Source organism: Typopeltis vanoorti, chromosome 17 (assembly GCF_054136105.1).
Source record: "Typopeltis vanoorti isolate ZY-2024b chromosome 17, IOZ_Tvanoo_1.0, whole genome shotgun sequence".
NCBI classification, from domain to species: domain Eukaryota; kingdom Metazoa; phylum Arthropoda; class Arachnida; order Uropygi; family Thelyphonidae; genus Typopeltis; species Typopeltis vanoorti.
The window spans coordinates 43,995,843-44,284,200 of NC_143565.1; the positions used below are offsets into that span (position 1 = coordinate 43,995,843).

General features: G+C 35.3%; 2 protein-coding genes, 2 non-coding genes and 2 pseudogenes across 4 annotated transcripts; 2 read left to right on the plus strand and 4 right to left on the minus strand.

The window, feature by feature from the left end:
- Positions 1-21,521: 21,521 nt before the first annotated feature.
- Positions 21,522-64,301, minus strand: LOC150097334 (uncharacterized). The gene is made up of 11 exons (XM_090407649.1): positions 64,211-64,301; positions 55,684-55,924; positions 53,568-53,685; positions 52,944-53,065; positions 52,504-52,622; positions 49,512-49,684; positions 49,310-49,408; positions 37,174-37,267; positions 24,530-24,599; positions 24,342-24,387; positions 21,522-21,566 (listed from the first exon to the last, which is right to left on the minus strand). Exons 2-11 carry the CDS (start codon positions 55,848-55,850, stop codon positions 21,522-21,524), a joined length of 1,053 nt encoding a protein of 350 aa, XP_090263775.1. The 5' UTR covers positions 55,851-55,924; positions 64,211-64,301.
- On the minus strand, positions 55,871-209,215 carry ENGase (cytosolic endo-beta-N-acetylglucosaminidase). Its single transcript, XM_090407650.1, has 13 exons — positions 209,103-209,215; positions 203,421-203,600; positions 195,202-195,350; positions 180,211-180,365; positions 175,044-175,192; positions 173,324-173,489; positions 160,442-160,545; positions 126,518-126,626; positions 118,834-119,015; positions 118,456-118,743; positions 111,229-111,432; positions 86,559-86,676; positions 55,871-55,924 (listed from the first exon to the last, which is right to left on the minus strand). Exons 2-13 carry the CDS (start codon positions 203,585-203,587, stop codon positions 55,871-55,873), a joined length of 1,845 nt encoding a protein of 614 aa, XP_090263776.1. The 5' UTR covers positions 203,588-203,600; positions 209,103-209,215.
- A 474-nt stretch (positions 209,216-209,689) lies between these two features.
- TRNAS-AGA (transfer RNA serine (anticodon AGA)) lies at positions 209,690-209,771 on the plus strand. Its single transcript has one exon. It is a non-coding gene; the product is annotated as a tRNA-Ser (tRNA).
- A 10,050-nt stretch (positions 209,772-219,821) lies between these two features.
- Positions 219,822-219,998, plus strand: LOC150097337 (U2 spliceosomal RNA; annotated as a pseudogene).
- A 1,511-nt stretch (positions 219,999-221,509) lies between these two features.
- Positions 221,510-221,672, minus strand: LOC150097338 (U1 spliceosomal RNA). The gene has a single exon (XR_016549732.1). It is a non-coding gene; the product is annotated as a U1 spliceosomal RNA (small nuclear RNA).
- Positions 221,673-278,865: 57,193 nt separating this feature from the next.
- Positions 278,866-279,021, minus strand: LOC150097339 (U2 spliceosomal RNA; annotated as a pseudogene).
- Positions 279,022-288,358: the final 9,337 nt, after the last annotated feature.

The following is a 288,358-nucleotide window of genomic DNA, read 5'->3' on the forward strand; positions in this document are numbered from 1 at the left end:
ATTATTCATGAATGTTTTCTATTTAAACAAGTTCTTGCTTCTGTCGAATATCAAAACGTGATATACCAAACAAGCCAACAAAAATATAATTACTTGAGATAATGTAATGGATGGACAGGAGATTCGAGAGTGTTGGATCTAGTCATAGTATCAGAGAACTTATCAGCAACCAATTTACCTACACTGTTTCCACTTAGGGAAAGCGACCATGTAGTCCTGATATGAGAGTTTGCCAGATATGTAGAATTTTCTAAAATAGAGTATGTGTGGAATTACAAAGCTGATGATTATGACAAGCTGAGGAGTCAGCTTTCAGCAATACCATTGCATAAGAATTTGGAGGGGAAGAGATGGTGAGGCATGGGAGGTTGTCAAGGGGTGTTAAAGGAAAGCAGTATCAGACTGTATATCCAGAGTAAGGAGGATAAATCAAGTAGAAGTAAGATGGATGAATAGCATTATTAAGCAGGAGATGCAGATTAAGAAAAGGTCGTGGAGGGGAGTATAAAGAAAAAGATGATCAGCGTGACCATTCGCAGTACAAGGCACAGGCAAGAAGGAAGCTAGTTGATAATTTCATAAGGTGTTCTTCTAAGGTGTTCTTTCACTATGTGACAAAAAGGAAGAATGGCTATTGAAGGTTGATTTTAAAAAGTGTTAAAGGTAGGAAATTAACAGAAGCATATCAAATAGTTGAGTTACTAAGTGATAATTTTGCAAGGGTGTACCACATTGAATTATGATCTTGCAATGCTAGATGTGACACCAACTGATGGGAGAATATAGATTGAAGAAACAGAGGTACTTAAGATAGAACCTTAATGTAAAAGCTGTTTTAAGCCTTAGTTCTGGTAATGTTTCGATGAGGTAGAAAGAAGGGAAAATAATCCCATTGCATAAAGGAGGCTTCAAAAAAGAAGTAGCAAATTATAGGCCATTCAGTATGGTGGAATTTGCCATTCCACCTTTCCACGTAGAGTGGCAAATTACCCAAACAGGCAACGCATTTCACAGTCCAACCACACTTCATTCAAAAAAGGCAATTTTTGACTTCACCTCTTTCTCATCATTTCCATTTCGAGAATGTAAACTTTCCAACCTTCACAGTGACATCTGTTTAGGTCATGGGCAGTTTCACTACAAGATAGCTTAAACAGTAACCTAATTCGAAGTGACTCAGTCATATCATTTTAGTACCTATACATTATCCATAGACTTTAGATTTTTCAATTTAGTTGAAATAAACTAGAATTTTGCAAAACTAGAAGAAGAAACGTTTAGATTTTTTGCTACAATTTAATATTTGAGAGAATGAAAGTAGTTGTCAGGATTGCTTTATCAACATTTTATTTAGGTTAATTTATCAAGGCACTATATTAAAAGATATACGAATGTTAAACCATTAAAGCAAAAATTCAAAACACCAATGGCATGCTTGCTAACTGTCCTAATGTCGTGGTATTCCTACGACAATGGGGCAGTTGCTTCAATGTCGCACAGTGGCATAGCGTTCTTACACTACCGGTAATAAACTCACCTTTTGTGAAAATTGAATTGAACAATTGAAATGGATATACCATGCTATTGCTTGAGCTTGTGAAAGTAATATTCTGGCAAATGCTTCTCCACACCCCCAATGAAAAACAGTGAGTGTGAGGTCAATTGTTTTAACGCAACCAGTGTCCTAGACATATTTGTAAATATTTATACTGCTTGAATATTAGAAAAAATATTGAATTTTATTCAAAAACTACAATATGTTTCATCCAGAGTAACACGGACATGTCAAGAAGAAAGATCAGTAACTAGTTACATTCAAACATGAATTATATGAATGAATCATGTAGCATGTGTTTACTAGAGTTCAAAGGAGAATGTATTGTGGAGCTGATTCATCTCTGTAATACTATTTCCAAAAGATAAAAAATTCCACCTGTACTGTTATCTGCAGTGTAATTAGTCTCTTTCAAATGCCAGTTATTCTAATTTGGATAAACATCCTTGTCTGTTTCTAACATTTCCTAAACATTTCCTAACATCTAAATATTTCCTAACACATTACCTCCAAGAAACGCAAAATATCGGGTATTGAAGAACATGGGATTACTAATACTACAGCCAGGATTCTTTAGCATGACACAAAATTATTACACAAATGAATCCACAAATATGAGCGTCTTTTTAAAGAAAGTTCATGGCCCAAATTTCGACATTAATGTGGACTTTCCGTGCAAAAAAAAACGTGCATAATATTAAACCATATGGTTTAATATTATGCACGTTTTTTCCCTCCCCTGATTGCATGTGGAAGTAGTGTTTGCACTCCTCAGTGCTAAACCTCCTGAAGACAGACTTAGATTAAAGGTCAAGTCTAGTCGCCGACTAGAGGAACTTTTTCTAAGCCTTTTTTCGAGCGGTTCTCGAGTTAGTCGATCTCTGGCGCGGAAAAGCGGGTTTTTGTCTCCTGAAAAGAAACTCGGCTTTTTCGTCCTGTAAACTCAAGAAAATCGACCGTAGAACCCACCTGTTTCAGACATTAAATATGTTGTGTTAGGGTTAGGGACCACAAGATAGCGCCACTTGTTCAGTTCTCTCTTCACTGGTTGCTGCTTAATTAGTAATAGCCTTAGGCCAGCTATCCCTGATTGGTTACCAGTGGAGATTGAACTGCCCATTCATTCTCCAAAAGTTAGATAAGGCTAAAACGGCCTCGTCTATCCCTATACAGGAATAAAAAAGGCATTAGCTGATTTTTTAGCTGACACTTCGTTTGTTCCTACTTGTTTCGGTTTCACTTGGTTGTCTCTCAATTGAATACAAGAAGATGCATACAAAATCCGAACATGCAGAAAAACGCTACATAGCTGTCAAAGCTCTAATAAACTCTGAAAATATATTATAAAACATGTCTCGAAAAAGTTTCTCTAATTGGAGATAAGAATCAAACCAAACTGCAGACCATGGGGTGCTAATGTACAACGCCTGTGTAGCTCAGGGAAAGTGACAGGTGCCATTCATGGCTCTAGGCCGCCCGAAGAAAGAGCGTTGTAAGTTCTATTATAGTAAATGACTAAAGGAATTCTTAATAAGCCTTTTTTGACTGGCAATTACTATTATTAATAATAGTTCCTCTATTATTATTATTATTATTATTATTATATTATTATTATTATTATTATTATTCACACAACTGAAACAAAAACAAGATATCAATCAAACAATCGTAAAATATGGACTGTTCCAAGTAATGCTGTTTTTTGTAGATCATGTGATCACATCGTTGATGTTTAATTCTTGTAAATAGTTGGATGGCTTCTTTGAAAGATAACTATTGGGATGACTTTGGTGTGTTTAAGCCATAGCTGGCCAACTTCGAGATCTCGATATTTAGGGATTTTTCCAATTATTTGTTGTTGATGTTGTTATCGGTAGGTGCTGCGATGTCAATAATCCAAAACTATCGATGTTCAGTAATTGTGATGTCAGGTCTATTGTGTGCCAAATGTCGATCAGTTTGAATTCTAAAGTGCCAGAGAATTGTTGCTGTTTCGTTTTTCAATACTGTCTCTATTTTATGCTGCCACCTGTTATCAGAAGTAGAAAAGACATATTTTTTACGTACATGCCAATGAATTATTTTGGCCACTTGATCATTTGCGGTATTTATAATAAGCTTTAGCTATCTTGCTGCAAGTACTGATTAGATATTGTACAGTCTCATCTTTCTGATTGCATAATTTGCATTTGCTGTTATTATTAATGCTGAAATTTTTGCTTTGATTGCATTAGTTTGTGAAGCCTGTCCTTGAATGGCTGGAATAAATCCTTCTGTTTCTTTTTTTAATATATCCATATTGTAGCCGTTGCCACATTTTGTTCACTTCAACTTTTTCCTCAGTATCTTGAAGCATTTGGCTATGCAAGGGTTTATTTTTCCAGCGCACATATCCGTTATTTTGCTAATCTCTTTTTTTAGTAATAGGATAGATAGGATAGGACAGCACAAGATTCCTAACATCTGACGCAGTCCTTGATAACCCGGACGTCGACTGATCCGGTCTTTTCACCATTAAAATGAGGGATGAAACACTGTTAGGCTGGCTTCTCATTTGAGACTAGTCTGACATGGATTACCCTGCTGATAGCTATGATACCACCAGCATAGCTCTCAACATCATTGAAGCACGCAAGCCCCCACCGCCACGACAAGGCCGTGTGCCATGGGGATTATTATTATTGTTATTATTATTTAATGGGTACTTCATGAAGTCAAAAGCCTTAATGCAGAAGACCCACTCTATCCATTAAAACAATACCTATCATACATATCCATAAACCTATTCACTGTTGTGCACTCACAACCACCTCTAACAATCCATTCCACTCATTTACTACTCTCCAATAAAGAACCTAGTCAGCACACCCTTACTAACCACACTCTTAACCAACTTCCAAGTGGGACTCCTTGTTTCCCGCCTGCTCTCCATGTATTGAAAAATTTCTCCTGTGTCAATCTTATAGAATTCCCTTTAGTAACTTATAAGTTTCTATGATATCCCATCTGCTCCGTCTGTCAGCTAAAATCTGCAACTCACACATCCTCAATCTATCCTCATAAGGAAACTCCTCAGACATGTCACCAGCTTATCATGCGTCGCTGAATCCTCTCCACCACTAGAAACGTCTCCTAGAAAAGTCTCCTAGAAACGCAGGTGACCAAATCTGTGCACAGCGGTGAACATGTGGCCGAATCATAGCCTTATGAAGAGGCCACCATTTTTACTCGTCAATGTGTTCTTCACCATTCAAGTAATCATTTGAGCTATTTTGCCAACTGTTGCATTATGTCCTCTGAATTTCAAATCTCTATTCAACATAACCCCTAGATCCCTACTATAATCAATTTCCTGTAAACTAGTACCATCAATATGATATAAAGTGTGTAATCTTTTCAGCAAGTCGGGCAGCGAGTTCCACCATCTCACAGGCAACCCCACAGTTTGGTTCTGAACTACATTGAGAATGTTTGGGACTTGTTAGATAGATTCGGGAGCAAAATTCCTCCTCTCAAATGTGAGCCTTTGTCTGGTGAATGCATGGTATGTTGTACACAGATGCAATCCAAGACCTTGTGGAAGCTATGCCAAATCGCATATGTATTGTAATTCGAGTTAAAGGAGGTCTAACACGGTATTAAATAAGAGTTTCTAATTCAGTGGGAGGTATGTGTGCATGCCTATGTTGCCTTGTGAAAATGTCGTTTGCATCTGTAGTGCTAAGTCATTTGGAGAATGACAGTTATAGGTATGACTGTAGTTGCCAACCAGAGAAACTTGTTCTAGGCATTTCTTCTATACAGTTTCGAGTTAGTCGGTTTTTAACACCAGTATGTAAGGTCCCCAGGAAAATCGAGTTTTTGACCTGCCATCTCAAAAAAAGAGATGATAAAACTAACGCTATTACAGACAATAGGACTTGAAGCCTCGAAATAGCAGTAGTTGCCAGCCCTGCCTCTCTCTCTCTCTCTCTCTCTCTCTGTTGAAAAGCTTTGGTTCACTGGTAGCCTGGACACACTATCAGTGAAGTCTTGAAGGAAGATGACTGGCTACTATCTGCCTTCCAAAAAGTAATTAGAGTGAAAGGAGCTTCACCTACTCATTTTGTTGAATAAAGCTGTTAAATGTTTTATTTCTATATTTTATTTAAATTTCCATGACGTACGCTTGGTACTTTCGTGAAAATAATCTTACTTTTTCATGAAGGACTGATTTTCTATCAAGGGTTTAAGTGTTCGCGCTGTTAGCTGAGTGGCTATGCCCTTTGCAACCAGATGCCTGGGAAAGGAGTGTCCTGGGTTCGATTCCCGTCATTGACGTGAGGAGTTTAGGATCTTTCTCAGACAAGGCCAAATTAGACGGTCTTGGACAGTGACGTAACGAGGATATGAAGCGCCTGTGGCAAGTGTCTAACTTGCACCCCTAACCCAAAAATGTTATACGGTTTGCGCTCCAAACCTAGTTGCGCCTGTGACAGGCACCTTTTTCCACGTCCTCGTTACGGCACTGGTCTTGGGTGTGGACTGCAGAGTTTTCCTCCCCAGTTTATCTGGGGTTTTTCCTCTTGCAAGCAGGCATACCGGCCTTCGGAACTCATGATATGGCATCACAATTCATCGTCACACACACACACACACACACACCTCATTTTGTTCTATTATTTAATCTCAAATATTCAACAAAGTTTAATAAGGTTTTAAGGTGACCAGTCCTTTGAAGATACATCACTCTGAAACCAAACTGTAGGAGACTGTGTTACCTATAAGGTGTGGTGGACCTGCTTGGTCCACCATTCCATAGATATTGCAGCAGTTCATGACCTCTTGCATCAGATCGACTTTTGAGATTTAATTTAAAGTACCCATTTCTATAGTTTGTGGTTTAAGTATCACAACAAATATCACACTGAACACGACCGTCTCGTGTTCAGCCCTTCATTCAGCCACTTGTTCATGTTTGAAGTCGTTTATGCTCTACCGATTATCCCATTTCACTTCATAGTAAGCGTAGTGCATCTAGCATCCTCCTTATATACGAGTACTATTTTTCTAGAACATCATCTACATCAATGGTGTAACCTTTGTATGTTTTGCTTGTTCTGTGAAGCATCTTTGTACCCAATACTTTGATAATATAGTGCAAACGCATTCCCATCCTTTTAAGATATCACTATTCAGCAGTTTTCGTTTTTTCATATGTTGTCTATGCAAAATAATAAAATTTAATGTAGTTGCTAAAAGAGAAATGTCATCTAATATTACATTTAGATTTGTGTTGCTATTTTTTTTTTTTTTTTTTTTTGCGGCCAAACATACTCACAAAAAGAGAGAGAGAATTAACTAATAATAGACATTGTGTACCTTGTACCCGTATATCAAAGAATCAATACATTTCTTTGAATTCATTTTTTTTCTTTAACTGTAAAATTTCCAAACTGGAAAATTTACAATTAAAGAAGAAAAACAAATTGACAAAATTTCATCATGTAATTACAAATTCAAAATTTACAATTTTTCTTTACACGATGAAATTTTGTCAATGTGAAATCTTCAAGTGGGTTTTTAATTGATGAAAAGTGATCATCGACCAATGTTTTGAATGAAAAGAGTAGTCAAAATTAGTGTTTCGTTTAATTTTTAAAAAAAAATAAATAATGTACTTATGAAGCAATATAAAAAGCATGCATTAAATATAATCCCAATAAGTAAAAAAGGTTTCAATTGCTAGTGTTCACCCATATTCACTGAAAGCTCAAGAACTCTCTGTCTCTCTTTGTGTGTGTACGTGTGTGAACACTCCAAATGCTGGTTATACGTAAGTGAATCCTGAATGTCTTCGAGCGGCTTAAGCTCTAAAAACTGTTTTATGGATATTATAATTTTTTTGGCATTTCTTTGCCTTAGCAAAGAGCAGAACTTCAGCGGCTAATTGAGATAACCAAATGATGTCGAGCTTGTTTTCATTGTACAAGATGTCTGCTTACAAAACAATTCACAGCGTGCTCGGTTTCTTTTTAATGCTAATTGTTCCTGTAAGTTTTTGAACAGACCTCGTATATATTTGAACTTTGGATACATAAAGAAGAACTGAGAATCGCTTGTATTAGATTATTCAATTTTATTTTAAGCAAACGATTATCTCATTAGATAGCGATTTGGAATAATTAATCTGTAAAGAAGTTAGGCGACATACTAAGAACCTAACATTACAGGGATGTTTGTAATATTATGCAATATTAATTGGTCTGTTACTTGCTACTCTTGTCATCTGTACCTTATCCTCTTTTCACTCACTTGGAATTTTGCCAAAGCTGAGACCTGATTAAATTAACAACTTCGTCAGGATTGATTAAGCAACTTTATCTAAAATACAAATCGAAATGTGACGGTGATGAACTATAGATTTTTTGAAGGTGTCAATTTTAATCACCGTCTAAATTTTACCGAATGGACCGGTTCTTATCCACCCAAAATTAAGTATTGCTAAGTCCTGTTAATGCTTGGAAAGATGACCATCCGGTGCTGCTGGCTGACATATTTTCTCTAATTATAATGCTCCATTATTCTCTTCCTTTTATTTTCTTTAGACGTTGATGCAATTTCGTTCATTTTATATTTTGAAAGCAAGATAACCATCTCTTTTGAAAATCTTTATCAGAGTTAGCAGCAGCCTTCATAATCAGCCCATTTCATTTATATATTGCATAACATCTAATATTGTAGAATGAGTTCAAAAACAGTCATTTTTAGGGATCATAACTGCAGTGGAGAGAGAGAGAGAGAGAGAGGAGAAATTCTCAAAGGGCAGTGTGATAATACGCATCTAAATACTTAGTTTACAAATGAGATATTGTATTCCATCTGAGATACGAAGATCTTTTATGAAAAGATTCAACTGTTTATTTGGGAGATAAGCCTAAAAATCAATAAATAAAATAACTGAGAGGCCATGCTGCTAGGAATATGAGCAACTCTAAAGGCAATTTACCAATTCCAAAGCAATGTAACACATGATCTGCACAGAGTTCTTAAAATCTTACTTTCTTTATTTTAAGGTTCCATTACTTTTATTAATTTAGTTTTTAAGTTTCTAACAAAAAGAATATATCTGCGGGAAAATTAGATAATTTTTCTTCTCAGAGAGAATAGGGTCCTGAAAGTCGGTATTTTAGACCTGCTTGGTCGTTTATTTTCATACTATCACCTTGGGCTTCTTAGAAAGGGCCATACAAGAAATAGAAACGCACGAAGCATGTCAGTTAGTGAAAGAAACATGAGTAACCTAAGATTTTCAGACACGAGGAGTCCAGTAGCGACGATACTCTTTGACAAGATTTGGATGATGAACTAACCAATTCCATGCGAAGGTGGCTGAGAACTATCCTGCCGGAAACCCGGGTGATTATTCTGCAAAAGAGGCAAACCAGCTGTCCAGAAGAATACATACAATTAGCAGATATAAGACACTGATCTTGTAGTTTTAGTTGCTTCATTCATAATTCAGAACCACAACCAATACAGACAACTTGATGATAACTAATTACTGAGAATGAAGGTGATCTGCACAACATGGATTATAAACTAACAAAGAGATATTATAATTTCGGTCTAAAAAACAATGTTGAGCTCAAATAAAGGGGATGAAGAAAAACCAAAACATTGTTCTTCGAAAGGCCACGCTATTGCACAAATAGTTACATTGATATATCTGAAAATTTGTGGAAATGAAAATGTGCACAATAGAGAATAATGCAAATAACCAAATGATCTTTTTGAACATATATACTAACAGAAAAAAAAACATAAATACACGAATGCGACTGATAATTTGCTATGTTTAAAAAGGAATAATAGCCCATCTGATGTGGTTACTGCGAAGGATGATACAAATTATTTAGATAGAAAGAGTTACAAACAAATTCTTGAGAGAATATTCCAACAAAGAAACTTATTCAAATAACATTGGGAAAGGGGGAAATGAAATTCTTTGGACACACTAAGAGAACACGGGTGGAGTAATGTGATGAAGAAGGAGAAGATAAAAGACATCAAGACATAAAAGACCACAAAACAGAAAGAAGTGCAGAATCATGGCCATCAACATGCGGATTGGAGTGGCATCTAGACGAAATATCTTTTTTTCTGGGTGGAAAAAAAAAAGATTGATCTCAACAAAAAGTTATAAATTGTATAGCACGTTCAGCAAGTAGCAATCAGTTGTCAAACCGAAATCCATATTATTTTCCTCTCTTGCCCCACACTTGCCCAAAAGAAGTTCTCATATAATGCAAACAGTATGAAAGTATTTATACTGTCTGATGAAAAATATCCGGACAACCCTGCGTAGGAGTGGAAATGGCTATATATATCATGGCTCATACGAATATTAAAGGAGGCACCCGTTCTTGCAAGCTTCGTAGACAAACATGTGCCGTACTGAAGAGCTCTATGACTTTCGACATAGCACTATCATGGGATGCAACAACTTACTTCGAGGAATTTTTGCTATACTGCAGTGACCCTGGTCAACTGAAAGTGATGGTATTGTGAAGTGGAAATGCCTAGGATTAAGCAACAACAACACAATCGCGACCTAGTAGGCCACATAAATTCACAGAGTGGTATCGCCGAGAGTTGAAGCATATGGCCAGGAAAAACCTTCTGTCTTCAGCTGAAACATTCGCTATCGACGCAAACAACGCCAGAATCATAATTGTTCATCAGGAACTTAAGAACGTGGGTTTCTATAACCGGCTGCATACAAGCCTAATATCAGCAAGGACAGCGTCACGAGTCAGATACAGTGATGAAAGCTCAGCGCCATTGGACTCGGGGAAACGCGTTCTATGGAGTGGTGAACTGCGATTCACCATTTAGTAGTCTGACGGAAAAGTCTGCTTTTGGCGGAGGCCAGGAGAATGCTACCTACCCGAATGTGTCGTGCCAACTGTGAGGTTTGATGAAAGAGGCATGATGTTTAAGCTGTTTATAATCAGCAGTTTATTAGGCTGTTTAGGCAGCAGGGTTAAATGTTTATTTAACCCTGCTGCCTAGAATAACATTCTAGACGACCGGTAATGGGTGCTGAAGAACTTATCTACGCTGATAATAGCAATCCCATCTAACATCTGTAGGATGAATTGAAACGCCGACTGAGAATCAAGTGTCGAATCACCCGACATCAGTGACCGACCGACCTCACTATTGCTTCTCTGAAAGAATGGGGGGGGGGAATTACCAAAGCAACGTACCAAAACTCCATGGAATAGTATGCCAAAAAGAATACGCTCACAATGGTAGAAATAGCAGCATCGTATTCACGTTGCTTGAATATGAATAGAGTATTTTCTGTTAAAGCGCATAAACAATTGCTATGATTTCACATTTCGTTTCTACTTATGAGAAATCAAAAGCGATCATCACCAGAGAAGATTCTTCTAGTTTTGTGAATACACAAAACGTAGGTGTGAATTAGACCATACATGGCGAACCTATGGCACGCGTGCCAGAGGTGGCACGTCCGAGAATTTTGCTGGCACCTCAACGATTTTCAGGAGGCATCCTTTTATACGCTTATAAATTATTCAACCTTTTTTTTTAATTGTTACAACACGTACAAGTTAAATTTTGTTTTACACCAGAGAGCAGCAATGAAGATGTGCATATGATTGGTGTGGTATTAACAAAAGATCGCGCCACCCAAAGACAAAGGCCAACAAAAATCGGACAATAGTTTTTAGTTAGATACTGTGTTTTCAGTGCAACGTAAGGTTTTGCTTGAGTCTATACAGCATAGTTTCTGTGATAGGGGATATGTAATTCATTAGTTAGCGCCATTTTTATTCCAGCTGTCTGTAATCGCACTATGTTGAGAAATATATTACAGACTGCAAAATCCTCTCTGTATCTTATTTAGGGATACAATAAAACTACACTACTTGTTTTTCTTGCATCTGCAGTATAATGCAGTGAACATGTTTAAACATTTTTCGTGTGCGAGGCATATGCAATACTTTTTTTAATGTCTTTTTTCGTAAAGTAAAATCATGGGTGCCAGTTATACGCGAGGGCGAGTTATTTTCGAGTAAATATGGTAAGCGTTTTCACGACAAGTTGACATCCTTTTGCTGCTACCCCATGCTCAGCTAACTTCGATGATGCATAAATGCATAAATAGTAAGAAAAATTTATGCAACGCATAAATTTTTCTCACTACCGTTTTTTTTTTCAAACCAACATCATTAAAATCAATTTAATAATACAATAATCAATTTTACACTGAATAATATTATAAATTTATATACAAATAAATATTATAAATATAATAAAATATTATTTATGAAATTATAAATAATTATTTATAAAATATTATAATAAATATATATATTATAAATAAATAAAGTTAGATTAATTTGCTATTAATTTTTCCACTATTAAAAACTGCCGGGCACGTCAGAAACGCAATTGGTAAATTTTTGGCACGCGCACATACAATGGTTCGCCACCACTGAATTAGACTATTCAATCTCTATTCTTTATGTTCATCTCCATGTTGCAACTGTCATAATTCACTTATCTGTTTATGGACAGTATAACTGATATAAATCATTTCATTTTTGTCATAGCATGCAATATGTACACACAGTCTGTGTTGGCATTTGGTGCAGATGCATGAACAAAGGAGATTATTAATTTCTAGTGGTATTAAAAGATAAACGAAACATAGTAAGTTAAGGATTCTCTATCCTTATTCATAACCGATGTAAAGACCAACATAGTCTTTTGCAAACCAGAGAAACATTGAAATAAAATTATGTTAATCGACTATTTTCACTATGAGGCTTGTGTGGCTTTGTGGAAAACAAGTTGGTTTCAAAATGCTAGGCCGTCAGAAGAAAGACTATTATAGATTACAGTCAGTCGCCGACTAGATGAACGTTTTCAGTCTGTTCCAGAGTTGCAGGCAACAAGGGCATTCTTCCTCCTGAGACTCTGAATTTTAATCTTGCAACTCAGAAAATCAACAACGTCCAACTCATGCTAATTCGGAAGACAGCACGAATCAGATAGTATTCGCCAATTTTTCAATGTTAATTAGCTCTAAAGGAGCTATATTTACTCCTTTTGGAAAATAAATAACATTAAAGAAGATATTATTTACCCAATCATATATCAGTGTGAAACTCTATGCACATTATCTGTTTCTTGTTTATTAGAATGATTTCATTAAGAATGAAAATTCCTATGTATTTTTAGTTATAGGATCAAAATTAATCATAGACTTATCATATTTACCACTGTTTTCTTCCTAAGATGGAACAATTTGGTTCATTGTTTATGTTTGTCTCCTTCATGTTTTCTTACCAGACAGTTTACAATTATTAATTCTATTTGGATAAAGTTTTTGAAAATATAAACTCATAATTGTACGAGTCATCTATGAATGAGGTTCAGTTTTTATAATTGATATCATAATATAATACTCCATGATACAGTACGTTGATATTTCATCTGAAGTTACATAACTTCATATAAACAACAATGGATTTACTTCAACCTTGCGACCACTGAACAAACGCGTGTTTTTTGTGTGGTTTTCTACTAGCACAAAGTTATGCCACTGATAAACAAATGAAATATAAAATAAATCCTCTGATTTTTTTTTAAATTTCCCAAAGGGAGTCAATTTATGGTTGGAAGTGGTTGCACACCGTTCTTCAATTAGTTAGTTTTAATTAATTAACTTTTTGAAAAGCGATGGGCAGCTGATCCCCACCTGTATCCAATCACTGACAGCTCAGGCTATCAATGATTTTAATAGCATGTGAAGAAAACAGTACTGTTTTCTTCACATGCTTCACAGTACTTTAACGCTTGGGACTAATCCAGTGAAAATAGTGTTTACATTCCATCTCTTGGTCACCTGAAGAAAGACTGTTATGAGTAGTTCGATTCTAGTTGCGGACTAAGGGAACTGTTTTATAAGCCTTTCTATAATCTGTTCCAGAGGTAATCGATCTCTGTCATGGTAAGTAGTCTTTTTTTTCCTTCTCTCCCTGAAATTTTTTTTAAATCCTGAAACTCCAGAAAATCGACCTTAGACTTCACACTATTTCAGAATTAATACTGTATAAATATAATATACTTCTAATGAATACTATAGCTACTTATGTTAGGCATTTATGTCATTAACGTACTCAAGCGACAGCACTTGTTTTTACCGATCTCTTCATCGGTGTCCGCCTATAATTAGTAGTAGTCATAGGCCAGCTATCTCTTATTGGCTACTGGTGCAGACTGAACTACCCACTCAGTCTCAAAAATAAATAAATAAATAAATAAATAACGCCTTTTATTCCCTTATAGCGAGTAGACTCGGCTGTTTAAGAATATAAATCAAAACGCAAACAGCAACCACGAAAGAAATCTCTTATGTATAAACGATACATTTTATGCACATAAAAGATTGTTTATTTAATATAATCAGTTCATTCGAATAAAAATTCATTTCCCAGAATATTTTTATTTCTTTTTATGATTATTCACATTTCATTTAAACTGTGTCTAGATTTTCAAGTCTTTATAGTAAAAAATAACTCAATAACTCAAATGACGAATTAAAAATATTTATTCAAATAACAATATTATGAAGGTTGCACAGTTAAAAATACAAAATATTACACAACACCAATAACTCCAATATAACCAAATATGTAAACATCTTTTGTTGTTTAAGGAAGAATTATAAATTTTAAATGTATTAATTTATTATTATTATTATCATTATATTCTTCTGAAGTTGAAGACTCACTAAAGAAGAAGTTTCTATATCAATTACAAGAAATATTACACAGATATTACTATATGAAATATGACACCAAATACGACAACAGATAGTACTACATCAAATATTACAATAGAAGAATCTTATTATGGAAGGTTCACCTACCTGCAATATATTCATGATATTGAATCTTAAATTTATTCATGCTCTTATCATTTACAACATATTCAGATAATGAATTTCACTCGCTCACCACCGTTCTCCATGTAAGAAATCACTTCTCAATTGTCTTATCACTCACTTGCACCACTTCCAAGGATAGTCCTTACTTTTTGTCCTCCCTTTGTTCGGTCATTTGAAAATCTTTATCGTATCCATCCTGGTAAATACCTCTCAACAAATTAAACGTCTCAATTTTATCGTCCTTTGTTTTCTGTTTATTAAACACTGCAGATTACGTCTTCCATCTATCCTCGTAATTAAAATTCCACAGTGCTGAAATCATTTTTATCAAATGCCTCTGTATTCTTTTCAAAGTATCTTCATCATCTAGAAATCGGAGTGGTCAGATCTGAGTCCAATAATCCAGATGTGATTTGATTGAGCTTTACATAGTGGAACCATTACCATTTACATCTGCTGATTGCAGTAGTCCTACGAGTTGTCTTTACCACATTTAAGATATATCCCTTGAATTTCAAATTTCTGTTCACCTGACCCAGTCTTTCAGGTCCTCCAGTATAGTTCCACAAATAAAGTACGCAGTCGATCATTTATGGATCTAATTTCAAAACGTTACACTTAGCAACATTTAAATTGGCACCCACTCATTGGCCCACCCTTCCTGCATATTGAGATATTCCTGAAGAGTCACTGCATAGGCATTACACTTAACAATTCTTCCCAGATTTGTATAGTCCAAAAACAACTGAATATCTCCCTGGAGTCAAATCAAAATTTCATTGCCATAAAGGTTGAACAATACTGATCCCACTATGGAATTCTGTCGAAAATCCCACTGGCAACTTTCCTTCAATGTGAAAATGTTTCATCATGCACAAGCCATTGATATATATGAGACAGCCAGTACTTGTTTCACTCCAATAACCTGATATCCATAACTATGCGTTGCAATTTAAATAGCAACGTGTCACGAGGCAATCTGTCAAATGTTTTTGCAAAAAATCCATAAATATTTTCGTTTAATTAAAATTCCACGTTGATTAATACTTTGAGAACGACTATACGAGAAAATGTAGTAAAATCTTAGTTAGAAATAGTATTATTAAAAATAATTTAAAGAATAATATTAGTTTAGAGAATATTTTCAAAGACAGTAAATATTTGAAACGAAACAATTCACTTAGGGTAATATGGGTCATGTGGGAACATTATAGAATTATGCTTTGACAAATATCAGGATTGTGGGAAACTATTGGTATTGAGATCACATTTTAAGGTAAATAAAGAGTTTAATAAAAATTAGCAATTATAACGCTACAAGTTTTGTAAGTCGTCAGACTTACATCGCTTGACAAGTTAAAAAAAAGTTATAGACAACAAAAGATTAGAAACAATTAATTACACATATTAGATATTATCATAACTTTACAATTGGCACATGAAAATAACTAACCAAAATAAAAACGTTAAATTCATTACTGTATGCGTGTTGGAACGCTGTTGGTTGTTGCTGTCACGTTCTATGGAATTGCGCGTGTCGTATTCTAGGTCCATGGCAGTTAGATTTTTAACAAAAGCAGACCAAACTTGGTGTGAGATTTTTGTTACATTGTGTGGGGATCCTAGACATTTTCGATGCTTCCTTGAACTTTCTTGTAAAACAATTATGCTCAATATATATGGCATATTTGTTTGTTGCCAAACTACCTGATGGCCTCTGGTAGTTGTGTGGAATGCCAAGCCTAATTTGTGCTGTCTTCTTTTTTCGACGTCTTTTACGTGTTCAGACATGCGAATCTCCCAGAAGCTTCCCGTCTGGCCTAGATAGCAAGTGCCACAAAAGCAACGAATCTCATAAACGCCTAGTATTTCATGGGACGATGTGGAAGTTTTGATGGATGTAAGAATCTGGAGATTTTATGTAAAGGTAAAAAAAAAAAGTTATAATTGCTTATTTTTATTAAACTCTTTATTTACCTTAAAATGTGGTCTCAATACCGAAAGCTTCCCACAGAGCTGCTAAGTCACAGAAACTTACGTTTTCGAACATGAGGATTATATAAGATATCAGATAAATCGGGACTTGCTTATCATGCTACTTTTTTTGCATACGGAATCCACTAGGCAGAAAAACTAATGTTACTCAGAGGCCGTTTCTGTTAGAAAGGTTATATAAAGAGAGATGTGACTCTTTGATTCGCTTACCTAATGTTTGCGCACTCTGTATTTAAAACCTTTAATTCATTAATAGCTTGGGCCATTAATGAAGGCTTGAAGAATGAGGACTGGCTGCTACCAGTTTCAAAAAGACAGGGAGACGAAACTCCGCTAATACTATAGAGAAATAAAAGAAGTTAGAGGATTTATATACTGTACTATTTTTTATTTTAAATATCATGTAAGTGAATTGTATCATTTTAAACATTTCCAGCGTCTGTCACATGTGTATTTTAAATCAAAATTTCAACGATTACTGCTAAGTTTATGTTTTTTTTTTTTTTCAATAGCAGTATTCACATCCCCTAATTTGCCTATTCATTTCTTTTTCTTCTACTTCTTTTTGTTTCTACCAGTTAGTCTCTTTAGGGGATAGGCGAAACATAAGTAGCTTACAAATCAATCCAGTGTATCAAATAAATGAATAAAGTAACACTTGCGGTAGAACTTCTCATGGCGCTGTTTACTTGATTAGAAGTCTGAAAAAGAAAATGAAGAAAATATAGCATATGATGCCCTAAACGAAAATAAAAGAGAAAGAACTATCTATTCTTCAGATTTCCAAACGATTATTAAAAATTAAAACACAAAGTTTATTATAAGAAATTTTCCATAATGATGAAGGCAAAAAAAAAAAAAATCTATGCAACAAATTTCCAATGGAATGGTTGGTCCAATGAAGAGTGTAACAGCCTCTCCGACCAATGGGATGCAAACATACATCCCATCGGTCGGAGGTGTTTACATCTCATTAGTTAACATGGATATTTATGAATGTCCTAAGGATGGAGATGAAAACCTCCAATGCTTATTGGAGGCCTGAAGTGGATTAAAATATTCCGTGTTTGGTCTCTAGAACAGGATTTTGTGATTTATGTAAAACAGAAAAATAAAAAATCATTAAAGAGAAAAAATGTTTAGATCACCAAAGTACTATTGTACTATACTTTTGCAACCTTTACTATGGGTTTTTAACTTAACAGCACTCGTATGTATACTCCCACTTCCTGTTCAACATGGGCTTTTTGGTTTGTTTGTTTTCCATCTTCCCTTTTATGTTAAGCCCAATGGCCTGTCACAGCTAAGGAACTTATAAATCTGTTTACTTTTTATGATGGTCAATCTGTTGAGTCTGTTGAGTCAATTGAGTATTTTCTTTTGGCTGGTTTGCCTATTTTGCTGAATGAAAAACCTGAGTTTCCGGGAGGGAAAAACCAACCGCTACCATATAAAACCGACTAACTTACATTCAGATTGAAATGTCATGATAACGGTTCCTCATGTCCTATACAAGGATTCAAATACGGGTCTTTCCAACCGAAGAACATTGACGATTTCCTGCGGTTGTTTGTTTGATTTCAGAGAATAAAAATCAAGTTCAAAAGATATTTTACTGACGCCCGACAGATTCAATGGAAATAGCTGGTGGTACTGAAGGACAATCCTCAATCTGGGTTCCAGCAGTGTTTTCAGACATGGTAAGTTTGTAGATACTTCTACATTAAGAATAAAGAGGACCTACTTTGAAGAGTTCACGTTGACCTGTGTCAGAAAACTCTCTCCCTCTTTCAGCAGTTTGTTTTCACTATGATAGTAAATTATGTAGTAAATTTCATTATAATAGTAAATTTCACTATGATAGTAAATTATGATAGTAAATTTTGAATTGAACAGAATATATTATAGTGCTGTAAGAAGAATCAACTAATAGTCGATTCTCGATAGTTCAAACATTTCCGAATAAAACTACGAAAATTAGGAATTTTCGTAGTTTTGTTTGAATACACATTTACTGTAGTCCAGTAAATGTGTATTCTCATCAGAGAAGGATGCAGAATTTAGTCTGCAGACACAACAGCCAAATATTGGAAGGCAATGTGAGAAACATTTTTTATTTTATGTAATTAAAATTAATTGAATTAAATGATTTTCTTCGAATTTCAATAACATTTATTTCAATTTGTAGTATAATTCTATATACATGCAGTATTTAGCTAATGTGTTATAATTAAACATTCTTAAGGGATCCTAAAGGAATATTTGAGAGGTTAAAGGTAAATATTTTTTTCGCTCGGATTTCTTTGGGAATTGATGTACTACTTATTTTCCTTTGATGAATCCTCCACTAGCACAATATCTTAAGAGCTCTAGCTCTCCAATAATATAATATAGAATATAAAGGAGAAAAAGATAGAAATTTAAAATATCTTACCTTATACTCAAGCACATTTCTGTCTAGCACGAATGTCAAATACGATAATTGGTTAACACTGGAAGAAAAAGTAAAGATTAAAGATTATTCTTTCCACAAACACATTTCTCACGTAAAATTCAACATTTATACCACATTTTATACTAAAACACTAGGTTCTCACTCAAGACCTCTACAACTGTTTTGTAATAATAATAATAATAATAATAATAATAATAATAATAATAATAATAAAACACCCACAACTATACGGGCATCCCTGGAATCAAAAGTCTCATCATGGCAAACTTACATTAACCACAATATCTATCACAGTTCGCCTGGAACTCGTTCATCTACAGAGCATTCACGACCACCTCTGACAACAGATTCCACTTATTCATGCTCTCCAAGAAAAAATCTAGTCGTCACGTCCTTGCTAAACTGTATAGAAGATGTTAAAAAATCTTTAACATCTTCTATACAAAATTCTTTTAGTTACCTATATGTTTCTATCATATCTCTTTTCTGTCATCTTTGGAAAGTTCATTGCTTATCGTTGTAACTTAGAAATCCCCGGTCTGTTCTCACAGGGAGCACTTCACAGACCAGGAATTATTTGTTTCCTACCTCTGAGTCCTCTACATATCTCCACAAACCACAGATGACCAAATCTGTGTACAGTAATCCATATGTGTGCACAACCTATCAGTCTTATAAAGAAGAGTAATCAACTCCTTATAACTGGGAACGCAGATTCTGAGAGCTGCAGTTAATCAACATTTATAGTGAATGTTATTAAAACACAAATATAAAACGGTTGGCATAGCCTTCATATTAAATGGCAGAAGTCATAAGGAAATATAATAGTTTTCTTTAATTAAGTTTTGTTTTTTTTTTCCTTTAAACTTTATCCACTATGATTTCTGTCCCCATTACGTAGACAACAATCATTTTCTGGATTTACAGTACAACTAAATTTTTAAGGGATGCTTGTGCAGCATTGTGGAAATGGTGTGTGTATTCATATCTAGGTTACCAGAGGGAAGATCATTTTCTGTTCGATTCGCCAACAAGAGAAACTATTTCTAGGCCTCTCGTCGGCCGAATCCGAGTTAGTTGGTCTTTGTCATTGGCAAGTACAGTTTTTCTTTTCGTGACTCTTATTTTTAACATTGCCAGGTCAATGCCAACCACAAAACTCACACTACTACATACAATAATATGAGTTTAAGAGTTAACGGACTAGGAGATGGCAGTGGTTGATTGATTCTTTGATAGCTTGGGCTAACTATCAGTGAAGTATGGAGACTGACTACCCAATTGCCATCCAAAAAAAGTAAGTTAGATATACAGAAACTCCACCTACTGTCTCAGAGGAATAAAAGGCAGAATGCATTTATTTTTTAATATTTCAATTAAAAATGCACAGTTACAGATAAAAAGTCGTTGGTTCCGTGATATGCACACACAGTCAATCAAGTGATTTCAGTTTATACGCTAATACATGCTAAAGTTTCTTTCCAAATTTATATATATACAGGGTGTCCCAAAATTCACGCAAGAAGTAATTTTGATAGAAAACACAGTTTTTTAATTAAAAATTGTAATTTCTTATTGATTCATAAAGTATGCAGTATAGGGTTATGCATGGATTAGCATATCGGGTAAATGGCCTCCACGGCTTTGCTGGCACATACGCACTCTTTTGTCGAAATTTTCCATCACCGTTTTGCATAAATGTGGCTGAATTTCGTTGATACAGCGCTCAATTTCCTCCTTCAAGGCGTGGGTGGTCGTGGGCTTGTTGGCATAAACCTTAGACTTCAAAAAACCCCAAAGAAAAAAGTCCAATGGCGTTAAGTCACATGATCTGGGCGGCCAATTCTGATCACCAAAACGGGAAATTATACCACCAGAAAATGAATCATGCAGTAATTGAATTGTTTCTCAGGCTGTATGGCATGTGGCACCGTCTTATTGAAACCACATGTCGTCCACATCCATATCTTGCAATTTAGGCACAAAAAACTGGATTATCATGTCGCGATAGCGAGCACCATTAACTGCTGTTGCCTCACCAGCCTCATTTTCGAAGAAGAATTGACCGATGATGCCTCCAGCCCAAAATCCGCACCAAACAGTGACATGTTGTGGATGCATTTGCTTCTCAACAATCACTCGTGGATTTTTTGAACCCCAAATGCGACAATTTTGTCGATTAACGAAGCCATCAAGATGAAACTGAGCCTCATCGCTGAAGATGATTTTGTTCGAAAAATAAGCATCCACTTGTTGTTGTTGTTCCATAATCCATTCAACAACTCTCTTCGCTGTGTGTGGACATTTTTAATAACCCTGAACTGTCAGCTGTCACGCTGTCTTTTTTTTCTCGTTGGCAACACTTTACCGCACAAATGGCGCTAAATTTAATTCTTGCGTGAATTTTGGGACACCCGGTATATAAAAGCTAGTCAATTGCATTTACAAATGTAAAAATACATGTCATGTAAGTGGATAATAATACATTACGAAAATATTGGTAGAGAGGGTACACGGACAACACTTCGAAATTAATGACGGTTTAATACTTACTTTGGATGCTTCATGAGATATTTCTGTTCATTAAAATACGCCTAGAACAAAGAAAAAAAAATTCCCCATATATATATATATATATATATATATATATATATATATATATATATATATATATATATATATATATATATATATATATATATGGCAGAAATGAAATTTAATTTAAACATATTAAATAAATTAAATGAAAATTTAAATATATGCATGGAAGAAATGAAACGTGAAAGAGTGCGTTGATCTGTAGGACAAGAAGAGAAATAAAAACCTGGCAGGCGATTTTTTTTTTTTTTTTTAATATTTCGGTAAGTATGTATTTTACCTAGTTTAGGGTGTGAGGGAATGATGTCACCTCTTGAAATTTCACATATTACTTCATCATTGACTGGTTTTAAGGAAGTGAGGATTGAGCAAGTGAAAAATATCACGACTGAAGTAGGATTGGCAAGTAGATATATAATTTAATTAATTATTATATGTTTATATGACTCAGACGACTGGGAATTGTAAACCTGTTTAGTACATTAGTATCGTAGCTAGGCTAAGTTTATACATATAAATAATTTTTATTTAATTGAGAACGTATGCTCTAGATACTAAACAGGTAACTTTTTATAGTTAATTCGGGGATCTAATAAGCAAGATGGGTAGTCTTACACAAAGCGAAGAATCTTCCACCTAAAGATGCAGCAAAACATCTCTGTCAAACTGCGGGTTCGAATCCCACTGTGGGCATGGATGGCTTTGTAATTGTCTTTCTAGGTGAGAGATGAATTTCATCACCCCGTGTGAAACCCCCGCTTCCTGGAGGCCTGAAAAAGTTCCATGTTTGGAGTCCAGAGTACAGTTTTTTTATGTATAAAAATAAGTGAAAAAATACATAAATATATAAAATTAATAAAAGTGGGAAAAAAATCTTTATCTCGCCCACGGTATGAATGTGTTACAAGTTTCTATAAACCTTTCGTGGGTGGGAGCCACATAAAAAAAATGCGACTAATATTTGCTGAAATCCGACAACACCCCTTCTTAGCAACTTCATTCTTAACTTCCACGGATGCCCTCTCGTCATTTTCCCACCCTCCATAAATTGAAAAATTCCATCACTTGAAATCCTGTATTTGTAAGTCTCAGTCATATCACCCCTCTTTCTCCCGTTTGCTAGTGTCCGCAGCCTGTGTGATCAATGATCAATCTGTCTTTATAATCAGTATTCCACAATCCTGATATCATTTTTAACACTCTCCCTTGTATTCTGTTCAATATATCAGAATCACAACGGAAACCAGGAGACAAGACCAGCTCACAATAGTCCAAATGAGGTATTATCAAGGCCTTGTAAAGAGACAATATAACATCCTTATCTTTACATGTGAATGTTTCGTTTCAGCATTGTAATTATCTTTTGAGTTGTTGCAATCTTTGTTACATGGCTGGCCCCTGAACTTCAACTTCCTATCTATTAACACTCTAAGATCCTTAGTCTCATTAGTTTCTTCTAAGTAAGTATCCATTTGCATGGTAACTTTCTATGAGAATTCATTTTTGAAATTATGGATTCTACAACCGTGTTAAAATAACTCTTTTCATTATCCCGACGTTTCGTTCTTCATATCAAGATCATCATCTGGAGCATATATAAATATACAAGACAAGTTGCGTTACATTTCAAACCGTAAGCTAGAGAAACAATGATTTGATCACATGCTACTGACTGGCATGACCTCTAGTGGAAAAAAAAATTATAAATTACAACATGAATTCTTCCTTATAGATTTTTTCTTTGACAGTGATGTTCTATTTTTTAGTATTAAAGTTGTTATTTTAGATTTAAGATCCTCGATTTTCTACAGTCCTGTTTATAGCTGTTCTTAGAGAGGAAGGATTCGTGGGACGAATATATGTCTTCCATATGTATGGGATTTTTAGACCATCATTATTGTTTAGATTGGGGTGGTTGATAACGATCTCACAAGCTTCCTAATTTGCGTTCATACCATGTTTTGGTGTGATGTAGACAGCAAATTTAAGGAAGCTTGTGAGATCGTTATCAACCACCCCAATCTAAACAATAATGATGGTCTAAAAATCCCATACATATGGAAGGCATATATTCGTCCCACGAATCCTTCCTCTCTAAGAACAGCTATAAACAGGACTGTAGAAAATCGAGGATCCTAAATCTAAAATAACAACTTTAATACTAAAAAATAGAACATCACTGTCAAAGAAAAAATCTATAAGAAAGAATGTTTATTCATGTTGTAATTTATAATTTTTTTTTTTTAAATCAAAAATAACAATTGTAATAATAGAAATAGGACATCATTGTTACTGGAAGGAAAACCATCTGTAAGCAAGAATGTTTATTCATGTAATCTTAAATTAAATCTAGCTTGATGTATTTTTTTTTTCCACTAGAGGTCATTCCAGTGAGTAGCATGTGATCAAATCATTGTTTCTCTAGCTTACAGCTTGTATATTTATGTATGCTCCAGATGATGATCTTGATATGAAGAACGAAACGTCGGGATAATAAAAAGAGTTATTTTAACACACGGTTGTAGAATTCATAATTTCAAAAATGAATGCTGATCACCGTGTAACACTAAAAGAAAGGATTCTATGAGAATTAATTACATGCGTATTTCATGTCCAAGAAAGAAGAAATAGCGCTATGAGAATTATCGCAAATATTTTTAACGATCACATGATAGATGAATGTTATTAGATTTCATAAACACGCATAAATCATATTACCATATAGTTTTTTTAAAATTTTTTTTTTCTGTATGTATATCTAAAATACTTACCACAAATTTTTCTGTCTCTCGGAAACTGTATTCATACTTTACATCGCTGCATAAAAAAAATAATAATAACGAAATGAAATAAAAAATAAAGAAAGACATTTATATAATATGCCAGTACTAAACACACACGCACGCGCATATCTTTAATTATTCAGTCAGTAAACCTATATTTGCAAATGGATACTTACTCACAGGCACGTTTGCATTTGTCTAAACAATCTTTTATGCGTTCCTCTGTGATACTGCACAGTGAAGTTCCTGAAAATATAATAAAAACATTATTTATATCAGGATAACTCAGCTTTCTTAAGAGACACTTAACGTTTCTGTTATCGATTCTAACCCAGTTTTTTTTTTTTTTTTTTTAAATATATCTAATTATTTATAAAGATAGCAGACTGCACTCTTAGATATTTATAATTTTTAAGGAAAGGTGGACTTTGACTTTTCTGGTAGAAAAAGATCAGGGAGATTAAGTGAATTCTCTCTCCCTCCAGCATCAACAATTGGAATTTATTATACGTGGGCTGTTCAATAAGTAATAAGACTAATTTTACTGTGGCGAAACCACTCATCACAATATTCATTTCTGTGGAATAAAGAAATGTTGCTGTCTGTATTAACACAAGAGGTTGATAGCAAGAGGTCACGTGACACTCTGGCACACCGGGCTGATGTGCCAGAGTGTCGCGTGACTAAATGCAAGTGCTCGTCGGCGTGCCTACGAGGTGCGACCAGTCTTCGAAATGGAAGCGTCCCTGGAACAGCGTCATGCGATTAAATTTTGTGTGCGTTTGCAAAATTCGGCATCAGACACTTTTAACATGATACGCGAAGCTTTCCACGATGAAGCAATGTCGAGGGCAAGTGTTTTTCGCTGGCATAAAACTTTTAAGGAAGGAAGGCAAAATGTGGAAGTTCTTGAACGTGAGAGAAAACCTTCAACGTCCATCACAGAGACAATGATCAACACAGCAGCGATTATCATCAAGCACGTCAAAAGGAAGCGTCCATTGCTAAAGAATGGCTTCTTATTGTACCACGATAATGCAAGACCACATATTGCTGGTTGTGTAGTGGACGTTTTGCAGAAAAACAACACAGATATCTTACCACACCCTCCATACAGTCCTGATCTCGCACCGTGCGATTTCTGGCTGTTTCCTCAGCTCAAGAAACCACTAAGAGGCCGCCATTTCGAAAGCAACAAAGCATGTGTAAAAGCTGCGGAGGAGGTTTTGAAAGAACTCTCAAAAAACAGACTTTCACATGTGTTTAAGAAGTGGACGCAACTTTGGGACAAATGCATCGCGTCTCATGGTAGTTGCTTCAAAAAAGACCATGTAAATTATAACGATTAAAGGTAATCTGTTTTCTATATAAATATAGTCATTACTTATTGAACAGCCTACGTAAATATGGAAAATAATCTAGCATGATAATATACTACAGTTAGCACTGCTGATTATTGTAAATTAACTGTGGATGGTGACGATGAGTCTTCGCAGCTATCGATAATGACGAAAAAAAAAAAACGTAGAAAAAAGATGTAGGTCGGGCAATCTTGGGCAAATCCAATGCCGAAGGTTATATTCTCATAGCTCTCTGGTAAATATCGAAACTTTTAAGTTTCTTTTAAGTTTCTTTCTATAAGGGCCTGTGTAGCTCAGTGGAAGAAGTGGTTTGGACTCTGACCAGTTCAGACGTGTTTTGTTGAGCTCTGAGTTCTTAGTGCTGTGTATAGGAATTGGGTGCAGCGTAAGCTGATTATATGTGCTGACGCCCGCGATCGCTAATTGCTCCCTTCCCGTAAAGATGCTTACTGTCGCGGGAACATCAGCAAGTAATTCCATCGTACGTAGTATGGCTGCTGCTAAGGAGAATTCCAGCAAAATAAAAGGATGTAAAAAATACATATATATATTGGAAAAAACTACAAGTTCTTCCATGGAAACCAACATAAATATCATGTCATCAATAAACCTGCCTGAGGAACTGGACTGGACTAAAGCCTGCATTCTACAGTGCGACCCGGCTGACGCCCCATACACCGAGGAAGACATAATAGAAAGCCTCAAATCTAAGGTAAGAGGTTCAGATGTTTGGCACCTCGGTGTCCTCAAATATAATTATATTTTCCTTATTAGCTTTAAGACACTTGCTGTGAAAGAATCATTTGTAAATTTTAAAGAATTAGATGTATATAAACTAAAATGCAAAATTTTACCCATATCCAAAAATCGTAAACTTGATATTATTATACACTGGTTACCCCCCCCCCCCCCAAATCCCAAACAGACTTGTGTCAATGCACTTCGAAAAATTCGGAAAGATATGTTTAACAAAAATGCATTGAACACTTCACTAGTAACAAGTGGGACAAAGAATGGGCACATGTCCTTTCCAACAAAAGAAAAGTAACCATCACTTTGAACGAAGGTACCAAAACTGAAGAAATACGGTATGTCATAAAAGTACAAAAAATGACTGGATTAGTCATCATCCCAGGACGTCCCCCTGCATGCTTTCGATGCAGGAAGATTGGCCATTTAAGAAAAGATTGCACTGCACCGAAATGTGAGCAGTGTAATCGAATCGGTCACAACATGAAAGAATGTCCTGGAAAGACATTCTTTCATGTTGTGACCGATCTACTGCCGTTTGCTTGACTAGCATAGACGGCTGGTCTACTGCCGTCTATGCTAGTCAAGCAAACGGCAGTAGACCAGCCAAGTACCAATGAGCTAGAAAAGCAGACGATGTCCAAGATAACAACTTAGAAGAAATGCAACTGAACGAAGAAAATACACCCGAAAATATTATCCAAAAAATACCACCAAAATCAAATAAGATGAAAGAAGAGGGAACACTCTCTGTTACCTCTGAAGAAGATAGATGCACAGAGGAAGAAAAGGAAAATGCCGGAAAGGGTGAGGATGAACTGCAAGAAGAGGAAAAACTCTGCATAACTTCTCAGGAATAAAACTGTAGAGAGGACAATGCTGAAAAAAAAGAATATATCAGGAAGAATGATGAAGAAAAGCATACAAGTCCTGAAAAACTGGGGGAAAACAAAAAAAGTCCAAAGGCAATCACCCCAAATAGAAGGAACCAAATTAAAATTACACCTAATGTAAAAGCAAAAAAGATATAAAGATAAAGTAAAAACTCAGAGAGGAAAGAACTGCTAATTCCAAAAATTATGAAGAAATCAATTAATATAATGACCATTAATTGCAATGGGTTAAACAGCAAGCAGTCACAGACATTATTAAGAAACACGATACATCAGAACCACACAGACAATGTAATGCTACAAGACACAAGAATACACACAGACTCAGAAACAGAAAAATAACTTCACAGAAGCCAGCAATGTCATTACTACATCGTTGGAGACCCAGCCCAAGATAATGGCATTGCAGGCGTATTAACACTCATAAGAAAAAGAAGCAACATACAGATAATATCCCACAGCACCATAAGAGAACACAGAGCGCTCGAGGTTGAAGTGGTCTGGGGAGATCAAATAGTATCGTTAATCAACATCTACTGCCCCTGATGATCACAACAACAAAAAACACTTCTCGGAAACACTTGAAAATAGAATGCTAAACATAAAAAATATCATAGCAGCCGGGGACACGAATTTTATTGAAAACAGCAGTATAGACAGGGAAATTAAAAACATTTCAACAAAAAACAACTTCACACACATAATACAGCGATGTCATATAAAGGACACATTTCGCATACTATACCCTACAGAAGGAATATACACACTTTTTCCCACACCAATGTCTCACGGCTAGACAGAATATACATTAGTCAGCATCTAAAGTCCACTGCTAAGGGAAGTTTGCCATACCCCCACCCAACCTTTAGTTGGGGGGGGGGGTATGGCAAACTTCTTTAAGTTTTTTTTTTATTTTTATTTTTTTTTTATTTTTTTTAAATCTAAAGAGGCCAGTGATGAAAGGCATGAACTCCCATTCTACCTTTAGTGACATCATTTGGTCAAAGCTAAACTGTCCCTTGAGACCTTAGACAGCAACACATACACTAACAGAAACTACCCACTACGGAAACCAAATAACAGCATTATTAACACAGACCAATTTGCGTCAGAAATTAAACAAATACTAGACAATAAAAAAAAAATAACAAACGCAATGGAGGCATGGAAAACAAGTTTAAAATACAAGTAAAAAAAGCCGCCATCAAAATAGGGAAACACCAAAAATACAACACAAACAAAGAAAAACTAAACATAATTAAAGAATTAATGCAGAAGTATAACACAGACAGAACACCCCCAGAAAATAAAATAGCCATTAATGCACTCAAAGCAAAACTAAAACAAATTGAAATAAGATAGGCTGAAGGGGCCTGGGTTCGCGCTAAAATCAAAATAATGGAATAAGATGAAGGAAGGACCAAAACTGCATGGCTCTTTGAACAACAACAACAACAACAACAACAAAAATAATAATAGAAAGCGACTTTTAATAAAATAAAACACGAGGGGACAGAAATCGAGGGCGATGCAAATCTCCTCCGATTCTTCCACTCACAATACACGAATACGTTCTCTGAAAAAGAAAATGACGAAACAGAAACACAAAACTTTTTGAAATAACTACCAACGCTCAGACAAGGAAGCAGAAGACATTTACTCACGAATCACACCAACCGAATGCAAGAAAATGATAAAATCTCTATCACAACACAAATCCCCAGGACCCAACAGCCTCACTGCGGAGTTTTACAAAGCGTACTACCCCCTGTTTGAGACACTATTTGTGATAATGCTATCCGAAATACACAATTCGGAGAGCATCCCAGAACATTTCAACCTCGGCTACATAGCATTAATTCCCAAAAAGAAGACACAGCAAACAACGAAGAGACACAATGGAGAGGAATTACACTCCTCAATACAGACCAAAAAATTTTAACTAAAATTATTTCTGAAAGAGTATAGAAACACATAACCCAGATCATATCCAAATCCCAAACGTGCGGAATAAAAGGCCGAAAAATATAGGACAATATCCCACAAGTTCGATGTATATACGAGCACTACCAGGCAACACAACAACCATGCTTACTGGTAGGTCTCGACATTGAAAAGGCCTTTGACTCAGTGAATCATCGTTACCTAAATGAAGTCATCAAAGCCGAAGGTTTTGGGAAAAAATTTCAGAATCTGATTTCAAATATTTACACCACAGCAGAGTCTCGCCTAATCATAAACAAGAAACTGTCTGCACCGGCCAAAATTAAATGCTCGGTCAGATAGGGAGACAGCCTCTCTATGATCCTCTTTGGTCTCGCCTTAGAGTCGGTGATACGAGAAATATCAAAACATCCCGGCATAGCGGGCACTCACATAGGCGGCGAAGGAAAAACAAAAGTGCTCGCATATGCCGACGATATCACATTAACTGTAACCACGGCCGAGTCCTTCACACTCGCATACAACATACTCAAAAAATTTCAAAAAGCGTCAGCACTGAAAGTAAACCTTCACAAGTGCCATGCGATGTTCGTCGGCAGGTGGGTACAAAGGCCTACCATGCCGAACGACATAAAAATAGACAAACACCTACCACTTCTGAGGATCGTCATAGGGGAACAAATCCAACACACAATGGGAGCTTGCACTTACAAAAATAACCAAGAAAATTACACAGATGAGACTCAGGCAACTATCACTAACAAGTAAAGCTAAAATATGCAATCAATACTTACTGTCTAAGATATGGTACCTCATGAACAATACTAACTATAACGGACAAGAAGTAGACAGAATACACAGAGAGTGCGCAAAATTCATCTGGGGTTCCAAATACGAACCCATCTGAAGATCCACAATATTTCATAACATTGAGGCGGGAGGACTCGGCTTAATAAACGTACATCTAAAAACTCTAAGTGCGAGAGCAAAAATCATAGAGAGAGCTTACACAGAGGAAAAAGCGTGGAGCGCATATATAATATATTATATGCAGAAGATAATGCCCGACAAAGTAATATGCTCCCTTCCGCATTCGAGTGGCAAAACACCAAGAATGTTCCACGAGATTGCCGAAGGCTACAGCTTTATCAATAAACATATAGGAATAAACGAATTCTTGAAGATGAGACCTAAAGCAGCACACATCAAACTTACGTGCACAGTTATACCACCACCACCACAACACCGGGAGATTGAAAGAGGGGCATTAAGACTATCAAACGCACTTAAAAAAGCTTTCAATCTGCCTATAAACCCAATATTAAAAACATTCTACTACAAAGTACACCATGCTTGTTTGCCCACCAAAATATGGTGGACAGCGAAAGGGATCCCACTTCAAGGCACCGCCGGATGTCATTTCCCTCCCCCCAACCAGAAACACTTTGCCACTTAATGATGTACTGCCCTCATACCTCTCGAATATGGAACACGGTTCAAACATTCATAAAACACAAAGAATCCTTAACAGAACACACATTATACTGGTTAAACGAAGGTAGCATTAACACAACTAAAGCAATCATCATCATCATAACAACAATGTACTCGATTTGGACATACAGATGCGACAAAATCTACGGAAGGGAAACAGGACCAGACATACTCAGGAAAATAAACAACATATTAAAAGACACAATCACCGATACTATAAACAGAAACAAAATAACAAAACACCAATGGCGGAAAATAGGTCTCATCTCAGAATTCCAAGAACAACTGCAAATCATAGAAATAAAGGACCCACCATAAATAAATACATAAACAAACCCATACACGACCTTTTGCAGAACGCGAAAGGATAAAATACAGTATGTATACATAAGCGAATGAAAAACATATTGTACATTTTTTCATTAAGCTGCATAACCAATTGTACATTGATTACCTTATACTATAATTAGTTGTATTTTTGTGCATAATATTGGTAACTATAGAGGTTGTAGTTTAGTTTTATGTATCAAAAATATCAATGACAGTCTATATAGTGGAGAGTGTGATGACACTCTACTGATCCGCTGGGTAATCTCAACTCTCTGTCAAAATTTAAACCTCTTTTTTATGTTAAAGCAACACTGCACATGTATATACTGAGTTGCAATCCAAAAGAGATAATAATGGCGGAATAAACCATGTAATGATGTACTGTAAAAACAAATTTTAAAGTAATTATATGTAAAGAATATGTATGATATGTAAAGTAATTACACAAAGAATGGTGAAGTAGTCTAGGTGGAAATAGACATTGAGCATGTTATCGTGTTGTATATGAAAATAAAATATCAATGTAAAACCATTGTATATACAAAAAAACACCGTGTGTATGTAAATAGCAATTTATTTCGTTAGATAAGATAATAGCATTGTATCAAATCAATATGTAACTTATGCTGTATAAAGAGAAATGACTGCTCAAAGAAATGAAAAGGACTTTAGGTGGAAATAGACTCTCAGCTATATATTTATTCTGAATGTATATAGATGCTCTGGATTAATAAATATTGGTAGCTCAGTGGATGTGGCGTTTGCATACTACGGCTCTTGGCCGCACGATGGAAGACTTGATTTCGAGTCTAGTCGGCGACTAGAGGAAATTTTTTCTAAGCCTTTTTTCAACCGGTTCCCGAGTTAGTCGATCTCTGACACGGGCAAGAGGGTTTTTCGTCCTGTAAACTCAAGAAAATCGACCGTAGAACCCACATTATTTCAGACATTAAATATACGAGTGTTAGGGACCACGAGATGGCGGCACCTGTTGAGCCGTCACTCTTCACTGCGTGTTGCTTAATTCGTGATAGCCTTGGGCCATCTATCTCTGATTGGGTACCAGTGGAGACTGAACTGCGCACTCAGTCTCCAAAAGTTAGATAAGGCTAAAAACGGCCTCGCCTACTACAGGGTGTCCCAAAATTCACGCAAGAAGTAATTTTGATAGAAAACACAGGTTTTTAATTAAAAATTGTAATTTGTTATTGATTCATAAAGTATACAGTATAGGGTTATGCATGGAATAGCATATCGGGTAAATGGCCTCCATGGCTTTGCTGGCACATACGCACTCTTTTGTAGAAATTTTCCATGTCGAAGTTTTGCATAAATGTGGCTGAATTTCGTTGATAAAGCGCTCAATTTCCTCCTTCAAGGCGTGGGTGGTCGTGGGCTTGTTGGCATAAACCTTAGACTTCAAAAAACCCCAAAGAGAAAAGTCCAACATCGTTAAGTCACATGATCTGGGCGGCCAATTCTGATCACCAAAACGGGAAATTACACGACCAGGAAATGACTCATGCAGTAATTGAATTGTTTCTCGGGCTGTATGGCATGTGGCACGTCTTGTTGAAACCACATGTCGTCCACATCCATATCTTGCAATTTAGGCACAAAAAACTGGATTATCATGTCGCGATAGCGAGCATCATTAACCGTTATTGCCTTACCAGCTGCATTTTCGAAGAAGAATGGACCGATGATGCCTCCAGCCCAAAATCCGCACCAAACAGTGACATGTTGTGGATGCATTTGTTTCTCAACAATCACTCGTGGATTTTCTGAACCCCAAATGCGACAATTTTGTCGATTAACGAAGCCATCAAGATGAAAATGAGCCTCATCGCTGAAGATGATTTTGTTCGAAAAATAAGCATCCACTTGTTGTTGTTCCATAATCCATTCAACGAACTCTCTTCGCTGTGTGTGTGGTCAGTAGGCTTCAGTTCTTGAGTCAATTGAATTTTGTAAGCATAAAGATGCAAAACTTTCGTGAGAATATGCTGTAGAGAGCTTCTCGAAATGCCCAATTCAAGACCACGGTGCCGAATTGATGTTCCTGAACTCTCAGCAACACTCTCACGAACTGCTTCGATGTTTTCTGTTGAACGACTTGTTGAAGGACGGCCAGAGTGTATAAGATCACTAATTGATCCAGTTTCCTTGAATTTTTTAATTAATATTTTCACAGTTGATGAAGTTAAATCACTATTCCAACCATATTTTGTACGAAAATTGTGAACTGTAGCTGCCAAACCTTCATTATTTTTAAAATATTGCTCAACAATGACAATGCGTTGTTCTTTCGTGTAGCGCTCCATTTTTAATAACCCTGAACTGTCAGCTGTCATGCTGTCTTTTTTTTCTCGTTGGCAACACTTGACTGCACAAATGGCACTAAATTTAAATCTTGCGTGAATTTTGGGACACCCTTTTCATGCATGTGCATGAAATCATTTGCTATTATCGCCCTACTTCTTAACTCAGTACTATCATATCTAGGTAGCAGTGCTACAATTTTTACTCTTTCACATTTCTTTCTTGCTTCTTCAAACAGACTTGGTCCACCTTTGCTGGTGGACCAAGTCTGTTTGAAGTCAAAGCTTGGTCCACCTTTACGAGCTGCCCAGTGTTGTATTACCTTATCCCAGTCCTGAAGATATTTTCAGGTGCAAACTTTGTTTGCTCACAGATAAAGGATTAAACTAAATTTATTATCTTCAAACAGACCTTTCATATCTTCTCTCATACTGAGCACTATCATTTCTTTTACATTTCGTTTTTGGTTTTCAATTACTTTTGTCATATTTTTAATTTTCACTCCCGGGAAACTAGAAGTGATGACTCCCTCGACAAGCGCAAATTTTAAAATTTTTTCAAATATTAAACAAATTTGTGTTAGAGTAAGGAAGGAAGGATATTATCTTATTAAAGAAGGTTAATTTGAAGGATATTACCTTCAAATTAACCTTCTTTTTGAGGTACTTCGTTTAGCATATATAAATGCACATAGTTAATGGTTTACTGCAGATTATTAACGACAACATTTTTTTATTATTGAAATGACTGAATAGAATGCTGATAAAGACATTGTAACAGTTGTGTTCCAATTGGAAGTACAGTATAAATAAACTTCTTGATAGAAACTTTAAAAAAAATGTCAACTGATGTGATAGTAAAAAAACTAAAAAATCAAGTGAATAGAAAACTAAACAGTTTTTAATTTTTAAAGAATAGTTCAAATTGAACTTCTGGGTACTCCTTTGATCCACTGACTGCAATTTATTGTTTTTTAATTTCTATATTTGGCTATAAAATATTCTCTATTTTAAAGTGTGTAGAGATGTTTTATTCATAAAATTAATCTGATCAAATCACTCACAAAATATTCTTCTCAGTTGGCATCTGCTGTTACGGACTTCATCGAATCTAAGTGGTGGGCCTAAATTGTGCAAAAATCAAACGTAAAAGGAGCAAGGAGACCAAATCCAAAGAGGAACTCAAATTCGAAGACAAACATATCAGGAATATAATATATGTTCTCCAAAATGCCACTGGTTCCCTGCAGAGATTGTTGTTGTTAGTTTATGGGAATATATCCAGGATGCCTCAGTATTTGCATTTGGATTCGAGATAAGGTATTAATCAGAAGCTATTATTTCCTTGCCCGGGGACAGTTCTGGTTACCATCATTCTCTGAAGTGTTCTTATGTCTGTAGATACATGTGCTCACTGGGTAGGTTTGCCTGCTTTTGGAACGAAACATCCAAGTTTCCGAGACAAAAATCCCTTACCTACTGATGAGATCGGCTAACCTTTGGTCGAAAATAACTTAATAAGGTTCCTCACGTTACTGATGGGAACTCGAGTCTTTCCGACCAAAGGGCTTTGTCTGTACCGAATGAACTACGGAGGCTCATGTAGAGAGAGAGAGAGAGAGAGAGAGAGAGAGAGACATGTGAAAGTTTGTAATAAAGAGAATAAGTTATGGTATGCTAATATGATTCGATCAGTATGAGTGTTGGAGGAAGATGAGTGACTCATGAGGACATGGCAAACATATCCTAAATGGATTACAATTCGTATCCTTTGATATAATAGGAGTGTGCCGAAGGCCACACTCCTCTTATATCAACAGGAGTGTGGCCAGGGCCGACGGAAGCGGCATGCAGTGAATGCGGGCGCCGCTACGAAGGGGAAGCCGCTGCCAAGGCATGGTTCATAAGTTCATTTTTAAGAAACAAAATTTTTATCATAAAAACAAAAAATTCTTAGAATGATCAATATTAAAATAAATAAGGCCGGATACACTGAATAATAATAAAAAAATTGTATATTGCCGCCTCTTTGATCAGCCGGCTGTTTACAATTTGCAGCTAGAGCAGGCTAAATGCTTTCCTGCAGAATGTTGTGTCTGCTGCAGTCTATCTAAAGTGAAACGGTGAACAGTTTTTATGCGCTGAAACGAATTTTCGTACAAAACATTTGTTGCTAGTTAACAAGTCATATGGTACGCATTTCAGTAGGCTATTGACAGTAGCGCAGTGCGAAATAATAGATGCGCTATTGACAGTAGCGCATCTATTATTTCGTAATAATTTCTTGTGGATATAAAACAGAAATGGAATCAAAAATTAAAAAAAAGTGAAGAGGTGGATGGAGAACAAGAATTTAAAAGTGGTACGGAAGTTCGACGACGAAAGAAGACACGACAATTTGACTACGAGCTTCATGACGAAACGCCACAATCGACAGAAGATAAATTTAGAGTGAATGTGTTTTATACACTTCTAGACGTTGCAATGTGTTCGTTAATAGAACGTTTTGAACAACTTAAAACATATTATGTTAATTTCAATTTCTTGTATAGATTACTACAAATTAATAATGAAGATTTACGACAAAATTGTGACGATTTAGAGATTATCTTGAAGGACGGCGACAATAAAGACGTAAACTATATGACGAGTTAAGTGTTTTCCGGGATATTTTTCGGAAAGATAATTTAGCTATTCAAAACCCTTTCGATATTCTTAATTTTATTGTGTCCAATAATTTATCTTTCCCTAACTTTTCAATTGCTTTAAGAATAATATTAATCTTACCTGTTAGTGTAGAGAGTGGTGAACGTTCCTTTTCCAAGTTGAAATTGGTTAAAACCTACTTAAGAACAAGTATGTCACAAAAACGGCTTGCTAGTTTGGCGTTAATAGCTATGAAAATGATATATGTGCGGAATTAGACGTTAAGGCCTATTATTTCTAATTTTGTGAATATGAAATCAAAAAACCTAAAATTTTAATTAAAAAAATTTCAAGTATATTTATGTAATTTTATTTATTTTCTGTTATTCTGTAAAGATGTTATTTTTTGAATACTTATATTAAATGTTCTAATTATTGCTGAATTATTTTCTTATTTTCTCATCTATCTTGAGTTTCTTTTATTTTCCTAAAAGATAGTTCCACTTATAAAAATTATTAAACAAATTTTACAAGTTACTAAGAATTTAGTAAAATGCAAGGATTTTTTGAACTTTAGTTCAAATAAATTTTAACTTTAATTAAAATTCATTTTAATTTTGTTAGCGATTCGGGTCGGTGAGAAGGCTATAATCCCTCTATCATTATATTCAACGATTAAAGTGAGGTTGTTTTATCAAAATTTGCTTTAGCTTTTGAGAATTTTTTGAATATTCGAGTTTTTAACGATTATCCTGCCTAGTCAACACCTCCGGTTCGTTACATTTAGCGAACCAACGTGTGGCTGTTCCGTCAAAATTTATTTAAGAAATTTCAAATAATTTAAATTTTTATTATCGTGAAGAATCACACACGCCCTGATCGTCACAGAGGCACTTATATAGAAATTTCATGCGGGCGGCAGAGACCCTAGCGCCACCTCTGAGTGTGGCCTTCAACTTTCCCCCATTTCTTCGAAAGAATAGGATTTTTTCTGTTTTCATGATTTTTTAACAATTAAATTACGAATTAATGAAATATTCTTGGTGTTTTCTCAGTCGGCTATTTTTGCTGAATAACTTACCATTGCCACGGAGTTCCGTATATAAATAATAAAAGCGTGGGATTCTGCAACGCTTGGCTTTTATCCCTTCAAGATGACAGGTGTAGTAACATTCCTGAAATTGAAAAAGGAGATTTTTTGATTAGTGTAATAATTAAATTACAATTTAAATAAAAATAATAAAGCATAACAATTAATGAAAAAGTTGAATATATTACTTAAAAAACGAATGTGAAAAGTTATTTATATCAATTAGATTCGTGACAAAATATTTATTATAAATCATTGAAATAAATAGCAAGAATATAAAATCATACTTAGAGCTACTTTGAAACAAATTAAGATTTCTTAATAAATGAAATCATTCAGACATTGAAGTTTTGTGTTTTTAGAGTTATGAATAAAAATTAGATCAGTTCGTATTTGAGTTGATGTTTTCTAAATCATGGTATAACTGGATTATACTAGGATTTCGAGAGGTATAAAAATTTTGCATCTGTGGCTTTTATTGCTCTTTGGAGAATAAAAAGACTTAGCGAATTTTCCAGTGCATTTTATTGCCCAAAAGAAGTAGCCTTTTCCTTACCTTAATCCATCTTTTGGAAACCTGGAAGAAAGCAATCCCCACTGTTAGCTTATTACAGGTGAGTAGTAAGGTCGGCGCTTTGAACCAGATCAAGATCAACATAAGATAAAGAATCGTGACGTGATTGGTTATTGAGATGATGACGTTATTGTGTATGTGACGTAATGGGCTTGGAACTTCCCTGGGGGCATATGTGTCAATTATTTCAGTTCTTGTGTTTTAGTTCGCGTATGGAATTATGGGTGATTGTAGAGATAAGGATTCGTGTCATTGGTGGGACACTTTTAACCAGATCAAGATCAAGATAAGATAAGGAATCGTGACGTGGATGTGTGTGTTGTTTTCAGATGAAGATAGAATTTGGAATGTTTGGAATTTCGCTGGGGCCCCCCTTCTGTCAGTGACATCAGTCCTTGTGTTTTGGTTCGCGTATGGACTTGTGGGTGATGGTAGAGATAAGGACTCGTGTCGTGATTGGTGGGGTAGGGTGAATGGGGGAAGCGATGTTCGTGTTGTTATCAGATGAAGATAAGTGACATTGGAATGTTGGGAATTTCTCTGGGGGGCCCTCTTCTGTCAGGGACATCACGTAATGTGTTTGTTTCGCGTATAGCATTGTGGATTATTTAGAGATAAGCAATCGTGACGTAATGTATTTGGAAATTTCTGGGGAATATATGTCTCTCTGTGATATCACATAGTGTTTTGGTTTGCCTATGGAATTGTGGGCGATGTTTTTGAGATGCGTTATCTTGGAATTTTCCCAGGGTGACACACATCCGTTAGTGTTGTCATGTTTTGTCTTTGGTTGTCTATAGATGGCTTTATTAATTTTCCAATACATTTTGGGGTATTTCTTTCCTGTTAATGGGTGGAAATTCTTAGAGTAGAGTCGTGATAGCGGCAGTGATTAGGCTTTTCTGAATAATTTAATTATATGCTGGTGTCCCTCAAACACACTTTTTTTTCCATACCTCATACATATATTATTCTTTATTCATATTTTATTCATAATTCATCCGAATATTTTGATTTCTCTAAATTTAAGATCTTAAAGTTCAATAAATAAATAAATCGTGTGTGAATTCACTGTGATTTCAAAGTGATCTTACTTAAATATGCATAACACATCAACGAAACCGTTTGTTCATTTAAGTTTACACATTTTATTTCACAGATATTATTTACAATGTAATATGCAGAAATAGGAGTTTACAGATATCACCAATGCATGTGGTGTTTTTCTTGTCGTAACATTTCTTTGATGAGACATGTGCTATTGGGTGATTTTGATACTGCTTCCCATATTAGAATAGACAGTTCAAAGTACATAAGTATAAATAGTACTGCTATCATAACAGACATCTGCTACCGTTGCGATGGTTCTTGATTTTTACCTGCAAAGAAAAAAACTTATTGTTAGTGACGGAATAGTTAGCAGATTACTATAATCCTAATACAGTAGTTAGCTTCGGAAGTATCAAATCTTTACATAAGCATACAAATTTGCCACATGAAACTGTGAAAAGTTGGTTAGCAACACAGCCTACCTGTGTGAGACATAAACCCATCAGAAGAAAGTTTAAACACAATCAAATCAAAGTCCCGACACTCTTACACACTTTTCAATGTGATTTGGCAGATATGTCATCCCATGCAAAAGAGAATGGGGAAGGGGGTGTTTCCTTCTTGTATGCATTGATTGTTTTTTCCCGATTTGCGTGGGTTCGAACACTGAAGAAGAAATCAGCAGACGCTGTTGTTAATGCTTTCAAGTCTATTTTTAAAGAAGTGCCATGTTACATAAACACTGATCAAGGAAAAGAGTTTTGCAACAAGAAAGTTCGTGCATTGTTTAAGAACCATAATATTCATTTCTACACGACCAGGAGCGAAATAAAAGCACCCATTGCAGAAAGATTTATGAGAACATTGAAAACAAAGATCTACAAATGGATGACGTATACTAAAAAAAATTTATGCGAAAGTTTTGCCGACCCTTGGACATACTTATAACCTCACACCACACAGTACTATCGGTATAGTTCCTTCGGAAGTTAACCTTCACAACGAGGATCGTGTTTGGAAATATTTGTACGGAACCCAAGAGGAGACTACCAAACCAAATTTTCAAGTAGGGGATAGTGTGGTTTTAAGTGATGATACTCAAAAATTTAGAAAAGGGTATTGGGTAACTGGACACGAGAATTGTTCACTATTGATCAGGTTATTAATAGAAACCCTGTAGTATATAGAGTTCGCAGTCGGGACGGAGAGATAGTGGAGGGAACTTTCTATGAACCTCAACTGCAAAAGGCTGATATACCCAATGAACTTCCGGAAGACGTGTATGTAATCGAACAAGTACTTAAACACCGCAAACAGAAAGGAAAGCTTCAGCATTTTGTTAAGTGGTTCGGTTATCCCTCATCGTATAATTCTTGGGTTCGTAGCGAAGATGTTTTACTTAACCCTTCCCAGTAACGCCAGTATGAAAATGTTTCCTACTAACATGCAAACGAAACTTCAAGTGGAATTACCACATGAGATCAGACCTAAAGGTAAATGGGAAATTGTTCTTGCCGAAATTCATCTTCCGAGAGAATTTAATAAGAGCGATTCCGGTTACGATGAGTTTCATATGATACGTGGACTTGGAGGAGGAAGAGTCAACACTTTTGACAACAACAACATCACAGGAAATAAAGGTTTCGAAAAGTCTAAAGAAGGATTTTACAAAGTGTACAAGAATCCCAATGGCAGTTACAATTCACCCTCCCCTCTGAACTTCTTCAAGCAGTGTTTGATGTGAGTTCTGTGATTACTGCAAAAAATAACCCAAACAACACCATTTCTCTGACAGTCTCAAAAGATTACAACCTGTTGTTTCCCAAGGAGTCCTCGGGTTTGGGCCTTCTACTAGGTTTTAATCAGATTGGTGTTAAACTGAAAGGTACAATCACAGGGAAATATCCAGTTGATATAAAGAGGGATGTAGCCGCATATTTTGCTTATTCTGATTTAATCCAAGAACAGATAGTTGGTGATACATGTACACCATTGTTACGAGTTGTTCAGTGCAGCAGCAAGTATTCCTTCGTTTTTGCTCACCCTGATTATTATCCGTTAAGAAAACAAACATTTCAGTCAATTAGCATTGAAATTCGTTCTGACAGCAGCGAGTTGTTCCACTTTCGTGGCGGCAAGACAATAGTTAAATTACACTTCCGACAAGTGAAGGATGACTGATTATCTCAGATATTACACAGTACAGGCGGGTGGGGCTGAAATGTTTACAGGGCTCCCAATACAGCGTGGGTACGGATTAGGTAGCATTTTCAGAAGTGCCTTCTCTTTTCTAAGTCCACTTTTAAAACCTGCAGCTCAATTTGTCGGTCGTCAAGCCTTAAAAGCCGGTCAGCATATGATAGGAGATGTATTGGAAGGGGGTACCTGTACGTCGAGCCTTTATAAATGGAGCATCAGAAGCTAGGAAAACCATTGCGGAAAAGGCTCAGAGTCGATTACTTCAGAGAGGTCAAGGAAGATAGAAGAAAAAAACGAACTAAAAAGCACAAGCGAGATGACATCTTTTGCTGAGGATGTGATGTCAGAGTTAGATCTTTTATCCCGCCCTCGTGTCAACATGTGTGTGGAAAGAATTTCTTATGTCACCTATCAACCAGTATCCAGTACTGACAGTGGAGGTAGTGTGGTATTTTGCATACCAGGTACATCTGAAGAATACTTGGATTGGGGAAAATCATACCTACGCGTTTGTGTGCGCATCACTCACAATGATGGTAAACCTATCGAAGATTCTTCAGTTGGTGTTGTGAATAATTTTTTTCATTTCCTGTTCAGTCAAATTGACTTTTTTCTCCAAGATAAACTAGTGAATGTGGCATCAGACACGTATCCTTATAGGGCTTATATTGAAAACCAATAAATTATGACAGATTCTAAAAATAGTCAACTGACAAATGAACCATTTGTTAAAGATGATGTGCCTAATGTTAGTGCTGTGTTTACCAAAAGTGAATGTGGGATGCGTAGACGACAAGCTCGAATTAACCAATCGAAAAGTGTCGAGTTGCTTGGGCGAATACACGCTGACATCATGCATCAAGACCGGTACTTGATCAACAACGTTTCTGTTCGTGTTCGTATGGTTCGCAGTTCTCCCGAATTTTGTTTACTGACTGCAATTGCTGATGCTAAGGCTAAAGTGCAAATTGAAGAGGCTACACTTTTTGTCCGCAAAGTCAAAATAATCCCAAAGATTCAACTGGCTCACCTGTCTGTGTTAGACAAGTCAAATATGGTATATCTCATTAATCGTGTTCAAGTGTCTTATTTTTCGATTCCCAAAGGTATGTCAGATGCCACACGAGACAATCTGTATCTAGGTGAAATACCATCTAGATTAATTATTGGACTGGTCGCTAATGATGGATTTAATGGCACTTTCAAAAGAAATCCAATTAAATTTCATCATTTCAATCTGAATTTTCTTGTGGTGACCGCTGACGGTATTCAGTATCCCTCACAACCTTTGACTCCGAACTTCAAAGAAAGGCATTACAGCAGATGCTATATGTCACTGTTCACATCGCTAGGCAAATGGAACAGAGACTGTGGTAATGACATTTCTTTTGAGGAATACGTAAAGGGAAACGTTCTCCATGGATTTGACATATCGCCCGATCAAAATGCCATTGCCCCCCATGTCAGCCTGTTGAGAAGAGGAAGTGTGCGACTCGAAGTTAAGTTTGCTCAACCTCTTCCTGAAAACGTCACAGCGGTTCTTTATGCAGAATTTGAGTGTACGTCATCCGTAACAAAGGATCGTTCTGTGTTATTGGACTATGAACACAAGAAAAGTGGGTTTAGGAGTTTGTGCTCGTGATGAATTGCCACAAAATCCGATCAGACAACAACAGTCGATGTTCGTCGTGAACACAGATCCGACCTGGTTGCCAGGACAACATTAGCAAGCTATCTATATTAAAGATAAACACGGCGAACTTTTCGATAGCTTCGGTCGTCCACCCGAAAGCGATATTGTTAACTTTCTGAATATCAACACTAATAAACGGTATTATAATACTGTAGCTGTACTACAAGCTAAGGAATCTGTCGCGTGTGGTTTGCACTGTGTATATTTTTTAATACTGAGATGTCGTGGTCTTTCTATGCAAAATATCATTAGCAAATGTTATTCTAAGGATTTGTGGTTAAATGATATTGTAGCAACTTATTCTGTTACAGGTCATTTACTGAAAATAAAAAATAATAATAAAGAAAAATTGTTTTTTCACTTACCATTTTTTCCACACCAGTTTCTTATTCCCGTGCAGATTTCGGGGAGATAAAAACACGAATTTGGTACTCATTCTTCGAGCTCTCTTGAGGGCAGAGAGTGGACTGGAAGCATTTTCCTTACTGGAACTGGTTGATGGGAATGGTTCTGTGTATTAGGATTGCTCAGGGTAGGTTCTGGATGTGACAGTCTATGTTCCTATTGCTCTCCTTCTATGTGAGCCAATTGGTTTTTCAAACCTAAATGCTTCTGCAAAACAACTAAATATGCTTTTACTTTTACATCTGGATTTTGATTTCTCATTTCTAAAATTGCACTCATCTCATCATCTAGTGTGTACAGTTCATGCTCCTCTGGTGATTGGAGGAGCGTAAATTTTTTAAACATGCGATTCATTTTCCAATAAGTGAACTCAATAAAGGAACAATGATACTGCCTAATAATGGGAACAGTGTTGCCCCATGCTGTAAAACCAATTTTCTTCTAGTAATGAAGGGAAGAGATTTGTTACTTAGTGCTCTTGTAATTTTTTTTCCTTCGTAGGCGTGACTTCTGGTTGTGTTTTAGTGGAATATTTCCTGATAAAACATTTTTGCAGATTTCACAGAGTATGGTGATTTGGCTGGAAGTGCAGTGTTTTAAGTCATCATTTGCTTATTTGGGAGAGGAATGAGATATTCATAGCGTTTGAGTCTATCAGCCATTCAGGAATAAACACTGTGTTGGGTTCTTCTCCTGGCAAAATCCGTGACCTTAAGCGTAAAATATCAGGTGTTTCCTGTCTAAAGTCTAAAACTAAATATGTGTGGGGTTCCCGTGTTGCATCTTTATAAATCTGAACTAATACGTTCGTTTGTCCTGGAAATACTTGGGAAGCTAAATGAGAAAACTGTAAAGAGTCTCGAGGATTTTTAAAAGCAATAACATAATGGCTATTGAGAGAAATTGTCCGAAAATGTGTTCCTTTACAGAATAAATTTTGTGTCAGTAGAATGACACTGAGGTTACAGTGATGTGAACCTTTTATGAAAACATCAGCTATTTCCATGTTGTCCTTAGCCTGGTAAACCAAATCATCGATTATGAGTAAATTTCTAGCATTTCAATCAAATTCAGGTAACTTCAAACATTCACGAATTCTATGTTGGTAAATTTTTTAAATTTATCCTGATTTTCACTGTAACAGTAAACGATTCGCTCCGATGGTGGTTTGATTAGTTGATTACAATGTTCAATGAGAGACAACACGAATGTTGTTTTTCCTGACTGAGTAGTTCCGGAAATAATGGATGTATGAACATAGCGAAAATGATAACGTAATTAGACTGTGATTACTTTTATATAATCAGAGATCATGTAAAAACAGACAGATAGTTGTTTTTAATATAAAATATCTCCCCTTCAAGATTTTTTTATCACAGTCACTATGTTTTATTTATCACAGTAATCATGCCAAGACAAATTTTCTTTTTAAATTCTAAGGAAAAAAAAAGCTATTGTGGAATAATAGTAACAATAATAGTGATGTGAAAACTGCACAAGAGAAGGGCGACACTGCAAATTATCGTGTTGGGAAACAATCATGGATTTTAACCTACTAGGTAGAATGTTGTTTAGTTTCTGTCCCATAGATGGCATCTTTCACTTATGGGGTATGTGAGTGTAAGGAATTATCCTTTAAAATACCCATAGGGAAAAATGCATGTGTCTGTTGACACTATGCGCTTTGCAAAAGTATATCCAAATCTTTTTGTTACAGAGGTTGTTATTAGTTGACAGCTCCATTTGTCTCTATGGATAGAAAATGGTACAGGAATTTGGATGTTTTGTGACTCACTCCTTACTGCTGCTATCATAGATTCCAGATTAATCTCAGTGACCGCAAGAGAATTTAAAGTAATGCCCTTGCATTTGGTCACAATCTTACCCTCCGCATTCTGTAGGAATAAGATTTGGGGCCTGTGGTAACAAACTCAACTATAAAATCACCGTCGAGTTCGTCGCCTAGCTCCCCAAGGTAGTGACCAGTGGATGATGAGTATTCGCCTGGTTATTCACTGAAAATGACAGAATCAGTATATGTGTATAAAAGCCATCTTTGCAAAGGTTCCATGACCTCATATAACTTTATCCTACTGTTGGCAGCTACAAATGAGGAGATGACAGCATTCTCTTTCCTATTTTCAGGCTCGGTGCCTTCAATAGGAGAGTAGGCAACCATCATCTGTTCTTCTGAAACTAGCCTGGCATCTTGGATAATTTTACTGTTATCTAAAAATAGTTCTATGAGGTCTTCATAACAGGGAATCACCTGGGTCTGAGTTCTTAACATTCTCGTACCACGCCTTCTCCATAGAGAATTCAAACAAATCTTAGCAAGTGAACGTTTACCAGGATTTCTTCTAATGATTTCACTATTTAACATAACACCTTCCCTTTGCAAAAACTCATCCAGATGAAACTGTCGGTTTTGACCTTCAGGCCATCCAGATGCTTCCTATTTCAGCTTCAGATAGGTATCAATGTAGTGAGCAACGAAGTTTTCTTCATCATCAAATTTTTGAGAAAAATGCCACACCTCGTAAAATTCTAAAATTTATAACCGCAAGCACATGCTAAATCTAATTCTGGATTGCACCAAAAACCTGTAAAAGATCAGTCCGTATGAGAGCACAATGGGGCCATTTCGGAAGCACACTTTCCACACAGGGGGAAGTTTAATTTTTAGTTCACTGTAATGGACAAAACCAGTAAAAAGAGATCGGTAGGTGCTTCCACTTTTGCATGGCAAATACCCCAGGTGAATAGTCGAAATTATCGAGAATAACTTCGCAATGCCCCATAGGAAATACCTGGTATTTCATTACCCATGGATAAAGGCTATTGAAGTCCAAATAGCAAATAACTTCCCCTTCTGACTGAGTTTTGTGATACGTTTTGTAGCAGTTGGTTCTGCCACCATGCAGAGCACTACAAGGTAAAGGGTGATCTGGAATATTAAGAGCAGCAATAAAGTTTTTCAATGCTGTGTTTTCAGAAATTTCTGTATTCAATTGGCATTCACAAATTGAGATCACGTCGAATCCTTTCCTATGAAAATAGTTTTCGCGATCTTTCATTTGCTCAAAAAGGGAAATCATGTCTGTGTTTCTGTATGGTTGGAATGTACTTGGTCTGTAACATTTTTGGCACCCATGATAGAAGCGGCTATAGAATTCATACAAAAAGCTTCCACATTTCTCATCAATAAAATAAGGTCGGATGCAGACTTCCCCTCCACAGAATGTGCATGTTGTATGGTTATGTTGTTCTGTTGTTCTTTGATTCTGTTGTTCTTGCCATTTGAGCCAAGCCAAAGCCTTTCAACTTTGCACGTTTTCCCCTATATAACCTCGAGCAGGAAGTACGGGCAAGTGTTAGGTTTCAAAAAGTTTTGGAGAAATACTATCAAACATACTCCTGCAATTGTAATGTCATGGAGAAAGGGATCAATCTGGGTGAGATGTATGAAGAAAGTGCGAAAAGTGTTGCAACTGTCACACAAAACACGCACGTCATCTTTTGTATAAGCTAAAAGTTCTGATTTCAGACAGTATTCAGTATCTAGCCGATTTTCGTACCAAGTCTCGAACTCTGTACGAGTTTCTTTGTTCATAAATTCCAGCTGGAAATAAGATTTTTCGGGGATGACTCCACGATAATTCAGAGAATCGAATGTGTGAAACTTATGAGGAAAGAAACCCTTACGAACTTCTGGGAGATCGAACATGGCTGATAGTTTCCTAAGAGTGACACCAATGTAGGAAAAACTGTCAAGAAATATGATGTTTAATGGGTGATAATAGATAGCAAGTATCTTTGAACCGTCAAACACTACACTGGGTTGGGAATTTTTAGCAAAAAGATATTCCAAAATAAAATACCCATCAAACCCACGAAAATTGTGTGCAATTACACAGACATTTTCGTATTTTGGATTGAGAGTCCGAAGGATCCTACCATCTTGTCCCCTTTTAATAATATTCTAGACAGAAAACAACTCATCTAGAAACTGATCCACACAGTTTTCACCCCCAGAACTTGCGTTCGTGACTATCGAAATCAGCTATACATAATACCGGAACATGACGATGATTTTTAGCAATAGTTTCTGTGTAAAAAAAAATCATAGAAACTTGCTTATTTGAGACCTCCGATTTTTGCACAAAACACATCTGCCTTGGGGGAACTAATTTGCAGTGGCGGCAAAAATTTTCAGGTGAACAGACGTGGCTTTTATCCATAGAGAAAATAGCCAAACACTGTCCACAACGATGGCGTTTTGAACAAATATTATTTTGTATGTGAAAATTCAGACAATCGTTGCTGTAGAAAAATCTATTGCATGACTCACACAAAAGAAGGTTTTGCACACTATGAATGGCGTTTGTGTGACAGCAGATGCATACATTTTCATATGCATTTGCAATTTGCAAATGCATTGGGGTAGCTATTGGGGTAGCTATTAAATCTATCAAATTTGCAATTTGATAGATTTAATAGCTACCCCAAACAGAGCATGCACACTATGCACTAAATCATAATGAGAGCTGTGGTATAAAAGACAGATCTGTTTACTTGCATTTGGTCCCTGAAACATAACAGAAAAATCAGCATTTGCAGAAAAAACTATGATTTGGTATTCCAGAGTCAAATGCTTTTGAAAGAGAGCTGCTTCTGAAATACCGCAAGAATTGAGCACAACCCCAGCAATTTTGTGGAGAGTTAAAGCCCTCTTTGTTTGTATCTTTTTACGATCTAACCTCACTTGTCTGTATGTTTGGGCATCATCACTGTGTACAGAAACACCCAAAACAAGTGCTCAGGTCAGGCAATGCAAAGATTGTCTTTGTTGGTAATTTCCACAATAGCTTTTTTTATTTTCACTAATTCATCCAGGCTAAGCAGCATTCTTCTTTTTACATTGGTTTTTCTACCACCACCATCATTGTTACTGATGTTAATAAGTACAATATCAATAGTAAGATCATTTGCCAAAAGAAACTCACGTTTCGATTGGGCGACAGCATAAAATGCATCAAGTATCCTTTGGATAGTTAATTCAGAAAGCAAGTATAGTAAGTTAATAATGCTTTCTAAACTGGATGCACTAACGTCCAACCGAACGTGAGAAAAAGTTCCTAAACTCGATAAACACTGAATGATCTCATTAAGCATATCTCGAAAACATTTCAAAAAAACACTCTGGTGGGAGGGGTTCAAGATCACGAAATTGAATTTGATACTCCATTTGATGATTTTGATATTTGATAGAATTACGTGATCGGCCTACCGAAACAGTATAAAAATCCCTGTAGAGTGAGGGGTCAGTAGTGGTAGAAGAGCTTTTAGTTTCACATTCAGAATGAAAAATTGTGGGAGGTCATGAGAGCTTCCAACCAAACCAGCAAGAGAAACAAGTGGATTAACGCCATGACCTGTGTGTTGTTGTTCATATTCACTTACAGATGAATCTGTTAAATCAACTTCCATGACATAACTGGTTCATGATTATGCACAATGCAGCCACTAACAAACCGAATGACTGATGATCGCTATAAAAAAAATTACTTTCTAGATTCAAAAATCTCTTTTATAAATAAACGTTAATCACCATAAAATGATTTCGCAATTGCGACACTATGCGATCCTTTCGCTAACACAATTTTATTAAACATCACCCCTCAAAATCTTTCCAAAAAAACCCTAACAAACAAACAAATAAAAATAATAATAATGACTTATGGACATTTCACTTAATACAAAACCAGTTCGAAGTATTTTCATTAACATGTTTTTAATTCCATGGCAAAACCACCTTATAAACTTATATATTAAAAACTTAGACCTTAAAAAATTACTTTCTAGATTTCAGATAAATGTTACTCATCATAAAGTGTTTTTGTAATTGCGACACTAAGCGATCCTTTCACTAACACAATTACTAAACATCAACCCTCAAAAACACATATTAAAAAAAAAAAAATACTTTCTAGATTTCAGATAAATGTTACTCATCATAATGGGTTTTTGCAATTTCGACACTACGCGACGACTTACGTCGCTTAGGTTAATGTTTCCAGGTGGCGTTGTTTCCTGACATTCGTCGGTATTTCTTTTTGTGGTTTCTAGTGATTTTTAAATCACGTCAATTACTTTCAGATAATAATAATAATAATAATAGTAATAATAATAATAATAATACTTACTTTAGCTGTCAAAGGTCCGGAACTCCCATTTTCTTTGCGTTGAGCTAAATAATTAGTACAGTTGGTTTGACAAGTCGACGGATCCAGCTTTATCCTCGTCTGTAAAAATTAAAAAAAAAAAAATTCTTAAAATGCTTTCCGTGGTTCATGTGAAATGTGAAGTAATTTGAACAAACTGTTTATGAGAAATGAATTCACTTACCGTTTTGATATCGACACGATATACTTTCTCTGGATTAATCAAATAACCTTCAGTGAAAGGTTCCGGCCAAGAGAATGGGGAATGAATTTGAAGATAACCTCCAGGTTTCCAGTCAGGAAAGAAATATTCATCTTCGTAGAAATCGATCTTCAACAACAGAAATATTTGTTTTTCTGAAACAAGTAAAATCGTTTCTGAGAAGACATCGCATACTTTTTTTTTTTATAGCAATAACCACAGATGACATGCTCACATGGTTTACCATTACATTACCTTGCAAAAATTAAACTAAATATATAAATAAAACGAAGTGTTTTTCCTGCAGGATTCATATATTTTTCGCATGCAGATTATCGACGACTGCCCTAATAAAACTGTCAGATCTTCAAGTGGATCAAAGATCGTTGTTCCTTTCTGTACTTCTATATTTCTTCTTCTTGAAGACAAGCTCAAGTTTCATTTTTCTAAATCTTCTTTTATCTAGTCTTCACACTTTTTTTTTCGTGATCTTGGTCTTAACCTTTTCAATTTTCATTGTAAGGGATCTATTTCATAGATTTTCTTGGTATTCTTTCTGAATGCATGCCCTCTTCATATCCAAACCACTTCAAACAGGAGTTCTAAACGACTTTAAACATTTCTTCAACAGTTTCAGGTCCCCAAACATTTATAATGTGGGTATTATAAATGTTTTTGGAAATGGAAAGAGTAGGAGAGACTTTCATTAATCAAAGGCTTACTTCAACAGGACGGAGTCTATTTCTGCTGTTTAAAAATAGCTTGCGTCCAGCATCCTCGATATCTCCTATTACTAGAAAGTACTGACAATCAAACTTGTACATTTGATTTAAAAGCATGCTATCACTCTTCTTGTTAATAACATGTAACCCATGTTCTGTGTCAAACTCTTCCATTTGCTTAGTTTGTACTACAGCGCTTCTGAATGCGCCCAAAACACCACAGTATCTACAAACACAACTGTTTTTCTTTTCTAATAGTTAACCGTATCAGGGACAATATTCCTAACCACTTCATGGCAAACAGCAACGAAGATAACACCCTTCTTTGTCTCAGTTCATTTTACGTATAAACCACTCCGAATTTTCAAATTTAGTCTTCACACAGTTTTTATATTTAACGTACATACGTATCCTTTTCTCGAGCAGTGTGTTTGATTGATTTATTTGTTGTGATTCACTTGAGAACAGCATATTTCTGTATGGCAAAAACAAACAAACAAATAAAATCAAAATGAATAATCGTATGACTTAGCGATTATTCATTTATTCGAACAAGTAGCGCGCTTTCAGCTGTAACTTTTAACTGCTAACTTTAAACTAATGTTTTTAAAATTTCAAAATTTTAAACCCACCTACCAATATTAAAGGTCGACAATTCATACACTGTATGTTCTAAAACAATACACTGTATTTTTTAAAATATAAATATTTTCATGTTTACTTTGGTTTTTCATTACGTTTACATTTAACCTTTGTTTTTTGTTATGCAATTTATGACACAATTTTTTGACGAACTATGAGTTTTGTAAAATGCAAATTTCGGTCATTTTTTTTTTCTTCAAGAAATAGATCGAAATATCATTTGAAAAAAAGTCGATTTCAGTATTTGTGAAATTACGACATATTTAATGTGACATCTTTTAATACTGGCTTTTAAATTCTGCTTAATAATGGGAAGTAAGCTGAACTGAAAAGCCAATATGTACTAAATTACAAACATCACACTTTGAAACATGCAAATATTGGGCATGAAGGAACCTTGACTATCGATATTGGATGGGACATCGGCCTATGTATTTCGAGAATATGCAAGGGAATTGAACTCGTAATTTGAGTCTCTGTATTGGCAAGGTCCCAAAAGAAATGAAACAGATGGTGGTCAAGGTTTTCGAAAAGATGACGAAAGCCGAAATTCAGGAATAGACAGATAGGAATATGATACTCTACAGCAGTGCTTCCCAAACTTATGGATGTAAAGGCCCCCCTTGGAAAAATTAAAATATTTCACGGCCTCCACCGAAAAAAAAATCGTAATACAGACATATATTATTATAATATTTATTGTATTTATATTCAAGATTTTGCGCTTGTAAGCTTTTTTTTGTGCTTCTTATTAATACCTTAGAAATGAAACGTATATGAATACGTATATGAATAATATTTACTAATATTCATTAAGCGCGGAAATACGCAGGAAGCAAAATTTGTGAACCAACACCAATGTGTGATTTTTTTCCATTAAAATGTAAAAAATAACAAAAAATAAATAATAAAAACCAAATACGTTTCTTTTAAGATTAAAAAACGAACTGCTTAGTCTTAAAACATTTTAAATTTATTTTCATTATTTCACGCCCCCCTCAACAAAACTTACGCCCCCAAGTGGGCCACGGCCCACAGTTTGGGAAGCACTGCTCTACAGGATGGAGGAAAAGCTTTTTTCCTCCATCCTATATATTTTTCTCCATCCTATATATTTTTTCCTCCATCATATATATTTTTGCTGAATCATTTGACAGCGCACCGCAGAGTAATCTATCAAACAAACTGAGCAAATAGGATAAATATGAAGCAATACTACGGATGACAGACAGACAGACAGATAGATATCAAATAGCATGATGGAGAGGAAAGGCAAGTGAGCTACAAGCGTTTCTATTTAATCTGCTACTACTAGTGATAACTGTAAATGAATGGTATGGGTGATAATTTGAATATAAACATCCAGTTGTTCGTGTAAATTAGGAAGAGTGATACAAAGGAAAGAAAAGAAGGGATAGAGATCTTGCAGAATGACAATAAACTGATATTGTGAACAACGAATAACATTACTTTATTTACTTTGGTTTTCAGGGGAAAAAAAAGCAGAAAAGTTTTTTTTTCTTTTGGTCATTTTGAAAAAACCACATTTTCAGTCTTTTGTAATTCCAAATTTACAAAATTAAGTAATTAATCTGTAATTAATTATTTACCTTCTTTGAACGTCAAAATGTTGTCTTCCTGAGTGATATTCTTTCTATAAAATAAAGTTACGCATTTATGAAATCCATCATTGTAAGGGGAATAAACCATCTTCTCACTTAGATATTTGCTGAAAATAGAGAAAAAAAAGTTATTTAAAAAAAAAAAAAAATTTATGCCGAAAGCATGTACCAAAGCAGAAACTTTAGCTTAAAAGTAAAATTTTTAAGTTTCTTTAAAATATTTTTTAAAAAAAATCAGACCATTTAAAATAAAAAATTAAAATGTCACTTTTTTAATATTTTAGAGAATTTACATTTAGTTGCTAGTACTACTTATTTAATTATATTAGAAAATGACTATCTGATATGACTAACAAATATGCCATCCCTCTCGCAATACTTTCATCGTGAAAAAAAATCTCCAATCCGAATTAGGATTCGATACGTACATGCATGATAGGCGATGACCAGTACTATTAATAAACTGACAATTGTTGATAACGCTTTCAACTCCATGTCCCAAATCTTTTGTCTCTTCAAAGCTGAGTCCAAAATCCCATCGCCAAGGAAACTGAAATATGAAATAAAAGAAAGTATTGTTAGATATTTTACAAAATATGCTCATATAATCATCGCTACATGAGTATAAAGATCATATGAAAAACGCAAAAGGGTATGTGTATGTTTTTTTATAAAAATTTATACATCAAATCAGACAATTTAGACAAGAGTTATAGAGACACGACCCAGAAGATCGCTTTGGAAGTTAGCATTCAAGCAGGGTATTACAGATATTATGATTTTATTTCAGGTGTGAACTGAAGAAGTGATCAAATACAATAAATCGTATAACGCCTTTTCTATCCCAAGAGGAGTAGGCCAGGCCGCTTTAGTCCTATCTAACTTATGGAGACTGAGTCTTTAACTAATATAGACATGCTGGATCTAATATCCACTTAATTTTTATATATTTCAGTAGATAAAGACATATTGTTGTATTAAATGCATACTATTTGATCAATCATTTAGGTAATGCAGAAGACATGTTCGTTATAACTTTTAGATTTTCTTACCATTAGATCTGTGGTGGACGATGTACAAAACTGCGGTTTATTCTCACAGAAGACAGTTGTGTTTGTAACAGTGACGCATTTTTCTGGGTATCTTGCACAGTAAGTCTTTCTCCGAATTCTAAAATACAAAACAGAAAATATATGATTATACATTTGAAATTTTACATTTATCACCTGAAAATAATTGTTAAATAAAATATGCTGTTGTTATTCTTTGGATTCTTACTTGCAATTCTCCTTTAGCAGCGAATTCTTATTCCGGATTGCAAACTATCAGATATGAAGCCAATTACTGTACATATTTAGAATAAACAAAATGAAAATTTAATAAAAATAATACAATATTAGTTTCGAATATCAATGTGGAAGGCTCGCTAGCTAATGAAGAGTAACAAGTATTTAATGTCATCATCAAGAAAATAAGTCCATCTAGGATGCATAAACATCTGTCTGAAATGGTGTTTTATTTTGGTAAAAATATCAACAATGTTTTTACCAAAGCATTCTTGGTGCCAGTTTTATGTTTTTAATCAGAAAACCGAAACTCAGTACTCGAAGAAAAAAAAAATGCACTCGTATATCGCAAGTCATTTTATGACTGATCGTCGCTTTGGTTCGAAAACACAATCCTTGCTCCATAGTTTACTTTAGTTCGGTAACATCATGAAAGTGCTGTCCTTTAGTTGGAAAGATCCCGTCTAGGAAGTTAATCTTCTTTATAAGGTACTCTCAATTGAATGTGAATTAGCCGGTCATGGCAGTGTTCTTCATTTCGCAAAAGAAAGCAGCCACTGAACTTATTCAATTAATAGACATAATGCACTGGTCGTTAGGCCTTCCAAAATAACCCAATCTAATCCGCTTCCACTTCCTTTTATTATATACATCATCTCTCGCTCCCTCCTCCCTCCAATTACAGCAATAATGTTTGAACTAGTATGGGCAGGCGGATTTTTTCTCCGGGAAACTCGGGTTTTTCGTTCCTTAAACTCAAGAAAATCGATCGTAGAATCCACAATATTTCAGACAGTAACATATCCTGTTAAGTACCAAGAAATGTCATCACATGTTCGCTGGTCTCTTCATCGGAGGTCGCCTATAATTATAATAGTCGTGGACTAGCTATCTCTGATTGGTTTCCGGTGGAGATTAAGCTGCCTACTCAACCTCCAAACGCTAGATAGGGATTAAAAGGCCTCGCCTACTGCCTATAAGAGAAAAAAAGGCGTTAGCTTATTATTTATTTATTATGTTTGAACTGTTGTGGTCATCAGTGATGGATCAATCGCTATTATTCCCTTTATTTTTAACATTTGACGAAGTTGGAATAAATTTACTTTTTTTTTTTAAATTTGATTTATAAACTGTTTCTCGTAATCTTTGTTTTAATATCCTATTCAATGCTTCGTTCTCTGTCAAAAAAAAGAAGCAATTTTTATCATGAGACAAACGTTGCTTAGAAAACTATACTTTATTTGCTTAAAATTTACACATTTATGTTAAAGTGAGTATTTATTATTTCTTTTTAAGATAGTGGTGCTGACGAGTAACAGCAATTTGATTAATAGGAGGTCTATTGAAAAGTATACGTTGTAATCAAGAAACTAAAGAGTTATTCGCAAATTAGAAGCTGTAGGCGAGTTGAACAAAGGCGCCTAGTAACACTTAATCATGTACAAATTTTTCAATTTGTTTAATAAAATAGTTTTAAAATTAAAATTGCAAAAGATTCCATAAATCAAGCTTGTCTTGTTTTCTACAAATGTTTAAGCCAGAACAATTCAAAATAAAAATAAAAGGAAAGGGTCTCCAAAACGTAATTATCATGTAAAATAATTCAAGACTGATACTCTCCCATCTTCAAGATAATTTCGCTATTCTTAATTATGTATAATGATAATGAACTCAAAATCCTTCGCCGCTCTTGAAGAGTCGTCAATCGAGTACCATGCGGTCTATATATACGTTCCCCCTCCCCCTCTCTCTCCTTCCTCCCTCTCGTAGTAGTGTGGAAGTATCTTATCCCAGTGAAAAAAAAATACTTCCACATAATCCATTATTGAGCTTTATTCTGCCTTAGAAAGCGACAAGAATAATAATAGAAGTTCGTACTTACGGATTATTATTACAGAAAGTAATGGCTGGAATTTCCAACTCTTTCGCGGATACGAAATTGGTCTGTTGATAACATGGATGTTCCTTCCCTTGAATGAATCCTCTTAGACACGCAGTAAGAATTAAGCATCTGAAAAGTCCTCGAAATGCACTTTTACTAGACTCCATTTCTCACTAAACGGAAATCACTAATTTCTGGAAAATGAATGCAATATATGTTCATGATTGCCATTCGCTTTTGTCTGCAAAGATATAAAAATAAGTACAGATCATGAAGAAATCTGCGAATACGAGGATTGATTAAACTATTAGAGAGAATTATTATTTGTACTGAAAGTATTAAGAGTTTTGAAGTGACATCAGAAAATATTTCATAACATCTGACTACTTACTAAACAAGAAGGCAGATATCAGAAATTACGGAAATCAGGTGCCTGCCCACTTGCATTATTCGCAATTTCAAGATCCGCTGGGTAAAGAACTGAATGCCGAAATGACAGCTGCGAGTCATTTGCAAATGGGCACACTACAGATGTGTTAAACAATAGAAGGCTTGTCAGAATTGTTACTTACTATTAGGATGATCGCCTTTTGAAGTTAAAGAATCTTGTGCTTTAATTTCACGAACAAAAATTCTCTTCCGGATATTTTTGTTTAACCTTCAAATTTACGAAATTTGCTTTGTTCAATATCGATCATATTTCTGTGCCTCTCATGGTTTATTTAACTTAAACTAATAAAGAGAATAAATAATAAGTAAGACAATCGATCGTAGAACTCAGTTTCAGAATGAAAAAAAAAAAAAAAATGATATGCAGTGTTATGGCTATAAACCATGAGATGGCGACAGTTGCCTGCCGTACTCTTCCCTTGGAGGCCAATTAAAATCATTGATAACATAACTTTCGAGAGTTACCTGTGATGGCTAAGAATGAAGACTGGCTGCCCAAGAGTCTTAAAAAATTAGGACTAAACGGATCCGCCTACTCCCTTTGTGAAATAAAAGGCGTTAGCGGAATTTTTTCTCCAAAATATAGGTGACCACATGAGTATATCAGATTGTGTTTTTTCTTTTCTTTTCTTATTATGTTTAATGATCGTTAATATTGACTTTCCCCCGTAGTTGCTAAACATTAAGGTAAATAGTACTATATTAAAAACAGTACTATAGCATCAAATTCTATTATTATTTTTTATTTATTTATTTTTACTTTACACGCGCCATCTCTTTTAGACATTATAACACTCGTACATATTAACTAGAGAAATTCACCAATAGAATATTAAAAAATCATGCAAAAATATATGAACGTAAGTTCCATCCACATAGTTTTAGTTTTTTTAATTCAAGTTGGGAAACTCTGGAAGATGATATCAAAACAAAACCTTTCAAGTTATGAAACAAAGCAAACTTGTAAATTTAAGAAGTTGGTGTATGCTAAAGTATCCCCTGACAACAGAAATTGCCAGGAGATACTAAACAATGATTTAAAACTCTGTCAGGTAATTTTCGTATAATAAGCGAATACAGAAAAGAAACGGAAATAGAAGTCTATACTTAGCACTGTCATAATTATCAGATGCCCTTACCATTGCGACTAATAGGAGCCAGCGAGTTGTGTATGGAGATGCAGTATTCCCCCCCCCCAAGTGACAAGTGGGATGCCACAGGGCTCTGTTCTGGGGCCACTATTGTTTAACTTATATATCAGTAACATAGTTCAATGTGAAAGAAGATATTTTGTTTGCTGATAATGCTAAATTAGGAACAGCAGTGCCAGAAGGTTCTGATATGTTGTTGTTACAAGAGGATTTGAATAGGTTGGTGCTTTGGGATGAAGAATGGGGATGTCATTTCAATGCTGCTAAGTGTAAAGTAGTGTACTTTGGCCAGAGAAGATGGAATGAGGTTTAACACATTGGAGAAACTTTGCTTCGGGAGGTGAAGGAATCTGGACTTCTTGGTGGATAGGGAACCGAAGTTCAGGGAAAACATATGAAAGTTGTGAGGATTACACAAAAATTGTTGCTATAATGCGAAGAACGCCGACATGTACGGATTAGGATTTCATGTTTTTCTCTGGATTCCATGGATTTCTAGGCACAGTGACAGGGAAACATTGGAGACAGAGTTCAGAGGTGCATAACCAAGATTGTCTCAGGAGTCTGGAATATTGAATATGATGACAGATTGAGGGAATGTGGTCTTCAGAGCTTGGCAGATAGAAGGAGGTGGAATGATTGATTGCGATGCATAAACTACTGAGAGGGACTTACCAAACAGATACAGGGGAATTATTGCATAGAATAATGGGTGATGCAAGAACAAAAGGTTATCCTTGGAGAGTAAAGAAGCTAAAAAAGATTTTTTGCTTGCTTGACAGGTGATGAACGAGTGGGATGCATTGCCAAAATTGGTGATGAGTGCTCCAACATTGAATGTGTTTAAAGCAAGGCATGATAATTATTGTGGTCTGTGAGTGTTCGACCTCCCAAGATGTTTAGACACCATGGAGGCTTGGTAGTAATACTAATTTACTTATCTGAGAATATAGAGTAAAACTTATTTGTAAGTTTTGCTCTATATTCTACATTGTTTTTATTTTACCTAATTTTCAACTAAAATTTTGATGTGTATATATAATCAATTTCACTCTAAGAACTTTCAACTTTTCTTTGTCATCGAAGAACAATGACTGCAATAAATAAGCCAATGAGGCGTTTGCTTCAATAGTGGTAAACCGTCCGAATAAAGAGTGTTATAAGTTAGATTCTTGTCTCCAAATTAGAGAAACTTTTCAGGCTTTCTTCGATTCCCGAAGTGATTCCTGAATTAGTCGTCTTTGCAGAGCAAGTAGGATTGCCCTCCCAGAAACTAAGAGTTTTGTTCCGAAGCTCACAGTGTTTTGAACAGAATATATACTTGTTAGGGGTTATGGAACGCAATGATTTTGATGTTATTATTTTTCTTGAAATCTTTAATTCATTGATAGCCTCGAGCCCATTATTAGTGATGGTTGAAAGACCTTTCTTTCTAGAGAAAAAAGGTCTTAAGATAATTTATTATTATGCCATTTGGAAACGATTCTAGGAATATCATCTCTCTCTCTCTCTCTCTCTCTCACACACACACACACACACACACACACACACGAGCGCCAGGATCAGTACGACTAAAATAGCTTGCTTTATCTCCATCCATTAAACAAGCGCATATCTTGAAAACAATAAAGAATCTTTACATTGTTTGAAATTATTTCATGTTCAACAAACATGATGTTCGAAATATCGAGAACTGAAAATCATGGTAAGATGACTACATGACTATTGCGCTTATAAAGGGAATATAAAATCATGGCAAGTCATGTATATATATATATATATATATATATACACATATTATATATATATATATACATTTATATATATATACATTTATATATACAGTATATATATATATATATATATATATATATATATATATATATATATATATATATATATATATATATATATATATATATATATATATATATATATATATAAAATAAGTTTAATGACTATTACCGAGAGAAAAGATGGCACTTGTTCTGTTAGTACAATGTTAAGTCTCTGTAGTTTTTTATATACTTCTTTGAGTATGATACCTGATGATGTTCTTGTAACGAAACTAGTAAACTAGTAGTATATTGTTATATATATCTTGCCATCTTTTCTCTCGGTAATAGTCATTAAACTTATTTTATAATATTCCAACCGAGTTAAAATGAATTGTCAATATATATATATATATATATATACATATATATATATATACATATATATACACATATATATATATTACAATTTTAAGTCTCTGTAATTTTTTATATACTTCTTTGAATGTGATACCTGAGGATGTTCGTGTAACGAAACTAGTAAACTAGTAGTATATTTTTTAAATATATCTTGTCATCTTTTTATCTCTCGCTAACAGTCATTAAAGCTTTTTTATAATATTCCAACCGAGTAAAAATGAATTTTGAAAATATCTACTTTCCTGATGACGAGGAATTAAATTCACTGGTCAAAGAATATCAGAAGAATCTCAGAGCGATTGGATTATACATCAACAGACTTGTATTTCTAAAAAGATGTAAGTGTAATTCTATTATTCCACGCTTCCTTAATTTTAAAGAATCGATTAAAACCGCTAGAGCTGGAAGAATTTATAGGAGAGCAAAACTAGATCTTTTATCGGAACGCATTTGTGATACCAAACGTTGTCTTGCTGTTTATTTTTCTAAGAAGACCTATCACGAAACACTTTTTTCTCATTCTCTAGACAGTTCATCTTGGAACCATTTAAAAGAAATTAGCACTCTTAAAGCTTCTAAAATACAGAATTTAAATAAAATAAAACTCATTAGAAAATATGATTCTCTTAAATATAATCAGGATAGCAAAACTTCTCATTTTGACTCTGCCTATCTAAAAAAAGTTGTCATCAATAAGTCTTCCCATCAATTATCTTTGGCAGAAGAAAGCATACTTGCTAAAGATCTCAACTTTGTCACTGCTCCTACATCCATCCCTAGAGAACATCTCTTAACAAAGATAGAAAAGGCAGCTTCTTTATTACCAAACAAAGAAGCTAACCTTCTCCGTATGGAAGCAATTTTCTCTATAAATAAAGCTAGACCTCCACCTGACAACATTTCTTACTCTGAAAGGAAAGTTATCAAGTCCTTGAAAGATAATAGTAACATAGTTATCCTTCCGGCAGACAAAGGGAATGCAACTGTCATCTTAAACAAGTCTGATTACCATAATAAAATCTTGGAACTTTTAAATAGTGATACCTACTCAGAAATTGCTAATGACCCTACGATGGAACTACACAATAGAACTAATAATTTATTAAAAACCACCTTAGAGTTACAAAGAAACATTCGGCTTTCTCTTAGGTCACTTCGCCCCTTGATACCTCGACTGTATGGTCTCCCCAAGATTCACAAAAATAACTGCCCACTCAGACCTATAGTTGAGGGCATACACTCTCCCACTTATAATCTCTCCATATATATCTACCAAGTTTTCTAAGAAATCTTTCTGGAATTTCCTCTTCACATATTAAAAACTCTGCAGATTTTGTTTCTAAAATCAAGGACATCAAACTTAAAAAAAAAAGATTTAATGGCCAGTTTTGATATTGTTTCTCTCTGTACAAATGTACCTGCTCAAGAAGTCCTCGATTTTCTCAAGAACAAATTATCAAAAAAACTCTTTGCTCTTCTCTCCCATTGCATAAAGTCAGGATACTTCAAATATGATAACAAGATCTACTTACAAAACTCAGGCCTAGCTATGAGCAGCCCACTCTCTCCGATTCTTGCGGATATATTTCTCAACGATTTTGAAGAAAAAGCTATTAACTCCTTTCACTTTAAACCAAAAGTCTGGTACCGCTATATTGATGATATTTTCCTCATCTGGGAAGACAGTGTCAATAACCTCTATTTATTTTTAGACCACCTAAACAAGTGCCACGAAAAAATCTCTTTCACCTTCGAACTGGAATCAGATGACTGCCTTCCCTTTTTAGACCTCAAACTTACCAGATGTGCTGAGAGCATTAACATCTCAATATTTAGAAAGCCTACTCATACTGACAGATACCTTCATGCTTCCTCCCATCACTATTCCCCACAAAAATGTGTATTATTTCCACTTTAGCTCGCCGAGCCAAATCATTACTTACAGAACAAACAGAAATTGAAAATGAACTCCGTTTTCTTAAAAAAATGTTTATTAACAATGGTTTCTCTCCAAAGAAATTTGACAAATTTCTTTCCCCCAGGCACTCAACTACTTTTGAAGATCCCCCTTCCCCAAGAGCCTTCATCTCCTTGCCTTACATCAGCTCTCTTTCACCGAAACTGGCCAAGATTCTCAAGAAATTTAACTTAAGAACGTGCTTCACTAAGCTTCCAAAACTTCGTTCATTACTTAGCAAACATAAACAGAAACATCTTCCTACTCAGTTTCCAGGAGTGTACAAGATTTTGTGTGATTGCGGAAAGCCATACTATGGACAGACTGCTAAATCCATCCTTCTACGTTTGGATGAACACCGTAGAGATATCTCCTATAACAGGACTAGAGCTAGCGCTCTCTCTAGCCACGTTCTCTTTTCAGCTAACTCAGACGAAGGCCGCCAGCACATTGTAAACTGGACTGAAACTTCTAACATCCATGCGTGCTACGATGAACTCGAAAGAAAGATTGTTGAATCTAGGGAAATTTCTCTAGATTCCTCTCATATCAACAACAGCCTGAGTTACAATCTCTCTGACGCACACGTTGCTTCTGTTCAGTACTGTCGCACCCGCGACAGCGCGTAGTATTCGTTTGTTTGGAACTCATACTTGCATTTTTTTTCAAACACGCTACTGTCTTTTTATACTTGTTCTGTTATTACAATTTTAAGTCTCTGTAATTTTTTATATACTTCTTTGATTGTGATACCTGAGGATGTTCATGTAACGAAACTAGTAAACTAGTAGTATCTTTTTTAAATATATCTTGTCATCTTTTTATCTCTCGGTAACAGTCATTAAAGCCTTTTTATAATATTCCAACCGAGTAAAAATGAATTTAGAAAAAAAAAAAAAAAAAAAAATATATATATATATATATATTGAGATGATACCCACTATCCTGCACAGAAAGTGGGTATCATCTCAACCCTAGCACATCGTTCTACATCTATACTGTCAAATGATGAAGATCTAAAAAATGAACTACAACATACAAAGAACCTTCACAAGTAATGGCTACTCGTCGAAAACTATTAATAAGCACATTTATACCACCGCCATCAAAACAACTCAGAAACACGAGACAATCCAAAAGGTTATATCTCCTTACCATATATCAGCTCGCTCTCCCCAAAACTAAGAAGAATTTTAAGAAAGTCCAACATAAAAACCTGTTTCTCTACATTTCCTAAACTAAGATCGATTTTAAGCAAATACAAACAAGCTCACAACCATCTACAATTCACAGGAGTGTACAAAATCACGTGTGACTGCGGAAAGCAATACCATGGCTAAACTGAAAAATCCATCCTCCTACGTCTAGAAGAACATCAGAGAGACGTTGCCTACAAAAGAACTAGAGCAAGTGCCCTGTCAAGCCATGTACTGTTTTCAGTAAACACAAATGATGAAGGCCGTCAACATGAGATAAACTGGACAACAACCTCAAACCTTCATATATGCCGTGACGAGGTGGAACGACACATAGTCGAGTCTAAGGAAATTGTTATGGACCCTCATCACATAAATAATAACCTCAGCTATAATCTACCGGACTCTTTCAGCTCTGCTATCCGATATTGGCACACGCGTGAAATCAGACGCACGCAGCTACTTAATAGAACTTCAACAAGGACTGTAGCTACAGTTCAAAGCTAACTGATTTTGTAATAGTCGTTTTATAGTGATACGATGTTTCTTGTAGTATTTACTTGCTTTCTAAGTTCCCACGCCTGAGGAAGTCGGACAATCCGATGAAACATGTTGCGTTTTAAATAAATTTAATTGTTATTCTAGTCTCGGTTATAGTCAGTATATATATATATATATATATATATATATATATATATATATATATATATATATATATATATATATATATATATATATATATATATATATATATGCGTGAGAGAGAGAGAGAGAGAGAGAGAGAATGAGAATTTTTTTATTTCGAAGCGTTATTTCCTTCACTATTCTTTTCCTCCAATTACTGCAGTACTTACTAAAATTGCTGCAAATGAGTGATGCAAAAGAATAAAGATGAGCAAAATAAACTTTCTAGAAAGAAACAGGAAACACACTGCATTATATCGTGAGACATTTCACGAAAAATGAATCTGGAGGTTATTCAAACGAAATCAATAGAAGGTGAATATATAACAAAATAAGTGGATTAGGAACGTTAATTCGACAGGTTTAATGATAGATGGACAATTAAGGATACAGTCCATTCGGAGTTTATTATTTTAAATGTTATGTTAATGAAACTGCTGTGGATCACTGAATTCAGAAATAGAATAGTGGAAATACCATTTCTCGGTCAGCTGATGGGGTGACTTGATAAAACTCATAACTCCAGGTTTATTCCGTAACTTAGGGGCCACCACTGATTATGCAAACAGCCAACCTGTCAATAACCCCTTCTTATAAAATATTCTAAAAATTATACATATAACTTGCAGACTAGCTAAAACTGCAAACGAGCCAGATCAGACTAGAACTCATATGTCAGCTTCCCTATCCACATTATCATAAGATCATTGCCCCATACTAAATTCTGTCAGAATAGTTCTTGATCATTTTAGCAACTAAGACTATATAAAGTAAGCAGACATAAAATTGCAGTATTTTACACAATTTATGCAACCATCATCACAAATAGTATGCATCTTCCCTCCAAATCACTTATGATAAAGTGTGTTTGGTCAAAGATTTTAAACTACTTACCCACTCCTAGCTTTTTCAGCATCCTTGGTACTGAATCCCGCATTTATTCCAAAGCAAGGTTACTATGAGGAACATCCACAGGGCGTTTTCTTCCAATGAATAAATTGTAAACCTTTCTGGTTTCCCATTTGTCAGTCTAGTATGCGTAGTTACCTGTATACTATTTTGCAATTTCCGGAAACCTATTTTTATTTATTTTTATCTGTAAAAGTATTCCGAAAATTTCTTACAATATTATATTAATTTTGTTTACAAATTATAATACACAAATTTAAACTTTATTCTATTTTTTTTTCCTTCTTTTCTTTTTTCTCCAATACGTGGCGCGTTTCTGATAGTGACGTTGCAAACATCACAGACCGCCGTATACTGAAGCATTTTAAAGTATGAAAATATATCATATTTTAAAAAGATTGCTTATTCTGACAATCTAGGGCAATTTATTAATATTTTGTTAATTGCTTACTGCATACAAAGTAAGTCACAGAGACCATGGAAGAATAACATTATACAACTATAGTGAGATATTATTAATATCTGGCGTTACAATAACGCCAGTTACAACATACGTGGCGACTTGAAACCATAACGTTATTATTGTCATTATCAAAAATTTAAGGACAATGACGAAGTTTGCCTTATTTTGATAATTATTCAAGTCTACAGTACTGTATTCTCTACCTACGCTAATCCATCATGCTGTATTTATGAGAGAACATAGGAAACAATTAAATATCTTTCCTTTGGGATTTCACCCTGTCAAATTGAAAATTCTGATATCAGCGTCCAAAAATAGAGAACGAAGGCCATTTTTGCATAATTGTTAAATGGAGGTATTCATTTACTAAATAAATAATACACTCTTTGCTGCTTCCGTGTTTATTTGAACATTTTTCATTTTCACGAGTCTGCCTCCAGAGCCGACCTTTATAAACAATAATGTCTTGATCCAAATCCGTAATTACAATTACGGATTTGGATCAATTACAATTACGTATTACGACTGTAAAAGACAACAGTCTTTTACAGTTGTATTACCAAGATAGGCTGTTGTTGTGCCTTATTCCATAGCTTTTTATTTTTTAATTACTTACTATAAATTACTTTATTTTTTTTTTCAAAATTATTTTTGTTGTTTTTGTACCCTTCTTGTATATTTATTGTTTTTTATACTTTTTTTTGTAATTTCTGCTTTTTTGTTCAATTAACTTATATATTTCGTATTTCATTTTTACTCACTGATACGTTTTTATAAAGTAATTTTTTTATTGGGGGGGTATAGGGGCACCAAAGAAAGTTTTGCACGTAGGCGCCGGACACTACTGGTGCCCTTGCTCTACTCCAATCATCTGGAATTTGACCATCTGACCTAAATATTTGAGCATTTCTGATTGAATATAAACTACTCCAGCTGCTTTTCCACATTTCAGGTTTTTGATGGCTTTTTCTACTTCAAGTTTTTCCTGACTGCATTCATGTTGAGTGTTTACTACCACCATGCTGACACTGCTTGTTTCATTTAGTAATCTTTCAAAGTAATTACTCCAGACATCTAGAATATCTTTATCTTCAGTTTTCATGTCACTTTTATCATCTCTGATTCCTTGTACAGTATTCTTTCTTCCATTTCTAATTATTATTATTATTATTCCTGATACCTCCAAGGAGTCCGAAGACTCATCGCGAGAGGACATCTTCAACTATCTCTACACCTTACCTCTACTACGAATCAACGCCATCTACCGCCCACCTCCAACACCACCACAACTAGTAATTTTTGTCTGTAAATTGCGTGTGTTCTGAAGGGCCGATTTGTATGTATGCGGGATGAAAAACCCTGCTACCTCCGTATGAGATCGGCTAACTCACCATCGATTGAAATCGACCAGATAAAGATTCCTCCCGTCGCGACGAGAATCGAACTTAGGCCTATTCCAATCGAAGGGCGCAATGTACCGTCGTTCTTCCAATTGCGCTACGGAGGCGCTATGTTTAATATGTTAAAATAAAACAGTAACAGACAGTTAGTGCTTTATTTAAACAAAAGTATTAAAATATCAAAAATGTGACTATTCATACACTAGACCAGGGTTTAGTGCATGACAATTTTACCCAGTTGTGTTCCGTATTACACCAGTGTTCTGTGGAAAGTGAATAAGTGTTTCATTCCATTATAGAACTCTTAAAAATATAATTTGAATATATTTTCTCAAATTAGATGACATCTTTCAAATAATTTTCATTGACCAATATTCAAGAAATGCCTCAAATAAAGACAACAGATTTTGCTGAAGTGAATACATTTTATTTTGGATAACAAATCATTTAAAAATAGTAAAAATTTCTAGCTTTAGATACAAAACATGGTATCTTTTCATAACTAAAATTTTTATCTAAATGTAAACTTTTAACAGTTTTCAATATTAACATAATATTAACTTTTGTGCATTATTCTATATGCAATTAAGACCTATATGTACATAAGAATTACCTAGTACATCTAACTATATAGAAGTTATGCAGGTTCCTGCAAAATTATATCACCTTCTTACACGCATTAATAATATTCAATATTAAAGAATACCTTAAATTACAGAGCAACACAACTTCAACATTATTCTGCTTTTAGTACAAAAAACATTCACAATGCATGCCACACTATATGATAAAATTAAATTTAATACAAATAGAAAATATCCTCAAAACGTAACAGCACATAATCCAAAGGTAATGATGCAGAAAACCACAAATAACAATCTTACAGGGAGTCAGAGAAATTAGTACAGAAAATTATGCCTAATAAAATGCTTTGTGCTGCAGATGCTTACTCTGCACAGTACCTATTGAGAACACACAGTTGAACAATTATATTTTGTTCATTTTTTTAAGTGGTTTAGTTGTTTTAAGTATTAATGATGATTTTTAGCTTTATATCATTTTTAAAATATCTTGAAGTATATATGAAACAATTTAATTCTGATTTCTCTACATGATTTATACATATTATACACATAAAAATTTCTAAAATATGCAAACATTGAGTTTGGCATTAACAAGGCAAAGTAGTTAAATATCCATAGTTGATTGAGCAACTGCATATTAAAACATTTCTTTATAAACAGTAACGCGTATATACATTGTGAAATACAAATATGTCAGTAGTAGTAAACATAACTAAGTAATTAAGATATGGAATTAACTAATGTTGAAAATGATTATTTAATGAGAGCAAAATATTTGATTTCAAGACATTTTGTGTAAAGTTAACCCCCCCCCCCAAAAAAAACAATTTTCTGCTTAAATATTTCCTTCCTTCCTTTAGTGAATTCTATATTTCAATCACTTATATAACTTAATTAAAATTAAAGTTATTTTAATAAGTTATATAACTTGTACAAAGTTAAAACATCTGATAAAACAATGAAAAGATCAAAGGAAATAATGAATAACTCTTGCTGATCATTTATATTTATTGCAGAATACATGACAGTAAAAGGAAGAAGATACTGTCTTTACTGAAAGAAACAACTTTAAAAATGTTTGCGATTGTTTGTAGAAATAATAGTGGTGGTGGGCAGTAGATGGCGTTGGTGGAGACAGTCGTAGAGTAGATGCCTTCCCTTGATAAGTCCATGGACACCATGAAGGTGTCTATGTAATAATAATAATAATAATAATAATAATGATGATTTTAAATAAACTTATAGTTTAACTTCTGTTTTTTAGATGTAATACAGGAGTTTAACATTATTTTCAACCTATAAGTGATCATGATCACAGAAATACAAAATGTTATATTCTGTGAAATATAACATTTTGAAGGAAAAGAAGGAGTAGCCATAGTATTCGACACTAAATATGAGGCTAACCTTCTTGAATGACAGGCAATTTCAAGTAGAGTGATGCGGGCAAATATCAGAATGGGAACTGAACAATGAGACTTATTTGTGCCTATGGTCCCACAGAAGGTTCTCCTAAGGTAGAAGTGGAGGAATTTTTTGAGGCTTTAGAGAAAGCAACTGACACAATGAAAAATGAAAAGCTTGTCCTTGTTGGGGATCTAAATAGCAGAGTAGGAAATGATTGTCAGACATACAAAAATATTTTGGGAAAATTTGGAGAAAAGCGCAACGCTAATAATAATGGCCAATACTTATTCGATTTCTGCTCAGGACATGGACTGGTTATTACTAAAACCATGTTCCAACATAAAAATGTGCACAAATTCACATGGAGAGAAGATGCAAGCAATAAGAAAAGTCTTGACTAAACAAATGCACATAATAACCATAGTAATAAGTTTTAATAAGTAAATATTTCATCCTAAGTATCTTAGGACATTGTCAGTACAATAATTCAAACAATACTAGGAATAACATACAGTTATGGAGCAGAATTGAAGGAAGCACAGGAAGGTGGTTTAATGTTAAATCTGGTTTCAGACAAGGATGTACATTATCCCCTCTGTTATTCATTATCTATATGGATCATATTATGAAGGAAAGTGGTATTAAACCTGATATCAAAATTGGTGATGTTAATGTCAGCTCCTTGCTTTATGTGGATGATGTTATACTTCTAAATAAATCTGCTACAGGTCTGCAAGATTCCCTGACTAAATTGAATAACTTTTGTAATAGATATGGTATGAAGGTCAGAATTAAAACGACAATGAAAATAGGCAGAAGCATTGAAAATATTAACTGCGTTGTGAATGGAGAACCTATAGAACAAGTAAAACATTTCAGCTACTTAGGCACAATTTTTAGTGAAGTATGGTAAATTTTATGGTAAATTAAATATGGAAATAGACAACAGAATCAACAAAGCTTGTATGGTAGGAAGTCAACTGAATAAATTTATATGGAATAAGAGAGAAATTAGTGAAAACACTAAATTAGCTGTATACAAGACAGTGTTCAAACCAATTTTAACTTATGGATCTGAGAGCTGGGTCAGAAGTAAAACACTTCACCAAAGACTAGAGACTACAGATATGAGAGTCCTGAGAAAGATTAGGGGTGTGAATAGATGGCATCAATGGTAATATCATATTAAAAATGAGAATATTTAGGAAAGAACTTGACATTATTAGAGAGCTAATCTCAGGTGGTACGGTCACTTAAACAGAATGGGAGAGGAAAGATTAGCAAAACAAGTGTTCTCTGCCAGGTTGGCAAGAAAAAGACCCAGAGGAAGACCAAGATATAGGTGGATCGATACAGTAAAAAGTGCCTTAGAAGATAGAAATATAAAATGACAATGTTGGATCCTTGACAGGTAACAGGTTGATTTGGCAGAAAATTGTAGATAGGAAGTTAGTAATGATGTAAATTTTTCATGTAGTACTATCATATCTTGTACACACCCCTTGAGGGTAAATGTCAGGAATTTGATGATGATGAAGTGATCACAGAAAAACCATACAAAAATTATCATAATTACTAGTAAGCTAAAGATAATGAAAGGAAGAATAGCTCAAACATGTATTGAGCCATTTAGAAATATGTATAGTGGGCCATTTAGAAAAAAGTTGTTTTCTAAATGGCCCACATGTATACTGATGTGCTATAGGTTTTCTAAAACTATTTCAAATCCAAAAAAAACTTGTATATGTAAGAAATATTACTATTATTATTATTCAGAGTCTAAAGAGTCATCACGTAAGGTTAACACTAACAATTACACAATACCTGCTATATCTCTCTCCTTAAACTCATTCACTGGTGCCCCTTGTTCTTCTCTAGAATTTTTGCCACCCTGTGCAATCCATTACTTGCCGCCCCAGCACCAACCTCAAATTAACTTTTGGAATTTTGAAAACCATTATGTTCAACATTAGTTTCATGACCATTAATTTTAAATATAGTACCATTAATAATAATGCACTGATAAAGTGATTAAAATACTGCATATTCATAAAATAAACCATCGACTTCATCAATTGACAATTAAATGAAATGTAGTTATAATTTATTACTTACATATATGGAATGATTCACTTTTACAACAGTGAACTGTTGAGTTACACTTAATACTGAACACTGAATACTTAACTATAGAATGTACACATTATAGTTTTAGCACTATTTTCATATTATTTTAATTAGAATTTATATTGTTTTTAGTATCTACTGATTAAAAATACACTTTTCTTGCTTTCATATTTGCAAAATCAGAAATTAGGTCTGCATAGTCTAATTTCTGACCGATTTCATGTTCAATTGAAATCATGGCAAGTCCTTCCAATCTAGTTTTGGCCATTGTTGAGCGTAAGTAAGTTTTAATAAGATTCAGTTTTGAGAAACTATGCTCACCACTTGCAACCGTCAAAGGCAATGTCAGTAATATTCTTAGGGCGACAGCAACATTCGGAGCAAAGTTATTTTCAACAATAAAACAAAGAACTTCAATTGGCAGAGTATTTTCTGGTACTAATTTGGACACTACTTTCAGTTCATCACATAGCTCAATTGCATCGATGTCTCTATTTTCTACATGTGTTAAAACGGCTTCTAGGTTTTTACAATTGTCTAAGAGCTCATTTGTCATCTCAGATTTTAATTTAGAGATGTTATATAAAAATGAAAAATGTGACCTGTGATGTTCCAATTGCTTGAACCTTTCTTCAATAGAATTAGCTGCAACATCAATAATAAAAAAGAAAAACTCAACTTTGAATTTTCTTTTGGGATCTAAAATAGGTTCATCTCTTGCTTCATAATCATGTTGCTTTTTCTGCTGAAGCAATCTGGTACTTTCGAATGTTGGTTTCAAATCAGCATCAGCTTCGACTTTCTCAGCTAATGTTGTAGCATCGACAAGAAAATTTTGAAATGATTTATCATTTCTGAGATTCTTAAGACTTTTGAGAACATTACCCAATGTTGTTATGGCACTAGACAATTCCATCTTTATGCTTTGCAACAGTTTACTTGCATTTTAAATTTCATTTAAAACATAGTGCCATATAACCAGACAACGTAAAAATTTAACGTCTCTAAGTTTTAGAGCAAGGGTTTCAGCTTCGTGTCTCGCCATTTTGTCTACTGACTCATCATCATCAGCAATTTCTATCAGTGCATAATAAAACTCCTCAATATAGTATCTTAAAGGATGAATAGTGTCAATTCTAGATTCCCAGTGAGTTGTACTTAATGGCTTGGGCATTAGGATTGTAATATGTGTCTTAAGGATTCCTCAATGCAGCGTTGACGCTGAGAAAAACATATATAATTTCTGAACTATTTCAAAAAATGAAATCCCTTCTCTAGATGACATTGCGGCATCATTGACTACCAAGTTGAGAGAATGAGAACAGCAAGGGATATAAAAAGCTTTTGGGTTCAAGTCCCTAATGCGTTGTTGAACTCCTGAATGCTTTCCTTTCATGTCCGATCCATTGTCATAACCCTGGCCACGCATGTTTGCAATTGGAATATTCATGTCTGATAATTTTCTTACGATACATTGGGTTAATGCTGAGCCTGTAGTGGCTTCTACAGGAATGAAACCAAGAAAATGCTCATGAATGTTGATATAAGTTGGATCCGTATTAACAAATCTTACAATTAGTGTTAATTGTTCAATGTGGCTTACATCGGGAGTACAATCTGCAACTATGCTGTAATATTTAGTTTTCTCAACCATAGAAATCATTTGTTATTTTTCATTTGTTCTTTTCCAGAGAGGAGAGCAATCAATTCATTTTGAATATTTTCCCAAGATAATGTTGGGCAGAACCACAAGCTACTCTCATTAAATGTTCAGACATAGCTGTCAAATCTGGCAATCAGTTCAACTGAGCTGTAAAAAATTCCCATTGTTAGGGTCATATAAATTATCAGATGTTCCACGAAATGGTAAGCATTGTTGGCCCAAGAACTAGACAATAGCAATTATGCATTCTATTATGCTCCTCCAGTGCCGAATTTCTGAATTTAATAACTTTTGTTGCATTGAATCAATTGTCTGTTCTAATTTAAGCCTGGACGATAATTCAATCCACTTTTTATGGGACTCCAAATGGTTTTTAGATTTATCGTGTTCATTAAGATACACATACAAATGACCAAAATCATTATACCCATCAAGTGAATGACATTATATTACAGGAAAACAACTTACAGCAGAAACAAAATACAGAATCTTTTTCTTTTGAATACACTAACCATGATCGATTAATATGTTCTCCGTTGCTTAGTTCCCTGGTGTAAAAATTTAATGAAAATTTCCTATCATTAGAGCTGCGCGGAAAAATGAAATCACTGTTTGGTTTCTCTGGCAGGACCTTTTTTATGATTTCCAGTCTTTCGGCATTGCTTAAAGAAGGATTCCATCTAGCTGGATCAGTGTACCTATCAAGTTCATCACTTAAATCTCTAGATTCGGAAATTGTCATATTAGCCTCATTTTCGAGATTCCTTGCAATGTCTATGTTACTGGGATCCGAGTTAGAAGTACTTGCCATGAGCTCAGAATCATTGGTTTCGTTCCATTTACTTATTTCCTCCTGTCCTACATCAGCTGATTCAGTTTTTAGATATTTAAGTAAAGTCCCACTATGTTTTTGAATAGCACGTTCTTTTTCCAGTTTCCATTTGCGATATTCTGCACCTGATAGTTTTTTCTTTTATCAGACATTCTAATCTATTTGAATATTAAAATTGTTTTAAACCCTACAATAAAATATTATTATTATTAGTATGTATTATTTAATAATTAATGGAAGTTGAAACACTGTATTAACTACTAATTTACATAAAGCTCTAAAAAAAACTTATCACTGTAACAGTCACTAACACTGAGCAAAATCAACTTTCCTTAATTCACGCTCAAAAACAACTGAAACGTTCTGTAGATTACAGTATCGAGCCGTTACTCAAAGAGAAGGACTCTAGTGGAAATTTCAATTACTTCGTATATGACTCATTTTCTAGTACACGTGTCTTGCCTTAGGCAGTAATTCATATAATCGGATTAAGTTCCAATTTCCCGTGTTTAGTTCACATGGTATGCATACACAATACTAAGAATTAGCATGATTAATACAACTAACAACTACAAGTTTTTACAAATATGTTACAATATATTATACAAAATAGTGGCACACAACAGTAGGTAATATTTTAACATTTATTCTGATGAACAAAATTGGCCTTGGGAATGACAGATTACGTTAAATTCTGAATGAGATACTATTATATTATAATTCTTCTCATTCAGAATTTAACACCAGCTAACAGTGGGGAATTCAATTCATAGTAAGTTAACAAGCACAAGATGAAAATATAATATTGCATAATGAACTTTTAAATGCAGTTTTATTGCAGACTCCATTGTTGCATATGCAAGGAATAGAGAGGAGAGGCGAGAGGGAAAGGGAAAGAGAGTAAGCGAAGAATGACTCACATAGCTTCGATTACCGAAGAGCATTACACGAGTATCATTGGTTGACGGATTATCGGAAATAGAAACAGCATCATGGACATAATAAGTCACTAGTCAACTTATAAAAGCTGCGATCTTACGCAGCATTATTATTATTATTATTTATTCCACATCTTCATTTTATTCACTTTCATTCTGACTGTCCCCCCAAAACATTGCCGGCCCTGGTTCTCCTTGTTATGTACAGAAAAAATTCTTATGCAAGTATCCTATAAAAGTCCATTAGTAACCTGACATGCCGAGTGGTTAGTGTATCTGCTCTCTAGCCAAAAGGCTGCGGGTTCGAATCCCGCCACGGGCATGGATGTTTGTGATTGTCTGTGAAAATACTAGTGGTGGTGGTCGGCGATAGATGGTGTTGGTGTAGATGATGAAGGTAGTCGGTGGATTGAGTGGTGGAGAGTTGTAGAGTAGGTGCCCTCCCTTGATGAGGCTTTGGATTCCCTGGAGGTGTCACATAATAATAATCAGATCCCCTCTTTTCTGCCTATTAATCAAATTTTGTAATCTAGCCTTATAGGAGGCATTCCACAGCATATAAACACCTTCATTACCAAACCTCTGAATCCTCTCCATCCCATTAATATCCCAAGAAACCCAGGCAACCGTATGTATCATGGTACATGGTATCATGGTCAAAAGACACATTCATAGAGAGAGAGAGAGAGAGAATACATTATTTGAAGCTTCTGTTGTAAGTTTAATACAGAGGCATATAAGTTTCATGGATTAAATTCAAATGGAATCAAATTAGGTTTTTGAGACCATTCTTATAAGAATGTTCCGATGGAAAAGCTACATTTCATGATTTTTTTTATACTGATATGAAAATTAAATGATCATTTTCATGTCAGTATAAAAAAAATCTTTAGTTGAGAAAGAACAGAAAAATGTGACATAAATTTTCAAGAATACAACTTTGATATGCCCTTCCAGATAGGAACCGAATTGCAAATATCTCCTTCTTTTTGGTTAAGAAAGAATCAAGCACTGATAACATTCACTTTTACACCAATGATTCTGAAATCTATACACCCATTTCACAGTTTTTTTTTTGTAAATCTCACCCAAGAAAGGTCATAAACATATAGTAAATTAGCACCATAATGGGCTAAGGGTTTGATAATCCAGAAACTTTGTCCTAGAAATAAAAATCATCTACCACCTAAAGTATCACAAACTACAGTGAGATTTGGATCTGAACAAGTCAATCCAAAATAGGATTCAAATCCAGGTCCTTCCAACCTGAGGGCTTCATTGCATTAGCAACGAACTGTAACAACTGTACAAATGTCTGTTCTCTCGGGGAAGGGGGGGGGGGATCTACTACTTCCATATGAGCCCAAGTAACGTTTAGTGAACAGCCCTTATAAAGATTTCCTGTAATATCGAAATTGGATTTGAAGTTAAGTCTTTTCTACTTTTTAAGTGACAATTGAAAGTGACAGAAGTATATACATAAAAACATGTACTTTTGTTTTTTTCTCAGATTATAAACAACATAAAATAGAGTATCGATAGCAAGTTTAATATAGTAGAAGATCAAAAATCTACAATTATCAGGCTCAAAGTAAACGTGAATTTCATATATCACAGATTGTGATGGAAACATTTGTAAACTTACATAGTTTGGGATACAAAATGTAAGTTCAAATGCTTAGATGCAGCTCTGATAAGATTGAGTGATTGAAATTATGGCTGAAGCAACTATGGCTTATGAGGCCAGTATATTAATTGTATGTGCATGTAGTTCTTTGGCTTGTTTGTTCTGTGGGCTGAAATACTTGTGTTTCTGAGAGGAAAATCTTTCTGCCTCTAAATAAAAGGATCCAGATCTTTCTGAATGTTGTCATGTCCTTCTACCTGCACTAGGGGTAGAGCTTTGTAGTTTATCTGTTGTATATATATCACATTACAAAATAGATGAGTGAAGAACTGTTCAGTGTTCATCCAATTTCTCCATCCAAAAAATGTGGTGACTAAAATATGGATTTTTTTTTTTAGGCAAAGGCCAAAGTTAGATGTGGAAGTGTTCTCAAGTGATCAGAAGGACAAAATTTATGAAAATATATATTTTATACAACCTCCATAACTTAAGTGGTAATGACAACATCCAACTAGAAAGGGCACTGACATTATCTTAGATCAAATCCCAACCAGGATGTGAACATTTACTGGGACTTTTCAAATGAACGTGAGTAGGTTTCAGATGGAGACTGATAGGTAGGTTTTTCTCTCCCAGAAAACTCTTTTTTTTTTTTTTTAAATTCCACAAGGCAGATCAATAGACCACAGAATACAAGCAATCAACAGATAGAACAGGCTATGCAAACAGGATTAATTTCCATAGCATAGCATTACCTAGGTCTCCACAAAGTGAAGTTAGCTGGCCACTACAGGCCAATGAACCTAACATATTCAGGGGATGATGATAAATGAGATAAATAGCAAATTTAACTTATCTCATCTCCCTCTTAACATATGATGCTCAACAGCATGTCACAGCCAGAAAATCAATTAATGCTATAATACTACAGCTATCATCTCTATAGCCTGCTATGTCAATTGTGTATATTTTCTTCTTTGTCTTGTGATATGAAAAAATCAAAGGAGGGAAAACCCTGCCTCCTTCTCCATATAAGATCATCTAACTCACCTTCAACTAAAAAATGTCCAAGCCTTTCCAACCAAAGGCATTGTAATTACCAGCTGAGATACTCAGATTTATAAATTAAAAAAAAATACAAATTAAAACATTGTGTCACTAAAGAGCAAAGGCCTCAAATGACTTTCATGCTTTTCTGAGCTCTCATTTAAGTAATTCCTTTTTTTTTTTGCTTTATCTATCCATCATAGCCACTGTCCTCTTTATTCATCTGGTACAACCAGTCCATTTAATTCAGCTACTATGTATCTTTCAGGTTTCTGAAGACGAATGCAGTTTACAGGTTTTTATTATTTGTACAATATCTGTTTTTGATTTATGCATTTTTGTTTACTCCAGAGGTGCTCATGGTTTTTTTTTTAGGAGTAGAATAGCCTGCAAAGGTAACCGGGAAGCATTTGCATTTTATTTTTTTAAACCTAAATTTAGGATACCATCAGCTTGAACAATTTTGATATTATCAAATATTTACATCAGAATATTTCCCTTGTACAGGTACCTTTTGCAATTCATTATGTATATATTTAATAAAATTTAGCAGTCTTTGACCTGAAAAAGGTCAAAGACTGCTAAATGCACACCCCAGCTTTAATCCAATGAAGCTGCACAGTGCATTCTATGACTCTTTGAACTGTCTGTATTTTCTGTTCTAGTTCTTGTTAATCTCTGTCTTCATTCTGTAAACATAACACTAATAGTGCAGCATGACACATGTCCTTTTGTTGGAAAGAACTTGGGTAGAGTTCTGTCTTGGATGCAAAGAATACATTCCAGATGGAATTTTGGGAAAATTATTCAAATGAAACAGTAATAAATCATCATCATCATCATCAAATTCCTGCCATGTACCCTCAAGGGGTGTACAGTAATAAATGTCTAGGTGAATTATTCAACCAAAGGAGCAATCTCATATGGTGGTGAGAGAGTTTTTCCTTCTGAAAACTTTTATTTTTAATCCCAAAAAAGGCAAAATGGTAGAACATGCAACTGAAAGACATAGATAGGATGTAGACAGGATTAACTGCTTTATCATAGCATTAACTTGATTTATATGAAGATGAACTACTTGAACGTGAAAGATGGCCACTGAACTTAACATGTTAAGAGGAGATGAAATGAGATGTATAACACCAATAACAAATATAACAGAACATAACACCAATAAGAAATACAACAGAAGCTACTAACTATGGGAATTTAAATAACCAAATACAGACTCATGATATTCAGATTTTTGATATTCTACAGTAATGACTTAAAAATTTACATTAAAATTGCTATGTATTGTACAGATAAAATTGTTAAATCTATTTATTAATAGCTTATATACATAAATATAATGTTATTATTTAACAAGTTTTGTTTTTAACAATTTGTTTAACAGTTAACAGAGATGCAGATTATATTTTCTAGGGTTGTTCTTACTTCAGATATCTACAGTAACTGAAAGTACATCTTCTTCTGTATGTAGTGTACTACTAGATTGAACTTGAAAAGTAACAGGGTCATTAGGATGAACCAAAAAGTCATTGATGCAATAGAAAGTCTGCACTGTTGTTCCTATATATATTCTGTTATTTTGGTCAAGACAGAAAATATCCCAGCAATCATGTAAGGAGATCCGAGGAAAGATCCACTCAAGTATACAGCTTAACAAAACTGTATCATTGTGTTGAATTTTCTTTGATAAATTTTTACATACAAGCTTCATATTTTCAGTTTTAATGGGTAAAATCTAAAAAATAAATAAATAAATATAATTTAAAAAATAAATAAACAACATATTACTTATTAAAATATAAATCCTATGAATTCTACAAGCATTTTAAAGAAAAATTATCTTGAAATGTAAAGATTTACTAATACATAAAACCACAGGTCATTTTCAGTTTAGTTAAGCTGGAAGTTAATATATAAAAAAAACATGGGCAAGAATTAAGAATTATCCATAACTATTTAGTATTAGCCACCATGGTTGGTTGTGTGCTTTTAATATTATACCTAAATTTTTTATTTATTTTTTATTATTTTTTTTTTTACATCTGAATATATTGTACAGAACAAACCAGAATTAACCACAAATGATAGTTTAGAATCATTAATGACTTTAAGCTGGATTAATATGCCAGATTGTAGATATCTGGCATATTAATCCAGCATATTAATGAAATGAAAATATGTAGCAAATCATGTAATAATTTTGCTTATGATTAATTTCTTTGGAGTTTGAATTATAATTTAGTAAAAAAAAAAAAAAAACATTAATAATCTTGAAAGATAACAAAAAATTACTGAATAGAGTTAACTGTTATGATAACAAACTCATAAACCATAGGAACAGTCATTTACAATCAATTCTCAACTATAAGATGCTTGGAGGGAGAAAGGGAATAGTGTTTTAATAGTCTGCAATAAGGAATTTCTTTTAGTACAGCATTATATCCTATACAGCATGGGTTAGGACTTTTCAGCAGTCTGTTATATTATTACGTGACATCTCCAGGGAGTCCAAAGTCTCTGACTCCACCACTCACTCAATCCCCCAACTACAACAAACTGCAACTACACCAACGTCATCTACCATCCACCACTTCCATAGACAATCACCAACATCCATGCCCATGGCAGGATTTGAACCCTAAACCTTTTGACTGGAGAGCAGATATGCTAACCACTATGCCAACCAGGCTGGCAAGCAAGTTTTAGCAAACTTAAACGAACTTATAGCGAGCGAGTTTATTATAGATTGTCTGTCATTAAGAGAAAACTCATAGGGACCACAGAAACAGTTTGTTATATGAAATAGTTTGTTATGATGAAGCAGAGAATTGTGCCAATGGGGTATAAGTCATAGCATTTTTGCTGAAAAGTCCTGACTGATTGTCTGAGCCGATTGTTTGCAACTGTGAGTTTCCTTTAGAATAGTACTGAATTTCAAGGAACACTATCTGGCTGTTGTTTGAAACTATGAATAAAGTGTTATGAGGTGTTTATGGCTATTAATTGAATGTGTTCTTCTAGGGCCAGTTCACCTGTATTGTGGGATGAAAAAATCCAATCTTCTATGAGGAAAAACTATACTACACACACTGACTAAAAATATCCAGATTCCCGTTCATCTCAACTCTCACTTTAATATAAAAGGCATTAATATGGAGATCTGGTCTGCCCATTGCTTTCAATCCTCTGGGAAGGCATTCCACTAGATTTTGGTATATTGCTTTATCCACTTTTCTAAAAGAGCATTAGTGAGGTCAATCATTGATGTCAGGCAATTCGATCTAGCTTGCAATCGGTATTCCAATTCATTCTACAGGAGTTTGATGAAGTTGAGATCAGGGCTCTGTGCAGACCAGTCAAATTCTTAACAGCTATCTCATGAAAACCATTCTTGTACAGATTTGACTTTGTATGGAGGCATTTTGTGTTGGTACAGGAAAGGGCCTACACCAAACTGCTGCCATAAAACTGGAAGCACAGAATTGTCTAGAATGCCATTATAGACCACAGCAGACTCTTGATCACTGGAGGCAAGGAGCCCAGTCCAGATCATGATGCCTCCTCTATCAAACTTCACAACTGGCTCAACATGTTTGGGTAGGTGGCATTCTACTGGCATCTGCCAAATCCAGACTCTTCCATGATTCATCACAATAGATGATGAATCATGATTCATCACTCCAGTGAACATGTTTCCTCTGCTTCAGAGTCGAATGGTGCTGAGCTTTGGTCCCACCCCCAATGTGTGTCACTGTCCTTGTTGTTAGGCTTGTGTGTAGCTGTGCAGTCATGGAAACCCATGTTCTTCAGCTCCAGATTAACAGTTGTGATGCTACCATTGCTGCAGAGGCATTTCAGAACTCAGGAGCAAGTATTTTAACTGAGGGCAAGCGATTTTTTTGCAACATGTGCTTCAGCACTTGTCAGTCTCTCTGCAATTTTATGTGGCTACTAGGTCACACTAGTGCTGCTGTTGCTCCTCAAGCATTTCCACTTCACAATAACATTACTTACAGTTGATTATGGCAGCTGCAGCAGAGCAGAAATTTCCCAAAATAAGTTGTTGCAAAGGTGGCATCCTATGATAGTGCCACGTTAAAAGTCGCTAAGCTTTTTTCAATATGATCTATTTTTACTGTTAATGTTCGTTACGTAGATTGCAAGGCTATGTGCTTCCTTTTATATCTGTATGAGTCATGGTTGTGATGTATATAACCATATCTACTACTATGAAGGGGTATCTGGATATTTTTGATAAGGTAGTATATTTTATATCAACCCCACACATAAGAGGTCTTAAGACCTATAATATGACAGCGATGTATGTGAAGTGATGATAGAGAGAGAGAGAGAGAGAGAGAGAAGAAATTAATCTGTTAATTATTTTTGAAGAGTTAGGAGTTGTATTCATTCAGAAAAATGGTATGGGGAGGACCTGTTGGAAAAGAATGAAGGAAAAGGATGAAAAGTTGGAAAAATAAGTGAGCCTGTAACTGAACTATATGTGGATGCGAAGCAGTAATTACCATGTTTGCACACAATTAGGACAAAGTGGATGAATGGTGGCAGTTAATTTTCAGTGAGCATTAGTTCTGGAAATACCTAGGAAAAAAAAACAATGCAGAAACAGAGCATCTAGGAAAAAGCAATCAAAGGCAAGTCAGTGAGAGAGAGAGGAGTCATATTGAAGTGAATAGCTCTGTTCTGAATATAATCAAGAGCATTCTGAAGGAAGTTCTTGATGTGCCAACCCGAAGGTGAGAACATAATAAAAGGATTGGTGATTCTGAGATTTATATAATGTTAAACAGTTGAGCAGAAGAGAAGTAATGTTTAGAATGCAAAAGTTTTTTGGAGGCTGAAGAGGTTACGTTTATGCAAGAATAGGCTAGATGTGAAAGTCAGCCCAAGAATCTTGGTGTGAGGAGAATATTATCAAAAGTGAAGGAGAGTGTAGATTGGTCTATATTTTGGGGGATTAAGACAGAATTGTGTTTTGGTAGCATTAAAATTCATTAAATTATCTTCTCCCACTTCAGAATGGCTAGAAGATTTGGTATTTAAGGCATTGAACACAGAAGTTCTTGAAGCTTCAGTCATCTGAACTCTATAAGGTTTTGTAAATGACAAAGAGGAATGGAGTTTATTCAAAGTTATGAATAGGATTGGACTTTGGTGAGAGACAATAGATCACTGATGTACAGGAGAAAAGTGTAGGTGAAAGCAAAGCATTCCAGCACTGATAGAAAAATCAAATCGGGGGATGAATCAGCTACAGGAACATGGGATGTTATATACATCTGCGTACTTGTAGAAGGTGATGATGTCCTTAGGAGATCTTAACATGTGTCATGTAGTTTGAATAGATTTGAAGGCAACCCTGATGTTGAAAGACCTCATGATTTTTGCTATTTTTGTTGAAACTGAGCTGGCATAAGGTATGACAATGGATGATGTATACTGCGTGACTGGAGGTTGTCGCTGTGGGTTGTTTCTATTGAGAATCTTTTGGATTATTTTTTTGGGTAACTATATCTCAAACTCTAGTCAGAAATGCCATACATTGAAGAAGATTTCAGATGTAGAAACTTTAAAGAAGCTGCAGTAGTACTCCGGACAGGAGGCAATCTCAACAGACATTTGGAAAAGCTTAATAAATTCACTATGTTTAGCAGAACTCAACTTTGCAAAAAACTATAAAACGCGATCAACAAACAATGATTAAGACTCCACGCTCCATGCTCTTGATGTTACGAGTCATTTCAATTTCTAAAAGACATTTGGAAAAGCTTAATAGATTCACTATGTTTAGCAGAACTCAACTTTACAAAAAACTATAAAACGCAATCAACAAACAATGACTAAGACTCCACGCTCCATACTCTTGATGTTATGAGTTATTTCAATTTTAATTAATTTAACTGTTGTTACTCCATTCTTTTTTTAACATTTAACGTTAGTGTACCCATTTCTTGTCCTGAAGAAGCCAGACAGACTTAAGCTGGCAAAACTTGTCGACGATTGTATATATTTGTAAAGAACTATGGTCCACTAATAAATCCAAAAAAAAATTCTTATACATAGTGAATTTGTTTTTGCACAGCACTATACCTGTGGAGCTTCTTTTAGGATAGCAATATACTGAACTAGTCTTTAAACACTATGTTCCAATACATGTTGGAATGTATGTATGTATGCATATTTTACTAAAATAGATATTTCATTTTGTTTCACAAACCATCTTCAGTGCAGAATGACAGCCTTGAACATAAATCTTCTAAATTTTCAATTAATATTGTTAACTTTTTAAAATTTGTTATGAACTCAGGATATTTCAAATGATGGCCACCTGTAGTAACAAATGGAAGGAACTGCCATTGGCTCTCCATTATCTCCAAGTTTAGCTAATTTACATAGAATATTTAGAGAAAAATATCTTCTGTAAATTCCAAATCTTCACTAAATCCATTATGTGGATGGTGATGTCTTTGCTATTTGAAATCATATGCCTTTGAGCAAAAAAATTAATAACTTGCATCCCAGAATCACATTTACCCTGAAAAAGAGTCAAATGAAATTTAATTCTTTCTAAATGTTCTTATAAAGCTATAAGTTAGACAGTTTTCTTAACCATATCAATATACTGTAAACGTACTTTTTCTGGTTGTTATATACAAACGCTGCAAATCATCCTTCCCAAAAATATGTATAATCAAACCTCTGCTGTCAAGAGTCTACATCATCTGCTCATCTTGCTAAAGAGAAGAAACAAGAAATTTCTACTATCAAGCAAAACCTCTACTTTCAACAGCTACAGCCCAAAACTCCTTGATAAAATCAACCATTTTTCTCCACATGAGAAAAGATTACTTCATAGGATTCTTATCCTATATATTAAAAGCACTTCTGAGTTTGTGCCTTGTGTCTTTCAACTTTTTTTGCTATATATATAAATCTATCAACCAAATCAGCCTACTTTTATCTCTTAAAGACAAAATTACTCCACTGTTGCTATTTAGTGTCTGTCATATTCCATGTAGCTGTGACTTATCCTATTTTTTTGAAAAAATGGACTGACATATTTTAAAACATACTTCAGAACACCAATCTGGTAATAATCAATTCATTAACTCAGTCTTGCAGATCTTTAGGAATAATGCCAAGCATCTACAGTGTGCTTCTTCAAAAAAGTTGTTATTCTACATTATTCCAATCTAAACTTCACTGATGGACATCTATACCCAAAATTTAAGAAACTTATTGGTAACTGTACATTTTATATATACATACATATTTTAGAATTCTAACTGTGAAATAGTTGACAGCCTAACAACCTCGTAATTGAACCTGAGAAGTTAATCAATCATTGTTTACAGCACACAGTTTTAATCTATTATATTTGAATTTTCTATTATTTATTCCACAGGAAACATAGTTTATGATGCACAAGCAAAAATATCTGTACTTTCTTAATAAGTATAATCTTATTAAAATATCATTAATGTGATTAGATGTGCTTTCACATTTAAATGGATTTCCCCATAGTTGTTTCTCTATCAAAAGAAATTCAGGATAAAAGAATATAAAGGAGATTTAAAACAGAAAGTGGCCACCTAATTTTGAGCAGGATAAAAATTAATATCACATTGAAAAGAAAAATATGTATAAAGGTTTTTTAAAAGAATCAAAGCTGAGAAGTTTTCAGAGACTCTGAACTGTACACTCAAGTATACAAATATTATTGGAGAAAAACCTGAAATGAAAAATGAGTTTCAACACAATAAACAAACCTTACAGACTTAATGGCAAAATCTGAAGAAGACTGACTGAGTCAACCAAGAAAGAAAGTAGTGAAGTTGTCTGCAAAGACAGAAAAATCATAACTTCATGACAGACAAAAAGTTAGAGTCCTACAAATAACCAAATCATACTGAAAGTTCCTGGCAAGATAAGTCAGTATGTATTGAGAGAACACACAGAACAATATAAGAATGCTATGTGTAAAAGTAGCAACAGCAAAAATAATGGGAAGACTTTAGTAAGGAAATAAAAATTAAATACCACAACAGTGGCAATTTTTGCATGTATCAAAAAAAGCTTAGAAATGGAGCAAGAGAACTATAAAAGGAAGTGCTTATTATTTGGTCACATGGCACACTGCTCTCTCTCTCTCATTTTTTACATTTCTTCACCAACATCCATTGATTAGATTGTTCAAAGGCTAGAGAATACAGATATTTATAATTTAGAAAATATCAATGCAGAATTATATTAAAAATAAATATGGATTTATATTTAAACTAACATAATTCACTAAGGCACACTCATGAATCCTAACAATTAAACATTGTTAGAATTCAAGAATGTGTGAGTAAAAAGTGGTATAGTCACTTAAACAGAATGAGAGAGGAAAAGTTAGCAAAACAATTTAACAGGTATTTAACATAAGAATGGCAAGAAAAAGTCCAAAGGAAGACCGAATTTTAGGTGGATTAATGAAGTTTGCAATGTCATAAAAAAACTATAATGTAAGATTTGACAATATCGAGTCCTGACAAGCAAAGATTAACTTCAAAGAAAACAGTTTATATGAAACTAGTAATAATTGTATTATCATAGTATCATATGATAATATCATATATGATTAAGATAATATGGAACAAAATAATATTATAGTTACAATTAGTAAGGATGTATTGTCTAGATCAGCGCTTCCTAAACTGTGGGCCGCGGCCCCCTTGGGGGTCGTAGGTTTTGTTGAGGGGGGCCGTGAAATAATGAAAACAAATTTAAAATGTTTTAAGACTAAGTAGATTTTTTTATTTTAAAAGAAACGTATTTAACTTTTATTATTTCTTTTTTGTTATTTTTTATATTTTAATGCAAAAATTCACACATTGGTGTTGGTTCACAAACTTTGCTTCCCGCGTATTTCGGCGCTTAATGAATATTAGTAAATATTGCTTATTCACATGTTTCATTTCAAAGCAGTGGTTAATTGTATTTACTTCGAATGCTCTCCAAGGAAGCTCCAAATCTTCCTGTCCCTTTCATCACAGGTTCGTAATCAGGGACTGTTGATATTGACTTTATATACATATCAAAACTCGTTTTATATTATCACTGTCATCCGAGCTAGTTTTCTGTTACCAATAAAAGTTTCGCATATACTTCACACATGAAAAAAAGCTTAAATAAGTTCATGTCGGGAGATAGTAACTCGTTTGCAGTGGTAAACAACACCCTCCTTAACAGCCACTATACTGCAGAGGCAATAAAAATAAGTACTTTTATTATGCTAGTGAATAATGTATGAGGAGTCTGTGTAATATATTTCTCAACAAATAGTGCAATTAGAGACAACTGGGATAAAAACACACTAATTAATGAATCCCATGTCCCCTCATACAGAACCTATGCTGTATAGACTGAAACAAAACCATATGTTGCATGGGCAAACACAGTATCTAACTAAAAACTACTGTTATTAATTAGATGTGTGTGAGTTCGATTTCACAAGGCAGCAATAATTCAACCGAACGTGTTAAAATTCGTAAAAGTGTTAAAACTAAGCAATATATATATATATATATATATATATATTATGGCAGTTTCACATATGGAATTCGGTTGAAGAGAGTTAGCATTTTAACTCAATTGTCAGCTATGCTTTTATCTTTTGGTTGCGCGATCTTTTGTTAATACCGCACCAATCATATGCAAGTTTTAATAACCTGCCTTTGCTGTCTGTTTCGCGTTAGGCTTAATTACCTTAAAGGGAGAAAAGTCACAAAAGAGAAAAATGTTCCTGGTCTGGGGATTCCCTTATTCAGGTAATATTCACTAATTTCATGTTATCAGTCTGTGGTGTGCCAGTATCGGTAAGTGGTAATATTATTTGATCTATTTTACGTTTAACCCTGAAAATTCCCACGAACAACCAGAAGAAGCAGAAACAGACTCAAAAAAAGGACAGTATTTCATATTTTACCAGAACAGCCCGCATCGTCTTCAGAACCAAACGGTAAGAGGCAAAAAATGTAATATATGCATTTGATTTTTGCAATATTCGCTGTGTATGTTTTGTATTGAATATAAATACAATAAATATTATAATAATATATCTCTCTATTACGATTTTTTTTCGAGGGGGGGGGCATGAAATATTTTAATTTTTGCAAAGGGGGCCCTGACATCCAGATGTTTGGGAAGCACTGGTCTAGATGACATTACCTGTAGCTGGCCTAACAGAACCAAATACGGATTTTTTGGACTTTCACAGTTGAAAGATACTAAGGCACTAATCTTATTAATCACGTGCTCATGGAAACTGGAATTGAACAAGTAGGTTCTGTAACAAAATTAATTAAATAAATAAATAAAACAGAATAACTGATTAAAATACATACAGACATACATATTCAGCCATTCATACTTATTTTACTCAAAAATACCAGATAGCTTGCATAACATAAAATGTTACTTTTGAGATGAAAGTATCCTATAAAACATCATAATACAAAAAAAAAAAAAAGAAAAGAAAGACATAAAATTACAGTGACTATATTTTTTTGGAGAAAATAAAGGACAAATCAGAAATTGTTTCATAATAAAAAAAAAGCAGGTTTCATTTATTTCTTTCACTAAAACTAAAAAGCTTTATAACATTTATTATAAAATATAAACATATACATAGCATTTTAAACAATCTTATTATTACTTAAAAAAATTTAATTTTGATACTTTTCACAAGAATGAACTTTTAATAAATCAGATTTGTGTTTTAAAGGATGTAAAATTATATAAAATTATCCCATGTAAAACAATAGTCCATATTATTAACAATATGCTAACAGATAGAAGATTTATAGTGGCTATAGGTAATAAAACTAGCAGCGAAAGGAAGTTAAATAATGGACTGCCACAGGGATCTGTTTTATCTCTGTTATTATTCAATCTGTACATATCTGATCTTTCCATCACTACATCAAGGAAATTTTGTTATGCTGACGATATAGCAATAACTACACGCATACAGAAGAAATTCTAAAATCTGACTTAACTATTCTGGATGGATATTTTAAAAGATGGAGATTCTGTTTAAATAGGAGCAAAACGGTAATATCTTGTTTTCATCTAAATAATAACTTGGCAAATGTGAAACTAAAAATTGAATTGAACAACACTATACATCCATATAATAAATTCCCTAAGTACTTGGGAGTCGCACTTGACTGTTCTCTCACTTTCAGGCAACATCTTTCCAACTTGGCATACAAACTAAGGACACATAATAATATCCTACAGAAACTCTGTGGCACTACCTGGGGTTCAAGAGCCTCTACTCTTCACACAACAGTCCTTGCTTTGGTATTCCCAAGTAATGAATATTGTGTTCCTGTGTGGCTAAATAGCCCTCACACAAGGATTATTGATTCTCAATTGAATAATACATTAAGATTAATTACAGGCTCTATTAGATCGACTCCAACATATTGGTTACCTCTTTTAGCAGGCATTATTCCGACAGAACTATGTATATTGAATTCTTTAGTCCGTAAATTTCAAAAAATTGCTGGTAATCCGAACCTACCTATTCATCAGGATCTCCCAACTCTTAACGTCAATAGATTGAAATCTCGCCATCCATCACTACGAGCAGCAGAAGAACTAGTGTTAAATGATTTTAATCCTTTATCAAAGTGGGAGGAAACATGGAAGGAAAATACAAAAGAACATTTGCATAACATCTTTAAAGGTGATCAAATCATTACAGGATCAGATCTACCTCGCAAAACATGGACTGTACTAAAAATGATTCAGACAAACCATGGCCTATGTGGAGATACTCTCTATAAATGGAACAGACAAACATCTCCAGAATGTGACTGTGGTGCTCCACGATAGACTATGCAACATACTGTAAAAGAATGCACCTTCCATGCTTATCAGAACGACTTGAATGACATTTTACAAGTGGTTCCTGAAGCTGTGACCTGGATTACGAACTTAGATCTGAATTTATAATGATATATATGTTTTTTCCCTTATTATAACATATTAAGACTTTTACTTTTAACTCTTATTTTAATTTTCAAACTCCTCGGATTAGATCTATGTTTTCCTTCAAAGTTTTTAACTTACAATATTTTAAATTCTTCAATTCTGTTAATATATAATGACATCATGATTCTCTTTTTTAACATCATGTTTTTGCCATGAGCTATGTATGTATGTGTGTTTTAAAAATTCATAAAACTGTATACAATTCATGTCAAAATTGCATTTGGTAGAAATGCATGCTTTCAATGTTTCAATTAGGTTTTTCACTAGTCCACATACTGTTCACTAATGAAAATACTCGTTCAGTGGGGGCATTAGATTCAGGGAGACATAAGCAAAATTCAATGATTTTTAAAATGTTTTTAAAAGATACATGTTTATCTGTGAAATATTTAAAAATTCCAACCAATCTACGTTGGCAGGACTCGTCATTCTTCGATCTTTTCACTGGTGACATAACTTTACAGCATGTACACATACACAGCAACGATACAGCCATATATGCCGTGCTGCTAGCGAGTGCCGGTGAAATGAAGTTTCATGTTTCTATGGGCTGTGTGCTTTGCGGCAATATTCAATTTACTATTTCAATTCACAAAATAAAGGACAAAAATGGCCATTTTAGAAAAAAAAAATCTAAAGGACAGAGCAGTGAAATAAAGGACTGTCCTCTTAAATAAAGGACGTATGGTCACCGTATATACAATGTATGAATGATAAAGATGAAAGTTAAGAATAAATATGTAAGTTCATCATCATGAGATAAATATCTGATACAGTAGGTATCTATATTTTATTTATTTTTTTCTTTCTGCTTTGCCAATCATAATTTTACTTTCGTTTTGGCTTAACCTGAAGCAAAATCATATTTGTTACTTGGAAAAATAATCTTGGAGAGAACTAACTATGAGAAAAATAATCTAAGCAGCATGCAAACTAAAGGAAAGTCTAAGGATGAACCACTAAATGAACTTTCATTTTTACTGACTTTACTTGTTCATTTTAGTATAGTAGTGGTTGTCTACGGCAACCACTACTATACTACAGCAACACTTACTTGCTCACTCACCATAAACTATTGAAAATGTCCACATCAATGATATTTTAAAGAAGAAAATTTGCTATAGCAAACCTTCCACTATATATATAGTGGAAGCCATAGCCGTGATTCTCTCCTGGATTTCCTTGAACATCTCAATAGTCAACACCCAAATATCAAATTTACGGCTGAGTTTGAAGCTAATGGTTCCCTGCCTTTTTTAGATGTCAAACTCACCCATTCTTCAGGAAAAACTAAAAATATTGATTTACAGGAAACCTACCCACACCAATAGATATCTCCATAGTCAATTCCATCATTATCCTCCTCAGAAATTTGGAATAATTTCTACTTTGGGACATAGAGGTCACTCTCTTCTTGATGACCCAAATGAACTTCGTAAAGAAATGAATTTTCTTAGATCCTTTCAGACTAAATGGATATTCTCAAAAAATTACTAAAAAATTCCTATTTAATCCTCCTAGTCACCATAATGAAGAGATGAATAATGTAAATGGCAATATCTCTATACCATACATAAGCTCAGCTCTGTTTCTCCAAAATTAGCCAAGATTCTCAAAAAATACAACATAAGAACTTTTATTTACTCCACTTCCAAAAATCCGTTCTCTAGTAAGCCATCCAAAACCTAGTCATCATAATCTTAAATATCCCAGTGTTTATCAGATCTGGTGTGATTGCGACATTCCTTACTTTGGCCAAACAGATAAGTCAATTGAGTTACGCACTGAGGAGCACAAGAGAGATATCGATTACATGAGAACACGTGCCAGTGCTTTATCTAGCCATGTTCTATTTTCGGCCAGTTCTGATGTTGAAAACCATAGCCATACAATCTTTGGAACAAATCTAACAACATTTTCCGTTGCCATGAAGAATTGGAGAGGAAGATTATAGAATCTAGGGAAATCAACCTTTCAGACTGTCATTCCGATGTGATCAAATACTGGCGCTCATGAGATGCTATACGCACGCACATGTCTAACAATGTAGCCAATGAGGGAACAGCTTTGAATACGTTGACTGCAACGTTTTAATGTTAAATATATACATTTACTTTCCGTGATGCTTACAGTTGTTTCTTCCATGTTTAATGGTTATTTCTTTTATAATGTGTACCTGATGAAGGCTGTCAAAAGCTGAAACTAGTTGTGTGATAATAATAAACCTTTTTTCCTTTTCTCTCGGTTTAAGTCATTCAATTCTTTTTAAAAATATGTATAACAACTGAGTAAATCAATCTCCATATGTATATATATATGAGATGAGTCTTCGGACTCCTTGGAGGTGTCATGAATAATAATAATATATAGTGATCTTCTGGTGGACTAATTAAAAATAATTCAAGGCACCATCAGGAATTTAAGTTTTCCACTCCAAACTCTCTCTCAGTGACAGATGTTGCCAGGATGATTAAGATGTTGGAAGTTTTTTTTCCACTTGGTTAGATTATAATAAATTTAGTTTAATCCTTTATCCAAGAGTAAGCAAACAAAGTTTACACCTGAAGTATCTTCAGTACTGAGGCAACTCGTGGTAAAGGTGGATTAAGCTCTAATTAAGTCACTCATCTTAGTATCACCAATAATGCAAAGCACATCTCCTTGCAGACATGTATAATGATATGCATTAAGGGAAGGGCCACTGCCCAGACTGGTTTCAACCTTTAATGAGGTCTCGTCAGTGGGAGCCAGACCCAGAGGTGGTGATACTAAGGTGGAAGTGATGGAGAAGTCATATTTTCCTATACAAGTTGCCTTATTATTAAATTACTCTGGATTTAGAGAAAGATATTGCAAGTTTTTCCCACTTGGTAAGACTATAATAAATTTAGTTTAAACCTTTTGCTTACACTTGGATAAAGGATTAAACTAAATTTATTATAGTCTAACCAAGTGGGAAAAAACTTCCAACATCTTTCTCTAAATCCAGAATAATTTACTAATAAGGTGAGACACCTTTTGGCAACTTGTATAGGTAAATATGACTTCTCCATTAGTATCACCACTTCTGGGTCTGACTCCCACTGATGTGCTTTTGTACAGAAGTGGTCCCTTCCCTTGAGGTACGAGAGGCTCTGCTTGGGATAGGTTTTTGCCTGTCTCTGAGTGGGGCTGCCCCTGAGAATGGCTCTATCTGATGGTGGGGTGAGCCTGCCACTGGGTAGAGTCAACCCTGAGAAGTTCTTCTCGGTGACGTGGTGAGCCTGTCATTGAATGGAACGATGCTGAGTTGGATGGTCCTTCGGTCACTCGTAGGGAGCAGTCAGGGGAGGACCACCCAATTTTTAGAGAGGGCTTTACTTAAACACACCTCAATAAAGGTCAAAACCAGTCTGAGTAGTGGCCCTTCCCTTAATGCATAGTATTATACATGTCTGCAAGGAGATGTGTTTTGCAATATGAGAGATACTAAAACAAGTGATGAGAGCTTAGTCCACCTTTACCATGAGTTGCCTCAGTCCTGAAGATACTTCAGGCACAAACTTCGTTTGCTTACACTTGGATAAAGGATTAAACTAAATTTATTATAGGATGATTAAGAATTAAGGATGATTAAATTACCTTATAAAAGGTCATTTTAAAAGGATTTGAACCTAATTCTTATCAGATCTGGTGCTGATAAAAATTATGGTACTGCTGTCAATATTTTACTTATATGAACCTAATTCTTTACAACCAAAGAGTGTCATAGCTACTCTCTGCTTGGCCCTTTTTTAATGCACACATAAATGAAAAATTTGAATAAGTTACATTGATTATCTAGAATTAAAATCAAGGCAGCCAAAGCCATGAAGTGCATGTATATACCTTGTCAACTGCACATATTCACCACTCAGTACCAGTTTTTGGGGAGAAATGAGAGGGAAAAATTATGGTACTGCTGTCTGAGAACAAGATAACTTAGCTTAAGTGAAAATATCAAGAAAATGTGTGTCTTGACAGGACAGGTCTTTCCAATCAAAGGATATACCATTTTTCCAAACATCTCATGGAAGAGTATCCAGTTTTGAGAATTATTAAGCCATACTGGACATTGGTTTTAAGGATAAGATAGAAATGATGTAATAGTTAAGTCTCAGATCTTTCTAAAATATGTAAAAATCTCATACATATTTTCCTAGACCAACTGAAAAAAAGTGTATAAAAAAAACATGCTTAGAAATAAATACTGCAAACTGATGTGTCAATATTTTACTTATATGTATTATATTACTTAGATTAATAAGACCTTACAGAAGATAGAAAATCTATATGTATTCTATATATAAGAACTGATATATTAGCAATTAAAAATCTAAATTGCTTATTACTAAAATAAAGAGGCCAAAAGGCAATGCAAAATTATATAAGCAAAGATGGTTGGCCGAGCGGTTAGCGTATCTGCTCTCCAGCCAAGAGGCTGCAGGTTCGAATCCTGCCACGGGCATGGATGTTTGTGATTGTCTGTGGAAATAATAGTTGTGGTAGTGGGAGGTAGATGGTTGGTATAGTTGCAGTTAGTGGATTGAGTGATGGAGATAGAGCTATAGAATAGGTGTCCTCCCTCGATGAGTCATTGTACTCCCTGGAGGTCCAATAATAATAATAATAATAAGATTCAGCATTATTTCAAACCTGAATGTAGAAACTATGAAAGCTTTCACCTAAAAACCTTAAGAGAGCAAAAACTCTCATTCAGTACTCAGGAACTTGAAATGTCAGAGAAATGCATTTTACTGGATAAAGGATTAAACTAAATTTATGATGAAGAAGAAGACAACTACAAACCAGCTGATGTGCCACAGTTTCTACCAGAAGTTATGTGTAGCATCCAAAGCTTGCAAAATGGAAAGCTGCAGGTGACGATGGAGTTATAGCTGAACTTCTAAAAACAGGTAGAGAAATAATCTACAAACTCTTAGCAAAACTATTTACTTTATGCCTGAAGAAAAATGATGTACCAAGAACATAGAAGAAGGCTAACCTAATTCTGATACATAAAACAAGGTGAGGTAGAAGACTTGATGAACTACAGACCTCTCAGTCTACTATCAGTGGTTTTCAAAGTAGTTACAGTCTTAACTCATAGGCTTTGTGTGACTCTAGACCTAGCACAACGAAAAGAAAAGGCAGGCTTTTGAAGGGACTTTAGTACAATGGACGATATTCAAGTTGTACAGCAGATTATTGAATGGTGTAATGAATATCAATTACCACTGTGTCTTGGTTTTATTGACCATGAGAAAGCCTTTGATTCACTTAAAACTTGTGCAATACTTAAAGCATTACAAAAACCAACAAGTGGAGGAGCCATATATCAGGACCATCAAATTAGCATACACCAATACTACAGCAGCAATTCATTTCAGTGGGAACATCTCTACTGTGGAAATACAGAGAGGTATAAGACAGGGATGACACAATATCTCTAAAATTATGCACAGCATGCCTAGAAGAAATATTCAAACTTCTTGATTGGGAAGGGAAAGGTCTGAAGATAAATGGAAGATATTTAAGCCATTTATGCTTTGCAGATGACATGACATAGTTATCTTTACTTCAACTATGCATGAATTACAGACTCGCATCCATGAACTCCAAATTGCTAGCAAAACAGCTGGCCTAAAGATATACCTAAAGAAGACCCAAGTTATGTTCAATAGCTATGTCAACCAGAAATAATAAAAATCAACAATGATGAAATTAAACAAGTAGATCATTCCATATACTTAGGACAACAGATATCAATGGAGTAAAATATCATGGACGAAATTAAAAGGTGCACAATGCTTGAATGGAAAGCATTTGGAAAATTATATTCAATATTCAAACGCCAACTACCATTATGGCTGAAGAGAAAAGTTTTTAACCAGTGTATTCTTTCTGTATTAACATATGGCTGTGAAACATGATCACTAAATGCAAAGGAAATTCAGAAATTAAGATTAACACAATTTAGTATGGAAAGAAGTATGCTTAGTATCACAAGAGTGAATCACAAAAAGAATATACATGATAAGAAACCAAACCAAAGTCTCTGACATCATAGGAAGAGTGAAACAGCTGAAGTGGCAATGGGCTGGGCATATTGCTCGAAGACAAGATCAATGATGGACAAAAGAAGTACTGGATTGGATTCCACGAGAGGAAAAACGACCACAACGCCAACCTAAATCACGGTGGATTGATGATATCATCAGATTTGCAGGAGTGACATGGAAAAGGAGAGTCATGGAGAGTCAGTTTTGGAGTAATCTTGGAAAGACCTTCATCCAGCAGTGGATCGACAATGGCTGAGAATGATGATGATAATGATATATGTGTGTGTGTGTGTGTGTGTATACACACACATCTGATTCTTATTATTGGCTCATTCACTGTGACATTCTACCAAAAAATTCTGATCCAAACTTCAGAGATATAATACTGTGCTAAAGGAAATTCACTATAGTGAATATCCCTGTGGTCCCTGTAAGTTTCTATAGTGAGAGTCAAATGGATGCAAAAATGAAGGAGTCTCTGCAGCTAAGATAACAACGATCCTTACCTTTAGTGTGACACTGTGAATAACATTCATTTCAAATAAATTATGGAGGCTACAACTTAGAATTAATTACTTTAATTTCCCGATGTTTTGACCTTCATATTAAGGTTATCATCTGGAATACACACACACACACACATATATATATATATATACACACAGAGACAAGCTATATTACATTTCAAACAGTATGCTAAAGAGATAATGATTTGATCAACCCTTATTCTACTGGCCTGACCTCTAGTGGGGGAAAAAACAATTCAATCAAAGCTATATTCTGTTTATAATATCCAGAACAGAACAAATTCATATAGATAGTTTTATTAAAGCAAAAGTGGTATCCTAATTTAATATGAGAGTTGTTATATTAGAGTTAAGATCATGGATTGCTTACAGTCCTATTTATAATTAACTCTTAGATGAAAAGGTTATGTGGGTAAAATATGTGCCTTCCACATTCTTGGGATCTTTAGACCATCATTATTGTTAAGATTAGGGTGGTTGATAGGAATTTGACAGGCCTCCTTAAATTCACATTCATACCACATTTTGGTATGATGACCTGATGTAAGCAACAGGTACCTTTCCAGTCAAATGTATGTAAAGTATTCAGGGCAAATTACAGATGCAATGAATATGGTGTACTCTAGGATGGGCCAGTGGAGGAAGTGGATCTTTGTACGAGTTGAATAAGTTGTTTAATTTTGCAGGAGATTTAAAGGTAGCATTAAGGTATTTCTGTAGTATTCTGTTTATTTTATCTGATATCCCTTTAATTATGGAATGTTTACAGTTTTAATGTAATAATCTAGTTTATATTTTTTTAAATGGGGTCTTGTGAAGAATTTGTTGATAGTATTTTGACTGTAGCCATTTTTCAGGAAGATTTTGCTGATGACTTTTAATTCATCTTTAAGTGCTTGTTCACTTGTTCAAGGCCTGTTTTTTAATGTGTTGATGACACCTAGTTTTTGTGTTGGGTGGTGGTAAGAGTTTATGTGTATATATTGGTCAGTATGTGTAGGCTTTTAGTAAACAGTGAAAGAAAGACTGACAGAAGGAAGGCAGGTAAAAAGTGTATCTAGAAAAGGAAGTGTGTTCTGACTTTCAATCTCAATTGTGAATTGTATGCATTTGTGTTGTTTGTTTAGGTGGCTGAGGAAAGTGTTTAATGTCTGGTGGCCATGGCGAAAACATCATCAATGTGTTTAAGCCAGACTTTGGATTTTAAAGTAAAGTAATCTAGAACACATTGCTCAAAAGCTTCCATATAAAAGTTAGCAATGGGGGAGGGAATAATGGTGTGCCTATTTTTTGTAGGTAGAAAGTGTTTTGCCACACAAAATAGTCAGAACGTAATACATGTGCAAAGAGCATTGCAATGTCAGTTGGAAATTTGTCCTGAAAAATTGAAAAAAGCAAAATTGTGTCACTGATTGGGACATTTGTGAAAAGGCCAGAAACTTGAAAACTGACTAATAAATCACTTCTGATGTCTAATTTTGTTTACAAAGTATTGTGTATTTTTAATATAGGAGGGGGAATGACCTACCAAATCCTTGAGTGTTAAAGATAGTTTCTGGGCTAGATGATAATTGGGGTTTTCAATACCTTCAACTATCGACTAGAGTTGTATGCTCTGCTTGTGAATCTTGAGCAAACTGTAAAGTCTCGGGGAATGAGCATAGTGCAAAAGTAGTTTTTAACTGTATCCTCGGGCCAAGAAGTGACTGGTTTAAGTAATTTTTCTGTTTTCTTTTTTATCTGATTATTTGGGTTATAGTTAACAAGTTGGTGGATGTTGTTGTCTGAGACTGATTCATTTTTTTCAAATATGTTGTTCGGTTTAAAATAACAGTGGCACTGCCTTTATCAGATCTAGTGATTACGATGTCCCGATCTGATTTTAAAGATTTCACAGATGCCAATTCAGATTTGGTTAGGTTGCTAGTTATTATTTTCAAGGTTACCTGGGTTTTCTGAGGTTGGGCTTTCTTGAATCAATTTCATTGTTGTTATCAGTACAGTATTTTCTTTGTTTATTTAAGTATAGTTTCTGGGAAAATTCCCATGTTACTCCTCTTAAACACTATTAATATAATTACGGCTATTATAGCCTGTTTTTGTTTAGGAGTGTCCCTTATTTTAATACATTGGCTAACATTACTCAAAAAAGGGGTATATATATATATATATATATATTTTTTTAGGGCATTATGGGTGAGTATAGAAGGCAATATGGCAGAATAAAAGAGGTGGAAAAAATTTTGTACATACCTTGTTTTTGGTTCTATGATGCCTTCCAGTTCCAAGATCTCACTGAAGGTTGTTTATAAACGGGGGGGGGGGGGTGCGTTTTGACGCGGGAAATAAGATTGGAAACCCAGGTTACTATTAATAATATATATATAAAAATATATATATATTATTTTGTTTATGGCTGCATTTTTTTTGTGTGTGTGGGGGGGGGGGGGAGATGAAGGGGAAGAATATCCTTATGTGGAAACTGGGACGGGGTGTGGACCGTTTTGGACGTTGTCTGACCGTCATCGGAACCTTGTGGGAATGAGTGTAGGGCTATGTCAAGGATGCAAGTTGCATCTGCCAAATTAGGACATTTGTGGTCGTTACATGGCTGGAGGCGTGGCTTAATTTGTAAGTTCTGGATCGTCCAACATTCGGAAATTAGGTAGGGGCAGTGGACGTTGATTGAATTTTCATCGCATTTTATGGCAATAGTTTCGGATATTCTAAGCATTGTTTCGTTGTCTTGTTTGTCTATGATTATGGCCTTGTCAATTTGGTGTTGAAATGGTCCACACCCCGTTAACCCCTGTCCCAGTTTCCACATAAGGATATTCTTCCCCTTCGTTCCCCCCCCCCTCCCCCCACAAAAAATGTGGCCCTAAACAAAATAATATATATGTATATTTATATATATATTATTAATAGTAACCCGGGTTTCCAATCTTATTTCCCACGTCAAAACGCACCCCCATGTCCCCCCCCCCCCGTTTATAAACAACCTTCAGCAAGATCTTGGAACTGGAAGGCATCATAGAACCAAAAACCAGGTATGTACAAAATTTTTTCAACCTCTTTTATTCTGCCATATTGCCTTCTATACTCACCCATAATGCCCTAAAAATATATATATATACTCCCTTTGTTTATTTATTTTATATAGCCATAAAAGTCTAGGATTTTTCCAAATTGTGCTTTTAATTTCTGTGCGATATTGTTATCCCAAGCTGACAACTTCATCCACTAATCACTAAATCTGCTAAGTGTCCACTAACCATATGATGTTATCATTATTATCTTCCTTCATTTCAGACAAATTATGGAGACTACAACCATGTTAGAATTAATTACTTTAAGTTCCTGAATGTTTTGACCTTCATATTAAGGGTCATCACCTGGAGCATGCACACACACACACACACACACACACACACACACACACACACACACACACACACACACACACACACACACACACACACACAGAAAGACAGACAGATATATATATGTTAAAGATACCAAGCAATTTTAAACCTGGTTTTACTCCATTTCCCAAGTAAGCAAACAGACTAAAAGTCAAGTTTGCACCTGCAATTGATGCAAGTCTAACTGATCCCACAGGTAGTGCAGGACCAGGGCAACTCGTGGCAAAGGTGGAACAAGCTCCGATCACTAATCTTAATATTTACCCTTAATGCCAAAACACATCTCCAAGAAGGGGATGTATGATGTTTTGTATTAATTAAAGGCAAGGGGCCACTACCCAGACCGGTTTCGACCTTTATTGAGGTCGAATGGGAGTTCATGTCTCTCATCATCGGCCTTTGGAGAATAAAGCATGCTGAGGGTCAGCGAACAGTAAGAGAGAAGAATAATGAAAGATAGAGTAGGACAGTAGGAGGTAAAAGAGGCCTCAGTCAACTTGTTTAGCCTTATATGGCTAATTGGTCTGTGACACATATTCTCAATTTATCTGTTAAAAAAAAAGAAAATTTAACCATAAAAATTTTGACTAATAGTTCACTTATAAATTTATCCTTAATAATTTCATCAGTTATCTATGAAGGAGATCCATTGACCTGTTTTGTAAACAATAATTTCAGTTAGAACTTTTTTTATTTTTATTTTATTTTTTATTTTTTATTTATTTATTTTTTTATTTTATTTTTAAATTACATAAAAATCAAAGGACTTAAGGTCCGGTCAGTTGAACTGAAAGGAAACAAAATAAGGAACTTGCAAACCTGGTACCACTGGGACTTAGAATGGGGTAGAAGACTGGCCCGGGAGATGCCGCTCACAAGGAGCAGCACCGCCTCGCAGTAAGCCTTCGCAGCCCGGGTTCTCAGATCTACCCCCCTTATTTGGAGTAAAGGAAACCGTGCCAGCGAAAGCTTTGTGGCGAGGAAGAACAGAGTGATTGTTACTTTTCCTAGGGAGAGTTAGGTGGAGTTTTGGAGATACTAAAGAAATATACAGGGCTTGATGCGTCCCTGTATAAGAAAGCATATTTTCGGTGGTTTGCAGTATTTGTTCACAAATTTAAAGTCCTAGTAGATGTCTCTCTTGCGCAAGAAATTTAGGAAGGTAAAAAAAGAAACCTTTCCTTATTCCTGCGTACATTAAATTTGCGTCCCGTACCTGGGATTTTTTCCGTACCTTCCAGATGTGATACTTTAAGACGTTAATTAAAAAAATGGCGAATTTTTGGATCTTGTTGACTGGTGGCGGGAATTGCAGGTATATGACCTCTTCTAGTGATAGCATCGGGATTCCCAGTGCTGTGCTCAGTCTTTGCCAGACGCGTTGGGCTGGTGGGCAAAAATAAAAGAAATGCTCCACCGTTTCCATGCCCCGGCAGACATCACAAAAGGGATCGCACGGACTGGGTGCGTACCTAGATTTAACCTGTTTCACCGGGAGCCGCCCATAGGCTATTCGCCAGGCCAGATCCCGATGAAAAGGCTGTCCCCAGCTATTCTTGATGTTTTTAAAGAGAATTTCATTATTTGTCCCGAGGTTTGGTGTATCACGCCTGGAGAGTTGGAAGAAATCCCAGTATACTGCTTTCGGTTTGTGTGTGAGGATTTCTGTTCCTTTGTCTCTAAGTACTGTGAGTGATTTTACTAGTGTGCGGTACCACTTGGGCACAACCCTTGCACGGGGTCCAGCGTAGTCCGTGGTTCCAAAGAGGGGGAGGAAAAGTCCTATAAAATATCTAATTAGGAGGCCTGAAATATGGTTTGAGTTTAAGGCCTTCCGTATGGTTTTGAATGTATTTGCATAAAGCAAGCTTTTGAGATCAGGCAGAGCGTACCCCCCTTCTTCATGTTTTAGTTGCAAGTATTGTTTTTTAACCTCATGTTTTTTTTCATTCCAAAAGAAATCTACGAGTTTTTTGGATAATTGGTTTTCTTGTAGCAGTGTGATGCCTGTGATATTGATTGTGTGCATCAGCATTGGGGTAATGATTGTTTTTATCACTGTGGCTCTGCCATAAAAGGAGAAAAAGGTCGGTTTGAATAGACTTATCTTTTCCGTACTTATTTCCTGTAATTTTTTAACTGGTAAAGCTAGCGACTCAGAAAAGGGAACTCCTAGTATTGTTAGCGGCTGCGTATGCAGCGCTAAACCGTAGGGAAGTCCGGTGTTATGGAAATTTCCAAAATTTTTGATTTTGGTTTTTTGTGCATTAACTCGGAGACTACTGACTATGCTGAAGTTTTGGAGTATGTCAAGATAGATGCAGATAGACTCAGAGTCTCTGAGTGTGGCCACTACATCATCTGCATATGCTACTATTTTGCACTGTTTGGAAACTTGGGGCAGTGGAATACCATTAATTGCAGGGGTGTTCTCTATTCTTTTAATGAGGGGTTCTAATGCTAGGGAAAAGAGAAGGGGGCTTAGTGGGCAGCCTTGCCTAATCCCTCTCTTTATACGGATTGGTTCTGTCAGAAATCCATTAATAGACAGTTGTGTCGAGGCCTCCGCGTACATATGTTTAATTGCACGCTGAAGTCTCGGCCCTATGCCCACTTTTTTTAGGATGTCCTGTAAGTACGTGTGGCTGACGCTGTCGAACGCTTTTTCCAGGTCGGTGGAGAGAAGTGCCAGAGGGTATTTTTTTCCTTGGCCAGTCTGATTAGGTCTCTTAGCAGGAAGAGATTAAATTCCATAGATCTACCTGGGATTCCATAGACCTGTGAACTTGTTATTATGTTTTCTATTCCGCCCTTAATGCGTGTACAGATAATTTTTGCGAAAAGTTTATAGTCTAGGTTAGTTAAGGAGATGGGACGCCAGTTATTTGACAAAGTCCGATCTCGGTCTTTTTTGGGGATAAAGATTGTATAGCTCTTAGCGAATTCCTCGGGGATGTTTCCCGAAGTGAGGAATTCATTAAAGATCTTTACTAGTGCTGGCAGTACAAGGTCCCAGATAGATCTATAGAATTCTATCCCCAGTCCGTCTGGCCCTGGGGTCTTTTTTGTCTTCATCGTTTTGCACATGGCTTTTATTTCAGCTGCAGTTATCGGCCTGTCATGCAGGGCGCTAAGATGCTCGGGAAAACGTTTGATGTCCCACTCACTGAAGTCATCCGTGCCCTGCTGGTCAGCGAAGATGCCGAGATACTGCTGGTGAAAGTGACGGAGTATTTCATGGGTTGAATTTAGAATCTGGCCTTTCTCCTCGATCTGGTAAATCGTTCTTTCATCGTTTGCTGCCACCCGTTGTTGATTGTAGAATGCGGCGGAGGGTGTTTCCAAATTTCTGAGATAGAGTCTCGTGCGAAAGTCGAGGTCATCGACTCTACTCTGCCGCTCTTGCTGCAGCTCTATTTCTACCTGTCCGATAAGATGTCCGCAGGGAACTCCGCTCCGTTCGCTTGACCGGTACCAGCCGAGTTCCCTGTAGAGATCCCTCAGCCGTTTACATTGTTGGTAGACCCTGTTGTGCCCACATTTTTGAAACAGTTCCTTAGCCTGCCACTTAAAGTGCAGCCAGTTTTCCCAGTCCCAGTTGATGTTTGTCCATTCATCACAGAGTTTCTGTAGCTGGTCGCTAAAAAAGACTGGGAAAGGTAGGAGGAAGCCTCCAGGGACCTCTGGCTGTTTCCATAACCTCTGGGAGTGTAATTTTTAAAATGACCAATTTGTGGTCTGTTGACATGTTGTGTGCTGTGGTGTGACGTGTCCCTTTGAACATACTGTTCCAAGTTTTGGGAAACGTACACCCTATCTAGTCTCGTCGATATCTGGCCGCGGCACCACGTTGTTTCTACCTTCAATGGGTTATTCCTCCTCCAGACATCGACGAGATCAAAATTTACACAGCATCTTTTTAGAGAGGCGGTTCCGCCGGTTCCGGAGTTTGCGTTCCCGCCTACTTTGTCCAAACGTGTGTCTTCCACACAATTCCAGTCCCCGGCTACTATTAGGTGTTCTGCTCCCAAGAGGTAGTTTTCAAGGGCAGAGAAGAAACCGCTTCTGTGGTATGGGCTGTTCGGGGCGTATACTGCAACAAGCCGGATGGTACGGCCACCGTACTTCCAGTCTACCGTTATTAGACGTCCCATGGCGTCCTTCTGGACGTTGAAGAACCGCCCCGCGATTGGGGGGGTTCTTTAGTACTTTAGACCAAGATATATGGTCACTTTTGGACAGAATGGTCAATATTAGCTATGAAAAGCCCTTACAACAAGCAAACGAAACCAAATAAAAAATGCAACGATCTTTATACAAAACGTTTTAAGTCAAAATCTTCTCTACCAGATAACAAAGTTATTTTTAATTTATTGGATCACGTATTAACAAAACCAGAGATCAGTATACTTAAAAAAGATTTCAATTTTGCGATAACACCTGATCATGTCCCTAAAGTGGATATCATTTGTAATATAGAAAATGCAGTCTCGTCGTTACCGGAACCCACAGCTAATGATATTAGATTAAAAAGTAGTATCATCCTCTCATCTTCCAGAACTCCTAACAAAAACGTCACTCCTCTGGAAAAAAGAACATTATACAGTTTGAAGAAAACAGAAAGACATTATCATATTAAAGGCAGATAAGGGAAATTCCACAGTGATTTAAACACCAGTGATTACGAAGATAAGATTAACAGCTTACTATCGGATACATCAACCTACTGTGTCCTAGTCACAGATCCAACACTAAAGAATCACAATGACACTAACGATTTAATACGTCACATGGTGAACTGGCCTGTAGACTTAAAACGAAGATTGAAATCTATGCATCCACTAACACCAAGACTAAATGGTGTTCCTAAAGTACACAAAAATGGAATACCACTATGTCCGATTGTAGATGGAATCAATTCGTCCACTTATCTGTTATCTAATCACCTGGCAGGCCTCCTCAAACAGACGGTCCATAATTCGGATACTTATATACGAAATTCACAACATTTTGTAGAGAAACGGAACAACATCTCAATCTCCAATACGGATCTACTCGCCAGCCTGGATGTCACATCTCTATTCACTAACATCTCTGTGGACAAAGTCATCAACATTTTAGGAAGTTTGCTCCCACAAGATATTACTTCTCTGTTCCGTCATTGTTTAACATCAAACTTTTTCATATGGAATAAAACCATATATCAGCAATTGACTGGCCTTGCAATGGGTAGCCCCCCCTCTCTCCATCTTGTGCTGATCTCTTTATGGAGGATTTTGAAAGTAAAATCTTATCTCAAGTAGACCCTAAACCAACAGTATGGTGGAGATACGTGGACGATATCTTTATTGTTTGGAACCACACAAAAAAGGACCTATTAGACTTTCTAAACAAGATCAACTCTATACACCACACAATCAAATTCACTCTAGAACTTGAAAAAGATAACCAATTACCATTTCTGGACACTTTAATTAAGAAGCTAATGAATGGTGGTATCAACCTCTCAGTTTACCGCAAACCTACCAACATAGGACGTTATTTACATTTCACTTCCTCCTACCACAAATTCTCAGAAACTTAGCATTGTACACATGCTGAAGAACCGTGCCTCTCTCATTACAACAGATCAACAAGACCTCCAAGGAAGAACTATCCCAGATATCTAACAACCTTACCATGAATGGTTTTCCTCGAAGACTCGTCCACAAGATACTTTTCTCTGACCCTCCACAAAGACAACGAGATGACATACGTTATATTTCTACCATCGTCATTCCATACTTAGTGACAGTTTCGAATAAGATTGCAAGACTCCTTAGACCACATAAAATAAGAGTAGCCTTTAAACCTACAGAAACAATTAGACAATTCTTAAGATCTCCAAAAGATAGCCATCCTTTCTTCAAATATGCTGGAGTTTACAACATACCCTGCTCGTGTGGCTTGAATTACATCGGCCAGACTTCAAGGAGCCTTGAAATTAGGCAAAAAGAACACATTGGTGACGTCAATAATAACAGAGAAGAAAAATTGGGGTTAGCTTTTCATTTCTCAAGAACGAACCATATCATAAAGTGGGATAGAAGCACAATTCCTTACATTGAGGAGGACTTCCGCTCCCGAATTTTTAAAGAAGCCACAGCAGTTGCCCGCTGTATACAAAACTTTAACAGGAACCAAGGACTAATCTTGCCTATGATCTGGAAGACCCCTATTTTATCTCTTAACTCACCAGAACTGAATTACAATGCCAATTATAGAACGTTCCAAAATAACAAGTGAGATCATGCATGCTCTATGCATGAATTGTATGCGCTCTGTTATTTGTCTAATATAATTGGAATCGGTTGATTATAGTTTGTAACAGTTTTTTACTTTTTACATCAGTTATGTACCCTGAAGATGCCAACAGCCTTAGTTGGTGAAACTAGTTGGTATAACATAGTTGTTTATTATATGTACTTGATCAATATAGTCCCATTAGAAATCAATTCTATTTATTTTCTATGTTCTTGCCAAAGTCCCCACCCCATGACTTTTGTTTAGCCAGTTTTACACAGCGTTTAGCTTTCTTACATTTGTCTCTGTATTCTCTAAGAGCACAAGCTGATTTATTTGCCAGGAACTTTTGATATGCTTTCTTCTTTTCCTTCACTGTGTCCACAATGGACTTTTGATTTTTGTATCCTTGCAGACAACCTCACCACATGCCTCTCTGGCTGAATCAATCAGTGTTTTCTTCACGGCTTGCCACTGAATCTCCAAGGTTTGATTCCTGTTCTCAAACTCTTTCATTTTCTTTTCAATAATATTTCTGTATTTTAGTCTACAGTACACATCTGAAAGCTGCTCAACTTTTATTCGCTTTAAAACTTTACATGTTCTTCTTTTCAATATGAAATTCAATTTTATCCTGCTCAAGACTAAATAGTGATCACTTCCAATTTCAAATCCTCTGTACACTCTGGTATCCTGCACCAGTAGGAAAACATCACCATCAACAATAACATAGTCAATGAGACTTTTCTTATTCCTTGCCTCTTCTCTCAATGTGAATTTATGAACATTTTTATGTTGGAACATGGCGTTAGTAATAACCAGTCCATGTCCTGAGCAGAAATCCAACAAGCATTTGCCATTATTATCAGCTTTGCTCTTTTCTCCAAATTTTCCCAAAATATTTTTGTATGTCTGACAATCATTTCCTACTCTGCTATTTAGTTCCCCAACAAGGACCAACTTTTCCTTTTTCATTGTGTTAGTTGCTTCCTCTAAGGCCTCAAAAAATTCCTCCACTTCTACCTTAGTAGAACCTTCTGTGGGACCATAGGCACAAATATGTCTCATTGTCCAGTTCCCATTCTGATATTTGCCCACATCACTACTTGAAATTGCCTGCCATTCAAGAAGATTAGCCTCATATTTAGTGTTGAATACTATGGCTACTCCTTCTTTTCCTTGATTGTCATTGCCTGAATATAACATTTTGTATTTATTGCTCAGAAAGATCTCACCAGTTTTTGCCTTTTTTGTTTCAGTCATTCCTATTATGTCGATCTGGTACTTATCCAGTTCCTCAGCTAGCTCCATTTCTTTGCCATTCAGGCTTCTTATGTTGATAGTACCGATCTTGAACTCTGGTGATGTTGAGTTGGGGTGGGTTTCAGGATTTGTTCCAGTAGCTGACTTTTCGCTGTTTGCCCTGGTTCCATGGCAAAAACAATGGGGACCTTGTTTAACCAGGTGACGCCCCAGCCGGCATGAAATTCTGTCATGTTGTACTATCATTTGAAACTTTTGTTTAAGCCAATAAGAATACAATTTGGCCAGCTAAATCCCAAATTGCCAGACTATCCTCGTCCATTCAGTATCCAGGTAGATACCTAACAGGGTGCACCACGAAAAAGTGAGGATTGGACATTAGGTCAGAAGCCCTGGTCGGTTCTCCATATTCCTTTGAAGGCTATGTGGAGGTCTCCTCTCAGTTATATAGCTTTGACCCTTAAGCACTCCTTTTAATGCTGATTTCATACTAAATTTATTACAGCAGTTATTCAATTTGGTCAGGGAATCCTGCAGACTTGACCTGAATTTATTTAGGAGTATAACATTATTTGCATAAAGTAAAGAGCTCAGACTAATATCTATACTGCTTTCCTTCATAATGTGATCCATATAGGAGATGAATAACAGTGGAGATAATGTACACCCTTGTTGCACATCAGACTTCACATCAAATCATCTTCCTGAACCTTCTTCAATTCTAACCACTGATTTACAACTCAAATAGAGACTATGTATTGCTTGATATAATGTCCCATTAACACCATATAACTGGAGAGTTTTGAACAGCTTCTCTCTCTTGACACCTTGTCATATGCTTTTTCCAGATCTACAAAAAAACTTAAATACAGATCCTTGTTAGATTCCCATGATATCTCAACTAATTATCTTAAAGTGAAAATCCGATCTTCACAACTTCTGTTTAGCCTGACCCCAGCTTGTTCTTTTCCAAGCATCTCCTCCACAATTTTTCTTAGTCTCCTTTCAAGGATGCTTGAATAAATCTTACCAAGAACAATCAGTAGAGAAATTCCTCTGGAATTCTCGCATTCAGTTTTTCCCTTTTTGTAGATGGGTACTGTGAGAACTCTACTCCAATAATCAGAAATTTGACCCTCTGATCAGGTCTTCTGAATTATACAATGTAGCCACTGTCAAACATTTATAATTCAATATTTTAGCATTTCTGGTCAAATATCATCTAATCCAGCTACCTTTCCACATTGGTTTGTGATAGCCTCTTTTTACTTTAAGTACAGATATATATTTCAAATGGCATTCCTGTTAAGTGTTTTCTGCTACTATGCTGTCACTGCTTGTTTCATTTAGCAATCTTTCAAAGTAATTACCCCATACATCAAGAATATCTTTATCTTCATATTTTATGTTCCCTTTATCATCTAATTCCTTTTACAATACCCTTTCCTCCATTTCTAAGCTTTATCAATAGCTTCCAAAACATTTTACCACTTTCCTGACACTTACCTTTATATTCTTACTGAAGTCTTCCCAATACTTGTCTTGGGAAGCATTCAGTAAAAGAAAGTAAAAATCTGTACTTTCACACATAGCCTAGCTCTCTTATATTTTTCTCAGTATTCTTTTAGGCCATCTGCTGATTTATTTCATAAGAACTTTTGGTATGCTTTCTTCTTTTCCAGGACTGCTTCTTTAAATTCTTTTGTCCAATGTGGCATTCTTATTTTTCTGTCCTTGCAGACAACTTCACCACGTGCCTCCCTAGCTGAATCAATCAATGTTTTCTCCAGAGTTAGCTGGCAAGACTCCAAGGTTTGATTCTTACTTTCAAACTGTTTCATTCTTTCTTCTATAATGTTTGTATTGCTGAGTCTACAGCTTACCTGTAAAAACTGCTTAACTTTAATTCTTCTTAAAACTTTTTTTTACATATTGGTCTTTTCAATGTGATATTCATTTTTATTCTAATTAGAACTAAGTGATGGGCACTTCCAATTCCATATCCTCTGCACACTCTTGCATTCTGAACTAGCATGAAGAATTACTATCAACAACAACAACATAGTTTCTTACTGCCTCACTGGCTGAATTAAAGCTTTCTTTACCAAACCAAACCACAGAATCTCCAAGGTTTGGTTCTTATTTTCAAATTCTTTCATCTTTTCTTGAATAATGTTTGTGTATTTGAGTTTATAGCTCACATGTGATAGCTGTTCAACTTTGATTCATTCCAAAACTTTCTTACACACTCTTCTTTTTAATATGAAGTTCAATTTTATCCTGCTCAACACTAAACGTGATCACTTTCTATTTCAAATCCTCTGTATACTCTTGTGTCCTGAACCAGTGGGAAAAACATCACTGTTGACAATAACATAGTCAATGAGACTTTATCTTCTTCCTTGTATTTTCTCGCCATATGAATTTGTGCACATTTTTATGTTGGAACATGGTGTAAGTAATAACTAGTCCATGTTCTGGGCAGAAATTTAGCAGGTGCTTACTGTTATTATTACCTTCCCCCCCCTCTGAATTTTTCCAGAACATTCTTATATGTCTGGTAATCATTTCCTACTCTGCTGTTTATATCTCCAAAAAGAACCAGCTTTTCCTTTTTTGTTGTGTCAGTTGCCTTTTCTAATGCCTTGAAAAATTTCTCCATTTCTGTGGGACCATAAGCACAAATAATTCTCATTTTCCAGTTTCCTGTTCTGGTATTAGTCTACATCATTCTACTTGATATTGATTCCCATTCAAGAAGATTATCCTTTTATTTAGTATTTAATATTATAGCTACTCCATCCTTCCCCTGATTGTTATTGCCTGAATATAACATCTTGTATTTGTTGCTTAGAAAAAGTCAAGGCAAAATCCATTATTAAGTGCCCCACTTTTTGAATTTGTTTTATTTCAATGAGAATAGGCTGTTAGTTTCAGACTGAAATATTTATATTTTAAGATATTATTATTACATGATACCTTCAAGAATTCAAGAAAGAGGGAACAATATACTACCTGCATATGCCATCCCAATGATATTTGTTCTGTTACTTACATATGTTCTCTGACTAACTTGCCTTTATGAAGAAAACCATGTTCCCATGATATCAGATCTGATTAATTACTTTCAAATGAAAAAGTCCATAAAAATCCATGCCTTTTGTCATGATGAAAATTGAACTCTGATCTTTTTCCAACTGAATAAAATGGGCATGCTGTCTCAATGTTCTACCAGCTGTGGTACAGATGCAAATTATCATTAATATATTCTTCTAAACTCAATTCACACTCTAAAAACTCACACCCATTCCTTCTATACAGTCTGCATATTGCATATTGAATCATTTGCTATCATAGCCCTTCTTAATTAATTTCTGTCATATCTAGATAATATACTATTGGAATTATCATCTCTTTTCTTTTCTGTTTTTCAACTGTCTGTTATATTTTTGATTTTTGTTCTGAGAAAACTCAAAGTAATAACCCAGTCATCAATGGCATGCTTTATGACAGAACTGGCATAACAAACAATATCCATCTTTTTATAACTGCCTTTACCTACCTAATTATCATTATGCAATATCTTACCTGATGTACTTTGTTGTTTCTCATTTTGCTGCTTAATTTTCTTGTCCTTCCTATGTTCTTTTAAATGCCTATCGACTTACTGTGATTCCCATGTTGCCTATCTGATATTCTGTTTTAATTTCGTGATTATGGAGGTTAATTCATTTTAAATATCCTCAAGTACCTCTTCTGCAGGCAAGTTTCTTGTTTTCAACTTTACTGTTCTTATGAGTATTTCATTTTGTGGCTGCTTGATTACTGTGCATTTTTGGCACCAGTTTTCTATAAAACACTGACTCATTGTAATAAATCTCTAAACGTTATGACTGACTACTTTGGAAAATACTGAAATTTCATTATTTATTTATTTTAAGTGAGCATGCCAATATATAATGCCAAATCAAATAATAATTATGGCTCTCTTCTTAATATCTTCACATTTCTGCAGTTAACAGGAAAAGTAATTAATTGCAGCATGATAATGGCATACACAATTTTTTTTATGTTGAAATGTTATTTTTTATCACTGATAATTAACAGACTTTAACAGTCTGCTTGTTGCTTCTCACTGTCCCTTAACCCCCCCCCCCCCATGTCTTTGATTATGATGTTTTTTTTATGAGTAATTTCCTGAGTTCATATTTCAGTTTAAAAAAATATTAAACATGAAATTAAAGAAACAAAGTAATGTAGTTAGTCCTCACATATTCAAAGCTTAAAATACTACATCCATAACTGCTAACATCTGAATGTGTAAGGGAATGACTTCTTTCTACTGCAAGAGCTACAGACCAATTAACATGTTCAAGAAATCATGATCCCAAGAGGATGTCCAAAAGCATAGTGTAAAGAAAGAAAAAAAAAGTTATCCAAATGAATTTTAATACTTTCTCAGATATTAATTTGTGAAATTCAAGTCTAGGAGGGATTGGATGCCATTTTTCTTCTCTAAATTCACTATAGCGAACCTTTTACTCTAATAATTTTTAAATATTTCTGGTCTGTGCAGAGCACCTGCTGTACATGTATTTATTTCTTTTATTTATGTTTTATCCTCATCTAAGGCCCATTCTTATACTGAAAATGAGCTCAGTTTTGTTGCTAAAGGCTTCTGTGGCACAAAATTAAAAAAAAAAAAAAAAAAAAAAAAAAAAAAAAAAAAAAAAAAAAAAAATCACAATATCCTTATGTAGCCTCTGTAGCACAGACAAAGCCCTTTAGTTGGAAAGACCTGGGTCCAATTCCTGTTAGTGATGCGAGGAACTTTTATCTGGTCTCTTTCAACTAAAGGTGAGTTAGCCGGTCTCATATGAAGGTGTGTGTGTGTGTGGGGGGGGTTCTTCACCCAGAAACTCCAGGTTTTTTGTCCCCCAGAACAGACAAAGGTCTTTCAGACCCTTTGGTCAGAAAGACCTAGGTTTGATTCCTATCAGTGAAGCAAAGAACTTTTATCTGGTCTCTTTCAACTAAAGGCGAGCTAGCCGGTCTCATAGGAGGTTTTTCATCTCCCAGAACAGGGGCAAACTGGTCCTGTGAACATACACTTCTACAGACATAGGACACCTCCAGGAATAAGGAGTAACCAACCTATTCTGTAGGATTTCGGTTCTAAATGCCTACATAGTAAAAAGTGTAGGTCTATGTGTGAGCATAAATTAGGATCCTCAATGTATAAATCAGTTAGAAGATTTACCTAGTAATCCAATCTTCATCTTCCAAATTACTACTTCCACTTTCTGATTCCTCTACTGTCATAGTAAATGTTAAATTGTTTTCATCTTCTTGTTTCTTTTTACATTCTTCTGACACATCAGGTTTATCTGCTACTTTTCCCGAATTAAGTGATTGAATGCATTTCCTATATGGATACAGAGTTTTCCAGTCATTTCTCTTGATACTGTTTCCAAAAAAAAATAAAAAATTAAACATATCAATTTGCAAAAGATCATTGTAAAACATTTTTATTATCATGTTTATTTTAAAACTATGCCATTATTTTCTATAAAAACAGACATCTAAAAAGAGAACACCACACAATTATTGCTCAACTAGTAACTAGTTGGTATTGGATAATACAGTGACTGCTTCCTTGGACAGAGGAGAAAGATACACAGTAATATACTTGGATTTTGCAAAGGCTTTTGATAGAGTACCTCATGATAAGTTGACAGTCAAAGTAGATGGGGTTGGATATTAGATTAGTGCATTGGATTGGAGACTGGCTATCTGATAGGTATCAACAAGTTGTGTATGGGGGGAGTGATATCCAGGAAAAGGAAAGTCACTAGTGGAGTGCCTCAAGGGTCTGTTTTAGGGCCATTGCTGTTTAACTTGTATATTAATGATATTGGTGAAGATTTGGATGGAGATATTCAATTGTTTGCAGATGATGCAAAGTTGGGACAAACCATGAAAAGTAGTAAAGATGTTGTGGCCTTACAAGAAGACTTGAATAAATTGAGTGATTGGGCATGGAAATGGGGATGTGAGTTCAATGATGTAAAATGTAAGGTTTTAAAATTTGGAAAACAAAGATGGAATGCAGAATTTATGCTTGGAGAGGATATATTGTCAGAGGTGGAGGGAATAAGAGATCTGGGGGTGATAGTGGATAAGGATCTGAAATTTAGGGGACACATAGCTAAAATTGTGAAGACAACACAAAGGCTTCTGGGAATGATGTGGAGGACACTGACTTGTAGAAGTAGGGAAATTCTTGTTGCATTGTATAAGGCTTTGATTAGGCCACACATGGACTATTGTGTACCCAGATTTCGTCACCTAGTTTTCAGAAGGATGAAGAGATGTTGGAAAGGATCCAAAGGCGATTGACTAAGGTAGTTTCTAACCTCTGGAATGTCGAGTATGAGGAAAGATTTAGAAGATGTAATTTGCAGGGTCTGGTGGACAGGAGGAAGAGGGGAGATATGATAGAGTCCTAAAGTTAGTAAGGGGTTGTTATAGGATCAATGCTGGAGAAGTTCTATTGAAAATAGTGGGAGAACCAGAGTCATCACTGGAAACTGTATAAAGAGGGTGTGAGAAGCAGGTTTTTTTGTGCAGAGTTGTAAATGATTGGAATGCCTTGCCTGAGAGTGTGGTGTCTGCAAGGAGTTTGAGTGTGTTTAAGACACTGTATGATGAGATGTGTGTGTGTGTGTGATAAAAGGACCTCCCAGATGAGTCTTTGACTCCATGAGGTCTTGGGGTAATAATAATAATATGGCGATCTACTAGATTTCATTGCTTGTATATGGAAAATATGATTTCTGCAATGATTCAACAATACTTCCTAAGTCTACATCTCAATGATGAGACTTGAATAAAGGTCAAAACTGGCTAGTGACCATTCTCATAATGCACAGCAATATGAGTCTTAAAGAAGTGTATTTTGCATTATGGAATACTGAGATAATTTATGAACAATGGGATAATCTACATACAAATCATCTAGTCGTGAAGACACTTCACAATCAATTTTGTTTGCTCTCAACAAAATGATTGTGAAGTTTTGTTTGCTCTCAACTTAGGAAACAGATCAAAGCTCTCAACTTTGATCTGTTTCCTAAGTTGAAAGAACTATTCTGTGGAAAATGCTTCATTACTGTTGATTGACATGATTTCTACTGAAGTGCCCAACTTATCAAACACATCAACAAAAAAAGCTTGCCGATAGAAATATGACTTCTCTAAACAATGGATAGTAGTGATAAAGCAAAATATAGATAATATTGAAAGCCTCTAAAATTTTTTTACTTGGTCAATGAATGTATCTCTGAACATCAAAACCACATCTTAAAACAGAATACAATTTTGTTTTAAGAATACAATGCAATAATATTAATAATATGAATATTAATATAATAATATTCTTAAAACAAACAAAAGAAAAGAGAACGACTCTCACCATAGAACTACTGAAAAAGAAAAAAAGAACTGAAGAAATCTGAAGGAAATTTTCTAGAATACATAATGATATGTAAGTTACTAAGGAAAAGAATTCCAGAAGACTACAAAGCTTTCCAGGATACAAAAACTAAGAGAAGCAGCACAGGCAAAAACCAGTCTGAAAAAAAAAAAAAAAATAGAGAATGACTTAAATTTTAAACAGTCAATTCATTCTCTGCTCTGCAGAGTCAAAATGGAGAAAAACATACTAATAGAAAAAAGATAGAACAAATTGCGCAAAATTTCTATAACGACCTTTATGCAACTAAATGCAAAGTCTCAGAACCTGTCATTCCAAAGCCAATATACCAGATGTACTTCCAGAAGAAATAGAATATGCCCTTAAAAATGAACAAAGGTAAAGAAAAAAAACAAAACTTATATTCACAACAAAGTGGACTAACTATATTCAAAGCCTTGGCTACCAGATTCATGTGGTACTTCAAAGAAGAAAAGCTTCCAGAGGAAAGGAAGACCTCAAAAACCATACTTCTATTCAAAAAAAGAGAACAAGGAAGGCATAAAAAATTATCATCCAATCTGTCTACTCTCATATATATAAAATCATGAATAGAGTAATACTGAACAGAATCCCAAACACTCTTGAAGGCAACTCCAGTAGAGAGTAGGCAGGATTCAGAAGAGGCTTCTCAACAATGGATCATATCCAAGTCATTTTGCAATTAACAGAAAAATGCAGAGAATACCAAATCCTTCTATGTTTCCTCTTTATTGATTTTAAAGAAGCATTTGATACGACGGAACACAATGCAGTCATCAGTGCCTTACTAGAAATAAATATGGATCCTACTTACATCCACATGATAAAAGAATTTAACAAAAATCAGACCAAACAAATAACCTTATTTGATTAACCTATAAATATAGATATAAAGATAGGGGTCCACAAGGTGATGTGATCTCCCCAAATCTATTTACCAGCACTTTAGAATATATTCTGAAAAAAATAGACTTAAACAGAGGAATAAGCATAGATGGTGAAAAACTACAAATCCTTATGCTTGCCGATGATCTAGTACCGATATCTCCAAAACCAAAAGATCTAGAAGAAATAGGTGAAAAAATATACACAAACAGCAGTGAGATAGGCTTAGAAATGAATCTAGAAAAAAACAAAATGGATTAAAAACATCTACGCAAGTGACAGTCACCTATATATTAATAACATCCCTATAGAACAAGTCGACTCCAACAATTACTTAGGACAAAGAATAAAAATGAATAACGATTTATCTGAAGAACTAGTAAAAAGAAAGAAAACTGCATGGCTATCATTCAACAGACTAAAAGATACACTTACTGATCCAAATCTTGACATTTTTGTGAAGCCAAAACTATTTAATAGTGACATTTTTCCATCACTCACATATGGATCAGAAACATGGAACACAACAAGAAAAGAAGAAGAGACTCTCAGGATAACTCAGTATGTAATAGAAATATTACATATGGAAGCAAGATGAGATGGGCAAGCCACATAGCCAGACTCAGGGATAACAGATGGACATATAAAATACTCAATTGGCAACCAAGAATAAAGAGAAAATCAGAAAGATTACCTAAAAGATGGGAAGACTTGTTAGTGAAATCTATGGGTATAACATGGAAGAGAGAGGCTCAAGATTAAGATCACTGGATTACATAGTTGTAACCTGCACTCATGGAGAATCTCCTGAATGAAACACAGGTCCATCAAGGTAATCAAGGTAACTTGAAATAAGATAACATTACTGAAAGTACATCATTGAGATTGTTCAAAAACATGCATTTTACATAAAATACTCATTTTATAAAAGAGGAAGGAAAGTTTAAATGAACATCCCATTAATATTGATAAATCTGTGTTATCAGATATAAATAAAAATGAGTATACTCAATGCAGAAAGGACAATATGGTGTGCAATGTGCATATTAACATACATTATGGTGTGAGCTCTTAAGTATATTTGCCAGAGGTATCTTGCAGAATTTCATACAGTTATTATCTATATTGGTAGACAACCTTCATTACATATTTTCTCATCTGAGTTATTAATGTTTTATTGTACATTTTATCATTCAGTCTTTAAGGGCTCTCAGTTCTTGTAAATTTACAAATCTTTGACTTTTTCCTCCCATGTAATATTTGTATATTTGAATTTTGCAGTTTTCATTCTCAAAGCTTTTTTTTTTTTTAATGTGATACTCATTTTTATGCTCCTTCCAAATTCACTGCACTCTCTTGTATCCTTAAGTAAGTCTCTGAATATATCACTATCAAACATAATGTAATCAATAAGATTTGTCTCTTGTGTTATTTCATCTCTTTATTCACATCTTTATACTGAAATTAGAGGTAAGCAAAGACTGGATTTATGGCTGAGCAGCAATCCAGAAACACACAACCTTACTATTAACTAGGGCTCCAGAAATCCACTTGCCTGCTTGCCACAGGTGAGTAAACAGAGCCAAGTGGTGAGTGAATTTTCAGCCTCATTCTAAATACATTAAAAAAAAAAATTTTTTTTTGCATAATTTATACTTTTTTTTTCCTTAAAAAATCTCATCCACTGTCAAGTTATTTGATCTTTGATCACAGGTGGTTGCCAATTAATTCATTAGAGAAATTTTATTTCCAATGAGTTGAAATAAAACTTCTGGATTTGAAATCCTTAATTCGAAGGATTTCAGCTTTCTCTATTAAAGAATTGGCAAAACAGTTGTAATTTTAGTTGGCAGTTTTCTTATTCTTCAAACCCCTTTACCTATGAAGTAGGTACTCAGTTGTAATATAGTATTATCTTAAGCTGATTTTCACAGCTCACAACATGAATTAGCTTACCATAATTAAATGCTTGAAAATTTTACATAATGGAGATTCTTTTTAATACTGTTATTTAAAAAAATTATCTTGCAAAGACAAGTCAGACTGGATCATGGGACTGAGTGCATTGTGAAAGGGGAGTCTGGATACACATCGAATGCTATCTACTTTCTTGTTTTATTTTATTTTTATTATGCGACACCTCCAGGGAGTCTAAAGACTCATTGAGGGAAGGCATCTACTCTACAGCTCTCTGTCTCCACCACTTCCCACCTGCCAATGCCCGACACTGTCTGAAATGGTGCAAACACTATCACTGGACTGTAGATCAATGGAATCAAAGTACATGATCTGGAAATCTGATGGATGTGTCTGGACCTGGCAGATGCCCGGTGAATGATACTTACAAGAATGTCTTGTATCGACTATGAAATTTGGAGGCGATAGCATAATGGTCTGGGGTTGTTTTTCTTAGTTTGGACTGGGCCCATGGGTTTCTGTGTCCAGATCTTTAAACGCTGTCTACATGGCATTTTGGACAATTCCATTCTTCCTGCACTGTGGCTACAGTTTGGAATAGGCTCTTTCCTATATCAGCATAATGCACCTACTCACAAAGCAAGGGCCTAGCTCTGTGGTTTGAAGACAATGAGGTGGAAGAACTAAATTAACTAGCCCAAAGCCCCAACCTCAACCCTTTTGAACATCTTTGGGATGAGCTGGAGTGAAAGTTGCATGCCAAGGCGACTTGCCCAATTAATGCTCATCAGCTGCAATAGCAATGAAAGGAGCCTGACCACATATTGATAGCAATGTTGTATGGGCACCTTTGGTAACGTAGCGTATATAATAGACAATTTATTCTTTTAAAAATATTAATTGTACTTTTCTAGCCGAATATAGAAACTATATAAAGTTTGGCAATTCCAAGCGTAAGCAAATACCTGGATAGTGCAGCACCTGACCCATTTGGTAGTGCAAGCTGCCTTAACTTAAATAAGTTCATGTCGCTGAATTGAAGCCTTTGGCTCTTTATATAATTATTAATTGTACTTTTCTTACAATATAATTTCATCAATAAAATAAGCTTATAATTAAAAAAAAAAAAAAATCAGCTAACGCCTTTTTATTCCCATATATATGGGAGTAGGCGAGGCCACTTAGCCCTATCTAACTTTTGGAGACTGAGTGGGCAGTTCAATCTCCACTGGTACCCAATCAGAGACAGATGGCCCAAGGCTATCACTAATTAAGCGGTACGCAGTGAAGAGAGACGGCTCAAATGTGCCGCCATCTCGTGGTCCCTAACCTTAACACAATATATTTAATGTCTGAAATAATGTGGGTTCTACGGTCGATTTTCTTGAGTTTACAGGACGAAAAACCCGAGTTTCCGGGAGGAAAAACCTGCTTGCCCGTGCCAGAGATCGACTAACTCGGGAACCGGTCGAAAAAAGGCTTAGAAAAATTTCCTCTAGTCGTCGACTAGACTCGAAACCAAGACTTCCTTCGTGCAGCCAAGCACGGTGGTGTGTAAACGCCACATCCACTGAGCTACACAGGCTACACAGCTTATAATTATAAACACAAAAATTAAAATAGGCACAATCTGAATGAACATTGCAATGTATCTATATATCTTATTCTTCAATCCCCTTTACCTCTGAAATAGGTACACAATTGTAATATAGTATTATCTTAAGCTGATTTTCGCAGCTCACAACATGAATTAGCTTAGCATAATTAAATGCTTGAAAATTTTACATAATTGAGATTCTTTTTAATACTGTTATTTAAAAAAAATTATCTCTCAAAGACAAGTCACACTACTTTTCTTTTAGTGTATTATGTGATTCTAAAATGAACTTTTGGTGATTTTAAAATGAACAAGTCAGACTGGATCATGTGACTGAATGCATTGTGAAAAGTGAGTCTGTATCCACATCTGTATGAAAACTATTGAAAAGCTCTATAGTAACAACAATAAGTAACACCAATTGCATACCTAACATCCAATATGTAATTTAAAATTCAGTTTCATAGTGTATTTGTTTGCCATTACTTGGATTTAAGTAAATATTTTACCTTTCATCACTAAAATATATATATCATAAGAACAGTTATTTTGAAATTATGTTGAGTGCTTACATTTTTTCTGAGATTTCTTGAACATCATCCAGTACTGTTTCTGACATATTGTCAGTATCACATGTATTGGGAATATACACAATTTTACCGATGACTTCTGATTTTCTATTTTCAAATTTTATAGGACTTCTTACTTTCATGATTTCACTGGACAGATGCAAACTATAATTTGTAGAAGCATCACTCATGTCTAACAGTAAAGTCAGGTCAGCTGACTGAGGAGCCAATGGTTTGAATGTGTAAGAAATGCAAGTGGTCTTTGGCAGGATAAATTCTGTTAGAAACAACCTGAAATATAATAACAAATTATATAAACAGAGTAACTGATTTTTTTTAAAAAAAATCACACACACTTCTTAGAATACTTTAATTACATACTTAAATTCTTGTAATTGCATATCCTGCTTTTGTATTCCAGTTAACTTGAGACATCCTCCTCCGTTGTATGCATCATCAATATGATTAATGAGAATATCATTTGCTGAACCACCCTGTTTATAATGATAAGTAGTTTGGGGCTGCTGAAGGCTAAGATTGGTCCAAGGATTATTGCTTATAACCTATGAATGTCCCAAAAAACCTTAATTGGCTATTTCTCTTAAAAATCCAGAATTTAACATTATAATTATTATTATTTTAGCATACAGCAAATACTATGCAAAAATAAGTGACGATCAAGAACTTCAAAACAATTAGCTGATATAAAACTGGCCTACAAAAGTAAGATTCATTACTACCAGAATATTAGAGTAATTATAATGTGTTTCTGAATCATAACAGATGAAATTATGCTAGATGAAACCCACCGAACATTGGTAAAAACATAATTCCAGTTTATCATTGCATTGTTGTGTACACACTGAAATCTGTTCTGCAAGGAAGGAAATTGCAAGTGGTTGTTGAGGCTTAGCTTCATGCGTATTGTTGAAACATCACTGTTGTAATGTATAGTCATTTTTCAAATTCTCTCACTGTGATGACTCTTGCAAAAATAACTGAAAACCACAGCAGATAAATAATGAAAAATGTAATAATGTGCATGCAGCCAAGTTAAATGAACGAAACTGCAATTCTGTCTTTTGCATAACAGATAAACACAAGCATATTTCATTCTCCATCAATGAAACTTGTAAAACAAAGTACAATGAATAAAGAAGAAATTTCTACCATCAGAATTATGTAACAGAAAGGGTGTGCTAACTTTTAAAAATGAATATATGTGTGTACACACAGAAGCGAAACTACATACAGTAATCTAACATTTATCTGACCTTTCAATTACATGGTGGTCTACCAGAAGTCAGTTGACGTGTAAGGGTTGGTTAATTGAAAGGTCATTGTTTTGAAGGTAGGATAAATGGTAGATTATTGTGTGTGTGCGTGTGTAGCAACATAAGATCATTTTCTCTTCTTTTCCCTTCTGCATAAACATTTTTAAAGAAGTAAGGAAATGATTCACACAACCATAAAGAAGTGCATGGAAATCATTCATTAATGAATGGTTTTCATAATGAATAGTTGATGCCATTTAAACCTAGAGCTGTTTTTGGAATGTGTACCAAACACAATTTGGTTTTGTCAAAGTTTGTCATTCAAATGGCCCAAATGCAATTGTACCATATTTCATTAAATTTCACGAAGGGAGGAAAGACTGTCATTAACATTCAAAATCACTTTACCAAAAAGAAATTGTTGTAACAATCCTTTTTATGAGCTATGTTAAAGATACCAAGCAATTTTAAACCTGGTTTTACTCCATTTTTTTTTCCAAGTAAGCAAACAGACAAAATGTCAAGTTTGCGCCTGCAATTTATGCAAGACTAGCTGATCCCACAGGTAGTGCAAGACCAAGGCAACTCGTGGTAAAGGTGGAGCAAGCTCTGATCACTAATCTTAATATTTACCCTTAATGCCAAAACACATCTCCAAGAAGGGGATGTATGATGTTTTGTATTAAAGGCAAGGGGCCACTACCCAGACCGGTTTCGACCTTTATTGAGGTCTCATCAGTGGGAGCCAGGCTAGAAATACCAAGATTTAGTAATGCAGAGCTTGTAAGTATTTTACCAATCTGCATTACTAAATCTTGGTATTGCTAGCCTGGCTCCCACTGATGAGACCTCAATAAAGGTCGAAACCGGTCTGGGTAGTGGCCCCTTGCCTTTAATACAAAACATCATACATCCCCTTCTTGGAGATGTGTTTTGGCATTAAGGGTAAATATTAAGATTAGTGATCAGAGCTTGCTCCACCTTTACCACGAGTTGCCTTGGTCTTGCACTACCTGTGGGATCTGCTAGTCTTGCATAAATTGCAGGCGCAAACTTGACATTTTGTCTGTTTGCTTACTTGGAAAAAATGGAGTAAAACCAGGTTTAAAATTGCTTGGTATCTTTAACATAACTATACCCAAGTTAAAAATACTTTCTACTTTTTATGAGCTATTTACACAGCACAATTTCAGTTGAAAATTTTTGAAAGATGAATTTTTATTTCTCAATATTTCTGTTGTTTTTGCAAGAACTATTATCACATCTCTAATATATGTTATTTAAAGGATGCTATTGCACTGGTGATACTTTTGTAAACATCGTGTTAGAGGTTATAGTGCATTTATGAAACACAGACCCATTTTTGGCTCAAGTATTCTAAACATATAATTTTGTTTTGCTTTATTTTGGTGGTACAAACTGTGAAACGAAACCAAAATTGAATGACTCAATTTTTAACAGACATCATAAATACCAGATTTCATTAAATTCTATACAAAAAGGACAGAATTATTGATTGCTTTAAATCATTTTACCAAAAAAAAATTATCCAAAGCATAAAATGAATAAATCACAAATTGTATTCAATTCTATCCACCCAGAGAAGAATTATTGGAATATATAATTTGAATAATGACGATCAAGCATAGTCGAAATGGACCACACCCCGTCAACCCCCTTCCCTCTAAAAATCAGTTGCTGTTTTCAACCCCTTCACCCTTTCTCACCTATATAAATATAAAAATATGCTCCACCCATCCCTAATAATATAATATATATGTATGTATATATATATTATTCAAAAAACCCAGGTTTTTTCCATTTCTATTTAATTCTCCCACATTGCCTACTCCCCCCCCCCCAACACACACAGTAGTTTGGACATCGCAGAAAGAAGAAAAGCCACAACACCTAGAAAAAGGTATGTGTAAATTTCTCTTCCTTTATGCTACATATATTTATTAGTAAATATACATCTACAATGCCCTAAGAATCTGTGAGTAAAAAAGCCAATGACATTTAAACAGGGGCGCTTCTGTTTAGGAGTGCCCCTGTTTAAATGTCATTGGATTTTTTACTATTTATTATATTTATGGAAAAATAGCCGTAAATATAATAGTTTGTTAAGAGGAGTAACATGGGAGTTTTCCCAGAAATAATATCCACATTTTTTTTCATTTGTGCATATGCTCCAAATGAAAAAAAAAAAGTGGAATGGTTTATCAATATTTGTTGAGCCATTCAAAGGATTTCAAATACTAGAATTTCTATAAAATTTATCTAGCAGTCCTGGAATAACTTGTGTCTGTTCTGTCCGTATACAAGCAATTTAACAGGTGCTCATGATTTTTTATGCCTTTTTAAATGCACCTAAAAACTTTCATGAAAATATTTCCTTTAAAAATACACAATTCTTAAATATAGTAGGAAGATGAGAATGATTCTTTGTTCAGTGAACAAAGAATCATGCTCCACAACTTATTTATGTAAGTATGGGCATGTTAAAGTATGTTTAAAATTACAATCATGATGACCGGAACACACAAGAAAGACAAAGGCAAACACTCTCTACAGCCATGAGTTCTATATTAAATAGTTCTGTGTCTAATAGTATCAGTATGATATGAAAGTCACTAATATGTTTAATGCAACTGAAAGAATTCATGAACTAGTTCACTCAGAGAAGACTGTGATGGGCAAACAACTAAAGGAGACAATGTTATAATGAAAATAAGAGTGTAATAATGATGAATGCAAAAGAGAATCAGTTTATACCTGCAGAGCATCTAGTTAAAAATTGAAACAAGGTACATACTGATTCTCTTATATTAAGCCTTCAATAAGGCTTTACATACAAGGATAACAGTTTATCGACAACAATGTGCAGGTTTCAGCACTCTGACTTTAGAGAACTAGTTCTCTAAAGCACTCTGACTTTAGAGTTCTAATATTTTAGAACCAAAAATTTCATTTTGGTTCTAAAATATTAGTTATCAAAACATGCAGCAGAAATATGGGCGTAAATATGGCACTGTGAGCAAGAAAAGTTTGTGAATTTTGCAACATGAGCCATAAGCATAAAAAATCCAGTGCAACAGGTGGTTCACTGATTTGAAGAGACAGGCAGTTTGACAGTCCAATTGAAGGAAGAGAGTGTAAATCTGAAAATGACTGAAGATGTTGCAACTCAAGTTGTTGAACAGTCAAATGAGAAAGCTGTAGGTTCATGTGCTATAGCAATACAATTAGACTTGCCACACACAACAGTATAAAGAAATTTGCATAAAGCATCACAATGCTACCAGCATAAACTCAGCCATAAAAAAGGATTGCAAACAGGAGATACCAGAGTCTGGGAAACATCTGCATTGACATTTCTGGCATGCATGGAAGTGGACAAAAACTGCCACATTTGGGCTACAGAGATTCCTTATGCATTTCAACAGTTTCCTTACATTCATTAAAGGACTTTATAAGTTAAAGAATTTATGGCCAAGTTCGTTATAGGGCTGTTTTCCTTGAAAGAAGTCCACTGAACCAGATCTGTGACCTGCACAGTAACACTGACATATTATTGGGACATGTTGAGCAGTTTTATCACCCTGCAACTGCAGCAACACCTTCCTATATAGGATGTATAGTTCAACAATTATGTCAACATTTCACAGAGGATAGAGTAATCAGCAGATCATTTTCTATGAAATGGTCACTGCATTCACCAGATCTTAACCTCTATAACTTTTGGGTTACCTCAAAAGCATGGTGTATTGGGCCAGTTATACAAAGTTCTTCATCTGGCAGATTTGAAAAACAAAATTGCACATCATGTTCAAAACCTTTCAACAGATCAGTTGCATTCCACTGTAGACAATGCTGCATGTTAGTATCAACTGTTGGTCCTACACAAAGGTCAACACATTGAATGTCACCTTCACTGATCATCTGGATCTCCTTGATAGCTCCTTGCAGCAGCATGTCAGCTCTATGCGATATGTTTTTTGTAGTCTGTAGCACATTATTTTACGAAATCAGTAAAATAAACATAATCAATTAACTTTGTTTGACAGTGACTCTGAATCATTTCATAATCACATATCATCTGGTTCACATTAATCTCCTTTTCTTCTGCTCACAGTGCCATATTTTCTCCAGAAGTCATTTTTGAACTAAATTTTTTTTTATTGTCAAAATCTAATCCCAGTGATCTGGTTAGGGTACCCACCAAGTCTGTAGCGAAAACCAATATTTCATCTATTGGTTTTCACTACAGATTGTTCTGAATAGGGGTACTTTAATTTGAAACATGCTGTAGAAAAACTGATGAAATGATTGACATAGACACCAGCAAAAGACTAATGCAACAGAAATCAATTCTTAGTTATTCATAGAAGGTGCAATGAAAATTAGTCATCTGCAAAAAGAATTATGGATCAATGCATTGCAAGAAAATGTCTTCAGACACATAAAACACATTTAATTCAATCTTGACAGAGATGAAATTTTGATCTCATGTGAGGAGACATGCTCAGAGGTATGATATTAATGCTAAATCTGGACTTGTCCTTCAGATCAAGCATTGCTGTAATTTGGTCATATAGCCAATGTATGTAATTTATTGGTTATAAAGTTGTCTTTATTGCCTTTTTGTTGTGTTACCATAATTTCTATTGACTGTGTGTGTCTCTTCTTTGTATAAAAGAAGAGATAACTTTGTATAGTGTATGGAAAAGAAAAAGGTATGTAGGGTTTTGTAAAAATAATCATAATTAAAATTCTGAATATTTTTACATAAAGATTAGTATGTTTATTAGTTTTGTTTTCATAACACGCATTGTCGGCACTTGCGATGTGCCCGTTATGGAAATTGTTTTGTTAAAAGTGATATGTAAAGCAGTTAAAAATTTAATGTACTTACCGGATTTGATTAGTTGTGTTACTTTAAACAAATTTATTATGGTTTGAAATATTAAGTTTTGTGTTTTATGAGGACATTCTCTTGTCGCTAACGGAGACAATGTGTCAGCCATTATACAGTACTTAGTTTCTCGCTTGCCACGGAGTGCGCATGCTCGCCGAGAGGTTTGATGTGTGATTGACAGCTGACAAGGAAAGCGTTCAGTATCTGAGTAACGCCTGTAAACAAAATAGCATTCGGAAGGAATTTAGAACACAGGCCGGCAGATATTTAGATTCAGAGGAACTGAAGTTTTTTAAGTGACAGTCGGAAGAAAATTAATAGTATATTCTGAAAAAGGAATCGTGGAACTATTAAGTTTCAAAGTGGAATAAGTATTGATGAATAAAAGGGAAATATTGCTATATGCATTTTAAACCGAATATTGGAGAAAACACTAATTGAAAGATTAATAGTAGATTCCGAAAAGGGAATCGTAGAGCTGTAAGTTTTTTTTTATTGGAAGAGTTAAGACTGTCAATAAGCATTCAGTGGATAAAAGAAGAATTTGCTATTTACGTTCTAAAGGAATGTTCGAGAAAACTCTGATTAGGAAGTTTCATCTGTATTAAGGACGCCGGATCTGACTATTATTTCTACTGAAGAAAAGAGATGGAATTAAGTTCAGAAGAATTAATGTGTGCTACATAAGTGATGAGAAAGGATCCTGTAAAAATGAAGAATGGAGTTATATATCTTCAGAAAAGGGCCTTGACAGAGAAAGAAACTGGCTATGAACATTTTGTGATTGTGCAAACAAAGTGTTTAGTCTAGTCTTAAGTGTAAGTTTATTTTAAAAAGGCCTTGGATCCAATTAATTTGTAGTTAGTTATGTAAAGTTGTTTGAAGTGTATATATATTGTTTTTGTTTTATTAAATGTGTTTATTTGTATTTTGGTCTTGAGTCAGTGATTATTTGGATTCTAAAAGAGTTAAGATCATTGCACCAATTGGAGTGAACCCTTGTGCATATAATAATATATAGGTACACTCGGAAATTTAAAAAAAATAATTGTTAGAAACAGAGATCATCTCTATGGTAGGATAAATATTAAGATAATATATATGTATATCTCCTCTATATAAAAATCCACCAATTATTAACAGTGTTCTCATTCTTCCAATGACACACTGCATTTCGCTACTTCATGCACAATATTTATGACAGATGAACTAATCCACTCCACAAATGGAACAAATATCCAGTCTCATGTTGCTAGTATGGAAAAAGCAAAAAAACATGTAGTAAGTGATTGTACTTGGTTGTGGTTTGGTTTACATATGAACAGGTGAAGCTATACTAACATAAAGAATGACACTAGTGGGCTATCACAACTTCCCCAGATACTTCTCTTGCTGTGAACAGAAATTCAATTACCAAAATGCTACAGCTAATTTATAATTTTTTTCTGTGTCATGTCCCATTCCCATTTTCCCTTGCAAGTTAGGATCAATGACCTGTCATGATCAAGTAACTTAGCTTCTTTGAAACTTAACTAATGCTCTAATACAGTGGTTTATTATATTTGCATAACATATTATGGCTGTCAATCATGTACCCTTCTGGCTGGTTTGACTTTTTTGAGGGATGAAAAAACCCTGCCACCTCCATACAAGACTGGCTGGCTTACCTTCAACCAAAGGGCATTGTTGAAACCAAGTGTGCTACAAAAGTGCTATAAATACTTTAAGCAATATAGTGTTATACAGAATTCTATAATAACTGTTTGTTAAACTAAATAGTGAAGCAAGTGATGGATTTAATTTTACATTATGCATTTAAAGTTCATAAAACATATTAATGATATTAGTTGTAACAGAAAAAATGATTCTATACCTTTCCTCTTCTATAAAGTTTTTCACCAAATCCTTGGCAAAAGGAGGTCAGGAATGGCATTTCTGCAGGACCATGTGGGGGACACAAATGACATAAGAGATCCCAGAAGCTGGAATATGAGAAAATCATTAATTTTTATTTCTTGTTAATATAAAAAGACAAGAATATTCATTCTAAAACCGCATTAAGATTATAATTTCTCTAAGTTCAAGACTGTAACCATTTTCCTGCTGAATTTCAATAAACATCTTCACTGCAATTTTGGGTATTTGAATTATACTCTTTTCTGCAATACTAGTCACCTTGTTCCAAAGAAGAAAGGTGTATCCTCTGTTTTCTTCTTTATTTAGAACCATAGTAATCCTTGTTTGCCGGCCTTCATTCTGTTACTCAATAATTTACCTATAAAGCATTAGCATATCATGTAGCTTTGCATATATTAATGTCACAATTACCTATTAATTAATAAGTTTCAAAGTAGGAAATAATATATAGTTAAAATATATGGATTATCTAAATCTAAATAATGAATTATAATTTTCTCAGATTATGTTCCTAATATAGATATTTTTAGACTGCATAAATACCTAATAGTACTTTTATGTGAACTACAGAGCACATAATTATAATATAAAATAAATACTAAAAGCAATACTAATATGTATATTAAAGCTAAGCAGATGTGTAACTGGAAGCAGAAAAAAGCAATTAAGTTTGGTCATTTTAGGAATACAGTTTAAGATTGGTGGCTTAACTGTAATTCAGTAATTCCTTCATTACCTACCTATTGCTGCATATTGTAGTGTAGTGGATCATCCAAGTATTTTTCATATTATTTAAATAAGAATTAGAAATATTTTCAGTGGTCTCTGAAGGTTCTTCCTGCTGATTATCAGATATATTTAGCAAAAACTGAATGTGAGTTTTGTATTTTTTTTTTTTTAGAAAGCTGAAGTAATCAAAATATTACTTTGAATATGTAATATAACAAAATATTACTTGATTTACATAAAATTGGAATTCTGAGAAGGTAACAATTTTGTGCTATTGCGATCACCATATACCTAACAGCATACTGCTTAAAGAATAATGATATGAAATGAAGACTGAAAGAATACACCTGAGAAAAATGCCACATGTGGAAAAAAAAAAAAAACCTAAAGAAATGTCATGGTTAATACAAAAGATAAATACTAATATTCCAGAGGTTATGGAAAAACAAGAAACAAAGGGAGAAGCATCACAAAAAGAATTGCATATGTTTACAGTGATAAAAAAAATTGAGGATACAGTTATTCTGAACATCTGAAGTAACTTTTAGGTTAATAAATGAATTTTACTGTCCTGTGTGAGACCACCACCCTGATTATTGAAGGCCTGAAGTGGTTTAACAAATAAAGTTCTGTATTTGGTGTCTAGAGCAGGATTTCCAGATTACTTAATCCTCAGCACACTCACTTTACTAACTTAAAAAGGTTTACAACCATTTATAGGTAGAACACACACACACACACACACACACACACACACACACACACACACACACACACACACACACACACACACACACACACAGTTGTATGTTTTAAAACCTACAACTTGTTGCATCCCACAGACCACTTACTATCCTAGTCAATCACTTCCAAATCCTCTCCACAACTTCCTCATCCCCAAGAAACTCATGTGACCAGACCTGAGAACAGTAATCTAGATGTGGTTGCATCAAGACTTTATAACCAAGTAATCATGTGAACTACACTGGCAACTTTAGCAATATGCTTTTGAAACATCAGCTCTCTATCTACCCCCCCCCCCCCCAAATCCCTGGCTTAATCAATTTCCTGGAGTACAGTTCCCTCAATGTAATACACAGCTTGTAATCTTTCTATTCCAAGATGCATAACTTTACACTTTTCCATATTAAATTGACATCCATTATGTTTTGCCCATACTGTCAGCCTATTTAAATCATCCTGCAAGCACTCTACATCACCCTGACTAACTACTCACTCTACTCAACTTTGCATCATCAACAAATAACTGAATATCTCTCTTCAAATTATTTCCTATATAATTTATATACAAATTAAACAGCACTGGTCCAAATATGTGGTCACTGGTCCAAGTATGTAGTCACCTGTCTTCTCCTGGATTCAGCTCCTCCACATATTACTTTTTAGTCCATTAGCCACCCTTTTATTCATATCACCAGTTTCCTACCATCCCCATTTGTTGCAGTTTGCATAACAGAGTTCCATGTGGTATCATGTCAAACACCTTTGCAAAATCCAGCATATCGTATTATTGCCATTCTCTTTATCTAATTCAGTTGTCACTTTATTACAAAAAATTAGTAATTACTAAGGCATGAGCAACCCTTCACAAATCCATGTTACACCCTCATAGAGTATCATATTCTTATCCATCCATTCCTGAATTCTCTTTCTGACCACTTTTCCGGTATTTTTACCACCCCTCCTGAGATACTAATTGGTCTATAATTTGTTACCACAGACTTAGATCCTCCTTTATGAGAAGGAATAATTTTGTCCTCCTTCCACTCTCTTGAGACCGCCAGACCTGAGACTTAAATTAAACAGCCTAGTCAAAGGCATTGCCAGTTTCCTTGCACATTCTTGTAAAATGCAAGCTGATATCCTGTCCAATTACATAGCTATATTTGCATTCAGATTCTGCAATATACAAAATACCTCCAATTCTTTAAACTCTGTTATCACATCAGTTCCTGTTCACCTCTGTCATAACAATATCTTCACTTAGATAATATAACTCTTGTAAAATGATCATTCAGTATAATAAGTTTAGTTTAATCCTTTATCCAAGTGTGAGCAAACAAAGTTTGCACCTAAAAGTATCTTCAGGACTGGGGTAAGGTAGTGAACACCAGGCAACTCGTTGCAAAGGTGGAGAAAGCTCTCTCATCACTCCTATCTCAGTATCTCCCATAATGCAAAGCACATCTCCTTGCAGATATGTGTAATGCTATGCATTAAGGCAAGGGCCACTACCCATACCGGTTTCGACCTTTATTGAGGTCTCGTCAGTGGGAGCCAGGCCCAGCAGTGGAGATACAAAGGCAGAAGCAATGAGAGGTCATCCTAACCTATCAAAGGGTGTGCAACCTTAATATTAAATTACTCCGGATTCAGAGAAAGATGTTGAGAGTTTATTTTTTCACTTGGTTAGACTATAATAAGTTTAGTTTAATCCTTTATCCAAGTGTGAGCAAGCAAAGTTTGTGCCTGAAAGTATCTTCAGGACTGGGGATACCATACCTTACCTCCTCTCATTGCTTCTGCCTTTGTATCTCCACTGCTGGGCCTGGCTCCCACTGACGAGACCTCAATAAAGGTCGAAACCGGTATGGGTAGTGGCCCTTGCCTTAATGCATAGCATTACACATATCCGCAAGGAGATGTGCTTTGCATTATGGGAGATACTGAGATAGGCGTGATGAGAGAGCTTTCTCCACCTTTGCAACGAGTTGCCTGGTGTTGCACTACCTTACCCCAGTCCTGAAGATACTTTCAGGCGCAAACTTTGTTTGCTCACACTTGGATAAAGGATTAAACTAAACTTATTATAGTCTAACCAAGTGAAAAATTAACTCTCAACGATAATTCAGTAGCTCAAAAATTTTGTTTGCATCTGTTATCTCTTTACTATATGTACTCATTAAAGTTATCCTTCCTTAGTCATTCTTCTTCCTACTTGCTACATAATGAAAAATCTCTTTAGGATTTCCTTTTACCTGTACAGCTAATTTCTTCTCATAATCTGATTTTACCTTCCTTACCATGCTGGTTACCTCTTGCCTGATCCTTTTACTGTTCATGTGTTAGCTGGTCACTTTTCTCCTTATATGCCGTCCACAATTTTCTATTATTACATGACACCTCCAAGGAGTCCAAAGACTCATTGAGGGAGGGCACCTGCTCTACAGCTCTCTGTCTCCACCACTCAATCAGCCAACTACAGCAAACTGCATTGTCCACACCAATGGCATCTACAGCCCACCACCACTACTAGTATTTTCACAGACAATTAAAACCATTCATGCCCACAGTGGGATTTGAACCCGCAGCCTTTCGGTGGAGAGCGGATACGTTAACCACTCGGCCAACCAGGCAACCATTAATTATGCTATTCATCCATCTTAGTCCTACCTGATTTACTATCCTGACCTTGGATATACAGTGTGATATTGGTTCTTCCAGATATCCTTTGACTATCTCTCATGCACTGTGAATATCCTTCCCTTGCAGATCTTGCCTTGGTACTGCTTCAAGCTGTCTCCAAAGTGTATCATAATCATCTGCCTGGTAATTCCATAAGTATCCCCTCTTCAATGGAATTTCAACATGTTTTGCTACCTTCCAAGATCCAAGATCAAGACCACATGATCGCTTTCCCCAATCGGATGCAACATTATGGACAAGTCTTCTGATCCTATAACAAGATTCAACACTCTTGTACCACAAGTATCCACCATCGCATTCTGCTTCAAGTAATTATCTCTCAGTAAGTGTATTGAGAGATAATTACTTTTTCTATGTCTCTGAAGTTGAAGTCTCCCCATAATAATTACTTGACTTGTACTCATTGTGCCAATCTGCTAATGCATGTCTTTGACGTCATCCCTGACACCTCCCTGGTATACTGCAGCAACCAATTTCATATATTGTCCTATTGGCCTCAGTCTCACACCAAAATGACTCGATTGAACTTTCATTTGCATGGCTAACTCCTCTTGTTAGCCATGCAATTCATCTGCTATCATCAGCAGTACCCCCCCCTCCATCTACTCTATTCTCCCTGAAAATATTAAATCCATCACATTCTATCACTGTAACTACATCTGCTGTTAGCCAAGTCTCACCAATACCTATAATGTTTGGTGAGGTTGCACTACCAATGCCAATTAAAATTATTAGCAAGATGTTTATAAAAAATGGTTATAGCAAAAATACAACCAATAAAATTCTTCACAAAACTACACCTAAAAATGAAAATAATATAGATTACAGTAACACTATAGCTATTCCATATACATTAAAGTGATATTAGATAAAACAGGACTATAGAATCACATGTATGCCACAGTTAATAACCTTTTATTATGTAAATATTTCATCTTATGTATCATAAGACATCATCAGTATAATTAATGAACAACAATAGGAATTAAATTAAAAAAACCATAGAGCGCATGCTTAAATTTGAATCCCTTTATGTTAAGATTAGGTCTATGAAGTAAGGCTTCAGCACTTTATATAAATGCTCATGATTATATATGGATCTATATAGCAGCTTAGTATTTTGCCATTGGATCCTGTGCTTAGTGTTTTCGATTCCATGTTGTGCAAGGCCAGATTTGTGAGGTTTGATAAGACATATGTGGTCTTGATGTTCAGAGATACGTTTATTTATAGATCTTCCTGTTTGTCCATAGTAAGACAAGTTACAGGAACATGGTACTTTGTACACATCAGGTAACATCATTGGTGAGAACTATAACACTTTTTTTGAATGTTAGTCAAGTGAGTTTTAATTTATCGTCCTACACGTTTCATCAATTTTTGCTATCGGCATCTTCAGGGAATAAAATTGGTAAGCTATATGAAGGTAACCAGACTACGTTTTAACTGACAGTTCTAATTCATACAAAATTAGTATTGTGCGAGACAATGCTTGTGTCTCGGGAACATGATTTATTTGTTACAAGACATAATGTAATTGGCGTGAAAGTTCATTTCTTTGATGTTTAGTGATCTAATTAAAGCTTTCCAAATTTCCGGTAGGGACCTTGATTCTTATTTAGGTTTCCTGTTGAACGGGCGACCGTAGCAGCCTCCTTGAAGGTTCTGGAATGGTAGTTCTCTTCTATATAGGCATATGACTCTTATCCCACTCAATGAGAAGGTTGGTAGAAGCAAAGTGGCAAGAAAGGTCTGAAATATCTTGTCTGTTGTTTCTGACATATCCTATGTGCTCCTTCTGTCTCGTTTCGAAGCTTCTAGAGGTCTGACCAACATAACTAACACCACAGGAGCAAGGTATATTATATACTCCAGAGTACTTGTAGAAAAAAAAGCATAATTCTTTCAGCTCCGTCAAGATCTCCTAACACCAACTCTAACCAAATGGAAAGAAGAATACTTCTCAAATTAAAGAATAATAAAGACATCATCATACTTAAAGCTGACAAAGGCAACAATACTGTTATCTTAAATACAAAAGATTATGAAGAAAAAATTAAAAATCTATTATCAGACACGTCTGTCTATGACGTTCTCAGTACAGATCCTACGCAAAAAAACCATAACGAAACCAATGAACTATTACGTGGAATGAATAACTGGTCTATAAACTTAATAAGAAAACTAAAATCCATGCACCCGTTGACTCCAAGATTGTATGGCATTCCTAAAATACATAAAGAAGGTAAACCATTACTTCCAATAGTTGATGGAATCTATTCTCCTAGTTACCAACTGTCTAAATATCTAGCCAAGATTTTACAACAACACATTCACAACTCAGATACTTATATTAAAAACTCACAACATTTTATTGAAAAATTAGAAAACATCCCTATCTCTGAAGATGATATACTAGCAAGTCTTGACATCACATCTCTGTTTACAAACATTCCAGTTGTGGAAGTCATCAACATCTTAGACAACTTGTTCCCAAGAAACATCACTACTTTGTTCAATCATTGTTTAATTTCAAACTATTTCATTTGACAAAAAACAGTCTACAAACAACTTACCGGATTAGCCATGGGTAGCCCCCCTCTCTCCTTCTTGTGCTGACTTATTCATGGAAGACCTAGAGGATAAAATCTTATCTCAAATTACCCCAAAACTAAAAACTTGGTACAGATATGTTGATGACATAATCCTAATAAAGAAACAAACCAATAACAATATCAACCTGTCTGTGTATAGAAAACCTACGAATACTGGACGTTACCTCCATTTTAACTCGTCACATCATATATCCCAGAAACTTAGTATTATCGATATGCTTAAGAAAAGAGCTATACATTACAAACAGACCAAGATGACTTACAAAAAGAATTAACTACAATATCCAGAGAGCTATCCTTAAATGGTTATCCAAAAAGACTCTGCAACAAGATTCTCTTTTTGGATATACCAAAAAGACAACGTGATGACAGCTAATACATTAGTACTATAACTATTCCATTTGTCAGCAGCATTTCCAAAAAATTGGCTATCCTTCTAAAACCACACAATATTAGAGTAGCATTCAAGCCGGTCAATACTATTTGGAAATTTTTAAGATCACCGAAAGACCCTCATCCATTCTACAAGTACTCTGGAGTATATAATATACCTTGCTCCTGTGGTGTTAGTTACGTTGGTCAGACCTCTAGAAGCTTCGAAACGAGACAGAAGGAGCACATAGGATATGTCAGAAACAACAGACAAGATATTTCAGGCCTTTCTTGCCACTTTGCCTCTACCAACCATCTCATTGAGTGGGATAAGAGTCATATGCCCTATATAGAAGAGAACTACCATTCCAGAACCTTCAAAGGAGGCTGCTATGGTCGCCCGTTCAATTCAACAGGAAACCTAAATAAGAATCAAGGTCTAATCCTACCGGAAATTTGGAAAGCTTTAATTAGATCACTAAACATCAAAGAAATGAACTTTCACGCCAATTACATTATGTCTCGTAACCAATAAATCATGTTCCCGAGACACAAGCATTGTCTCGCACAATACTAATTTTGTATGAATTAGAACTGTCAGTTAAAACCTAGTCTATTACCTTCATATAGACTACCAATTGCATTCCCTGAAGATGCCGATAGCAAAAATCGGTGAAACATGTAGGACAATAAATTAAAACTCACTTGACTAACATTCAAAAAAAGTGTTATAGTTATTATACAAGTAGTCAAGAAAGAAAATAACATCATTGGTGAGAATTTGTCTTTTTTTAGAAGGTAGCAAGTTGTGAATTTAGTTGGTTTATATATAGGTAGCAATGAGCTGATATTTTTTCAGAATTTTTGCCACATGTTCAGAGATGCCTTTAATGTATGGTATAGCAGTCCTATGGGCTTCTCTTCTTGTTTGGGTTGATTTGTAGAAGAGTGGTTAACTATTTTTTAGGTTATTATTGGATCATATCCATTTAGTAAAGCTGTTTCTTTGATAATTTCCAGTTCTTGATTTTTTAGAGATTCTTCAGAAGAACAAATTTTGTATGCTCTGGATACTAAAGATTTTATGATGCATATTTTTGAAATGAATGGCGAGCTGATGTATTGTGTATATAATGACCTGAAAGTGTTGGTTTTCAGTAGACAGAAGTGGAAATGGATTCATCTTGTTTATGCTGGGTGTGTACATCAAGAAAGGAAATACCTTTCGATGATTCTTTTGCTAGTGTGAATTTGATACGAGGATGTAGGGTGTTGAATTTTTGTAGAAATGAGTAGAGTTCTGGTTCTATGTGACTCCACACTGGAAAAGGCATCATCAATGTACTGCAGTCAAATTGTTGGTTTTGGATTGAGAGTGAAAATTCTTTCTTCTCGGTGTTCAAGAAACAAGTTCAGTCCATCATTGTTCCTTCTTGTTTATATATTTTATCTTTCCATGTGAAGTGACTTGATGCGATTGCAAATTTGAATAATTCCACTGTCTGATGGAAATTATTATTATTATTACCCAAGACCCCATGGAGTCAAGGAGTCATCTGGGAGGTTCTTTTATCATATACACAGCTCATCATGCTTTGCTTTTAACACACTCAAATTCTCTGCAGACACCACACTCTCAGGTAAGGCATTCCAATTATTCACAACTCTGCATGAAAAACACCTACCTCTCACTCCCCTCCTGATACCCTCCTTATACAGCTTCCAGGGATGACCTCTGGTTTTCCCCTGATCTCCCACTATTTTCTGTAGAACTTCTCCAGCATTGATCCGATAACAACCCCTTACTAACTTCTAGGTCTCTATCATATCTCCCCTCCTCCTCCTGTCCACCAGACTTTACAAGTTACATCTTCTCAATCTTTCCTCATACTCGACATTCCAGAGGTTAGAAACTACCTTAGTCAGTTGCCTCTGGACCCTCCCCAACATCTCTTCATCCTTCTGAAAACCAGGTGACCAAATCTGGGCACAATAGTCCATATGCGGCCTAATCAAAGGCTTATACAATGGAAAAAGAATCTTCCTACTTCTACAAGTCAGTGTCATCCATATCATTCCCAGAAGCCTTTGTGTTGTCTTCACAATTTTGGCTGTCCTCTAAATTTCAGATGCTTATCCACTATAACCCATAGATCTCATATTTCCTCCACCTCCGACAATATATCCTCACCAAGCATAAATTCTGCATCCCATCTTTGTTTTCCAAATTTTAAAACCTTACATTTTGTAACATTGAACTCACATCCCCTAAGGGCACTACATCTTCTCTACTCTTCATGGTTCATCCCAACTTTGCATATCTGCAAACAACTGAATATCTCCATCTAGATCTTACTAATATCATGAATATACAAGTAAACAGTAACGGCCCTAAAACAGATCCCTGAGGCACAATGACTTTCCTTTTCCTGGATATCGCTCCCCCCATACACAAGTTGTTGATACCTATCAGATAGCCAGTCTCCAATCCAATGCACCAATCTAATATCCAACCCCATCCGCTCTAGTTTGACTAACAAGTTATCATGTGGTAATCTATCAAAAGCCTTTGCGACATCCTTCTCCTCTGTCCAAGGAAGCAGTCACCTTATTGTAATAAGTATGTAGATGACTAAAACATGACCACCCTTTAGTAAATCGATGCAGTCCACCAAAGATAATACCATTGTTGTCAACCCAATTCTGGATCCTAGTTCTCACAAGCTTCTCCAACAATTTAACCACAAACCTGACACACAGATAGGCCTGTAGTTTGATGCTTGAGTTTTATCACCTCCTTTATGAAGTGGCACAATCTTGCCCTCCTTCCATTCCTTAAGAACTTAACCGAGTGCAAGACTCATATTAAAAAGGCCATATTAAAATTAAATTTTGTGGATTTGTGGATTAAAAATTGTATTGTCTCTTTGTGAGGAATATTAGTGAAGAGAAAGAGAGAAACAATGTCGAAGCTTACTAAAATGTCTGTATCTGCTAGTTTAACATCTTTTATTCTTGTATGAAATTCTAAAGAATTTTTTAAAACATCTTTTATTCTTGTATGAAATTCTAAAGAATTTTTTAATTGAAGAAGCTGAGTGGCCAGTTAGGGGACAGAGAAGGTTAGACAGAAATCTTGATACTTTATACATGGGACTGCCTATGGAATCCACAATAGATCAAAGTGGACAGTTACTTTTATGTAATTTTGGTGAACCACATATTCTAGGATGTCTTACAAATGTATAAAATCCATCCCCTCATTGGCCACTCGGCTTCTTCAATAATTCCATAGAATTTCATACAAGAAGAATAAAAGACATTAAACTAGCAGATACAGATAAGTTAGTAAGCTTTGACATTGTCACTCTCTTCACTAATATCTCACAAAGAGACAATAGAATTTTTAAAGCAAAAAATTTCATCAGACATAGTGGAATTATTCAAATTTGCAATCACATCAGGTTACTTCACGTAGAAAGATAAAATATATAAACAAGAGGAAGGAACAGCAATAGGCTCATCCTTACCACCTAACTTAGCCAACTTTTTTCTAGAATAGAACACCTAGAAGAAAGACTTTTCACTCTTGATCCCAAACCAACAATTTGGCTATGGTACATTGATGATGTCTTTGCAGTTTGGAGTTACACAGAATCAGAACTCTACTCATTTCTACAAAAAATCAACATCCTGCATCCTCGTATCAAATTCGGACTAGAAAAAGAATCATCAAAAGGTATTTCCTTTCTTGATATATACACACCCCGCATAAACAAGATGGATCCATTTCCACTACTGTCTATCGAAAACCAACTTTTTCAGGTCATTATATCCACAATACATCAGCTCACCATGGCATCATAAAATCTTTAGTATCCAAAGCATACCAGATTTGTTCTTCTGAAGAATCTCTAAAACAACTGGAAATTATCAAAGCAACAGCCTTACTAAATGGATATGATCCAATAATAACCCAAAAAATAATTCCACTCTCATACAAATCAACCCAGACAAGAAGAAGCCTACAGGACTCCTATACCATATATTAAAAGTATTTCTGAACATGTGGCAAAAATTATGAAAAAATATCAACTCATTGCTGCATATAAACCCATCAACCAAATTCACAACTTGCTACCTTCTACAAAAGACAATCTCTCACCAATGATGCTACCTATACGAAGTACCATGTTCTTGTAACTTGCCCTATGGACAAACAGGAAGATCTATAAATAAACCTATTTCTGAACACCAAGACCACATCTATCTTATCAAACCTCAAAAATCTGGCCTTGCACAACATGAAATCGAAAACGCTAACCACAGGATCCATCTGTGGATCCATGAACGTTTATATAAAGAAAGTACTGAAGCCTTACTTCATAGACCTAATCTTAACTGGAGTGACTGTCTTATTCCAAAAGTTTGGGAAATAGTCATCCACAACTGTATTAAATAAATTTATCTGTTACATTTTAATTTAATGTAATTATTTTGAATTTCAGTCTATTAGGTTTAATCCATGAATACATGACTGTATACATAGGATTCAAATTTATGCATGCAACACTACTGCTTTTTGAATTCAATCCCTATTGTTGTTTGAGAATTGTACTGACGATGTCTTATGATACATAAGACGAAATATTTACACAATAAAAAAGTTCTGTAAATGTGACACGTGTGATTTTATAGTTATGGATACTCCACAGGTATCACTATATAAGAAAGATAAAACAGAATGTTACATTATTACAACCTTTATGCTACTTTTAAACCACGTTCAAAATTAAAGAACACATTCAACTCCTCCAAGGATACCCTTCTCCCCTCCCTCTATGGCTTGCACTTTGGTATACCAAATCTTACTTTATACTGGTGAAACTGGATACACAATTCCAATCAGTAAAAAAAGTAAGATTTGGTATACCAAACTGACTGAAAAGGAATCTGTTCCTTACATCATATAAAAACTTGGTATGAAAATAAATTTAAGGAAGCCTGTGAAATTTTGATCGACCATCCTAATATAAACAATAATACAATAACGGTGACCTAAAAATCCCAAAATTCAGCCCACATAACTTCTCTTTCAAGTTCTTTGGCAAACTCTTACTTTAAGATACGAAGCAATAATTTCAGTTTTTATTTCATATACTGGCTCTCATCACTACTGTGTTTTTTCTAATTTATCTGCAAGTAATCCCTAGCCTAACTTAGTTTTAATTTATCTATTAGTGATCTACTTTTTTATATTTATATTAGTTTATGTTTTAATACAGCCTGCAGTTTGACCTTTGATGAAGTAGGTTTTTTTCTTTGCACCAGAGGTCAGGAAAGTAGCGCTAATGGTTGACTAAATCAGTGTGATTTTTAGCTTACCATATGTGTTGTAACATAGCTTGTCTCTTTGTGTGTGTGTGTGTGTGTGTGTGTGTGTGTGTGTGTGTGTGTGTGTGTGTGTGTGTGTATATGTGTGTGTGTGTGTGTGTGTGTGTGTATACTCCAGATGATGACCTTGATATGAAGGTCTAAACATCAGGCGATGATTTTTGATTTCTATTAAACTGAAGTTATTATTTTAACACAGTAGTTGTCTCAATAATTTATTATAATGAATGCTGATCACTGTGTAACTATGAAAGACAGGACTAATAATGTCAATTTTCTGTATAGATTTAAGTTACTGTTAAGTTAATATGCTGGTTAAAACACACAGATTGCAAAACAACACAAAGAATTAATTACACAACAGTTTAAAGTTCTAATATTTTGTTTCTGCAAAAGAGATAAAAGATTGGAGAATACAACCTAAATTTCCAGCAGCACAATATAATATTTTAAAGTAACACTTTTCTTAGCTAGGAAAAATGCCCTTTATGGGCAGTTTGGTTTATGCAGGATGCCTAAGAACTCCCATTTCCCATATCTTGGAGTTTCTCACAATTATATTTATTTAAAGCTAGATTGGATTTTAAGAGCAGCTGCAGATTCTTAAAAAAATCTCTCGCATTTAAACTTACTGTGATGAAGCACAGTAGTTTTTATTCAATTTGGTTGGTGGTATTCAAGAGAAAGTCAGTGAAGCTAACTCTCCCTTGAATTTCCAATTCTGATATCAAGTAATTTTCCTGAATAATGTGATTCATGAAAATTATGAATAACAACAGATATATCAAATGGTTTTGAGTTAGCAATCAATCATCTTTATTAAATAGATGCAGTTTTACTTGATGATTTCAACTTCAGCAAGAGCTTAAGTTATCCATGTTGCTTTCTAATCATATACCTTTTCAAAATCTATATCATATTCAGATAACCGATGATGATCTGGACCATACTTTTTCTTTATCAAGTTCAAGTAAGCTTGCATAAACCTTATCCAGGACAATTAGCAGAGAGGGAAGTAAGACAATGTAATTCTCATTGTCTTACTTCCCTCTTTTGTAGATTGATGTATAATGTAATTAGAGCTACATTCCAATCATCTAGTTCAACATTCTCATCAAGCCTCCTCAGTTCTGCAGTGCAGTCAGTGAAAATCTTATAGACCACCATCTTTGAGCATGTGTGACAGCTAGATAAATGGGAGGAGATGTTCACATAGCATTTTAAGAAATGCTGAGAAATGACTGACACTTCTGATCTAATGCCGAATCTTCACCTTCTCACTATAATAATAATTATTATTATTATCTGAGACCTCCAGGAAGTCAAGGACTCATTGAGGGGAAGCTATACATAATCGAAACCAGCTGTCATACCTTCTCTTAAATTCATTTACACTAAATGAACTCACTCACTGCTCTGTGAGAGAAAAATCTAGCTATTATTGCTTTCTTAACTGCAAACAAACTTAACTTCTGGAGATGCCCCTGTACTATCTCCTCACCTGCCATATAATGAAAAATTTCATGAGACAATATCCTATAACAGCATTCAGAAGTTTATAGACCTCTATTATATCACCCCCCTGCTAACCAGAGTCTGTAATCCAAATACTCGCAATCTGTTGCAATAATCTAAATTCATAATCCTGATCATCTAATCATATCACCTGAATGGAGAACCTTTAGAACATATAAAACATTTTGGCTATTTAGGCACAAATTTTAGTGAAGACAGTAAATTAAATTTGGAAATAGACAGCAGAATTAGCAGAGGCTGATATGGTAGGAAGTCAACTGAATAAATTTATATGGAATAAGAGAGAGATTAGTCAAAACACTAAACTAGCTATATACAATACAGTGTTCAAACCAATTTTAACTTATGGATCTGAGAGCTGGGTTAGAAATAAAACACTTGATCAAAGACTGGAGACCACAGATATGAGAGCCGTGAGAAAGATTAGGGGACTGAACAGGTGGAATCAATGGCAGTAACATATTAAAATGAAGATATTTTTGGCATCGTTAGCATTTAGGAATATGTTAGCAGAGCTAATCTTAAGTAGTATGGGCGCTTAAACAGAATGGAAGAGGAAAGGTTAGTTAAACAAGTGTTCTTTGCCAGGATGGCAGGAAAAAGACTCAGACAAAGACCAAGATGTAGGTAGATAGATAATATTGAAATGTTGACGGATAACTGGTTAATCTGGAGGAAAATTGTTAATAGGAAGTTAGTAATGATGTAACTGTTCATGTAGCAATATCATAAGATCCTGGACATACATATACCCCTGAGGGTATATGTATATCAAGAATTTGATGATGATATCATCTAACTTTTCTTTGCACCCTTTCCATGGCTCCTTTATCTCCTTGGAACCCAGGAGACTAAATCTGTGCACAGTAGTCTAGGTGTGATCTTATCAAGGTCTTGTAATGAAACAAAATGACTTCCTTATCCTTACATGCCAAGGTTTGTTTCAACACTGCAATTATCCTCTGAGTTGTAGTTGCAATTTTTGCTATGTGACCTTTGAACTTCAAATTCCTATCCACCTTCAAATTCCTAGCTTCTTCAGTTTTGTATAGCAAAACTAATATAATATGCTTCTGGAAATCTCATCATGGAGTGCATAACAACTTTACACTTACTAACGTTAAACTGACAGCCATTTTTATTTGTCCAAATTTCTAGCCTATTCAAATCATTCTGTAAGTGTTGGATATCGGTAGCATCCCTGATTGCTCTGCCTATCTTCACATCATGCTTGGCTCATCCCCTATCAAACTTATCTGGTTAAGATATGTATATTATGTGTTTTCTATTTTATCTTATGGTCCAGACACATTGACACTTTTCTCTGTCATCTCAATAGTTTTCACCTTAGAATCCAATTTACAATGGAAAATAAAACTAATAATAGTCTAGCCTTTCTAGACACTTTCGTCATCTGCCTACTTAATGGTAATCTGTCATTTTCAGTATACAGGAAACCCACTCACACAGGTAAGATACATTTACAAACTTTCCCATCACCTTTCCAACAATGTGGTGTCATAAAAACACTAACTCACGGAGCCTATAACCTTTGTTCCAATGAGACCCCTCTCTTGCAGTAGAACTTAATCATATACAGGGTGTTCGGGATAAATTTGACAGTTTCGTAAGGAAAAAGAAAATCTTCTTTGTATCTATTAAATTTAATGAATTGACAAAAAAACATTACAGGCAGAGTTAATTACAATACTATCAACAAGATTTACTCAAAATAACCACCATTAGCATCGATCACAGCTTCAATTCTGCTTCGGAACCTCGAACAAGCTGATGCTACAGTCTCCCTGGGAAGGGCCGCAAAAACTGTTTTAATTTTATCCATTAACTGGGCTTTTGTATTACTGGAAGTGCGATTGGTGTCTTTTTCAACTGCGCCCCATACAAAATAATCCATGGGGTTAAGGTCTGGGGAGTTTGGAGGCCAAACATTTGGACTGGTGAAGTCGTAGAAATTTTCAGACAACCATTTTTGACTTTTCCCAGAGGTGTGGCAGGGGGCCGAATCCTGCTGCCATACATACGGCCTACCATTGGCTACCCTTGTTATCCAGGGCTTGACTACAGTTAGCAACTCCACGAACAAAGCCCGAATTCCAATGCCAGGGTTCTTCAACACCTGTTCCTGCAGATTTGCGAGGAATTCTGCTGTACGAACGCAATCAGATCGTCTGCTAGGGATCTTTCTTCTTGCTACATCCTCGTAGTCACCATTGCAAGTCTCTAGTTCATGCCTGATTGTTTTTACTGTATTCAGGGAGCATTGGGCAGCAGTCGTAATATCCTTATTTTGATGGCGGGCACGAATCATCATGATACAAGTTATTCTCTTCCATGATTCAGGTGGGTTCCAGCTATCCATCCTTTCTGACATCTTGTATAGGAATGAAGAAGGGTCCAAACTTTTAAATGAAGAGAAGTGTGTGTTAATACATGTAACTTACGGAAAAATATAATTAATTATAAATATGTCAAATTTATCCCGAACACCCTGTACATCATGCCTTTTTTATCTAATGGCTACAGTTCCCACAGTATCAAAAATATAATCAATCCTTCCTCCAATCCATGACCTCCTCAGAAAAATTTTAGTAATGCTATCACCATCTCCTATATCCGAGGAACAACAGAAAAAATAGCCAGAATCCTAAAGAAACAATTTTTGTACCACTTTCAAGCCCTACTTAAAACAAGCTACCTTATTTGCTTCATTAAAAACAAACTCCCTCCTCTCTCTCTCTTTTCTCAGTTTCAGATGTATATAGTGTTCCTGAAAGTTGGTCTACTATGGACAGATAGGAAGATCAGCTACCATCTACATGGAAGACAGCTGCAGTCATGACTATGGTTAATCTGGCCTTGCAGACCATGTTTTAGATACAACTAACAGAATCAATTGGAAAAAAGACCATGATGCTCCATCACAATAAATTTAGAAGAGAAACACTGTTTTTAGAATCTGCTGCTGATCTTTAAAATCAGCGGCATATAATTTGAATAAATATGGTTGCATAAAACTTGTCAAAATATGGGAAACACTAATACTTCAAGATCTCAGCTTATATCCTAGGCCACCGACAGTTGTCCATAGAGGGCACCCCACCTGGTTAGAACTCGAGTTTTTCGAACACGTTTCACTTAGTTTTGTGCTGCCTTTGTGTGCGTGTGTTACAAGTTGCATATAGTACTCCCTGATGATGTCTCTGTAACTAAGATGAAATAATGGAAGAATTAAATATTATTTTTAATCCTTTCCTAGTGCTGTTTCACTCCATTAAACTTTTAACATGAGTCATTAATGCATAGATTGAACAACAATGGTCCAAGGACTGAACCCTGAAGTACACCACCGTTCACCTAAAATCTGGCCAATTTACATCCACTTTTTGATATCTGTCTGTCACGAATCCACTTATCAAAGTCAAATGTTTATATTCCAAACCCATATTCTCCAGTTTACACAACAGTCTTTCATGTGGTATCCTATGAAATACCTTAGCAAAATCCAACAGTATCATAGTATATCTATTCCCTTCATCCAACTGACTGTAACATTGGTATAAAATATGAGCAAATATCTAAAACATGACCTCCCTTTAGTAAACCCATGCTGTCACTGATACCATACTGATAGATCAGTACAGGAAAACCTCGCTTAACACATATTCGATATGCGCGATAATCAGTTAGCACGATTGAGTGAAATGATACTATTTCCTGCTTTAAGTGAATGATTAATCAGTTAATATAATTTTTTTATTTTATGCAAAATTTTTGTCGCTAATCTGCAGCGAGCAAAAAAGCTGGAAGTCACTAAGAGATATGAAAGTGGTGCTAATACAATGATTGTGCAAGATCTGGGATACAGTGAGTCTACAGTTTGGACTATATTAAATAAGAGCAAAGAATACAAAGAACAAGGAAAAGTTGCTACTGCTTCTTTAAGCATGCAGATCACCGAAATAGAAGCCATTTAATGATCGAGATGGAGCATCTTCTATCACTCTGGATCGAGGATCATAACCAAAAAAGAATACTTCTTAATGGGTTGATTCAATATTTTTATCTCATTTTCAATGACGCAAAATTCAAGAGGAATGTGAAAGCTTTACTTCGAGTTTAGGATGGTTTGACCATTTCAAATATCAACCTGGACTGCATAACGTAACTGGGGAATCTGCTAGTGCTGATAAAAATTCTGCAGCCAAATTTCCTGAAGAATTGCAAAGGATAATTCAGGAGGGTGATTATGACGATTGGCAAATATTCAACATCAAGAAACTGGTCTCTTTTGGAAGTGCATGCCAACAAAAACTTTCCTAGCTAAAACTGAAGCATTTCAACCAGAATACAAAGTATCTAAAGATCGTCTTACACTTTTATTAGGAGGCAATGCAGAAGGCAACTTTAAGCTCAAGCCTATGTTAGTTTATCATACGCAAAATCCAAGATCTAACATTATTGAAGAAATCAGTACAAATGGAAAAGAACTTGGATTTAATGAACTGAATAATAAGAAGAAGAGGAAATGGAGAAACTTGTTCGATTCCCATTCAGAAATCATTCTTGCTTAAGCAAGAATGATTTCTTTCAACTAGAAGAACAGCAAGCATATGAAGAAGATAAAGAGTGGGAACAAGAAGGGAATGTTATGACTAAGAAGCTAACTGCAATAGAACTTGAGCTAGTTTTCAATCACATTGAGTGTGCTAAGGAAATTTTGTTTGATGCTGATCCTGATATGGAACAAAGCTTCAAAGTCTGCTAAAATCTTGATAAAGTGATCGCCAGCTATCGCAAATTGCATGACAAGATTAAAACATCGAGCACAATTGAAACATCTTTACTTAATTTTTTGTAAAAAAGTAGCTCAAAAAAATGTTTAGATATTAAATAAAAATGTAAGTAATTGATTTTTATCCTCTAATATAGCTTATACTGTAATTTTTTTTCCCCAAATTTATGCTAACTGATGGATGAATTATAATTATTCCTATTGTTTATTGTATTCGCTTAACACAATTTTGCTTAGCAAGCATTAATTGATGGATTAATTAATTGCATTAAGCGAGGTTTTCTGTAGTTAGATGCATCAGATTTTGCACCGCCCTTGTACAAGGGCGGTGCAAAATCTGATGGAACTATCACATGTTCATTTCATTCCTGTGTGATCTTTCCTGAGCTGAGACCTAAAGTTATACAAACATGTCAAAGGTCTAGACATGATGAGTATGCACTTGGCATACATGCTAATATTACATTTGCGCCTGTTGTAGAATTCTTAGTCAGGTTATGCAGGCGTCTACAATCCCTATTCATCTACCTTTGTCTCTTCATCTAATGCAGTAGTAGCACTGTGCATCATATTACATACACCTGGTTGATATATCTTAGCAAAGTGAACACTCATTAATTGAAAAATCTCATAAGATAGAGTACCATCTGCATTCAGTAAAATTATTTTTCCATATTCATTCTTGCAGCAGAACAATGATAAATTTTTTTTGGATTGCCTTTCGCATATAGCCAATTTATTTTCATACTCTGATTTAGCTTTCACAATACTCATTATTTTTCTGGCCTATGCTTTATACATTGCATGGAAAGAAGTCAATGGACACTCATAGTGTGAGAAACAAACAGCCATGGCACCCACTGTAATAAGATGTCAAAGGTCTAGACATGTGGTATGTACGACCTCCTTTCACTGCGATGACTGCAGCAATCCTACAGGGCATACTTTCCACAGCATATGATAGTAATTAATCAGAATTTTGAACCAATCCTCCTGTAGATATGTAATGAGGTCCTGGACTGTTGTGGGGTGGATGTCCCTTGACCTCACCCAATGCTCCAGTTCATCCCACAAATGTTCAATAGGGTTGAGATCAGGGCTCTGTGGAGGCCAGTCAAGTGTGGTGATGCTCGTGTTTACAAACCACGCAGTTGCAGCAGCAGACCTTATGACATGGTACATTGTCTTGATGAAAGAGACAATTGTCAGTTCTGTAGAAAAGCCACAAAGTAGGAAGCACTGAATTGTCCAAAATGTTCAGATACTTCTCAGAGTTCAATTTCGTGGCACCACAGAGGTCTTAGGCTAAACCAGGAAAAAAAGAGGACCATGCCATCACACTGTCACCTCCAAATTTCATAGTTGGGATTATGCACTCTGGTAAGAGACATACATCAGGCATCCACCACACCCATCCATCTGCTTGGTAGAAGGTATAGCATGATTTGTTGTTCCATAACACAGCTTTCCAAGCTTCCACGTTCCATTGTACACACTCTTTGCACCGCTGAAGACAATGCTGCATGTTGGTTTCAGGTAATGTGGGACTTGCGTATTGCAGTTCTACTATGGGAACATGTTTATGACCTTGGTTCTGAATGTTTTTGTGCAAATTCATGTTTCAGTCGATGTTCGGAACTTCACATTTAACGTGTCGACAGATGAATGGTGCTTTATATATATTATCCTTCATAGCACCCTACAGTCATGGTCTAGTGAGTGTGGTGGATCATTACTGTGGGTAGCACTTACAGTCGACTCCCTGTGCTTCCATCTCAGTATGGTGACTGTTGGCCTGAGATGGCACAATTTGTCAGCAATTTGCCAAAGAGATAGGCCTGCAACATGGCATCCTATCACAATGCCTCTTTCAAACTCCATCAATTATCTTCTCATAGCCATTTCATCAAGACACAGTTGCACTGACTTGGAACCATAATATTCCTCCAATTTATACCAGCTACAAACACATGACTTGTTAAATGGCACAATGCACCTTACCCATGGGGATATCCACTAACTTCTTCCAAGCAATATATATTTCATAATTCTTCTCACTCTTATTCTCCTTATGGATCTTGCTTAATAAGGCTGCACATCCATTTCACTTTCATCCTATTTATTCTCAAACTCTAGGGTTACATTCAAATACTGCCTCATTTAAGGACATTTTCAAGGATTCTCCATGCATTAATGAAATCATTCCAATTCAGTAACTGATACCATGGGACCAAAAATAATATTCTTCTTAGATTATCATAATTTCCAGCTTTGATGAGTAGCACATAACCCATCCTAATTGGAACATCAATATATTTTGTCAATCAATATATTTTTAAATTTCATCAATATATGCGTATGAGAATAATGGTGATCAGGACATCAATGCTGACTGATATCAACATGTGGGATTTAATGCAATGTATAATGTATTCATTGCCAAGAGTGAATAGTTTGTGGTATGAGAGTGAGAATAGAGGAAATATTTGTCAGAAATGTTTCCTAAATGAGTAGTATAAGAAATGTGAGTCATGTCGGGAGTGAAAGAATGAAGTGATTGATATTATGGACATAAGGCAGGAGTTTCAAAGTGTTGGGAAGAATGTAGTGGAAGCAGTGAATGATAGTGCATAAAATACGAATGAGAGGTTGAAGGAAGTGGTTGCAAGTAATAATGTGGATGATGAGATGCTAGCACAGAAAGAAATTGCACGCTTATGCAGACTCCTTCACAGGACAAAATGTGAGCTCAAGCAACTGGAGAAACAATTGGTGTGTGGTACAGAAGGATGGAGAATGAAAGAAAGAGTGAATGGGAAAAGCATAAAAGTGCGAGAAACTGGGAGAAAAGAGAGAGAGAGAGAGTATTACATGAGAATTTGATAATAAGATGTATACTTAATGAGAATGTGATTGAAGCATTTTTCCAGGTATGAAGATAAAGGATGTTAGCAAAGCTGTTAAGTATGTAGAAGAAAGAAGTGAATGAGTTGTTTTGGCAGGCACAAATTATTTGAAAGGTGAGAAACAATGAGAGAAGATATGAAAGAGTTGTTAGTGGAAGCAAAAATGAAGAATACGAAAGTGAAGTTTGTGAGTTTTCTGCCTTGGTATGATAGGACAGAACTGAGATGAAGGGCCATGATTGACAATGAGAAGATTGTGCAGGAGGAATGGTGTACAGTTTATTGATGTATGGAGTGAATTTGAAGGATAAAAGGATTCATATATATGCCCAATGGACTACTTTTAAATGGTTTTGGAGTTAGATGTTTGGAGAAAGTATTGTTTAGTGAGAGTGTGGTAGTGCAAAACTAGAGATATTAGGGAGGAAGAAATCAAGCACGTGTTGGCCATCCCTGTGATAAATGAGCATCATGTGTACAGTAATGATTATGCAATGCCGAATGAGATTTCACAATTTTCCGATTTGAATGGGTTGTTAATGACATTACACAAGGATAACTATGGGTATAAAAGGATGTTGAAATGCATAAAATACGAATGTACACAATGTACACAAATGCAAAAAGTATCAGGAATAAGGGTGAGGATTTTTGGCATTGGTCAGCTTGATTGAAAATGATATAGTTACGGGGATATAATGTAGAGGGTATTGTATTTTCAGGGAGGATAGAAGGAACAGGACAGGAGGTGGGGTATTGCTGATGATAGCTGAATAATTACAACCAACAAAATTAGAAGTAAAAGAGAATTTCAGGTATGGGGGATATGGTTTATTTGAGGCTCTGGTGTGAGATAGAGGCAAATAGATAGGACAAAATACATCGTTGGGTGTTACTATAGACCAGGGGGTCTACAGGAAGTTGTAGATGCCATGTATTGGCAGACTTGCACAATGAGAGTAGGCCGAACAATTATTATGGGAGACTAATTATGGGAACATCGATTGGAGGGAAGAAAGGGGGCATGGCAAGATGGAAGTGGGATTTATACAGTTGCTAAGGGATAAATACATGAAACAACATATAACTGAGGAGAACAAGGCATTTGAGGGTGTTGGATCTGACATCAGAAGATGTATCTGTGACCAAGGTAGACACTCTGCCTCCAATTAGGGAGAGTGACCATGTGGTCTTGTTCTGGAAAGTTGCCAAACATGAAATTCTCTGTCAAGAAGGGGTTTATGTTCAACTATAAGGCTGGTGATTGTGAGAGACTCAGGAGTCATCATGGAACAGTGCCATGGCTTGAGAAGGTACAAGGAAAGAATGTCAGTAGTGGCAAGTAGTCAGAGACTGTTTGAGAGTAGCAGTATCACCCAAGGTCAGGAGGATAAACTAAGTTGTAATTAAGTGGGTGAGTAGGGATATAAAGCAAGAGCTGCAAAAAAAGAAAACATTGTGTCCTCCACAATTTAAAGAAAAAAGTGATCAGCATACTCATGAGCAGTACAAAGTGCAAGCAAGAAGGGTGTCTTGTATGGTATGACTATGAGAGAGAGAGAGAGAGAAAGAATTAGCCAAACAGGTCAAAGTAAACCCAAAAGAATTTTTTTGTTATGTAGCAAGTAAAAGGAAAAATGGCTATGGTAGAATGACTTTAAACAATACTCATGGTAGGAAAGTGACTGAACCTAAAGAAATAGTTGAGTTTCTAAGTGATTATTTTGCAAAGGTGTATAAATCCAGGTGATGATTTTACAGTTGCTGATGTTACAGAAATGCGTATCAACATCGAGGTACATGAACAGGAGGTGTTCAGCATATTAAAAAATATGAATGTGAGCACAGCAGTGGGACTGGATGGTATATCAGCCCGTGTACTATGTGAATGTGCAAGAGAATTGGCATTGCCTCTGACGAAGTTGTTCAATCAAAGTCTCAGCTCTGGCAGGGTTCAAAGGGAGCGAAAAGAGGGTAAGATAGTACCATTGCATAAAGGTGGCTCCAAGACAGAGCAAACTACAGACCAATTAATATTGGGAGGGTTGTTAAAGTATTGGAAAAGTTGGTGAAAGGTAAAATATAACAGTGAGTGGATTGGAATGTGATACTCTATAATGGGCAGCATGGCTTTGTAAAGGGTAGGTCCTGTCTTATTCTTTTATTTTATTCTATTAAACTTATTCACATTTTATAATAAAGTGACAGCAGAATGAGATAAAGGTAATGGCTACACCATGATATTGCTCAGTTTTTAATTTTACCAAGGCATTTGACAGAATACTACATGGAAAACTATTACAAAAGCTGGAACAAATGGGAATGGCTAGTAATATGGATGAGAGGGGGTGGGGCTGATAGACAGACACCAGAGAGTAGTATATGGTTTAGTGGAATGACGGTGACTAGTGGAGTACATCAGGGTTCAGTACTAAGGCCACTATTTAATTTGTATATCAATGACATAGGGAAAGATTTAAGAGGAGATATTCAGTTCTTTGCTGATGATGCAAAACTGGGGAGAGCAACAGTTGATAAAAATGATGCAGATACTCATATACTCTCTCATACTATATTTTTTTGCTACTTAAATCATAGTTACAACAAGAACTACTGTCTCATTTACTTTTCTTTTCTGTTTGTTATATCTTTAATTTTCATCTCTGAAAGCGAGAAGTAGTGATTCCATCGGCAAGTGCAAATTTTATGATTGAATTGCTATACAATATAACTTCTTTCTTAGATTTTAATTGACTTACCTTGGTATTATTATATATTATTATTATTACCAAGTTCAGTGCTTTCCTGCCTCTTCTTGTTCTGATCATTTTTCATATCCTGTCTAAGTTTTGTTAAACATTTTTCCACTTTTTCCAATTCTCTGGTTGATTTTCTAATAATTTCTTTTAATCAGAATATTTCCAACGTCAGGTTATTCTTGGTTATGTTATCATCATCACTGCTGCAACATTTCTGAACTAATACTAACTAACTACTAAAATACTGTAACAAATTTGGCATGAAAATCAGCAAAAACAGGAACATAGAAAACATCACTGTATACTAAAAGAAGAATCTACAGAACGAGTAAAACATTTCAGCTATCTAGGCACACTTTTTAATGAAGATGGCAAATTGAGTATGGAAATAAACAACAGAATAAGCAAAGCTAGTGTGGTGAAAGCTATCTGAATAAATTTATATGGAATAAGAGAAATTAACCAAAATACTAAACTACCTGAATACAAAAGAATATTCAAATGAATATTAACTTATGTATTTGAGAGCTGGATTGGAAATAAAATAGTCAATTAAAGACTTAAGTACTCACAGATAATGAGAGTTCCAAGAAAATATTAGCTCTATTCACACAGGAATGTGTGAGTAGAGCTAATCTCAGGTGATATGGTCACTTTAACAGAATGGGAGATTAGCAAAAACACTCATTCGCTAATATGAGAGATAACTGACTAATCTGGAGGAAAATTGTAGAACTGTCACAGTATCCTGTATACCCCTTGAGAATATATCAAAAATTTGATCGTGTATTTCAGCATTATTGGCCAAATATGGCAGCTGGAAGTAGATATACTCCAGTCGTCATATTTGTATTTGTAATATATGGTAGAAAATATCAAAGAGGAATGCAGTCATATAGAATGACTGCATTCCTCTTTGATATTTTCTATATTTATCATTAGTTATCCCATAATATTTTTAAAGCCATTAACTCCAAATATCTTAGAATATCTTCACTTTTTATATCACCTTTATCATCTTAAATTTCTGTTGTGGTATATTCTTTCCTCCATTAACAGGATTCTGCTGCAGTTCAGAACATTTTGCAAATTTCATGCAAAAATTAAGTAACTATACATAACAACTGTCCTGATAAAGTAAATGATGAGAAACTCATTAGACAAACTTAAATTATAATACAGTCATCATAAAAATCAATTTATTTCATCAAGTGCAATTTTTGTGTCAACAGTAGTTTGTGAAATCTGTTTACTAGAAACAGATTTCAAAATTTTTTAGTACCTTCATGTCAAATAAGAGTTGTTGAATAAGATTAATTAGGTCCTAAGTTCTTAAATTTTGCAAGAAAGTTGGTCTCTTGATATGAATATATATGAAATACACCAACACAATATGTGTGTATATAACAAAATTATAAAGGAATGCTCATTTTATATATAATAAAAGGAGGAGGGTTCAGAGGAGAGTGACTAAGTTGGTGAGTGATGTAAAAAATGCGCCCTACATTGATAGATTGAGAGCTTGTGGATTGCAGAGGTTGGTTGATAGGTGAAGAAGAGGGGATATGATAGAAACATTTAAGTTACTAAAAGGTTTTTATAAGATTGATGCAGGGGAAATGTTTCAGCTGTGTGATAGTGATGAAGGAACAAGAAGTCATCCCTGGAAATTAAGGAAAAGTGTGGTTAACAAGGGTATGAGAACGAGGTTTTATGCCTGGAAGGTGGAGAAAGAGTGGAATGCATTGCCTGAATTAGTTGTGAGTTCTTTGTCTGTAAATGAATTCAAGAAGAGATATGATAGATATTGTTTTGACAGTTTGGGTCTCCTGTGATGAGTCTACTGACTCCATGGAGATACCCATAATAATAATAATAATAAAAATAAAATTTAAAAAAATTAAATTTCTACATTTGTATTTTGGTTTAACCAATAGGAATACAATTTGGTCAGGTAAATCCCAAATTGTCAGCCCATCCTCGTTCGTTCAGTATCCAGGTAGATACCCAACAGGGTGCACCACGAGAAGGTGAGGATTGGACATTAGATCAGAAGCCCCCCCTGGTTGGTTCTCTGCATTCCTTTAAAGGCTATGTGGAGGTCTCCTCTCAGTTATATAGCTTTGACCCTTAAGCACCCCTTGTTTTCTCCCTGGTGCAGGACACCAGAGTGTACAGAGGATTTGAAATTGGAAGTGATTACTATTAAGTCTTGAGCAGGATAAAATTGAATTTCATATTGAAAAGAATGACATTGAAAAGAATGACCTTGAAGAAAACCCTGCTTGATCCAGCTAGAGAGGCATGTGGTGAAGTTGTCTGCAAGGATAGAAAAATTAGAACTCCATGGTGGACACAGGAAGTTAAAGAGGCAGTGAAGGACAAGAAGAAAGCTTAACAAAAGTTCCTGGCAAATAAGTCAGCTTTTTCCCTTAGAGAATACAGAGACAAATGTAAGAAAGCTAAACACTGTGTAAAACTAGCTAAACAAAAGTCATGGGAGGACTTTGGCAAGAATATAGAAAATAAATATCAAGAAGGTGGCAAAATATTCTGGAGGTTGTTGAAGAAGCTTAGGAATGGAGGAAAGAGTGCTGGAAAAGGAGTTAGAGATGATAAAGGTGACATGAAAATGGGAGAAAAAGATATCCTTGAAGTATGGAGATTATTTGAAAATTTGCTAAATGAAACAAGCAGTGATGACAGCACAGTGATAAAAAAACACTGACCAGGCATGCAGTCAGGAATACATATCCATACTTGAAGTAGAAAAAGCCATCAAAGGCTTGAAATGTGGAAAGGCAGCAGGAGTAGATGATATTCCACCAGAAATGCTGAAGTATGGTAGTATAAAAGTCTTACAGTGACTGCACTGCATAGTTCAGAATGCCTGGACAGAGGGACGAATTCCAGACGATTGTAGTAGAGCTCTCATAGTACCCATATATAAAAAGGGAAATAAAACTGAATGTGAGAATTACAGAGGTATTTCCCTACTGAGTGTTCCTGGTAAGATATATGCAAGTATACTTGAGAAAAGGTTGAGAAGAATTGTGGAAGAAAAGCTTGGTGAAGAACAAGCTGGATTCAGGTCAAACAGAGGCTGTCAGGACCAGATCCTCACTTTACGACAAATAGTGGAGGAATCATGGGAATATGACAAAGATCTGTATTTAAGTTTTGTCGATTTGGAAAAGGCATATGACGAGGTGCTAAGAGAGAGAAGCTATTCAATACGCTACAGTTATATGGTGTCAATGGGGCATTATATCAAGCAATACTTAGTCTTTATTTCAGTTGTAAGTCAGCAGTTAGAATTCAAGGAAGTACAGGAAGATGGTTTAATGTTAAATCTGGTGTGAGACAAGGATGTACATTATCCCCTCTGTTATTCATTATCTATATGGATCACGTTATGAAGGAAAGTGGTATTAAACATGATATCAGAATTGGAGATGTTAATGTCAGCTCTTTGCTTTATGAGGACGATGTTATACTTCTAAATAAATCTGCTACAAGTCTGCAAGATTCTGTGACTAAATTGAATAACTGTTGTAATAGATATGGTATGAATAAAAGACAAAGACAATGAAAATAGGCAGAATCATTGAAAATGTCAACTGTGTTGTTAATGGAGAACCTGTGGAACAAGTAAAACATTTCAGCTACTTAGGCACGATTTTTAGTGAAGATAGTAAATTGAATATGGAAATAGACAACAGAATCAACAAAGCTGCTATGGTAGGAAGTCAATTGAATAAATTCATATCGAATAAGAGAGAAATTAGTCATAAATTAGCTGTATACAAGACAGTGTTCAAACCAGTTTTAACTTATTGATCTGAGAGCTGGGTCAGAAGTAAAACACTTGACCAAAGACTAGAGACCGCAGATATGAGAGTCCTGAGAAAGATTAGAGGCGTGAACAGATGGCATCAATGGCAATATCATAATAAAAACGAGGATATTAGGAAAGAACTTGACATTGTCAGCATCCAGGAATGCGTTAGCAGAGCTAATCTGAGGTGGTATGGTCACTTAAATAGAATGGGAGAGAAAAGATTAGCAAAACAATTGTTCTCTGCCAGGTTGCCAGGAAAATGACCCAGAGGAAGACCAAGATATAGGTGAATTGATATGATACAAAGTGCCTTAGACGATAGAAATATAAGATCTGGTAATGTTGGAGTCTTGACAAGTAACAGACTGATTTGGAGGAAAGTTGTAGATAGGAAGTTAGTAATGATGTAATTATTTTCATGTAGTACTATCATATCCTGTACACCCCTTGAGGGTACATGGCAAGAATTTGATGATGATGATGATGAATTTCTACATTGCATTAAATTAGATTGAACTGCCCCCTCAGTTTCCAAAAGTTACTAAAATGGCCTCACCTACTCCCTTTAGGGGAATAAAATGAGTTAGCAGATTTATTTTATTATTTAAATGAATTAGTTTAGCAAAGTGAATGGAACTAAAAGTTCCTTTTTAATTTGCTAATTAATTTAGTATTTTATAACTACTGATAAACCTTATGTTCAGAAATTCTGATTTAAAGTTACAATTTCTAATATGTATATGAGTAAGTAGAGAAGTTTACTCTGGTACTTATGATAATCCAGTCAGTGATGAATTATTAATTAAACTAGTCATAATCTGTCTACTAACTTCATAATCAGATGCATGTTGCATTCTACTCTGTAATCATTTTCTGCACCACTAATATATTATGAAGACCTATCCTGATTTTAATTTTACTGCAAATGCTCAATCAGTTCACAATTAAATAATGAGAATTGTAGCTGCCAGCACTGCTTTCCTGGGCTGAAATTCTTTTCATTGACAGTGGCCTCTCATAATAAATCAGATTCTATGAAAACAATGATACTATCATCATCATCATCAAATTCCTGCCATGTACCCTCAAGGGGTGTACAGGATATAACAGTACTACATGAAAAAATTACATCATTAGTAACTTCCTATCTACAATTTTCCTCCAAATCAGTCTGTTACTTGTCAAGACTCCAACATTATCAGATCTTATATTTCTATCGTCTAAGGCACGTTGTACCGTATCAATCCACCTATATCTTGGTCTTCCTCTGAGTCGTTTTCCTGCCAACCTAGCAGAGAACACTTGTTTTGCTAATCTTTCCTCTCCCATTCTATTTAAGTGACCATACCACCTGAGATTAGCTCTGCTAATGCATTCCTGGATGCTGACAATGTCAAGTTCTTTCCTAATATCCTCATTTTAAATATGATATTGCCATTGATGCCATCTGTTCACGCCTCTAATCTTTCTCAGGACTCTCATATCTGCAGTCTCTAGTCTTTGGTGAAGTGTTTTGCTTCTGACCCAGCTCTCAGATCCATAAGTTAAAACTGGTTTGAACACTGTCTTATATACAGCTAATTTTGTGTTCCGACTAATTTCTCTCTTATTACATATGAATTTATTCAATTGACTTCCCACCATACCAGCTTTGCTGATTCTGTTGTCTATTTCTATATTTAATTTACCATCTTCAGTAAAAATTGTGCCTAAGTAGCTGAAATGTTTTACTTGTTCCACATGTTCTCCATTCACAACACAGTTGACATTTTCAATGATTCTGCGTATTTTCATTGTCTTTGTCTTTTTATTGCTGACCTTCATACCATATCTATTACAACAGCTATTCAATTTAGACAGAGAATCTTTCAGACTTGTAGCGGATTTATTTAGAAGTATAACATCATCTGCATAAAGCAAAGAGCTGACATTAAAATCTCCAATTTTGATATCAGGTTTAATACCACTTTCCTTCATAACGTGATCCATATAGATAATGAATAACAGAGGGGATAATGTACATCCTTGTCTCACACCAGATTTAACATTAAACCATCTTCCTGTACTTCCTTCAATTCTAACTGCTGACTTACAACTGAAATAAAGACTAAGTATTGCTTGATACAATGCCACATTGACACCATATAACTGCAGCGTACTGAATAGCTTCTCTCTTGGCACCTTGTCATATGCCTTTTCCAAATCGACAAAACTTAAATACAGATCTTTGTTATATTCCCATGCTTTCTCGACTATTTGTCGTAAAGTGAAGATCTGATCCTGACAGCCTCTATTTGGCCTGAATCCAGATTGTTCTTCACCAAGCTTTTCTTCCACAATTCTTCTCAACCGTTTCTCAAGTATACTTGCATAGATCTTGCCAGGAACACTCAGTAGGGAAATACCTCTGTAATTCTCACATTCAGTTTTATTTCCCTTTTTATATATGGGTACTATGAGAGCTCTACTCCAATCATCGGGAATTTGTCCCTCTGTCCAGGCTTTCTGAACTATGCAGTGCAGCCGCTGTAAGACTTTTATACCACCATACTTCAGCATTTCTGGTCGAATATCATCTACTCCTGCTGCCTTTCCACATTTCAAGCCATTGATGGCTTTTTCTACTTCAGGTATGGATATGTATTCCTGACTGCATGCCTGGTCAGTGTTTTTTATCACTATGCTGTCATCACTGCTTGTTTCATTTAGCAGTTTTTCAAAGTAATTACTCCATACTTCAAGGATATCTTTTTTTCTCCTGTTTTCATGTCACCTTTATCATCTCTAACTCCTTTTACAGCACTCTTTCCTCCATTCTTAAGCTTCTTCAACAACCTCCAGAATATTTTGCCACCTTCTTGATATTTATTTTCTATATTCTTGCCAAAGTCCTCCCATGACTTTTGTTTAGCTAGTTTTACACACTGTTTAGCTTTCTTACATTTGTCTCTGTATTCTGTAAATGTAAAAGCTGACTTATTTGCCAGGAACTTTTGATAAGCTTTCTTCTTTTCCTTCACTGCCTCTTTAACTTCCTATGTCCACCAGGGAGTTCTGATTTTTTTATCCTTGCACACAACCTCACCACATGCCTCTCTGGCAGAATCAATCAATGTTTCCTTCAGAGTTTGCCACTGAATCTCCAAGGTTTGATTCCTGTTCTCAAACTCTTTTATTTTATTTTCAATAATCTTTCTGTATTTTAGTCTACAGTTCGCATCTGAGAGCTGCTCAACTTTTATTTGCTTTAAAACTTTCTTACATGTTATTCTTTTCAATATGAAATTCAATTTTATCCTGCCAAGACTAAATAGTGATCACTTCCAATTTCAAATCCTCTGTACACTCTGGTGTCCTGCACCAGGAAGAAAACATCACTATCAATAATAACATAGTCAATGAGACTTTTCTTATTCCTAGCCTCTTCTCTCCATGTGAATTTGTGCACATTTTTATGTTGGAACATGGTGTTAGTAATAACCAGTCCATGTCCTGAGCAGAAATCCAACAGATATTTGCCATTATTATTAGCTTTGCTCTTTTCTCCAAATTTTCCCAAAATATTTTTGTATGTCTCACAATCATTTCCTACTCTGCTATTTCGATCCCCAACAAGGACCAACTTTTCATTTTTCATTGTGTCAGTTGCTTTTTCTAAAGCCTCAAAAAATTCCTCCACTTCTACCTTAGTAGAACCTTCTGTGGGACCATAGGCACAAATAAGTCTCATTGTACAGTTCCCCATTCTCATATTTGCCCACATTACTCTACTTGAGACTGAGTGCCATTCAAGAAGATTGGCCTCGTATTTTGTGTTGAATACTATGGCTACTCCTTCTTTTCCTTGATTGTCATTGCCTGAATACAACATTTTGTATTTATTGCTCAGAAAGATCTCACCAGTTTTGGTCTTTTTTGTTTCAGTCACCCCTATTATATCGATCTGATACTTATCTAATTCCTCAGCTAGCTCCATTTCTTTGCCATTCAGGCTTCTTACGTTGATAGTACCGATGTTTAACTCTGGTGATGTTGAGTTGGGGTTTGTTTTCAGATTTATTCCAGTAGCTGACTTTTCGCTGTTCGCCCTGGTTTCCTGGCGAAAACAACGGGGGCCTTGTTTAACCGGGCGATGCCCCAGCCGGCATGAAATTTTGTCATGTTGTACCATCATTTTTTTTATTTTGGTTTAACCAATAAGAATACAATTTGGTCGGCTAAATCCCAAATTGCCAGCCCATCCTCATTCGTTCAGTATCAAAGTAGATACCCAACAGGGTGCACCATGAGAAGGTGAGGATTGGACATTAGGTCAGAAGCCCTGGTCGGTTCTCCGCATTCCTTTAAAGGCTATGTGGAGGTCTCCTCTCAGTTATACAGCTTTGACCCTTAAGCACCCCTGATACTAATGTAGTGCTTATCTGTCTCCAGCAAAATGCTTCAAATGAGGTTTAGTTTAATTGTATTTGTTTTGCAAATCAATCAGTTATATAAAGTTAAACATAAATGTATACACTAAGAATGATCAGATGCTCTCAAATTTATTATTATACAATGTATAAAATTATACTTTTGTGGTAAAGGTTTGAATAAAATTTATATCACTTCCTGACAAATTCAGGCAATAATCAATACTACCTATCTATCCCAATGGCTTTAACAGGCCTTTAAGGCCCACAACCTTCCAAGCATGCTTGGATTTCGTAACCGAAATACGAGGATAGAATGGTCACTCCTATGCCTGAAGGTATTCTTGGCTGTATCCCTGTGTGTTCACGGGGCCGGTTTGCCTGCTTGCGGGATGAAAAACACCAGATAAACTAGCGGAAAAAACCCTACTGCCTGCGCCCAAGACCGGCTAACTTGGCTATGGCTGAGGAAGATCCTTCAGCTCTTCACGTCTCCGACGAGAATCGAACCTAGGATACTCCTTCCCCAGGCATATGGTTGCGAAGCGCAAAGCCACTAGGCTAACCGCGCGGACAATCAATACTACCAGGCTATCAAATTTTTACTGTGTCTATTGAAACCATTACTACATTTAAATTAAATTAAAGCCTCTCGTTGAAAATAGTCATTACTTTTAACACATTCGAAACAAGATTAATATTCTTTTATTATGAAACCAATTATGATCAAAGAATGAGGAAAAAATACTATTGTACATCTCAACACTTGGTAAGGCCACCACCTTTAAGTTGGAGAACTGAAGTGGCTTCTAAATGCTCTGCATTTGGATTTCTCTAGAGCAGCGTTTCCACAGTATCTAATCTTTAGCCTACCCACAATGCTAATGTGCAATAAGTTTACAACTGTTCTTGGGTAGGATTCTCTCTCTCTCTCTCACACACACACACACACACCTACCTGAACTAACTATACAGCTTTAATTGTATACATTAAATATATTCCTTGACAGGTATTCTTTTAACAAGAAGAAACTGTGCTATCAGTTGTTACATACTTACTTATACTGATTCTCTGTGAATGAATCTTTGCCTAGGTTCTCATAAACCCAGCCTGGAGCAAAAATAGCAACAGAAAGACGGTAATTTCTGGCTGTTTTAACTGCCTAAAAAAACAGAAATATTATGAGTTATGTGTCATGACAATTTGAAAACTGATAATAGTAAATTCCTATTTAGACTACTGTAACATAAACAAGAAGAGTTACATGTAATAACAAGAATTCCATAGTGGTGTGTATATTATAAATATTACTTTTTTTTTTTGTATAACCTATTGTGATTATGGTGAAGCATACTATGTGATAGTGTGATGAATGCATGATGTACAGTAGTCCCCCACCCCTTATCTGCAGGGGGTACATTCCAAGATACCCTATGGATACCTGAAACAATGGATAGTACCAAATCCTATATATACTATGTTTTTTTCTATACATACAGACCTATGGTAAAGGTTAATTTATAAATTAGGCACATTAAGAGATTAACAACAATAACTAACAATAAAATAAAATGATTATAACAAAATACTAATAAAACTTATCTGAATGTGAATGGAATCTTAGCAACCTCAGAATAATTTTTTTATTATTATTTATTTATTATTTTATGAAGTTGAAAAGTTTCACCTTTTTCACTTAAAAGAGAGCAGTTTACGGCTTCTCTCTGGCATATCCGAATTGTGAGCATCGCTACTCTTCTGCTTTGGGGCTATTATTAAGTAAAATAAGGGTTACTTGAACACAAGCACTGCGATACCATGACAGTCAATCTGATAACTGAGAACTACTCAGAAGGCTGCAAGGTGTGTGCAGCTTTTCCGCCTTTGCAATGAGTTGTCTTGGTGTTGGACTACCTCAGGGATCAGCTGAATTGTCTATAACAGGAAAACCCTGCTTAACGTGAATTCAATATGCGCGATAATCAGTTCGAGTAATTGAGTGAAATGATACCACTTTCCGCTCGCAATTTTTTTACATTATGCGAAATTTTTTGTTGCCAATCTGCAGCGAGCAGAAAAGCTGGAAGTCATTAAGAGATATGAAAGTAGCACTAGTAATACAATGATTGTGCGAGACCTGGAATATAGAGAGTCTACAGTTTGGACTATATTAAATAAGAACAAAGAATACAAAGAACAAGGAAAAGTAGCTACTGCTTCTTTAAGCATGCAGATTACCTGAAATAGAAGCCATTTACTGATCGAGATGGAGCATCTTCTATCACTCTGGATTGAGGATTATAACCAAAAGAGATACCTCTTAGTGCAGGGAATATTCAGGCAAAAGCTCTCTGTATTTTTACATCACTGAAAGAGACCACATTTCAAGAGGAATGTGAAAGCTTTACTGCGAGTTTAGGATGGTTTGACTGTTTTAAAAATCGAACTGGACTGCATAACGTAAAAATAACTGGGGAATCTGCTAGTGCTGATAATGATTCTGTGGCCAAATTTTGTGAAAAATTGCAAAGGATAATTCAGGAGGGCGATTATGATGATCAGCAAATAATCAACGTCAACGAAATTGGTCTCTTTTGGAAGTGTATGCCACCAAAAATTTTACTAGCTAAAACTGAAGTATCTCAACCAGAATACAAAATATCTAAAGATTGTCTTACGCTCTTATTAGGAGGCAACTTTAAACTGAAGCCTGTGTTAGTTTATCGTGCACAAAATCCAAGATATAATATTTTGAAGAAATCATCACAATTGGAAAAGAACTTGGATTTAATGAACTGGATAATAAAGATGTGAGAAACTTACTCGATTCCCATTCAGAACAGTTAAGCAAGCATGATCTCATTCACAAGAAGAACAGCATGCATATGAAAAAGATAATGAGTGTGAACAAGAAGAGCATGTTACGACTAAGAAGCTAACTGCGAAAGAACTTGAGTTAGTTTTCAATCACATTGAGCATGCTAAGGAAATTATGTTTGATGCTGATCCTGATATGGAACGAAGCTTCATAGTCTACCGAAATCTTGATAAAGCACTTGCCAGCTATCGCAAATTGCATGACAAGATAAAAAAGTCAAGCATGATTCAAACATCTGTACTTATTGTAAAAAATTAAGTACAGATTTTTGTAAAAAAAGTAGCTCAATTAAATGTTTAGACATTAAATAAAAATTTACGCAAATGATTTTTATTAACTTTGATGATTTTATCCTCTAATATAGTTTATACTCTAATTTTTTTTTCCAAATTTATGCTAACTGATGGAAGAATTAATATTATTCCTATTGTTTATTGCATTAGCTTAGCACAAATTAATTGATGGATTAATTAATTGCGTTAAGCGAGGTTTGCCTGTAGTAAAAGAGAGAGCCATATGGCTTCATTTCGGTGATGTAAAATTACATAGGCAAAGTGGGTATTAGATCCAACATTATTTCAAAGCCAAGGGTTTGTAGAAACTATATAAGTTTTGTAAGGTAACCTGAGAGCTTAAGAGAATACAATTCTTGGTATACCCGAGTTGCCTTGGCTTGCACTACTTACTTGACTTAAGTAGCTAAAGGCAACTCAGGGATGCCAAAGATTGTATTCTCATAAGCTCTCAGGTCAACTTATGAAATTTTCATAGTTTCTACAAGTTGTTTATTTGTTTACAAAAAAATTGTAAATATATTTGTTTATAAATCCATTAATTAAAATAAATTAACATAAATTAAAAAATTGTGTATAAAAAATTAATATATTATAAATTTGTTCCAATTGTTTATTTCTGGTATTTTTCATTTAATATTTTTGGACTGGGATTGACCACAGATAATGGGGAACTACAGTATAGTGATTTAAAAATGACTCAATTTTTCTCCTTGGTAAAAAATTAATGGAAGAAAAGCTGAAAACTGCTATAAATATTTTTACATATCTTGTTTATGTATAAATTAATTTCAACACAATCCCAACAATTTGTATAGCTGTACATTATGTGAACATAAATAATAGCATTCTACTTTTTAGTCATATGTTGTTGTAACATCATTATATTTTGACAAATAATAATGATAATTATTATAATACAGGTGTATGGAGTGAAGACTCATTGTGGGAGATCCATTATTTACACACTAGCCATCATTCACACAATATCTATCATGCCTCTCCATAAACTCATTCACTGATGAAGCACCCACAACCACCTCTGGAAACCCATTCCACACATTCACCACCCTGCAAGCAAAAATTCTAGTCATAACACCCTTGCTAATCACACTCTTGCACAACTTCCACCAGTGACCTCTTGTTCTCTGCCTTCTTGCCATACTGAAAACAGTCTTCCATGTCAATCCTATAAAATCTCTTTAATAACTTAAATACTTCTATCATGTCTCCTTTTTTTTGTCTATCAACTAATTTTTGAAGCCTACAGACTATCAATCTATTCTCACAGGGAGCATTCCACAGACCTTCCACAATCTTTGTCGCTTGCCTCTGGATCTTCTCCAGAACTTTTCCATCTCTCACAGAATCCAAGAGTCTGGATGTGGCCTTATTAAAGCCTTATATAGGGAAACAATAACCACTCTATCCCTGTTTGTTAGTGCATTCTTCAACAAATGTAATATGATGTGCCGTTTTGGTTATCTTCGCAATATGCCTTCTAAACTTCAACTCCCTGTTCACAATCACACCCACATCCCTGGCCTCATCAGTTCAATTCCATGATCCCAGCTGTGTACTGTATACACAGCTTCAAATCTCTTCCTGAAGTGCATCGCCATCATCATCATCACACTTGGCAACATTAAACTGGCAGCCATTTACTTTGGTTCACACTGCTAATCTGTTTAAGTCTTCATGCAGGATTTTTGCATTACCTTCATTTACCATTGCTCTTCCAATGATTCTATATCATTGATATACAAATTAAACAACAGAAGACCAAGTACTGAGTGCTGTGGTACACCACTGATCATTTGCCTTCTGTTGGACTCAACTCCTCCATAAACCACTCCTTGTTCAGCCACCCTCTAATCCAAATCACCAGATTCATATCCATCCCTATTTCCTTCAATATATGCAATAAAGTTGTATGTGGAATCTTGTCAAATGCATCTGAAAAGTCTAGTAATATCACTGCGTAGCCATTTCCCTTATTTAACTGCAGTGTCACTTATAGAAAGTAAGCAAATTACTAAGGCAAGACCTATCCTTCACAAAACCATGTTGTTCCTTATATAGTATAATTTCTATTCACCCAGTCCTGAATTCTTTCACCGATTTCTTAACCACAACAATAGCTTAACCACCACTCCTGAGATGCTGATTGGCCTATAATTTGCCATTTCTGTCTTAGAGTCTCCTTTACTCTTTCCACTCCACTGGTACCTTCCTAGTCTTATTCTCTCCCATAGTCCTATATGGACCGTTGGGCCATTCATGCCTGGTAGATGATGTTCTTTGTTATCCTCCTCCAATCATCTCAGTCTCTTGTTCTTGATGTCAGTTGAGAAAGGGAGGAATTTGTCCATTTTTTGATGTTGTCAGTCCATTTTAATCGCGGTCGGCCCTAACCCTTGATCCTGGAACGATTCCTTCTAGTGTTTGCTTTGGAATGCCATTAGCCCTCTCCACATGTCCAAACCATTTCATCTGTCTCCTTCTGATGACTGTCAGAATATTTTCCCTTTTTTTCTCGTCTATTAAATTAATCAGTTTTCGAACATTTTCATTGGTTTCGTGAGCAGTATAAGGAATTCTCAAGAGTCTTCTGTAAGTTTTCATCTCAAAAGACAGGAGTCTCCTCTCATCTTCCCTCAATAAAGTCCAGGCCTCACAACCATACAAGAGGATAGAATTCACCAAAGTGTCATTTAGTCTTAGTCTGGTTGCGATTGCTATTCTGTTATCTCTCCACAATGGTTTTAACTTTTGTAGGGCCACAGTTGCCTTAGCAATTCGCTATTTAATGTCAGTTTTGGAGGGACCATCTTGACCTTGATGGTACTGAGGCTTAAATTAAACAGCTTGGTCAGAGGAGCTGATGATTCCCTTGCACATTTTTGTAATACATGGGATGATATACCATCTAATCCCATGACTGTGTTTATATCGAAGTTCTGCAGTATTTCAAACTGCTTCCATTTCTCCAACTTCTATTCTCCTATAAGTTAATGTCACATCTGGCATTCCAATGTTGCCATCTAGATGATCATACACCCCTGCAAAATGCTCACTCAGTAATTCAACTATTTGGTTTGGTTCTGTTATCTCTCCACCATCAGCACTTTTTAAAGTCATCCTTACATAGTCATTTCTCCTTTTACTTGCCACATAGCAAAAGAACTCTTTAGAGTTTCTTTTGGCCTTGCTTACCATACCAGTCACCCTCTTGTCTGTGCCTTATACTGCTCATGGGCATGCTGATTACTTTTTTTCTTTAAAATCCATCCACAACCTTTTCTTTGTGTGCAACTCTTGCCTAATGAAGCCATTCATCCATCTAAGTCCTACCTGATTTATCATTCTGACTCTAGGTATACATTGTTTGAAGAAAACAGATAGTGTTTTCTTCAAACAATCTTTGACCACCTCCCATGCACTACTAACATCTCTTCCCAAGTTCTTATGCTATGGCTCTGCTGAAAGCTGACTCCTTGACTTATCAGAATCACCTGCTTTTTAATTTCACATATATCCCTTCTTAATAGAAAATTCTGCATGTCTGGCCATCTCACAGATCAAGACCACACAATCACTTTCTCCAAGCAGAGGAAGGAGAGCTAGATTGGTCAGTGTTAAGCTCTCTGATGCAATGATCAGATACAGTACTCTTGAATCTCATGTCCTTCCATTACATGTTGGCTTAGGTAATCATCATTCTCTCAGAAGTTATAAATTCCATTTCTTTCTCTGCCTGTGACCATTCCTCCAATCAAACTATGTCCCCATAGTTGAAATATCTCCCCCCCCCTCCACCACCACTCAATAATTACTTGACCAGTACTCATTGTGCTTATTTGCAAGTGCATGTCATTACTTATACCCCCTGCATTATAGCAGCAACTAATTACATATTTAGTCCTGTTGACCTCTAAATCATAGCAGATAGCTTCAAATGAACTGCCCTTTGAATCTCTGTCCCCATGATGAATTTCTACTCTTTTTTGGCTTTAATTCCTCTGCTGTCATTAGCAACCCCCCCCCTCCCCCCATCCTGTAACTTCTGGCCAAGTTGTGCTAACCAATGCCAAAAACTCTTCCACCTTTTTTTTTTCTGAATAGTTCTGGCATTAGTATATATAAACTGCAATACCCCCTTCATCCCACAACTTCCCTTACACCTTGTGTTACTTAGCCCACTAAAGTTAACCTGGAGTGCTATATATTGCATCATGTGATCACTTTCCCCACTTCCTAACTTCTATGTTGCCTGGATCCATGTTCACCTGTCCCCCCCCCCTCTACCACAACATTCTAGTCTCCCTGACTTTGTTCTGAACTTTCACTGAACAACAGTTTCTCCAGATTCCTGACACCAAATCCATTTAGATGCAAGCCATCTACCTTATATAAATCCTTCCATCAAACTCAAGCTACAAGTCCACAAACTCCACACCATTCCTCCTGCACAGTCAGAGCACTGTTTCATTCACGATTATAGCTCTCCATTTCAGCTTGCCTCTATATTATTGTGGGAACAGACTCAAAACTTTTACTTTCTCACTGTTCTTTTTTGCATGCACTAGCAACTCTTTCTTCTCACATACCCACTGCCACCTGCTAAATCATTTGTACTAGCCAAAATAAACATCTCTTTCAACTTCACTTTCTGCATCCTTACAGCATCACTGACATCCTTAATCTTCAGCTCCAGGAAAATGGGAAAAATGTGATTTCATCACATTCTCCTCAAGGACTCCTTGTATCAATGAATCATTATACAAAATCCAATCCTTATTTTTATACTTTTGCTCTTTCATGCTCTGCTTTCTCTCCCCTTTCTTTTGCTTCTATATCATACCATCTGACACATGTTTCTCCAATCGCTCAATCTCATGTTTTGTTCTGTGAACTCCATGTAAGTGCACTATCTTTTCCATTACCATCTGGTCATTTTCTTCATTTTTCACTGCACCATTCATAGTCACTCATACTGCTTACAACACTAAATATGCCAATCACATTATCATGCTTTTCATCTTTCAACTCACCATTATCACTCTTCTTACTCTCTTCACACTTTCAGTATTCGCTCACAATACACTTTTGACAAACATGTTCTCCATAGGTCATTGTTGGGAGTACACACTGATTGTAGATCTTTCTTTTTAGACAGTTTGGTAAATTGCTTTTAAATATTTCTCTATAATAGTTACAAATTTCCATCCTGCTGTCATTCTAGCTGAAATTTGATTATCAACTTTATGGTTGTCTGTAATGATCTGTCCTAGATATTTATATGAACTCACTATTTCAATCTGTCATTGATTTATTTCAATTTGTTTTTTCATTCTGGAGTATTTTCACTATACATTATTTTTCATTTATCCATATTTATTTGTAAGCCTATCTCCATATTCAGGGGATAGCAAATAATTTTGGAAAATTATATGTGAATGCTACACATGAAACATTGAAAACTTATAGCACATTACATCATATGTGGGATTACATAGTCTTATATAGTCTGAGATCCTGTTGTGGAGATCAAACACTTTTTTTCAAGCTATGTTATTCAGGCCTCCAATAAAACAGGAATTTCAATGGAAAAGATAGCTCATTATTTCAATTTAAATCAGAATGATGTAACAAGGCCTTAAAGCTATTTCTCTCTAAACAAATGCTAGTATTTAAAACAAGTTGCATGATTTATGTAATGGAAGTAGCATTGTGTTCACGAATTCTTTTCTCCACGAGTAGCTGGTCTATCCAAAACACAAAAGATAACATTCACAAGGTACTTGATAAAGGCCAGATAAGCTATCTAACATTTATCTTTCATCGTATTTACTACTTCACATTTGCTTCTACTTCTCACTAATTCTAAACAACTAGGCAACTAACCTAATTCACTAGCCTTGATGGCTCAAGTCCCCAAAGAAGCATGGGGGGGGGGGGAAGCTGTTCTCCAGTATTTTTAAGTTATCTGACCCTGGCAAAATCATAATACTAATATGCTATAAGTTTCTACCCTTTTGCAGACTGACAAACAAACCTAAGCTCATCCATTATAGATGAAGGAGCAGAGATAATGTATGCCCTTGTCTCACACCTGATTAACCATCAAGCCATCTACATGTATCTCCTTCAATTCTAAGTGCTGACTTAAAACACAAATATAGACTATTTATTACTCAGTACAGTGTCCCATTTACAAATATAAATGTAGTGTTTTGAACAGTTTTTCTCTTCACAGCTTGTCATGTGTCTTTTTCAAATCTACAAAACAAATATAGCATATTATATATCCAATTATCTATCTCTTTTAAAATGTTAATTTGATTCTGACAATCTCTTTGGCAACCTAGCTTTGTTTTCCATATTTCCCCTTTTACAATTTTTCTTAGCCTATTCTGGCATATGCTTGCATAAATCTTATCACTCCATATGGAAATTCCTCTTTAATTCCTACATTCAGTTTCATTTCCATATTTATACACTATGTTGACAAAAGTATTTGGACACCTAGCTGTGGTCAAAAAAATGCATTTTAATTACATTTCTAATACTGGGTGGGACCACTGTTGGTCTGAATAACAGCAACTACTCTTTGAGAATGCTTTCAACCAATTTCAGTTATATGTTGAAACAGGAATAGTCTTCTATTCCTCACACAAAGCTACCCCACTGCTGATGATGTCTGCTGTGGTCTAGAACGAATTCTGCATTCTAATTCATCCCAAAGATGTTTGATGGAGTTGAGGTCTGGATTCTGAGTTGGCCAGTGCCAATTGAACACTTTAATGTTGTTTTGTGAAAACCAGTCTCTCTCTCTCTCTCTCTCACACACACACACACACAAAGTGCAGTAAGGCATGGGGCAATGTTATGCTGAAACATGCACGGGTCACTGCTCCACAGTATTGGAAGCATAAAGTTGTCCAAGTAACCATCAGACATCATGGTTTTGGGCATATCCAACAATGGACCAAGCCTCATCCAACCAAAATACCCCATACCATTGCTGACCCTCCAGCAAACCTGACAGTTGGAATGATGCAATCCAGCAAAAACCATTCCCTAGGTAATCTCCAGATCCAAACATAGCCATCAGAGTGAAACATTTGGAAGCATGATTTGTCGCTCTACAGAATCCTTTTCCAATCATCTGCAGTCCAGGAATGGTGTGAAAGGCACTAGTCCAAATGTCATTTGGCATTGAGAGAGATGATGTGTGGCTTGTTCACAGCAGCTCTGCCATGGTAATCAAAAACATGCAACAATCTGTGAATAGTTCTAGTGCTGACAGATGTCCCTGCAGCATTTTCCAGGTTGACTGTGAAGTCTGCCCTGATGATGTGCAGGATGCTCAAATATTCCGAGACAGAGCTCATCGATCTTGTCAGTGAGACAATCACTAACCTAGGTAGTACCATTACCTTTCCATCTATGAATGACATAAGCAACAGTGGATTTTTGGTGTACTGAGACAATTAGCAATGTCACAGACAGAAAGACCACTAATGTGACACCCAACTACATACCATGCTAGCAGTCTGTCAGTTTAGCTGAATTACGGCATCTTGACATCAAGTACAGTGCAAAACATGCAGCACATCCCGCCTTTTATTACCAGACTTATGCAGACACTCTCTGAGGGAGGTAGATATGGTAGGATCTGAAATTTGCATGCCACATAAGGTGTCCAAATACTTTTGTCAACATAGTGTACATGGAAAACAAGAGAGATCTCCTCCAATCATGGAGAATAATTCTGCCTTCTGAATTATGCAGTACTCCCATATTTGAGCAGTATAGTTGAATATCATCTACATCAATTGCCTTTCCATTTTAGAAACCATTAAAATTTGACAGAAGTTTTAATTGCTTTTTCTAATTCAAGTACTATTCTGTCATTTCTTTAACCCCCCCAATGATGACAGCTGTGACTGCGGAGACGCCCAAACTGACGAACATCTTTTATGTTGCCCAGATCTAATCGATGTGTGCTCCACAGATGACATTCTGATGGTCAATGACAAGGCGATACAAGCCACTGTCTTTTGGATGGAGAGGATATGATTGGTGTTCCAGACTCAGAAAGTAAGTTTAACCCCCCAACCGGCCACGACGTCTATAGACATCGAGATAAATCTGGATACGAAGCTCTAAAACCCATTGAATAACATGGATAAGAAGTGCAATGTGGTGTCACTATTTCATCCACATTGGCCGGTAGGGAGGTTAATAGTAATTACTCTAACATCTGGAATATCTTTATCATCATTTTTCACATCACTTTCATCTGATTCCTTTTATATTGCTCCTTCCATTTCTAAGCTTTTTAATATGTCTACAGAACATTTTGCCACCTTCCTGATATTTATCTTCAATACTCTTATCTTCCCATGGCTTCTATTTAATTACTTTTACACACTGCTTTGCTTTCTTACATCTCAGAGCACCTGCTGACTTACTTGCTAGTGTTACATCCTGAATGAAGAACTTTTAAAAAGAAATAATTCATTCAGGATTTAACAAGTCAGAAAAATCAGCTGAGAGAAAAAACTTGTACTCGAGCAGAAGAAATAAAGTACTAACTGTAAATAGAAATAGAATTATCTCCTTTTCGTAGAACTGTAATACTATGTAAAGAACTTTGTGTATAAATTAGTATTATATGAATGCATCATGTACACAATGAATGGGTAAATTAGATGTAAACAATAGTCCAAAAGTCATGGGCGGGCCTGAGGCATTGGCAATCTTGGAAAACAACACAAGTTCGTTTCCTGGAAGACGCTGCTCGAGATCACGCGATGTGCCGAAATTCCCGTGGATGGGAAAAGATCGCAGAAAGTAAGAGGGCGCTATCGCAGCTAGTAACAGGGTGCTAAAAAGGGGGGAAGTGAAGAGAGAATAAAAGGGGTTTGCACCCCTTTCTCACGGCTTTTTTCGCCTATTTTGCTGGAGGATGATTCGACTTCTCCCGTGGACTGGAAGTTCCTGATGGTGTTCCTTGGCGATAGTACGATATCGAACGGTGTGCCTTTCCCTTCGATGTCTGAATTTCTGCTGGTACTAAAGCATGAGATGTCGGCATATGCTGTCTTTGCTCCTTTGCTGAAAGTTCTGACGGAATAATATCGCGGACGTATCCTATGAACCAGCAGTAGAAATGAGGATGGCCCGGAACAGATCCAGAATTGACGCAGAAACAACGCCAGGTGCAGAGCATAGTTTAATCTGATGACGATAGTGACCCACTACGTGGATGCAGGCTTATGGAAGTATCGAGAGGTAACTCAAACAAAGAAGGACAGTTCAGACGGACCTGGAGATCCTGCCCCAAGAAATGGTAAAGTACAGATTTTGTTGTATAATTACCCAGTCAGTAATAATCGAGTATGGACAGTATTTAAGAACTTTAAGTGATTATTTAGCAGTGGCTAATGTCCATAAGACAAATTGTCTGGAATGATTATAGATGATTGTGACTAGTTTAATGTGTAAGACAAACATAGCAGGTAGAATATTGATTAGAAGTGTATAATGTGTATATTATGTGTGTTTAATCTCTAACTTAAAAGAAGAATTTATTGTTCATGCATTAGAGTATTAATCAGTTTGATACAGTGTGATTTAGCATGTCATTGAACTAATTGAAAGTGAGATTGGTCTAAGTGTATACGTCTTTAGATTCCAATAAATATGTTTTTCTTCTATATCTGATTTATGCCTGTGATATGAATCAAAACTACCACTCATTAATCTGAACCATAGCGGGAGGGAATTGAAAGAAAGGTATAACATGTTGTTATAGAGGTTACGACTGCAAACCAGAATTTACTTAGCCACAGTAAAGCGTTTAATTTATGAGTTTAAACACTAAATTTATTCACCTATGTGCACTAAAAATCTGGAAAAGTCTCCCTGAATAAGAGTCCCCTCTATTCTAAGATATTGGCTGGCGCAGCTTTAAAAAATAAATTTGTCAATAGCTGAAGAGGAGACGGCCCCAGAAAGAAATTAGAGGATTCGTTTCTTTTAGCAAGGAATAACCTTTAACAGTCAGGGTAAGCACGTGAGTAAAATTAGGAATTGGCTAGAGATAATAGAATTTGCTTTCCTTATAGAATGAACACGTAAGAAGTGATACAGATGTTAGAATCAGGGAAATTTTGTAAGTCTTGTAGTCATTGTAGAGAGGTAAATTCATAAAGAAAGTAAATTATTTTAGGAAAAGTAACGACATAACACTAGGAACTTTCAACATGCTTTCTTATTTTACGAGTGCCTCTTTAACTTCCCAAATCGACTATAGAGTTCTGAATTTTTTTCTATCATTGCAGATAATTTCACCATGTGCCTCTATATCTGAATCAACGTTTTCTTCAGAGTCTGCTCGAAATAATCTATTTTGCTTATGGCATCTTTGAAACCTAATTTCTTCCATCAATGATGCTCAGGATACTTCATCAACAATTCTACAAGAAATAAAGTTTTTGCAAGTTGACTTAGGGAAATATTTTTATTATATTCTGAATAGCATTCCTAAGAGTAAAAATTATCTACATATAAAAAAAAAAAAAAAAAATAAAAAAAAAAAATCAATATCATTCATATATGACTCAAAGGAAATCTGTATCCATACATTGCATGGTGCTGATACTCAAATTTTACACAAATTTAACTCACAAAACAGGGTAATTTCAGTATTTAGTGAGTTATTCATGGAGTTTAAATTAAAAAGAATGTTAACTTACAGTGTTAGTAGAAAACCCTCCACCACCAAGGCAACCTCTTCCAAATACATCTATTCCTACATAAACATCTAAGTACCGGGATCCTGCTTCCTTCAATGTCATCTTTAGATGTTCTTCCTTCCACGTGTAATTAAGAAATATTCCATCACAACTATTGAAAAATCTCCTAAAAATATTTTAATGCCAAATCAGATTATGTAATTTCAAATGTTTTAAAACATTTTCTATTAAGCTTAAAAGTTTTTTGGTATTTTATCATATGCTCTTCTGCAATGAACAACACTTAAATAGAGATCCTTAGTATAATACAGAAACTTCCTGAGATATAAAATACTACACTTATGTAAGTTTGAACTTATGAAACTTTTCCCAAAAGTCCATTTTTTTTTTTTTTTTTTGTAATAGAAGAAGTTTATGTTACACATTTTTTTTTATTTACATTCCACTGTATGTAGCTAGGTATGAGAACAATGCAATTAGTAATGTTCACAATTAAATGCAATTTCAAACACCAAATTAGGATATCCGATTAGCTGGTACTTATAAAAATTGTGAATATGATCTCTCTTGTCAAGTGCATTTACTTTCAGATAAAAAAAATCATTGCTACAACTATCTCTTATCTAGAGTCATTTGATAAGGTGATACATTGCTTTGCCACTTGCATATGGAAAATATGATGTTTGCATTGATTAATTCTTGATATCTTCATAAGTCTAGGTAGCTATCATTGATGAGACTTAATAAAGATCAAAACTGAACCGAGCAGTAATCCTTCTCATAATGCATGCCAATATACATGTCTGAAAGAGGACATCGTGCAATATGGGATACTGAGGCAAGGAACCTCTATTTACAAGTAGCTTAACTGTAAAGTAATCTCATGTGTAAACTTTTGTTTGCTAACACTTGAGTAAGTTCAAGCTTGGGTTACTGACTTTAATAATGGATTAAAACAATAATATAATTTTTTTGCCAATTATAATTTATTATTTTGTTCCGATTTTTCATGCATGTAGAAAGATAGACACTGAGTGATTAATATGAGGGAGAAGGAAAGGAATCAATTTAATAGCAACATCATATCTAAATCCCATGGTATATGCAGTAGTGGTGGTATAACTGGAGATCACTGTATTATTAAAACTGTTATCCTGATGAAGTTGACAAGACATTTCACTGAAATACAATTGTAATCCTTCTACTATAAATAAAGAATTCTCATCATTGTGAATGTGTGTGTGTATATGCATAGTATGAATGGATAGCATTTATACTATAGGATTCATACTATGGTATGAAAAGAAATTCACACAGTAAACCTTCCATTAAAGCAAATCATTCATTCCTATAGATTTGCTACAACAAAAGGTGGTTGTGTTGAAATATTTCATAATTAATGAATCTGAGCATAAACAAAATCCACAGAAGCCTATCATATAAAGAATATTAAAAAATTTTTCAGATTGCATAAAATACAATAATAATATATGAGAAAATAACAGAATATTGTATAACAATCACTGCACATTCCTAACGCAGCATCTCGATGTGATCAATAATAATAGAATAAGCTATTCTATTCAAAGCATTTCATCAAATCACATTAATCTAATAATTAATGTTATAAAGTATAACAACTATAGAAAGCACAAACCACTTTGCTTAATAAATTAAGGTGGTTTGATGTGATAAGATATTATTTATTAAGCTTACTCACTTATTAAGCTCGTTGAGAGCATTTTGCCACTTCAATTCTCCCGTTTCAATTATGCTGTCATACCAGATAACAAATGAGTTTGGGATTGTAGTATGCATCATATCTGTCAAAACATGGATAAATTCTTCAAGAAGACAGATGGATTCAGGCTAAGAAAAAATAACTTATTAATGCCGATTTGAAAACTTTCTGATATTAACATATGCTCCTTATTTTAACAGATCCATAAGAATTAATGAGGGCAAAAGAAAGCTACTAATATTTTTAAAGGTATTTTCAATAATCAAACTGGAATTGAATAGCTCATTCTAGTCTTATACTAGGAATAATAAGACAATTAAAATAACTATTTCAAGATATCTGCATGAGCATCAAATATATGCAAAAAAGATGCAGGGTGAAGTAAACAGATCATAAGTAAATAAATCCACTTTTGCATTTTTTTTTAATTTGTTATTAACAAGAAAACAGAAAATATATAAACAGGAAAACAAAATTCTAAGCACCATAACTACCACACAGACATGCATACATGCACATCTCAAAAACTATATGCACATGCATTTTAGGAAGAGAAAACACTTCTCTTGTATACAGCAAATCAGTCCAGATTTGCTGTATACAAGAGAAGCAATAGTTTCTGGCATTTGAAAAACTGTCGAAATGCAGAAATAATTTTTATTAAACATCAACCTCCCTCACATACATATCGATGTGTGCATGCATGCATGAGCATGTGAGAAGTCACAAACCTATAACGCAATTGTGCTGTGTGTGTCCATGGGAATGATGGTCAATGTGATAGCAGTAGCAAACAACTGACAAGCTTGAATAATTACAACTGCTCAATTTTATTTGTTAGTTTTTTTAAGTGGAGCTAGTTTTCTCCTATCTGTCATATTATGATTATTATTATTATCTCATCTAGGATCATCTCATCTAAGACTCATCCAGTAGGTCCTTTTGTCATACACACACACAGTTCATCATACTGCACCTTAAACACACTCGAATTCTCTGCAGACACCACACTCTCAGGCAAGGCATTCCAATCATTTACAACTCTGCATGCAAAACACCTGCTTTTCACTCCCCTGCTCATACCCTCCTTATACAGCTTCCAGGGATGACCTCTGGTTCTCCCCTGATCTCCCACCAACCTTTCCTCATATTTCACATTCTAGAGATCAGAAACTACCTTAGTCAGTCACCTCTGGAGCCCTTCCAATATCTCTTCAAGTTTTAAAAGAGGTATACCGTGAGCAGACATATCGATACAAAATTAATAACGGAAAAAACTCATGTACAAAGATTATTTAATAGTATTAAATAATCTTTGTACGTGAGATTTTTCCATTATTAATTTTGTATCACTATCTCTTTGTCCTTTTGAAAACCAGGTAAACCAAATTTCGGCACAGTAGTCCATGTGTGGCCTAATCAAAGCCTTATACCAGGCCTGCACAACATATGGCCCGCAATGTTATATATTTTGGCCCGTCTGCCTGATTGAAATTATTTAATCATACGGGGAAATATGAAATTAGACGATTTTTTTCCTATTGAAATAAATTTTTACTAAGACTCTGCATGTTTACGTTCATGCGATTAATGTCACGATCATGTTTCTTTCAGCTCGACAATAAATTGCATTTGGAGTTATTCCCACTGTCGTATTTAATAACAAATTATTATAATCGCTTTGAGGTTTTGTTAGCACTAGTGTCGCTTTGGGAAAATTCAAAGTTACATCTCTGTGATAACCACTTGATGTCTACGAACGAGAATGAATTGTATTACACAAAGCTGGCCGTGCCTTGACTGGCTTTGGCAGTAGTGGTTGGTTGTAGCTGAAGCAATACATTACATAACTGTTATCATAACCTGCATTACTGTGAGTTTGTCATCATTAGTTTTTTTTAATTAATATTGTCAATCTCGACACAATGAGCTTAAGTAAAAAGCATAAAATAGATTCGGAACATTGAGCATTTAACCCTGAGTGGACAAACAAATATTTTTTTACGTTGTTTAAGGACAAAATAGTGTGCATTGTTTGCCGGGAATCTATCGCTGTGCCCAAAGAGTACATCTGAGATGTCATTTTGAATCGAAACATCCTAACCTTGGCAAGTTGGATGCAAGTGAAAAGCAAATAAAAGCAGTAAAGTTATTGAAAGTCCTTAGCAGTGAGCAACAAGCCTTTAAAAAAGTGATATCTGCAAATGAAGTTGCCACAAAGGTAAGCTTAAAAATATCACAAGAAATAGCTTGTGCTGGCAAATCATTTGCTGAGGGAGAGTTGATAAAAAAGTGTCTGAAAAAGATTCAAGGTCCGAAATGATCTGGCCCTTGGTCAGGTGGTCCAAGTTGGGTTTGGCCCTCAAAGACAATCAAGTTGTGCAGGCCTGCCTTATACAATGGAACAAGAATCTCCTTACTTCTACAAGTCAGTGTCCTCCACATCATTCCTAGAATTCTTTGTATTGTCCTCACAATTTTGGCAATGTGTCTCCAAATTTCAGATCCGTATCTGCTATCACCTCAAGATCCCTTATTTCCTCCACCTCCAACAACATATCCCTACCAAGCATAAGCTCTTCATTCATCCAATTCACACCTACCTTATTTAACCTTCTGATTCTTGAAATACATTTAGACATTACTTCTACTAGATAGTTCTCAAATATCCTCCAATTGATCTCTTTTCCAGCTAACTCCTCATTCCATGCTACACCTGTCTCCTGAGCTCTTCATAATCATCAACCTTGTAGTTCCACATATACCCTTTTCTCACAGAGATCCTCACACTGCTGGCAACCACACAGGTAATCATTTCATGGTCACTCTCACCAACTTTGACATCTCATTTATAATTACACTGATGAGAGATGATCAAATCCAAGATCCTCAATCCTTGTGTACCCTCTGTTACATACTGTCTGCGGTAGTTGTCCCTCAAAAACTCAAGAAACTCATTTTCTTTACTTCCAGTTGCTATCTCATCATCACAGTCTATACTCTCTCTCTCTATGTTCACTGGGCATCTACAGATGCCGTATGGTCACTCTGATGCTCGATGATGTTCCACACCAGGCCTCGCCATGTAGTCCTGTTGTGTCCTCCTCAGTCTATACTGCCATAGTTAAAATCGCCCATAATAATCACCCTTTTCTTATTTGCTTGGCTAATTTGATTATACATTTCATAATCACTACCATCCACATTACCAGGTCTATAACAACATCCGACTAAGTATGTTATTCTATTCACCTCTATCTCACACCATACTCCTTCAAAACCACTGTCACTATTTCCATCTTGCATCTCTACCCTGTATGGACATAACTCTTTCTCTATCATCAATAGTACTCCACCACCCCTCTCCTTTTACCTTTTCTATCTTCACAAGACAGGTCATACCCTTCCATCACTATTCTGTTAGATTGTCATCCTCATCCAACCATGTCTCACTTATTCTTTCTTTTAAGGTTACACACACAGCAGTCAGCATTCATAGTGAAGAATTTATGGAGAGAATATGGGGGAATATAAACTATTAGTTTGGATAAGTGGATGGCTGATGGACAGGTATCAGCAAGTGGTATAGGGGTATTGTGAATCTGAAAATTTAAGGTGATCAGTGGTGTGCCCAGGGTTCAGTCCTTGGACCATTGTTGTTTAATCTATACAGTAATGATATTGGAAAGAGACTGACAAGAGATTTCAGTTGTTTGCTGATGATGCAAAGATAGGCAGGGCAATCAGAGATGCTACTGATATACATTTACAGAGCAATTTAAATAGGCTGGAAGTGTGGGTAAATGATGGCTGTTCAATTCAATGATAGTAAGTGTAAAGTATGCACTTTGGTGTGATGCAATATCAAACAGCATATTATATTGGTGGGATTATGCTGGAATGACTAATGAGGTTAGAGATCTTGCAGTTATTAAGGTGGATAGAAAGTTGAAGTTCAAAAGTCACATAACAAAAATTGCAACTACAACTCGGAGGAAAATTATGATGTTGAAACAAGTTTACACGTAAAGATATGGAAGTCATTTTGTCTCTTTACAAGGCCTTGATGTAACTGCATCTGGACTACTATGTGCAGATTTGGTCTTCTTGATTTGGAGGGGAATAAAGAAGCTGCGAAAAGGCTGCAAAGAGTTATAAAGATGAGAATATAGATACTGGTAGCCAGAAAAAAGAGGTGTGATATGAAAGAGGTCTGTAAACTTTTGAGAAGGCATTACAGGATATCAGCTGATAAAATTTTGGAAGAAAGGGGTAAGAGCTAGATTTTTCTCTCACAGAATGTGAGTGAAGTGGAATAGCTCACCTGTTGAAGTGGTGAGTACATCTAGTGTGAATGAGTTTAAGAGAAGAGGTATGAATAATATTGATATATGGCCTTCCTCGATAAGTCCTTGATTCCTTGGAGGTCTAATAATAATAATAATATCTTATCAGTCACCAAAAAGTAAGGTTTTCTCTTTTGTTCAAAGCACTCTTTACAAAGCCCAGATCCATCTAATCACTGAATATCATTCTCATATTTGGAATGTTAGACCTAAGAGCTCTCTAAAAAAATATTGACCGAGTACAGAAGAGAGCAATTCTGTTTCAAAACAGCAATGCAAGACTACATAATTACATAAATTTTGTATAAAGAAAGCAATTAGGTTAATGACCTGTCTTGCCACAGTTAACTCAATTCTAACACAGATGTATAGTTTTGCCTGTTGCAGTTCTATAAACATTTCCATGATCAATGTTCATCAGAATTTGAATTGGTAATTTCTGCACTCTTCTCTCACTCTTTTAAAACACATTCAGTGGCTATTCACTTTCCTTCAGAGTTGAACTCCAAACTAGCAAGACAAATTTTCTTCCTCTTCATTCATTTCTTGTGCTGTTGATTTTGGATACTATCTCCCCTCTTATGCATTTTCTAAGGAGTAAAATCTCCAGGTCTTCAAATCTAATGTCCAAAATCTCTTCTTTCTTCTTCTGCTCATCTATGGTACTAATGTAGCATAAGTTGAAAAAACTTCTGATGTGTAGGATTACCATTTAAAACATTCTTTGTTAAACCATAACTCAAAACATCAAATGCTTAGTTTATATAAAGTATGTATATAAAATGAAGTATAATATATACCTGAATTTTATTCTCAATATTTAACAACCATCCATCAAATCCATAACATAGAGCAATTCTGACTAATTGAGAACACAACTGAGAGACAGATTTCCTAGATTTCAGGAAATTTTGGCATATAATCTCTCCTTCCTTCCATTCTGTTATAAAAGTTCCTACAAGTATACAAAACAGATATACATAAAAAACAACATATCAAAGAAACAGAAAGATAAATTTTTCTTGTGAAAAATTAATCGCCTAATAAATTACATTTCTTTTGCTCATGTGTAGTGCAGTGTTGTCAATACTTAAAGCGAATCATAAGTCTTTCTATATGATTTCATGAGAAAAAAATCTTTTGAGTTACAAATAATGGTGTGTGTGTGTGTGTGTGTGAGAGAGAGAGAGAGAGAAAAAATTCATATAGCAATTTTTTTTTTCTTATATAATATGAAGTGTTAAAGTAAATCTTGAATGCACGTTCTGTTAACAGTGATAAATTCAACAATGTACTTGTGAATATTAAGAAATCCAAATCTATGTATTTGAAAACAATGATGATAGATAGGAAAGTAAATGAAAGTGGGCAGTGTTATTTCTGTAGAGCAGTAACTTTGTGCACTTAGGCCATATCTGATGATGTGACAAAATGCATATATATGCCCATTGTTGAGCTTACTAAAATATTATTTTAAATTTTATTTTATTAAATTTTAATGCTATTGCAAAGCAACTTCATTAAATGGGCAAGACTTGGAAGATTTGATATTCTAGCAAACATTAAAATATCATCGTCATCATCAAATTCCTGCCATGTACCCTCAAGGGGTGTACAGGATATGATAGTACTACATGAAAATAATTACATCTTTACTAACTTCCTATCTACAATTTTTCTCAGTCTGTTACTTGTCAAGACTCCAACATTATCAGATCTTATATTTCTATCGTCTAAGGCACTTTCTACCGTATCAATCGACCTATATCTCGGTCTTCCTCTGGGTCATTTTGCTGCCAACCTGGCAGAGAACACTTGTTTTGCTAATCTTTCTTTGCCCATTCTGTTTAAGTGACCATACCACCTGAGATTAGCTCTGCTAACGGATTCCTGGATGCTGACAATGTCAAGTTCTTTCCTAATATCCTTATTTTTAATATGATATTGCCGTCGATGCCATCTGTTCACGCCTATAATCTTTCTCAGGACTCTCATATCTGTGGTCTCTAGTCTTTGGTCAAGTGTTTTACTTCTGACCCAGCTCTCACATCCATAAGTTAAAACTGGTTTGAACACTGTCTTGTATACAGCTAATTTAGTGTTCCGACTAATTTCTCTCTTATTCCATATGAATTTATTCAATTGACTTCCCACCATACCAACTTTGCTGATTCTGTTGTAAATTAATTAAAGTACATTAAAATGTACTTTAATTAATTTTTAGTACATTTTAATGTTTGCTAGAATATCAAATAACTAATGTATTTTAATTATTTTAACACTTGCCTTAATGTTCCTCTTTACGTAATTTTTTAAAATTCATTATGAGTTTTATAATCAAACTAATTACAAGTAAAACTAAGCTCCTCTTACAACAAAATGCTATGATTATTATTGTTGCTATTATTATTATAACTTATTATTGTCAGTCCTTTCATCATGCAATCAGATCCTTATAGAATGGTAATATGAACTTCACAAATTACCTAAACTCCCTTCTTCTTCTAAATAACACAAAACACCATTATCAAAAGTGTCTGATGAAATAATTATACTGAAATCAAACCAATATTCCTAACATAAGATTCGCTCACCATCCAACACAGAGGTTGGATTATGTGCATTCATACAGCTTAATTGTCTTTTCCACTATTTGCATTTTTTCCCCCAATTTTTATTTATTTTGTTTTTGATTACACATGCATTTACACTGACAATAATAAGATTACACAAGCATACCTGAGATGAGGATAAGAAAAACTGTCAAGAAATGCAAGCTGTATTAGCCAAATAAGAAGTGTCACGACTAGATTTTTTTACAAGAAATCAAGTAATACAACAAAGGTCAGTATTTAGATTTGAGTAAGGCACATGATAAAGTGCCAGGAGAAACATCATTCACATAATATTAGAATTATAAGGTGTGTAAATGGACAGGGCCGCATTTACCATTACGTGCATGAGGCACAAGGTGGGGGCTTCACTCTCTAGGGGAGCCTCGTTTTAAAATCTTACTCCTCACAAAGAACAATAAAAAAAACAGCGTAATTATAGTTGCAAAATAAAATACTTATTTTTAAATATTAAATTCATAATATAAAAACTAGAGGCTGCTGAAAAATTTGTGAGGCCTCCCGCTTCCATTTGAAATACATTGTTCTTTCCTTAGCATATAAAACTAACAGGAACTCTGTATTCCCTAAAATTCATGTATGCAAGCGTACATTTCTTTGCTGGACGTATATACATTTCTTTGCTGGACGTATATACATGTCCAGCAAACCTGGATAATATTCTGTCCAACTGCTGAAAGAACATGGATAAGAAGTGTAGTTTGACCATCATGTCCATTAGAAGGTGCGATAATTCTTCACGCTGAAAAGAACACTTAACTACATTACCTGGCGTTCATAGTAGCTACGTTCATGTGGCCTACAGCAAGAAATGCGGTTACTTGCTCGGTAACCGGAATCTAAGTTATATCAGACTAAATACCTATGAGTTATATTCATTTTGCTGCTTGTTTTTATTGTATAATTATAGTTTTTAATGCCAGTATAAAATCAGAAATTCTTTCATACTTTCTTCACTTCATATTGTATCACTTTGGAAGATCAATGTCACTATCAATTTTTTTGCTAATTATTTTAATCGCCAATACATTTTAAAATTCTCCAAGAACTTGACTGAAGATAGTTATTTTTGTCAAACAATTATTTTATAAATTCATGAAAATCCGAATCTAAAAATGAATACAGCCTCCATCTGTTCCAAATTAAGTTTCCTATTTTATTCATAATCTTAGTTCGAAGGTTAGTTATCATACGTAAATCTTGAATCATATCATGTAATGCATAATTTTTATAATGTAATCTGTTGGATTTTGCATTTCAACTTTCTTGGTTTCCTCCCCCTAATCACTCACTATAAATCAAAATAAATGGCAGTTATGAAGTCAACTGTTATGTACATATTTTCGGCTAATTTCGATATTATGCAGCAGTTTTGAAGTAGCGATATTTTCCCTACAGTTTATCTTTTGAAATATAGGTAGGTGCATGCGTCAAAATGAAATTTTATTTCCAAAATTTTCATAACAGAATTAATTCGCCTTTAATGGCTAACTCCCCCCCTCCCAAAATTATCACCACACACACACACACAAATACTGCTAGATAACAAGTGCGCACTTTCTTTTTGTTTGAATTCGTTATTTTTCAAAAGTAATTGTACTGTTGCAGTTTTAAGCAAAAGACAAAGGCGTAGAATCTCTGATAAAATACCATTGGATATAAATTAAAAAGACTCACAATCGGAAACCCCGAATAACGTAGTTTAACACCATTTGTTGTTCATAAAAATAAATAAAAAAATCGTTCCTAAAATTGAAATGTGTGACCCATATAATCTTATTTTGCAAGGAAAGGAAGCAAAATGTCATATTTATTTCAATAAATGTTATTTAAAAAATAAATATTTGACATAATAATTCCCATGCAAACAAACATTTTGATTATTTATTTTTGCACATGTGAAATTCGTTTTTATTTGGGAAGAGACACAATAAATAAATTGTGCAGCAAAAAAGGGTCAATCCAAGAATACAGTGCACATAACTACAATAATCCGTTAATGGTGGTGGTGGTGGGGGGGGGGGAATTGCATTTTAACAGATAAAATGCTGATGAAGTTTCATCAGCATTCTGCCTTTTTATTAGGTCAAAGGGATTTTGAGTATATTTGCGAACAGATATATTCAACATAATTTAGCCAGTTTTGTTGTAAAAAGTGCCGCATTTGAAGAAATATTAGTGGCATAATAATAAAATTGCAAAATTCATAATGCTTCAGAATAACTTGATAATTTTATAATACCAAAACAAGATGGGACACATCTGTAGAAATCTATTATTATTATTATTATTAGTCTTTTTAATTATGAACTCTACAAGGATATACTTAATAAATTGGTATTTTTGTGTTTTTAAATAAATAAACTAGTTTCATTTTGTCACAGATGGTTTTTGCTGGACTACCTGGACTTTTAGACTATTGTTCTTATCAATATTGTAAAAACTCGATTGTAGCTTAAATATTCCAAAGCACATTAAATCGATTTTTTCCTTAGGTCAAGTCCCATAAGAATGTTGTAAAAAATAACCTTGTTTGTCTCTGTATATTTTGTATTAGATATTTTTGTAAATAGCCCTTTGGAAATTAATTGTATATACTTCTTTAATAAGAATATGTTAGAGTGTTAAAAACAAAGGCAATGTTTTTTGTCGGAGCTGTAGGTAATAGATCTACCTGGCGGTATTAGAAAGGTTTATTAAATTTTGGTGTATGAGAAAGGCTTACAAGCTCTGCACGTAAACCCCTCCGGAGTCAGTCAGAAAGGTTCAAACAACTTTCCGATGGTCGGCGACTTACAATCAAAAGAAGGCACAGAAGAGAACAAAGAGCGGGCTGAACTTGAAACTTAAGATGAAAGAATCATGTCGAATCCTTCAGGGGTTACAAACTTCATGCGAGGTCTCAGAGAAAGCATAATAAAAGGGGACAGAGCCAAGCATATAGGGCTTCCCAGATCCAGAAGTCACTAGAGAGAGAGAGGGCTTCACGTTTCCGGATGTTGCCAGAGAGGAGCTCCCCGGTTCCAGTCTTAAGAGAAGGCTTCGAATTGCCGAAAGGAGATGTTCCAATCACCGGAGAAAAGCTTCCAGGCCAGAGAGGAATCCTGGTTGACAGTTGGTGGCAATTCGAGTTAGTGGAGGCGGCAGAAAAAGGAGGCAGTCATCCAGGCATTTTTGGCAAGCCCAAGCAGAGGAGAAAAGGCGAGACAAATTACCTGAAGCACCTTCGCTTGGAAGTTTTTCTTTTCACTGTGGGAGAATAATTTTTTGCCGGAGCTGTATATGAGTACTGCAGGGCACAGTTCACAGTCTGCTATTTTTCCGATGAGATATTTCTGAAGCCAGATTTCCTGAAGGGAGCTCAAGATATGAGATGAGAGAATTGCCTTTGAACTTTTTGTGCAAGACCTTTGACTGAATGTGCGATACAGAGTTTTTGTAAGTTATATACCTTTGTACAATTCCTCTTATAATGTGTTTTAGTTGGACAATTAAGATTTTAGATTAACAGTAACAAGAAGTGTCATTAAGAGAATCTATTGGCATATTTGAAGTTGACATACAGTTTGTAAAAGTAACTTAATAAAGAGTAAGCTAACCTCTTTGCAAGTATGCTAGAAGTTTAATAAGTAGAAATTGTGAACAGAGTAAATAAGTTTTTGAGTTAAAGAAAGTTTTCGTGATCATTTTGAAACACGTACCAGAGACAACAGAGGTTTTTTTGTGTGCTGCTGCTATTTGTATTAATTAGTTGGGCAAGAGCAGTTTCTATATCACATAAATAGAGTATTTGAATTTCAAGTTTATTATTATTTATAAATTAAATTGATTTTTCAGTTCATTTTTTTGTGCATCAAGATTCTAGTCATTTTAGGGTAAAATGTCGAGTAAAAAAGTGGATGTTAGCAAACATAGCAAGCTATCGTTACTATTTATTGCCTCTACATTTTAACTAAAGCTGAAATTATTATGCTTATTACTGCAACTTAAAAAAATCAAAGCTGGAGTTGAATAAATCTTGTAATAAATAAATGTTGTAATTCCATAAATATGATGATTTTTTCTATAATTTTTATTACCGTAAATTCAAAATTTTTATTTTTGGTGAGAATATCTGAACTTTGCAGTTCAGGAAGTTCCAATTTTTACCTTGATTAGTAAGCTTAATTTGATTGCATTTAAATTTAAAAAAAAAAAAAAAAAAAACGTTTATTCTTATACTAAATTATTACCATACCTTTTAATATTTTTTCGGTATTCAGAATTTTTGTAGCAACTATGATGCTTGTCAAACAAAATCAACAATCAACACTGCAATTCAAATCTTTCAGAGAAAGATTTTAATTACATCTTTCTTTAAATTAATTATGATTCAATTACATGGAATATTTAAAAGTGTAAATAATATATATATTTAGAATTACATTAAAAGATTTTAAACTATTTAGAAAATTTAATATTAAATATAAAGTATCGTAGCAGTTGCATAATTATTTATAATCCATCGATATAAGTCAGTGATTTATTTATATAAAATGGCTTACAAGGTTGCCAGTTTAATATTACCAAGACTTTTTTTAATATTAATACTTATTGTATACATGTGAAATTCATATACATGTGAATTTGGGAAGAGACACAATAAATAAATTGTGCACCAAAAAGGGTCAAATATCGTAGAACAGTAAAGGAAATTCCAAAAAACGGTAATTAAACTGATAGTTTAGTTACCATTATTTGGCTAGTACTTGTAAAGCAGTATACTGTATACAAGTGTATATACCTAATTATATGGTTAAAGTAGTTGTCGAAGTCGGTAAGAATATATTATTCAATTAATTATTATTCTTATTTTACTGTTACTCATTTATTTTAACAAAACCAAGATACTACTGTTTATATTTTTGTATTTTTTAAGCTTTTAACGTAATTGTTTATTTTATTTATATGTTTATTTTGGATTTAATAAATATTTATTTCACTTTTGATAGATTAATACACATAATGTTGCCAAGAAAATTTGATTCCGGAGCTAGTAAAAGAAAACGACTTAGAGAAAATGAAAAACAGCTAAATAGTCAAAAGGGGAAAATTTTGTCTTTCTTGCGTTCTGAAAATAAAGAATTTTGTAGAACTGAAGTTGTACTTCAGAGTTCTCGGAATGAAAACGAAACATTGGTATCATTATCAGGAGGAGATGAATGTGAAAATCTAGAACATCAAAATGATGTGGAAAACATAGAAGGAGAGAAAGAAGTAAATGAAACAAATCAAGAGGATTCTGAAGAAAATTTTCAATTGGAGTCTGTACTACCAGCAAGCAAGCTATCTCTTATCTTACCGATATAGCAGTGTGGCCACTTACTATTAATGAACAGTTTATTGAGCATATTTTAATAAATATGCCCCAGAATGTTGGTAAAATCGAAAATTTAAAAAAAAATACACAAAAAGCAAAAGAATATATGTCAGAAATGTAAATATATCACATTTTTACTGTAAAAAGGTGAATGGAACAAAGGAGAAACGAGAGTGGCTAATTTTTTCAGAAACCAGCAAAGCAATTTACTGCTTTGTTTGAAAATTGTTTTCTAAGTCAAATAATAGCTTAATGAAGGGTTTTAATGACTGGAGAAATATAACAAGAACCTTATGTGATCATGAGCATTCTACTGAGCATATATGAGCGATGTGCACATATCGTAAAAGAAAATCAAGTTCTGTAAATAGTCGAATTGATCAAACAAATACAATCTGAAGAAAATTATTGGAGAGAGGTTTTAAAAAGAATAATAGCTACCATTAAGTTACTGAGTAAACTAGGGCTAGCATTTAGAGGAAATACAAATGATATTTTTTCTGATTCTTGCAGAAATTATTTATCGTGTTTACATTATTTAAGTGAATTTGATTATTTTTTAAAACATCACATGAAAATGTATGCCAACTGTGGTTCTGGCAGATCAAATTATCTTTCTTACCATACTTGTGATGAATTCATAGCGTTAATAGCTAAAAAAACAAGAGAAATATTAATATCAGAAATTAAGGAAGCTGATTATTTTGCAATAATACTCGATTCAATTATATCATTACTAACTTATTATCTACAATTTTCCTCCAAATCAGTCTGTTACTTGTCAAGACTCCAACATTATCAGATCTTATATTTCTATATTTCTTATATATCGTCTAAGGCACTTTGTACCATATTAATCCACCTATATATTGGTCTTCCTACGGGTCGTTTTGCTGCCAACCTGGCAGAGAACACTTGTTTTGCTAATCTTTCCTCACCCATTCTTTTTAGGTGACCATACCACCTGAGATTAGCTCTGCTAATGCATTCCTGGATGCCGACAATGTCAAGGTCTTTCCTAATATCCTCGTTTTTAATATGATATTGCCATTGATGCCATCTGTTCACACCTCTAATCTTTCTCAGGACTCTCATATCTGCGGTCTCTAGTCTTTGATCAAGTGTTTTACTTCTGACCCACCTCTCAGATTCATAAGTTAAAACTGGTTTGAACACTGTCTTGTATACAGCTAATTTAGTGTTCCGACTAATTTCGCTCTTATTCCACATGAATTTATTCAATTGACTTCCTACGATACCAGCTTTGTTCATTCTGTTGTCTATTTCCATATTTAATTTAAAATCTTCACTAAAAATCGTGCCTAAGTAGCTGAAATGTTTTAATTGTTCCACAATGTTCCCCGTTCATAACACAGTTGACATTTTCAACAATTCTGCCTATTTTCATTGTCTTTGTCTTTTTATTGCTGACCTTCATAGCATATCTATTACAACAGTTATTCAATTTAGTCAGGGAATCTTGCAAACTTGTAGCGGATTTACTTAGAAGTATAACATCGTCCGCATAAAGCAAAGAGCTGACATTAACATCTCCAATTCTGATATCATGTTTAATACCACTTTCCTTCATAATGTGATCAATATAGATATTGAATAACAGATAATGTACATCCTTGTCTCACACCAGATTTAACATTAAACCATCTTCCTGTACTTCCTTCAATTCTAACTGCTGACTTACAACTCAAATAAAGACAAAGTATTGCTTAATATAATGATCCACTGAAACCATACAACTGTAGCATTTTGAATAGCCTCTCTCTCTTGGCACCTTGTCATATGCTTTTTCAAGATCTACAAAACTTAAATGCAGATCTCTGTTATATTCCCATGACTTTTCAACTATTTGTCGTAAAGTGAATATCTGATCCTGACAGCCTCTATTTGGCCTGAATCCAGCTTGTTCTTCACCAAGCTTTTCTTTCACAATTCTTCTCAACCGTTTCTCAAGGATACTTGCATAGATCTTGCCAGGAACACTCATTGAGGAAATACCTCTGTAATTCTCACATTCAGTTTTATTTCCCTTTTTATATATGGGTACTATTAGAGCTCGACTCCAATCATCGGGAATTCGTTCCTCTGTTCAGGCTTTCTGAACTATGCAGTGCAGCTACTGTAAGACTTTTATACCATCATACCTCAGCATTTCTGGTCGAATATCATCTACTCCTGCTGCCTTTCCACATTTCAAGCCTTTTTTCAAGGCTTTTTCTACTTCAAGTATGAATATGTATTCCTGACTGTATGCCTTTTTTGAGTGTTTTTTACCACTGTGCTATCACTGCTTGTTTCATTTAGCAATTTTTCGAAGTAATTACTCCATACTTCAAGGATATCTTTTTCTCCTGTTTTCATGTTACCTTTATCATCTCTAACTCCTTTTACTGCACTATTTTGTCCATTTCTAAGCTTCTTCAACAACCTCCAAAATATCTTACCACCTTCTTGATATTTATTTTCTATGTTCTTGCCAAAGTCCTCCCATGACATTATGTAAAACTAGCTAAACTTTTGTTTAGCTAGTTTTACACAATGTTTTGCTTTCTTACATTTGTCTCTGTATTCTCTAAGAGCAAAAGCTGACTTATTTGCCAGGAACTTTTGATATGCTTTCTTCTTTTCCTTCACTGCCTCTTTAACTTTCTGTGTCCACCATAGAGTTCTGATTTTTCTATCCTTGCAGACTACCTCACCACACGACTCTCTGGCTGAATCAATCAGGGTTTTCTTCACGGCTTGCCACTGAATTTCCAAGGTTTGGTTCCTGTTTTCAAACTCTTGCATTTTTCTTCAATAATCTTTGTGTATTTTAGTCTACAGTTCACATCTGAGAGCTGCTCAACTTTTATTCCCTTTAAAACTTACTTACATGTTATTCTTTTCAATATGAAATTCAATTTTATCCTGCTCAAGACTAAATAGCGATCACTTCCAATTTCAAATTCTCTGTACACTCTGGTGTCCTTCACCAGGGAGAAAACATCATTATCAACAATAATATCGTCAATGAGACTTTTCTTATTCCTTGCTTCTTCTCTCCATGTGAATTTGTGCACATTTTTATGTTGGAGCATGGTGTTAGTAATAACCAGTCCATGTCCTGAGCAGAAATCCAAAAGGTATTTGCTATTATCATTAGCTTTGTTCTTTTCCCCAAATTTTCCCAAAATATTTTTGTATGTCTAACAATCATTTCCTACTCTGCTATTTAGTTCCCCAACAAGGACCAACTTTTCCTTTTTCATTGTGTTAGTTGCTTCCTCTAAAGCCTCAAAAAATTCCTCCACTTCTACCTTAGTAGAGCCTTCTGTGGGACCATAGGCACAAATGTCTCATTGTCCAATCCCCCATTCTGATATTAGCCTACATTACTCTACTTGAGACTGACTGCCATTCAAGAAGATTAGTCTTGTATTTTGTGTTGAATATTATGGCTGCTCCTTCTTTTCCTTGACTATCATTTCATGAATATAACATTTTGTATTTATTGCTCAGAAAGAACTCACCAGTTTTTGTCTTTTTTGTTTCAGTCATCCCTATTATGTCGATCTGGTACTTATCTAATTCCTCAGCTAGCTCCATTTCTTTGCCATTCAGGCTTCTTATGTTGATAGTACCGATCTTTAACTCTGGTGATGTTGAGTTGGGGGTGTGCTTTCAGATTTGATATACTTTTTTTAAAATGCAAATATATGTATACCAATGTTTTATTGTGTTCCTTAAAATGAGTTATTATGGAAAATAAATGTTGACTTTTATTTTCAATAAACTAAAAAAAATGCTTATTTTGAGGGCCTCATAATGATGTTACGCGTAGCGCCTCCAAAAGTATAAATGTGACCCTGTAAATGGAACATTATACAGTGTAATAAAATAGCTCATGCATAAGTTTAAATCAGCAGTTAGAATTAAAGCATATACAGAAAAGTTGCATTAAAGCTAAGAGAGAGAGAGAGAGATTAAAAAGCAGTTTATATGTAGATGATGTTGCACTCTTAAATAAATCCAGTATATTATTATTATTATTATTCAGGACTATAATAGTCATGAACACTTATTATGATGACTGTAACAAAATTTTATATTAATATCAGCAAGTAAAAAGACAAAAATGATGAATATGAAAACAGGGCAGAAACATACAAAATTTTAACTGCATTCTCAATACAGAATCTATACCAGTAAAATATTTCAAATACTTTAGCACAATTTTAAGTGACCATGGCAAATTAAATTTGGAAACAGATAACAGAATATACATAACTGGTATAGTAAAGTGGGAATAAGTTTAAATAAATGTATATAAATAAATCAGAAATTAGTCAAAACACTGAACTATAAGTATGTAATATAGCTTAAACTGATTTTAACTTATGAACAAGATAGGAGGGATACAGGGATGGCCTCAACAGAAGTAACAGAATCAAATTACTTGAATGATGGGATAAAGAACTGTGGGAAAGGAAATGGGAACCAGAGAAAAGTTACTGTGTTTATACACCAATGCAAGGAGTATTAGTGCAGAATTTGTGACCTCGATGCAGTTAGTCAGCACACAAATCAGTGGTGTTAGTGAGATGTGGTTAATGGAGGAAGATGTATGTACTGATGGAAATAGAATGCAAGTATAGCATTTTTGGAAAAGACAAAAACAATAAAATAAAATAAATAATAATAATAATAAAACAGGAGTGGGAATTACTGATAATTCCAGAAGAGTTGTGTCCCCTTAATGTGAAACTTGAAGAAAGCAGTAATAATGGCTTTGAGCCATTTAGTGCAGCCACCAGACAGGATCAGCTATCTCTACTAGGATTGACATTTATCTCCAGTCTCTGTCATGGCACAAACACATCATATCAATAGCTTCCTCAGCCTCTAAAAAACTACTGTATATGTCGGCATATAGGATGACCGGCATATAAGATGAGGCCTATATTTTAGGCTATTTTTAGGTTTTAAGCTTATGTTGGTTGTATAAGACGCCCCTCCCCCATTTCTTCTTTCTTGTATTAATGCAATGTTAGGTATTGTTATTATATCCGTTATTTTTATATCTATGCATATCCGTTATTTTTTTGCATAGCATAGATTTAGTATTTATGCAAATTACCCTAATTAAAAGTGATTACTCCTAATTTTAATTAATTATTAATTTTGCATTTCTTTTTAATTTTAGGATTATTAAAATTGTTATCATTTAAAATCATGGAACCAGCAACAAAACGAAGAAAGCATGAAGCTCGATTTAAAATAAGGGTAATTGAAATAGCAAAGCAAACTAATAACTGTGCTAAAAAAAAAAAAAGATTGCATGCGAGAAGAGTGGAATAATTGGATGTTGACTGGTGAAAAATCATTTACAAATGGTGGATCTATGCATGCTGCATCACTTGATATGTTGTGCAATTTTGTGATCAAAGCATGGAATAAAGTAAAAGTAGAGACCGTAATAAAATCACTGAAAAAAAGTGTGGTATCTCTAATCTCATGGATGGTACAGAAGATGATCTGTTGTGGGACACTGATGATGATGAAAACAAAATCAATTCACCGGATTCGAACTGGGATCCATATGACGATCATTTAAACAATGAAAATGAAAAACTATTTTCAACAGATGATGAAAAAAATTAACATGAAAATTGAGGTTAATAATTATTATTTGTTTTTTAAGACTTTCATCTATTGTAATATTTTAAATAAATTTATGTAACAAAAAATTAATCTGATTTGTTTATAAACACTACCTATTTTCTTATATAACGATGTATTGAAACCACCTAAATGTTCATCCAAGAAATTAAGCTTCTCTTTTTATACTCGCTGTATAAGATGACCCATGATTTCGAGGGTTTTTCTGTAGTATTTGAGAGTTGTCTTATATGCCGACATATGCGGTAGATATTCTTTTCTGCTCAAGAAACTATTTTACATTTTCTTTATACTGCAAGTAAAAGAAAGAATGAATGAATGTGGAAGAATAACTTTAATGAATGCAGATTATATCTTTGCGTCAGAAGCAACTGTTCAAATAATGAACAGTCACTTCTCTAAAGTCTATCAACATAATGTACGTAGCATGTATGTAACATGCCATATACACTGAATGAAGAGATAGAGTTAGATGAACAGGGGGCTACTGCATAACCTCGATTCAACAAGACTTCAGCAAACTGCACAGATGGGATATCAGCATGTATGCTAAAGGAATTTTCAGACAAATTGGCTAGGATGAGTCTGTTCAGAAAAGATCCCATAGGAATGGAAACAATGTAGAATATTTCCATTGTACAAGGGTGGCACAAAAACCAATGTGTTTAACTACTGACTCATCAGTATCTCTGCAGGGGTAGTAAAGATTTTAGAGAAATTAGTAAGAACTTACGTATGGAAATGGATTAACAGACAAGCTATACTTTGCAAGGAACAGAAGGGGTTTATTAAAGGAAGATCATGTTGAGCAATTTGCTCATGTTTTATAATAATGTTACAGCAGAATTAGATAAAAAAAAGGAATGGATATCCTATGATACTGTTGGACTATGCCATGGATTTTGACAGGATACCACATGAAATGATGTTGCAGAAATTGGAGGATACAAGACTGAAATATAAACTACTGACTTAGTAGGGATGGCTGATGGACACATATCCAAAAGTGGTATATAAGCATTGTGAATCAGATTTAAGTTGTGACTAATGGTGTACACCAAGAATCAGTACTTGGATTATTGTTGTTCAGGCTATACATTAATAATATTGGGAAGAATCTAACAAGCAATGTTAAACTGTTTGCTGGTGATGTAGCAAAGAAAGGGAGGAATCAGAATGCTAATGATATGCAGCAGCACTTAGAGAATTATTTCAACAGGCTGGAACTGGACAAATGATAATGACTATCAATTAAATGTAAGTAATTCTAAAGTTATGTACTTTGGTGTGATTATGCTTGGAGAAAGTGATAAGGTTAGAGATCTTGGAGTTATGGTAGAGAGGAATTTGAATTCAACGGTCACATAGTAAAATGTGTCACTTTACAAGGCCTTGATATGATTGCACCTAAACTACTGTACACAGATTTGTCTCCTGGGTTGCAAGGGGTGAAGTCACTTTGGAAAGACTGCAAAGAAGCATTACAAAAATGATTTCAGAATTATGTAGGTTACAAGGACAGATTGAGAATGTGGACTGCAGATGATGATAGACAGGAGAAAGAGAGATGATATGATACAGGCCTAATAAACTTCTGAAAAGGGTGATCATAGTATACTGATGAATGAAATTTTTTGTTATATGGAAGGTAGGGAGAAGACAAGAGGGCATCCTTGGAAGGTAAATTTGCATGCAGTTAAGAAAGGGGTGAGAGATAGATTTTTCTCACAGAGCAGTGAGGTGAGTTTTAGAGCAGGTCTAACAGCTGGTATGAATGATGTATAAACTCTCTTTGATGAGTACTTTCTCTCAAAGAGAGCAGAAAGTGAGAGGAATGGTTTGCTTGTTGAAGTGGTGAGTGCATCTAATGTAAATGTATTTAAGAAACATTATGATAGCCAGCGTTGGGTAATGTATGGCCTCCCTCAATGAGTCCTTGGCTCTCTGACGATAAAAATAATTGTGTACCTGAATTGAAATATTTTTAAAAGATGTTCACATTCTAAATATTTTAAAATGGAAATTTAAATCAAACATGGATTTTAGTACACTTTTAAGAAACAGCTAAAACATAATTCAAAAACTAATCTCTACTTATTTCAGTTATTTAAAAAACATACCTAGCACACGAGTGCCATTCCTATGTGCTGCATTTATCCAACCATAAGGAGGAATAGTAATAAAATAATGACTGAAGTATACAAAAATATCAACATTGGCCCAATGAAAAAACCTATAACATCCAGTCTGTTGCACTCCTTGTTGGAACCTAAATATAAAAATTTAGAATAATACATATTATACAACATACACACTGACAGGAATTTTCCAGTTTAATGTTATCTACTGTATATATATCTATGCATGAAATGTTATGTGCACATAACATATTTTTTGAATTCAGAACACCCAGACATCAACAATGAAAAATATGATGAAATTCTATAATGCTGTATGTGACAATGCATATAATAAGAAAACTGCAAGTGATATCAGGTTATTACTTGCAGTTTTTTCCAGAGAAAATATCATTTTAGCCTTATTTAATGATTTGTATAAAATTAATATAAATGAGTGATATTCCAATTTAATTCCATATTGGAATAAAGGCCTTTATTCCCCCATTCCACCTAAAATACATACGCAATTATCCATATTATGGTTCTCCAATAAGTGTGCCAAGGCAATCCAAGAAAAAAATATAACATATCGCAAGTAGCTCGAGACTAAAACTCAGATCACATTCAGCCTATATTGCAGCTCACAACTGCAAAATAACACCAACAAATCTAAATCTACATTAAATCTAAATCCAATTGTGAAAGGACCAAATCCTACAAACTAGCGTCAGTCCAAATGGCAGCCAGATCTTTTGATCCTTTCTTAACTACTGGGTACAACAGTTGTCAATCCATGTTTCCACTACTCTTGCATCCAGATTGTACTATTGTAGCAACACCCACAGACAAGGCTAACATACTGGCATTGCTCTTCTCCTCCAACTCTTGCAAGGAGGATTGGGATCACTGCATGTCTCTACCAGTCTTTTATTAAGAAGAAGTCAGAAGAATTCTGAATAACTGACACCAACAAGTTATCTAGTCTTGATGATGTCCCTTTCCCATTGTGCTAAAACTTGTGCTCAAGAACTAACCTCAATCCTATATCATTTTGTCAATGTTTTCTACTTGACTGGCATTTACCCTGCAGCTTGGAAACAAGCTTACATTCAGCTCATTAAAAAATGTAATAAAAATTAGCCAACAAATCACCATCCAATTGCTTTTAATTCTCAAAAACTATGAAGAAAGTATCAACAGCCAACTTCTTTACCACTTGGAGGAGCATCAGTAATTAGCAAACAACAACAACAATAATATGGATTCTGCTATTCTCAATTTATAGGTGATTTTTGTTATCCACCTTTGGACACAAATACAAGCCATGGAAAGATTTGTAAAAACTGGTGGTTCTTGACATTTCTAGGGTATGAGATCAGGACTGGAACAAAGGTTAGCTCAACAAATTACTATCCTTTAGCCTTTCATCTGCCCTTTCCAATTGGGTCACCAGCTTCCACTCTGGCCATTAACTAATATGATAGAGATAGATGATTTGTCTCCTCATATTTCATCACCATAAGGAGTACCATAAGGCTTGGTATTCTTACCTTTTGTCTTTCTCCTGTACATAAATGATCTACTCTCACTGACTTCAAATCCTATCTACAGTTCTACAGCTTTGCTGATGATGGTACTCTCTATTCCTCTTTTACATTTGACAATCCTTATAGTGCATGATCATCAGAAGTCTCAAGATCTTCCATAACCAATACCTTCAGTATGGATGAAGATAAGTTTGTGAACTTCAATGGTCTGAAATACAATCACGCTTAATTTCTCACAAGAAAGATCTCACATCACTTCTCCTCACATTTGATAATATCCAGATCTCCAACACAATCATATTTACACTTGGCTGACTTACATTTCCAATCTTTTCTAGCACAAACATCCACACATATTTTTTTTAGCCTTCCAGAAAGTTGGTGTATTTTCCCACTTAAAACACCACTTCTTACCTGTACAACTTGAAAGACTACTCAATGCCATACAGAAGATGACAATTCGATGAATCAATGATCCTTTGCTAGATTCACTGCAATCACTCTGTCATGGATGTCTGGTTTTTCCCTATGTATCTATGAATATTTCAAATCACACAAACCTAATGTTATATTTTGATCCTGGAGGTAACAGCCACTTTAATCCTTTGAACCTTATAGACAAAAAAGGCCTAATATATATATATATATATATATATATATATAATCAAAAGGCTGGTTTTCAGGTCTGACCACCTACCAGAATTACAAAAAAATAAGCAAAGTGGTCAATTAGAAAGAAGATAAGAAACTTAGTACAGCTTCATATCAATCATTTCTCCATGTGACTTGTTGGTGCAGTCATGATGATGAAAGGTGGGGATTCCAAAAGAGTTAAGATACTAATGTATATATCAGTTTTGAGGTATTGAAAAAAGTAATCTTCCTTACAACATCACAAATATACAGATGGTTTTTAACTTACACAATGGTTACGTTCTGCAAACTTTATGTAACTAATTACTAAAATAAATAGCCAAAAGGCTTCAGTTCGGTGATGCAAAATCCACTTTGCTTATATAATTTATGTAACTAATTTAATGTAAGTTGGATTTAACCCTATCACCCATTAATCGTACCGTATTGCTTATGTGTTTGCATAAGTGCAATGCAGTAGTGCATTAACATGTTTTAAAAGTTACTTCTGTTAATTTTTCATTCACAGAATTCACACACAAATTGAATTTCAATATGTAATTATTAATGTAAAGTACAGGGTGTCCACATTGGACCTCCCTAGACCATGGTGTCAAAATCACAAAGTTTTTGTAAAAAAATTCTGGATGAAACTAGTAAGAATCTCTGGAACATTTGAACAACCCAAACCTTACATATTTCTGCATTTTTCATAAAATGTATCAGAAAATAGAAAAAAAAATTTTTTAAATGTTTAATTTGGTCTTTCGACCTTTCTTATGAGGATATCAAGAGATGACTGAATAGTGGTTTGATTCTTCTTTTCATAAAGCTTCCAAAAAGAGAATAATGTGTCATTTTTTTCTCTTTGGACTTTTAAGAATCATGAGGTATTAGGATTCATGCAAACACTAAAAATATAGCATATTTATGTTGAAAGTGAGACTGAGGAAAGTGCCATGTGGGCTGTTTGCCTTGCTGAAGACCTCCATTACCAGGTGGTCTGAAAAGTTCTCAGCCTAACAAGGAAAAAACAAATTTATAATTTCAAAATTATTTTTATTTTTCAACATAATCTCCCTTAAGACTAATACATTTATACACTTGTAGAAGAAGCATTTTATAGCGAGTACTTAAAAGAGACGTCTTCTTATGGTGATCATGGAGCTGAATCTTTGATGAGCTCCCTGCCTTGTTTTTAAGGTGATTCTAAACACGAAAAGGAGGTCAAACAAATGAGGAAGATGAAACAATGCATTACATGTATAAGAGTGGTCTGAAAAGTTCTCGGCCTAACAGTGAAAAAACGAATTTAGAATTTGAAAATCATTTTCAACATAACCTCCCTTAAGACTAACACATTTATTCCACCGATGCTCTAGCACCGTTATCCCATCCCTGTAGTGTTTCTCAGTAAGATTTGCAAAATACCCCTCTACAGCTGCAATCATCTCTTGATTTGAAGAAAAACACTGACCAGTGAGGAAGATTTTAGTTTTGGGAAGAGATAGAAATCAGAGGGAGCCAAATCTGGGGAATAGGGTGGATGTTCCAACAATTCATAGTGCAGATTCCTTAATTTCCCCATTGCCAAAACAACTTTGTGGGCAGGTGCATTGTCCTGATGAAAGGTGATTTTTTGCTTCTGCAAACCAGGTCTTTTCTCATGAATTTTTTTTGTCTAGTCTGGTTAAAAGATCGGAATAATATTCCCTGGTTATTGTTTTACCCTTTTCAAGATAATTAATAAACAAAATGCCTTTAGCATCCCAAACACCGATGCCACGACCTTTCCTGCTGATGGAACCGATTTTGTCTTCATTTGCACTAGACTAATTGTCTCTGTCTCACACATAACCTGGATCTGACACTTTCTAACCACCACCTGATTAGCCTTCTGAAGATGCACTCTAAGGGAGCGATTTTACAGAAGACAAGGACCTTAAAAAACTATTCCTGAAGGGTTCCAATGGCACTAGAATAAAGATGTATGACATTGGCATATAGCAACAGCATCTCACTCATGGTAAAAGTATATAGAGAATGGACTTTGTTTATAAAATGACAGAATCCTCTGAAAGATGGAGGTTATAAATCCACGTAAAAGCTGATATTAAATAAATTATATTTTCTGAGGATAAAAATAAATAAATAAAATAAAAGGCATTACTTTTGTACCACTGTTTTTATATGTTTAAAAACAATCTTTTAAAAAAATTAATACTGTCATGACACTGTGGCATGTTATCTTCAGTCGGTTCAGTTGATAGCATCCCTGCTTTCCAACTTACAGGTTGAGGATTAAAATTCCACTGTGGCATGTCTGTTGTAAAGTTTTAGATAGTAGATGCTTGAATGATATTATATTTGAAAAAAAAAAGATTATCTAATTTTGAGCCTACTCTTGGTGCAAAGTGCTAAAAAGATATGTTTTGCAGCTGGGGCACTTCATAAAAAATAAGAAATAAATGAAAAATATTTTCAATGGCAAATGCTTGATTTTTATCTGCAGTTAATTTGTTTTACTGTAATAGCTGATGATGATAATAATAACCAAGAAAGTCTGTGAAAAGATCATAAGTTTTGGTGAGAAGATTTTATGATTAATGTTTTCTACAAAAATCTTCCTAATTTGTCATATTTAACAGACTAAAAATCTGGAATTAACAACTTTGAATCTATATTAGGAAATAACAATGCACACAAGCCACACAAAGTGAAAGAGAATAAGACTGAAAGTAGTCTTAAAAGGGGAAATGATAGGAAACCTTAGCTGTTGGTCAGGAGGTCAGGGAATTACTGTAGCAGACCAGGCACATGACTTGGTCTGCTAAACCTGATTGACCATAACTGTGGTGGTAGATATATTTTTTTATGTTCCTTTAGACAGATGTTGAGAGAATTTCCAACTAAACAAACTGGAAGATATATCACCATATGTTAACAGCAGAACTGTAACTAAAATAATTAACTCCTAAATTAACAGCCAGTATTATTTTCAATTATGATTGATGGCAAATACCTCTCTTCCTTAAATAAAATGAAGCCCAAAGTCCATTATAAAAATGATTTTGAGAGAAAATTTTTGAATCCCACAAAAGTCTACCACAATCAAAATCAAATGTGTTGTCCAAATGTGCCATTTCAATAATGGTATACAAAAAAGGACAATACATACAGGGTGTCCCAAAATTCACGCAAGAAGTAATTTTGATGGAAAACACAGGTTTTTAATTAAAAATTGTAATTTCTTATTGATATATAAATATATCAATATATCTTAAAGTATACAGTATAGGGTTATGCATGGAATAGCATATCGGGTAAATGGCCTCCACGGCTTTGCTGGCATATACGCACTCTTTTGTCGAAATTTTCCATGACCATTTTGCATAAATGGGGCTGAATTTCGTTGATACAGCACTCAATTTCCTCCTTCAAGGCATGGGTGGTTGTGGGCTTGTTGGCATAAACCTTAGACTTCAAAAAACCCCAAAGAAAAAAGTCCAACGGCGTTAAGTCACATGATCTGGGCAGCCAATTCTGATCACCAAAACGGGGAAATTACACGACCAGGAAATGACTCATGCAGTCATTGAATTGTTTCTCGGGCTGTATGGCATGTGGCACCGTCTTGTTGAAACCACATGTCGTCCACATCCATATCTTACAATTCAGGCACAAAAAATTGGATTATCATGTCGCGATAGCGAGCACCATTAACTGTTATTGCCTTACCAGTCGCATTTTCGAAGAAGAATGGACCGATGATGCCTCCAGCCCAAAATCTGCACCAAACAGTGACACGTTGTGGATGCATTTGTTTCTCAACAATCACTCGTGGATTTTCTGAACCCCAAATGCGACAATTTTGTCAATTAACGAAGCCATCAAGATGAAAATGAGCCTCATCGCTGAAGATGATTTTGTTCGAAAAATAAGCATCCACTTGTTGTTGTTCCATAATCCATTCAACGAACGCTCTTCACTGTGTGTGGTCAGTAGGCTTCAGTTCTTGAGTAAATTGAACTTTGTAAGCATAAAGATGCAAATCTTTCGTGAGAATACGCTGTAGAGAGCTTCTCGAAATGCCCAATTCAAGACCACGGTGCCGAATTGATGTTCCTGGACTCTCAGCAACACTCTCACGAACTGCTTCGATGTTTTCTGTTGAACGACTTGTTGAAGGATGGCCAGAGTGCATAAGATCACTAATTGATCCAGTTTCCTTGAATTTTTTAATTAATCTTTTCACAGTTGATGAAGTTAAATCACTATTCCGACCATATTTTGTACGAAAATTGCGAACTGTAGCTGCCAAACCTTCATTATTTTTAAAATATTGCTCAACAATGAAAATGCGTTGTTCTCTCGTGTAGCGCTCCATTTTTAATAACCCTGAACTGTCAGCTGTCACGCTGTCTTTTTTTTCTCGTTGGCAACACTTTACCACACAAATGGTGCTAAATTTAAATCTTGCGTGAATTTTGGGACACCCTTTATATATATATATATATATATATATATATATAAATATCTGATCACTACTGTCTAAGTGTTTTCTAAATGACCTGTATTTCACTAATTCTTACTACTCCAATAAAGAATGAAATTATATTAGCACTAATGTGTTGTTGGAGAAGCTTGTGAGAACTAGGATCCAGAGTTGGATTAACAACAATGGTATTATCTTTGATGGACAGCATGGATTTGCTAAAGGGAGGTCAGGTTTTAATAATCTACTTACTTACTACAATAAAGTGACTGCTTCCTTGGACAGAGGAGAAGGATACACAGCAATATATATACTTAGATTTCGCAAAGGCTTTTGATAGAGTACTTCATGATAAATTGATAGTCAAACGAGAGCGGATGGGGTTGGATATTAGATTGGTGCATTGGATTGGAGACTGGCTATCTGATAGGTATCAACAAGTTGTGTATGGGGGGAGTGATATCCAGGAAAAGGAAAGTCACTAGTGGAGTGCCTCAAGGGTCTGTTTTAGGGCCATTGCTGTTTAACTTGTATATTAATGATATTGGTGAAGATTTGGATGGAGATATTCAGTTGTTTGCAGATGATGCAAAGTTGGGACAAACCATGAAGCGTAGTGAAGATGTTGTGGCCTTACAAGAAGACTTGAATAAATTGAGTGATTGGGCACGGAAATGGGGATGTGAGTTCAATGTTGCAAAATGTAAGATTTTAAAATTTGGAAAACAAAGATGGAATGCAGAATTTATGCTTGGAGAGGATATATTGTCGGAGGTGGAGGGAATAAGAGATCTGGGGGTGATAGTGGATAAGGATCTGAAATTTAGGGGACACATAGCCAAAATTGTGAAGGCAACACAAAGGCTTCTGGGAATGATGTGAAGGACACTGACTTGTAGAAGTAGAGAGATTCTTGTTGCGTTGTATAAGGTTTTGATTAGGCCACACATGGACTATTGTGCCCAGATTTGGTCACTTGGTTTTCAGAAGGATGAAGAGATGTTGAAAAGGGTCCAAAGGCGATTGACTAAGGTAGTTTCTGACCTCTGGAATGTCGAGTATGAGGAAAGATCGAGAAGATGTAATTTGCAGAGTCTGGAGGAAGATGGGAGATATGATAGAGACCTACAAGTTGGTAAAGGGTTGTTATAGGATCAATGCTGGAGAAGTTCTACAGAAAATAGTGGGAGATCGGGGGAGAACCAGAGGTCATCCCTGGAAACTGTATAAAGAAGGTATGAGTAGGGGAGCAAGGGACAGGTTTTTTTCATGCAGAGTTGTAAATGATTGGAATGCCTTGCCTGAGAGTGTGGTGTCTGCAAGGAGTTTGAATGTGTTCAAGGCATGGTATGATGAGCTGTGTGTGTGATAAAAGGACCTCCCAGATGAGTCTTTGACTCCATGAGGTCTTGGGGTAATAATAATAATAATGGAAAAATATATGTTTGGATTTTATTATTATTATTATTATAGAAACAAGAGCTTTCAAATCAGTATTAACATAACTATACTGTACCAAAAAAAAAAAAAAAGAAGCAGTTTACCTGTCATCTAGATATCCTCCCATCATATCATGACAAACTATAGTTCTTGGAAGTCCTTTTCGAAAAACACATTTGCTAAGGGGTTCTGCTCTATACGTGAAATCTTTTGGCTGCCATGACAGAACTTCTTGTAATGTTTTAAGTGGGCAACATTCAGTAGAAGACATAGTTTATTTTAATCTAAAAAAAAAAAAAAAGGTGCACTGCAGCTGAATACAACTCATTAATAAAGAAATCACTCCAGCATAGTGTATGTGTGTGTTTCAATCACTTTATACATTTATATTAACAGGTACAATACAGAAATAATATAGTTGAAGAAGAGATACAATGTAAAATTTACAAAATTGAAAACCATTATTAATTACCTCAATTTTTCAGAAATTAGACAAAAATATATCAAAAATAAAAAAATAATAATCAATCATATTAGCATAATATTTGGCTGATGTGAAGAACATCCACTTTCTAGCAATGTTGCAAGCATATGATGTCTCCAATCGCAGTGATAAGTACATAGAGAAATGTGTAGAAATGCACAATGTGTTAAACTTGGGAAATCAAGCAAAAGAATGCTGAAAATTAATGAAACCAGTATAATATGATTTTAGTTTATGCAACTATTTTCAAATAATTTCAGCATGAAAAAACTTAAGGAGTAAAAACATTCTAACAGAATGTTCATGAACTATTAACACTATTGAATGTTTCATATGGAAAGTTCCACTAATGATTGATGCATGCATCATATTTTTGCATGTTTCATACCAAAAATCGTAAGTGGGAAAAAAACCCAACAGAATGCATAGATATATAAATGAAATCATACATATTCATCAAACCTTGTTCTCCATAATTTCTTCTAAAAAATGAGTGAAAGAAGGAAAGTAAGTATGCAATGGAATCCTTGATATGGAAAAAAATGAGTTCTAAATGAATGTATTAGAAAAGAGACAATATCCACGTCAATAAGAACTAAATTGTATTGCCAAAAATAAATAAAAATCAGTCTGTAAACTATTAATGTGTTATTATTTGATGGAGTTCAAATATCCGTCAAGTTACAAAACTTCATTTCACATTAGTAGTGTGTATTCTCAGAACCAGTTTGACTGATGTACAGAAGAAAATTTCAAGAGAGAAAAACCCTACCACCCGCTTATGAGATGCAAGTCTTATGCACCTCATATCACGATAAGAATTCAAGTCCAGACCTTTTCCATTCAAAAGGTGAGTACATATAGTATTGTCCCTCTGACTTTGAAAGTCTCATGTAAGATGTTTCCTATTTCAATCCAGATAAATTCTGCTTAACTAGCCTTTAAATTATGTTTTCTATACATCTGTTTGTTTCTTTTGCATGGTTCCAAAAGTACTTGGAATGAATGTATATATATTCATTACACATATACTTGAAATCCAACAAACAGGAATGGAAATTACATTTCCATAACTGAATGATTACCAAACCATGGAAAAGTCACAGAAATCTTGAAGGTCATCCCAAGTGGCATCACTCTGTCATAAGGATGAGAATGGCTGAGAAATGATATCTGTTTGAAAAGAAAGATGGACAAGGTTGTGGTTCAGAGTTGTCAATAGGAGAGTTAGGCATATTGGTCAGAGAATACACAAATTAACAGATATAATATAATAGTCTTTGTAGCTGTAGTTCATCTGATGGAATTCTTTGCCAATATAATGGCAAAGAGAGCCTTCCTATTTGCTAGTAATGTATTAGCTAATAGCTTAGACTTTGTGTATTCTTTATTTTCTCTGAGTATACTTTTCAGTAGCCTATGCTGATAAAAATGACAGTTCAGTCTTGTTAAAAGACTCTCTATATTATCTAACATTTAGACCATCCACAATATTAATACACTATAGGTTCACAACCTTTCACATGGGTTTAACAAAAAAAAAAAAAAAATTAACTTTTGTTTTGCTACTTTTACATACTACTTAAGTTTGCACTAATCCCATATGCAAAAGGATGAAACTTATAACATATTAGTGCAGTGAATGAAACAAAAGTTAAATAAACTAGGCTCTAGAATCAGACATGGTATTTATCATTCCACTCACACATTTATTTTTATTTTTAAGGCCTCCAAGGAGTCAAAAGACTCATCATTGGAGGTCCCTCCTAGGAAACACAAAGTCCATCATACCACTCCTTAAACTCATTGACCATTCTCGCTCTCACCACTCTATCAGGCAATGCATTCCACAGTTCAACTACCCTCCATGCAAAGGAACCACTCCTCACCCTCTTGCTCACAGTTTCCTTTCATAAATTTAAATAAGCAAAAGTGGTAGCCTCACATCAAATCTTTAGATGTTAGATGAAAATCATCTAACATCTAAAGATTTAAACAAACATCAATTTCATAATGAGTTTTAAAACACACAGCTTGTTGGTTACAAGGTGGAAATAGTAATAACTTAACTGTAATAATGATTTTATCAACACAATGTTTAGTACCAGAGTAATTCACATAACATCCAATCATACATTTTCAAGGTCATTGCTGCCAAGTGACCACCTGATGAAAAAATGGAAACTGCTAGCTGTCTCTCATTTTAGCATAGAAATAACCAGTTTATAGTATGAAGATGTGTGGCTGAAAATCAAGTGAGTTACTGTATTATTATACTACTATTACAATGGCAACTCTGTGGAATCTGAAGATTCAATGCAAAAACTTGCACAATAACATAATTTCTTACCATGATACCTATTACACTTCTCCTTGAACTTATTTCCTGACATTGTACTCATGACTGACTGTGGCAACCCATTCCACTCATTCACCACTTTCTAAGCAAAAAAATTATTCTTGATGCAACACACACTCTTACAGTTTACAGAGGTGATCCCTTATTCTCTCCCTTTTTGTCATGTATTGAAAAATTTCTTCTGCATCAATTATATAAAACTCCTTTAGCAACATATGTTTTTACCTTATCTCTCTTTTCTGTCTGTCAATGAGTTCAAGGAGAAAAGCAGTAATATTCATAGGATATAAGTCTCTGATCGTTGTATAAGTCTCTGATCAGACCACACTTGGACTACTGTTCTCAGATTTGGTCCCCAGGATTTGAAGGGGATAAATTAACTGTGGAAAGGATACAAAGACGGATGACAAAGATGGTTTCAGGACTGTAGAAGGATAGTTATGAGGATCGGCTGAGAGAATGTGGACTGCAGAGTTTGGTGGATAGAAGAAGGAGAGGTGATATGATTGAGACTTTTAAACTGTTGAGAGGTGGTTACAGGGTTGACACTGGGGAGTTCTTTCGCTTGGTTGATCAGTGGGAAGGAGTGATGACAAGAGGCCATCCCTGGAAGTTACGAAAGGAAACTGTGAGCAAGAGGGTAAGGAGTGGTTTCTTTGTGTGGAGGGTGGTTGAGCCGTGGAATGCATTGCCTGATGGAGTGGTGGGAGCGAGAACGGTCAGTGAGTTTAAAGAGTGGTATGATGGACTTTGTGTTTCTCAGGGGGGGACCCCCCTCAGTGAGTCTTGACAGACTTTATGTCTTAGGAAGGACCTCCCTCGATGAGTCTTTTGACTCCTTGGAGGCCTGAATAATAATAATAATAATAATAATATTACTGTGCAATAATATTCATAGGATAATCCTGAAGGCTATAAGTAGTAACAGCAATTTTTTTTCTTTTTTTTTTCTTTGCTTGGTAAGAAAGTAAATTATATTTGACAAGAGAAAAAAAAAATGTGCGCCATTTTTTATTAAATTATACTTAACAAAGAAGTTACATCACAAACATCAATTTGTGATTTGGAAGTTTTTCCACTTGGTTATACTATAAATTAGAGATACCAAGAAATTATATACTTGGTTTAATCCTTTATCCAAGTGTAAGCAAACAAGTTTGCACCTGAACTATTTTCAGGATTGGGCAACTCGTATATAGAAGCTTATGATTTCATATCACTTGTTTTAGTATCTCATAATGCAAAGCACATATCTTATGGGTATCTCTAATGCTATGCATTATGAGAAGGGTCACTACCCAGGCTGGTTTCGACCTTTATTGAGGGCTCGTCAGTGGGAGATACCAAGGTTGAAGTAATGCAGAAGTCATATTTTTACTTCAACCTTGGTATCACCTCTGGGCCTGGGTCCCACTGAAGAGACCTCAATAAAGGTCGAAACCAGCCTGAGTAGTGACCTTTCCCATAATGCATAGCATTATACATACCTATAAGGATATGTGCTTTGCATTATGTACACTAAGGCAAGTGATGTGAAGTCATAAGCTTCTATATATGAGTTGTCCCAGTCCTGAAAATAGTTCAGGTGCAAACTTGTTTGCTTACACTTGGATAAAGGGTTAAAGCAAGTATATAATTTCTTGATATCTTTAATTTATAGTTACATCAAGAATATAACTTCTTGTTAAGTAAAATTTTATAAAAATTTAATAAAAGATGTTAAACATCATGAGATCTCAGATACATCATTTTTGTATTCATGCAAATTATTAATATATATTGGGAGGGTATAGTTAATCACTAATATTATTAGTGATTAACTTTATCCACTAATTACTAAAGTGAACAGCTTTTATTCCCTGCCCAATGCAATGCTTACATCAGCAGTTATTAAATTACTGTGTGCAGCATATAATAATTTTTAAATGCCAAAACGATCAAATTTCAGATATGAACTATGGGAACCACAGATTGATACTAAATCATTATGGTCAGTCAGGACCTACAAAGTTAAGCTCGCCAACAATGCTTCCCAAATTTAAAAATAAATAAAAATAAGAACAGTTAACCATGTTACCAGTAAATAACTTATAATATAACTTATATATCATATAACTTTATATAATATTATATTTATATTATATAAAGTTACATTATATAACTTATAATATAATATAACCAGTAAATAACTTATAATACTTTGCCAACCTTTTGGCTATCTGAAGGCTAAAAATATGCCAAAAAATTATTATTATTATTATGTGAACACCTCCACTGACAAAAAAGTAGCATTTGGTGAAAATGGTCCAATATCATATAATAACATAGTACACTTGGCAGTCATGTAATTGCTGCATGATTCTGGTGGGGGGGGGGGGTAGAGAATCCTCTTTCTTATTACCGTTATAAGTCACATATAGGTCTACTGTTAATAATATTCATTGTTTACTAGATTTTGCAACTGAAGGATGTCAATGGCATAGTTATGTAGCTAATAAATTAGCTTATGTCATTAAGTGATATCTGTCAAATATACATGCTCCATTCAGTAAAAATCTGAAACACAAATGTGTGAATTTCTTTTCATAATAAAATACATGTCTGAAAATAAAGGACAAGTATTTCTACTATAAAAAAAAATGACGCTAAAAGTGTGGGTAATTTTTAAATAATGTCAGTAATCTTAACCATTAAAAAAAAAAAAAATTTAAACCGAAAATAAGTCGCAGATCACACACTGCAACTTACACATTAAATCCATAAAAGCTCGAGGAGTGCAGCCTTGCATGTTTTACCCAACTTTATATTAATTATTGCGATCAATTAACATGACAATTAAAATGATAGTTCAAATATATACATTAAATCAATAAAACGTCAATAAACCTACAGATTAAATCAATAAAACATCAATAAACCTACAGATTAAATCAATAAACTTACAGATTAGATCAATAAAAGACCGAGGAGTGCAGCCTTGCATGTTTTACCCAGTTAGTTAAACATTAACTTCATATTAATTATTGCGATCAAGTAACATGACAATTAAAATATACACAGATACAGTATTCCACGTAGATGATCCTACCTGTGTGCCAGAGATCGATTTGACTAATTACCGATACGAAAAGTGGAATTAATATAAAAGTTTCGGTTTTAACACAATGCAATTATAAAGTGAAGACCTTATCCATATTATTACCAAATATTCAGGCAACTCAATGGGAAACAATAAAAAAAAATAATAAAAAGGAAGACATTGGTGTTAAACATTGATCCCATAGTAAGTAAAATATTTAACCTGATATCCCACTACTAAACGAAATTTTATGCTTCTTTTCATTATTTACTTGTGCTTATTCTATATGATTCCAATACCATGTCGAAATTTTGACATTTATTAAATTTATGTATTTTTCACAAAACACATAACATCATTTATAAAACTCATAACAATTTAAATTTAATTTCATAGGTTTTAAAAGACAAAACTGTATTAGAGAACAAATTAGAAAGCTTTCAGTGTCGAAGCAGTCGTGGCCGAGTGGTTAAGGCGACGGACTAGAAATCCGTTGGGGTCTCCCCGCACAGGTTCGAATCCTGTCGACTGCGGAGGATTTTTTTTGTAATTTTTCTAAGCATGATTCTTAGAAAAAAGCTAATATAAAATAAAACATAAACAACAATAATAATTTTACTTACAGTAAATAAAAATAAAGTATGATATGTCCAATTTCATAAAAAAAAAAAAAAGTTTCAAAATCATAAACGAACGATAAAGGTCGGTCGATTGGTAGAGTCTGTGCTACTAATGGCTCACGCAAAAGGTTAAGCAAGTTTGAGCGCGGTTAGTAGTTGGAAGGGATTAAATCTTTCGATGCTGTTCGCGCACTCTCTCTCTCTCTCTCTCGATGAGTCTTTGGATTCCCTGGAGGTGTCAAATAATAATAATACCTTCGATGACAAGCATTTGGGTGGAATTACAAACCAAATGATATAAATTCTCCCCTCTTAAGTTTTTTAATTTTAAAAAAAAATTAAAAAACTCAACAGTGATTGGTTTTTTTGAGTAGTTGTGATCTGTTGCAGAATTTTTTTGTTGTTGTTTCTTTCAGTATTTCGTAGATGGCGTCAAGAGATGTTCCTGTGGAGCTGCATATGTGCTTGTAGTATTGTACGAATTCAGACGTGATTTTATTTAGATGTTCTGGGATGCTGCCATCTTGTAGCGTAATTACCCAGATGCAATTTGCTGTCTGTTTTTTTTTTTTTTTCCCAGAGAGAAAGATATTTTGTGGGCGCATCTCAAAGATTTATATGTGTAAGCCACAATCTAAGTAGGGCACCATTTGAAGATAATTCTAAGCATGGCTTGGAGAACTGAATGATATTCAGGACTTTCTTGTAGGAGATACTGAGCTTTTGTTCAAATCGTCGGATGCTAACGTTCCTCTGTTGATTTTTCTGGTGACTAAATCTACGTAAATGATTTTATTTATGGTTTTAGGTGGGGTCACCATGTTTACATTGGTTCTGTATTCGTTGTCCAGTCAGTGAGGGTAGATATCAAAGCTGTGAATCTTGCAGGAGGATATTGTTGAAGATCCAATAGGCACTTTCTGATTTGGATGCTTCCGAAGATAAAGTTGTAGCTTGATGAAGCAATGATCCGGGATGTAGAAAGGAATGTGTGAGATATTTCTAACTAGAGGAACAATGTGTTTGGACATGTAGTATCTGTCCAGTTTTACTTAGTAGAGAGGCCTATTAGCTGTGATTGTCGCAGTATATCATTGTAACTGATTCATAACAAACTTCGAACACTGGTAAACGATAATGAACTACTGATTGACGCCGAAAGACTTCAATCAGTAGTTCATTATCGTTTACCAGTGTTCGAAGTTTGTTATGAATCAGTTACAATGGTCAGCACAGTAGCGTAGCTACGGGGGGGGGGGGGTCCGCCCCGGGCGGTATTTTGCGTTTAAGAAATCTTGCCATGCTGTTTATAGAACAGCAACTGAGTGATAGACTTCGACAATATCATCGACGATTTTGCTGACGGAAAAGCAAGAAAAATAACATTTTAGAATGTTGGAATTAAAGTTTTACTTCAAAAATAAACATAGTGTTTTAATTTATTTCACTATACGTCGTTTTAACTTTTTGTAGTATTTTTGGTGTGTATTGAGAGGGGTGGCAAACTCAGGGACCGCCCTTGCGGCAAAAGCTGTAGCAACACCACTGGGTCAGTACATTGAAGTCTGTCCTTTTTTCTTGGTCAAAATTGCAGTTAATGTCTCCAGCTATCATGATATGTTCTTGGACAATACTGGAAACATGGTTTTGCATGAAATCCAAGATTTGTGATGGCAGAGCATCCTACTGTGGTATGTAGATATTGAACATATGAAGGGTATTATGGTTGGGTTCGTTTATGTGAGCATACAAAGCATATCCTGATATATCTTCAATCACTTTTAGTATGATGGACCCCTAAGCTAATCTCTGCTCCATAGAGCGCCTTCGTAGCGCAATTGGAAGAACAACGGTACATTGCGCCCTTCGATTGGAATAGGCCTAAGTTCGATTCTCGTCGCGACGGGAGAAATCTTTATCTGGACGATTTCAATCGAAGGTGAGTTAGCCGATCTCATACGGAGGTAGCAGGGTTTTTCTCCCGGAAACTCGGGTTTTTCATCCCGCATACAAACAAATCGGCCCTTCAGAACACACGCAATTTACAGACAAAAAAATATTAGTTGTGGTAGTGGTGGAGGTGGGCGGTAGATGGCGTTTCTGGAGACGATTCGTAGTAGAGGTTCGGTGTAGTGGTTGAGACAGTTGTAGGTGTCCTCCCGCGATGAGTCTTCGGACTCCTTGGAGGTGTCACGAATAATAATAATAATAATAATAGTGTTGTTGGGTTGCGGAGTGATGTAGGTCATAAGGCCACTCTGCCCATTTTCTAGATAAATTGGATGAAGAGTTGATATTTGTTTCTTACAGAAGTATTACATCTATATGATTTTACTGCACCTGGTCAAGGACTATTCTATTGCATAAGTCAGAGCACATCCTCTTGCACTGAGAGAAAAAACTCAACGACATTATATATATGAAAAGGTCGATTATAAATTAGCAAATAATATTTGTCCTGGTATTGTATTTGCAGCCATTAATTAGGTAGTAGATACGTTTACACTGTTAACTTCTGCTGCTCTGCTCTGCTCTTTTTGCATTTCAGTTTGAAGTGTAGATCCTGAAGATGAAATATACCTTCTGGGATTCTTGTGGTGTATTTAAGGACTATAGTTAATTAGTAAGGAGAGCCTCACACGTTTTGTTTGAAGGATGACAGGCTTCATGGTTACTTGACCCTCAGCGTGAGCAAGTTCACCTTCAGCTGCTTCCTTTTCTAAGTCATGGAAGTACAGTTTTCTCATCGTCTATATATACACTGGTGTCCAAAAGCTAAGGACGAGCTTTTCACCTGTATATAAAAAAAATTTCATGACTACAGCCAAATGTGGAACTAAATTTATTGCTAGCATACTAATAAATTATATTACAAAAAAATGCGTTACAAATTTCATACAAATTAAATTGCAATATGTTTTTGGCAAAAAAACAAATTTCCTAAGGATGTAACTAAGGAATTAATGTACATTGCTTACAGAAAACTATGCGGAGAGATATTTCAGTATGGAATGTCAACTCTGTACTGCGATGCAGCCCTCACAACGTCGCACCATGCTTAGTACCAATTGATTCAGGAATTCTTGAGGAAAACTGGCCCACTCCTTCTTCAGAGCAAGGATAAGTTCGTCTTTGTTTTCTGGAGGAGAATTTCGAACAGCAATGGGTTCTCCCTATTGCTCCGAAACGTGTTCTATGGCGAGGAGATATGGGGATTGGGCTGACCACTCGATTCGATTAATATCTTCGGTCTCCAGAAGTATCTCCACTGCTCATGTACGATGTTGTGGCACTGTTATCGATTAAAATTAATTCTTCATTTACAGCATCACGGAACAGTCGAACATGACGTTGAAGAACTTCGTTGCAATATCGTTCACCAGTCATCGTCCCTTTGTCTAGCATTTGTAGCTGGGCATGCTCATTAAGCATAATCTCTCCCCCACATCATAACCCTAGCACCGCCGTAGCTATCCCTTTCAAGAACATTCTCTCGATGTTAAGCAGTACCACTTTCACACCAGATCAAGTGTCGTCCAGAATCGGAGGACAAACTAAACGACTGCCATCTGTAAAGGGTATATTAGGCCATTAGTGTCTTGTCCAATTTTATATGAATACAAAAACCACTGAAAAGGTCCTCTACTATGAGCTGTGGATAAAGGGACGCAGAGTGCAGTCCTTTAGATATATACGCCTACTTGACGCAGATATCTTGTCACAGTTTGTCGAGATATCCGAGTACTTGTGCTTGAATGGCTCCAACTTGCAAGCTGACCTGCCATAAGACATCGATTAAGTTTTTCTGTTATAACCTAAAACCTCTCTTCATGCTTTATGGTAGAGGTCGAACACATTCCATTTTGAACACATTCCATTGGTTTGAAACGCTATCAAGAGCTGGATATAATGCTTTGGGAGATTCCAAACTCTCTGGAATTACTGCGGCTTTCTGGAATTACTTCAAGCTTTTCAATAATTCTTCCCCACGTGAAATCATCTGTTTGCAACTTTATTCCTTCACGAAAAGAGCTTCCTTCAAACACAGTTCTCTTATCGCAGCATTTTGCCTTTTATCCTGTTGAGTGCTACCATGTACCCTTTCGCGCGCGATTCGCAAATTTGAATGTGTATCCACTTTCTACTTGAAATCGTCAGATCAAGCTCATCGTTAGTTGCAAATACCTAAGAGGAGAAACGTTCCTTCCTTTATTGAAGCAATTATAATTCAAGTCTTTCCAATCAAAGGGTACTTTCACCATTCCGTGGTGAAGTGGGAGGAAATTTAAGAATCTTAAAATACAGTTGTGTTTGCAAAGTACACCGTTGAATACCGAATACAGTTTGTCGAGATTAAAAGTGTCAATAGCGTTAACAGCAGATGAACACTGTTGGCATTTCGATACCAGCGGACGATGCCACAATTAATAAACTGAGTGAAAACGTTTCAATTTTTGTATAATAATGAACAGAAAAATAGTGAAAGAAAGTCTGCCATCACATATATGGACATGTTGAACAAACAAAATAAATTAATTAAAATATCTGCTAATTTTTTAATTAATTATTTTTTTTAATTTAAGGTTGCATTTTAACCTCGTGATGATCCATAACACTAGATCGAATGGAAGTTCAATTTTTGGTGTACGATTAAAGAAACCTTTCCTGGGCTTCAATTTTTCCAGCTATTCTTTTTCCGAGATTTATTCCAGCTTTAGAAAATTCAGTAGCGCTTCCTCCCTCCTCCCCAACCCTCACGGAAACTCGTGTTTTTACAGCAAACATGCATTTCAGAAAATTTTGGAGAATTAATTTGCGAATTCATTTAGTGCTTGCAGTTTTATAGGTCATAGCTAGACGGAAAAGGGCAACATTAATATGAAAAAATATTACTTTAGCGCACACGTTGAGTCAAGACTGAAACAAGACTGAAAACTTGCGAACAAAATGTTTTAAATACATACAAGCGCCGACAAAATTAGAGGGAACATCGGCAACTACTAAGAAAAATTGTGAAATTGTGGAGGGGAAGCTTGAAGAAGAACAAGCTGGATTCAAGCCAAATAGAGGCTGTCAGGATCAGATTTTCACTTTAACAAATAGTTGAGAAATCATGGGAATATAACAAGATTTGTATTTAAGTTTTGCAGTTCTGGAAAAGGCATATGACAAGGTGCCAAGAGGAAAGCTATTTAAAACGCTACAGTTATATGGTGTTAATGGGGCATTATATCAAGCAATACTTAGTCTACATTTAAAATGTAAGTCAGTAGTTAAAATTGAAAGATAATATAGGAAGATGGTTTAATGTTAAATCTGGTGTCAGTCAAGGATGTACATTATTCCCTCTGTTATTCATTATCTATATGGATCACATTATGAAGGAAAGTGGTATTAAATATGATATCAAAATTGGAGATGTTAATCTCAGCTCTTTGCTTTATGTAGATGATGTTATACTTTTAAATGAAATCAGCACAAGTCCGCAAGATTCCCTGACTAAATTGAATAACTGTTATAATAAATCGGTGTGAAAATCAGTAATAACAATACATAGACAATGAAAATAGGCAGAAACATTGAAAATATCAACTGCATTGTGAATGGAGAACCTATAGAACAAGTAAAACATTTCAGCTATTTAAACACAATTTTATTGAAGATGGCAAATTAAATATGGGAATAGCAAAAAGCAGAAGTCAACCAGATGTCATATGGATAAATTTATATAGAATAAGGGAGAAATTAGTTAAAACATTAAACTAGTTGTATACAAGACAATGTTCAAACCAGTTTTAACTTATGAATCTGAGAGCTTGGTTAGAAATAAAACACTTGATCATATACTACAGACCACAGATATAAGAGTTTTAAGAAAGATTACAGAGTAAACTGATGGCATTAATGAGGATATAAGGGGGGGGGGGAATGATATTAGGAAAGAACTTGACATTGTTAGCATTCTGGAATGATAGTGGAGCTGATTTCAGGTGGTGGAACACTTGAACAGAATGAGAGAGGAAAGATTAGCAAAACATGTATTCTCTGCCAGGATGGCAAGAAAAAGACCCAGAGGAACACCAACATCTTGGTGGATTGATACAATAAAAAGTACCTTAGAAGATAAAAATATAAGATCTAGCAATATTGGAGTGTTCACAGAAAATAGCTTAATTTGGAGGAAACGTTTTCATGCACTATCATTATAATATCTTGTACATCCCTTCAGGGTGCATGTTAGGAATTTGATGATGATGATGATGATGATGAGAATTGAAGTAGTAGTTGGACTGCAGAAAGATTAGCAAAACATGTATTCTCTGCCAGGATGGCAAGAAAAAGACTAAAAGGAAGACCAAGATATTGGTGGATTGATACGATAAAAAGTACCTTAGATAAAAATATAAGATTTGGCAATATTGGGGTGTTGACAGATAATAGCTCAATTTGGAGGAAACTTTTTCATGTAGTGCCATTATAATATCCTGTATATCCCTTCAGGATGCATGTTAGGAATTTGATGATGATGAGAATTGAAGCAATAGTTGGAGGTCGGAAAGGAGGAGTAGAAGTTACGGAGGTTATCCCATTAGGCATACTTGTAGTGCCAAAGGACATGAGAATGAGAACTGTTGGTTGAAGGTTGTTATGTGATAAAGGAGACTTTTATGAGGTTGTGGTCTGAGTTACCAAAAGGAGAACTGATATCTACAGTATATTAGGAAAGGAAGCTTTGTGTTAAGAAGAGATATAATGTGTTGGCAAATTGAAGGTGGATGTCAGGTATTCTGGGAGGGCTGACGAACTGTGATAGGCATTACTAACGGCAAATAGTTTTGTGTAACTGCCTGCTTGGACGGTGAAACTGAATAAGGAAGACAATTTGAGTTTTGGCAGGTGAAGTCCCAAAATTACTTAATATTAAAGAATTTCAGTTGCAGAAAATTGAGAGAGAGAGTTAAAGAGGCCAGAGTGCTTATTTCTGAATGAGTGTGACTTGTTAATCTTGTATTCCTTCAGAATTATGGATGGTTATGTTGCGTAAAGTTCGTTGGAAGAACAACTACGAAATGAAGTATAAATAGTACTATTTTCTATGCGTTTGTATATATATATATATATATATATATAAAACTGAGTTTTCATGACAGACCAATGGGATTATTTTCCCTTCCAGAATATTCAGGTTTTTAATCAGGTAACCTCGGTAAAAATCGACCATAGAAAAATTGCACTGTTTCAAAATGTACACTCATCATCATTTTCGTTCATACGGAGTATGAACGAAAATGATGAGAGCAAATTGTCCAAGCCTACGACGTGTTTGGGGGAAGTTTGTTCATCGTTTTCGTAAGTGTGCTTCAAGCAATAGTGCCATCATTGCCTTAATCGGGAGGTTCCGGCATACCGGGAGTGATCTCCCTGGGAGGCTGATTTCGAGATTCACAGAATTCCCGTACTCTTCACGTTTTGCTGATCTCACTTCATTTGATGTGATCGTATGGGGTATACGTTGCTTGACCACACGAAGGAAGACCTGGGTTCGAATCTAGTCGCCGACAAGAAGAACATTTTCTAAGCCTTTTTTCAACCTCTTCCAGAGTTAGCCGATCTCTTGCACTAGTAAGCGGGTTTTTTCTCCCGAAACTCGGGTTTGTCGTTCCGTAAACTCAATAAAATCGACCCTCGAACTCACACTATTTTCAGGCATTAAAAATAATGTATTGTGTTTGGGCTACGGACCTCGTTTATTTTTGTTTTGCCGCCTTTGTTGGCCGAGTGGTTAGCGTATCCGTTCTCCAGCCAAAAGGTTAGGGGTTGTAATCCCGCTGTGGGCATGGATGTTTGTGAATGTCTGTGAAAATACTAGTGGTGGTGGGCGGTAGATGGCGTTGGTGTAGTTGATGATTGTAGTCGCGGTTCGTTGTAGTTGGTGAATTGAGTGGTGAGAGAGAGAGAGAGAGAGAGAGAGAGAGAGAGAGCTGTACAGTAGATGCCCTCCCTTGATGCGTCCTTAGACTCCCTGGAGATGTCATGTAGTAATAATAGTAATAATATTGAAGGATGGGTATTCCATTATGACCCACCTTCAAACCTTGATGAACTAAGGGATAAAATTACATGATGTGTCCAGCAGATACCTCGACCCTTGTTCTCCAAGATGGCAGAGAACCTTCGCATGCGCTACGAAACATGTCTTGAAACACAAGGTGCCCATTTCGAGCATATAATCTACCGTCGTTAAAGCTTTATTCTACAAAGATTCCACTGATAGTTGTGGATGTACATATCGTCATGGGTAAACATATATTTCTTCGTTAATTAACCCGTTTACTCCATAACATATATCGTAGTAGTTATTCAGCACTTTTTTTTTTGCGTCATACTGTATATATAATAAATATTTATACACTATGGAAAATGATTTATTTTATCGGTTACAATTATTACAAAAAATACAACTAAATTAAAAATGTTTATTAATTTAATAAAACCACAAATAAATAGCAAATAAAACCATAGCACCAAATATGGGTTTATCCTTTTGAGTTCCCTAGATTTAATGAAAAATTTCCTCAAGATGAGGGCAAAAATGACAACGAGAAAAGTCGAAACCCATGAAGTAAGAACAGTATCTGGCTGACCGAATTAACAGGCCATATTCTGTCATCCACTTTAGTAAGAGCAAAACTGAACAGAACTGTCCTGTCTCCCAAACCAAAAGTTCCTTCTTGGTTTTTCCATAGAAAGATAACGTATTCGAAGCTCTGAGCAAACGCGTATTTGTAAAGTAATTCAAAATGATCATGTCAAAGCTTTAGCCCTTCCCCCCCCCCCCACCTTTGCCACGAGTTGCCTCAATACTCTAAAATAATGCATGTCAAGCTAAGATGTGGCTCAAACTTCAAGTGTAATTCAAAAGCACATTGGGAAAAAAGAGCCTAAAAGGTTTCATTTCTCATTAAAGGTACAAGGCATATTAAAAATTTATTAACACATAATACTTATTAAAGTTGTTTCTTTATAGAGCCAGTATGTGGCGTTTCCACTCCGCGCTAGGCCACCCTTAGAATGACGTAGGTTCGATTCTAGCCGTCGATTAGAGGAACTTCTTCTAAGCCTTTCTTCGACCGGTTCCCGAGTAAGTCGATCTCTGGCAAGGGCAAGTGGGTTTTCTGTCCCAGAAAATCGGGTTTTTCGCCATGTAAACTGAATAAAATCGACCGTAGAACCCACAGTATTTCAGACACTAAAATATTATGTTAGATGTAGGGATGTAGGGACTTGTCACGTTTTCTCTTCATTGTCTGCCTTTTAAAATTAGTGATAAGTCTTGGGCCCTTTTAAAATTAGTGATAAGTCTTGGGCCCTTTTAAAATTAGTGATAAGGGAATAAAAGCATTAGCTGATTTTTTAATTGTTTTATAACAGTTTAAAAATTGTAGCAAAATTTTTTTGCTACTTGAAAAGTTTCGAAAGAAATAGACGACTTAGAAGAATACATGTATTTAATGAGAGTTCTTGGTATTGTAGCACCTAAATGATGAATTAACTCTGTCCAAGATCTCGAGTTTCAGGGTATCATCATTTGTCTTTCCTGAGTCAAGATATAAAAAGAAATATTTTTGAAAAACATTAGTTTTTCAAACTGTGGGTCGCAACCCGTTAGTGAGTCTAGAAACTAGTTTAGCAGGTTATGACCAGCATTTTTTAAATGAGATAGAATAGAAAAGATCTGTGTATCTCATAGATTTCATAGCTTTAACACGTTCACGCTGTAAAATTAGTATTGGTGAAGTCTTAATGATACGGAAAAAAAAAATCTCATATATGTGTATATAGTTCAATATCAAGGCACAAAGGTGGCATAAGTAAGCTTCAAACACTTTCGGCCTATCAAAAATCAGTTTAATAATATCCTTAAGCCAGTATCAGGTTTTAAGCTGATAAGAACAGATCTTCACATTTTCGCCTGTCTTTTGGCTATGATCAAAGTGTAGTTATACGTTATTATCAACTTAATAGTTTATACGGGGTCCCAAGATATTAAACTGATTTTTCGGTGACTAAGTGCTTGGCGTTTGCCGCACCTTTATTACGAGTTGCCCTGATATTGTAGTACAGCACTGCTAAGGTGCTGTACTACAATATCAGTTGTTCACTGCTGGGGTATCGATACTCGTCGTTTTGGCAAAGATCAGTGTAGCGTATATTCACACACACACACACACACACACACACACACACACACACACACACACACACACACACACACACACACACACACACACACACACACATATATATGCCATGTATATATGAACAATACGAACATATATATTAAGCCAATGTTGAGAGAACTTAACTCACATATTCATATAATTGTGTGTGCCGGGTTGCGATGTGAAATATATTTCTTATTGTGGATTTCAGTCAGCAAATAACACTGATCTAAAGCATATGTATTTTTGTGCATATTTTCATAAAAAGAATTTTAAATGTAGACTTGTTATAAACAGATTTTAACCAAATCGAAACATATGTATAAATATAAGTAAAATATCTGTTTTGGGCTATTTGCTGCAACACAGTATGAACATTTTGTATCATACTTCACACGTTTCTGACGCGCGACAAATGTATAAGAAATTATTCTATGCATAAAGAGCAATATATCAGAATTTTATTAACACAAGAATAAATGCAAATAGTCTTCGGAATATAGCTGCAGTTCAAAGTGCACACGCTTGTACAGCTTTCAGAATGGATACCCACCCCTCAAGGTCACATGGAAAACAGTATTTAAAACTTCAGGGATGCCAATGAAATGTCACTTTAGCATTATAAAGGCACTCGTATGCTTTAAAATGTTTAATCTAATTATGCAAATTGTGGTTTCATGCCTCTGAAAAATATTTTATATTAACACAAGAATAAATGCAAATATTTTATATTAACACAAGAATAAATGCAAATAGTCTTCGGAATAGCACACGTTTGTACAACTTTCAGAATGGATACCCACCCCTAAGGTGACATAGAAAACCAATGAAATGTCACTTTTACCGTAGAGTAGCGATTTAATATATATAATATAATATATAATATAATATAATTTTCAATATACCCATAAGTCAAAAAAGCAGCAAGCAATGTCTTTCTTTTGTATTTTTCAAACAAAGGGGATAGCGCTACCACTACCAAAAATTTCAATTTGCTTTCAAATTGAAATTATATATATATCAACGAATTTCTAAAATAAGATTTGTAAAGTGATTCATTTTAATCTTTAGTAAATCACAACTCTTGTACTATATTTTTAAAATCAGTCTTTTTAAAAACCTCTTAAGCTTTTCTACGCAATAATTTTTAATTATGATATGATTTCTAAATCGTTTTTAATTTTAATGTTTAAAAATTCAATGTACAATACAATATGTATTATTTAAAAAAGAGGTTACAAACTTTCAAAAAGCATGTATTTTTAAAATTAAACTTGGAAAATTTCTTTCTCTGCATTACATATACGAAATATATATATATATATATATATATATACGAAATATATATAGACTTTCTTGTTGAAATCTATCTATCTATTCAACGAGAACGAAGAAAATGTATGAATGCTATTTTTTGATTCTAAAAGAAAGGGATAGCGCGAACGCAGTCCCCACTACCAAAAATTCCACACTCCATCTATCCCAGTTTGGGAAAGTGGCAGAAGTCAACCAACCCGTGTGTGCAATGGGTCAATCTCTTTCTGGGCAAACTTCCTTGAAGATCAAAGTTTTGCCAGCGCCAGGTAAGTATGCTAAACCCACTCTTTCTTCACCTATACTATAAAAGTTATATGAATTAAAAAATGGTGTATACAACATAAAAGAAACATTTTTGTGTTTTTTCGAATCAGCAATATCTTGAGTAATTCTAAATATAACTTCCTTTCAAATTCTTAATAAATTATATTAATTAAGGAAAAATAATTTCCTTATAAATGAGTTATATGGTATATTTTCGAATATAGTTCCATTTATACTAAATCTTGAAAAATAACAATGGATGAACTGGACAAGTATTTTTAGCTATAGAATAAGTATGATTCTTTATCTTAGCTATGTTTCAGACACTAGAGTTCAAAGGCAGTTGACAAAAGCGCATGAGGACAGATTGAAGTCATATAATCTGAAGTTTAGCAGATATGATCCATCGCCTCCCCTCTGCCAAAGTCATATCTGACTAAGATATGATACGGTTGGTATTTAGCAATCTATTCGGTAAATAGAACTCAGCACCTTTCAAGTTTTGAGCAGTATAATATTACATTATAATGTAATATTATATTATAATGACATAATTACATTATAATGTAATATTATAATTATCATAGATAATTATCTATGATAACATAGATAATGTAATCATAATATACAGCGTAATTTATAATTTATATTATATTATATTATATTATTATAAATAGAAACTAAGGATGCACTAATTGTTTTTTAAAATGTTATCTGTTTTTCGAATTTTAAATAAATATTTTTCTAAGAAACACGATCTTACATGCGAATCAATTTTTCTAACAGAATCTGAAGACTTCTTGGGTCTCTTATTTAGGTTTTTTTGTAATTTATTTTTTTAAGTGGTTCCCACCCACGGAAGGTTATTACAAACCACGTCATCGTCCGAGCAATTCAGGTATAGGCTTTTTAAAGACTTGTTCCTGCTCTGCAGATGAAGTTGATCTTTCCACCTTAATCGTGGACGTCCGCGATTTTTTTTTTTTTTTTTGCTATTTCATTTAGATGGTTAGTTGCAATTTGGGGTTTATCTTCTGAATTTGAAATTAGTACCTGATCATCTGCATAAAGTATTGTATTTAGCTGTATATTATTTGTTAGTTTAATTCCATCTTTGACAGTTGTTTTCCATTCTTTTAGGATTCTGTTTATATAAATGTTGAATAGGATTGGGGATAAGCCACAACCTTGTCTTATTCCTTTATTTATAGTTATAGATTTTGAAAATATTCTATCTGCAAATTCGATGCAAATTTTTATTTCTCTGTATTGACTTTTTATTACATTAATTAATTGAGGAGGTATTTTATCATCTTGTAATATTTTCCAGAGTAGATTTCAATTCAAGTTATCATACACCTTTTCGTAGTCAATAAATAGAAGAAAAGTGGGCAGGTTAAATTCTTTTCTTTTTTCTATGATCTGTTGCATTGCGAAAGAGGCATCTGTTGCATTGCGAAAGAGGCATCTGTGCATCCTCTCCCTCTTCTAAAACCACACTGTTCTTCTTCTTCTAAATAATTTTCTGTATATTTAATTAGTCTGTTCTTTAAGATGTTTGCATATAGTTTAGATGCTGGTATTAAGAGAGTAATGCCTTTGTAATTTCCGCATTTTTCCTTGGGACTTTTTTTGTGAATATTTATTACTGCTCCAGTTTCTCATTCTTTTGGGATCTTTTGAGATTTCCAGATATTATTGAAAAGTTTAAGTAGATTTTATTTTAAGCTATTGTCTGCACATTTAAGGAGCTCAACGCATATTCCATCCAGGCCTGGGCTTTTTCTATTTCTTGAGTTTTTAAACTCTTTTTTTCTAATTCTTCCATTGCTATTTCTTCAGTGCTTTCCTGAGCATTGATATCTATAAGGAAGATGAGATGAGATGAGATGATGTTTTTCATTCCACAATGTTTTATAGTGGAATTCTATCCAGTCCGTTTTGGAAATTAGATTATTTCTTAATTGGTCATTTTCTGCTGTGAAAATTTTAAAACCTCTTCTTTGTGGTCCAGTGATATCCTACTCTGATGATTTAACATATTTACTCCAATCTTCTCTTCGTATACTATTAGCAAACCTAATAGTATACCATGGGTGGGTTAAGGATTTTTTCCCCTATTTTTATCAATTTTATGTTTTTTATTTATTTTTACAGTATACAATATACAGTAATTAAATGTCGTAATTAAAATAAATCGTGCTAAAAATTAATATAAATATATAAACTAGAAATATAACTAATCTATCTAGTTTATAAGATATAAACTAGAAGAAATCATCCGGCAACTGTATTATAATTGGTTCCATTTTACGACATTCCTATCAAGCATCGAAGTTATTTATTGATAATAATAATTATCAATTATTCTCATCTCATTTTCCCTCTTTTACCTTGCGGTGTCGAGGATTTATTAATCATCGGACCTCAAACCGTTCACAGGATAAGGTGGTCAGCACTACGCTCCGGTGTATCCTATGTCCTGTAGTGTTGAGTTCTCAAAGCCGATCTGCCTGCTTTGCGGGATGAAACCCCCCCCCCCAGATAAACTGGGGCAAAAACCCTGCTGTCCACGCCCAAGACTGGCTAACTTGACTATGGCTGAGGAAGATCCCTCAGCTCCTCACATCACCGACGGGAATCGAACCCGGGACACTCCTTCCCTAGGCATATGGTTGCGAAGCGCACAGCCACTAGGTTATATTTTATTAACCATAAAGCATCTACGTACAATCCAAATAAATATATATACATTTGTACATAGAATGCTTATTCTAATTGACATTTTGATTTACATTTCTTGATCTTAATAATATATATTATGTACAATTTATTTTTCCTTATTTTTAACATTAGTAGTCTGCTCAGTGTCTGCTTCTTCCTACAGTCCTTTTTACATGATTTGAGCAGTATTTTTCTTTTAAAGTAACATAACTTTACTATCCATGGAATTCTGTATTATGAATTTAAGTTACCAGTCATTACATTTCTGTTTCCATAATTCATATTTCCTTTTTATAATGAAATTCCTATAAGAGACACATTTCCTTAAACCTATGTAAGGTTTGTTTTAAAATATACAACAATGGATTTTATATTGTTAACTAATCTGACAATATTCATATATAAATATACATATTTATACATGTATGTACATATACGCACATATACATATATACCTATTACTATTTTACATATAATACGTCTTCTATGCATATGACTATTTTACTTATAATACATATAATTATTCTTTCGGAGACACTTCTTTATAGCCCTTTGTTATGTTTGACTTGACACTTTTACATTTGGACTGTAAACATTTTGGATTGTACATTATACATTTACAGTATAATGTACATTTTGGATTGTACATTGTATACAGTTTGGATTATACAGATATAGTTTGGATTATACATTATTAACTTATCATGAAGTGTTAAGCGCTATTTACATATACCATATTTATACATACACATGTAGTTATTTTACATATCATAAATATTCTTAACATATAATTACTAAAACTTGTTTTTGCATATTATTACATGATTTATTGCTTCATTATTATCATTTTCAGATTACAAATGTCTATACATATGTAGTATTTGTTTTAACATAGAAGGAGAGGGTTACATTTTGGCAGATATTTGAGTTACCCACAGGATCAGCAAAATGTCATCAAGTTCTTCCACTATATAAACTGTCATTGACATTTTTTGATACATAAAAATAAACTACAACCTCTATAATTGACAAATATTATGCACAGAACTACAACTAATTATAGTATAAAGCAATTAATGTACAAGTGGTTATACAGCTTAATGAAAAAGTTTACAATATGCTTTTCTTTCTCTTATGTATATTTATTTTATCGTGTATATGTGTGTTTTATGCTTCTTTTTTAAATTTATGGTGGGTCCTTTATTTCTATGATTTGCAGTTGTTCTTCGAATTCTGAGATGAGACCTACTTGCTGCCATTGGTGTTTTGTTATTTGTTTCTGTTTATGGTATCTGTGATTGTTTCTTTTAATATGTTGTTTATTTTCCTGAGTATGTCTGGTCCTGTTTCCCTTCCGTAAATTTTGTTGCATCTGTATGTCCAAATCGAGTACATGGTTGTTATAATAATGATTGCTTTAGTTGTGTTAATGTTTCCTTCGTTTAACCAGTATAATGTGTGTTCTGTAAGGGGTTGTTTGTGTTTTATGAATGTTTGAATCGTGTTCCATATTCGGGAGGTGTGAGGACAGTACATCATTAAGTGGTAAAGTGTTTCTGGTTGGGGGAAAAAATGACATCTGGAGGGGCCTTGAAGAGGGATCCCTTTCGCTGTGCACCATATTTTGGTGGGCAAACAAGCGTGGTGTACTTTGTAGTAGAAGGTTTTTAATTTGGGGTTTATGGGCAGATTGAAAGCTTTTTTAAGTGCCTTTGATAGTCTTAATGTCCTTCTTTCAATCTCCCAGTGTTGTGGTGGTGGTATAACTGTGCGCGTGAGTTTGATGTGTGCTGCTTTAGGTCTCATCTTCAAGAATTCGTTTATTCCTAAGTATTTGTTAACGAAGTTGTAACCTTCCGCAATCTCGTGGAACATTCTTGGTGTTTTGCCACTCGAACGCGGAATGGAACATATTACTTTGTCGGGCATTATCTTCTGCATATAATATATTATATATGCGCTCCACGCTTTTTCCTCCGTGTAAGCTCTCTGTATGATTTTTGCTCTCGCACTTAGAGTTTTTAGGTGTACGTTTATTAAGCCGAGTCCTCCCGCCTCAATGTCATGGAATATTGTGGATCTTCTGATGGGTTCGTATTTGGAACCCCAGATGAATTTTGCGCACTCTCTGTATTCTGTCTACTGCTTGACCGTTGTAGTTGGTATTGTTCATGAGGTACCATATCTTAGACAGTAGGTATTGATTGCATATTTTAGCTTTACTTGTTAGTGATAGTTGTCTGTGTCTCATCTGTGTAATTTTCTTGGTTATTTTTGTATGTGCAAGCTCCCATTGTGTGTTGTGTTGGATTTGTTCCCCTATGACGATCCCCAGTAGTGGTAGGTGTTTGTCTATTTTTATGTCGTTCGGCATGGTAGGCCTTTGTACCCACCTGCCGACGAACATCGCATGGCACTTGTGAAGGTTTACTTTCAGTGCTGACGCTTTTTCAAATTTTTTGAGTATGTTGTGTGCGAGTGTGAAGGACTCGGCTGTAGTTACGGTTAGTATTACATCGTCGGCATAGGCGAGCACTTTTGTTTTTCCTTCACCTCCTATGTGAGTGCCCGCTATGCCGGGATGCTTCGATATTTCTCGTATGACCGGCTCTAAGGCGAGACCAAAGAGGATCATAGGGAGACTGTCTCCTTGTCTGACCGAGCATTTAATTTTGACCGGTGCAGACAATTTCTTGTTTATGATTAGGCGAGACTCTGCTGTGGTGTAAATATTTGAAATCAGATTTTGAAATTTTTTCCCAAAAAATTTTTTCCCCAAAACCTGTAGCTTTGATGACTTCATGTAGGTAATGATGACTCACTGAGTCAAAGGCCTTTTCAATGTCGAGACCTACCAGTAAGCATGGTTGTTGTGTTGCCTGTTAGTGCTCGTATATACATCGAATTTGAAGGATATTGTCTTCTATTTTGCGGCCTTTTATTCCGCAGGTTTGGGATTTGGATATGATCTGGTTTATGTGTCTCTGCACTCTTTCGGAAATAATTTTAGTTAATATTTCTTGGTCTGTATTGAGGAGTGTGATTCCTCTCCATTGTGTCTGTTCGTTGTTTGCTGTGTCTTTCTTTTTGGGAATTAATGCTATGTAGCCGAGGTTGAAATGTTCTGGGATGCTCTCCGAATTGTGTATTTCGGATAGCATTTTCACAAATAGTGTCTCAAACAGGGGGTAGTACGCTTTGTAAAACTCCGCAGTGAGGCCGTCGGGTCCTGGGGATTTGTGTAATGATAGGGATTTTATGATTTTCTTGCATTCTGTTGGCGTGATTGGTGAGTCTATGTGTTCTGCCTCCTTGTCTGTGAGTCTTGGTAGTTGTGTCAAGAAGTTTTGTGTTTCTGTTTCGTCGTTTTCTTTTTCAGAGAATGTATTCGTGTATTGTGAGTGGAAGAATCGGAGGAGATTTGCATCTCCCTCGATTTCTACCCCCTCGTGTTTTATTTTATTAAATTGTGCTTTCTGCTTTTTTGGCTCTTCAAAGAGCCATGCAGCTTTGGTCCTTCCTTCATCTTGTTCCATTGTTTTTATTTTAGCGCGAACCCAGGCCCCTTCAGCCTCTTTTATTTCAATTTGTTTTAGTTTTGCTCTGAGTGCATTAATGGCTATTTTATTTTCTGGAAGTGTTCTGTCTGTGTTGTATTTCTGCATTAGTTCTTTAATTATGTTTATTTTTTCTTTGTTTGTGTTGTATTTTTTTTTTTTTGTTTCCCTATCTTTATGGCGGCTTTTTTTACTTGTATTTTAAATTTATTCCATGCCTCCGTTACATTTGTTATTTTTTGTATATTGTCTAGTATTTGTTTAATTTCCGATGTAAATTGATCTGTGTTAATAATGCTGTTATTTAGTTCCCATAGCGGGTAGTTTCTGCTAGTATATGTGTTGCTGTCTAAGGTCTCAAGGGACAGTTTAGCCTTGACCAAGTGGTATAATAATAATAATTTGTGAGTTCAACGTATCTCATCATTGGCCTGTGGAGTAAGATAGGCTGAGATTCAGCAGATAGTAGGAGAGGAAAATAAAGATAGAGTGCATAGTGGTAGAGTAGATGAAAGAGGCCTCAGCTGACCTGTTTTAGCTGTTGACCCCCCAGGGGTGCTTCTAAAACGGTCGTTGATTTTTCACTTTTAAAAAGGAAAAATTCTGAAAAGGAAAAAAAAAAGGAGAGACTAAGCAAATTTAACAAGTGTAAATAAATCTAAAGACTATGTGGAAGACAATTCTATAGAGGAATGAGTTTGCAGAGCAAACCCAGAACAGTATAACCAGGAAAAGAAGGGAGATGACCTGGCCCGGAAGACCCCGCCCTGAAAAGGGCTTGGGACCACCTCGATGTTGGCCTTCGCAGTCCGGGTTTGTTCAGGTCAACCCCAACCTGGGGACAGAAAAACTTTCAACTGTGAAAGGACTAGACCTACCTGTGGGTTAAACGCTGATCAGGAAGGAAGATCGAGATAGCGTCAACACCTACAACTTGAAGGTGTTATAGGTGCAGACACAACCGGATTCCCCCCTGTATGATCTGGCAGATGGTTGGTGGATCACACCATCTCCTCAGGAACCGCTCTTCTCCCCGTAAGTACCTTTCCTGCTCCAGGAAGCGGCGGAGGTAGGCTGCGAGGCAGTTCTTAACACGGAGATAGATGCGATCCCCCTCGTTAAGAAGGTGTTTTTTCCTGGTTTTCCAAATGTGGTGCTTAATCACATTTATTAGGAAAATCAGGTGTTTCTTGTTTTTGGTTGCTGGGGGAGGAAACTGTAGAAAGACTATTTCGGGGAATGTGAGCGCTGGGATCGCAAGCACCTCAGCCAGTCTGTGCCAAACACGCTGTGCTGGCGGGCAGTGAAAGAAGAGGTGCCCTACGGTTTCTATCGCACCGCAGACGTCGCAGAAGGGGTTGCATGGTCGCGGGTTGTAAGCTGATTTTACGAGTTTCACCGAGAGTCTGCCGTAGGCGATTCTCCAGGCTAAGTCCCGGTGAAATGGTTGCCCCCAGCTGTTTTTTATGTTGGTGAACAGCACCTCTTCGTTTGTGCCCAGATCGGGTTTTTCCCAGTCAAAGCTGTCAAAAATTTTCCAGTACAGCTTGTTTGGGCTGAGCTGAAGCACTCGAACTCCATCCGTTGCCAATTTTTTAAAAAGTTTACATATTGTGTAGTACCACTCAGGCACCGTCTCTGCACTTGGTCCGGCGTGGCCAGTGATCCCGAAGTAGGGTAGGAAAAATCCTAAGAAGTATTTCATCAGATTGCCGGAAGGGTGATTTGATGCCAGTGCTTTCCGTATGGTCTGAGCAGCGTTGGTTAGGTGGCAGTATTTGAGGATTGGCAGGGCGAATCCCCCTTGTGTGGGGGGAAGATGGAGAAATGCCCTGCGCACCTCGTGTTTCCTGTTGTTCCAGAAAAAATTAGTGTTATGTTTGTGAATGGCGTTGTCTTGTGTGTCTGTTATGTTTGTGAGGTTAATGGTGTGCAGTAACATCGGTTTTAGGACTGTTTTGATAACTGTTGCTCTACCTTCGAATGATAGGTAGTTGGGACTGAAGGGTTTTAGTTTTTCGCAACACATTTCTATTAAGTGTTGTGTTTGCAACACTGGGGTCTCTAGGAAGGGAATTCCTAGTATTGTTAATGGGCCGGTTGTGGGTTTCAGACCATACGGAAGACTGGCAGGGTCGAATTTCCCATAAATTTTGATTCTTGTTTTTTCTGGGTTGGTGTGAAGACCACTGAGCACGCTGAACTCTCGCAGTATGCCGAAGAAGATGTAAATCGATTCGGAATCCCTAAGGGTTCCGACAATGTCATCGGCATATGCGACAGTTTTGCTCTGTTTGGAGCCTAAGGGTAGCGGTATTCCTCTTACTGCGCGCGTCTCATCAATTTTTTTTAGAAGAGGCTCTAGTACTAAAGAGAAAAGAAGGGGGCTAAGGGGGCAGCCTTGCCGAACCCCTCTGCGTATGGGAATGGGTTCTGAAAGAAACCCATTAATCGCAATGTGCGTTGTTCTTTTACTGTACATGCTTTTGATTGCTTCCCTTACGCAGGCCGCCACTCCGACTTTCTCTAGGATATAGTGCAGGAAGTTGTGCTTTGCACTATCGAACGCTTTATCTAAGTCTACTGATACGAGTGCAAGTGGGAGTTCCTTGTTCGTCACAAAGCGAAGAAGGTCTCTTATCAGGAAGAGGTTGAGCGCCATCGATCTTCCCGGAACTCCGTATACTTGAGTGCTGGTTAGCACATTCCCAATGCCCAACTTCAGACGGTTACAAATCACTCTTGCGAATAATTTGTAGTCTGTGTTAGTCAAGGAAATGGGCCTCCAGCTACCCATGCTAGGGTGGTCACTAAAGGTTAGTGGTGTATGGCAAACTTCCTTAACAGTGGACTTTAGATGCTGGCTTATGTATATTCTGTCTAGCCGTGAGTCATAGGTGGGGGGGGGGGGAATGTGTATACTCCCTACGTGTAGGATATAGTATGCGAAATGTGTCCTTTATATTACATCGTTGTATTATGTGTGTGAAGTTGTTCTTTGTTGAAGTGTTTTTAATTTTCCTGTCTATATTGTTGTTTTCAGTAAAGTTCATGTCCCCGGCTGCTATGATATTTTTTATGTTTAGCATTCTATTTTCAAGTGTTTCCGAGAAGTGTTTTTGTTGTTGTGATCATCAGGGGCAGTAGATGTTGATTAACGATACTATTTGATCTCCCCAGACCACTTCAACCTCGAGGGCTCCGTGTTCTATTATGGTGCTGTGGGATATGATTTGTATGTTGCTTTTTTTTCTTATGAGGGTTGATAATCCTGCAATGCCATTACCTTGTGCTGGCTCGCCAACGATGTAGTAATGACATTGCAGGCTTCTGTGAAATTTTTTTTCTGTTTCTGAGTCTGTGTTTAGTCTCGTGTCTTATAGCATTACAATGTCTGTGTGGTTCTGATGTATCATGTTTCTTAATAATTTCTGTGACTGCTGACTGTTTAGCCCATTGCAATTAATGCTCACTATATTAATTGGTTTCTTCATAATTTTTGAAATCAGCAGTTCTTTCCTCTCTGAGTTTTTACTTTATCTTTTTCTCTTTTTGCTTTTACATTAGGCGTAAATTTCATTTTGTTCCTTCTATGTGGGGTGAAAGCACTTGGGCTTTTTTCATTTCCACCCAGATTTCCTGGACTTATAGTAAGCTCCTCTTTATCATTCTTTTTGACAAATTCTTTTTTTCCTGCCATGTCTTCTTTGCAGTTTTGTTCTTAAGAGGTTATGCAAGATGATTCTGCTTCTTACAGTTCATCTTTTCCGGCATTTTTTTTCCCTTCTGTAATGTCCTCTCTACATATATTTTCTTCAGAGGTTACACACGGTGTTCCCTCTTCTTGCTGCTTATTTGGGAGTATTTTTTTGCTAATATCTTCGGATGTATTTTTTCCGTTTACTTTTTTCAGTTGTATGTCTTCTAAGTTGTTCTCTTGAACATCGTCTGCTTTTTCCAGCTCATTTTGTGTACTTGGCTGGTCTGCAGCCGTTCGTTTGGCTAACATTGATGCGTATGTCTGCCCAGGACATTCTTTCATGTTATGGCCTATTCGATTACACTGCTCGCATTTCGGAGCAGTGCACTCTTTTCTTAAGTGGCCAATCTTCCTGCATCGAAAGCATGCAGGGGGGCGTCCTAGGATGATTACTATTCCCGTCATTTTTTGAACTTTTATGATATACGGTATTTCTTCAGTTTTGGTGCCTTCGTTCAAGGTGATGGTTACTTTTCTTTTGTTAGAAAGGACATGTGCCCACTAGCGCAAAGCCACTAGGCTAACCGCGCGGTGAAACTCCTATTAACTAAGATAAAATAATTTTGCCTTATATTTGCAAACCTCTCGCATAGCCTGGAGAGGAATTCGATAATAAGGACAGATATCAGCAAGTATGCAATGATAAGAATGTGTGAGAGAATGTCTGATAGTTCCATTGCAAGAGTGGAGCAAAAAACTGATGTGTCTAACCACAGGCTTATCAGTATCACTGGAGCGGTGGGTGAGGATTTTAGAGAAGTTGGTGAGAACTCTCATACAGAAATGGGTAGACAAATATGCTATACCCTATAGGGAACAGCATGGATTTACTAAAGGGAGGTCTTGTTTCAGCAATTTGCTCATATTTTGTAACAATGTTACGGCCAAGTTGGATAAAGGGAATGGATACACCATGAAAAAGTTGAATTTTGCTAAGGCATTTCATAAGATAACACGAAAGGCTGTTTCATAAACTGGAGAATATGGGATTGGGATTTGAATGTAAGCTTTTGGCGGATGAGTGGCTGATGGCCAAGTAACAGAAAGTAGTATATGGGAGATGTGAATCTGTCAAATTCAAGGTGACAGGGGTGTAGTACTCCAGAGTACTACACCCCTGTCATGCAACCCGCGCTACAAAATTCACGTCAGTTTGATCGTATGATTGCATTTTTATCGATGTATGGAAGTATTAAGAGTGCATAGCTTATCAGTGCTCATCTTAATTGGTCCAATGCAATGAATTGTAGGATAACTTTCAATACTTTAATTTATCAATTAATTGTCACCAAATCTGTGTAGAGTGGGGGGAAATGTGTTTGTTTTAAGATACTGTATATTAGAAAACAATAATGAAGGAGAATGCTCTATTTGGTTGGTATTTTTGGATTACTCAAAGGTATAAAATTTGGAAAATGAGGACAAGGCTTACCTCCTGCGACTACTATACCGTTTCCCATTGTAAATATGGAAAAAAAGTTATAAATTTATTGAAAATTATATATTAAAAACGATTCAGATAGTAGATGGCACTATTTGGAACCATAGTTGTGGCGCCATCTACTGATGGAATTCACAAACATATTTCCAGTCTTCTGTTTCGCTCTCATTCTCTGTTTTTTTTTTTTTTGTTCTTATGTTCTTATATCTTCTGTTTCGCTCTCTCTCTTTTTTTTCTTGTTCTTAACATATTAACATATATATATATTTTTTTCATTTATAGTATATTTATATAATAATAATTTTGGTAATTATTGTTTGATCTATTTAGTTGTTCTATCAGTTTGTGTTCGTATTTTATCATTGGTGCCATTATTATTTTTATTATGACTTTCACTACTGTTACTATCATTAAAGTTTATGTTGTTTATATAATAAACAACAAAATAAAATATAAGGATTCAGATGATAGACGGCACTATTTGGAACTATGGCATCTATTAGTTGAATTCCTAAACATCATTTGTTACATTTAATCCAAAAGTATTTGCAAATAAAATAAATAAAAAAGTGAATATATCTTTTTTTTAATAATAATCGAACTTTATTATTTCTACATAATATTTATAATACATTACATGAATGCAATTGTGCATAACAAGATACTTAAACGAAATATATATATTACGGTTAAAGTGTCAGTTATTATTAATAATTACCGGTTAAAGTGAATAATTAGAATTAATCACTTTAACCGGTTAAAGTGAATAATCCCTAGAGGAGTCTGGTAAAGAGAAAAGGAGATAAATACATTATTATATGATTATATTGTTGTAAACATGTTTTTATTACATTCACCAGACTCCTCTAGGAATTATTCACTTTAACAGGTTAAAGTGATTAATTCTAATTATTCACTTTAACCGTAATTATCGTCCAATACATTACTCGCTAGAGAGCTCTGACCACTTGACGTTATTTTATAATCATCCGGTATATATGTTACAGTTAAAGTAATAAATCCGGTTATCATTAATAATTACCGGTTATTATTAATAATAACTGGATTTATCACTTTAACCGTAACATATATACTGGGTGATTATAAAATAACGTCAAGTGTTCAGAGCCCTCTAGCGAGTAATGTATTGGACGAAACACACCAATATTCGGTAGACGTACACAGTGGAACATGGGGATTCGATTTAACGAAAAAAAAATAGTACCAAAAGTCACCAACAGGGAAAATTTTGGCGCTGCCAAATTAATTTTAGTAGGTGTGACTAATGAATGACTAAATGGCAAATGAGAGACAGCACACATCAATTTCATGACGTTTATTGTTAATTACAAATGAGGTTCAATATGACCACCATGCTGATGTTGCAGGAACTGCATACGGTGCACGACATTTTCCACAGTGGCTCGCAACATATCGGAATTGATTTGTCTCACGTGTAACGTTATTCGATCTTTCAAAGTTGGAATATCGGGTACATGTCCTTGATACACAATGCTTTTAAGAAATCCCCACGGCCAACAGTCACAAGGATTGAGATCAGGCGATCTCGGTAGCCATGGCATGGGAAATGCACGACTAATGATTCTTCTGTCAGAGAATTGTTGTCGCAAAACACGCTGTACCTGAAGTCCAATGTGGGGGTGGTGCACTATCCTGCATGAAGATGGTCGAATCGAGACATCCTCTTTGCTGCAGTTGTAGAACCACAAAGTTCTGTAGCATATTGGCATACCTGTTAGCATTGACGGAACAGGTCACTGGTCCATTTTGGCGATTTTCCTCGTAAAAGTATGGACCGATGATAAAAGATGCCGTAAATCCGCACCACACTCTGATTTTGGCGAGTGGATAGGCAGACACACGTGCGGATTAGTTGCAGCCCATATGCGACAGCTGCGTGTGTTAATATCGCCGTTCAAATAAAAGTGCGCTTCGTCATTCCATAAAATTTGCCATGGCCATGCATCATCCACTTCCATGCACGCTAAGAATCTCAAAGATAAGTCGATTCGTGTGGTCGCATCACCAGGGCGCAATTCTTGAACCTGACTGATTTTATAGGGGTAAAACTTCAACATCTGATGTAATATTTTCCACACCGTTGTGTATGCGATATCCGTTTGCCGGGCTATTGCTCATGCACTGCTGGTACCCTGCACATTTGTCATCTCCTGTTCCACAATAGCAGTTGCAACTTGTTCAACTTGTTGGTGATTGATTGGTTTGCATCCCCTGCCTACCTCCACTGCTAGAGTTCCAGTAGTTTCAAATCGCCGAATCAGTTTTCTTAAGTTTGTTACGCTAATCGGTCCTTTTCGTAAATTTTTCATACGCCGAAAATCACGAAGACAAGCACTGGCATTATTGTTCCGCTGATAATAGTTTGACTAACAAAGCACGCTCACGTAAGGTAAGAGGCATCGAAAAGCAGTTCGTCTACGAATGATAAGAAATCTCACAGGCTTTCCTTTTATTCAAGAAACGCGATAATGCAAATTAATGCATTTTACTCGGTAAACAGCGCCAAAATTTCCCCTGTTGGCGACTTTTTGTACTATTTATTTTTCGTTAAATCGAATCCCCATGTTCCACTGTGTACGTCTATTGAATATTGGTGTGTTTCGTCCAATACATTACTCGCTAGAGGGCTCTGAACACGACGTTATTTTATAATCACCCTGTATATATATTAAAAAAACATCCTTAGGCCACCCACGGTACGAAACGTATTATGGATTTGGATTTGTATATATAACTTTTTGTGAGTGAGAAAAACAAAAAGAAAAAAATCTCGGATATTGTGATTATGAACTGCTCAGTTCACAATCACACAATGAATCGAGCAAATTTAAATTGTTCCTGTCATGGACTGTGGAGGGAACCAGCTCGTTGGAACGAAAACTTGTAATTAGAATTGTAATGTAATACAAAACGAAAACCAAATGTTTTGTTTTGCTCTGATTTCTGTGAAATGTTTCGCGATGATTACCCCGTCCCCCTGCAATACATATATATATATATAGAAAGTTTTTATTTATTTTTTTATTTTTTTCCCTTGGATAATATATGTTAAAGATGCCAAGCTATTTTAAATCTGGTTTTACTCCATTTCCCAAGTAAGCAAACAGACAAATAAGTCAAGTTTGCACCTGCACGTAGTGTGAGTCTAACTGACCCACAAGGTAGTACAAGTCTAGGCAACTCGTGGTAAAGGTGGAATAAGCTCTGATCACTATTCTTAATATTTACCCTTAATGCAAAGCCCATCTGGGTAGTGGAAACCGGTCTGGGTAGTGGCCCCTTGCCTTTAAATGCATAGCATCATACATATCCTCAAGGAGATGGGTATGATGCTATGCATTTAAAGGCAAGGGGCCACTACCCAGACCGGTTTCGACCTTTATTGAGATCTCATCAGTGGGAGCCAGGCTTAGAAATATCAAGGTTAAGTAATACAGAGCTTATAAGTATTTTACCAAAACAAGTTACCAAAAGGTGCTTTGACCTTATTAAATAAAATTCTTGATATTTCTAAGCCTGGCTATATATATATATATATATATATATATATATATATATATATATATATATATATATATATATATATATATATATATATATATATATATATAATTATATATATATATATATATATATATATATAATATTTTATATATTTTATATATAATATAATATTATATATATATATATATATATTTATATATATATATATATATTTATATATATATATATATTTATTTATATATATATATATATATATATACACACGCACACACACAAATTTTCCAAGCATTCCACCATCGTTCAAAAACTAGTTTGAACAGATACAACACATTTTGTTTTTTGCAAAAAGCCGATAAGCAAAAAAGTGTTGTATCCGTACTTATTCATTAAATATCTGCTTCGGCCTTAAATATCCTATCGGCCTCCAAAATATTAAACGATTTCGAAGTGCTGTAGCTTGCTTCACTTTTACGACGAGTTGCCCTGGTGTTACCTGGAGGGTAGATTCTCTCTACATCGGATGAAATGATAATATTTAGTACTGTATGCCCGCAGATGCGAGACCCTTCGACACTTCTGCGCATGTCAGAAAAAGGAGAATCCATTCCGATAATAGGGTAATCAATCCGTCTTGTGGGATGAGTTGTTTATTATTACACGTCGAAAAATTAACTTTTCTTTTATGAATGAACGTTGCAGTTTTTAAAGTGGTAACTATTTTGCTATTATAACAGTTGGAAAATTTTACGTATAAAGCACATGATTTCGCGTGTTGGTGACCGATTCATAAAACCTTTATTTCTTTCTTCCCTTGCATGAATTGATTCTTGGCAATCTGCCAGCCCCGGTTCTATGAGCTGTGGGCATACAATACACTAAACTGCATAAAAGTTTAGCGAAATAAAATTTCCTGCCCTTATTCATTTATAAAAAAAGTACAATCAAAACACGTAGTAAATTATTATCAAGCATTAATGTTATTAACATTTAAATACGCCATTGAAATAAAAAGCAACACTAAATAGAAATTACTTATTCCTAAAATATAAATTCTTTATTCATAGGAATAAACAGAGTTTTGCTCACTACGCTAATTCTTTCGGAAGAATGCGGAAGTATGGTGATAAACATCTCCTCCCTAACTGACACCATACTGAAAACAAGTAGCATTATTACAATTTGTTAAAATGCTAATTGTTACTGCTTGTACGTACTGTATTTAATGGTGCACCACTAAACACGGTACGTACACAGTTAGAGTGAATTTACTGCATGTAGACAATCAATGTAAACTAGAGACCGCTGACTAGCATAAGATGTATAAAAATTACCTTGTCACCCGAAGATAGGGAGTGTAGTCATATCAGCGTATAGGGGAGAACTGTAATGACTTTTAAAAGAGAATGTTATGCGTATATAAATACATACGCAACAATTTAATTGTAAAAGTACGTTTAGAATTATATAAATTATATTTATTTAAAAAAAATTATATTCGTATTATCTAAGATTCGGGTATGAATATAACATGTATTATCTATGAGAAATACACATATGTATATGCCAGGAATTTTTCCAAAATAGAGCAAAAACAAACAAACTAACTAAAAAAAAAAAAAAAACAGGTGTCTAGAAGATCACTTGCAGTTGTGGTTTACATTACATAGGACAGACAGGCAGGTGTGGAGAGGCACGTCTATCAGAACATTTCAAGGATTTAAGATCTCCAAGCACTGATTATTTTCAATAATTAGTTGGGTTGTTGCTTTTGCTATGGCAGGGAATTGCTGGAATTTTGGAGGCGAATTTACCTTAACAATTAAAACAATGTCTGTCAAGTGGCTGCTTCTACATTGCACCCAAATCTTCCCCCTTTTTAATACTTCGCGCACTTGTTTTTTGCACATGATGGAATGTTTTATGAGATATCGTTTTATTATTATTATTATATTGCCAAGAACTGGTCGCAGTAGGTTGGATATTCAGATCTGTGACAGTGCATGCGGTATTTTAGCTACTTCAAGCCCACTCTTTGTTTTGCTCTCTGATTGAACCGAAGTTGTCATCAGGGATCTATAAACACAACTCTATTCAAAATTTGGCCGAAAGCGATTGAATGATGCCACGTGTGCAGATGTATGTGAGAATGTGATTTCTCCCTCAATGCATACCTTTTTTTAGTGCAATAAGACAGCATTTCCAGGTGGATATTCAGCAATGTCCACCTGGAATTACGATACAATTAGATTCCAAAATTTAGTCAAAATAGTGAACGATGATATTGGTATAGGCGTCTGTGGCAGAGAGAGAGAATGTCCAAAGTTCAGATTTTGTAAATTGTGTCCTGCTGAATCACTAACATTGAACTTCGTACCGAATAATAAAAGAGGTCGAATGTCGGCCTTAATGATGTAATAAGAGTAGTCAATGTATCGCTACACGACATGATTATAGATGAACTGAAAAAAAACAAATACATAAATTTATTTTTTGGATTTCTATTCTCAGCTGTCTTTTGAAAAACATGACGAGTAACCACAACGGCAAAATCAATATTCTTATATGGAATCACCTACCGTTAAAATTGTATAAAAGATATGAAGATAAAGTTTATAAACATAATGTTTATAAATCTTCTTAACTATAATAGCATCTTTAAAAATTAAGTACAGTTCAGCGCTTGACATGAGCTTAATGAAATCAATATTACCACCCATCAAATAAATTTCGAAATTGTGGGATTATGAACTGTTTCTGATAAATAATTCGAACTTTATTCCTTCTAAACATTTTCAAGCAGTATTTCAATGGAAAAAAATTGATATATGATATTATTATTATTTTACAAATGATTTCGGAGTAAATATACAAATACGAAATGAATGTTTAGGAATTCGGATGATAGATGGTGCTACATTCTGTGGTTCCAATGCCATCTATCATCTAAATTGCGAAAAAGTTTCAGCATTATTGAATTACTAGAGAAAGATAGAGTGCGGTTATATATATTATTCCGAAGGAACAGACTTTGTTCTGAACTTTTTTTCCCACTCGACACAGGTTTCCAAAATTCCAAGTCAGAATGCGAAGTATGTTATAACGTGAAGCTCGCTGTTCAGACTATGTACACTACTGCGCTGTACACAATACGTTTCGACAGAAATCAGAATTGTTAATTAAATACCCCCCCCCACAAAAAAAAAAGAAAGAAAGAAACCACTAAAGCCAAAAAAAAAAAAGAAAAAAAAAAGCGAGATAATGAAGGAAATAAGAAAAAATATTGAATATAGTGTAAATAGTGGATTGTATAGAGTGGAATTCGCTCGTGCGAGGAGTCCTTTAAGGTGTCATACAATAATAATAATAAGAAAAAAAAAATTAATATTTTTTTCTTATTGTTTAATTAACGTCCATTGTTTAATTAACTCTTTTTGTGTTCTTAACAGCATTTTTTTTTTTTTATATCCAGCTACACTTTAGTATAAAGACTGTTAAACTCCTTATAACAAAAATAGCAAACAACATAAAACTTTAATAATAAAGTAAACAAAAACAGATTGGTCATCCAGATCAACTGAACAATAACAGATTGATAAATATACATAAGCGAAAAAAAAGAAGAGTTGTAAGCAAAGCAAACTAAATCTACGTGAATGTAAAATGGGTCGCTAATGGCTGCCTATAAATCACGCAGAGAAATATTATTGGGATTCTGATGGACTCGTGTTAGAGGAGATGGGGACTCTTATTTGTTTCGACATTCCAAGGAATTAAACAGAAAGAATTCTATCAGTTTATAATAACTGATAGAAATAGATATGGTAATAATTGGTGATAACTGCTTAAGAAGCTACAAAATTGTTGAACACCATCCACATTGTGATGTCAGGCTTGGATGCGAATTTCCACCGAACCGGTTGGATGGGACGATAAAATGCATCCGCTCTACAACTAATGTACGACTGTGGATGAACATGGATTACTGTAAATAATACTATCATACTATCATACTATGAATATGGATGATTGTAAAAGTCTTCATGTAGCAGCTAACTTTCATCACTGGTGTGAGCCCAGCATCCTGATTGTTGGAGGACTGAAACAGCTTGAAAAAAAAAAAAAAAAAAAAGAAAAGTTTGGTTTCTAGGGTTGTATTCGTGGATGATATAACCCCCTTAGCTCACTCATAATGCTAAGAATGAAATGGTCTAAAAGAACTATGAGTTGTGAATTCAACTGTTTCTTTCACTCTTTATTTTCTTTTATCGTGTTTTTATTTTTATTTACTCGCAATACGTAACATATTTTGCATGTTTTGGTTTAAAATTTTTTTTCAGAGTACTGTATTTAATAAGGTCAAACTTTTTTCATTATTTATACATAAAACATATGAGTTCTTCATTAAAGTTGTCAATGCAGGTGTTTGGGCTTACTTTCCGAAAGTAGAGCGGTCTCACGTTGATTCGAATGTGTAAAATCTGTTATTTATCTGCTCCTGCTAAAAGCTACAAAAGGAAGTATAAAAATATCAAAAAATGAACACTCTGGTATCGTTCATCATCTCAATGATTTCGTATTTTATATTTAGGAAGGAAATTGAAGGTTACCTTTGAAATTAGCCTCTATATTGTAACCTCATACTTACGTAAGTGTTACCTATACAAGTTGCCTTGGTATGCTTTGAATGTGTTGCTATAGTTGAATTAAACATTCCCCCAGTTATGGAATTATGCACAATGCAGTAATCCTTCGATTAATGCGTTTTCGATTATCGCGTCATTTTTTTATGATACCCAAATTCGATTAGTGCGCCTCTAAAATTCGATTAGTGCGTCTATATACATCTTAAAAATAAATGTTACAGATTTTAAAAATTTTCTATCCATACATTTTTATGGCTAATTATCTTAACAAAATCCTCACCAAGATGAAATAATTTAGTTTCCGATTTAAAACATTTTACAAAGTTATTTTTAATGGCATACTACACTACTTCCATGTACACTATGTATACCATGTTTCAAATTTTTACCGCCAAAATTTATGTCGTCTGCTATAGTACGACCACAGATTCGCGACCATTCGACACTTCTGCGCATGCCACAAAAAGGAGAATCCATTCCGATAATAGGGTAATCAATCCGTCTTCTGGGATGAGTTGTTTATTATTACATCGGAAAATTAACTTCTCTTTTATGATCCTTATAGTTTTTAAAGTGGTAACTATTTTCTTGTATAACAGTTGGGAAATTTTATCTATAAAGCACGTAATTTCGAGTGTTGGCGATCAATTTGTACGTCCTTCATTTCTTTCTCCCCATCAATGATAACGTCCAAGAGTTAATTAAATCTCATTCTGAAGAACTGAGTGATTCCGACCTTCTAAATTTAGATGCACAGGGAAGATCCCGAAGAATATGAAAAAAAATTAACTACCGGTAGTCAGTCAAAAGAGATTTCACAGAAATAATTTGAAAATATTTTTCGTACAATCGAAGTTTTTAAGCAGCAATGCTTCGAGACTGACCCTGATGAAGAGAGAAGCAGTAAAATTTGCAGAAGAGTAGAAGAGGCAATAGGGCCATACCGTCGGTTGTATAAAAAAAAAAAGAAACAAAATGCCCGCCAAACTACGTTAGCTCAATTCTTTGTTAAGAAGTAGAATAATAAAATTTATATTCTGAATATGTTTTATGGTCTTTCAGCTTCATGGTTTCCCTTTAACTAGACCCTGAGACATACCTAATTCTTTTATTTAAAAAAAATTAAAAAAGAAATCTGAGGAACGAATTATACATTTTCCCATAGGTTATCATATTCGATTAGTGCGTTTTCGATTAATGCGCCTGTTTTAAAGAACGCACTAATCGAGGGATTGCTGTATTAGAAGTCTTTGTGGTTCAAATAAGTTCATAGAATGATACTTAGGTGTGTATTTCCCAAGCTGCATAAGCACTTTTGCGTAGTTAAGTTACTTCGAAACTCTGACTGGAAAGATTTACCTCGATTCATTCCAATTTTCGCATGCGTTTGACCATCTGATGGGAAAAGAAGTGAAAAATACACTTGACAGTTGTATACGAGGGTGGCCTGAAAAGGTCTCGGTCTTGACCATAGATGGCAACACTATCGGAAAGATTTTTTTTCCAAGTTGGTACATCTGTCATAAGCATTCATGTGAAATTGCAAGTCATTCTATCAAGCAGTTTGTTTGTTTGTTTGTTTGTCTGAAGCAAAAGTGTTGTCTGCAGGGGCTGCTCGTGCATAGGCACTGCAGCACCCCAAATTTTTCTCGATACATAAATATATTTATTAATTTATTTATATTTCCTTGTAATATTTAATTTTATCATCAACAATCCTATACAATACTCTTATTTTGTATAAAAATAATAAAAATCCATCTTGTAGCACTTAGGAGGGCGAAGGACTCTAGCAGCACTGTGTTTACCACAGTGTAAAATTGCTAAGCGCGTAAGCATATGCACGTCATAGTGAGATGCGAGCTATTAGTGTTATGTGGCACTGTCCGTCGCGCAGTTCCACTATAGTTTATATGCAGTTGGCGCCAGTAGTAGAGTGTTCGTAGTGCTTATCGTGTTTACTCTGTCTCTCTTTAACTATTTGGACATTACAATTAAAGGATTTAATTGTAATGTCGAAAAATTGTAAATCCTTTCCTTTAATTACAATTAAAGGAATAGATTTTATTTTTAAGTAATTTTGAATTATACTAAACTATTTAATTTTATCAATAATAAACAATATTTTTTCATGTTTATTTTTTTTTTAAATTTTTGCCATAATTTTGATATTTTATCCAAACACGTATACACCGTACTTACAGTGTGTATGTATATTTCGAAAGTTGCAGCATCCCCACGATTTCAAGCCACGAACCGCCATTGGTTGTCTGTATCCCTTGAAATGGATAAAATTGAGTATCGCGCGATTATAAAATTCTTTGTAAAAGAAGGTTTAACGCCAAAAGAAATTCATTCGAAGTTACCAGCCTTGAAGATGATCCACCTGAAACGTGTAACAACATCAGAAATCATTGATCAAGTGCACGATATGGTATTGGATGACCGGGGGTCAAATTGCGTGAAATTGCTGAGACTATAGGTATTTCAAAATAACGTGTAGGATATATTTTACATGAAGAATTGCAAATGAAAAAGCTTTGCGCAAAATGGATGCCGTGCTTGCTCACAGCAGATCAAAAACGCACTCGCATGAAAATCTCTGAGCAGTGCTTGGAGGATTTATTTGCCAAGTAGTAAAAGAGAAACGAGCCTATTTGTGTACGTTCCTTTCTTTTTAAGATAAACTGCACATGTTCTACTGCATAAATTTTTACAATCTTAGAGGAATTAGAGGAATACGAGCATATCGGCTGTTCACAAAACAGTGTTCCACCAACAATTGAAAATTATGTCTTTAGGGGTGAAGCAAGATGCTTTCCATATTCTCCGCTATCTGTTGTGGTTACAATGAGAGTAAAATTTATGAGCAATTTGCTCGCCCTGAATGGGCATGGAGATTATGCATCACTATAGGAGGCTAATATAGCTTTTGGTCTTCTATATATATTTGAATATGTCCGTTGCCTCGTATGCTGCAGCTTGCTGAACCAAATCGTTGGGGGTGTGTGGACGTCTTTACGAAAAACTAGGATGCTAAGTATTGTAGAAAAGAGAAAATATAGGGAATATTTGTATCTCTATGAAGTTGATTGTTTCTAACATACCACGGGGAGTTCAGAATCATTCTCAAGCCCTTGTTCTGCACTCGTTGTATCTTGATAATGTTAGTATTAGAGGTGTGGCTCCAGGCTGGAGAGGCATAAGTGATTATAGAACGAATCATCATCTGGTATAGTTGCAATTTGATTCTGTTGCTAAGCTTGCTATTTCTATTAATTAGCGGACAGATCTGAGCTATGGCTTTAGATGCCTTTGCGCACGTAGACCTGATGTGTTGGTTGAAAGATAGCTTTTTGTCGAGAATTACACCCAGGTAATTTGTTTCTGTATGCCAGGGAATTTTAGTATTGAACAGCAACAGATCTCCTGAAGGAGACATTGGCCTTTTTGAGAAAAGAACGGCTGAGCTTTTTCAGGAGGTTGACTTCCAATCTCCATTTGGAAAACCAACCCTCCAGCTTTAGAAGGTTTTCTTGAAGCTTTCTGGTAATGAAATGGGATCGGAGAGATCTGGTTAGTATTGCTGTATCGTCTGCATACAGGGCTAAAATGGAAGACATCGGATTATGCAGGATGTCTGACATGTATACAGAAAACAGCAATGGAGCCAGTAGAGATCCTTGCGGCACTTCAGCAAAGATATGGCGCTGGGACGATGTAGAACCGTTGATTTTGACTTGCATTGATCTATTTTGAAGATATGAATGGATTAGATGAACCATTTTTAGTGAGGTACCGACTGAGATAAGTTTGTGTAGGAGTCCAAAATGCCAGATTTTGTCAAATGCTTTGGATAGGTCAAGGAAAACAGCTCCTGTGCACTGGCGCCAGTTTTAGCTGGTGATGATGTACTTGACAATTCTGTGGATTTGCTAGGTAGTACTATGGTGTTGCCGGAAACTAAACTGTTCTTTAGAGAGGATGTTTAGGTCATTTACTGAGGTTTGGAATCGTGAGAAGATGACCTTCTCCGCAACCATACCCAGATTGGAGATGAGACTGATTGGACGTAATTTTTTGCGGTAGGTGTGGGTCTTTGCCTGGCTTATGTATAGGAATCACATCAGCCAGTTTCCAGGTGGATGGAAAATAGTGAAATCTTAAAATTGCATTTATTATACTGGTCAGGTGCACTATAGCTTTTCGAAGCAGCAGCTTGATCACCCTGTTTGAGATGCTGTCTGGTCCAGGAGCTTTATTGTTCTTAAGTTTTTTAATAATATCATATAATTCAACAGGTGATGTGGGTGCAATATGGTCAGCACTGGCATCTGGGAGATTTAATGCGTGTCTGACCTGTCTGTGGATTTGGTACAAGTGATTGAAATCTAAGTTGTTATAAGAAGGTTTGCACTGCTCTTCTAGATTCTTTAGTATGGCTTCTGCCTTATCTGCATCTGTGTGGACTAGGCCCTGATTTGAGATTATGGGGGGGGAGGGATCTGTTTTTATTTTTGATGTTTCTCAGTAACCCCCAGATAGAGTGAGCAATGGGTGAGATAGACGCTAAATTTTAACACGCTTGTATGTAAAATCTTTATAAGAAATAGATTAATAAAAGGGTGTGTTTTAAAAAAATTATGCAAAGTTTAAAAATTATTTAATATTTTCAAGAAATTTTATTCAGTTTATAAAATATCCTTTTATATTCTATGTGAAACACCTAATTATTTTACATAAATTACATGTGTTCGTACATGAACACAAAATTGGTCGCTTCAGAATTCGATCTTGATAGCAACATAGTTATTGGAAAATGCCAAAAACGAAGGTGTTTCAAAAAATATTACACTTCTAAAAGAACTTTCGACAATTATTTGAAAATGTTGACCTTTTTAGGCTAGTGTAATAATGTAGCTTCTTCCACCACTAATATGTTTTCGCTATGATGTGGCATGTAAAGCTGATAAACAGACAGAAAAGTACTCGTTTATTGTTTTATGGCTTTGAAATTATAATTTGCCCTGTGATAACACTAATTGTTTAACAAATTCAGTTTAATCAATTATTGAAAGTTTTTTTATTCTAAGATGGAAACAACAGATTAAAAAATTTACCAAGAAAAAACATTTCAATAAAATTCAAAATAAATAATACCCACGGGATAACCACTAAAATTTGATTATAACAATATTTTTAAGATTGAGATTTTTTATAGAGCAGGCAGGATTTTCTTCTCTTTAAAACAGATAAACCGGAAGGAAGAACACACGCAATTATCAGACACAATACTGAGGTCTCATATCTTTAGTTTCTTCGAGTATAATTCGAAAACAACTCCAATCCAATTGAAGAATCGAGGTTTGTTTATTTTGCTCTAATAAACAATCGATTGATTAGAGAAACTTACAATTATGGGTGAAATAACGGATTTTTTTAAATCCCTTCTAGGAGGTTCCTGTTGTGCTGAATGTGGTACTCTTCTATTGGCAAATATTTAAGTTATCGATTGCAAATCTTGTAACAGATGTGGAAAGAATTAAAAAAAAAAAAAAAAAAATCCGAATTTGCCTATCATTGCAATGTGCAGACGATTCAAGGAATATAACAATATACCACACACACACACACACACACACACACACACACACACACACACACACACACACACACACACACACACACACACACACACACACACACACACACACACACACACACACACACACACACAGAAAGAGAGAGAGAGAGAGATAAAGCCTCTGTAGTTCATTCGGTATGACGAAGTCCTTTGGTTGGAAAGACCTGAGTTGGAATCTCATCCAGAACTCTTAAAACATTTATTAAAGCTTTTCAAATGAAGTTGAGATAGCCAGTCTCATACAAAGGTCGGAGGTTTACTTCCTAAAAACTCGGGTTTTTCATCCAAGAACAGACAAATCGGCCAGAAGAAACTATAATTTACAGAGAATGCCGATAGGATTAACCAAATGCTGTGTGATTCAGTAATCCTTCAAATGTCAGAAACCAGTTCGTAACTTAATTTATAGCTTTCGTTCTCTAGTAATATATTTTTCTGCACTCATTGTATATTTTCCCGAATATTTATAAAAACAATTTTAATTTAAAAGGAGAGTGCGATTAATTTAAAATTCAATTAAAATTTTTGTTAATGTAGAGTGAAATTTACTAATATGAAATACACCTTTAAATTTTACAAATAATAGTATTACATCATGTATATCCTAAAGAGTTTTGGTGTGAATTATCTACAGGATATTTATATATTGAGGAAAGCGTTCTTCGTTGTGTGAAATATTTGCTACCTGTGCTGGTAGATCGATAGATTGATCTACGGGATATTTACCTTGGGCTCTAGGACCCATTTCTCAAACTTTGTTATTCTAATAGAGTTGTTGCCTTCTATCAATCATGACAAAACCTCTCAATGAAAGCATATTCGAAGAAGTTTACAGAGAATTCCTAAGATTAGGAAAACTATTGAGCGACAAAAGCCAGGGAAAGTAAAGCTGTTAGATACATTCCCCCCTACAGCAGTCACAGAAGATAGAATGGATGATTTTAATGAAGGAAGTATGTTGACTGAACCAGAATTAAGTCACTCCACGAATACAGAGGATACTGCATCTCTGATTAATACTCCACAGTTTTTGGAAACCAACACAGAATTCCAAACAGTCAAAAAGAATAGGAAAATCTCTTCTACTGCAGATACACCCAAAATAGAGGAGATAGAACCAGATAATGTAATTAAAGAAAGGGTACCCCCAGTCATCCTAAGGTCCAAGGAGCACTGGACGTCCGTTGCATCCACACTGAAATCTTCAGATATCACCTTCATTAAAGCCACAAACACAGAAGAAGGGATTCGCATACAACCCAAAACATCATCAGACTACAGAAAAATGACCAAACTTCTAGACAACAACAATTTGCCATACAACACTTTTGCACTCAACAGTGAGAAAAATTTAAAAGTAGTGTTAAGGGAAGTAACTGAAACATTACAAATAGAAGACCTCACGGCAGACCTCCAGCTTAAGGGATTTCGCCCAATTAAAGTCAGCCGAATGCGGAGAGCTGATGAAACACCCTATCCCCTAATTCTGGTGGAAATAAGTAAAGATCAAAAACATATATACAATCTCCAAACCATCTGTGATCTAGTCATAAAAGTTGAGGCATTGAAACATAAATCAACTACAACCCAGTGCCATAGATGCCAGAAGATTGGGCATGCCCAACGATGCTCCAAGGCTGAATTTCGTTGCGTGAAATGTGGTGGCAAACATGCATCAAATGAATGCCATAAACCCCGTACACTTCCAGCAAAGTGTGCAAACTGCGGAGGTCCACACCCTGCAAACTATAGGGGCTGTATAGCATTTCCCCAAAATCAAATGATACAACTCAAAACCAGTAAACCTCTTCAAGAACAAGTGTCTTCCCATCAAACCATAGTCTCCACAACGGATGGAAGATCGTATGCTGAAGCTACAAGATCAACCTTCCAAAAAGACCCAAAACCAAAGCAGTCACAGCAAACCAACAAACCTATTCTACTGAACATAACAAGCCACTTAGGTGAAATGCTTGCTGAACTCCAACAAACCAACCCAACTCAAGAAGCCAAGGATATCATCTTAAGGCATACACAATCACTCTTTATGGAAATTCTTAATGGATAAGTCTAAAAGAAAACCGAAATCATTACAAATTGTTTCATGGAACGCAAATGGTTTATCTATCAAATTACAGGAGCTGCAGGAGTCTGCAGCAGAAACCCAAGCAGACATCATCCTCATAAGTGAAACTCATCTTCGTCCAAGTGACAAAATCAGAATCAACGGCTATAGAACTTATCGTACAGACAGATGCTTTGCTAGAGGTGGAGGCACTGCCATCTTTGTGAAAAGAAACATAAAACATAATTCAATAGCAGAACCCCAAACAGAACACATGGAAACTACAGGAATAGAAATACATATGGAAAACACAAGCAGCATTACGATATATGCAGCCTACAACCCCCAAATAAAAAACTCCTTGAATCTGACTTAGAGGTGATACTAAATACAGGCAGAGCAGTGATTATAGCCGGAGATTTTAATGCCAAACATTCAGTCTGGAACAGCAGAAACTCAAATATTAACGGAAGAATACTCAATTCTTACACCACTTCAAGAAATATAACAGTAATAGGACCCACTGAACCTACACATTACGGAGCTACCGGACGTCCTGATGTACTAGATATAGCTATATTAAAAAACATAGCGCACAGCTATCAGATACAAGCAATCAACGACTTAAGTTCTGATCATAACCCTATCATATTACAACTAGGCACCATACGAGATTTAACAGAAAACACCACCACATTTATAAATTGGAAACAACTTCCCTCAGCTTTCCAGGAAAACCTTGGTCCAATACCGCATATAACATCTGCCGAAGATGTAGAAAAAGCAGTGAAGACTCTTGAAAAACAACTGCTGACAGCTATAACACAGGTAACAAATATAACCAAATGTACACTATCAAATAAACTTCAAGAGGATATAAAACGTCTTATCCAAGAGAAAAACAGATTAAGAAGACAATATCAGAGAACAATGGACCCAGCGGCTAAACAAGCAGTGAATAGAGCAACAAACCAGGTTCAATATGCCCTAAAGGACCACCGTAACCAACTCTGGAATAACAAAATTCTCCAATTAAACACAGAGGATCAATCAATATGGAAAATGATGAAATCACTCCGTTCAAAGCGTTTTACATTTCCTCCAATCCAAGGTGAATCTAATGTTGTCTACAACGACGAGGAAAAAGCTGAAGCATTTGCTGATAGTTTAGAAAAACAATGCAGCCCCAATTATATCAATACAGATATAAATTTCATAAGTAAAATTCACACCCAAGTGCGTAAAATAACTCAAAATGCCTCAATCCAATCCAATAACAAATCCGTGTCACCAACAGAAGTATATGAGATTTTAAGAAAACTAAATAACAAAAAGGCTCCGGGTCCAGATGGAATAACAAACAAGGCACTCAAGTTACTTCCTCGCAAAGGGGTTATGCATCTAGTAGCCATCATTAATGCCATCCTCCGGCTAAATTATTTCCCCCAGCGATGGAAAATTGCCGACGTTTTCCTAATACCCAAACCTGGAAAAAATACACAGTTTCCTGAAAATTACAGACCAATCAGCCTTCTTTCATGCATAGGTAAGATAGCCGAACGTGCTATTCTCACACGGATTCAAGAGGCAACAGATATCAACCATATAATTCAAGATGAACAATTCGGCTTTAGGAAATATCACTCCACAACGCTACAAATTTACAGAGTTATCGAACATATAACCCAAGGATATGAATGGCACCAACACTCTGGCGCAGTTTTCTTAGACATCACTCAGGCATTTGATAGAGTGTGGCATCATGGACTAATTTTTAAACTACACGAAGTTGGCATTCCATTGCCACTAGTTCTACTTATCAAATCATATCTACATAATAGAAAATTTAAAATAAAACTCAACGGTATCAGATCCACAGAGAGGAGAATAACGGCCGGAGTCCCTCAAGGCTCTCTGCTATCTCCCCTACTCTTCTCTATATACATCGCAGATTTCCCCAAACTGTCCCCAGCTATCACCGCTCTATATGCCGATGACACAATCATTATAGCCAGATCCCTCCGTCCACAATCAAGCTGCAGAGAGCAGTCAATGAATTGGAGGATTGGTACACCAAGTGGCGTATCGCAATTAATCCAAACAAAAGCTCTGCAGTACTTTTCACCAGACGTAAAGCAGAACCGAATACAAGCATACAGATGTTTGGTAAAATCATCCCTTGGCGCAATTCTACCAAATATCTGGGAATTCATCTTGATAGACGTCTAAACTTCAAGTCATATATGGATAGTGTTGCCACTAAGGCAAGTCAGACTATAGCACAGCTATATCCACTTTTGAATAAGAACAGCTTCCTAAGCATAAACAACAAAATCCTCCTTTTCAAATCGGTAATCAGACCGCAACTAACTTACGCCTCTCCAACGTGGGGTCACACGACCAAAAGCAACATCAACAGACTTCAGATAATACAGAATAAATGCCTAAGAATGGCATTTAATGCCCCATGGTTCATCAGAAACATCCAGTTACATCAAGAAGCCAATCTTCCAGATATTAAGACCTACATGACAAGCATTGCGGAGAAATTCTTCACAATCACTGATAATCACCCAAATCAGCTAGTTCGACAGGCAGCGGACTACAAGCCCTCAGATCGTTTTAAACATAAAAAACTGAAATCCTCCATCGCAAGAGAAAGCTGATACAGCCTCAATGCTCACAATGAGCGGGTAAATTACCCACAATAATCTCATCACCCACAATCTAAAATCCAGATGAAGGGATAAAGAGTCAAGGACTCAGTCCATCAACCAATTAAGTTCAAAGTTCAAAGTTTATACACAGTTATGATTGGACCGTGAGATGCGGTGATTAATGCCTTGGATGGCAATGCTGTAGCCAATGAAGTTCTAACTGAGGCTCGACTATTGCTGTTACCCTCCTGCCATGATCAGAGCTCTAATAGCTCAATAACACCTTATCCCTACACTGTCCTCTACAGATAACGGGGAAGATGAAAAGCATTCTTGCTTCGCCCCTTTAAGCCAGTCCTTATAAGGACTTTATACAGTTAGAACCTTAAATGTCTGCGGAAATCCGTATTGCGATATGTCATCGGAACAACCAAATATCTGACACGAAAAGAGACCATTTTCTGCTATGGCTATCAAAATTTCAAAAATTAAGTGTGTAAATAAACAATTTATCCTTTATAATAAAGATGCTCAAGGAAATGATAGCAAAGTAATCACTCTTTTATTTGAAATTTCACTGCATAATCTCCCCTACTCTCAAAGGGAATGAAAAGCGTTAGTGATTGCTTTTAGTAGCTACTAATTAATCAAAACTTATAGTTATAACTCTGTAACACTCTTTATTTAACGAATTGAGCGAATATTTACATTTATACTACTTAGTTTGAAACTTTCAGAATATTTACAAAGGTTTTAGTGTTTTTAGCGAATAAAACCAAAGCAAACACAAATGCCTATCTTCACAGTTACTTCTATTACGGAAATTTAGAAATTTTCTTTCGATTTTTATCTTTTAAGAGAAAAATTCTGAACAGTTTTCTCTTACCAATAACTATAATGATAAAACAAACTTTAAAAGAAGTTTAATACACATCCGTTGATAGAAATCAAATTTTAAATGTATTTCTGATGACAACAGTCACCTAAACTGAAAGAACTTGACAAATACCACAACTATCCTCATTCCACTCTTTGCAAAATTTCACTTAGTACCCGTACAAAGTATTGTACAAACAAAAAGTACTTATTATTGTTTTTTGGTTTGTTTCTTTAATTCGAAGTATTAATTTAAATTAATATATTTAAATTAGATGTCCGTAGATGGCATTTTATGAGAAAAGTCTCTTATTTTGTGTTATTTATTTCTATATCTATGCTTCTTTGCATATCCTATTTTAGAGTTTATTTACTAAATGTTACTTACTATTCCATTGGCTACTTTTGTTTTTCGACGGTGCTAACGTTGCTGAAAGTCTGGAATTTGAAATTTCTCATTCGTTGTGGATAATTTCTGTTAACACATCTATTCCCTCATATCGTTTTTCAGATTAGCCTGTACGATAAGTTAGTGTTTCTGAATATCCTTGATATGACTTAGCTATCTGTCTGTTAGAACGTTAGCACTGATATTATTTAAAATTTTTTTAAATTAATTAAGCAATGGATTACCTGCTTTTTGACTTGTTATAATGTTAACCCTACTCATTCCCTTGATGTTAATACTACTACCGCTACCATAACTATTAATAAAAATAAGCAAAATATAACCAAGACAAGATGCTTCTGTAGATAGGTATATTTGTTATTATTAAGAGATAGATATCTCGTTGTAATGAAAGGCATGGCATCTGAACAGTCTTTGCCATAATCAGGGCCGCATTTACCATTAGGCGCAAGATGGGGGCCTCACTCTCTAGGGGGGGGCCTCATTTTAAAACCTTACTCCTCACAAAGAACAATAAAAAAACAGCGTAGTTATAGTTGCAAAATAAAATACTTATTTTTAAATATTAAATTCATAATATAAAAACTAGAGGCCGCTGAAAAATTTGTGAGGCTTCCCACTTCCATTTGAAATACATCGTTTTTTCCTTAGAATATAAAACTAACAGGAACTCTGTATTCCATAAAAATTCATGTATGTAGCCTACCATTTCTTTGCTGGGTGTATATACACGTCCAGCAAACCTGGATAATATTCTGTCCAACTGCTGAAAGAACATGGATAAGAAGTGTAGTTTGACCGTCATGTCCATTAGAAGGTGAGATAATCCTTCACGCTGAAAAGAACACTTAACTAGCTTACCTGGCGTACGTAGTAGCTACGTTCTGTGGCCTACAGCAAGAAACGCAGTTTGCTATGCAGTCGGAATCTAAGGTATATCAGACTAAATACCTATGAGTTATATTCATTTTGCTGCTTATTTTTATCGTATAATTATAGTTTTTAATGCCAGCGTAAAATAAGAAATCCTTTCATACTTTCTTCACTTCATATTGTATCACTTTGGAAGATCAATGTCACTATCAATTTTTTGGCTAATTATTTTAATCGCCAATACATTTTAAAATTCTCCAAGAACTTGATTGAAGATAATTATTTTTGTCAAACAATTATTTTATAAATTCATGAAAATCCGAATCTAAAAATGAATGCAGCCTCCATTTGTTCCAAACTAAGTTTCCTATTTTATTCATAATCTTAGTTCGAAGGTTAGTTATCATACGTAAATCTTGAATCATATCATGTAATGCATAATTTTTATAACGTAATCTGTAGGTTTTTGCATTTCAACTTTCTTGGTTTCCCCCCTAATCACTCACTACAAATCAAAAAATAAACGACAGTTATGAAGTCAACTGTTATGTACATATTTTCTGTTAATTTTGATGTTATGCGGCAGTTTTGAAATAGTTTTGAAAGGAGAATTAATTCGACTTTAATGGTTAACTCCCCCCTCCCAAAATTATTATCTCTCTCTCTCTCTCTCTCTCTCTCTCTCTCTCTCACACACACACACACACACACAGAAATACTGCTACATAACATGTGCGCACTGTCTTTTTGTTTTAATTCGTTACTTTTCCAAAGTAATTGTACTGTTGCAGTTTTAAGCAAAAGACAAAGGCGTAGAATCTCTGATAAAATACCATTGGATATAAATTAAAAAGACTCACAATTCGAAACCCCTAGAAATGCAGTTTAATACCATTTGTTGTTCATAAAAAAAATAAAAAAATCGTTCCTAAAATTGAAATGTGCGACCCATATAATCTTATTTTGCAAGGAAAGGAAGAAAATTGGCATATTTATTTCAATAAATTTTATTTAAAAAATATTAATATTTGACAAAATATTTCCAATGCAAATAAACATTTTGATTATTTATTTTCGCACATGTGAAATTCATTTTTATTTGGGAAGAGACACAATAAGTACATTGTGCAGCAAAAAAGGGTCAATCCAAGAGTACGGTGCAAATAACTACAATAATCCGTTAACGGTGTGTGTGTGTGGGGGGGGGGGGGGGTAATTGCATTTTAACAGATAGAATGCTGATGAAGTTTCATCAGCATTCTGCCTTTTTATTAGGTCAAAGGGATTTTGAATATATTTGCGAACAGATATATTCAACATAATTTAGCCAGTTTTGTTGTAAAAAGTGCCGCATTTGAAGAAATATTATATTAGCGGCATAATAATAAAATAGCAAAATTCATAATGTTTCAGAATAACTTGATAATTTTGATAATACCACAACAAGATGAGACACATCTGTAGAAATCTATTATTATTATTATTATTATTATTATTAGAGTCCTTTTAATTATGAACTCAATAAAGATATACTTAATAAATTTGTATTTTTATGTTTTTAAATAAATAAACTAGTTTCATTTTGTAACAGATGGTTTTTGCTGGACTACTAGACTTTTAGACTATTGTTCTTATCAATATTGCAAAAACTCGACTGTAACTTAAATATTCCAAAGCACATTACATCGATTTTTCACTTAGGTCAAGTCCCATAAGAATGTTGTAAAAAATAACCTTGTTTGTCTCTGTATATTTTGTATTAGATATTTTTGTAAATAGCCCTTTGGAAATTAACTGTATCTACTTCTTTCATAAGAATATATTAGAGTGTTAAAAACAAAGGCAACGTTTTTCGCCGGAGCTGTATGTAATAGATCCACATGACGGCATTAGAAAGGTTGTTTATTAAATTTTGTGTGTATGAGAAAGGCTTACAAGCTTTGCACGTAAACACCTCTGAAGTCAGTCAGAAAGGTTCAAACAACTTTCCGATGGTCGGCAACCTACAATCAAAAGAAGGCACAGAAGATAACAAAGAGCTGGCCGAACTTGAAGCTTAAGATGAAAGAATCATGCCAAATTCTTCAGGGGTTACAAACTTCGTGCGAGGTCTCAGGGAAGGCATAATAAAAGGGGACAGAGCCAATCATATAGGGCTTCCCGGATCCAGAAGTCGCCAGAGAGAGAGAGAGGGCTTCCCATTTCCAGATGTTGTCAGAGAGGAGCTTCCCGGTTCCAGTCTTAAGAGAAGGCGTTAAGTTGCCGAAAGTAGATGTTCCAATCGCCGCAGGAAAGCTTCCAGGCCAGAGAGGAATCCCAGTTGACAGTTGGTGGCAATTCGAGTTAGTGGAGGCAACAGAAAAAGGAGGCAGTCGTCCAGGCATTTTTGGCAAGCCCAAGCAGAGGAGAAAAGGCGAGACAAATTACCCGAAGCACCTTTGCTCGGAAGTTTTCTTTTCGCCGTGGGAGAATAACTTTTTGCCGTAGCTGTATATGAGTACTGCAGGGTGCAGTTTACAGTCCGCTATTTTCCCAATGAGATATTTCTGAAGCCAGATTTCCTGAAGGAAGCTCAAGATCTGAGATGAGAGAATTGTCTTAGAACGTTTTGTTCAAGACCATTGACTGAATGTGTGATACAGAGCTTTTGTAAGTTATATACCTTTGTACAATTCCTCTTATTTTTGGCAAGCCCAAGCAGAGGAGAAAAGGCGAGACAAATTACCCGAAGCACCTTCGCTCGGAAGTTTTCTTCCGAGCGAAGGTGCTTAATTGTCCAACTTGTTTTAGTTGGACAATTAAGATTTAGATTAACAGTAACAAGGAGTGTCATTAAGAGAATCTATTGGCATATTTGAAGTTGATATACAGTTTGTAAAAGTAACTTAATAGAGAGTTAGCTAACCTCTTTGCAAGTATACTAGGAGTTTAATAAGTGGAAATTGTAAAGAGAGTAAATAAGTTTTTGAGTTAAAGAAAGTTTTTGCGATCATTTTGAAACACGTTCCAGAGACAACATAGGTGTTTTTGTGTGCTGCTGCTATTTGTATTAATTAGTTGGGTAAGAGCAGTTTCTATATCACATAAAGAGAGCATTTGAATTTCAAGTTTATTATTATTTATAAATTAAATTGATTTTTTAGTTCATTTTTTGTGCATCAAGATTCTAGTCATTTTAGGGTAAAATGTCGAGTAAAAAAGTTGATGTTAGCGAGCATTGCAAGTTATCATTACTATTTATTGCCTCTACGTTTTAACTAAAGCTGGAATTATTATGCTTATTACTGCAACTTAAAAAATCAAAGCTGGAGTTGAATAAATCTTGTAATAAATAAATGTTGTAATTCCATAAATATGATGATTTTTTCTATAATTTTTATTACTGTAAATTTAAAATTTTTATTTTTAGTGAGAATATCTGAACTTTACAGTTCATGAAGTTCCAATTTTTATCTTGATTAGATAAAATCAAGATAAAAATTATGATGCTTGTCAACGAAGCTTGTCAAACAAAATCAACGTTCTCAAAATCAATAATCAACGCTGCAATTGAAATCTTTCACAGAAAGATTTTAATTACATCTTTCTTAAAATTAATTATGATTCAATTACATGGAATATTTAAAAGTGTAAATAATATATATATTTAGAATTACATTGAAAGATTTTAAATTATTTAGAAAATTTAATATTAAATATAAAGTGTCGTAGAAGTTGCATAATTATTTATAATCCATCGATATAAGTTAGTCATTTATTTCTATAAAATTACTTAGAAGGTTGCTAGTTTAATATTATCAAGATTTTTTTAATATTAATATTTATTGTATACATGTGAAATTCGTTTATATTTTTGGGAAGAGACACAATAAATAAATTGTGGACCAAAAAGGGTCAAATATCGTAGAACAGTAAAGGAAATTCCAAAACACGGTAATTAAACTGATAGTTAGTAACCGTTATTTGGCTAGTACTTGTAAAGCAGTATATTGTATACAAGTGTATATACCTAATTATATGGTTAAAGTAGTTGTTGCAGTCGGTAAGAATATATTATTCAATTAATTATTATTCTTATTTTACTGTTACTCGTTTATTTTAACAAAACCAAGATACTGCTGTTTCTATTTTTGTATTTTTTAAGCTTTTAACGTAATTGTTTATTTTATTTATATGTTTATTTTGGATTTAATAAATATTTATTTTGCTTTTAATAGATTAATAAACATAATGATGCCAAGAAAATTTGAATCCGGAGCTAGTAAAAGAAAACGACTTAGAGAAAATGAAAAAAAGCTAAATAATCAAAAGAGGGCAATTTTGTCTTTCTTGCGTTCTGAAAATGAAGAATTTGGTAGAACTGAAGTTGTACTTCAGAGTTCTCGGAATGAAAACGAAACATTGGTATCATTATCAGGAGGAGATGAAAGTGAAAATGAAGAACATCAAAATGATGTGGAAAACATAGAAGGAGAGAAAGAAGTAAATGAAACAAATCAAGAGGATTCTGAAGAAAATTTTCAATCGAAGTCTGTACTTACCAGCAAGCAAGCTATCTCGTATCCTACCGATATAGCAGTGTGGTCACTTACTGTTAATGAACAGTTTATCGAGCATATTTTAATAAATATGCCCCAGAATGTTGGTAAAATCGAAAATTAAAAAAAAAGCATACACAAAATGCAATAGAATATATGTCAGAAATGTAAATACATGACATTTTTACTGTAAAAAGGCGAATGGAATAAAGGAGAAACGAGAGTGGCTAATTTTTTCAGAAACCAGCAAAGCAATTTACTGCTTTGTTTGTAAATTGTTTTCTAAGTCAAATAATAGCTTAATGAAGAGTTTTAATGACTGGGGAAATATAACACTAACCTTATGTGATCACGAGCAGTCTACTAAACATATACGAGCGATGTGCACATATCACAAAAGAAAATCAAGTTCTGTAAATAGTCGAATTGATCAAACAAATACAATCTGAAGAAAATTATTGGAGAGAGGTTTTAAAAAGAATAATAGCTACCATTAAGTTACTGAGTAAACTAGGGCTAGCATTTAGAGGAAATACAAATGATATTTTTTCTAATTCTTGCAGAAATTATTTATCTTGTTTACATTATTTAAGTGAATTTGATTATTTTTTAAAACATTACATGAAAATGTATGCCAACTGTGGTTCTGGCAGATCAAATTATCTTTCTTGCCATACTTGTGATGAATTCATAGCGTTAATAGCTAAAAAAACAAGAGAAATATTAATATCAGAAATTAAGGAAGCTGCTTATTTTGCAATAATACTCGATTCAACGCCAGACATTGCCCATAATGACCAACTAGCCACGATATTTAGATATGTTGCCCCAAATTCTGACATTAGTAAAACATTTATCGGGTTCATCAGAATTACACAATAATTCCTTATATTTAGAAGAGTATTAAAGTATTAGAGTATTTATTATTAAAAAAATTAGAAGAATTATCTTTGGATATAAAAATGTGCAGAGGGCAAAGCTATGATAACGCTGCCAATATATGAAAGGTATCTAATATACATCTATATACAGGTTTACAAGCTAGGCTGAAAAAACGTAACCCTTTGCACATTATATACCGTGCTGTAGTCATTCCTTACATTTAGTTGGCAACTATGCCGCGGAATCTTGTCCGGAAGCAGTGCAATATTTCTGTTTTATTCAAAATGTATATAATTACTTTTTATCTTCAACAAGAAGATGGGGTATACTCCTTAAACGTTTAGAAAAAACCTTTAACAGTTAAAAGACTAAGTGAAACGAGGTGGTCCGCAAGAGCTGACGCTATATTGGTTTTGAAACGTGGATATAAACTAATTAAAGACGTATTACTTTAAATATCTATTTCTCCTCATGAAAAACCTATTTCTAAATTAGAGAGTTCATCATTGGCTGAATATTTTTGACAAACCAGAAACAGCAATTTTAACAGTTATGTGGGACAAACTTTTACAACGAATAAATGCTACTAGTAAATCTCTACAAGATCCCCATATGGATTTGTGTTAAGCTAATAATTTGTTACACTCTTTAGTTGGTTTTATTTTAGATATAAGAAATAGTTTTGCTGTTGTAAATGAAGAAGCGAATTTATTAATAGATGAGACAAAAGTTAAAGATGAAAAGGAAAGAACTAAAAAACGAAAAAAAAAAAATGAGTGACGAAGTTTCACAATCTTACAATGAGATTATATTACATGGAAAAGAAAATTTCGCTGTGAACACTTTTAATGTCATTTGCGATAAGCTAATTTTGGAAATTAATGAAAGAACAAAAAGCTATTTCGACATATTAGATATGTTTGACATTTTTTTGAAGGAAGATATAGATCAAGACAAGTACAAGACTAGTATTTTGATAAAATTTTACAAACTTATGGAACTGATATTGATCCAGAAAAATTTACTGATGAAGTTAAGCAATTTTTAATAATGATAAAGGAAGCAAATTCTTCAATTAAAAATATGTGCAAATTCATAAACGATGGGTTAAGGTCTACTTTTCCGAACGTAGAAACAATTTTAAAAATATTTTTGACGATGCCTATTTCAAATGCAAATGCTGAACATTCATATTCAGTGTTGAAACGAATAAAAAATTATTTAAGAAGCAACTTGCACCAAAATAAAACGAGTGACCTGTCGTTATTACGCATTGAATCAGATGTAATCGACTCGATCAATTATGATGATATTATAGATATATTTGCTAAAACCAAAGCCAGAAAAAAACTTTTAGTTATTAAATTTTTTTATTTAAATTTGAACTGATTTATTTTTATACTTTTTTAAAATGCAAATATATGTATACCAATGTTGTATTAAAATGAGTTATATGGAAATGTTGACTTTTATTTTCAATAAACTAAAAAAAAAAATGCTTATTTTTGAGGGCCTCATAATGATGTTGCGCCTCGGGCCTCCAAAAGTATAAATGCGGCCCTGGCCATAATATAGAAATTACTTATAATAAATTTCTCTTTTGCTATAAGTAATATCTATATCTAATGAATTTATATAATTTAATTTTTGACGATGCCTATTTCAAATGCAAATGCTGAACATTCATATTCAGTGTTGAAACGAATAAAAAATTATTTAAGAAGCAACTTGCACCAAAATAAAACGAGTGACCTGTCGTTATTACGCATTGAATCAGATGTAATCGACTCGATCAATTATGATGATATTATAGATATATTTGCTAAAACCAAAGCCAGAAAAAAACTTTTAGTTATTAAATTTTTTTATTTAAATTTGAACTGATTTATTTTTATACTTTTTTAAAATGCAAATATATGTATACCAATGTTGTATTAAAATGAGTTATATGGAAATGTTGACTTTTATTTTCAATAAACTAAAAAAAAAAATGCTTATTTTTGAGGGCCTCATAATGATGTTGCGCCTCGGGCCTCCAAAAGTATAAATGCGGCCCTGGCCATAATATAGAAATTACTTATAATAAATTTCTCTTTTGCTATAAGTAATATCTATATCTAATGAATTTATATAATTTAAGATTTTTTCGAAATAATTGAAATATCGGCAAAAATATGATGATGAGAAAAAGACGATTCTTCCAGATGTGTTCTTGACTCCATGAGGTCTTGGGATAGTAATAATAACAATAATATCTTCAGACAAAAAGTGAATTTCTGACTGCCACTCATCCCCATACTGTACGTACACATTCCTGTTGTGGTATTTATATAAGACAGAAGATCTTTGCTGGTTAAACTACTGTAATGACCTCATCAACTTTGAGATGAAGTAATTTATTTCTAATAACATTAAATTTATTACCAATTCGCTGATTACCTATTGCAATATAAAGTATATGCATATTTTCCATTAGCGAAATACATCTGAAGTTCGACTGTCAGTGAATCCTTTTGATTTCGTCAAAATTAATAGTTGCAACTTCTCTCCATCCTTATTGAATCCTACTTCATGTACATGTTTGTTATTACATTATCTAAATATAAACACCATCTAGTACATCTATTTACATATTCACTTCCCTCATTTAAAAATCTAGGTAAACCGTTCATCAGTTTATTAGGAACTTCACAATGAAAGAGCTTAAAAAAAAAAAGAAGAAATTTGAGGATCTGCACACTTAATATTTGATGCAGAGAGACTTATAAGTAATGAGAGGATAATGATTTTCTTCTCATTACTTAACTTGAAATAAACATCGGGACCTTACCTGTTTCTGAATGAAACATACTAGTACGAGGGTGATCTGAAACGTTCTCGGCTTCTACCACATTTGGCAACACTATCGACAACATTTTTTTTCTAATTTGGTACATCTGTCATAAGCATCCATGTGAAATTGCAAGTCATTCTATCAATTAGTTTTTTTTTATACAGCTGTATGAAGTAAAATTGTATCCCTTGAAATGGATAAAATTGAGTATCGTGAATTCTTTGTAAAAGAAGGTTTAACGCCAAACGAAATTCATTCGAAGTTCATAAAAGTTTATCGGCAATCTTCACCTTCGTTTACGACAATTACGAAATGGGCTGCCGAGTTTAAACGTGGCCGTACCAGCCTTGAAGATGATCAACGTGAAGGACGTCCAAAAAGTGTAACACCACCAGAAATCATTGATCAAGTGCACGATATGGTATTGGATGACCGGCAAGTCAAAGTTCTTGAAATCGCTGAGACTACTCCTAGAGGCATTTCAAAAGAACGTGTAGGATATATTTTGCATGAAGAATTGCATATGAAAAAGCTTTGCGCAAGATGGGTGCCGTGCTTGCTCACAGCAGATCAAAAACGCACTCTCATGAAATCTCTGAACAGTGCTTGGAGCATTTTAACAAGAAAAAAACTGATTTTCTGCATCGATTTATTACTATGGATGAGACTTGGATTCACCATTACACACCAGAATCCAAACAGCAGTCAAAACAGTGGACAGAAGACGGTTGTTCAGCGCCAAAGAAAACAAAGTCGGTTCCATCAGCAGGAAAGGTATGACATCGGCGTTTTGGGATGCTAAAGGCATTTTGTTTATTAATTATCTTGAAAAGGGTAACACAATAACCGGGGAATATTATTCTGATATTTGAACCAGACTAAACGAAAAAATTCGTGAGAAAAAACCCGGTTTGCAGAAGAAAAAAATTCATCTTTCGCCAAGACAATGCACCTGCCCACAAAAGTGTTTTGGCAATGGAAAAATTAAGGGATCTGCACTATGAATTGTTGGAACATCCACCCTATTCCCCAGGATTTGGCTCCTACTGGCTTCTAACCCTTTCCCAAAACTAAACCTCTTCCTCTTTGGTCAGCATTTTTCTATATATCAAGAGCGATTGCAGCTGTAGAGGGTATTTTGCAGATCTTACTGAGAACCACTACAGGGATGAGATTATGGCGCTGGCGCATTGCTGGAATACATGTATTAGTCTTAAGGAAGATTATGCTGAAAAACAAAAATAATTAATTTTGAAATTATGAATTAATTTGTTCATTGTTAGGCCAAGAACTTCTCAGACCATCTTCGTATATCTAACCATATATATATATATATATATATAAAACCATACTCTCTCTCTCTCTCTCTCTCTCTCTCTCTTTCCATACAAAATTAATAACGGAACAACTCACGTAGAAAGATTATTTAATAGTATAATTTTCGCCTGCGTGCCACAGGCATCTTCAGTACATTAAGTACATAAGCGCAAATTAAACAATAACTGGCAATTCCAAAAAGCGCCACCTAAGTAATTAATGTAAGATAACTAATAAGTCAATAAATTTCCTAACTAAAAAAAAAAAAAAATTATATATATACAATAAAAAGTTAGGAAAGATTAGCTGATTTATAAAGTACTATCTCCCATAAGGGGGATAGACATAAGCCATCGGATCTATATGCCACAGTTATCCTGGATTCTGAAGAATATCATAATAAGATGGTTCTACTACTTGAAAGTGACACATATTCCATATTACAGGATGATCCAACTCGGAAACTACAAAACCGTACTAACAATTTACTACAAAATACTAGTGAACTTCCTCGTGATGTACGTCTCTCTCTCTCTCTCTACGCGCTCCCTTCATCCATTTCTACCACGTATCTATGGAGTTCCAAAAATACATAAGGAAAATGCTCCTCTTCGCCCTATTGTCGAAGGTATTGACTCTCCAACCTACAAACAATCAAGATATCTTGCAAAATATCTCAAGTCTTTTTCTAATAAATCTTCATCAACAACACCTTAGATTTGTATCTAGTATTAAAGATTTATATTAAACGAGGATGATATTATAGCCAGTTTAGATATTATTTCATTATTCACAAATCTACCAACTGAAGAAGTATTAATATTAAACCACTCTACCGGCCAGGACTTCAACATTTCCATAGATGCGAAGTGCATATTAAAATTGTAATACCATTGATATTATGTTGAAATTTATGATGGATACGAAGCTTTTGAGGATGACCGGCCTTACCGGTCATTATTTGATATTTAATGGCCGGTAAGGTGGTTAAAAGATAAATTATCCAAAAAAATGTTTACTTTATTAAAGCATTGCGTTCAATCTGGCTACTTCCGATACCAAGATACAATCTATAAACAGAATCAGGGCTTGGCACTGGGGAACCCTTTATCCCCCATTGTGGCGAATATTTTCCTAGAGGACTTTGAAACAAGAGCTATATCTTCCTCTTCATTTAAACCAAAAGTTTGGAAACGTTATGTAGATGACGTTTTTATTATATGGAGTCATGGTGAAAACTCTCTCACGAATTTTCTTCATCACCTAAATAACCAGCATCCAAATATAAAATTCACGGCAGAACTAGAACATGATAACTCCCTTCCTTGCCTGGATATAAAACTCTCATGCTGTTCTGGGAAATTTAGAATCTCTATGTACAAAAAACGAACGCATACTAATAGATATCTTCACAGTCTTTCTCATTTTCCACCACAGAAACTCTGAACTATTTCTACTTTAGGACACAGAGCTCGCTCTATTTTAAACGATTCAGATGAGCTTCAAAAAGAAATTAATCACCTCTCAGATATTTTTGAACAAAATGGATATCATAAAATAACAATTAAGAAAATTCTTATAGATCCTCCTAGGCACCATAATACAAAAACAACCGATTTTAAAGGTAACATCTCAATCCCATACATCAGTTCGGTCTCCCAAAAATTGGCTAAAGTCCTTCAAAAGTACAACATCAGGACGTTATTCACCACTCTTCCGTAAAATCAGATCTCTTATAAGCCATCCTAAACCTAAGCATCATAATCTAAAATATCCTGGCGCATATAAACTATTGTGTGACTGTAATATTTCTTATTACTGTCAAACTAATAAATCTGTTGAACTTCGCATGGAGGAGCATAAAAGAGACATCTCCTATAAAAGATCAAATGCTGGTGCCTTATCCAGCCATGTTCTCTTCTCTTACAATCCTCATGATGATTTTCAAGGTCACTCAGTTTCCTGGGATAGATCTGAAAACATTTTCCGTTGCAAGGATGAATTTGAAAGAAAGATAGTGGAATCCAGGGAGATGGTCCTTAATCCTGAACATTTGAACAGTAATTTGAGCTATAACATCCCTGAGAGCCATACTGCTGTTGTTCAATACTGGCGTTCTCGAGAGTCTGCTACCACGCATACAACAAACAATGGCATGTAAATAAAACTGGAACTTTAATGCAACGTTTTTTATTTTTAATTATCTAATACAATTAACCTGTGCTTCTCAGTTTTTTTAATATCTTCAGTCTTTTATTATTGTTTCTGCTACCTACAAAGATACCTGATGAAGGCCATAATATATATATATATATATATATATATATACAGGGTGTTCGGGATAAATTTGACATATTTATAATTAATTATATTTTTCCGTAAGTTACATGTATTAACACACACTTCTCTTCATTTAAAAGTTTGGACCCTTCTTCATTCACATACAAGATGTCAGAAAGGATGGATAGCTGGAACCCACCTGAATCATGGAAGAGAATAACTTGTATCATGATGATTCGTGCCCGCCATCAAAATAAGGATATTACGACTGCTGCCCAATGCTCCCTGAATACAGTAAAAAGCAATCAGGCATGAACTAGAGACTTGCAATGGTGACTACGAGGATGTAGCAAGAAGAAAGATCCCTAGCAGACGATCTGATTGCTTTCGTACAGCAGAATTCCTCGCAAATCTGCAGGAACAGGTGTTGAAGAACCCTGGCATTGGAATTCGGGCTTTGTTCGTGGAGTTGCTAACTGTAGTCAAGCCCTGGATAACAAGGGTAGGCAATGGTAGGCCGTATGTATGGCAGCAGGATTCGGCCCCTTGCCACGCCTCTGGGAAAAGTCAAAAATGGTTGTCTGAAAATTTCTACGACTTCACCAGTCCAAATGTTTGGCCTCCAAACTCCCCAGACCTTAACCCCATGGATTATTTTGTATGGGGCGCAGTTGAAAAAGACACCAATCGCACTTCCAGTAATACAAAAGCCCAGTTAATGGATAAAATTAAAACAGTTTTTGCGGCCCTTCCCAGGGAGACTGTAGCATCAGCTTGTTCGAGGTTCCGAAGCAGAATTGAAGCTGTGATCGATGCTAATGGTGGTTATTTTGAGTAAATCTTGTTGATAGTATTGTAATTAACTCTGCCTGTAATGTTTTTTTTGTCAATTCATTAAATTTAATAGATACAAAGAAGATTTTCTTTTTCCTTACGAAACTGTCAAATTTATCCCGAACACCCTGTATATAAGAAATCAAAAAGAAAACGTAGGGTTATGTTTCAAAATCGTTTTTTTTTTTTTTTTTTAAATTGTATGAACAACAATGATATATCCAACAAAAATATATTTTTATTTAATTCAGATTATTCATGTAAGTTAAGAAAACATAAACTATAAAACAAATACATAGTATAAAGTTCTAAAAATTCCAAATCGTACGTAAAGTTCATTGCACATAATTCACAAATGTTTTAGCCAAAATAAACTAAAGTGAATATTTTAATCGTCATCACTCTCTTCAAAAATAACATTTCGTAGATGTTCTTTATTTACGAGTGACCAGAGGTCTTCATCACTTAAAATCTCTTGGACATCATTTGTATAATTCTCATTGCATACTTCGGCTGGTTTAGTTATCAAGAAGTCAGTAATAAGACCTTGCTTACCAATATGCTGCAATTCTTTATATTCTTTATTAAGTTCATAATACGGAGCTAAACAAATATCCAATTGTCTCGTGAATTTTCCAGAGCGCTCCATCGAGGGATCATTATCCGTAAAATAACTTCGTAACTTTCTTGCCAAGTCTAGTCCTTCTGCAAATTTCTTTAAACTGAATTATTTAACAGATTCATCACAATTAGAACCTTCGGCAGAAAACTTTCCCCGTCAAATACAAGCAAGTTCGCCATGGCCACCTTCTCAGTTTGGTATGACGCAATCCAGCCAACATTCTGCTGCTAATAAGGATTTTAAGTATGTTTTAATTTTCACTAATTTTTGTTTAATTCAGTATTTATATATTAGAATAAAAAAATAATCAAAACATTAAAATCCTAGCCAAAGTCCATTAGTATCGTGCAGCACATTAATACTAATGTAGGTTTACCACCTGTCGTGGAAGAGTTGCATAAAAAAATTGTAACTGAAAACATTTATCTGTAACCCTTAATTTGCAAGTAATACCCGAGCTGCTAATGGAAGAGGAATATCTTCTTACCACACTCTTCAGAAAAGAATGTAAAGTAACGAAATGGAAAAATTCACTTGTTGTGCTAGCAGTAACTTTCTTCGTAATCATTGGGAATTTATTGGAAAATAATTTTGTAAATATTTTGCTGAAGACAGCCAAAGTTGTTGCTAAACTTGCACTCCTTGAGAAACTTGGTCAAACGATGAACGAGCAGCTACTACACTTTACTCTTAGCCAAAACAAATCTTTGGGAGGCATTATGTCTGTAATTATGCTTATTTCATTTATTCAAACTATTTATATGTTTTCTTATTTCAAATAACTGTGGAGTTTTGAACCAAGAGAACAGTAAACTCTTTCTTCTGAAAACCAAAATTTCGGATAGTCAGCATATCGCATGACCTTACTTAAGAAAATGGCTATTGAGGCAACTCGTGTCTTTACACGAATGGCTGAAGCTGTGAGCGCCAGATTTGACTGCTTAGTGTAGTAACAAATAAACCAAACGACATAAAAAATAAATAAATGAAATGATTTTTAGTTAAACAACGAAAAAATAAAAAAGAAACCTACATATTTTCTAAATTTTAATACAACTTAAAATTTGAAATAAAATTATCGGTTAAACAATTGAATTACATTAATAAAATTAGAAATACTTAAAAATAAAAATAAATAAATAAAAACTTAATATTCTTTAACGGTATCCCCAGTCCCAAAATTATTCTTAAATGGTTTGCTTAAGGGTTAGTAAAACTATGATTATCAAGAAAATATTTACAAGCCTCTAAAGTTGTTTTCTCTTCTTCTTCTTCTTATTATTATTCTGGTGGCGTTGCCGCTCTGAATATCAACGGTTTTCGCTCCATCTCCGTACAGAGCGCTGTTTGAAGATTATTTTTTAATTCACCTGTTCTGAAATTTTTTAATTTCTTCTGTTCTGAAACGCCTGATCTGTGTAAGAACAAAGAGTCGTTCTTAAAAAATATCAAAAACAGCTGGAGACAACCTTTTCTCAGGGATTTGGCTTGGAGGATCGCTTATGGCCGGCTATCATTGAAAGGTTTGAAATAGGAATATCATTTCCCACCTTTTGTCCCTTTTAGTCACGTAAGCCTGGAATTGAAAATGTAGGGCCCAGTTCTACCAGTGCAGCTCATTTGGAGGAGGTTGGCTGAAGTTCTCAGAATACCGGTGCCAGCTCTCTCTCAAATGGTTCTATTACAGCACCCCCCCCCCCCCCGTGAGGAAAAATCGAAAAGTATCTGAGTTTTATTATAAACGTTTTAAAATACTACATTTGGAAAATTAAAAAAAAAACTTCTTATTGAGTAAAACAGAATTTTGGATCGAATTAAAACTGTTTCTCTGCCTATCTCCCCAATTCTTGAAGCAGAAAGATACCTCTTTTACGAAGTGTGGTTTCTAAGGAGATGGTGTAGATCAGCAACAATTCGTTACATAACACAGGAGAAAATTAAAATTAGCATCTGTCCCTAACACCATATGATTTATGACTTTTTTTAATTCAAATTTTAATCTCATTGTTCAATTTTAATTTAAACTAATTTGGTTTTATTCCGAGGGGTTTATTCAAAGGTTGGCATGAATAAACCCGGGCTGCGAAATCCAACATCGAAGTAGTCCTCTTTTAATGGCGAGATTTTCATGGGTTGGTCTCCCTTCAATAGTTTCTATGTGTTATTGTTTTTATTCGTTTATTGGATTTTGACAAGTATTTATTCTTCGTTCTACGGGTTTATAGTATTTTAATGTACTCCCCTATTCTTATTTTATTTACTTTTGTTAGGTTTGTAGTGAATTTTTTTTTTACTTTTTATGACTTTTCCTTTAACGAGTGAAAAGTCTTGCAACAGGCCTCAGTTGCCCAGCTAAAACTGGGCAACTAAGGCCTGTTGCGTGTAAAGTAAAAGAGAAACCAACATTTTTGTCACTAACTTCTATCTTCGACGAGATATGAAATATAATCAATAATTTCTGCATTTAAGTATAGTATAGTATAGTATCAATTATCAAAATTACAACAATAATATTTATTTTTGAAAATATATAATATTTTTATTGTTTACAATATGTTATTTAAAACACCTTTTATTTAACATTATAGAAGTGGGTTAATATCTTATCTTATAGTATTTTAGATGTTTTAGATAGATCATCTATCTCCGTGTTAGGAACGGTCTCTCTTTGGAATTTGGGATTGGAAAATGTCTCTCATTGGGATTTTTGGAATAAAAAAGGCCGTATATATTCAATTATCCGGCCCTGGAATAATTTGTGTGCAAGTGTGTAGTTCATTTTTGTGAACTTTCCCCATAAGTGATTAGCAAATTGTTTAGCTAAGCGCAAATTGTAGTATAGTATATGTTAGCTCAGTTATTATCGGCAAAGCGTCTCATAGAGGCACTTGATAATAAACTACAGCAGCAGATACAGAATAAACTCCAGACTGGGGCAAGAACAACACACTCGGTGGTGGGAATAGCTTAGGCCCCCCCTCACCAGCATGGCTTTGCCGCGTACGCGGACCCTTCGAATCGAAGTGGAAGCTGATCTACGACCTCAATGTTTGGCCAAAGCCCTCATCGAAAGCGTCGGCGCTGAGCAGATTTTTGGGTTTACTCCCTTTAGTGGTGGCCGCTTCCAAGTAGTAGTAAGGAGTGAGCAAACAAGAGACAAACTACTTGCAGGATTCGAATGTAATGGAAAAACAATAGTTCCATTTTTGGTAGGGAGCATTACCAAACTACTTAGAATCCCCAGATTTCCTTTAGAATATATTGAAACGGATGTAAAGATCATCCACGGAATATTCGGGAAATGGGGCGTTATACACAAGGTGGAAGTCCTAAATGACGCAGAAAACCCCAAATGGAAGTCAGGTGAAGTCCACATCTCCCTCGAGATGAAAACGCCGTTCCCAACTTCATTATTATTGGATCCGCCAGAGTAATGATAAAGAATGATAAAGTGTAAAAAAACAATGTTTTAGATGTGGTGCTTTCACTCACCTTGGGGCAGACTGTCCTAGAGTGAAATGTAAAAACTGCCTCAAAGCAGGCCACAACCAAGAAAACTGTGAGTCAGCTTGCCTAAAATGTGGGGTAATTGACCACAAAGTGGACACATGCCCATCCAGAACCCTTGCTGAGAGGATGGGTGGTGCAATCATGCCAGCAACTCCACCAAGCAATGGAAATGACACACCACAGGAAGCTTCTCCTCCTTTCGAGGCTGCTCCTGATATAACAGAAATCCATACCTCCACGTCTAAGAAAAACCGAAGGGGGGAAAAAACTTCCACAAGCAGTAAAATCCAACAAGAAGAAACAGTCGCTATTGAAACCATCAATACCAATATAGATACTAAAATAAAAATGATATAGATAGGGAAGAAGGAAAGATGGAGGTGAACACCAACACCTCCAAACGGCCATTAAGCCCACAGGAAGAAGAGTTGGTAACGCCCAAAACAGCAAAAGTAACTGAGACCGCTCACCCAGAAGTCCCTCACGCGAAAGCAGGGGAGACTCTTAGCCATCTCATCAGAGGTATCCCAGGGATGGCGGAAAAATTCAAAGAAGCGATAAAAAAAATAGGAGAACCTGAACTCCTCCTCACAGGAGAACATGGATCTGATATCGTCAGTGCAAAATGGGGTGACATTTTCGTTGATGACATCAGCAAAATCACCCCTGAGCAAGTAGAGGTAGCCCAGAATTTAGACGAGGAGGCAGCCTCGGCGTTCTTCATAGCTCTCTGCAAACTAGACATGGCCAAGGGAAGTGAGGTGGCCAAAAGAATAATAACTGCCCACAACAAAAGAAAGACACAATAACCACCTTGTGGGGTTTCTGTACACAGCTTCACCGGTTTCAGCTATCACAGGTGGGGGAGGACCTGAGAACCCGAGCGGCGAAGGCTTACAGCGAGGCGGTGCAGTTCCTTGTGAGCTGCATCACTCGGGCCAGATCCTTCCTCCACCTCTAAGTTTAACTATCAATTTTTGCTTTTCTGTATACTTTTTTGTTTTTGTTTTGTTACATGTTTCCTTTTTAGGATTTTTCCTTTTTTGTAAAGTGAAAAATCAACGACCGTTTTAGAAACGCCCCTGGGGGCAAACAGCTAAAACAGGTCAACTGAGACCTCTTTAACCTACTCTACCACTATGCACTCTATCTTTATTTCCTCTCCTACTATCTGCTGACTCTCAGCCTATCTTACTCTACAGGCCGATGATGAAGATTTGTTGAACTCACAAATTATTATTATTTATTACTGTCTCTCAGTAATGACTGCCCACAAAAAGCGACAGTCACATGGTTTCCTGTCCACAGCAATAGCTCTCTAGTTCCAACAGGTGGGGGAGGGCCTGAGAACCTGAGCGGCGAAGGCCTACAGCGAGGCGGTGCAGCTTCTTGAGAGCAGCATCACTTAGGCCAGACCCTTTTTCCCCCCATCTTTTTTTTTGGTTTCCAGTTCTTTCTATATAGTTTTATTTTCTCTGTACTTCATGTTTTTGTTTTTGTTACATGTTTCCTTTTTAGGATTTTTCCTTTTTCTTCTAAAGTGAAAAATCAACGACCGTTTTAGAATCGCCCCTGAGGGGCAAACAGCTAAGACAGGTCAACTGAGGCCTCTTTTACCTACCCTACTACTATGCACTCTATCTTTATATTTCCTCTCCCACTATCTGCTGACTCTCAGTCTATCTTACTCTACAGGCCGATGATGAAGATTTGTTGAACTCACAAATTAATTACTGTCTCTCAGCCTACCTCCGCCGCTTCCTGGAGCAGGAAAGGTGCTTACGTGGTGAGGAGCGGTTCCTGAGGAGATGGTGCGACCCACCAACCATCTGCCAGATCATACAGGGGGGAATCCGGTTGTGTCTGCTCCTATAACACCGTCAAGTTGTAGGTGTTGACGCTATCTCGATCTTCCTTCCCGATCAGCGTTTAACCCACAGGTATGTCTAGTCCTTTCGCAGTTGAAAGTTTTTCTGTCCCCCAGGTTGGGGTTGACCTGAACAAACCCGGACTGCGAAGGCCAACATCGAGGTGGTCCCAAGCCCTTTTCAGGGCGGGGTCTTCCGGGCCAGGTCATCTCCCTTCTTTTCCTGGTTATACTGTTCTGGGTTTGCTCGGCAAACTCATTCCTCTATAGAATTGTCTTCCACATAGTCTTTAGATTTATTTACACTTGTTAAATTTGCTTAGTCTCTCCTTTTTTTTTCCTTTTCAGGATTTTTCCTTTTTTAAAGTGAAAAATCAACGACCGTTTTAGAAGAACCCCTGGGGGGTTAACAGCTAAAACAGGTCAGCTGAGGCCTCATTCATCTACTCTACTACTATGCACTCCATCTTTATTTCCTGTACTACTATCTGCTGAATCTCAGCCTATCTTACTCCACAGGCCAATGATGAGATACGTTGAACTCACAAATTATTTATTATTATTCATGCGTTTTTGTTGCAATAGCATCATTTTTGTTACCATTTTATTTTATGTAAATCACACATATTCGGAGTGACTGCAAGCACTAAAACCGAAAGAAATATCTTAAGATAATGCTGTAGAGAGTTTTTCCAAGTTACATCAGACCTCCAAGAAGCGTGTTCTCTTATAAAATTGTTTCACTCTGGTTCTTTTATTTATGTATTAGCCGAAACAAAGTAGAGAGTACAAATTTGTATCAAAATAACGAAAAAAAAATTATTTAATTTTATCTTTAATAAGTCTTATTGTACACGCAAAAGTCCAGTATGTATAATAAGAAAGAAAAAGAAAAAAAAAGAAAATATATATATATAGGGCCTAACCCGCCCCACCCCAAAGGGACAGGGGAGAAAGAGGAGGGATGCATCACGTGACAACATAAGTTAAAAAGGTTTTGTTAATATGACTAAAAGTTTTTTAATTATATATATATATATATTTTTTTTTATTTTTTTTTTTCGAAATCACTTTAAAGACCACAAGTTATGAGAATTAAGAAACCGTAATGAAAACTAGGGAAGAGGTGATTTCGATATTCCATATCTAATGCTTCTGTGAATCAGCATATGCATATGAGAGAAAGAAAAAAAGCGTGAATGAAAACTGCACTCCGTCGTGTTTATTCAGTGCTGCTATTCTGCAAGCAACATGCACATTTAGCAACTCACGCAACCTCAAAAACAAGCTCAGAAACATACATTAGTGAAACATGTTCTAGGCAACTTTTTTTATGGACTGGATGGGGGGGGGGTCACATTGAGAATCGAGAGTTGAAAAGCAGTCCACATGTTAGTTATATTTCTGCGCTGTAGAATGCATGGCTTTCAGTTTTAATAATACATACACATGGGGGCGAGCATGCGCAAGTTGACTTACCACACCGTTGTGTTCCCATTGATGCGGACTTGAGGAAGCAAACTAGCGACATCAAAATATTTGTTTTGATGTCCCTATTGGTTGCTTAAACCAATATTTATTGGTAAATATTGGTTTAAGTCATTTGGAGCGCGCGTCAGCTTAAGCAACTGCCTCCTCGTGAGAGCAAGTGTATTCATCAGGACTGCTCAGGTTCCCACGTTGGCCGAACGAGATTACACCAAGATGGAATCGTCATGGAAGACCTCTTAAAGAAAGTGACTTCTTGTATAATGAAGGAGAAAATGAGCAAAATCTTGAAAGTTGATTTAAATCCTGAAACACAAAGCGAATGTTTTTTGGCTCCAAAGAGAACAGATAAGAACATGTGATTTTCAGAAAGAACATATTCGCCATTGTTTTGACTTCTTTTATTTCCTACTGGAACAAGTTTTCGAAACGTCTAGTAACTGTTGCCGTAATATCGCTATAGTAATAATAATTATTAACAGTAACTACCGTCAGGAGTTTTTTTTTTTTAATTAAATAAAAGTTCAGAATATTTTTGTTCGGATTCCGGTGAGAATCAAGTGACACATGCAAACTACTGGCACCGAGTATTGCTGTGCGCTTCAATTATATCCAAATTTGAAATATTCTAAGATTTATTAAATTCATAGGTAATTTTTTTGTTCTTTTCCCGCAATAATATGTTTCTCATAATACTAAGTTTAGAGCAAGTCTCCATTCGCAAACACGAGTTTGCGAATGGAGTATCCGTCACCAGCAAGTTGCTATTTGCATCTAATGCTGTTATGGAATACAAATCGGATTCCTGTCTGTTTATTATAGTTAGGAGAGTACCTGCAACATGTCTGGAATAAATGTTTTTTATTATTTATCATCTGTAGATGAATGATGGATGAATCTACAATTTTGGTGCGACTATTTCAGAAATTCAGGTTGTCGTTCAACAATATTATTTGGTGTATACTCTAGTGCATTGTTTCTTAACTTTTTTCCACTTGTGTATCGCTTTTAAATCCATTTCTATAAATTGTACCCTTGTTTTTAAAAAGCTGTTTTTAAATTCCGACACTTTTGTTCAGTGCCTATCTTAATGTAAAACAGTGGAAATGAGGTGATGAGTTGAGAAAGGAAAATTACTACGCCAAAAGTACAAACCACGGATTTAATTTTACAATTTCGTAACACAGAAATAAGTATAGCTTCATGTTAAATATTGATAATAATGATCAAGTATTTAACTAACTTTCGATTTATTATGATTAATAATATTTATTTGCGTTATCTGAAAAGTCTGTAATAATTGGTATACAGATCACTAGCCGATTGAAACATTGTTGGTGAGATCGTTGAGCTTACTTTGATTCAAACATAACATTTATCGTTCCATAACTAACGTTTTGCATTTTGTTTACTTTACTTGTTTTTCCGCCATTAATGATTATTTTTCGTGTACCCCTGAACAGCCCAGCACGTACCCCCGGGGGTACGCGTACCACCGGTTGGGAACCGATGCAACAGGCAGTTAAATATATTTTTTCATTGTACTAGTGTATTCATAAAGAACATGTATAGTTAAAGACACACATTGCACAATGAAAAAAAAAAATATGATGTTATATATACAGGGTGTTCGGGATAAATTTGACAGTTTCGTAAGGAAAAAGAAAATCTTCTTTGTATCTATTAAATTTAATGAATTGACAAAAAAACATTACACGCAGAGTTAATTACAATACTATCAACAAGATTTACTCAAAATAACCACCATTAGCATCGATCATAGCTTCAATTCTGCTTCGGAACCTCGAACAAGCTGATGCTACAGTCTCCCTGGGAAGGGCCGCAAAAACTGTTTTAATTTTATCCATTAACTGGGCTTTTGTATTACTGGAAGTGCGATTGGTGTCTTTTTCAACTGCGCCCCATACAAAATAATCCATGGGGTTAAGGTCTGGGGAGTTTGGTGGCCAAACATTTGGACTGGTGAAGTCGTAGAAATTTTCAGACAACCATTTTTGACTTTTCCCAGAGGTGTGGCAAGGGGCCGAATCCTGCTGCCATACATACGGCCTACCATTGCCTACCCTTGTTATCCAGGGCTTGACTACAGTTAGCAACTCCACGAACAAAGCCCGAATTCCAATGCCAGGGTTCTTCAACACCTGTTCCTGCAGATTTGCGAGGAATTCTGCTGTAGGAACGCAATCAGATCGTCTGCTAGGGATCTTTCTTCTTGCTACATCCTCGTAGTCACCATTGCAAGTCTCTAGTTCATGCCTGATTGTTTTTACTGTATTCAGGGAGCATTGGGCAGCAGTCGTAATATCCTTATTTTGATGGCGGGCACGAATCATCATGATACAAGTTATTCTCTTCCATGATTCAGGTGGGTTCCAGCTATCCATCCTTTCTGACATCTTGTATGTGAATGAAGAAGGGTCCAAATTTTTAAATGAAGAGAAGTGTGTGTTAATACATGTAACTTACGGAAAAATATAATTAATTATAAATATGTCAAATTTATCCCGAACACCATGTATATATACATATATATATATATATATAACAGCTAACAGTCAACAGCTAAAACAAGTCAGCAGACTTGTTTTAGCTGTTGCCCCTCCCCCAGGGGTACTTCTAAAACGGTCGTTGATTTTTCACTTTTAAGAAAAAAGGAAAAATCCTGAAAAGGAAACATGTAGGAAACTAGAGAAACTTGATATGAACGAAATAAAGGCAAAGGAAAAAGGAAACCTGCAGGAAATCTTGAAGGAGAGTTTGGATAGCTGATGAACGAGACAAGTGTATTTAGAAGTAGGGCGGAGAGGACCTGGTCCGAGTGATGCAGCCCACAAGGAGCTGCACCACCTCGCTGTAAGCCTTCGCTGCTCGGGTTTGTTCAGGCCAACCCCCTCCTATGTGAACAAAACATTAAAGTCAGAAAGGAGAAACAGAAGGACTATTATTTCCCCGACTTAGCAATCCTCTTTGAAATCTGAGTCTGTTAGCACATTTAAGGTGTTGCAAAGCTGTGCTAGCTCCTCCTCATTTAGGTCTGTTTGTCCCTTTATGTCGTCCGGCACAACAGTGTTTATGTCGCGAACGGATAAGGTGGCCCAGTGCATACATGTACATTTACTTTCAGACAGCTTGATAAATTCTGGTTGTCCTGCTTTGCTCATTATTGTAAATAGTTTTTCTGCAGTTTTCACTGGTCCTCTGAATCTTCTTAATATTGCACTTCCATTGCTAACTCTAAAAATTATAGGTCTTCGGGGGAGGGGGGGTGTTACCGTGTCATCTCTGGGTTTCTTTGCGTCTCTTAAAATAACGTTTCCTGGGTTTTCAGATTGCCCTCCTCTGGGCTTCCTAGACGTTTTTGTGAGACTTCTTCTTACCTGATTTCCATTTCTTCTTCCATTTCGCTTTCTTCCTTTGTTTCTTTTTCCTCTTCTGTGTCCACAGTATTGGTTTCTTTTTGGTTAATGTTTCTTTTCCTTCTTTCTGTCTCCTAAGGTTTCTGTGGTGGCTTTATCCTCGGCTGTTTCTTCTTCCTCTGTTATATCTTTGCTGGTTGTTTCTGCAGTTATGGCAGCTTCTTTCACCTTGTGGGCTTTCTTGTTTGGTTTTCTTTTTGAAGTTTCGGAGGTGGCAGCATAGCTTTCTGATGCTGATGTATCAAGTGCGGCCTTCAGGGTTGGAAATTCTTCCCGTTTTGTGCCATTTGCCTTTTCTGCTGGTGTAACTGTGGCTGGCGTGACCGCACCTCCCATCCTTTCTGCATGTGTTCTGGATGGGCAGATGTATTCTCTGCCAAATATATTCTCTGCACCTACGCAGTCCATAAGAGCTCTCGCTAACGTCTTTGCCGGTATGGTAGCATCCACCTTAATGCCGAGGGTCCGGATGCGCGGAAGGACAGATGTCATAGTTGGAAGATTGACTACGCAAGACGTTGCTGACTATAAGGGTGAAGCAAAATGCTTTTATAATCCCTTCTATCTGATAAGGTTGCTGTGTAGGGAAAGGTTTATGAGCTAAGTGCTCTGCCTGAGTGGGAGCGATTTAAAGATCTTCATTTGGAAGTAGGATGGCCTTGGGTCTCCTGTATTTGGAGAAGTCTGCTTCATCATAATTTGCTGCTTGTCGCACTAATTCATTTGGATGTGAATAGGATGCTGAGAAGAACTTTACTGCTGAAGACTGCAGGAAAGAGTAGATGTAGGGGATATTTGTATCCCGGTGGAGTTGGACATTTCTGATATACCATGGTGCGTTTAAGATCATGCGGAGACATTTGTTTTGCACTTTCTGTAGCTTGAGGATATTTGTACTTGAGGTGTGGCTCTAGGCTGGGGACGCATAAGTAATAATGGGTCGAATCATCAACTGATAAAGGAGCAGTTTTATTTTGGTATCCAGCTTGCTATTCCTATTGATAAGAGGGTAAAGCTGTGCAATGACTCTTGATGCTTTTGTACATGAGGCTTTTATATGTGGACTGAAGGTTAGTTTTCTGTCCAGCAGTACACCCAGATATTTGGCTTCTGCTTTCCAGGGAATCTTGATATTAAATAGGAAAATGTTATCTTTGGGAGATATTGGGTTTTTAGTGAAGGGCACATGGCGATACTCTTCTGAGGGCTTACTTGCTATCTTCATTCCGGGAACCAGTGCTCCTAATCTCTGCAGGTTTTCTTGCAGTTTCTTGGTGACAAGGTGCGGTTTAATAGATATGGTTAGTATGGCTGTGTCGTCTGCATATAGGAAGATTGATTGTGGGGGGGGATCCTTAAATAACCCTACCACCACCAAGTGTCTATTCTTGCCCCAGTCCGGGGTTTGTACGCTATCTGGCTGATTAGTTGATTATCCAGAGCCTCGATGAGACCCGTATTTGATAATAACTGAAAAGAACAGATACTACGTTTTGCTTTTAGCTGATAAGAACCGATACTACACTTTGATTTTAGCCAAAAGGCCGAGAAGCGATGAATGAAAAATATGATAAAATGGGAGTTCATGTCTTTCATCATCGGCCTATGGAGTATAAAGATGTGCTGAGGGTCAGCAGGTAGTGAGAGGGGGAGAAAAAAAAGGTGGATTGAGATAGTGGTAGGTAATAAACAGGCCTCAGTCGATCTATTTAACTAGATAACCTACTAAAGGTTTTGTGGCCAAACAGGTCTGCCGACATCATCTCCTTACGTCTGTTCTCACAGTTTTCATCCGTCAAACATCTTTTACGATACTACCTCAGTCCTGAAGATATTTTCAGGCGCAAACTTTGTTTGCTCACGCTTGGATAACGGATTAAACTAAATTTATTATATCTTTTACGATGTTTGACTGATGAAAACGAAAACCTTACACAAACCAAAAAGAAAAACAAACAAACCAAAGTAAGACAAATAAATTATGGAGTATCTCAGATTTAGAACTGGAATAACTTTCCGGGAAAATAATGAACAAGTGGACTGTAAAATTGGAGGAAGAGTCTGGCCCGAGTGATGCAACACAAAAGGAGCTGCACCGCCTAGCTGTAAGCCTTCGCAGCCCGGGTTCTCAGGTCCACCCCTCCTTTGTGAATTTAAGAAGAGATTGATTGTACTACAGAGCCGGGCTTGGGTTAATTTTTCCTTAAGAAGGGAGAGAGAACAAAGATTTATATTATTCCCTAACAGATGGCCTTTTGGCAAAGTCTGCCATAACCCATCCACAGTCCTCATAAATGATATTCTTTATTATCTTCTGCAAGGCTTCCCGCAACAGCACTTACTCCCTCTCATTTAGGTCGTCCAGGTGTCCGTGTAGTTGGTCCAGGGAGGTTGTGCTAACGTCCTCGATGTAGACCTCTTCCCATCTCATACTTATTTTCCTATCCTGAAGGAGGAATATTGGCGGTGGGTCTATTCTGAGTATTTTTCCGTATATCTTTTCTGCGGTCGCAATGGATCCTGAGTATGCTCTTAATATCGCACCGGTATTTTTGATCCAATTAGTGGGCGTGGCTTGATTTGGTTCTTCCATTTCCTCTTTTTCCATCGGTCCTTTGAAGGCTCTTAGTATTGCGCCTCCATTTTTGAAGCTATTAACAAGACTGTCTTGTTTTTCGTTTTTCTGTTCCTCTGTTGTACATGTTTTGTTGTCTCTTTTTCCTTGCTCACTTTCTTAATTATTCAGCTTCTTCTTAGTTTTCTATTCTGGTCTCCATTTCTTTTTCTTCCTCATAATCTGATACTTCTTCTGGGCTTCTGTGTACTCGTTTTATTCTCTTTGTTCCCTTCTTCTGGGCTGATAGGTCGAAACGACCTATCAGCTGCTTGATTATTGGCTTCCATTTCTTCTGCTTCTGTACTTTCGTAGGTATTTTCTCCCTTTTCGATGTTGACAGTTTTCTTTGTGTTACGCTTCTTCTTTATTTTCTCTTCTGGGTTTTCGTTGGCGGCGGCTTGATTTCTTGTTGTTACTGTGGTTGCGGCTTGATTTCCTGCCGCTGTTTGATTTTCTGCTAAACACGAAAGGTTATCAAGGATGCAGATTGTGGAAAGTACATTAATTTATTTCTGACCATTTCTGTTACATGCGAGTTCGTTTGTACTTTAACGCTATGAATCGGGGAAGGATGGGTTTCAAATATTTCTGCAATAAACGAAGAGAAGGAAAAAATTAAAAATCTGGAGATACAGAACTGAGACAGATCAACCATTTAAGGTCGATGGGTAATTATTCCAAGCATGTCCCGTGAGATTTTGAATTTACTGACAGAATTATAAAACCATTTCGGTTAATCACCTCCCATTATTGTGTATATAAAAATATGCAGCGGAAACAGAGTCTGCGCAATAAGGAGGTCATCAGTTGCTCGCTGAGGTGATCAGTTGCTCCCAGTACAAATTCAGTTTAAAAATTCGAAATCGGTTTGGCAATGAAATATGTAACGAATTATTCCATCTCTTATAGGTCTTTGAGTGTTTTTTCTTCCTCTCTACTCTGTATTAAATCCAAATAAATAGTAAACGAATTTACAAAAACAACACTCCTTGTTTCAAGCATTTTACGATATTTGTTTGTAACGATGTGTATTCGAAAAACGTCAAGACCGTGAGCAACATTTAGAGTCGACATGTTCAATTTCAATAACTGTAGAGCTATGCTGTTTAGCGTGATGAGATTTGCAGCGGCATATTTTATATGAAAGGCTCAGTTTTTCCAGATGTTTCCTAAATGTTTTTGGTATTGCTCCTAGCGCTCGTATGTTGCTTTCATGCCCCAAAGTCGTGGAATTTCAATCTCCGGATCTCTATACTTGGCCAGTTTTTCATGCACGTTTTCTTCTATTGTACTCCCTCCTTCTATTGCCACATCAATAAACCAGAATGTCGTTGTTGTTCGACTACGGTGATGTTGGTATATTATGTTCAAGATGTATATCTGTCTGTATTTTAAAGTCCCATAATATATCTTGGCATTTTCATTTTCAAGAACGTTTTCTACAGTGTGTTCCCAAAGAGTTTGGCAAGTTGAGAAACCATATTTCCTGCACAAGCTCCAGTGTACAGCTTTTGCTACCCAATCATGCCTTTGTTTACAGTCTGTATGGGCATTCTTGCTGCTGCTAGAACTAATTAGATGGTCCCCTGTCTCTCTCTTCTTTATCTCTGCATAGTCGGCATTTGCTATCGTTCCAAATCTTTTCAATCTTCGCCTTTATCGCATTCGTTTGTAGTGCTTGTTCCTAACCAGCAATCATCTGACCTTCTATCTTTCTTGGTGCTGTCATGCTAAAGCCATTGCTAAGTTAAACGATTGCCACCTCTCCCTTCAATATCTGTCAAATATTGACGATGGAGTGCTTTATATTTCCAACCTTCTTGTCCTACTTATTTGAATATAATTACGTTCGTTACTTTTCCTTTGTACGCTTCAATTAACAACTTTTCTTTGCTTTCCTTGATGTAATCATTCAACTCTCGCATTTTTCTTCTACTGTTTGCTCCACTTTCAAATGACCACGTCCTACACTTTTCCCGGCTATGTATAACCGATCCACATCACTGCGTGGGTGTAACGCATGATTCACTGTTATTAATGTTCGTCTTTTACGATCAAGTGCATCTAAGTCGGCTTGTCCAGTCAATTATCCCCGCTGTGTATCTTACTACAGGGATGGCTTATGAATTGATTGCTGTTACAGTGTTGCTTCCATTTAGCTTGGACTTTAGAGCGTTTGTAACTCTTTTCAGATATTCAGACACTGTTTTCTTTTTGACTTTTGAACTTAAAATGGCATCTGCCTCAAGAATTCCTAGATATTTATTAAGATTCGTGCTGCGGCAAGTTTTTAATTTTTCTTCCATCTGCAAATGTGATTCCTTTGATGCCTCTTGTTTTCCATCGAATTGTGGAGAGTGTGGAGGGATTTTCCGTATAGTTTACGATTATTATTATTATTATTATTATTATTATTATTATTATTATTATTATTATTATTATTCCAAGTTTAATCTTTTTATTCTTATTTTTCTCTTTATTTCTTTTATACACAATCATAATAGAATAAATTCAGTTACTATAAAAATTTTTTTCTAGAAATAAGAATGTTCAGCAAAGTTCATGATTATTCCTTTCAAGGATTTTCTATTTGCGAGTCAAATAATAAGCACTTGAAAATGAGCTACACGATTTAATGTTCTAAAATTCTCAATCATATTTATTAACGGTAATTATCTCAGGTTTTCATTCCAGATATTTTTCTTCTTCAGCTTTAATCATTTATATAAATGCATTATATTCTGAAAAAGACAAGCAATTCATATAGTAAAATTATGTAATTAAAAAATAAGTTTAAAATATTTTAGAATAAATTAGAGATATGATAAATTAAAAATTAAATAATGAAATCTAGAAATACACCTTTTAATCATTAATAGAACTTTTAGTGTATTCCAAGGAAGGTCAATAGTAGTTTTCGCTTGGATGGATAGCAATGCTGTAGCCAATGAAGTTCTAACTGAGGCTCGGCTATTGCTGTTACCCTCCTGCCATGATCAGAGCTTTAAATAGCTCAATAACACCTTATCCCTACACTGTCCTCTACAGATAACGGGGAAGATGAAAAGCATTCTTGCTTCGCCCCTTTAAGCCAGTCCTTATAAGGACTATAAGTAGTTTTCGCGGAAGGTCGGATTGAATCAATCTACCGTGAGATGCGGTGATTGATTCATTCAGTCCAATATCCTTGGAGGGTAATGGATGGCAATGCTATAGCCAATGAAGTTCTAACTGAGGCTTGGCTATTGCTGTTACCCTCCTGCCATGATCAGAGCTTTAATTGCTCAATAACACCTTATCCATACACTGTCCTCTACAGATAACGGGGAAGATGAAAAGCATTCTTGCTTCGCCCCTTTAAGCCAGTCCTTATAAGGATATAAGTAGTTTTCGCAGGATTGGCTATTCGACTGATCTTGATTTTTCTATTCTTCGCTTCTCGGCTTTTTGGCTTAGATCAAGTGTGTAGTTCATTTTTGTGAACTTTCCCCATAAGTGATTAGCAAATTGTTTAGCTAAGCGCAAATTATAGTATATGTTAGCTCAGTTATTATCGGCAAAGCGTCTCATAGAGACACTTGATAATAAACTACAGCAGCAGATACAGAATAAACCCCAGACTGGGGCAAGAACAACACACTCGGTGGTGGGAATAGCTTAAGCCTCACCAGAACGGCTTTGCCGCGTACGCGGACCCTTGGAATCGAAGTGGAAGCGGATGTACGACCTCGATGTTTGGCCAAAGCCCTCATCGAAAGCGTCGGTGCTGAGCAGATTTTGGGGTTTACTCCCTTTGGTGGTGGCCGCTTCCAAGTAGTAGTAAGGAGTGAGCAAACAAGAGACAAACTACTTGCAGGATTCGAATGTAATGGAAAAACAATAGTTTCATTTTTGGTAGGGAGTATTACCAAATTACTTAGAATCCTCAGATTCCCTTTAGAATATAGAATATATTGAAACGGATGTAAAGATCATCCACGAAATATTCGGGAAATGGGGCGTAATACACAAGGTGGAAGTCCTAAATGACGCAGAAAACGCCAAATGGAAGTCGGGTGAAGTCCACATCTCCCTCGAGATGAAAACGCCCGTTCCCAACTTCATTCTTATATTGGATCCGCCAGAGTAATGATAAATTACCCTGGTGTTAAAAAACAATGTTTTAGATGTAGTGTTTTCACTCACCTTGGGGCAGCCTGTCCTAGAGTGAAATGTAAAAACTGCCTCAAAGCAGGCCACAACCAAGAAAACTGTGAGTCAGCTTGCCTGAAATGTGGCGTAATTGACCACAAAGTGGACACATGCCCATCCAGAACCCTTGCTGAGAGGATGGGTGGTGCAATCACGCCAGCAACTCCACCAAGCAATGGAAATGACACACCACAGGAAGCTTCTCCTCCTTTCGAGGCTGCTCCTGATATAACAGAAATCCATACCTCCACGTCTAAGAAAAACCGAAGGGGGGAAAAAACTTCCACAAGCAGTAAAATCCAACAAGAAGAAACAGTCGCTATTGAAACCATCAATACCAATATAGATACTAATACAGATGATATAGATAGGGAAGAAGGAAAGATGGAGGTGAACATCAACACTTCCAAACGGCCATTAAGCCCACAGGAAGAAGAGTTGGTAACGCCCAAAACAGCAAAAGTATCTGAGACCGCCCACCCAGAAGTCCCTCACGCGAAAGCAGGGGAGACTCTCAGCCATCTCATCAGAGGTATCCAGGGATGGCGGAAAAATTCAAAGAAGCAATAAAAAAAATAGGAGAAACCGAACTCCTCCTCACAGGGGAACATGGATCTGACATCGTCAGTGCAAAATGGGGTGACATTTTCGTTGATGACATCAGCAAAATCACCCCTGAGCAAGTAGAGGTAGCCCAGGATTTAGACGAGGAGGCAGCTTCGGCGTTCTTCATAGCTCTCTGCAAACTAGACATGGCCAAGGGAAGTGAGGTGGCCAAAAGAATAATAACTGCCCACAACAAAAGAAAGACACAGTAACCACCTTGTGGGGTTTCTGTACACAGTTTCACCGGTTTCAGCTATCACAGGTGGGGGAGGACCTGAGAACCCGAGCGGCGAAGGCTTACAGCGAGGCGGTGCAGTTCCTTGTGAGCTGCATCACTCGGGCCAGATCCTTCCTCCACCTCTAAGTTTAACTTTCAATTTTTGCTTTTCGGTGTACTTTTTTTGTTTTTGTTTTGTTATATGTTTCCTTTTTAGGATTTTTCCTTTTTGTAAAGTGAAAAATCAACGACCGTTTTAGAAACGCCCCTGGGGGGCAAACAGCTAAAACAGGTCAACTGAGGCCTCTTTAACCTACCCTACCACTATGCACTCTATCTTTATTTCCTCTCCTACTATCTGCTGACTCTCAGCCTATCTTACTCTACAGGCCGATGATGAAGATTTGTTGAACTCACAAATTATTATTATTATTATTATTTTCTGCATTGAATAATCTTTGAATCGCTTCTCGGCCTTTCGGCTAGGACCTAAATGAGAGCTGCGTGCTACTGTCAAAGTGTAGTATCTGTATCTGCACTGCAAAGTTAAAATCGGGTACGGACTCCACCAGGAGTTCGCGATCTTAACGGACCAGTGTAGATGTAGATAAAACAAACCCCAGACCGGGGCAATAGAAAACACTTGGTGGTGGGACTAGTTAGGCCCCCCCTAATGGCTCCCGATATTCCGAGAGTGAGGACCCTCGGGTTCGAAGTTGACAGTGCTATTGATAAGAGAGCATTCGCCAAAACTATAATAGAATGCGTCGGCGCAGACAACATTTCTGGCTTCACCCCCTACGGGGGGGAAGGTATCAGGTTGTCTGCACGAACGTGGCAACACGAGAACGATTAATGAAAGGTAAAAGGTATAGAGTGCCAAGGAAAAATTGAAGTTCTAACTGAGGCTCGGCTATTGCTGTTACCCTCCTTCCATGATCAGAGCTTTAATAGCTCAATAACACCTTATCCCTACACTGTCCTCTACAGATAACGGGGAAGATGAAAAGCATTATATTGCTTCGCCCCTTTAAGCCAGTCCTTATAAGGATAAGTAGTTTTCGCAAAATAATCGAAAAGCTTGTTTTAACGTTATTTCTTGCACAAACGCAACTAAATAATCGAAAAGATTGTTATGCGTATATTTAAAAGGAGACCAGTCTTCGTACCTGTTAAAATATTATATATATATATATATATATATATATATAATATATATATATATATATATTATATTATATTAACAGAAGCCCAGTGTTTTAAATTCAGCAAGTAGTCTATCAAGATTCAAGAGAGAAGAAACAAATCGTAGACTGCTTGCTGAGTTTAAAACAATCTGGTAATATAATCTTCACTTCAGTACTTGAGTTCTGTTGTGGAAAAGAAAAAAAAAACATTGAAGAAGGCAGTAATAAGAGTCTTAGTAAAGAATCCATACTACACTACACCTCATTTAGGGGGGGGGGTTCTCTAATTATATAAATGCACCTCTTTTCGGAGCCAGTTGACACTAAGTCATGCCACTTTCCTGTAAAAAACTGGAAGAATAATCAGGATTTAGATGAATAAAACTATTCTCATCATCACAGGCTTTAATTACCCTCATCACTCTTGTTAATTTAAGATCTTACTTTAGGCATAAATATGTGTTCATCGTTTGAATATCCTTTGTTGTATTTAGTAATACGCTTATACGAGTCGTCAGGTGTCTCACGGAACCTGAGGCCGAGATCCTTTTCTTCCAGATACCTCTGTCCTGAGCAGTCAGTTCGGCTTCTCTCCTGCTCTTCCAACCAACCAACCATTCTTCTTTCCTTTTCTCTCATTCTCTGCCAAGTTAATTTAAGTTTTCCATTTTCCTGCTGGGATCCATGTCAAGGCCACTCTATAAATCTTTCTGTTGTCCCTCCTCAACATGTGTCCAATCCATTTCCATCTGCGTTTTTTATTTCATCGCACATACACATAATAAAGTATTACCTTAACACCCCTCTATATGAGCAAGCTTAGAAAAAGAAGAAATGGATATGCTATGATATATTACAGAATTATCGTATTTTGCATATTTTATCAGAAGTTGGAAAATATTTAAGTGGTCGAGCTTGCACTTCTTGGTGTCAATGCGAATTAGGTACAGTAGGTTGTAATTACAGTTAAACACATAAGGCTATGACTAATTATGTGCATCGTTGTTTCGCAACAGTGACATGTTCGGATTAAAAAAAAAAAAAAAATCCGTACCCAACAGTAGGGGGAACCCACACTTATTAAGAGTCCTGAAACATACAAATGAACTGCATTCAGAAATTTTTATATTCACTGTATTTTTAAACATTCGCCAACATTGATCATTTAGTGAAAATGGCAGTTTTCGCTACCTCTGTTGTTGTTAAAGATATTTGCAATATAAAATTTATTTCGAAAATTATCGTATGCATTTTACTATTGTTACATACTTGTATAATGAATTTATGCTTAATAAACCGAGTGATTGTATATAAGAATCTCACACACAAAAGGTTGCTCTTGTTATGGAATAATGCTAGTTTTCTGCAGTCGAGACCGGTTAAGAGAATTTGCAAATGATACAAAATACGAGTACATCTTCTTCTTCGTGGTCCTTTTATAAGTCAAATCCACAATTTCCAATCCAATGTGTGTTTGTGTGTGTGTTTGCGTTTAACCCTACCAGGAGGTAATTTTTTTCTACATGCTCCATTGTATACATTGCATATATTACACGTAGCTTACAAGTACTGATTAACATTTCTATTTTCAATTTTGTATCAATAGTCACATTTATATTTATATTTTTACATAATCATATATTTACACTACATAATTCACACAATATCAGCAACTTATGCTACATTACAATCAGCGAAAGTTCAACTTATTGGAAAATTTAATTAATTCTGAGTGATACTTACGGATAAGTCTTTGGTTTGATGACGTACTGTATTAGGGACATCCGGATGTAGTCCAGTAGCTGACGGTCGTAAAGTAAGTGATCGACAGTCTGTTGAAGGTCTGTTGAACAAATTCATGATGGAGATTCCAGGATATGGAATCTGTGTAAGCAGTGTCTTAGTTGATGTGTTTTTTCAGTCGGAGTCTGCTTCCGATGCTAGGAAAGACTTCTTTTGTTGTTGATTCGTTTTTTGATGTTTTCCATTCTTCTTCCCACAAGCCTACGCTGCTTTCTTCTGCAAGTGTTTTTATAGCAAATTTCGAGTACTTTTGGTAACCTGTTTCTAGCCGT

Coding starts and splice junctions, on each gene's coding strand:
- LOC150097334 (XM_090407649.1), bottom strand. CDS start 55,850: ATGGAGTCTAGTAAAAGTGCATTTCGAGGACTTTTCAGATGCTTAATT. Junction 24,388..24,529: donor AAATGCAAACGTGCCTGTGA/GTAAGTATCCAT, acceptor TTTTTTATGCAG/CGATGTAAAGTATGAATACA. Junction 21,567..24,341: donor GAGAGACAGAAAAATTTGTG/GTAAGTATTTTA, acceptor TCTTTGTTCTAG/GCGTATTTTAATGAACAGAA.
- ENGase (XM_090407650.1), bottom strand. CDS start 203,587: ATGTCTTCTACTGAATGTTGCCCACTTAAAACATTACAAGAAGTTCTG. Junction 175,193..180,210: donor ATATTGAGAATAAAATTCAG/GTATATATTATA, acceptor ATTTTTTCTTAG/CCTGAATCCATCTGTCTTCT. Junction 118,744..118,833: donor ATGCAATTACAAGAATTTAA/GTATGTAATTAA, acceptor ATTATATTTCAG/GTTGTTTCTAACAGAATTTA.